This window comes from Taudactylus pleione, unplaced genomic scaffold (assembly GCF_031769625.1).
Source record: "Taudactylus pleione unplaced genomic scaffold, aTauple2 ptg000202l, whole genome shotgun sequence".
Classification (NCBI taxonomy): domain Eukaryota; kingdom Metazoa; phylum Chordata; class Amphibia; order Anura; family Myobatrachidae; genus Taudactylus; species Taudactylus pleione.
Genome location: NW_028284604.1, coordinates 6124234 through 6412591, shown reverse-complemented (window position 1 = coordinate 6412591; position 288358 = coordinate 6124234). Strand labels below are relative to the sequence as shown.

The window sequence follows — 288358 nt, the reverse complement described above, 5'->3', positions numbered from 1 at the left end:
CCCTGCAGCTGTGTGACCGTTCTCTTGCAACTGTGTGACAGTCCTGCAGCTGTGTGATAGTCCTCCATGGGCCGTGTGACAGTACTCCTGCTACTGAGTGACAGTCCTCTGCAGCTGTAGGACAGTCCTGCTGCAACTCTATGCCAGTAGTACTGCAACTGTGTTAGTCCTCCAGCTGTGTAACTGCACAGGTCACGAGGGTGACATCAGGGAGGGATTGCTGTAATTGGGTAAACTACTGCTATGGATGCATGTGATAATTATCTATTGGGTTTATGCAATCTGTGGTGTCCAGCTGTTGTGGAATTAAAAATCTCCACATGTCCTATGTTAATGTCATGCTGGTACTTGCAGTTTCATAATATCCATTGAGACACAAATTGTTTTCCTACTGTACTATACATATTGTAATAGGAATGTGTGAGCCAGTGTAAAGGGACCCACACACTAGACGATTTTAAGCATAATTTGCACGAAAACAATGCATGGGAACAATATATTGTTTAAAAACGTGCAAATCGTGCAGCTTCCAGGAACGATAACGATTTGATGCATGGTCCCATGGGTCGTTTGTCGTATCTTGTTGCCTACACACTGGACGACTCGCAAAAGATGCGATGTCGTCAACGATTTCCCTTGAACTCCCCGGGCTACTCACCGGCACTCCTGGACAGACGATATCTTGCTAAACTGTGCAATGTGACGAACGACCAATCGTCTGTCCTTAACGATTTCCAGTGCATCGTTAAGGACAAACGACCCATGGGACCATGCATCAAATCGTTATTGTTCCTGGAAGCTGCACGATTTGCACGTTTTTAAATGATGTGTCGTTCCCATGCATCGTTTTCATGCAAATTGAGCCTAAAATCATCTAGTGTGTGGGTCCCTTTACACTGGCTCACACATTCCTATCACAATATGTATAGTATAGTAGGAAGACAATTTGTGTCTCGATGGATATTATGAAACTGCAAGTACCAGCATGTAATTAACATAGGACATTTGGGGACTTTTAATTCCAGATTTTACCTGCTGTAGGTAAGATCTAAAGATACGACAAACGACTTGCGCTACCTCGCATAGGAACGCTATCCTTCCTGGAAACTGCACGATTTGCACATTTTTAAACAATGCATCATTCCAATGCATCATTTTCGTGCAAATCGTGCCTAAAATCGTCTGTCCAGTGTGTGGGCCCCTTTACCTACAGCAGGTAAGATCTGTCAATCTCCTTAACGATGCGCTGGAAATGGTTAAGGACGCACGATAGGTCGTTACTCAAATTGCACAGTTTAGCAAGATATCGTCTGTCCAGGAGTGCCGGTGAGTTGCCCAGGGAGTTCAAGGGAAATGGTTGACGACATTGCATCTTTTGCGAGTCATCCAGTGTGTGGACAGAGGCCCTAATTCAGAGCCGGACGCTCTGACAGAGCGCTCGCTCTGAATCAGGGCCGGTCTTTTTTCTTTTTAGAACGGCCTCCTGGCCGCACGCATAGCTGTGGGTGACCATCCACAGCTATAGCGAGCGTCCAGGAAGATGTCGCGATGGTCAAGACCATCGCGACCATCAGGCTTGCAACGAGACCCTTTGGCTCTAACAAAATCTCTCCCACTGACATCACGAGTGATGTCAGTGGGACCAGCCCCAAACGGAGGCGTTCACATGGGAACGCCTCCGTCTGGGCAGCCACTCCCCCTACCCGCCCACCAAAGGGGGCATGCGGTCACTCAACATCGACAACACGCCCCCTTTGGTACGAGACGCGGAGTGACGGATTGCCCGTCGCTATCCGGGTCTCGCGCATGCGCACTACGGAGCCAGCTCCGTCGTGCGCATGCGCTCTGGGCCACAATCGACCCGGTTGCGAGCGCTCAGCGCTTGCGACCAGGTCTGAATCAGGCCCAGAGAGTGCTGGAGAGGTAGCTGAGGCACCTACTCAAAATGAGTGTCCTTCAGGGGTATTCTAGTAATATATGAGCATCCTATATTCTTTTACATCATTGTGTTAGAATTTCTGGAGCACCCTCTTCACTCTCTCCATCCAACTATGTTTATAGTTAATACCTTTATTAAAAGAAAAATATTTCCTCTTTGTTTCATTAAAAATTGCTCCAATTGCAGCTTTGTGACATTGTCCCCCACAGTGCCCCTTCATGCCAGTGCCCCGTAGTCAGTAGTACTCCTAAATGCCAATGTCACCACAGTGCTCCTGGACTGCCTACTTCTCCGGGGAAGTGGGCAGATCCGGAAAGCTGGTCTACTTTCTCGGGCAGCCGAAGCAAGTCTTCTGGATTTTCCAGTACGGTCGTGCGGTCAGGGTAGGCAGGAGAGGCAGAACCTCCCCTGTCATACTCCCACTCCCTATCTTACTCCCTGTCATGCTCCAGAATTTTGATATATAAACTGTGTTTCTTCCCAGCCATTGACTTCACCACAAGTCACTGCTTTCCAGGATGGTAGGCAGGTATGCTCTGCTCTCAGGGCCTTTGCAAGGTTTCTGGGTGCCATAGGCAACATTTCACCCACTGCCCCTGCTCTTTCCAATTCATGATATGCCACACATTAGTGACCCCAATTTATAATATGCAACACAGCAGTGTCCCAAATTCATAATATACTGTATAGAAATGTCCCCACTATTATGCCACCCAGCAGATCCCAAAAAATCATACAGTGCCTCATGACACTGCCCCAACTCATAATATGCCACAAATCTGTGCCACAAATTCATTATATGCCACACAGCTGTATCCCCAATTCATAATTATGCTACACATCAATGCCTCCAATACGGATTGGGTATGGGATCCCGGCAGGGGGGATGCTGCTCGTCAGAATACCAACAGCGGCATCCCGACAGAATCCCAACTCCCTTCAGTAAGTAAGGTTATACTAACCCTTACCCCTAACCCTTCCTCCCCGGTGTCTAAACCTAACCTCCCCCTTAGTGCCTAACCCTATCCTCTTCCTCGCCGGTGCCTAACCCTAACCCTCCCTCCTTAGTGCCTAACCAGGGGCGGAACTAGCGGCGGTGCAGCCGGTGCCTTGCACCGGGGCCCGCTGTAGTGCAGGGGCCCATGGCTGCCTGCATTCGACAGCGCCGCTTACCGCCGACCTGGTCGCCATTAACAAAAATTGGAGCCGCAGCGGGCCCGCTTCGGCCACTCCGGCTCCGATATGACAGACACCCGCCGCAGCCCGGCCCCCTGTTAAGACACGGCACGCGTGACGTCACGTGTGCCGTGTCATAACAAGGGGCCGGGCTGCTGGAGAGGATCGAGAGGAGCCGCGGAATGAGAAGAGCAGAAGAGGCAGGAAATAAGGTAAGTAAGTTGCGGTAGTATGGGGGGGGAAGCACATGTTGGGGCTGGGGGGGGGAAGAGGCTGACACACACGCTGGGTTTAGGGGGGGATAGATGCTGACACACGCTGGGGCTGGGGGGGGGAGAGGCTGACACACCCTGGGGCTGGGGGGGAGGCTGACACACATGCTGGGGCTGGGGGGGGGAGAGGCTGACACACACTGGGGCTGGGGGGGGAGAGGCTGACACACACTGGGGCTGGGGGGGGGCTGACACATGCTGGGGCTGGGGCGGAGGCTGACACACTCGCTGGGGCTGGGGGGAGAATGAAGCTGACACTGGGGCTGGGGGGAGAATGAGGCTGACACGTGGGGATGGGACACACACTGGGGCTGGGGGGAGAAAGACTGGCACGCTGTGGCTGTGGGACACATGCTGGGGCTGGGGGGAGAATGAGGCTGACACGCTGGGGCTGGGACACACGCTGGGGCTGGGGGGGCGGAGGCTGACACACATGCTGGGGCTGGGGGGAGAATGAAGCTGACACTGGGGCTGGGGGGAGAATGAGGCTGACACGTGGGGATGGGACACACACTGGGGCTGGGGGGAGAATGAGACTGGCACGCTGTGGCTGTGGGACACATTCTGGGGCTGGGGGGAGAATGAGGCTGACACGCTGGGGCTGGGACACACGCTGGGGCTGGGGGGAGAATGAAGCTGACACTGGGGCTGGGGGAGAATGAGGCTGACACGTGGGGATGGGACACACACTGGGGCTGGGGGGAGAATGAGACTGGCATGCTGTGGCTGTGGGACACATGCTGGGGCTGGGGGGAGAACGAGGCTGACACACTGTGGCTGTGGGACAGACGCTGGGACTGGGGGGAGAATGAGGCTGACACACTGGGGGGGAGAGAGGCTGACACACTGGGGCTGGGGGGGAATGAGGCTGAGACGCTGGGGCTGGGGGGGAGAATGAGGCTGACACGCTGGGGCGGGAGAATGAGGCTGACCCTAGGGCTGGGGGGTGGGGAGAATGAGGCTGAGACACTGGGGCTGGGGGAGAGAATAAGGCTGACATGGTGGGGCTGGACAGACTGGATTTACTGACTGGCGGGGCAGTGAGGGGTGGTGAAAAAACAAGGCTGGGTAGCAGGACAGACACTGGATCTAAATACGGGGGGGAGTGGGGGGTGGTGAAAAAATGTTGGGGTGCGGGGTGCCAGGAATGGGCAGTGGGGGGGGCCCAAAGCATATTCTTGCACCTGGGCCCACCACCCTCTAGTTCCGCCACTGTGCCTAGCCCTAACCTCCCGTCTTAGTGCCTAACCTCCCCCTGCCCGGTGCCTAAGCCTAACCCTCCCCCAACTCCCGACACTTACCTTCAGGGTGCCAATGGTCGGGATTCTGGTGCCGGGATCCCGATGCTGTCGGGATTTCATCGCCGGTATTTCGACCATCGGCACCCCGCATGCCGGGGATGCAGACTACATCACCTCCAATACATATTATGCCACACATTTGTACCCTAATACATAATATGCCACACATGTGTGCTCCAATACAGAACATTCCACACATTTGTGCCCCAATAAATAATATGCCCCATATTTGTATGCCCAATACATAATATGCCACACATTTGTGCCCACAATACATATGCCACCCATTTGTATACCAAATGTATTGTATACCATATAACCATGAATTATGCCAATACATATGCCACACATGTGCCCCAAATTCTATATATGCCATACAGCTGTGTTCCTATCGATGTCCTCACGATACGATTTTATGGCCAATTTCCTCATGAACTTTCACGGGAGCTCCCTTGCCGTCGTGATCATGATTTGGAGTTAAAAATGTCCAATCTGACTAAAGATCTATCTTGCAGCCAATGCATTGTATCCCAGATTGGCTAATCTGCCCTACAGCATGGCAGATCAGAAGATGCGATGTACGACGAGTGGGGACGCGCATCGGCATCGTGCTCGTGAGTATAAACTCACGATTTGTACTTTTTTTACCCGATTCGTCGTTACGATTCGTCGAAATCGGCCAAATCGTGTAAAATGTCGCTATGTGTGTGGGTACCTTTACCCTGCATGCTAGCAGTCAATAAACCAATCCCCCCACACACCCTGTCTGCACTCATTAACCCCCCACCCCCCAAACATACACACTGACCCTCAGTGACAGACTGACAAACGGGCGAAAGAAGAGGATTGGTGGAGAGGGTAGGGCCACCTCCACTGCTGCTGACTCTACCGTACTAGCAAGTGAGAGTGCAGTGCCGGGGGCAGAGGAGTTCCTGCGCCAGCCTTGGTCATCAGTAGTCCTTGCCGGGACTGAAAGAGACATCCTTCATTTTGTTTTGTGGACTCAGCGGTGCCCTCCAGTGACTGGTCCCAGGGGCGTTGAGAGACGTGCCCGGCCCAGGGGAAGGGGGCGTGGCCTAATCGCTGGAGGCATGGGCATGCTCTCTTATGATAATTTTTTTTTTGCAGTGCCGTGCACTGGGGAGGGGGGGGTGCCCACAGGCATAGGAGACTGCTTGGGGGGGAGGGGGAGTCCATGAAAGATGACGTTTCGCCTCTTTCTAAGACCCAAAATTTGGCGGGAAAATCTGAATTTGCCGGGAAAATCTGAACCAATCCGAGCCTGCACATCTCTAAGCAGAATCCCCATGGCCCCCTCCTCTGTTCCCTTTAAACCTACTCCCTTGGAATACTCATTAGCACCAATGGTCTCAGGGGCGTATCTATAATGGGTGCAGGGTGTGCGGGGAACACGGGTCCCTGGGTCCAGGGTAGCCTCGCACCGCACATCCTGCACCCATAGAAGTACTTACCTCTCCGGAGTCCCACGTCGGAGCGGGGGTCCGGCGCTGTAAAACAACAGGAAAATGTTGTTTGCGCATGCGCAGTACAGGGAAAATGGCCCCCGCTGCCATTTTACCGGTGACGTGTGCATGCACTATAGACTCTGGGCACACTCTAGTGCCCAGAGTCTATAACTCCGGCGCTGGCCGCGCACAGCTCAGTGCGCTGCCGGCCGCCGGGCGGAGAGGAGGGGGCCCGTGTTGGAGACTGCACACGGGCCCCCTCCTCTCTAGAAACGCCCCTGATTGGTCTCCAGTATCACCTTTACATTGATGACACACAAACTTACCTATCCTCCCCTGATCTCTCTTACTCAGTACTCACTTGTGTCTCTTCCTCTCTTTACCATCTCATTCTGGATATTCCAGCACTTCTCAAATGAAACATGACCAAAACAGAAATTATAGTCTTCCCCGGTCCTTCTTTGTTTTGTTGATAATGTTTCCCTCTTTCACTTTTCCCATTTCCACCTCTGCAGTATCTGTAGGAAAATGTATAACGCCTGAAGCCATTCAAAATTCTTATTCATACATTCATCGTCTCCTGCCTCCACTACTGTAACATCCTACTCTGTGCCCCCCCCCTTCTGCAACCTTTTTCACTTGCTACTCTTCCCCCTCAGAATCCAGTTCAAATTCCTGACCCTCACATACAGTGCATAGAACTTAACTCTCCTACATCATCCAACCTCATTTTTGTCTATACTCCCTCGAGCACCCATTTTCTCTTCCACCAATTGCCTACTCTCCTCTTTCCATGGTTAACACCTCTCACGTCTGCCTCCAAGATTATCCTGCCCCCCTCCCCCTTTTGGAACTTACTCCCTCTCCAAGTCAGACTTTCTACCTTGTGTTATAGCACTTTCTCATCACAAAGCTCTTCACATGTAATTGTATTGTCCCTTTAATGTCTGATTCAGAGATATAAGGAAATCCGATGAATTTTTGTCAGTGCTTAACCACTTAACTGACACATTTTTTTTCCAAAAACCGCTCAGAAATTGTCGTTTTTTTTTTTTTTTTTTTTAAAGACTGGATTAGGTCAAGAACATCTGTTTAAAACTTATCCAACACGATTTTTAAAAATATATATATTTTTGAAACACTGTATACCACGTATACCATAAAATAGCAATTCTTATGGTATACTGTACTGATGGCCATTGACAGCTGTACCATCAATGGTCGATGGGTTCAACCATCAATAGAAACCATCGATTGTTAGAGACCACAGCCACCGATGTTTCATTAACATCGGTTAACAAACCATCAATGGTTGGTGGCCATTCCTAGTATACTGTATAGTATAGCATCCCTAAGTGTAGGCCCCGTTTCAAGTCTCGATCATACAGGACTGCCATAATTAAAATAAAATGACCTATAACATCAATGTTAAAAATAAATAAAGCCGTAATATTTGGGATGTGCCGTGAGGTCATGAAGTGACCTGGTGTCGTGATGTCACTGTGTCACTGTCAAATGACTACCAGCGTGGGAGTGGCTTTGCAGCCATTCTTTCACCAGCTACTTCTCTTCCACAGTGTCAAAGCCCCCTGCGGACACCACTGAACCCTACAATACACCTGCCGGACCCATTTGTAACCCGCCGCAGAAGCCACTGGACCCCTGCACCCTGCCATGGACACCGCTGAACACCCGCAATGCAAGCCGGACCCCTTGCGCACAACGCCAGACCACCAAACATACGCACCTTTATCAGAAATGTGTATATATGGCTGCAATCATCAATTAAGAAGGAAGTCCAGGAGGAAGGGCTGCAGGGTGAGAGATTCACTTTGGTCTGTATGGAGGGAAAAGCCTGATGGTTTCCGGAAGTTGGACAAATAAGGAATTATTGAGATTGTTCTTGCTGTTGAATAAGTGGTGAATTCCACTATATAAGGTACACCCCCATCTGCACAGAGGGTGATCACCTTTGGTGATGGTTACATCATTTACTATTATAATGCACTAGGAGGCGCCCTTTTCTCCACCTTTTGTTTTACAGAAATTGACGCTGCCTGGGCAGCAGTACATGGGAGTAGGAGCAGCCACCCTATACGTTTGGGGAGTGCGTCTTTTGATGAACTGATATTGAAATTGCCTTGGGATTTTATTGACTTTTTTAGGACACAGCGCCATGTACTACCTCTTTCTGAATATATATATATATATATATATATAAACAAGACAAGAAGCCGCTAATTGTGTAGTATGTAAGAAACAAACTAGTTTCAGAATAGATAATATCGAAGCGGGATGATTGGCTGAGACCAAATCTTGTAAATTAATATCTGGCGACGCCATTTTGTGTCGCCTCTAACGACGCCATTTTGCGTCCTCAGTACAATACCATTGTGTGTGATGCTATATTTGATTATTAGCGTCGTGCGTCTGTTTTGCTACCGCATAATGTTGAAAGTCCAATCAAAACCTATACGCACATTAGATAATACATATAAAACATACCAGGCGCACAGCGCATAGTTGCGCTGTACATCAAAGCAGATAAACACAAAACACAGACGCACAACGCATTCTAGCAAATTTACACAATATTCTCACACTCACACATGCAATCACTTATAAAAAGGTTACCAAGCATTAAGGTTAATATTAGAGGTTTTATTAGCAAATACTTATGTTGTGAAATGTAATGTATACGATATTTAAGGTACATAAGCTAGTAGACATGTCATGTTTGGTACCATTCTAAATCACAGTTTATTTGCAGATCTCTGGTTCTATCGTCAAGGAGATCGCATCATGCGTCTGCAAGTTATAAATTATAGGAAATTAGTGGTTAGAATGTATATCTGTATGTAGTATCTTTTGATTAGTTTAAACCAGTTCTTCGGCGGCAAAAACCACACAAAGCAACATCTGAGGAACTGGGACATACCCCTAGTGACGCCGTATGAACTGTCCTATGACCTGCCTTGTACCAGAATGTCCAGGAGCAAGACCCAGTGGAAACCTGTCAACTAGTTTCTTTGTTCTGTAAGGTATATAGCCTGGGTACTGGTTATAGTATACAGCCATTCTTCTTGGATGACCACAGGCTTCTGTATAGACGACTGTATACTGGGACCAGTGCGCACGCGTATGTATCGGCTTGTACCTTTGTATTTAATTGCTTTTTGCGCTAATTGTCTAGATTACAGCGCGTTATACATTTCATTGAATAATATAACTTTTTTTATTTTGGAACCACAATTGGATTGGAAAGCAATTATTTCTTATGCGACTTGTAGCGCTAAACTGCGACATTTGGGTATAAAGATTTAGGGGTATCAATAATAATATGCGTACATTTGATAAAAAATAACTACGCTTATCTCAATTCCATTCAATGGTGTATTGGATCAGGACACGGACTCCATAGGATTTCCAATTTCGGAATATAACCCAGCACCAAAACAAAAACAAAACCAAAAAAGACTCATAGGGTAGTATGTCACAACTTTATGAATAATAATAGGGATTAAAAACACGTACAAAACAGTCACTTGGCATAAAGCATATCAATCAAGGATAATTCACCCAAACCAGGGACCCGGAAAGTTCAAACTGAGTGGTACCAAATTCAGGGAACTTCCGACCGTAGTATTTCCTAAAGGGGTGTCTAGCAGTGATTGGGACAGGGGCGGAGTTGTAGCCAGAAGGAGGGGCTGGGGACAGGGCACTAGGTAACCGCCTGGCCAGGGGAGGAGAGAGTGGGGTGCTGTCGGCTGCGTGGGATGGGGACAGAGCAGTATCTGCCGCCGATGCTGCGGCTGCTGCTTCTGTAGCTCGGTCACGGGCAGCCATGCCGATGAAGGAAGAGGTAGGAGAGCCGCCGGCTCCCCGCAGACAGAGCAGCAGCTGCGGCTAACTTGCCGCCGCTGCTGCTTCTATAAATCACAGCCACGACGGAGGACAAGGGGGGTCGGGGTCCTTCCGGCCGCCCAGGCCAGGGACACAGCAGAGCAGCCACGCCGGGAGGAGGGTCACGCCGGCTGCCCGATTACTGCTGGCAACAGTGATCGGGACACACAGGAGGAGAATCCAAAGATATTCAGTGCCCCCAGTAGTGGTGCCCCTTATGCAGTGTCCCCAGGGGGCATTAATACAGTGGTGCCCCCTGTATTAATGCCCCCTGTAGAAGTAATGCCCCCTGTAGTAGTGCCCCCTGTAGTAGTGCCAATAGTAATGCCCCCAATAGTAATGCCCCCAAGTAAATGCCCCCAGTAGTTTTGCCCCAATAGTAATGCCCCTGAGTAAATGCCCCCAGTAGTAGTAGTAGTAGTAGTAGTAGTAGTAGTAGTCATGACGTCTCAGCCATAGTGCCCGTGGGGGGAGTCGGAAGCCGGAGTGCAAGAGTGAGCTCCAGCTGCTGCTGTGGGGAGGGAGCCATGCGACTGCTGGTAACAAAATCTCAGCGGGCACCCGCAAATGGAGCCGGGCTGAGGTGGGTCCAAGGAGGCGGAGCTGGTTCAGTCTCCAAATAGAAGTGACGGAACGCAGTTCCGCCCCGTTCCAGCCCACTTTAACCACTGGTTTGTGTACATCTCCTATGGTTTTTGATCTGCGCATGGGCAGGACTTGTGCTGCACATGTGCAAAGATTGTACTGCGAGATTGCTCGCAGTGTCCCCTAAGCCATAGCATGATTGACAAGATGTGGCCATTTGGGGAGGGACAAGGACTGTTTCCCAAAACTGAGGTGTGTCACCTACGTTTTGTTGGAGTACTATACGCCAGTGACTGCGTCTTCCCAGGGGTAAACACAGGAATGCTAGAGGGGGGGGGTTCCAAATGCTTGATTTTAAAGCAAGTGTGGCCAGTCCATGAAAATGGCATAATTAGCACTTAACCAGCTATACTATACGTCTTAAGTATAGTGTATGTGATAATTCTGACATATATAAAACCAGCGATCACAGTAACCCATAACATGCGTAAATAGGGCCATCCTGCCTGAGCTGAATGTTTTTATTTCAGATGTGGACTCCATTCCAGATCATCTGAGCAAGTTCGAGAGTCTGGGAAGCAGCAAAAGAACCTTGTACTACCTGGACATTCAGCAGGTAAAATAAGTATTGAACACATCAACATTTTTCTCAGTAAATATATTTGGAATGGGGCTATTGTAATGAAATTTTCACCAAATTGCAGCAACAACCCATGCAATCTACACAAGTTATGTGTTATAATGTGAAATTACACAGGGAAAAAGTATTGAACACGCTTCCTGAAATTTATTTAATACTTCGTACAAAAGACTTTGGGCCTGATTTAGAGCCGGACGCAATTAGCGCTCGCTCGTCCAGAAAATAGGGGTGGCTATTGAAATGAACCGTTCGCTCTTTGCGGTCTGTTCACGCCTCTAGGTCTGAGCGAGCGAACAAAACTTGCGGTCGTTTTTTGGAAAAATACGCCCCTTGGCCGCTCGCATCCTACGTCATGTCCGCTATTTATTAGATTAATCGAGTACATCGACCAGGGTATGAACTGCTCGCTATTCTTGGGGTTGGTTTTTGCTACCACAATCTTGCGAGCAGTTCTGGCTATAAAATAACCCAGTGACGTGGTCAATGACGCTGCTGTTTTAATTATGCACACCCATAAAACGCCCGTTTTGACCTTTAAGCACGCCTGCGTTCGGATCTCCACTCCCCGTTTTCAAGCACCTTCCCGTTACCACCCACATACGCCTCTTTCTGTCACTCAAATTTTCAGGCATTCGCTATTTTGCGAGCACATGAATTTCGACCGCACTGACTGGTTCGCGCATGCGTATAACGATCCGTACGCATGCGCAGTTGGGCAAACATCGCTCGGAGCGAACGAGCGGCCCTGAATCAGGCCCTTTGTTGGTAATGACAGCTTCAAGATGCCTCTTATATGGAGAAACTAGTTGCATGCATTGCTCAGGTGTGATTTTGTCCCATTCTTCCACACAAACAGTCTTCAAATCTTGGGCCTCTTCTAGGAACTCTAATCTTTAGTTCTTTCCATAGATTTTCTATTGGATTCAAGTCAGGTGATTGGCTGGGCCATTCTAGCAGCTTTATATGTACAGATTGGTCTCTTTATGCACTGGATAGTGTATTATTATACAATATTAATAATTGACCCTATAGATGGGTTATATCAGTGCACCCCTAACAGTGCATGTTTTTCTGATCTCCTAGTTGTGCACAAGTGTTTTCATTACTGGCTCACACATTTTAAAAGATCAACAGGTGGTGCTAATTATTCCTTTTGTGACACTGAGGGAATCTTAAAAACAGAAAACTTTATTATTATATGTTACTTCTATTGTGGTCATCATTGTGTGGGCTGGGGAGGGGGATTCCAGGCAACTGGAACCGCCCCCCCTTTGTTTGCCCATGATACCGACGCAGATTTACTGGCCTCGAATATGGAGATGGAACAGCCATTTTGTGTAGCTTTAAGATGGCCACACACTAGACCAACTTTCATCCAACCAGCCAACTAGTTGATTGGTTGGAATGAAAATCTGGTAAGGAATGGGAGTAAATGATGATCAGCAATTTGCTCCTAAATGCCAGAAAACAGATGAAAATGGTCGTTCAGACAAGTTTGTTAAATGTTTGATCTAAACAATTTGTTCAAACAACAGTTTTTGTCCATTTTCCGACGTTTGGGAGCAAATTGCTGATTGTCATTTGCTTTCATACCTTACCAGATTTTCATTCCAACCAATCAACTAGTTGGCTGCTTGGACAGATAATCTTTAGATGTGTGACCAGCTTTAGGTTTACTAACATGACCAATGCCGCGACCGATGGTTGCAATGGTGATCCGATGTTGTGTCTTCGGATGCAGCACACGAATCTGCATTGCCAGCAGTGGGCGTCTTTTGTCCTCAGATGCCTTCTGCGTCATTAGCATATTTTTGCATTGCTACTGCGTCCAAAGAAACCAGGTTTTGTTTATTAATATTTCACAACTCCTGCTCCTTCACTAAGACCCAAACTTTATAGTGCATTAAGAGCACTGCATGAAATGCTGGGTACAGGATAAACTGCTGTGGCTCAGCATTGGGGTGCTGAATGAGTGGCATACATTCTATGAGGGGCCTGTTTATCAATAATAGCATATTCAATGCGACCTGGGCGCGATATTAGCGTCCATGATCGCATTGCAGTATACCGTTATACCGCATGCATGTATTAGCACCCGCAGGGACAGGGGTTAGAAAAGGAGTCTGGTCTTGCGATGTGCGGGGAGTAAAGTGACTGCGACAGCGGTCTCTCGAAACCTGTGCCAGGACTCCTGTGCATGCGTCATTTACAGACCAGCAGCCATTGCTGGGAAGGTTCCTCTTGAACCCTCTCCAGATTAGTTTTGCGATATGGCTACAGCGGCAGAACAGCGTTAGCTTGCAGGGGCCAACTTGGTAAATCTGACAGCATCACATCCCCCATAGAAATCTATGGGGGTTGCAGCTACTGTTGGAAATGGTTCTGGGGGATACTTAATATTTGTGGCTACCAGGGGAGTATCTTGGGGTCCAAGCGCCCCTGGCAAACTAAGGGACTGGCGCCCCCCTCCAATGACTGCTTCTACTAAAATAAAACCCACACTGGTGGTAGTTTAATTTACACACGTGAAGAAGACAGTCCATATGGATCATGTCTTATTCTCAACACAGGGATAGCCACAACCATAGAGATCATAGCTAGTTCCCCCAAACTGAAGAAAATAAAAAAATGCATTAAACCTACACTGGGGGTAGTTCAATTTACATGCCTGTAGAAATAGGGAGACAATATATATATATATATATATATATATATATATTTTACTTTTTTTTCCGTTATAACACTTACTACATGAAAAGCACTGTTTATTAATTTCTATATGTCAACAACACAGGAAAAGAGGGCATCAATTACAAACAAGATGCATTGTGGGCAAGATAATTTGCATATATGCAAATTACCTTGCAAATAGAGCTTTGTGATTGATGTGGTGCTTGCACTCTTTTCCTGCACAGTTGACATATTGGAATTAGTGAGTGGTGATTGATGTGTGTTAGGTATTGTGGGGGAAGAGATATATTAGGAATAATAAAAAAAAAAAATTACTCTCCCTAATTTTAAATGTTTCTGATATAAAGGCACATATAAGAAGGCTAATACATACTCAGCCAATGGAGAACACTGGCAAGAGCAGAGGAGACAGAAGGAGACCAGGGATCTTTGCTGCAGCTGACTGCAGGACACTGCTAAGAGCAGAGAAGACAGGAGATCATGTGCTAGTGAAGTTGGGCTGAAACAGCGCCCCCTCTCGGCTGGTCCATCCAGGGCAATAGGAAGATACGCCCCTGGTGGCTATCCCCAAAATACTGTGTTTTTGGGGAATATGCAGCAAATAGTTAATGATAAATGGGCCCCTGCGTGATGTACACTTTAGAGATACTTTTGGAGTGCTCAATTAAATTAAATTATTGAAAAAAAAATATATCTCATACCTTAATAGGGTCACTTCTCTCATCTTACAGTTTGTGCTCCTGTAACTTGTATACATTTAACTATGTGTGAAAAACAAATCACTTACTGTGTTTTTCGATAGCAGAGAAGATATCTGGACATACAAATATGTTTATTCACATTCACATCAGGTACCAGTGAATGACACAATTCCACTGATATTCCATTTTTTCAAGGGCAGACTAAAAAAAGACAAGATATAACATACAAGACACGTTAGGAGCAATCTAACTTTTATTTTAATCAGTTTTACATTCTGTACTCCCTGGAGAAATTGGAATGGAAAATTATATTCCAACATGCAACTTCAACAGGCTACAAACTAGTCCAAGGACTGTACAATGTTACTAATATTACTTAAGGGCTTCAACTGTCAACTAACTTAAAAATCATTAGTGAGAACAGTATATTGTATTTGTATTTCAACAATATATGTCAAATCATCATTACTTCATACATTAAAGTAGTATTTTTATTTAAAGATATTTACAAAAGTTAACTCATTTTATTTCACATTCAGCAAGCGGTTATCAAAGGAACAATTTGTCTGATGCAATAAAACTTATCTTATGTCTTTGTTATGCTATTGATCCAATTTTCAAATAAAACTCTCAATGTTTTATAACCTAGCCCTAGTGAATGAAATAATGACATAGATTTAGCATAAGATACAGCTGCTTCGTTTGGCTGCAACTAAAACACATTTTACGCAAATTATTTACCAAAGCTCTTGAACATACTCATTGGTTATAGTGAACTTTTTACTTTGAAACTGTATTTTATATTACCACTGACTCTTTTTAAATCAACATTGTATATAACTTTTTTCCTGAGCTTTTCTCTGTCTCTTAGGTAAACTTATACAACTTTCCTACAGCTCTTTATATACAGTATATATGCCAGTCACAACACTGGCTGTCTATCATAACCACCTTAGACTTAAAAATCCTATCATCACAGGCCTCCGATGTGCCACTGGCAGTTTCTGGGAGCACCTTTTGAGACTAGTAATCGGCATCCCAATAGTCAGAATCGTGATGCGCACTATGCCGACAGCGGGATACTGACAGGTAAAAATGCAGACAACTTCAAACGGTAAGTATTAGGGTTAGGGTGAGGCTGTGGGAGGGGAGGGTTACAGTTAGGCTGCGGGAGGGTTAGGGTTAGTGTAAAGCTGTGGGAGGGGAGGGTTATGGTTAGGCTGCATGAGGGTTTGGGTCAGGTTGTCGAAGGGGAGGGTTTTGGCACCGAAGGGGAGGGATAGGGTGGCGAAATATAGGGTTAGGCTGCGGGGTGGTAAGGATGAGGCTGCAGGAGGGGTGGGTTAGCCTTGGAATACTTACCGAAAATCTCTGGCATTTTCACCATAAGGATTCTGACAGTCGGAATGCCATACCCAAACCTCTTTTGAGGTCTCCGGAAGCTGTACACGCTCTGACTGATTTCCTCTTCCTATACACGGCTTCCAATTCCCCTTCATATATTTACATTTTTTATTACTGGTGTTCCCTGAAGGCAGTCCTTTGTGCTACTACCATTCAGCAGGGGACTCACCTTAAAAAGAAGTACCTCCAGACTCAGAGGGACTTGGAATTAAAGCTCGCCTTTCTGGAGTCCCAAAACCAAAAATATCCTTCTAGGGCTCTAAAAAAAGGGAACTTACTGTTATCAGGACCCAGCTTCAGAAGCTGTTCTTGGCTTTAACTAAATATTATCATAAGAAAGTTTTAACCAGATGGTAACAAGGCGGGTAGACTGCTCGCTAGGAAGTCGAGAGGTCAGAACACAAAAGGTTTGAACCCCTCTGACATCGCTAATATTTTCGTTAAATCTTATGCTCAACTATATAGTTTAACCTCTGCTACCTCTACCCCTCAGCCCTTGATTGATAGCATAACCTCTTTTCTGTCAAAATCTCTTTTTGACAGCTCTTAATGCCCCATCGACTTTGAACGAAGTTAAATGTGCAATTTAACAACTTCCCAAAGGTAAATCCCCTTATGTTACCCCACAGATCCTTTAGAGGCACAAATAATTATTATTCCCAAACCTGGCAAGGACCCTTCTGATTGTAAGGGATGGGAACACACCTAGTACATATATCTGCAGATCGAGTGATCTGCAGATATATCTGTAGATGATGGTCGTTCATATACACTGAACGACCATCATCTTCCAGGCAGCCTCGGGTCCTGCCCCAAACCACTACCCGCGGCTGCCACTGCATGTGTACGTGCGGTTGGCTGATCGCCCGTACACACATGCTGATGGACAGATATATCTGCAGATATATTGGACATCGCCTGTGCAGCACAGCCGACACGCTATGTTGTGAACGACGTCGTTCACAGACATATCACTGGTACATGCTGGCCGACAGGCACCAGATATATTGGCCGATCAATTGATCAGCCAATATATCTGTCAGTGTGCACCCAGCTTAAGAACTATAGGCCTATAGTGCTTCTTAAATTTGTACATTAAGCTCCTTGCCAATTGTTCATCCCCTCTGCACCTGCTGCTTATTTATCCTGACCAGGTCGGATTTGTACTGGCCAGAAAATCCTTGGATAACACTTGCAGGATTTTTGATGTTATGTAATTGGTTACAGATTCCCAAAAGACTTTGTGTTACTTTCTTTAGATGCAGAGATAGCCTTTGATAGGCTACATTTGGGCTACATGCGTCAGGTTTGGCTTCCAGGGTCCATCCTTGATTCCATGTTAGATTTATATAGCAGTCCTTCCACTAGAGTTTTTAATAACGACTTTCTGTCCAGGCAATTTCCCACTACTAATGGTACTAGACAGGAGTGTCCTTTATCCCTCCTGATTTTTGTTCTTGCTATAAAGCTCCTTGAGCAAAATATTTTCTCTCAGTGTAATTCCCTTGTTTTGTAACACAGATTGGGGCTCACAAGGTATGTTTGTTTTGCAGGCAATGTGTCACAACTCTCGGATAAGTAGTGGATGCTGACCCATATTTCGGGATTGGTGAGACCTATTACTGAGGCCAACATGCTGATGGTATTCACCAGGAACCCCCGAAAGGAGATTTGGACTTAGCTGCATCCGACACACAGGTCGCGGTCCTTAGACTAGGTTCCCTAATACAGGAGCTGGTGTTCTCTGGACAAGAGTAGAGTACGATGAAGACCTACAGCAAAGTTGACAAGCCGAGTCAGAACCAAACGGACAAGACGGTACCAGGGAGCAAATGTATGCAGGTCACTGAGATTAGCCAAGGGTCAAACTGGAATACCTAGCACAGTACCAGGGAGCAGACAGAGTCAGGTCATGAACAAAGCCAAGGTCAGGAATGATCAGCAGTATCACAGGTATGAATGCTGGAGTAAGATTAGGAAGCCTATACTCTGGCACTGAATAGTGCTCAGAGCTGTCCTTATATGGGGAGGGACTTCAAATTAGGCACCAGTGTGATGTCACACTAGGTGCACCTGACCCTTTAAATTATATTCAGAGTGGCACCAGCTCCTCTATGGGAGCCACGCCTGCCCGATCACTAATACAACAGCCGCCGGGAACCTCCGTCCACCACTCACCGACCACAAGAAGATCACCACAGCGGACGCGTATGGACACGCCACAGCAACACAGCCCCCACAGGAAGCCAGCGCAGATGGACAAAGTAAGAGGCATTGGGGAACCAGCGTGCTGTGACATTACCCACCCCTCTAGGCGTGGGCACTGAACACTCCATAAATGGCTTGTTAGGAACCTTCTGATGGAACTCTTGGAGGTGTTGAGGTGCATGAATATCCGAAGTCTTGACCCAACAGAGCTCTTCTGGACCATAGCCCTTCCATTCTACTAGAAACTGCACTTTGCCACACGACACCCTGGAATCTAGGATCTGTTTTACCTCATATTCCTCCTGGTAGTCTACTGGAAAAGCCAAAGGAGAATTACCATGTGAAGAAAATCAATTGATAACCAGTGGTTTGAGAAGAGAAACATGAAATACATTAGGAATCCTGAGTTTGCCAGGAAGCTTCAACCAGTATGCCACTGGGTTAATCACTTGGAGGATCTGGAAGGGACCAATGAACATGGGAGCAAATTTAATGATGGGTACTTTCAGACGTAGATATTTGCTTGATAATCAGACTCTCTCACCAGGCCTCAACAAGAGAACCATCTTCCTCTTTTCTCTTTCTGTTCGGCAGAATATTTGTACCGTGGCAAAGCTTTATTCAGATTCCTTTTTACCTCATTCCAGATGTTGAGAAAGCGGTTCACAGTACTACGAACAGCTGGGAGTGATACTGATCGATACACTGACAATTCTGGCAAAACCGGGTACAAGCCTGAGTGACCTGATGTTTCACGGAACAAGTTATTGTGCGCGAATTTGGCCCATGGTAACAGAGAGACCCAATCATCTTGATTGGCGGAGACATAAATCCGAATAAACTTCTCCAGATCTTGGTTTCCTCGCTCTGTCTGGCCATTACTCTGGAGGTGGTTGGCTGAAGAGAAGTTTAGATTGATACCAAAGCATTTACATAACGCTCTCCAGAATCAAGAGGTAAACTGTACTCCTCGATCAGAGACAATGTCCTTGGGGAACCCATGCAACCTGAAGATCTCCCTTATGAATGCCTCTGCCAATTTTGTTGCCGACAGTAGACCTCTTAAGGGAATGAAGTGAGTGGTGATAACACAGAATTATGTGGATGTACATGTTCCTTCAGCAATTCACGAATATATGCATGCTTATGTATTTCATTTTCCTGCACTGCAATTTAGAGTATATAGAAATAATTGAGAATATATGAATTAGTTGTGTGAGTTGCAGAAGACCGCATTTGTTGAATGGCCTCAGGCCTAGAGAGGATAAGGCCTTCCCTTTCTCTCTAAAGTAAACAAGTGCGTGTCTGATGCAGCAGCTATCTTGTTTAATATTTTAGCTTAAGGTATGTTAAATGATGTATTAAAAAAGTATGTAGAGATTAGTGTTTTATGTCTTTGCAGGTGTGATTGACTGCAGAGATATGTATGGGTTGAATTGCTATATCCATTATTTTAGCAATAAGAATTATGGGTTTAAAATGTGTCAGTTTTAGTGTGTGCAGTATGGCAAACAGCAAGTCAGTTTTTATAAACAAAAAGAGTTAAATCAAGATAGCATTTGTCTGCAATTGTCAGAGGTGAAGGCTAGATGAGCAATTATGTTAGAATTCTACATGGGAACAGAAAGATAACACAGAATAGTGTCAATATTATGGTTAAGACACCCATAACCAATTAAGGCCTAGCACATACGAATATTAAACAAATGAATATTCCCCATTGGGTTAACTAGAGGTATAGCCCAAATGATAGTATAAAACTCAGAAGAGAGAGAGGGAGGGAGAGCAGTCAGAGAACAGAGGAGAGAGGGCACACAACAAAGGTCTGGGGGTGCCGGGTGCCGTTGCCGTACGTATGTAACTGGCTGGCTGGTATTCTGCACTGGGTGTCACAAATTTATTTTACAAGTATTCCCTACTGCTGCTGATATAACCTATGTTTTTGTTGTGAGTCTGCAATGGCAAAATACATGGATGATTAAGCTGTCTTTAAGTAAAAGCATTGTCATTTATTTTAGAATCTGTATTTGTTTTAATAATTTCATTTCTCTTTGTGACGGGTAAGGTTTATAAGTTATCTAGAACACATCGCGTTTTCAGCGGCCTTGGAAAATCTGTCCACCACCACCCAGATAGTAATGAACCCTTGACAAGGAGGTAGATCTGTCACAAAGGCCATGAAAATGTGGATCCAAGGATGATCAGGCAATGGTAGAGGAAGCAGAGGACTTGATGGATAGCGCTTATGTTGAGCACAAGTATGACAAGCTGCCATAAGGTCCTTAACATTCGGATGAACCATTGGCTACCAATAGTCCCCGAGGTTCAGTTCCAAGGTTATTTTAACACCTGCGTGACCACCGAATCGTGATGAATGTGCTCACTGCAGAATATTTGCATGAAGTTCGGGGCACTATAAACGGTTGATCTTGCTGGTTACTGCTGCAAAGCAAGCACAAATAAGAATGGATTTATCCTCCCACACTTCATCCTCTTCAGAGGAACTGAATGCCTGAGACAGAGCATTGGCTTTTATATTTTTAGCGCCCGGATGGTAGGTAATAACCAGGTTAAAATGATCAAAGAACAGTGACCATTTGGACCGGCTGTAGTTCAAGCAGTGAGCTGTTTTGAGATATGTAAGATTCTTGTGTTAGTGTAAACCGTCACCGGAAATGTTGACCCCCTCCAACAGATATCGCCACTTTTGTAAGCCCAGCTTGATGGCAACAGCTCCTTATCTCCAACATCACAGTTCTTCTCCGGGCCAGAAAACTTACGGGAAAAGAAGCCACATTTCCCATCCTCATCTTTCTTCAAAAGCCCCAACCCCAGTTGTGGAGGCATCCACCTCCAGGAAGAAAGGCCTATCACAGTCGGGCTGCCTTAGAATGGGTGCTGATATGAAACACTGCTTAAGATGGCCAAAAACTATTCCGCTTCAGGAGGCCACACCCTAGTATTTTTACCTTTCATAGCAAGCGCTGTAATAGGAGCTGTAATAGAAGAGTAGTTTCTGATGAACTGGCAGTAGAAATTGCAGAAACCCAGGAAGCGTTGTATCACCTTCAACCCGGTAGGTCGGGGCCAATTGACAATGGCTGTAAGTTTTGCGGGATCCATCTGGGTCATTTAGATTCTCTTATAAACCCACATTCCAAATTCTCCTTAATGTATTCAGCAACAGCCTGGGTCTTTGGAAGTGAGAGAGGGAAGACTCTTCCAAGGGGAGGCATTTTCTCAGGTAATAGATCTATTGTGCAGTCCCACTCCCGATGAGGAGGCAGAGTCTCAGTGGCTTTCCTGCTAAACACGTCCCTGAACAACTGGTATGGAGCAGGAAGAGGATCTTCTTGGGAGATGGTCGAACTTTGGATGATATGATGCGGTTGTCAAATTGTCAGCAAGCACCTCTGATGGCACTGAGATCCCCATGACAAAATTTGGGGTTCTTCCTAGCCTAACGTGGGAGCATGCCTGCGTAACCATGGAAGACCCAGAATGACTAGACTCTTGGCTGATGGAAGGATATAAAAGGAAATTAGTTCCCTGTAGAGAGTGCCAATCTGCATGGTAACTTCTGCAGTCCTAGAGCGGATGGTAGCCATTGGAAGTTTTTTCCCATCCACTCTGATGATACAGAATGGAGTATGAAGAGGCACACTAGTAAACTTTTTTAGCTGTGATGAAATTACCATTGGCACCCGTGTCTAAACCCCTTAAGGGGTTCAGCGGTTCCTTCTAGAATCACATTAATAGTGAACTGAGAAGAAGCATTCTCTTTTGGGGTGTGTGGGAATGCACCTAATCTGACCACCTCTCGATCAGTTAGGCCTTTTCATTTCCCGCACATTTAGAACAGCCTGGAGGTGACCTGATTCGCCATAGTATAGGCACAGCTTGTTTTTGCACCTCCTTTCCCTCTCTGTGGCAGGAGGACATGACTTCCCGACTTGCATGGGGTCTTGTGGAGATTCAACCGGAGCAGTGAAACGCAGGGCGAGTTTAAAGCTGAAGCGACGAGATTGTTCCCTCTCTCATGCTTTTTCTCTGTGGCAAAGGTCAACATCCAGAGATGTTGGAAATTCCCTGGATGCCAGTACATCCTTGATTTGCTCTGAAAGACCATGCAGAAATGCGGCAACCAAAGCCTAATTGTTCCACCGTAATTCTGAGGCAAGGGTTTGGAACTGCACAGAATATTGTCCTGCAGATTGGTTGCCTTGCTTCATTTGCAGAATTGCTGTCCCTGCGGAGGATACTCATCCAGGCTCAATGAATACCTTCTGGAAGGCTGCTAGGAAACTAGTGCTGTTGTTTACCAGAGGATCATTTCTTTCCCATAACGGAGAGGCCCATGCCAACGCCTGTCCGGACAACAGCGATATAACATAAATCACCTTCTTCCTCTCGGGAAGAAAAATTTGCTGCCTGAACCTCGAATTGAATGGAATATTGATTCAAGATTCCTCTACAGCCTTTGGGGTCTCCATCATACTTCGAGGGATTTGGAATCTGTAATGGTACAAAGACCCCTGCAGCTTGAGCGGCCACCACAGGCGATGGTGCTGGTTGTACAGGAGGTGGCACCAACTTGTTGCATCAGTGTTTGCAGGCATGCATAATCTTGTTTTGGTCTTGTTCTTGTTTCTCGACTCTGGTAAGGAGATTCTCTAGCGGATCTGGAGGTGAAAAATTGCCAGCGGCATCCATGTTGGGCCAGAGTATTCTGTCACAACTCTCAGATAAGTAATAGATGCTGACCCGTATTTTCGGATTGGCGAGACCTAGTGCTGAGGCATGGAGTCTAATGTGCCGGCGGTATTCACCAGGGACCTCTGCAAGGAGGTTTGGACTTATCTGCGTCCAACATGCAGATTGCGGCCCTCAGACTAGTTTTCCTAATAGAGGTGCTGATGTTCTCTGGACAAGAGTAGAGTACGATGAAGATGTACAGTATAGTCGACAAGCTGGGTCACAACCAAACAGATAAGATGGTACTAGGGAGCAGACGTTTGCAGGCCATGGAGGATAGCCAAGGGTCAAATTGGAATACCGAGCGCAGTACCAGAGAGCAGACGGAGTCAAGACATGAACAGAGCCAAGGTCAGGAACGAGCAGCAGTATTACAGATAAGAATGCTGGTGTAAGGTTAGGGAGCCTATACTGTGGCACTGAATAGTGCTCAGAGCTGTCCTTATATAGGGAGGGACTTCAAATTAAGAGCCAGTGTGATGTCACATTAGGGACACCTGGCCCTTTAAATTATATTCAGAGCTGCGCATGCTCCCCTATGGGAGGCGCGACTGCCCGCACACAGAACTACAGCAGCCGCCGGGACCTCCGTCCACCACCCGCTGGCCACAAGAAAATCACCGCGACGGGTGCTTATGGACCCGCCGCGGCATCACAACCCCCACAGGCCTGTAACTAGGGTGGTGTGACTGTGCCCTGGCACAGGGCACCGCAGGGCAGGGGGCGCTGTTTGGGCCTGTCAATTTTCCTGTCTATTATAATTTTCACTTGTAGTTTCCCTCTTCTTTTATCCCCAGCATCTCCTGACCTCCCCTATCTCTTCCCTGGCCCTTTCCCATGAGCACTATCTTAAAATGAAGGGGAAGCGCGACAATGCTCTCTCTGGCACAGGGCACCAAAAAATCGAGTTACGGCTCTGCCCACAGGGAGCCAGCACTGCCGGACCCGGTAAGAGGGATCCGGTGCGCGCTGTGACACAATGTTTTACTGAGCTTGCTACAGTACATCATTGCCATCTCTGCATGTAATTTTAGTCAAATTTAGTAAGGCCTCCATTTATAAGTTGAACACAATGAAATCTGAAGCCTTGCCAGTCAGTGTTCCTAAAATTTTGCTTCTCCACCTTAAGCAGCAATTTAGGTATGTTTAGAGAGATATCTCTTTTACTTACCGGGGTATACAAATCTCGGTCTTGATTAAAAAGGTATTTGAGGTTAATTTAGCCCCTATGTTTTTACTGGCTAAGCACTTTCATTATTAACTGAATAACTATGTGTTTCCTGGTTGGGTCGGGTAGCCACTTTTAAAATGATGCTACTTCAGAAGTTCCAGAACGACAGTGGAATCTAGATGGGATTTGGAAGTTGAACTGCCACTTGTTTGTGCCGCCCACTGCTGCTGCTTAGATTAGTCAACCAGCTAACGTGGTGCAAATTTTGAGCCTAAACCGGATGAAAACAATTTTGTGAGCTGTGAGATGGTCAAAATTGACTGGAAACGAGTGGAAATTAATGCTATTGAGGTTAATAATACTGTAGGAACAAAAACAAAAGCCCAAATTATGTGATTTTAGCAGTTTTTATAATTTTTTTAACCAAAACACGCAAGGGCGGTTTTGGCAAAACCAAATCCAGATCCAAAACACGAAGGAGATACAGATCCAAAACCAAAACACGGGGGTCGGCGCACATCTCTAGTTTTAATGCCATGTCAATGGCAACTCGCATTCTTCCCAGCTAATTTGATTCATCCCTTAGTATTAGGTGGAGTTCTTTTATTTTTTGGTTAAACAAAATAATACAAATAATAATAATAATAATAATACCTGTAATAATTATGTTTAAAAAAAAAAAAACCTGTTCCCAAAGTCTAATATTATGGACCCATCTAGGTTCTCCTAGAATTAGTGAGCCAGCGTTATCCATAAAAGTGTATTAGTCAATAAAAAAAATATCATAATTATATTAAGGGTATTTCAGACTACAGCTCTTTTGTGTGTGCATAATATTTCAGGGCAGTCATGGAAGGAAAGACATAACTCATCAATAACTGCCTTTGTATTTCTACCACCATACATAGAAGCTCATGCTCCAGACAGGGATTTGAAGAAAACAAAATATTTAAAAGGCAATATACAGGTAAGTGCAGTTATTTTATATTTTTTATGTACCTATTTGAAAACCCCCAAATGAAGACTTGACAAGGTGATGATTTGGCCAGTGTTAGATTTAATACTTCACACATTGGTCTAGTACACAGAAAGGAAGTAGCTGTACTGTGACCAGTTGTGTTCCCCAGGGTGTGTGATCTGTAGCGCTCAGGTCTGTTTCAAGATTTTAACACTGTGCAGCATCGTATAATCTCTACTGAATCACAGGTTGTTCTGCTACACATACTTATGGAGCCGTATCCAGATTGTGGCAGAAGTGCTTTCATTGTATTTGAGGAAAGATGTAAGTATCTTTACAGCATCTGATGCCTCACATGGGGCCTGAATCAGAGCCGCACGCAATGCCGATGTCAGGGCGGAGTTCTAGACTTTGGGACTCTCAGGGCGAAAGTTTCCTGTGGCGTCCTGAGCTCAGGGGATGCGGCCTGATTGGGATGTGTGGTCTCGGGCATAAAAAATAAAATAAAATACTAATCGTGTCCCCATGCGCTGCACTGGGGGGGGCGCCGTTTGCCTAATTCCTGCGGAGCGAAGACAGGTGGGTCCCTCCTCCTTGCTGCTGGTCTGAGTCCATCCTCTTCTCACCGCGGCAGCTCCCAGAATGCCATGCGCGACGTCGTCACACGGCGTGATGTCAACACGCTCGGCACCGGCAAAATGGGAGACTGGCGGGGAACAACAGCCACGCAGTTTGGTAATATGGCACCGCCGCAGTTTATAACTAGAATGGTGCTGGTGGGCAAGAGTGGACAGGTGCTGTCATATTAGATGGCACTGGTGGGGTAACTGCAGCCGTGACCTCAGGCCGAAGCACTCTGGGTATTAGCCCTGCTTGCTTGCCCCTAGAACAGACACTGGCAGATGTTCACGTAATTGCGCGATTGTGCATACGTGAATAATTATGAAATCTCTCAGGGCACATGCGTTACCCTGAGTGTATGCGCAAAGGTGCTGCTGTGATTGGGACAGACGGTATCAGAAGTGTGGTGATATGGGATGGACGGTCACTGGGAGGTGGCTAGTAGTATACACAAAAATGGTCCATTCAGTGGGTGTATTATGGGAGTGTTGCTGTGGATATGTCATTGTAAGTGATGTATCCACAGATACACAGCTGCAAACATAGGAGGCCATGTTTGGTAAGCACAGCAGATGGGATGATGCGATGACGACAAATTGGGCATATGCACTATACGAATACGATGTGTATGATATATTTTATCCGAACCACGTCAGAACAATATATTGTACAATATATCATTTAGTGTGTACCCAGATCAAGCCATACAGGTTCCTTTCCATGTACTGTACATTAGTATAAATTCAGCAAGGCATTCAAGGGGATAATTCAGTAGAAAGGCTCTACACTGCCACCTGCTGTACATAAAGTACCACACACCCAGAACCTAAGATTTTCAACCATTATATCAGAAAACACAAATGTACTACATTGTAGGGGTTTGTTAACTTTTTTCTGAGACAATTTAAGCAAAATTTTTCTTTAACACAGACAGCCAATTTAGAAGCATTACTGTCATTCGCAGTCACCATGTTATCGCACATATATAGCCCACCAATACCCGAAGATAAGCGGCAAAGTAGTGGAGGTGACAAAGGATTAGAAAAGCAGTTTGCTCTAACAGCTGGCGGTATACTGCCATTTATTTCTGATATCATTTTGCGAAGGTTAAGGCTCATTATTCATCACATTTCCAATTTCTGCACTTCGTTTTCTTACACTAGCAGTGGCGTTACCAGGGGTGTGTGTATGGGGCACCTTGCCCTGGGTCCACATCTCGCCGGACCATTCCCAGCGGCGGTTGATATTTGGCACTAGCTTCAGCTTGCAGCCCATCGACCATTTGAATTTGGTGCCGGCCACGAGCCAGGACCAGCAGCCAATAGAAAGCAGCCGCGGCTCCGCCCGCGACGTCTGATGCCACTGGGCAGAAAAGTCAGTTCGGCGGCAGGTGGTGGATGTAGACAATGCAGGAAGGGTTCCGGCGGCCCTGGACGAGGCCAGAAGACGCCGGGCTCAAGACATAAGAGCTCGGAGGCAGTGCTGCTGGCCAGGACTTTAATTCCTACCTAGACCACCAGGTTGTTGGGAACTAGGCCCGTGGGGTAATTAGGTGATTAGGAAGGGGGTGGCATTTATTCCATTGCCTGGGCACCAAACCCCCTAGTTACGCCACTGTCACTAGATTTATATATGTTTATTTTTATATATATATATATATATTTCCATCATGCACAAAACGCATATGACTAAAAATATAATTGTCATTGTATTCAGTAAAAATATATTTTGAAGGGCTTCTAACCCTTAATGTTTGTGTCCTACAGTTACTTGCCAAATCTTATATATAAAATTCATTGGTCTATTTGTTTGTCCGTTATGCATTTGCATATCCCTGCACCGATTGTGATGAAACCAATGCAAGGTGGTCCAGTTGGATCCTGACCCGGTTTTAGGGGTTATGGTCCCAGTCGGACCTCCTGTTGGTGTACGCTGGGCAGAACTTTGACCCAGGGAGCCTGTTCTGGGCCTTCCACTGTATGGATTTTCATGAAAACTTCACAGAGTGGTAACATTGGATCCCAGAAGACATACTATGGGGTGGAGGTCCCGGTCGGACCTCCCGTTGGTGTACACTGGCAGAACTTTGACCCGGGAAGCCTGTTCTGGGCCTTCCACTGGATGGATCTGGATGGAAACTTCATAGAGGGGTGGCAATTGGTCTGGATGCCTAACTTAAACTCTTGAAGATTAGGTTCTGGTCAAACCTCCTGTTGGTGTACGCTGGGGAGAACTTGGACCAGGGGAGTCTGTTCTGGGCCTTCCACTGGATGGATTTGGATGAATACTTTACAGAGGTGAAACCAACATGAGGTGGTCCAATTGGATCCTGGCCAGGTTTTAGGTTGAGTTAGGATCCCGGTAGGACCTCCCGTTGTTGTACGCTGGGCAGAAGCCTGTTCTGAGCCTTCCACTGGATGAATTTGGATGAAAAATTCACCGAGTGATAGCAATTGGTTTGGGATGCCTAACTTAATAACTTGAAGATTTAAACCCGGCCAACGCCTGGTACTTCAGCTAATAGAGATATAAAAGTCTGCATAAGATAACATCTAGTTGTGATATTGATATCAATGGGTTAATCTTTTTTGTAGTATTATCACTAAAATGTCAAAATCATCCTGTTCAGTTCACATATATAAATGTATAAATAAAACTGATCCATCAATCTATATGAAATACAAAGTCACATCAGGGAGTCAGTGTAATAAACATATATTCTGGCGATATCAGCAAATTGGCAGTAAGGTCCAAGCCAGTATTGATGATGATGTACTGTCATTTGTTATCCGTATTTGGCATAGTGCCCCACTTTAGGAGCCTTTGGATGGGAATCGGTGTGAAATACCGCCGGCCGCCTGGCTGACAAAAGCAGAGTTCCCGGCAGTGGAAGCCCGACAGCGCTGGAAATCCCGATCGTCGCTAAGGTAAGTATAAACTAACTTAACCCCCTAACCTTCCTTAGGGGTGCCTAACCCTAACCTCCCCCCCAAGTGCCTAACCCTAATCCCCCCTCTAAGTGCCTAACCCTAACCCCCCCCTTCCCCGCTGCCTAAACCTAAGTCCCCCCCCGGGGTTGGCTAACCCTAACCCTCCCACCCCCTAGCCTAACCCTAACCCTCCTGGGGGGGTGCCTAACCCTAAGTCCCCCCCGGGTGCCCTAAACCTAACCCTCCCCCTCGCGGCTGCCCGCTCGTGGTGCCCGGCGTCCCTTCGATCGGGATGACGGGTGCCTGTCTCCCGGCGTCGGGGAAATGACAGGCGTCTAAATAATAGACGCCCGGCATTTCACCCTCGCCTGGATATGACAGTCGGGAAGCCGGCTGTCGGTATTAAGGCAGCCGGTTTCCCGATTGTATACCTTTGGATGTGACCCTCAGGTGCATAAACATCTGTCAACTTAAAGCAAGATCAGTCCTAGGGACCAAATACCCTCCAGCTCACCAGATATGCCACATATCTCCTGGGGAAATGTCAGTAATAAAATGCATGTTATAGTCCTAATTGCCCATCTTGGTTTCAGAAGGGAGACATTAAAAACAGATGGATCTGCAATGAAGTTTTGTATGCTTCCAGATTTATCTCCCAGTTAATTTCATATTGGCCAATATGTTTATGCTTCAATTTAAATGATAGAGGATATTGTTGCATGTGGAAAGACACACTTTATTGCCCACTGAGTATACAAACAAATCCTATCTTCTCTGATCCACTAATTTTGTTTTGGTTAGTTACCACCACCTTTAGCTACATTTGCAGCATTTGTCACCATCCTTGGAGATCCTGCATATGCTTGGCTATAGAAGGAAACTCACAAAGTTAAAGTATAATAGGGATAGTCCTGTGTATTGCTATACCAGCTTGTCCCATGAGACTTCTGCCCATGCAGGTATTTGGAGCAAGTCATTCTGGACATCAGTGACAAATCACTGTAGAAACTGCTTGACAGGTTAGTGAGCCTTAATCTGTCTCTTTGACTGTGGGTGGTACTTAGATGACAAGTGGTACTTAGATGAGAAGTGGTACTTAGATGACAAGTGGTACTTAGATGAGAAGTGGAGTACAATTCCCAGCCTCTAGCAGAAAGTCCTCCAAAACTTAGTCATAGATTGGACTCCCTCAGTAAAGATGACTAGGGAATAATCTGAGGACTTCAAGTAATCAAGTAATGATAGCAGTTTTTGGAAGACCATGGCATAGCTTAAAAAAGAACAAGAGCAAGCAAAGGACACATTCATTTCACTTTCTATTAAGTTGCAGATGATTATCATTATCACAGGTGTCTGCAGTGCTTTGTATTACAAGCATAGACCAGTGGTGTAACTAGGGCAGGGGGCCACCGGGGCTCGTGACCTGGGCGCCATGGGATCGGCGGCACAGGGTGTGTGTGTGTGTGTGGCACCGCCAGCCATGGTACAGGCCTGCCTTAGTCACTCAGTGTAGTGCAGACCGCAGTGAGTGCGGTACGCACTACACAGTTACACAGACATCGCTGCCGGCGCTGCGGTGATGTGTGTTTCAGCAGCCAGTGAGAGTCAGACAGACTCTCATTGGCTGCTTCGCCCACTGCCAGAGCCAGGTTAGAGCTCACTCATGAGCTCCACCTTCCGGCTCCTCAAGTGGGCGATGGGAGAGACGTCATGACTTCTCTCCCATAGTACCAAGCGGGACCGAGCGGGAGGACGGATGAGTAGACAGCGGCGGGCGCGGCAGGAGTGGGGAATCAGATAAGTCAGTGAGTGTTTTGTGTGTGTATGTCATGTCTTTATCTGTTTTGCACTACTGGCCAAGGGCACTGAATAGGGAGGACCACTACAGGGGCACTGCATAGGGGGAATCACTACTGGGGGCACTGCATAGGGGGGATCACTACCTGGGGGCACTGCATAGGGGGATCACTACTGGGGGCACTGTATAAGGGGTACTACTTGGGTCCTGCATAAGGGGGATTACTACTGGAGGCACTGCATAATGGTGGCACTGCATAGGGGGGATCACTACTGGGGGCCTGCGTAAGGGGGACCACTACTGGGGGTACTGTATAAGGGGCACTACTAGGGGACTGCATAAAAGGGACCACTACTGGGGGCACTGCATTGGGGGATCACTACTGGGGGCCTGCATAAGGGGGACCACTACTGGGGGCCTGCATAAGAGGGACCACCACTGGGGACACTGCATGCTGGGGGTACTGTATAAGGGCCACTACTGGGGGCCTGCATAAGGGGGGCCACTACTGGAGGCACTGCATAGGGGGGACTATATAAGGGGCACTGCATAAGGAGGGCACAGTATAAGGGTGCACGACTGGAAGCACTGTATAAGGATGCACTACTGGGGACACTGTATAAAGAGCACTACTACATGGGGCACTGCTACTGGGGACATTGCATAAGGGGCACTACTACAGTGGGCATTGCAAGAGGGGCACTACTACTCTGGGCATGAAGGTGCATATGTAATGGAATGTTCCCATAGTGATGAGAAAGGGGTGTGTGTCATGTTGACACGCCCCATTTTTCACTGGCCACTCCCCTTGTGGCATGCCCATTTTTTCAATCGCGCACGCCTTTGGGGGGTGGGGTGGGGCTCCATATTCCATTTTGCCCTGGGCTCCAAATACCCCAGTTATGCCACTGGCATAGACATAGAGGAAATGAGATCTTGAGCAACCTGTGTAAGAGCTACTGTTTATATTTGAGATGTTTTCACCATTCATTTATGTTGGCTTAATTTGGAGACTCTTTCATAAAACAAAGCACTGTTTTAGTCAGTTGGGACATAGTAAAACAACCCAGTACGTAACCTTGTTACAGGAAGATGCAAGTCATAGAAAGAGAGTTTGAAAGACATATGATTTGTCACTATTAGTTCTCTGAGAGTTCCTGGCAAGTCATTTTAGATCAGAGTGAACCCCAATTATTGTTTTTCCTCACATTCCAGTTTCATGTATATGAAAAAGATGAGTAAATAGGTCATCATTAATTTCTTTAGGTCAGACAAGGCGTGTTTAGTTTATTTACAGGCTCATTTAGAGTAAACAATTTGCGTCAATAGCAACATGTGTATGACAGGTGCATTACAGAACAACTCTAGGTAAAGATCATGTTATGCATAATTATATTCACCTTTAGATACGGCAAACAAATGTGCCTTATTAAAATAATTACATATTTGCTATGTTTATATAACATATAGGAAGTTCTTGGCGCACACCTAACAAGAGGAAGGAGAAAAAGTGGATAGCAAAGCAATAGATCTCTAAGATTAACAACTATAACAATAACTATAAATGGGTATAGATGGGTAAAACAAAGGAATTTATTTGGGTTCTCAAAACAATTAGTGTCTAAAAACAGGATACAGTATCAGTATCGAGTATATTTGCTCCACAGTCAAATGAATTCCTGACAATGCCCCAGTTGTAGGAACCTTACACATTGAATTGCGGATACCTTGTACACTGGAGGTAAGTGCACAGGGAGCCAAAAGCAGCCGCTGTGCGTTCCAAGGTTGCGGCCCTGCCACCAGGACACACAGCAGCACTGGCCACGGAGGGCAGAGAACAACTGAGGACTCACATGAGATCAAACAATTCATTAACTCATTAACTGCAATTCACATTTCATAATTTATTTAATAAAATGTGATTGCCCTAAATATTACGTAGGTAGAACAACACGTCCTCTCGAGAGGAGATTTATTGAACATCACAGAAATATCATAAATCAACTTACTAACCACAGTGTACCTAAACTGTTTAAAGTTTGTCACCATGGTGGGGTGTTTACTATGTTCTCAGATATTGAGGGGTCTATTTACTAAGCAGTGTTAGGAGACAGAGTGAAAAGTGATAAGAAAGTGAAAAGGTGCCAGCCAATCAGCTCCCAACTGTCATTTTTCAAACACAGCCTGTGAGATGACAGTTGAGAGCTGATTGGCTGGCACCTTACCACTTTCTTATCACTTTTCACTCTATCTCCTAACACTGCTTAGTAAATAGACCACTTAGAGTTGGAAGTGGGTTGTGTCCCAGATTCCCTGCGTGCAAAATAACGGAGAGGAAAAATAAATAAGAGTGATCTGAACTTCCCTAGGACTAGTGGTGCACAGTGTGTAGCTGACTTTTGCTTGTGTCCAGGAGCTACGTTTAGGTATGATGGCTTTTTTACAGCAGTTCTCACTAAAACTAGATAACAGAGTAAATATATGGTATTTTATACCAATAGCAACCCTACCAGACAGAGAAAAGAATTTTCTGTCTCAAATGTCAAAGTAAGAAAATTACAACAAAATAACTCCCACATTCAATTGAACAAGTTGTGGTCAAAACCAGTCAGGATCCCTTTTTGGACAGCATAAACTGGATTCTTTTTATGAGGTACAAAGCACATTCCTGAATAAAGACTGTGGTTATCTACCCATCCATTTTATTTGAATGCTTTCACCATCCAGTTTATGGGCTTCAACAACTTTAGCAATTGTTCGGCAACTCTTGCATTGGAGCTTCCTGGTAATTACGTTGATCCTATATACAGCTAGATACAGTAAAAACAATAATGCTCACAGGCTTTCAAATCTGTGCTTTTACATATCAGGATATCATCTAGTCCTCACCAAGTCCAAAAATTGGATAAATATAATTTCACGTTATGACGCACAGAATATTTTACTTTATTTTTGCTTATTCATCAAAAAACAAAATCAATGTGAAGAAGACACGTGGATTAGTGTAAGTACACCCTTACTGCAGTGTATGGATCAGTTCTAGAAGAAAAAGAGTGACTAAGGAGGAAAAGGTTTTACTTTGAAAAAGTTGAATTGTATGAAACTCACTTATTCTGCGGCCCGAGGAAATCTGCATCTTTAGAGAGGATATGGCCTTTACAAATTATAATTAAATATACAGTCAGGTGCATAAATATTGGGACATTGAAGAATTTTCCTATTTTGGCCTCTATTCACCACCACAATGACTTTGAAATGAAACAAACAAGATGTGCTTTAATTGCAGACTTTCAGATTTAATTTGAGGGCAATTACATCCAAATCAGGTGAACGGTATAGGAATTACAACGGTTTCTATATGTGCCTCCCACTTTTTAAGTACGCATGTAGCCATACAGATAATAGTATTAGCATAAATTAGCATAAGGTAGTAAATCTGACTTCCGAAGCTGGAGCAGCAGGGGTGTACACTGGCCTTACTTAGAAATAGTTGCTTTAGTTATTGCTGCTGAAGGTGGATATATTCAGTGGCGTTACAAGGGGGGTGCGGGCCGCACCTGGATGTCACCCGCCGAGGGGTGACACCAAGGTGCAGACTCCCCCTCAGTGACAGGAGCCGGGTGCTGCACAGTAGTATTAAGTGCAGCACTCGGCTCCTGACACTGTGAGGGAGCCGATACTGCACACAGGGCAGTCTGTACGTCCTGCATCCCCCCGGGCCCCCCCAGTAAAAAGCACGGGAGTCTGGACTACGGGGTTCGGGCCACAAGGCCACGCCCCTTCTCACATGGCCACGCCCTGTTCACAAGGTCATGCCTCCTTTTGGCGTCACAAGGCTAGGCCACGAGCACAGCATCCCACCCCACACCAGGTGACACCACGGGGAGGGACACCACTGAACCATTGTGCTTGCATGCTTTTGCACACATGGCTTTTTCATGTTGTGTTATACTATTTGATTGCTTAAATAAGTGCTATTTTTCTAGAAAAATAGGTTCAGGAACACCCTGGAGGGGGGATGTAGGCGGAGTTTCAGCTGGGGTGGGGCATCAATTGCTGTGTGCATTTTTTTTTAAATGTCAATATTTGAGTTGTTAGGTTGGGTTTAATTTCTATAGATAAAGCATTATAACATCAATCTATTGTATAAAATATAAAACTATACAAATACAGAAATATAGGAAAGAAAACTACTGTACCTCACAGTAAACTCCACACCTCGACCGTATCTTCATAATCAAATACATTGATAAAGCCGGATTCACATAAAAATACATTGAAGAAGCCAGATCCACATAAGATACACTGGAAAAGCCAGATCCACAGAAGATACACTGAAAAAGCCAGATCCACAGAAGATACACTGAAAAAGCCAGATCCACAGAAGATACACTGAAAAAGCCAGATCCACAGAAGATACACTGAAAAAGCCAGATACAGGTAAGATACATTGGAAAAGCAAGATCCACATAAGATATACTGAAAAAAGCCAGATCCACATAAGATGTTTTGAAAAAGCCAGATCCACTTAAGATACATTGGAAAAGCCAGATCCATATAAGATACACTGAAAAAGCCAGTTCCACATAAACACATTGAAAAAGCTAGATTCAAATAATACACTTTCCAGATCCACATAAAATACATTGCCGCAGTGGGGGCCACAGAAGTCTGTGGCGTGGGAGGGGGCACAGACACCAATGGTGGTGGGGAATTCCATAGGGCATGGCAGGTGTAGGGGGAAAAGTATAACTTTTCCGAAAAGCCGACTCCGCAAAAATAGCAACTTTCCGGCAGTGATGCTTTAGGCAGTGAGACATGATGAATGTCTCCAAACAGTTTTTTAAACTCGCAGTGAGTTAAAACATAATTATCACAAGTGATAATTATGTAATGATGAAAAGATCCCATAGTGATATCCAAGTGTTCTGAATTTAGAATACTGCCAACATTGTAAATGTGTATTGTAATTGTTCAGAGAGGTTCTATAATAGGAGCACTAATTGTTGCTGGGGATAAATTAATGGTTCTCACTGCAAATTAGGTTCATAGGGCCTGATTCAGAGCCGCTCGTAAGCGGTCGCTCGTTCGCTCCGAGCGATGCTCGCACATCTGCGCATGTGTATGGGTCGTAATGCGCATGCGCCAACCAGTCATTGCGGTCTGTAATCGAGTGCTCGCAAAATAGCGAGTGCCTGCTAATTTTAGTGACAGGATGAGGCATTTGTGGGTGGTAACAGGGGAAGGTGCCTGAAAACGGGGAGTGGTGATCCGAACGCAGGCGTGCAAACGGACAAAACGGGCATTTTAAGGGTGTGCATAATTAACAAAGCAGCGTCATCGACCACGTCACTTGGTTGTTTCTTAGCCTGAACTGTTCGCATGATTGCGGTAGGAAAATCCTACCACAAGCACTGCGAGCAGTTCAGACGCCTTTCAGTGTACTCGATTAATCGAATAAATAGCGGAGATGATGTAGGATGCGAGCGGCCAGGGGGCATCTTTACAAAATAGCGAGCACATGTTTCGTCCGCTCGCTCAGACATAGAGGCGTCAACAGACCGCAAAGAGCAAGCGCTCAATTTAAATAGCCGGCCCCTTTTTCTGAACGAGCGAGCGCAAATAGCGTCCGGCTCTGTATCAGGCCCATAGTTCAGATAGAGGAAACCACAGAAATGTCCACAAAGTCTAAGCATCTGCACAGAGGACTTGGGCTCCGTGGTGCTGTCCAGAGAGGTCATTATATAAGTGTGCAGTCTATGGCACTTAGGGCCCCTTTTATTAATGAAGCATAATCCCTTTAGCGTTAACTAGAGGGGTTATGACTTCCTTTCTGGATTTAACAAACAGCGGTAATATAAGATTATTCCTGTCTGTCACAGCATTGTTCTCGTCATCTTTAGAGGAGTGAGTCCCTAGGCTATCTCGTCACTGAGGAAATTAGGCAGGATGGTCTAATGAAGTCCTATGCTTCACACGTTTTCGTGCCGATTGGCAGCTTCATCAGAAGCATGAATAGGACTGTTAAGCTGTGGTTGTTATATACGAGAGCAGTGTTGAATAATTGACTCATTAATTAAGCCACATCTGTGTGCCTGAGAGTTTTAATAAAATATATGGGGGTCTATTTACTAAGCAGTGTTAAGAGACAGAGTGAAAAGTGATGAGAAAGTGATAAGGTGCCAGCCAATCAGCTCCCAACTGCCATCTCACAGGCTGTGTTTGAAAAATGACAGTTGGGAGCTGATTGGCTGGCACCTTATCACAGACTTATCACTTTTCACTCTGTCTCCTAACACTGCTTAGTAAACAGACCCCATGGAGTATAACTAAATCTTCGAGCCTTGCTAATACAAATGCAATCATTTCAAAACATTAAAGCATACTTGCCTAAGAGTAGGCACTCCTCCCACATCCTGGTCACTTCCTAGAGAAGTGGGCAGATTGGGGAGAAACTTACCTGAAATTTGCGGATCCATGAGGTGCGAGGCCTAATTATGTGATTCAATGATAATCATGTCATTTGGCACCATCCCTATTTAAATATGCATGAATCAAGGCAATTTTGTGAGGGTCGGAGCCTAATTATGCAAATTGTCTGGCCCACCTCCATCACCTCCCACCTATGTCTCCTATCCGGGCTTCTCCTGGAGAGGAATATATCAAGGTAGGCAAGTATGGATTAAAGGCAATATACAACAATATAAATGAAACATGGGATCTGGCATGTACATCATGTAACACAAATAGACAGGGCCGTAACTAGGGGTGGGTGAGTAGTGCCACCGCACAGAGCGCAGGGCTTTGTGGGCGGCACCGTCGCTGCCCCACGATCCTGTTACAGCGCTGCTCATATGCAAATGCAATGCTTTTCTGTGGGTATGTGCAAAGAGGTGTAATACTGCACAGACCTGTTTGCTCCCCCTTTCTTATTGGAGAGTGCCGCTGCTTACTAGCTCTCCTCCCTGCCTCTAATCTAATAATGAGCTGTTCCTCCTTTAGTGGGCCGTACCATTGCTGTAGGGATGGCTCACAACCAGGGATCGCCTCTTCAACGAGACCCCTGGTATCACCTCTGATGATGGGCACTGGCAGTGCTGTTCTCTGGAGCATAGACCTCCCGCAGCCGCCTCAGCGCAGTGCGCTTTGTCAACCTCAGCTCCCAGCAGCAGAAGCTCTCTCCGGCTTGCAAGGTAAACGGTGCAGTCCCCCTCATTAGCGGTGGTCTCCTCTTATAGGGCCCTCCGTGAGCTGCTTCCTTCCCATCTTCAGCCCCAGTCACTCTTGGCCCCAGTATGCGATGATTCTAGTCTCACTGGTGTGTGGGGCTTGTGGAAAGTTCTGCCCTCAACTTAACTGCCACCAATGCATGTATAGCAGCCTCAGGGTTCCTGCACTGTCACTAATGATCAAATTTACTGTCATTACTCACAATGCCACCAAATACATATAATCCAGGCCACCATCCAATACATACAAATATAATTATACTTTCTAAACATACATCTCTATACTACACTTTCCTTATTCACACGCTTACCTATGATCATTATGATTAGGGGATACAGTGGCAAAACCAATCCAGTTGACTATCTCACCAGAGATGAACATGGGGGTGTGACATAAGGCCATGTCCCTTCCCCATAAATTCTATACTTAAAAAATAGGGGGAGGGGCACCAATGGTCTTTGTGGCACAGGGCGCCAAAATGTTTAGTAACGACCTTGAAACTAGATATAAATGTAAAAATTTTTATATAAGGATAAATAAAATAAAAATGATTTCCATAAATTCATATACCTTTTGGTGATTAAAGTTCATGTTCCCGCTGACATTTACTTAAGGTTAGAACGTAGTAGTGAATAATGGTGTAAGGTGCCTTAACATGTCCGTACTGTACTCGTGCTATGACAGCCTGCCACATCACTACCCCTCGCAGCCTCTCTAAACACAGATTGGCACAACGGGAAGATATGTCTCCTTCTGCATATAGACGTACTCAGTGGCGGAACTTGTGAGTGGTGGGCCCAGGTGCAAATTTGCTTTGGGCCCCCCTCCTCCACCATACTCCAAGTTCAAAGTGCAGCAGGTGACAGGGAGAGGTAGAGGGTGACAGGGAGAGGCAAGAGGTCGACAAAGAGAGGCAAGAAGGTGACAAGGAGAGGGTGACGGAGAAGCAGTGGGTGACAGGGAGAGATAACAGGCAGTGGGTGACAGGGAGATGGTGATAGGGAGAAGCAGTGGATGACAGGGAGAGGTGACAGGCAGTGGGTGATAGGGAGAGGTGACAGAGAGAAGCAGTGGGTGACAGGGAGAGATAACAGGCAGTGGGTGACAGGGGGAGGGTGATAGGGAGAGGTGACAGAGAGAAGCAGTGGGTGACAGGGAGAGGTGACAGGCAGTGGGTGATAGGGAGAGGTGACAGAGAGAAGCAGTGGGTGACAGGGAGAGGTTACAGGCAGTGGGTGACAGGGAGAGGGAAGAGACAGTGGGTGACAGGGAAGATGGTGAGAGGCGACAGGGAGAAGCAGTGGATGACAGAGAGGGTGACAGGGATAGTTGACAGGCAATGGGTGAAAGGGAGAGGGGATAGGCAGTGGGTGACAGGGAGAGAGTGATACAGAGACGTGACAGGCAGAGGCGTCACTAGTGTTGGTGTCACCCGGTGCTATAACTCATGGTGACACCCCCCCCACCAAAAAATAAATAAATAAATTGATGCGCAGCTCCGCAAACTCTCCCCAAATACCAGTCCAATAGACACATTTACACAATGCCCCCAGTAGTGGTGTCCCGTATGTAGTGCCCACAGTAGTGGTGCCCCTTATGCAGTGCCCCTATGCAATGTCCCCAGTGGTAATGCCCCCTAATAGTGCCCCCAGCGGTAGTGGTAATGCCCCTTATAGTAGTGCCCTCTATAGTATTAGTGCCCCCTATAGTAGTGACCCCAGTATTAATGCCCTTAGTAGAAATGCCCCTAGTAGTAATGCCCCCATTAGTAGTGCCCCTAGTAGTAATGACTTCAGTAGTAATGCCCCCTGTAGTAGTGCCATCAAAAGTAATGCTCCCTGTAGTAGTGCCCCCATTAGTAATGCCCCCTAATAGTGCCCACAATGGCAGTGGTAATGCCCCCTATAATATTACCCCCAGAAGTAATGACCCCTATTGTATTGCATAGAGTGTAACAGTGACTGCCAGATAATGCAGAGAGCGTCATGGTAACTGCCAGATAATGCAGAGAGCGTCATGGTAACCGCCAGATAATGCATAGAGCGTCATGGTAACCGCCGGATAATGCAGAGAGCATCGTAGTAACCGCCAAATAATACAGAGAGCATCGTAGTAACCGCCAGATAATACAGAGAGCATCGTAGTAACCGCCAGATAATACAGAGGGCATCGTAGTAACCGCCAGATAATGCAGAGAGCGTCATGGTAACCGCCAGATAATACAGAGAGCATTGTAGTAACCGCCAGATAATACAGAGAGCATTGTAGTAACCGCCAAATAATTCAGAGAGCATCGCAGTAACTGCCAGATAATACAGAGAGCATCGTAGTAACCGCCAGATAATACAGAGAGCATCGTAGTAACCGCCAGATAATGCAGAGAGCGTCATGGTAACTGCCAGATAATGCATAGAGCGTCATGGTAACCGCCAGATAATACAGAGAGCATCGCAGTAACCGCCAGATAATACAGAGAGCATCGCAGTAACCGCCAGATAATGCAGAGACCATCATTGACCCACATATAACCCATAACATGAATACACCCCTTATACACACAGAAACACAATGAGTATACCCACGCACATACATTAATACACCATCTCCAGCATAGACACTCTCTCCTCACTGAATTAGTTACTTCCCATTACACATACTGTATACATTAGACCATAGTCACTGTGCTGGCTGCTGCTGCTGCACTGCATGCTGTCTCCCTGCTCCTTCTCATCCTCTCTGACTGGGAGGTCAGAGGGTCACGCTGGGAAGAAGCAGGGACAGTGTACAAACTACTGGTCAGTATTCAAGTGTAATCAACAGTATTTGGAATACACTTGTAAACTGGCAAATGTTTTGTAGACTGTCCCTGCCTGCTCCCAGCATGACATCTGTAAGGCAGGGAGGGAGCTGATTCACTGAAGAGAGGAGCAGGAGCTCAGCTGCCATGATCCACCCAGGCGGCGGCTTCAGTCAGGCTGATCGTCTTACACTGACAGCAGGTAATCAGCCCCGTGCCTCTACCGCTCCTCCCCCCCCACATGTAGGGGACTGTATGAAGAGCACAGCCGCACTTGCCACTTACTGTATAGTAGGCTGCCGCTGGATGTCTCAGTGTGACAGGCGCAGCGGCAGCCGGCAGAATTAAAAGCTGTCTCAGCAGCTGCTGCAGGGAGAGCGCCTCTCCAGCCTGGCGTCTCCCTGCAGTGCAGGCTCTGCTGAGCGGGGGGCGGGGATGAGTCAGATTTTGGTGTCACCCCCTTGGAGGGTGACACTCGGTGCGGCCCGCACCCACCGCACCCCCCTTGTGACGCCACTGGTGACAGGCAGTAGTGACATGGAAAAGCAGTGGGTGAGCGGGAGATGTTGGCCATAGCAACCAATCAGATTCTAGCTATTATCTTCTAGAAGGTGCTAGTTAAATGTTAAGTAGAATCTGATTGGTTGCTATGGGCAACATCTCTACTTCTAAAAACTCTCACTTTAGTAAATATACCCCTAGTAATCTCCCTGATTGCATCTTACCCCCATTATGAAGCTGAAAACAAAACAGAAGAAAAACAGAGATATATACATTCAAATGGGATCATTAGTATCATATCCCTGCATTGATTATTATAAGGCACAGTGATCCCTATGGCTACATGCATTTTCTGAAAAGTATCAGTGTGTTTTTTATCAACACGTTGATCTTACTAACTGCTTTGGGGTTCATTTACATTTGAATGTAAATTAATTTCATGACACGCCTCTCAGATGTAGCAGTACATGCCCATAGTATGTCCCGTGAGCTATTTACCTGGCATTTTATTGAATCTTTCACGTTTGTGAAAGACTTCTCTGGGGGAAGCTGAAGATGGTGTAAACTGTAAACTTACAGGGACAAACTCAGAAAAGCTTTGCTTTTTGGAGTTTGGAACATAAGGCTGAGATCGTAGTCCCCATTGATAATAATAGGGACTGTGATCTGCAGCGTTAATTAGCACTCTGCCGGAGATTTCTGTGAAATGTCCTGCAATTGTACTATTAGTCATACTTGCCTACCATCCTGATTTGGCCGGGAGTCTCCCGAAAATCGTGTGCCGCTCTTGGCCCCCCAGAAAATCAGGCAAGCCTCCCGGCGGCCGTCGATCCCTCCGGACCCCCGCAGCAGGGGTGGCCGATGACGCAATTAGCGCTGAATTGCATCATCATGACCCACCCACAGCAATCATGTGACCACGCCCCTCGCTACACCCACAAATGCCGGGTAGTATGTCTGACCACACCCCCTATGTCGGCCACGCCCCCCTGCTATGCCCACCTGGCTGCTCCCTCTCAGAGGGGGCAGCCAGAACGTCGGCAAGTATGCAATTAGTACACTGCAACTGCATTTTCTACATCATTTTATGAAAACATATCTTGATAAATAGGTCCCTTAGCCTTCATATATATTATTTTCTCACCGTATTATATAATATCCAGTACACTTATCTCCAGGCCTGGCGACAGAAGGGGACAAAGGGGACAACTATACCGGGCCCCGAGGATCAGAAGGGCCCCAAGGATCAGGGACAGAAAAAAATGGGGCAGCAGCCGTCTTGCTGAAGCCCCGCCCACTGACACCTTCCCAAGTCAAACACCGGATCACACATGGGCTGGTGCTCCTCCTCCTGGGTCGCATCCCCCTGCACCCAGCTCTGGCAACTCACCTCACCTGCTTCCTTCCTGTTCCTCTCTTCTCCCATCGGCTTCCTTTAACTTCCCCCTCATTGCACCGCCACACCCTCCTCATGGCACCGCCGCCCCTCCCCCCCTTGCGACACACTCTGACACACACACTCTCTCTCTATCTCTCTCTCTGGGTCTGACTACTCCTCCTTAGTGGTCCAGCTGAAGAGTGCAGGGACAGAGCCAAGTGTCATGACTAGCCACTGACTCAGCATGAAGGTAAGTGACTACGTTATTGTCAGTTTTAACCTGTATGTGTGTGTATATGTGGGTGTGTGTATATGTATGTATGTATACATGCATGTGTGTGTGCACGCACATTTCTCTATCTGTAATAATTGTGTGTGCATGTGTGTCTAGACCCAGCATGTGTGTTTGGAGGAGGGGTCAAGCAGGGTGCACTGGGAGGGGGGAGGCTTAGGGGCGCTTAGTGTACCGGACCCTAACATTTCTGTTGCCGGCCCTGCTTCTCTCACTACTGGATGATTACTTGTCACAATCTATTTGTCTCCAGTACAGTTATTACATAGGTCTCCAGAAAAATGTCTGTCACTTTTAGTACGTTTAATTGTGAATAATAGCCACAGTTAAAGACAGTGGTTAATTCACTTGAGACTGATGTTCTGGGAAAAACTATATTTAGGAACTTCCCCATAACAGATGAATAAACCTAAACTTCTACTAAGATACCAAAGGTAGCAGGTACTTTACTGATAGAGGAAAGGGGGGCTTGGACTGCACACCCTAATTTTAAAAATAATAAGTGCTACCATGCAGGTGTACAATCCGAGCACTAAGAATACTGATACTGTAGTCAAAATAATTTGAATATATTCTACAATGAACATGGAGTATAAGTGAGGTTCTTAGTACAGGTTTGGACAAAATTGTTTGCCCATCCACCATATGAAAGTGAACCCCATCAGATGGGTCCCTAACATCCCCAATACTAACACATTATATTAATTAATCTAGGACTAACCCATACTTGCCTACTTCCACCTTTGTGATGTTCCACTAGGCTAGTTTATGACCTTGTTGACATTGAAAAAGGCTTTATCGTAGATCAAATCGCCATCTGGCTCAGTGGTCTAGTAGTACATACCTGAATAGGTATTGAGTGTGGAGACTAAATCCCAATGTAGGCTTCTACATAGCACCTTTTGATATTATTTGAAGCCTGAACTAAGAGCATCCTGAACTGAACAAAACATGGAGGAGGCATGGTCATGGCATTGGAGTGGTGGGCGTCGCTTTGCCTCCCCTTCACTCCCAGGTCCCTACAGAGACCCCTACCTTAACCCATTTCACCATCCCTGGTTATTGCTTGTTAAGTATGGGTCATACTTGCCTACTTCTGGGACCTCCTCTTTGGAATATCCCAGTGAAGATGTCCAAGTGGCAAGTGTTGGGAGCTGTCAAATGCATCATCATGGCCTTGACCCCACTGCAATATGCCACAAATCGCCCATTCACACTGTTGGAAAAAACCCACACCCACTCACTTCACTAGCGAAGTGATCAGTATCTGAGAAGGTATTCTGCTATGGGAGAACTCCCCGAATTCGGGAATGACCCAATAGTACCTTTTTACCCACATTACCTTTATAAATTGTGTGATAAAACCAGTGTTTACCTTTTACACTATGGTCTTTATCTATTTTATATCTTGCATGGCATGAGTGGCGTGTTATATTGTAAAGGAAAGAACGTCCAAACCATCAGCCAGTCTTACTTCAATTGAAGGGAAGTAAAAACATCTTTCCATATATTTGTGAACTTTATATTTACACTTTATTTGTATGGCACTAGTGTTATTGGGTTGTCACCAATTGATTATATACTTCTAACTTTTCACGGTGTTATAGGGTGACACCTAAGACCACCCGACTGCTGCTGTTATAGTGTCTTTGCGCCCAGGTGATGGCATAATACTTACCTTTTAACTCTCCCTCATTGTCAGGGAGACTCCCTGACATAGCAGCAATCTCCCTGTCTCCCTGAAGAATCTACCAATCTCCCTCATTTCACCTTACCCCCATTATGACACTGTTATATAAAAGAAAAAACAGAGATATATACATTCAAATGGGATCATTAGTATAATTTCCCTGCATTGGTTATATGGCACAATGATCCCTATGGATACGTGTATTTTCTGAGAAGTATCAGTATGTTTTTATCAACAAATAGATCTTACTAACTGCTTTGGGGCTAATTTACATGTGGATGTAAATCAATTTTATGACACACCTCTCAGATGTAGCAGTACATGCCCACTTTACCGCCGCGTTCATAGGTGCTGCTTTCACAATCTCCCTGAAATGCTTTTTCAAAAGTAGGCAAGTATGATTAACCCATGCATTAATATCTGTCCCCAGTACAAACCACTGTGTCACCCAATTATCTGACACAAGACCACTATGGATAGCAATATTGCGTATGCACGCAGTTCAACTGCGATAGCCACTCACTCCACTGTGATCACATTGAAAACTCAGCACTACATAAGGATACCCACTTTACCATACACCATACTTGCCGACATTCAGCTCCCTCCTTCCGGGAGGGAGCTGAATGCCTGCATTCTGTGGGGGGCGTGGCCGGACTGTGATGCCGTTTTGGGGGCGGTTCTGGGGGGCGTGACGGCCCGATCGCGTCATCGTGGCCCCGCCCCCTCTTCACAATGCCGGAAAAAAGGCATTGTAAAGCAGGGGGCGGAGCCTCGATGACGCGATTCAGCGCGAATCGCGTCATCGGGCCCCCCGGCAGCGGGGTTTTTTACTAGTAGTCTGGGGGGGTAGGAGGAAGCCGGGAGGCTTGCTTGCTTTTCTGGGGGGGCGGGAGCGGCACCCGATATTCGGGAGGCTCCCGACCAAATCGGGAAGGTAGGCAAGCCTGCCATACGCACATCCATAATACTTAGCAGAATAGAGAAACCATCGGTACAATCGAGAACCATCGGACCCATATGCACACTTGCACAAGCCCTGACCTTACTCAGAAATTGCTAACAGCCACGCACGCTATGAGACCTCACACTGTATGGCACACCTGCGTTTCCCCGACCACCTGCATTTCCTGTCAGTCACTCTGTGAGGGGTCTGCTTAGCCTCTGCGATCGCAGTCCCGAACGCAATGGCTAGTTTGCGCATGTGCACTGCGATTCATACGCATGCGCAGTACGCAACAATCAGCTGATTGTGTGCGTATTAGCAACTGCGTTCCTTGCTGAATCAGGCCTCCAGTTCTGGCACTCATGGCACACCGTGACCTGCAACCAGTCCTGGCTCCAGTGTCACACCATTATCTGTCCGCACTCCAGACCATTGTATTACCCCATTATTAGCTCCTTGTGTCACCCCATTAATAAATAATATTGTCCCTGCAAGCCTGCCCTGGCATGATGGCTCTTGTTGAATGAGGGAGTCTTTTATTAAATAAAAACACCCCACACCCCCCTCGTTCACCAATTTATTACTTACAATATGAAGGGGTCACTTGGCAAATCAAATAAGCTACTGCTCCTCATGAAGCCCCGTTGTGAATTAGAGGTGACTCGCGGACATAGATAACAGGAGTGGCGCTTGTCAGAACAGCAGCTGCTCAGAGGAGAGTGTTATGCGAGTACAGCACATTGGACAGTGTGTAACTGCTATGTCGCTGATGATGCACGCTCCCATGCATTGTCAGCAATATCGTCCATCGGACGTGCATGCAGGTCCGTCGGGTGATATCGCCAGCGGGAACCATGCTGCCTAATGCATCATGGCCGCCACTATTGCTCCTTCGCTCTCGGCATTGGCAAAGGTGTATGCACTTGCCGATGCCAGTACCCCCGCCTGGTCCCGCCGAATGGATACACATCGCTAAGTGTGTTACCCAGCTTTAGGGGTATATTTACAAAGGTTCGATTTTGATTGTAGTGTGATTTCACATTCGATTTTGCATTTGAAGATTTACTAAAGGCAAAATCGAATGTAAAATCGAACATACAATCGAATTTCACTTAAATCCCACTCAAAATCGAACATCGGAAAAACATTGGTACTTTTACATAGACCAACACACAAATCCCTTATTTATTATTATTATTCAATTTGAAATCGAGTACAGAATCAAACTTCAAATCCCCAAATGAATAGACCTGCTTCATGCTTTCGAATTTAGCATGAGCAGGTCGACACAGATACATGCATACATCAGTGATGTATGCATGTATCTGTGTGAAAACAAACTGCTCATGCTGAAAATGAAGCAGTTCTATTCATTTGGGGATTTGAAGTTCATTTTGAAGTGGGATTTGCTGTTCGATTGTACATGAACATGCAAAAACGAACAGCAAATCACTGTTCAAAATCAAATCAAAATCGATTTAGAAAAGGCTTCTAAAATAGAATTTTAGTAAATGTGGGATTTGAAGAGGGATTTGTACTTTCTTTTTGATTCGATTTGAGGTAAGCTAAATCGAACATCAAAATGAAAGTAAAAACGAACTTTGATAAATATACCCCTTAGCAGTGGCGGGCTGGGCCAGGGGGCAGGGTGCCATGTGCCCCCCGGGCCGCAGCGTCATGCGGGCCGTGGGCAGTCTGTGTCACTGTGACACAGACTGCACCGCGTGTATAGCGCAGACCGGACGGAGTTCGGTCAGCGCTACACGAGTGACAAACACACAGCCGCCGGCACCGGCAGCTGTGTGTTTGTTTTGATCAGCAGCCAATGAGAGTCTGATAGACTCTCATTAGCTGCTGCGCCTACTGCAGTAGCCGCTCCATCTTCCAGCTCCCGCAGTGGGCAATGGGAGAGGCGTCATGATGACATGACTGTCCTGCCTGTGTTTCCCGACCAGTTATGCAAGTACAGTTACCTGCCATCACCATCTGCTACCTCTAATTAGACCTATGCGAGGACGCCTTGCTATTTGAGATCTGCACAGATTTTCCCTGAACTATTGGGTAACACAGCTTTTCCTACTTACTGGATATTAAGCCGGAACTTAGAAGCGGAGATGTTGTCCATAGCAACCAAATTATTATTATTTTATTTATTACCAGTTATATAGCGCACACATATTCCGTAGCGCTTTACAGAGGATATTTGGACACTCACATCAGTCCCTGCCCCAGTGTAGCTTATAATCGATATTCCTTACCACATGTACACACACACACATACACACTAGAGTAAATTTTTGATGGGAGCCAATTAACCTACTAGTATATTTTTGGAGTGTGGGAGGAAACCAGAGTACCCGGAGGAAAGCCACGCAAGCACAGGGAGAATATACAAACTCTGCACAGTTAGGGCCGTGGTGGGAATCTAACCCACGACCTCAGGGCCTGATTCAGACCCGCTCGCGAGCGCTCGCAAGCGGGTCGATGTTGGCCAAGTGCACGAGGGAGCCGGCTCTGGCGTGCGCATGCGCGAGACCCGCATAGCGACGGGCAAGCCATCGCTATGGATTTCGCTACAAAGGGGGTGTGCTGTCGATGTTGAATGACAGAACGCCCCCTTTGGTGGGCGTGCCGGGGGCGTTGCTGCCCAGACGGTGTCAGTGGGAGTGCTTTTGGCTCTGATAGAGCTGAAAGCACTCCAGGGCTTGCGGCAGACGAGACCCTACCACAACAGTCTCGTCACAAGCCCGATGGTCGCGATGGTCTTGACCATCACGACCATCTTTTTGGCCGCTCGCTATAGCTGTGGGTGGTCACCCACAGCTATGAGAGCGGCCAGGAGGCCGCTCTAAAAAAAGGGAGGGAGGGCCCTGATTCAGAGCGAGCGCTCTGAAAGAGTGTCCAGCTCTGAATCAGGCCCTCAGTGTTGTTAAGCAGTAATGCTAACCATTACAACATCTATGCTGCCCATATATTTATATTTTAACACCTATTGGTGTAGGTGACTCAAACATGATTTTGGGACTATGAGACCTATTCATCTGATTAAAAACACCTCTGGATAGATGGGTGGGGTGATGGGCCAAAAAAAGGCAGTCATTTAAAACACATAGGGGTAAATTTCCTAAAGTGAGAGGTTTTAGAAGTGGAGATGTTGCCCATAGCAACCAGATTATTATTATTATTACCAGTTATTTATATAGCGCACACATATTCCGCAGCGCTTTACAGAGAATATTTGTCCATTCACATCTGTCCCTGTCCCAGTGGAGCCTACAATCTATATTCCCTATCACATCCACACACACATACACACTAGGGTTAATTTGTGTTGGGAGCCAATTCACCTACCAGTATATTTTTGGAGTGTGGGTGGAAACCGGAGTACCCGGAGGAAACCCACGCAAGCACAGGGACAATATACAAACTCCGCACAGGTAGGGCCGTGGTGGGAACTGAACCCATGACCTCAGTGCTGTGAGGCAGTAATGCTAACCATTCTAGCTATTTTCTTCTAGAAGGTGCTAGTTAAATGTTAAGTAGAATCTGATTGGTTGCTATTGGCAACATCACTTCTAAAAACTATCACTTTAGTAAATTTACACCATACACTGCTGTAATTGACAATACAATCCATGATCCAAGATGCAGGTACTCACTTTGATACTAATATTATAATATACTGTAAGTGGTCAATTCAATTAGGAGCGAGTCGGGATCTGCAAGTTATTTTTTCTGCACATTTGCATTGCAGATTTCATTTCCAATTCAACTGCAAACGTGCAATCTATTTTCCCAGCACATTCATGTTTTTTGGTGTGCACCTTCCTGAGCAGGTGAAAAGGTAGGGCAAATCTGTAGATTAAGTTAAAAATGCCGGGACACTGGGCCTGATTCAGAGCCGGACGCTATTTGCGAACAGTCGTTTAGAAAAAGGGGCCGGCTATTTAAATTGAGCGCTCGTTCTTTGCGGTCTGTTGATGCCTCTATGTCTGAGTGAGCGAGCGAAACATGCGCTCGCTATTTTGCAAAGACGCCCCCTGGCCGTTCGCATCCTACGTCATCTCCGCTATTTATTAGATGAATCGAGTACATCGAAAGGCGTCTGAACTGCTCGCAGTGCTTGTGGTAGGTTTTACTTCCCGCAATCACTGCGAGCAGTTCAGGCTAAAAGACAACTAAGTGACGTGGTCGATGACGCTGCTTTGTTAATTATGCACACCCATTAAACGCCCGTTTTGACCGTTTGGCACGCCTGCATTCGGATCTCCACTCCCCGTTTTCAAGCACCTTCCCCTGTTACCACCCACAAACGCCTCATTCTGTCACTCAAATTAGCAGGCCCTCGCTGTTTTGCGAGCGCACGATTTCTGACCGCAATGACTGGTTGGCGCATGCGCATTACGACCCATACGCATGCGCAGATGTGCGAACATCGCTTGGAGCGAACGAGCGGCCGCTTACGAGCGGCTCTGAATCAGGCCCTCTGTGTAGAACATCTGGTACATCCTTTCTTGAATGAATAATAATTTGGCCAATACAGACATGTCAGTTTTCAGATAAATTTCTCTAAAAGGCTCAAAAATTGGGTAAATAGTGTGGGACATATAAGTAAAGATGTTGTGTTGATGGATAAGTGCTTTTTGAACCTGCAAATGGGAGTTACAAGTATTTTTTTTCCCAAAGTTTCACAAATTTGTATGAAAACACTGAGTTTGATTCTGCAAATGTAAATGACCACTCTTTATGTATAGATAGATAGATGTAACATCCCAACTACCATTTGTGCTAACATCAGCAGTGAGGTAATTTGAAGGGAGGTTGCCACGGTAACCCAGGAAGAGGCCAGCGGAGTGGCAGTTGGTCTGAGTTAAATGCTGGAAGAGGAGAGATGAGGCTGATGGGACTGAGGTGTCCGGCTGGCCAGGAGGAAGTCCCCGTTATACAGCTATTGGGAAAAAGTGCAGTGAGGGGAGAAAGGAAGTAGAGATGAAATGGAGGTAGCTGGCGGCCATTACAGGGTCTTACTGCTCTTATGAACCAAAGGAGGATCCAGAAGGTGACTGAGAGAAACCTTTATCAGGAGGTCTGAGAAGGATTGGATCATCATATAGTGAGGTACTACAGGCACCCTGAGAGGAGAGGCAGAGTAAGGTCTGAAATGCTGCAGTCTGCGACCTATGTGAAGTACATGAAAAAGTGGGAAAATCATTTTGTACCCCTCAAAAAAGTACCTAATAAGATATTAAGGGGTAAATTTACTAAAGTGGGAGTTTTTAGAAGTGAGTTTTAAAAGTGATGTTGCCCATAGCAACCAATCAGATTCTACTTAACATTTGACTAGCACCTTCTGGAAGATAATAGCTAAAATCTGATTGGTTGCTATGGATAACATCACTTTTAAAAACTCTTACTTTAGTAAATTTACCCCTAAGTGTCTATACTGTATAAAAGTTTGTAAAAAGTTGGGAAAAAACATACGCACTTTTATCTGCAAGTTCAAAACCCTTTTCCCATCAATACAACACCCAACATACATGTCCCACATCATTTACACCAGGGGTGGCCAATTCAGTCCTCAAAGACCCCAAACAGTTCATGTTTTACAGACCACCTGTGGATCTGTAGAATATATCATTTAAGATATGTACACGCTATAAGATTATCTGTCCAATCTGGCTGTTTGGAACAAAAATCTGCTAATGTATAGCAAATGGGAGTTACAAGTGTTTTTTCCCCAACATTTCACAAACTTGAATGAAAACACAGAGGCCCTGATTCAGAGCCGGACGCTCTGACAGAGCGCTCGCTCTGAATCAGGGCCGGTCTTTTTTTTTCTTTAGAACTGCCTCCTGGCCGCTCGCATAGCTCTGGGTGGCCACCCACAGCTATAGCGAGCGGCCATGATGATGGTCGCGATGGTCAAGACCATCGGGCTTGTGACGAGACCCTTGTGGTAGGCTCTCGTTGCCGCAAGCCCCAGAGAGCTTTCGGATCAAACAGAGCCGACAGCTCTCCCACTGACATCACTTGTGATGTCAGTGGGGCCGCCCCCAGACGGTAGGCGTTCTCATGGGAACGCCTCCGTCTGGGCAGCCACCCCCCCAGCTCGCCCACCAAAGGGGGCATGTTGTCACTCAACATCGACAGCACGCCGCCTTTGGTACGAGCCGGCTCCGTCGTGCGCATGCGCTCTGGGCCACCATTGACCCGGTTGCGAGCGCTCAGCGCTTGCGACCGGGTCTGAATCAGGCCCAGAGTTTGATTTTGCAAATGTAAATGACCCCTAACAGTCAGTTTATAAAAATCTATATGTATTGGTAGATAGAATGTAAGCTCCAACTGTCATTTGTGCTAACATCAGCAGTGAGGTAATTTGAAGGGAGGTTGCCACGGCAACCCAGGAGGAGGCCAGCAGAGTTGCAGTTGGTCTGAGTTAACAGCTGGAAGAGGAGACAGTGAGGGGCTGAGGTGGCCGGCTGGCCAGGAGGAAGTCTCCGTTAGTACCCCCATACAGCTGTTGAGGGGAAGAGTGAGAATAAAAAGTGCAGTGAGGGGTGACTGGAAGTAAAGATGAAATGGAGGTAGCTGGCGGCCATTACAGGGTCTTATTGCTCTTATGAACCAAAAAGGGATCCAGAAGGTGACTGAGAGGAACATTTATCAGAAGGTCAGAGATGGATTGGACCATTATATAGTGAGGTACTACAGGCAGCTTAGGAGGAGAGGCATAGTAAGGTCTGAAGGCTAAGCGACCTATTCAGTAAAGGCGCATAACCACTACACGATTTGCTCCATGAGCTATACCGTGTAGTGTGCTCAATGTCATTAACGATATTGAGCACCCACACTGAACGATATCAATCACGATATCATTCAGTGACGTCACCCTCCCTCATCCCCATACTTGCAGAACCTGACAATATCGTCAGGTTGCCCTGCAAGTATGGGCCATGAGAGTCGTCGTCAGTAACCATCGCTGGTTGTTGATGGCATATCCACTGACCGATATAATGAACGATTGAACAATAATGATATCGTTATCGTTCATTTTATTGGCTAGTGGATACGCGGCTTTAGCCGCGCGTTCCATGCCTTGTGCTCGCAGGTTAACATTATGTGCATTTTGCTTGATTTCGTCAAGAGGAGCTCTCCTAATTCCCATGTCGAGGGTGCTGTGCATTGATTCTGCAGTCTTTAATCTGTGAAGATCATTAAAGAGTGGGAAAATCAATTCTGTACTCCCCAAAAATTGGCAAATAAGATATTAGAGCAGTGGGTACAGTATGTTCTTTATCTTAGATAGTGGGAAGAAACCTATGCAAACATGGGGAAAACATACAAATGCCACATAGATAGGGCCCAGGTTGGAACTGAACCCTAAACCTCAGTGCTATGAAGAAGTAATGCTAATAATCATTGCACCACTGTGCAGCCCCTATGCTAGATTATATTATATCAAAGGCGAAAATGACAAAATTCTAATTGTCGTCATATTGGCCCTGCCCCCCTACTAGGAACCTGTGATTCCCAGTATTATCTCCCCAGGAAATTGGCATGATGCAGTAGATCCACCCACTCTTCTGAGAGTCCAGAGGACACTCCGAAAAATCGGGAGTCTCCTTGACCTTCTGGAAGAGTAGGTAAGAGTAGGTAAGTACGAGGGTTGTCCAAAAAGTAATGCCTAAATGCTCATAACTCTGAAATAATATGCAATTTTTATTTGAACCTTTGTCAGTTTGTAGTTTAATATGTGTGCTAGCTATATATGTATTTTTGTTTAGGTACTCCAAGAAATACCATGGAATCCAAGATGAAACAAAGAGCCGTCATTGAATTTCTGGATAAAGAAGGCTGCAGTGCTACAGAAATCCACAGAAGACTGAAAAAAAAGTGTATGGTGAGCGTACAATTGACTATAGCAATGTCAGAAGGTGGATGAAGCGTTTTCAATCAGGAGAATCGTCTGTGTGCGACAAACCTTGTGGTGGCAGACCATCAACTGCAGTGACCGCAGAGAACCGACACAAAGTCGATGCCATGATTCAGAAAGACTGTCGAGTGACCATCAGAGATATCAGTGATGAACTTGAATGTAGCCATGGCACTATAATACACTAATCAATGATTTGGGATATCGTAAAGTGTGTGCTAAATGGGTTTAAAAGCAATTAACCAGGGATCATAAGGCCCAGAGGGTGGAAGTGTGCAATGACTTTTTGACCAACTTTTAAGCCAACCCTGAGACGTTTTTGGAAAATGTCATTACAGGAGATGAGACCTGGGTATTCCTTTATGACCCAGAAACAAAGGGCCAATCAAAGCAATGGAAACACCCAAGTTCACCTAGGCCAAAAAAGTTTAAATCACAGTGATCCGTAAACAAAGTCATGGCCACATTCTTCTGGGATTGCCGAGGTGTTATTCCCATCGATTACTTGGAACCAAACCAATCAATCAACCAACAGTGATCGATACATTATTACACTTAAGAAGCTGAAAGAAGCCATCTGCAAACAAATGTCATCTTACACCAGGACAATGCCAGACCTCACACTTCGATGGCAACATCTGCGGCCATTGCCAAAATGGGGTGGGCAATAATGCCACATCCACCATACAGTCCTGAATTGGCCCCTTCTGACTTTCATCTGTTTGGCTCTCTCAAATACTGTCACCGGGGTCAACATTTTGAAGACATAGAGGTTGATAAAAATGCCATACGTTCCTGGATCAAACACCAAACACTGGATTTTTCCAAAGTGGATTCACAGCTTGAGTTGAGAGGTGGAGAAGATGTTTGAGAGCAGATGGTGAATTTTTTTGAGTAGTCTCATTCTGTTACTTCAAAGTATGTTACTGCAAATTTTCAAATCTGTTTCTATAAAAAAATTAGAGTTGTGAGCATTTAGGCATTACTTTTTGAACAACCCTCATATAATGTACACTCCATATTATATCCTAGAATTCATATATATTATGAGCACTCCATATTATATCCACTTCTTCCCTTTTCTCACTTCTGGGTGATCAACTATAGTAATTGTATTTGTCTCCAACACAGAATCCATAATTGTTGTTATTTACATAGGTCTCAGTGCATTTTGGTCTCCATAAAAATGTCTGTCATGTTATGTTTGTAGAATTCATCTTAACTGGAACTGATTAGGCTAAGTAAGTTCTAAGATTTCTTTCGATCATGATAAGACTGAAAGACTATTTGCAAAATAACTGACCTGTCCCTCTTTTGACCATGGGGAAAACAAAGTGAAAACTGGTGAGACACACCTGCATGAAGGCCCACTGAGAGTCAAGCTAAGAATCAGGAAATAGCATTGCTGACCCCTGAGGGGAATGGCTGGAGCAGAGGGTACTCACCTGTGGCCGCCACGATTGGCCAGACAGGTAAGGCCTCAGTGGGACATCTGTCTCATTTTAACAATGTTTTATAATAATGTTTTATTGCAACAGATAACATTAGGTAATTATAACCTGTGATAATATTTTTCTGCACAGCATAACAATGCCTCACCGTCATATAGAATAATGCTTTTAGACAACATTTAACAATGTGTAACCATGACAAAACAATGTTTTACAGCACCACATAACAATATATAACTCTAAAATATAATAATTTTTACTGTGATGGCTAACAGTTAAACATAATAATTCATACTTACCGACATTCAAGTCCGTCCTTCCGGGAGGGAGCTGAACGTCTATTTCTAGGCTTCTACTGCAGTTGGGGGTGTGGCAGGAAGGGGTGTGGTGCAGCAATGATGTAGCATTGAGGACGGACTGCACGAAAGCGCATCACTGCCCCCCCCCCGTTGTGTAGAGAATAGGCATGTACGTAAAAAATATAACTGCGATGTATAAAAGTGGGTGAGGGCTGTGGGTGCTGGGACCTGCTCAGTGATGAAACAGAATGACAATGGCGTAACAGAGGAGGAGCTACCCCCAAAAATTGTACTTGATGGGTTCCCGCCACTGGAGAAGACAGATCAGGTGAGTACCACGGGTGTGTCTGTTAGGCTTTGGTGGGCTTAAATCTGCAGAGATTCAAGGCCAGCCAATTTTCCTGCGGCACCCTGCTATTTGCACTGCCCGAGAGTTAATCTTGGCTCCTTTGCGTGGGACAATTAGGACCCGCACATGGCATCATAGTTCTGTCCTCTCTAACTTTTATTAGGTGGTGCAAAAAGAAAATATGAAGTCCATTGGCAGAGACGGAGCCATCAAAAGCTGTTCAAGAGAAGTAGAAGCACCATTGGGTAGAAAAGACACAATTGCCAGTAGATGACCAGAAAACACTGTGACATTAGACCAAAGCCAGGCGAAGACACTGAAAGCCAAGACTGGTGAGAGACACCTGGAGGATAGCTCCCCGAGATGCAAGCTGAGGATTAGGGAGGAGCATCGCTGACCCCGTGGGGAAGGGCAGGTGCAAAGGGTTCTCCCCTGCGCCCAGCGAGTTTGGCCAGACAGGTAAGGCCTCAGTGGGGCACCTGTCTCATTAACCTAAGATTGTTTTAGGTGCAACAGTTTATTACTCTGTATTATAAAAATGTTTTATTAAAACACAAATCACTATGTGATTATAACATATATTATTATTCTGCAGCATAACAATACATTGCCATCAGAGAAAATACTTTTCTACAGCATATTTAGGAATGCGCAACTCTGATTTGAAACAATGATTTACAGCACTGCATTACAATATATAACTCTAATGTATAATCATTTGTAATGTGATGGCTAACCGTTAAACATAATAATTTACTACAGAACATAAAATATATAACTGCGGTGTATCAAAGTGGGCGTGGGCCGCGGGTGCCGGGACCTGCTCAGAGATAAAACAGTACGTCAATTAGGCAACAGAGGAGGAGCTACCACAAAGAATTGTACTGGCGGTTCTTGCCACTGGAGAAGACAGCTCAGGTGAGCACCGCGGGTATCTGTTAGACTTTGGTGGGCTTGAATCTGCAGAGATTCCAGCCCAGCCAGTTTTCTTGTGGCACGCTGGATTTCGCACCACCCAAGAGTCAATTTTGGCTCACTCTACGTGGGACAATTAGGACCTGCACGTTGTCTCATAGTACTATCCCCTCGCTCTGACTTCTATTATTCTATCATAGTACTGTCCCCTCGCTCTGACTTCTATTAGCCATTGCAACAGGGAATATGAAGTCCATCGACAGAGGGGAGCCATCAAGAGCTGTTAAAGAGAAGTAGAAGCACCATTGGGAAGAGAAATAGTTGTCAGAAGATGACCACAAAATGCTGTGAGAAGACCAAAGCCCTGGTGTAGCAAGAGACTCTACAAAATAATTGACCTTTTGTACTCTTCTTGCCAAGTGATGACACTGAGAGCCAAGACTGGTGAGAGACACCTGGATGATGGCTCTCAGAGAGTCATGCTGAGGATTAGGGAGTAGCATTTTTGACTCCTGAGGTGAAGGACCGATGCAGAGGGTACAGTACTAACCTGTGCCCTCTATGGTCAGCCAGATAGGTAAGGCCTCAGGGGGACACCTGTGCTATTAACCTAACATTGCTTTAGGCGCTACAGTTTATAACTGTTTTATAATGTTTATTGCAACACATAACATTTGGTCATTTTAACATACAAGAATACTTTTCTGCACCGCATTGCCGTCACATGTTTTTGTACAACATATAACAATGCATAACCATGACATATAACAATATTTTAGAGCACTGCATAACAAAATATAACTCTAACATATAATAATTTTTACTGTGACGGATAAACGTTAAACATAATTTACTGCAGAACATAACACAGACAACTGAGATGCATTGAAGCGGGCATGGGCTACGAGCGCCAGGATCTGCTCAGCGATTAAACAGAACATCAATGGTGCAGTAGAGGAGGAGCCGTCCCAAAGAATCGTACTTGACGGTAGGACCGTAACTAGGGTAGTGCGGCCGGTGTGACTGCACAGAGCGCAACAGCCCTGAGGATGGAACACCGGCGCCCACCTAAATCTCTCTCTCTGCCGGCACTGGGTGCTCGCTGTTTACAGTGCGATGCGTGGTGCCCAGCTCTGAATAGGACAGCAGCCACAGACTCCCCCTTCATGTGACTCCACCTCCCGAGACCTGGGCAAGTTGTCGACGGGACTGTGGGGCCGCCTTAGCGTATCACAGTGGTTCCCAAACTGTGCGCCGTGGCACCCTGGGGTGCCTCAGGACACTTACAGGGGTGCCTTAGGTTGGTGGTAAAGCACCAAATCAAATTTTGTGGTCAATGTAATGTAAATATGTGGACAAACAGAAGTGCAAACCTTTCCACCACCACATCACTGAAACTAGGGATGACAGGTCAACACAATTTACTACAATTTGTCAATAACAAACTTAAACTTGGGGGTGCCGTGAAAACAATGCCAATACTCTAGGGTGCTGTGGTTCAAAAAAGTTTGGGAACCACTGGCTTAGGTGAATTAAATGGGTGTCTGTTAAGCTTTGCTATGGTTGATTCTGCAGAGATTCAAGCCCAGTCAATTTTCTTGCCGCACCCTGCATTTTACACCGTCCAATGATCAATCTTGACTCGCTCTGCATGGGACAATTAGGACCTGCACACGACACCATAGTACTGTCCCCTCGCTCTGACTTCTATTAGTCAGTACAACAGGGAATATGAAGTCCATCGGCAGAGAGGGAGTCATCAAGAGTTGGTCAAAAGACAAGTAGAAGTGCCATTGGGAAGAAGAGACACAATTGCCAGATGATGACCAAGAAACGCTGGGACATTAGGCGAACACCAAAATCCTGGTGTAGTAAAGGACTCTACAAAATAATTTATAATTTATCATGCCAGGCACTGAGACCCACGACTGGTGAGAGATACCTGGAGGATAGCTCTCTGAGAGTCAAGCTGATGATTAGGGAGGAACATCGCTGACCCCTGTGGGGTAGGGCCTGTTCAGTGGGTTCTCCCGTTTGCTCACCGAGATCTACCAGACAGGTAAGGCCTCAGTGGGGCACCTGTCTCATTAACCTAAGATTTTTGTTATGTGCAACAGATCTTTACTCTGTATTATAATGTTTTATTGCAACACATTATTACATGCTTATAACATACTCAAATTTTTCTGTAGTATAACAATACATTGCCATATAATAATGTTTTTCTGCAGCATATAAGAATGTATAACTATGACATGTAAATGTATTACATCACTGCATAATGTAATATTTACTGTGACCGAAAAACGAGTAGTAACTTTAGTAGTCAATCCACCCAGAGTGATGCCCTCAAAAGATGGCAGAGATTGGAGAATACAGATAAGTGGGTTCAAAGCCAAACTGAAGAGTAAAAGGGGCAGCCTTGGTGTGTACCCCTAAACATGATGACATTTCCACCTAAGGAACAAAGTGTAAAACACCCCCAAAAAACAGAATAAGTCGTTAGAAACCAAACCGGACCCAAATGCTTGTCTGGTGAGGAAAGCATGAAGATTGGGCCAAAACACAATAAAAAGCTTTCAGAGTATAAATACTGAGAAGCATGGCTGAGGATGGGCCTGAAGGAAGGTGGAAGGCTGCTAAAATCGAGGCAAGGTGAATACCATTAACAGAATGTCTATGTGGGTGAAACCAAATTGGGTAGAAGGAAGACTAGACTGAAGTCTGTTAGGAAACCATGACAAAAATATTCGCTAAGGAGGTTAATGGGCTTATACGAAAAGACCAATTTCAGATTTGTATAGGATTTGGGAATGAGAATTGTGTTGGCATCATTAAAGGATTGGTGTGGCAGGCAGTTAGTGTGTAGTCTCTGATGAGAATTCAGGATGGGTGTGATATGAGGATTAAATATTTAAAAAATTCAGCATAAAGCCATCGGGGCCTAGGGCTTTATTATTAGGAAGAGAATAAATCACCTCTCGTACCTCAGCCTCCCAGATTCAGCATTCAGGAGCTCACGGTATGCCTCAGTCAGTAAACGTGAGCAGTGGGAAGGGAAGAATATAATTTTTTGTAAAACCAATAAATTGGCATGGCAATGTCATATGTACAGTAGTTGTCAATTTGTAGTGTATGGAGATTGTATAGCTAAAGATTAGAAAATAAGATAATGTAATCAAATATATTACAATTCCTGAGGCCCTAAAAGTCACAGACGAATGAGAGGCTGGATCGTAGAAGAATGGAGGGCTACAATAAGAAAGATGAGAACTGACACTATAGAGGAGTCCGTTAGGAAAAGGCTCTGGAGAAAGAGGAAACACAATGGGCTGACCACGGAGGTAGACAACAGAGTAAGACACTGGATTTTTGTCCTCAATCACTTCAATCAAGCCAAAGTTGAGTCCAATGTGCAGGTTTAAGAGGCAGCAAGACTTACACTAGAGGTTCTAACCAATTGCTGCCAGGGACTCATAAAGGGTAGGCAAAAGGTGGTGACCAGGTCAAAGACAGGTGAAGGATGGGAAACACAGTCAAAGGGATGTCACCCATCAAGGGAAGACACTCCGAGGTCCAGGCAAAGGGCAACACAAGCCAAGGGGTAGGCAACAGCCAGGCTCAGTGGGAGAGATGAATGTGCTCTACATCACAAATAATGACCAGAGTTGTGTCAAAGTGCAGTATTTGCAGGACAGCAGAGAAGACCAACAAAAGCAGGCATGGAACCTCATGCATACAGCAGGGTCCAGGAATGAGGGAATCTTTCACACGCAGTGCAGTAAATAGTTGTTACCTAGGGCCACCTTTGTGCCAGGAACCCTCACAGGCAGTAGGGAACACCTACTGACACATCAGACCTAATTCCACGGAGCAGCCACTACAAGAGGCTAGGAAGGAGGGATCCGTGACTATCCGGTGTAGCAGGCACAGCTCCCAGACAACCGCTCCGGCTGAAAAGTCAGGCAAACAGTCAATCCACAAGCAGAGGCATCCTGAAGCCCAGGATGCTGTGACAGGTAGGCACAGACAGGAGGCAGTAGGTACAGAGAGCTGGCTACAGCAGTCAGTGGGAGGGCCGAGCAGGCCTCTGACTGATGAGGGAACCCATAGGCAGCACCTCCACAATGATCCACAAATGATGAAGGGGAGATCCACCAATAGGAAGAGGGGAAAGCAGCGGTCCCATGGAGATTAGTGGAGTGGCGGTTGGTCGCACCAAATGTTCCCAATAGAGCTAAATTCTAGGGATTACATAGCAGTGGAGGCTGGTTGATGGAATTGACACTTGCCGACATCTAACTCCTAAGCCAGTGGTTCTCAAACTCAGTCTTTAGGACCCCACAGAGTTAGCAGGTGTACAGGTGTATTCATCGCTAGCTGACACATTTTAAAAGGGTGGAGCTAATTATTTAACTTGTGATTCTGTGAGGAGACATGGAAAACATGCACTGTTTGGGGTCCTGAGGACAGAGATTGAGAACCTGTGCCCTAAGCCTCCAAACTGCCAGGACCAGCAGAAAACAGTGTGGCAGCACGCCCATGTTACATGTATCCACCTAGGTGGTCAGCCCACCAGAAACCCCAGTCTAACATTGTTTTAGGAGCAACGGTCTATAACTCTTTTATAATATTTTATGGAAACACTAGATTAGGTAAATAGAAAAACATATTTTTCTGTACAGCATAAGAATACATTGCCGTGTTTGTTTTTCTTCGACAAATAACAATGTGTAATCATCAAATAAAACAATGTTTTACTGCACCACATAATCTAAAACAGAGTGGGCGAGGGCTGTGGGCTCTGGGACCTTCTCAGCAATTGAACAGAACATCACTGGGGCGACAGAGTAGGAGCTGCCCCGAAAGATTGTACTCTCAAGGTCCCCGGCATTGGAGAAGCACGCTCCAGTGAGTACGCCGGGTGTGTTAGGCTTTGGTGGACTTGAATCTGCAAAGCAGGGTTGCATGATTTAAATCGAATGATTTAAATCTAACGATTTAAATCAAATGATGTAGCTGTAGCCCTGGATCGTGCACAAAGACGCAACTGCTCAATCAGTGATGTCGTACAAGTGTGGAAGAAGCTGTTAGATGATCTTGAAGAGATTGGACACCACAGCAATGTAGTAAAGATAAAAGCAATAGCAAAAATTGCACTCGCAGATGCCCACTTGCTGGCTAATCTACTTGATCCTAGGTACAGGGGAAAAAAAGCTTAGTCTTGCTTAAATTGAGACTGCTATAGAGTTTGCTCATGCCATAATCGTCAAATTATGCCGGTCATCATCAACTTTCGTGTATCCATGAAACCATTTGCACTATACATGTTTGAAGTGGACACCAAGTATCTCCTCTAGCCAGCTCAACTTCAGTTAGTCACTTCTGTAGTAAATCTTCTGAAGCAAATGTTCACCGCAGTTTCATCAAGTGCAGGAATTTAAAGGATTTTTTTCAACGTACGGTTTTGTACAATAAAAAACACACAACAGATTGGGAAATGAAAAAGCAGCTAAGCTGGTTGCATTCTACAGAGCCTTTTCTGTTGAGGAAAAACGTGAGGACGTGGACAAAGACATGTACATGAGTGAAATTCAGAGCCTAATTGTACTTCTTGATGCAACTGTTTAGTGTTTATTTATTCTATTACGGTGTTAATTTTTTACTGTTCTCACTTCAAAAATTGTTAATTTATTACTAACAAGGTTTAAACATCTAAAATTAAAAACAGTTTACTTTTAAAAAAATTAATAAACAAATCCTATTTAAATCCAAAAAATCTGATTTAAATCAAATAAATCAGATTTTTTTGATTTTTATAAAAAAAAATCTGATTTTTATGCAACCCTGCTGCAAAGCTTAAAGCCCAATTTCCTTGCGGCACTCTGCATTTGGCACCACCCGAGAGTCTTGGCTGTGGGTGGGACTGTTAGGAACTGCACATTGCACCAAAGTTTTCCCCTCTTGCTCAGACTTGTAATAGCAGGTGTGAGCGGGGAAGATGTAGTCTATCAGCAGAGAGGCAGCCATCAAGAGTTCTTCAAGAGAAGTAGAAGTGGCATCAGTAAGAGACAACACAATTTTCAGATGATGACCAGAAAATTATGTGACAATAGGAAATTATGACGTCTCTCCCATAATGCAGAGCAGCCCAGCCCGGGAGGACGGACTGAGGAGCGGATGTCGGCGGCGGGAGCAGGAGACGGATAGGGGATTCAGGCAAGTGTTTTTTTTTATTACATGTGACTACTTGGGGGATACTACTACCAGGGACACTACAAGGTGCTGGCTACTACTGGGGGGCACTGCATAGGGGGGAGTACTGCTGGGGGCACTATATAAGGGGCTTACTACTGGGGGCACTGCATAGGGGGGGACCACTACTGGGGGCACTATATAAGGGACACTGCATGGGGGGGGGGGGAGGAGGAGTACTACTGGGGGCACTGCACAGAGGGGACCACTACTGGAGGCACTGCATAGGGGACTGCTAGAGGGCGTACAAGGGGCACTGCACAGGGGGGATTGCATAGGGGGGTGCCAAAAAATATACCCGCTTACAAAAAATTTGGGCTGGGGCCGGCCCTGATTACATATTAAAAGTCATCAAGAAAAAAGAATGGAGTTGTATCTGCACACTTCCAATAATATTATAGTTTATTCACATAGAGAACCCCAAATTCATAAAAATTAATTAAGTTATAGTTATGGGGGTGCTGCCCTATAACAACCAAATAGTACTAAGATATAAAGAGAGAGAGAGCCAGGGGTTGTATTATCATTTTACTTTTATTATCATTAACATAAAATGATCCCAATAATTGGGAGATGAACAGTGAAATATAGGGATGAAACGATAAAGAAATTGTACAAAAATGTGATTAGAAAAAACAAAAAAAAGTTTATTAAATGCAAGAAATGTAACCAAAGTTAAAAAACAAACTCCACTAATGAGTCTCTACTAATCTAAAAAACTGTCTATTAGTCAGAGACAAGATATATAAGATGTCTGAGAGATACTTTCTCCTATTATAATAAAGCCTGTTATTGGCTGAAATTAACAATTCATAACTTGTCATAGTATATGGAAATTCAGATATTGGCACAAATCATTTCTATTCCATAACTTAAAAAACCCTCCAATAAATGATTAGTGCCCGCACAGGCAACTATCAGATAGAAAGATATTAATAATCAATTAGATCAAATTATTGAGATGGTATATTCCAAATTCATACGAAAGTTTATAACACTTATAATTAACTATAGTATGTGTTCATTCAGTCATAGGTGCTGTTAAGTTTTTATTGTTTTTTTTAAAATTCCGTTGGACTATACAAAATCCACTGTAGTAATAGTTAATATGTTTGTAAGTTTTGTAGGGTACTTTCCCTTGCATTCAGTGATAATAGTGTGTTGATAATTATATATAATTCTTGATTCACGACAGGTATTTTCCTTGTAATGGTATGTAACTAGAAACAGTGTTTATGGGCTCTATTTACTACAATCCGCATTGGTAATGCAGATTGTACTGTGATATTATCGACTGAATTCAGGCAATATCACAGGGATTTACTACAAATCCCTTGCATGGACAGAGCTTGCGAGAAAGCTCTGTCCCTGTGAATCCCCTCCGCACACTAGTCACAGTATTTTTGGAAAAGTGCCCGCTCATGCGCCGACTGGCCACCGCTGCTACCCCCCCTTGCCTCCGTCATTAATCCCCGCCCCCCGCGATTGCAGACCCCCCCCTCTCTTAATAGCACTTACCTGCAGTCATCGGTGCTCTGGTGATGTCTTCCATGCCTCCGGTCAGCTGATATCCCATACTGCACTGGGACCCGATCACCTGATGACCGGGCCCCAGTGCACCATGGGAGATCAGCTGACCGAAGGGGGAGTCATCACCGGAGCCCCGATCACCGGTCCATGGAGTCAGGTAAGTACATTTTTTTTTTTTAGCAGAGATCAGCTTGCGGTCTGTTTAGACCATACAGCTGATCACTGGGACTGGCTCCGGGCTCTGCCCGTTACAGCAGAGTAGGAGCCCGGTAACCGGAGGAGACCCTGGATAACGCCACCTCCAGGTGGCGTTATTATCACAGGGCCTCCCTAGCTATTTTTTTCACTATTTATTTTTAGTAACTACCAGGCAGATCACATATCCCATTACAATTATGGGAAATGCGATCTGCTTACTAAAAATAAGTGATACTTAGGGTTTGGAGTATAATTTTACGAATTCTACTCCAATTGCCCTGTAATAACTATAGGTAATACTAAAATAACGTGAAAAGGGTGTGAAAACACCCTTTTTCACTTTATTTTAGTAAAAATAATGTTAATAAATAGAGCCGTATATCACAACACTGTAACATTCATTTAAGCAGTTAGATAATAACATAGCTGTTACATAATGTCAAGTTACACAAATCCTTGCCTGAGTAATTCCAACGATCTTAATAAAGTGGCAGGGTATTTAATATTATACACCTCTACTTTCACTTGTTAGGATCCCGATGTTATGTCATTGTTAATTAACACAGCCTCATATATTGATTTGAATGGCAAAAACACTGTTTATGTTATTTACTGTGGAAAAAACCCACTTCAAGCTATTTCAAGCACTAATCTATTATTCACATAGTAAAACTATCCACTGACAATTGATATTTTCATCTCCATTAAGAGCATTCATAGTAGGTGTACATACTTCAAACTATTCACTGTGAACACTGATAAACTATTCAGTGACAGTTAATATATACATCTCAATTGAGCACGTTCATGATAAACATATCGAGGCGCCAGTACTGATTGAGTATTCACACTTAAACTATTCATAGACAGTTTACATATTCTTTGTAATAAGGACATTATTAGTGGACATGCTGAACGCCGACATGCGCGTTTCACTGCATGACCAGCTTTTTCAAGGCTAAATAGGTTAAGTGTGAATACTCAATCAGTACTGGTGCCTCGATATGTTTATCATGAACGTGCTCAATTGAGATGTATATATTAACTGTCAGTGAATAGTTTATCAGTGTTCACAGTGAATAGTTTGAAGTATGTACACCTACTATGAATGCTCTTAACGGAGATGAAAATATCAATTGTCAGTGGATAGTTTTACTATGTGAATAATAGATTAGTGCTTGAAATAAATAGCTTGAAGTGGGTTTTTTCCACAGTAAATAACATACAGTGTTTTTGCCATTCAAATCAATATATGAGGCTGTGTTAATTAACAATGACATAACATCGGGATCCTAACAAGTGAAAGTGGAGGTGTATAATATTAAATACCCTGCCACTTTATTAAGATTGTTGGAATTACTCAGGCAAGGATCTGTGTAACTTGACATTATGTAACAGCTATGTTATTGTCTAACTGCTTAAATGAAAGTTACAGTGTTGTGATATAAACAGTTTTTCTAGTTTCATACCATTACAAGGAAAATACCTGTCGTGAATCAAGAATTATATATAATTATCAACACACTATTATCACTGAATGCAAGGGAAAGTACCCTACATAATTGACAAACATTAACTATTACTACAGTGGATTTTGTATAGTCCAACGGAATTTAAAAAAAAACAATAAAAACTTAACAGCACCTATGACTGAATGAACACATACTATATTTAATTATAAGTGTTATAAACTTTCGTATGAATTTGGAATATACCATCTCAATAATTTGGTCTAATTGATTATTAATATCTTTCTGTCTGATAGTTACCTGTGCAGTTACTAATCATTTATTGGAGGATTTTTTAAGTTATGGAATAGAGATGATTAGTGCCAATATCTGAATTTCCATATACTATGACAAGTTATGAATTGTTAATTTCAGCCAATTATAGGCTTTATTATAATAGGAGAAAGTATCTCAGACATCTTCTTATATATTTTGTCTCTGACTAAGACAGTTTTTTAGATTAGTAGAGACTCATTAGTGGACTTTGCTTTTTAACTTTATTTACATTTTTTGCATTTAATAAACTTTTTTGTTTTTTTCTAAACACATTTTTGTTTAATTTCTTTATCGTTTCATGCCTATATTTCACTGTTCATCTCCCTATTATTGGGATCATTTTATGTTAATGATTATAAAAGTTAAATTTTATTGTACTTTTGTGCGCCCATGATAATACAACCCCTGGCTCTCTCTCTCTTTATATCTACATATTAAAAGTGTCAGAGACTTGTAGGATCATCTATACTCCACAGTATCAGTGTCCCCAATAGAATGGAAGAGAAATATAATAAATGAAACCGGATTTGCTTAAAACATCCCAAAGTAAAGTTATCTGGCAGATATTTCTCATTTCCATCACTCAGAAAGGCAGCATTGTACCTACCTAAGCAAACTGATCATGTGTAAAAGCTGTAGATCAGGTTTGTAAAATATCTAAGTCAAACATTCAAAAGGGAACTTATTTTACTCACCATTTGGCTAACTGATGGTGGCATTAAAGTTGCATATAAGATATCTACATGGTTTTGAATGTATTACACAGACATTCTGTAGGTTACGTTGGTATTATAAATGTTTAATACAACTTGTAAGTTCTAAATGTAGAAAGATGGCAATACAGCATTTATAATCATTGTATAAATATAAAAAATACATTCTATAGCTAGAAGACTTCATATATAAGCTATTGGTTTTACAAACAATGGGGATACTGGTCTGGTGCAATAACTGTGCAGCTTAGAAAAGGGTCAATTGCAAATATACTTTTAACAAATTATCAGCTCTCATTCACCTCATAACAATAGATACTGGGCATATTAAAACCAATGCAATGATATATATATTTATATATATATATATATATATATATATATACACTGTTGTTTATACATTCAGGTCACAATATGCATTTAGCCATGTTTATGATTAGTCACAACATATTTGGGAAATTACCATTGGAACGCCAGCAAATAGTTGGTAACCAATCATTACAGTCTTTGCCTACAAATGACAGGAAATGTCCAAACTGCATGTAGATAAGATCGTGAAAGATAATGGTTTCAAAGTAAAGCACTTTTCATGTAGTTTAACACACACAAGCTCTGGTTAAACAGGGTCTGCATGTGCAGCCAGGTCTGCTCCAGAAGTGTTGATAACGTGGAAATCTCCTCTAGTAGCGATGCCTGTGATGAGATAAACCTCAGGTGGATCTGAAAATAATGCAGAGGATTTAACAAGCGTGAGATACTAATATAACACATCATCATTATACTTATGCTTGCTTAGATAACTTTCATTGGGCAATTAATGACCTAACTGATCTAAATTTTAGATGGACAAAAATAGAAATCTCAAATGCCGTTTCTTAAGCTGGGTACATACTAGACGATATGTCGTCCAATCCGGCGGATCGGACGACAAATGGTCCACATCGGCTAGTGTATACCAGCTATGTTACTGACTAGGATAGCGTCAGCGGGGGCTGTTGAATGCAGTATGGCCGTCGCTCCCGGCATCGGCAAGTGTGTATGCATGTGAAAGTAGCATGTTTATGTCCAAATGACGATTGGGAGGCATGTTATGTCAAGACACATCCAGTTCTGTCCCAAGCAGCATACTTACACCCAGGCAGCTCATAAGCACATGAAACGATCGTGTATGTAAAATCAATGAAGAAAACCATTCACTCCAGAGGTGAATCCTCCTTAAGCAAAATAAGAAGCAGCTAGTTAGTGCTGGTAACCGCCAACATCATAATGAACTCAAGCTCTCAGAAACCTGCATGTGATATGGCTACTGACAGGAATATGTATTACTCTGTATGGGTCTGCCTCAGTTCACACTTACCAAACACTGTTTACATATGAAAGCCCATCCCAGCGTAAGGATAGTACTAAGCTTGCATATGGCATGTAGATGTACACATCTGTTACAGGCATGCTCAGTACAAATTGTATATATTACACTAAGCAAATAGGAGTACGTCAACTCAGAAGGAGTCCATCAGCAAGAATAACAAGTCTCATTTTCTGTACTTGCGACCTTCTGTACAGAGGTGGCAAGTTAAGAGGCTTCAACAGCAATGGGAACATTGGAAATGAATTCCCAATCAGTATACTATGAAACATAAACAATGGACATTTCGCTAACACACAGCCAGCTGTACCTGCTCTGCACATTCCTTAATGTACAGGCCTGATAATGTGGGGTTCTGCAAACCTAAAAGACTGCCATGAAAAATCAGAAAAGCACTGTCTTAAGTGGATAAAAGCAAAAGGAGAACCTTAGTACATGTAGCTAGATGCTTCAGTTACCTTTGACTTATCCATTTGTATAAAAACCTAAAATATACTGAAACAAAAAGCACCTGACTATCACACATCTCCCCAAACCACACCAACATTGTTCTGGTACAATTTTACATTAAGATCTAAGGATGGTGAGAACAATGAAGAAAATATTAGATAAAAAATGCTCCTAAAACAGGGGTTCCCAACCAGGGTCCTCAAGGCACACTAACAGTCCAGGTTTTAATGCTAGCCATAGGTGACTTAATTAGTACCTCAGTTATTTTGATTTTACCATCTGTGCTTAAGCATGGATAGCACTAAAACCAGGACTGTTAGTGTGCCTTGAGGACCGTGGTTGGGAATCACTGTCCTAAAAAGCAATACCCTCCATTTATTGTGGCCAGTACACGTTTAGATCCACTTATTTACATCCTGCTTATTGAAACAGAGGTTGAACCCGCAACATTCCCTGCAAAAAGGTCCGAACAGACACCGCTGACAATATATCGAAAGAGGAGAAATCTGTACTTCAATGAGCTAAGCTACAAGCCAGCTTCCAGACCTTCCTGAAGGAAAACAAACTTCAGAAGGCAAAACCGTGATGTGTGAACTTCGCGCCGTTCACACCACAAGATGTAGATTTTTCAGACCCTGTTATAACGAAACCGGTTTCTGAGCCCGCAACATAGTTCAGACAACGGAAGGAAACCCCTTAGCCTTTAGGAGCTCAGTTTCAAAAGCCAGGCCCGTTAAAGCCAATCGAGGAAGTTCCTCATGCCAAAACGGACCCTGCAGGAGCAGATCTGGTCGTTGCAGAAGGCGACAACCTGGACCTACAGCCAGCTTGAGAACGACGGCTTACCATGACCATGCATGACCAGTTCGGAGCCACAAACCTGTTGCTCCTTGAATCACCAAAGCACCCGAGGTAACATGGGAATTGGAGGAACCTTGCAGTTGTGCCGTGATGCCATCAGGTCCACCTCTGGAAAACCCCACTTCCGTAACTACTGTTGGAAAACCTCTGGATGGAGAGACCACTCACCCAGCAGGAAGGTGGTCCTGCTGAGGAAGTCCGCCTCACAATTTTCTACTCCCAGAATGAACACCGCCGAAAGTGCCGGAACAAAGGCCTCCGCTCAAGCTAGAATGTGGGCTGCCTCTGCCACTGCTGCCGCGTCGACCATGGAGGTTACTCCCACTTGGTGACATGGTCTGGCAAGTGGGTAAAGGGACGCAAACTTGCGAGGACCAGATAACTGCTTGTCCGGGGCCTTCCACGTCTCTTCCACGAGATCTGAGAGATCCGTGTAAGCAGGGAAAGAAACAATCCTATTCCGTCTACACTTGAACGGTCCCCACCGCTTGTGCCTGGGTATCCAAGTCTAGGCAGTCCAGCGACTGCCACACCGCAGTAATGAGGTCTTTCACAACTTGGCCCAACGAGGGCTTTGGATCCTCCCCCTCAGGGAGAACCTCCTCTTCTGGTAGTTCAGCCTCCTTCTCCTCGGACTCCAAAACATCTAACGGCCCCCTGGAAGGAGGATGCTTATGCGCCTCGCGCAGCTTAGGATCCTCAAAGAAATGTTCCATGTAAGAGGAAACTTTCTCGAATTCCGCCGCAGTATGCTCCATGGTACAAAGCCAGGGTGGGTTGGGCCCTGGATGAGGTATCCACTGGCCGCCGCTGGCAACCCAGCCCTCTGTACGGCAGAAACAGGCGCAGAAGCCACGCAAGCCTGTTCCTCCCGCTGAAGCGCCGGCTCACCCAAGGTGCCTTACGAAGCCTGCACGCCACCAGCTGCCTAACAGTCTGCGCATAGTTCCTCGGAGTCCAACTGTCCCCATTGCAATTTCACGTGACACTGGGCACATGTAAAAAACAATGCCATAGTTGCGTTTTTGCCCTGAGGCCTTCAGTTTGTCCACCATCCCTGCCACCCGGTTCCGCTGATTACAGTACAAATAAACAGGTCACTATCAACTGCACTCCAAGGCTTAGACAAAAAAAGAAATAAAGAAATAAATAAAGAAAGAAAATACAGGTAACTTAGCCTTCCTGGAGGGGTCAGTAGTCGCAGAGGAGAGGAACAGAGGCCAAAAGACACTAATTAAAGCTATCTAGACCGCAGAGGCAGAAAACTTTGGCTGTATCTCCCTTGCAAGCTGCAGCATGCCTGTCTCAGCGTCCTACGCAGCAGATTAGGCAGAGCCAAGCAATCAGTTTGCAGAGAGGGGTGGGGGGAGGTGGGGGGAATCAACGCTGATAGGCTCTGTGCCCCACCCTCGTTCAGCACAGCCTCTCTACACTCTTCCAGCCTCCCGACTATCAGCGGCTGCCGGCAGCTATTGTAGAAAGTAGAGAAAAAAAGGCGTTGCTTTAACCCAGTGCTGATTGGCTGGAAGTTGCTACTCTGGAATCGACATGTTGGAGAAAGTAGGTGTTGTGCCGCCCGTGTGCCCTCCCTCATTATGTAATAGCTAAGTCACGCAGCCAATCATTTATTTTTTGTGCATGCGTGATAAATACCGGCTGATTCTGTATATAGCCCACAAATGCTGCCCAGTTTTATTTTTACAATGCAATTTATATTAAGTTTTGACACACCCCTATCAAATGTAAATCTCTGCACATTTTAAATCTGCACCCTTCCCTGCAGTGCAGCATGGTTTTACCAAGATGCAATGCAACTTGCTATTTTTTGCTTTGCTCCCAACTCAGTCTCTGGATGAGTAAAGACTTGCCACTACAGTGTGCCATACCGTGAACCGGGGCCACTACAGTGTGCCATAACGTGAACCGGGGCCACTACAGTGTGCCATAACGTGATCCGGGGCCACTACAGTGTGCCATAACGTGAACTGGGGCCACTACAGTGTGCCATAACGTGAACCGGGGCCACTACAGTGTGCCATAACGTGAACCGGGGCCACTACAGTGTGCCATAACATAAGCTGAAAGGGACACTTCTAGGTGTTTTTTTTAATGATAAAATCACTCTTTAAAAAACAACCACCTGATATTGTGCTTTTAAAATATTGTTCAGTGTGCCAAGAGTTAAAAAAAAGGTTACAATCTCTGATATACATCCACAAATTGCTAGAAAATTTAATAAAAAAGATTGCAGGGAGTGAAAAACACAAGAGTAGCATCTGTATTTGCAAAACAAAATGAATATGGACATTAATAAAATGCTTACCTTTAGGAATAAAGCAAGGTAAGCTTGGGCAAGCTCAAAATCCCGTTTCGTGTCCAACATTCTCCCAATCATTTTTAAGAAACTCTGCATCACTTCTACAGAACCACCCCCTTCTGGAGCCAGGTTCCGGATCTCTGTATCTACGCAGGATGGTCCCATCTCCTTTATTGTTTTTAGAGGAATATCATCTGCAAAACAGTGATGCACCTTCTTAGATCTTTACGCCATTCAATTTAGACTCCACTCCTGCTTCTGTATTAAATATTTCTTGTCAAAATACAGTTAGAAGATAGACATAAAAGTCCATTATTTTATTATGTGTATTTAATTTGGTGTTTTACGCACTTTTCAGTTCAATCCAATTATCCAACTCTATGCCCTCAGTATAAGTATAATTATTAGTACAGTAACGCTGATTGAACTTACAATTCTTATGAACAAGGGCTTCTTCCAGGAGGATACAAAAAGACGATTTCTGTTGAAGAACTCCAAGATTCACAATTTTAGACTATAAGAATAAAAAAATAAAAAGATAAATACACATCAATTCACTTCTATGTACACATTAAATAGTCTTTTTTTCACACCATTAAAAAACAAAACATTGTTTTCTATCTTAGGACACCTTTTCTGTATTGTATGTATAACGCTACAAAACATTATAATACCACAAACCCTCACGCAACTGCAGCCAAAAAAATAATTGCACAAAATCCTTCAGAAATATAAGATGTACGAGAATTCTATACCAGTATTAGCAATACAGTGTAATTACAGAATGATATACAGTTTAATTTAATATACTGGATTATTTTTTAATGACAAATCGATTAATCAGAGAAAGAAAGTGAATGACTTACTTGCGGTTGATCATCCTGTGTCGCCGAATTAAAACGTGGAACAAGTCCAGGCAGGGTCGGGATAAAAAAAGGAGCAGCCTTTGGTAGTTTTGGGGGGTCTTTAGGTTTGTTTCTTCGCTGAAAGTTATACAAGTAAATAATGTTACTACAGAATATATTCAGAGACAAAACCTTGTTTTTTTTATCATTTGAGCCCATTGTGTAATGTGCTGAATTCTGAATTTCACCTTTATTACAAAAATTTTTATATATCAGTATGCCCATGGTGAACATTTCGCCAATTTGAACCCAGAACATATATACGGAAAATGCTTCGCTAGATAATGGCTAGATAGGTGTTGTGCCACCCTCATTATGTAATAGCTATGTCAGGCAGGCAGCCAGCCAATCAGGAGCCGAACTGGGCAGAACGTAAAACAGTGTCCCGCACATGGCTAGGTCCATGTGAGAGCACAGACCACCAGCAGTGCGCTAGTACAGCAGCCGGTGGTGGTCACCCCTATCACACTTCTGTAATTTACTGCTGATTGAAATCCATCGCAAAAGAATCAATTAATACCTTAAGTAGTCTGAGTTATTCAAATAGCATTCTGGACAAAGGGACTAAGCAAAAAAAATGTATATAAATACAAAATTACACATACATATATATATATATATATACATAGAATATATATATATATATATATATACATATATATATATATATATATATACATAGAATATATATATATATATATATATATATATATATATATATATACATAGAATATATATATATATATATATATATATATATATACATAGAATATATATATATATATATATATATATATATATACATAGAATATATATATATATATATATATATACATAGAATATATATATATATATATATATATACATAGAATATATATATATATATATATATATATACATAGAATATATATATATATATATATACATACATAGAATATATATATATATATATATACATAGAATATATATATATATATATATATTTTATTATCAGTGTTCTTCCCAGAAAATGTTTCCAGGCGGGTGGCATTGAGATGTAGCCGGATGGGAGCCTTGATAATAGCAATAATGAAAGGTTTTAAACCCTGACCTTATAATGATTTATATTTGAAATAACATTTTATATATTAATTCTCGTTTTCTTATTAGAAGCCCAGTCGTCTGACTATGAAAAAGATGCAGTCTGTAGGATCTGGTTCTTTTTTTATACAGCTCCCAGATACTGTCCCCACTTGCAGGCTCCCAAAGTGCCGGGTGGTGCATCACAGAACCGGCACTCAGAAAACTGTCCCAGGTGCACATCCAAAATGGTGGCGATTAAAAATCAGTTTAACAGTTCACAAACTTATTTATCAAGAATATTCTCCCTGAGATTTTAGAACAAAAACTGTTTTGTTTATTTTCAAAGTTTGCATGTGGTGCATTTACTATGGTTGCATTTAAAACAACCTGTAGGTCTGGATGACCAGGGAAGTATACTGGTCGTCTTTTGTTCTATCGTATTCCTAAAGTGAAGGAATATTCTTGATAAATACGTTTGTGAACTGTGAAACTGATTTTGTCATATATGTGTTATCTTGTTCTTGTAAAACCCAATATGTAGGACGAACTACGCGTAAATTTAAACTGAGGTTTTTAGAACATCGACGGAATATTGTTAACCGTCTTACTAAAAATATTTTCGGGAAATATGCCTGGGACCCCCCTAAAGATGTCCAGACATGGGGGATCACTATGGGTACCCTCATTTTTGCCTGCTAAAGGAAGTCGGGGTTTGTAATAGCCACGCAAGGAGCAATTTTGCGGCTATGAAGATGATTATTTTTTTGGGGAAAATAACTATTCCTATCAAATTTAGGGTACATGAAAATGGGGCTTAAGCATTTTTTTAAGTCCCTAAAGTTATTTTGAAAAATCTGCAAAATTGCACCTGTCGCTTGTCCCCGCAATGAAGAAAACACCTGTCGCATACATGGGGACCCGACCTGAATTAATTTAGATAGTTTGGCACTTTGTTCCCCCCCCTTTTTTTACCCCCAAAATTAAACAATTTTTTTGGAGTGCCCCGATTATTTTTAAACTTTTTTTGACGCAGTTTACCTTTAGGGGACTGTCTTAAGGCTGCACAGGGGTTCCCGCAATGTTGTACCCCAAAACCGCAATTCTGCACTTTTTTCCGCCTATTACACTGCATTGACTTTCTGCCTAGGCGAAAAGTCTTCCAAAGTGAATACAGAGGAAACTCAAAACAGGCGAAAATGACGTCATCAGCGAAAAAGTATCGCGGAAACGGACTTTTCGCCTCAAGTTGAATAATGGCCTGTGTCTTATTGTATCAAAATGAATCATTGCTATAGATTTGTAACTCTCTTCATTATATATTGAGGTTATAATATAACCATATATATTTCTAATGCACCCTCTCTTGGTGATTCTATATAATAGGAACTGTTTATTAATGTAAAGATTCTCCTTTTTTCTTATCTACAAATATTGTTTCCATTCTTATAAATGTTTGCCAATAGTCTATTACAGTTAGTCAACACCCCACAACAGAAACGCGTTTTAGTATCTGATATCTTTATATATAGATTAGTGTAGTATTACTCTTCTAGATTAATAGTCATGTTAGACATATGATTTTGTCTTTATTATTATTTGTATTTAATTTTTATTGTATATTTATTTATTTATCACTATACCCAATCCACATTGCCATAGAAATGTATTGCTTTTACACTTATACGCATGTCATGTGTTAATTATGTGCAAGTGCGGTTTCTTCTATTAAGAAACCATTTCATTACCAGACTGAACTAAATTAGACTTAATTGAGTCAATTAAGGGAGTATATAAACCCTACATAGTATCATGGAGATTACTTACCTTCTGAGGAAACTGGGAACACTGTCAGCCCAGAGAAACGCGTCAAGGAGTCTATTGCTAAGACTTTTATGCCACAGACCACTTGCCCTCATCGCTTCTGTAATTGCAGTACGGAAGTAACTCTGCCGCTCATTCCATCGCGGCTATCATCAACCTCTTACAGCACCTCGGGTTCCCCACTGTTAGGGAGGACGCAGCTGCACACAGGGACACCATCAGCTGTGCATCAGACGGCAGTACCCATAGCCGCAAGTGACAATCACCGCGGCTCTTGATACACTGCGGAAGCCAGTCCGGCAAGCACATAACGCCGGGTCCTTGGTGGGAACGGATCCTGGTGCTCTAACAGCACTGAGCTACTTTGCCACTCATCACACTGCGGCCACCTTCTGCCTTTCACAGCACCGTGGTTTCTCCTTCAATTGGAGAGGACGCAGCCCCACACGGAGATCACACAAGCTGTGCACCTGATGGTAAATATCCACAGCCGCTACTTTTTTAGTGCAGCTCCCGTCACACAGTGGAAGTCAGCCCGGCAAGTGCACAACGCCAGGCAGGCACCCATCAGGAACGGCTCCTGGTGTTCCACAAAGTACTGGACTCTCTTCTATTATACAGTGATACACAGCTTACAGGTGAATTACCATCTCCCCACTGTGGGTACTATAGTAATTTTTATATATATATATATATATATATATATATATATATATATACATACACACACATATATATATCAGCAATACAGAGGATATATTGCCATTCAGAAGCGAATATTCTTGATAAGAGACTGATGAATGATCATATGCTAGAGACCAGATTTATGGTCTATTATTATCTATTGAATTGTTGTTCATGGTTTCATATCATTTATGTGGTCTGTGCTTTTATCTCCATCTGGTATATAACTTTTCTATTAAACTTTTTACTTTTAATTGTGTGGTCATCTGATTTAACAAGCGCTCCACTACCATTCTTTTGTCCTTATTGTTGAGCAGGAGCAGCACCTGCTGTGTGAGCTGCTCGTTACTTCAGTAATATTTCTCTGTCTTGTCAGCGCACCTTTTTATATTTATTGGGAGGAATAGTCTGTTGTATTCGTTTTGTTTGATATTTATATACACATTCATGCTCTCTCTCACTCTTAATTTCCAGCCTGCTCAGGGTGAGCTATAAAAACGTTCTACACATAGCCCCCAATGAGTTTTCTTTCAGCCGTTTCGGAGGCAGATACCCTTGTCCGAGGTATGTCACATCTGTTTATTACATGTACCCTGTCCCAGCGCACCACCGCACTGTTCTATTGTCTACACGTATGGTTGTCATGAGTCATTCATATCTGTTTATGTTGTCTAGTCTGCACTTGTGTTTAGCACTATTTTATTAGACATTGCCTGCCCAAGGACCGAATGCTGCCGTGCATCTGTGATCCTGAGAGCGTATTGAAGATTGTTTATATGTAGATCTTTGTTGCTATGGGCCCGGCCGACCGCCCTGAAGTCGTTGGTGGCCACGGCCGCGCGCAGGGACTCGCGGGTGTAAGCGCTGGAAGCGTGCAGGTGGTAGCACCTGCACTGGTGATGATGGTGGAGGGTATATAAAGTATGTTTTTTGACATTTTTGTTGTAAGTCTGATGACTGTTTGAACATTAAACCGAAACGTTGCTAAAGCCTTAGCTGTGCTGATTACTGTGTCTATATATAAGTCCTAGAGTGCCACCTACGTTCTGGGATCTCTATATCATTATTTTGGATGCGCACCTGGACCAGTCTTTTTTCTTCTAAGAGATTGTTTCCAATAAAATTATATTGTGACTTCACTATTTTCAAGATTTTGAAAATGGATTTGGGGTTCAATACAGAAATGGAGGTAAAAGCCAGCAGCATAGTGATTGCTGGCCAATATCAGTCAGTTCATTTACATCAGCATAGCTGGAAATAGACCACAGACCAAAACTGCTGCATGTGCGTTTCTTCAAAAGTACTGAATGATTTGAAAGTATAAACATTTCAGTCTTTAAAGTGACTGAAGAACACAGTACCTTAATGACATCAAGGTTCAAGAGATTCTTCCACCTTGACTCAGGTAAGAGCGATAATGTCACCAATTGTTCTTCCAGTTGGTCCGGTGACTCATATTCCATCATGTCATCACTGAAGTCTTCTCTTACTACTTCTTCTATATTGTCTATTCAGAGAAAAAATAGATAGGAACTTAAAAAATACACAGGGAACCAACCGCGTTTAGATAAGTTGTGGTATAACAGATCAACAGGAACAAGGTTAACAATAAATATGTTGACATCAAATGATTGACAGGTACAAGTTCAAATGGCAGACATTTTTTTTGTATTCTAACCCTTTCCCTAGTGCCTAACCCACCCACAAATGCCTAAACCTAACCGTAGCCTAACATTAGTGCCTAAACATCCCCTTCCAGCAACCTAACCCTCCCCCAAGTGCCTAACCCCAACCTTAAAAAATACAATGTGTCGGCCATCTGAACCTGTTGTACTGTTAACCTTTCATCCGTATACCATTTAGATACTTTTCAGCTGATTTTAAATGTTTTATGCTGGGCATACACGGCAAGATAAAATGTCTGTCAGACCGACAGACATTTTATCTGGCCGGCTGCCAGCCGCAGATATCAGCGGCATATACTGTGAGAGAAATCTCACAGTGTATAGCCCGACATCTGCGCTCCGCCCCCGGGGGAGGAGACATTTCCCTATTCCTTCCGTAGGAAGGAACACAGAAAATGTCTGTCTGTCGGCTGCGCTGGGCATACACTGCCCGATGCGGCCGACAGTTACCGGGTAAATATCGCATCAGACGGACATGCTGGACAGCATGCCCGACCGAGCAATATTTAACCCTCTGTCGCCCCCCCCACGCTACAATTATCGCGGCGATCCGCCGATATCGGGCGGATCGTCCCGATAATTGCAGCGTGTATGGCCAGCATAAGTAACTTGGTCACACAGATGTATTTGGAATTGCCCAATAGAACACAAGCCATTGCACTTACACAAGCATCTAATTTCTTTTCTGTGCATATATGAACCCCTGTGACCCTCAAACACACTAGAGATTACAAACTCGCATTCAGTACTGTTAAAACAGAAATAGGTGGTACAGACTATGGATAGCTGGTATGTGCACATTACACAAGAAATAGGTGGTACAGACTATGGATAGTTGGTATGTGCACATTACACAAGAAATAGGTGGTACAGACTATGGATAGTTGGTATGTGCACATTACACAAGAAATAGGTGGTACAGACTATGGATAGTTGGTATGTGCACATTACACAAGAAATAGGTGGTACAGACTATGGATAGTTGGTATGTGCACATTACACAAGAAATAGGTGGTACATACTATGAATTGTTTGTATGAGCACATTACACAAGAAATAGGTGGTACAGATTATGGATAGTTGGTATGAGCACATTACAGAAGAAATAGGTGGTACAGACTATGGATAGTTGGTATGTGCACATTACAGAGGAAAAGAGGATTTTTGGTCACTTACCGTTGAATCCTTTTCTCTTAAGCAGGCTGGGGGACACTGGACCATGGGATTGTGGATGGGGACCAAGGAGCTGGCACTTAAACTAAAAACTGTAATTTTAATATAAACTGGTCCCCATCCACAATCCCGTGGTCCAGTGTTGCCCAGCCTTGCTGCCAGTGATATAGGTGTGCACATTACAGAAGAAATAGGTGGTACAGACTATGGATAGTTGGTATGAGCACATTACAGAAGAAATAGGTGGTAAGTACTATGGATCGTTGGTATGAGCACATTACAGAAGAAATAGGTGGTACAGAGGGCCTAATTCAGACCCGCTCGCGAGCGCTGAGCGCTCGCGAGCGGGTCGATGGTGCCCTAATGCGCATGCTGTCGCTATGGGTCTCGCACCAAAGGGGGCATGCTGTTGATGGTGACTGACAGCACGCCCCCTTTGGTGGGTGTGCCGGGGGCGTTGCTGCCCAGACGGAGGCGTTCCCATGGGAACGCCTACCGTCTGGGTCCGGCCTCACTGATATCACTAGTGATGTCAGTGGGAGTGCTTTTGGCTCTGATAGAGCCAAAAGCACTCCTGGGCTTGCGGCAGCGAGACCCTACCGCAGGGTCTCGTCGCAAGCCCGTCGTCAAGACCATCGCGACCATCTTTTTGGCCGCTCGCTATAGCTGTGGGAGGCCGCTCCATTTTTCGGTAGGAGGGCCCTGATTCAGAGCGAGCGCTCTGGTCAAAGCGTTCGGCTCTGAATCAGGCCCAGAGTATGGATAGTTGGCATGAGCACATTACAGAAGAAATAGGACAGTGCGGAGACATGCACCTTTAAGGAGGCAAGGTGAAGACCTTGATCTAAAGCCTGCCTGTAGGAAAGCCAGAACCCTGGATATCCAAAATTCCTGGGGATCGTACCCTCTAGGGCAACCCTAGTCAAAGTAGGTATGCCTCACCCTTTGGAAAATCCTGGCAGAAGCGGGTTTCCGAGCTCCGAGCATGGTGTTCACCAGAGCTGGAGAAAACCCTTTGACCTTAGGAGGGATGTCTCAAGAGCCACGCCGTCAAAGACAGACGACCCAGATCCGGGTAAAGACAAGGACCCTGAGACAACAGGTCCGGATGTAGAGGCAACAGCAACGGAGTGTCTATGGAGAGACTCTGAGGATCTGAGTACCAGTGACGTCTGGGCCATGCTGGAGCCAACAGCAGAATCGTGCCGACTTCATGCTTGAACTTTTGAAGCACTCGAGGAAGAAGGGAGAACGGAGGAAACAGGTACACAAACGGGAAGGTCCACCAAACCGACAGAGCGTCTATCTGAAGAGCCTCTGCGTCTCCTGATCTGGATCCATACACTCTTAGCTTGCGGTTGTGTCGGGAGGCCATGAGGTCTATATCTGGAAGGCCCCACTTGTCCACCAGGAGTTGAAATACCTCCTGGTGAAGGGACCATTCCCCAGGATACACGTCTTGACGTCTGAGGAAGTCCGCTTCCCAGTTGAGTACTCCTGGAATGAACATTGCCGAGATGCCTGGGAGAATGCCTTCCGCCAAAGTCAGAATGCGGGACACCTCTACCAGTGCCGCCTGACTTCGAGTTCCTCCCTGGCGGATTATGTAAGCCACCCTGGTGGTGTAGTCTGACTGGGCTTACAAGGGTTTTCCGTGAAGAGCGAGTCTTGCTAGTTGAAGAGTCCTGAAAACTGCCCAACGTTCCAATAGATCGATTGGAAGAGCAGATTCTGCTGTCGCCCACCTTCCTTTAAGGAAGTGTGGACCTGCCACCCGGCCCCAACCTCGGAGATTGGCGTCCGTCTTCAAGAGGACCCAATCAGAGATCCAAAAGGGGGATCCCCTGTTGAGGTGGGACTTCTGCAACCACCACGCCAAAGACAGACCCAAGTCTGGAGAAAGCACCATCATCCGTGTCTTCATCTGATTGATCCTCTCCAGACGGACTGGGTTGCCCAATCTTTTGCAGAGGCCTGAAATTAAACTGGGCATACTCCACCATGTCGAACGTCGACACCATGGATCCCAGTAACCTCATTGCCAAGCGAATGGACTCTCGGCGATTGTGTAGGCAATAGCGTATCCTTGCCTGCAACAGAGAGATCTTTGCCTCTGTCAAAAAGATCCTCCGCTGTTGAATGCCCAACAGTGCACAGAGATGGAGCATCCTCTGAGGAGGACTACTTCCAGTTGATCAGCCATCTGTGAGTTTGCAACACAGATATCGTCAGTTGCAGATGGCAGTGAAGCACCTCTGGAGCCCCGGCCAACATTAGAAGGTCGTCCAGGCAGGGTAATAGGTGGACCCTGTGCATCCGCAAGCGGGTCGCAATAACTGCCATAACCTTGGTAAACACTCGCAGAGCTGTAGAGGGGCCAAATGGCAAGGCCTGAAACTGGACATGTCGACTGACCACTGCAAATCTGAGGAAACGCTGGTGAGCTGAAGCAAACGTGATATGTAGGAAGACATCCCGAATGTCCAAAGACACCAGAAAATCCCCAGGTTCCATATCCAATATAATGGATCGCAGGGTCTCCATCCTGAACCTAGGTACCCTCAGTTAGTAAGGGACTTGAGAGTAAGGATATAGGTCAATAAACTCCGTTCAGTATCTGAACAAGAAGGAGAATGGAGTAATAACCCGTTCCTCCCTGAGGGAACGGGACAGGTACCATGACGCCTGCTAGAAGCAAGCATTGTATTGCTGTCTGGTTTTGCAGGGCCTTGTCATAGTTTGACAGAGGGCTCTAGCCGAAACACTGACAGGGAGGCCCTCTGCGTAAGAAGAGTACGTCTCCTTGAGAGACCACTTCTCTTACCCAAGTGTCTGTGGTGGTCTGACACCAGCAGTGGGTGAACTGAAGAAGGCGGCCTCCCACCCTGGGATCCCCCAAGGGGAGGCCCGTCAGGCTGAGGACTTGTTCTCGCACATGTCAGTCGGAGTTCTTGTACTCCCGGCCCTTGTCATGGCAGTCTTTATAAGGACTGTGCCTAGGAAACGGCTGACCCGTAGGCTTACCTTGGGGCCGAAAGGACGAAGTCCAGGACCCAGAAGTTGTATATGCAGAAGGCAGACATGCATATTTAGCTGTTGCCAACAACCACAATCTTGACCCAGTCCAGACCAAACAAGATTTCACCAATATAAGGCAAAACCTCTATCCCTTCTTAGAGACCACGTCCGCTCCTCAAGAGAGCAGCCGTAGGGAACAGAGAACTGACACAGCAGCAGCCGAAATCCTAGAGTTAAGAGACAGTACAAAGCAGTCTCATTAATAATTGCAGCTGAATCACGGAGCATACCCACCAGAGAGACCTGATCTCTGGTAACATCTGAAAGAAGGACTCCACGAGGGAGTCTGCCCAGAACTCCAAAGCCTAGGTCAGGAGTTTGCCATGGCAAGCCTGGAGGCAGCCCCGGAAGAGAATACATCGACCTTAGTATCCGTAGTATCTTCTACGAAAGATATGGACGGAAAAGGTAAAGCAGCACTTTTTAAGCGCAGCACATGAAAATCCACATTTGAAGGCGATTCCCAGTTGGTACAATGTTCCTCACAACCAGGATAGGCATAAGTCAGGCATCCTCTAAACCCAAGGCAAAACGATAACTTAAACGTCATCTCCACCTCACATGGAGAGGACTTGAGTCAGAGACACCTAGAATCTCCCAGATGTTATGTCACCAGTTATGTAGACTGATATGACGGCATAAGCCCTAAGGCCGGTCCAAGGGGTTTATCCCCCGTATCCGAGCCCGGAGGACAGATCCTCCAGGGTGTGCCAGTAGAAGAGAGAGTATTTACCAATGGAGGAAGACCTGAGGGAACTTGCATGGGTGTAACATGTTGAGGCAGGCCCTGTGAGTGAAAAACCGACTGCTGTGGGAACCCCATAAGGGAAAACACAGATGGTACAGCCAAACGTCCTACCAGAAACCTCAAAGCCAGAGCAAAGGACGTCCAAGGAGGCCTCTGAGGTGACTAAGACAATAGAGGGTGTGATGAAAATAGTACCTCTTGTACCCTGTCTTCTCCACACCACACCCTGCAGCGAGACCGCAGGGCTGGAACAGAGTAGCATACACTATATATGACCAACCACACGTATGTGAGGTATAATACACACCCCGACACCACCGGTACTGACTGACATTACTAGACAGCAGGACTGGGGTGGAATCATGCACATCATCCTCACTTACAGCATAGCAATGAAGAAAGTAGCACCGTTTGTGACAAACCACTCCATAAGTATTTCATATACAAATGTGAGGTATAGTAGGCACCCTGACAACACTTGTTGTGAGGGCTACAGAAACACAGAGTATGACCGAAAGAAAAAATACAGACAGAGCTAGCATATTAAAGTCATATATAATGTAACAAACACATCTACATAATGGAACTATAATCAACTACACAGACACAGAGTCTGGTAGGACTAGTGCTTGAACACGCTGACCTTATCGATGAGGTGAGGTATGCAGGGGGAACCGGACCGCGTAGCCATCAAGGATACCAGTTTTTAGAAAATGTCCGCCAGCAATAACGAGGAGGCAGGTCCGGGGGAGGAATGCTGTCACAGCCCGCCAGACCGCTGTGAGACAGTGAAGGCGCTCTCCTGTGGCATGCTATTAACCCCCGGGACGTTGGAGCGTATTCTCACCACTGCAGCCCGCTGTCCCTGGTGGTCTAGTGGTGGCGCAGGATCAGTACCTGGCTCCACGTGCAGCCGTCCCCAGGGAGTCCCCTACCTGAGGACAATTAAGACTGTGAATCGGCGGGTCCCCACCGCGGGAACCTGCCACTTACCTGAACCCCCGTGAATCTGGCCACAGTCCAGAGATCCTCCAGGGTCTTGGTAGCTAAGGCCCTGGAGTCCCACCAGGATCCCCGGATCAGTAACAACGTCCAGGCCCGGCGGGGTGGAAGAGCAGTAGCACGGACGTCCTACAGGAGTCTGCAGCACTGAAAATCTTCACAGTGACCGACTCTGTGCCGGGCACCTATGAAACTGAAGGTGCCTTGGCTTGGGGGCGGGGTATAGGAGAGGGACCCCAGTGCATCCTCGGAGATGAAAATTAAAGCTAAGGTGCCCGATGACTACCGCCATCGCCTATACCCAAAGATATCCTGTGGATACCATATGGACCCTATAGTAGAAACACCATTTTTCTAACTTTTATTTAGCGTAGCATGATAGTATGAAGTATTGCTGTGTAACCCTACTCCTGTGTTGGCTGTAATTACCCTGTCCTTCTGTGTCTGTTTCTCTTTACATATAAAATACAATATTTGTAACTCTTCAATGACTGTGTATATATTTAACCCCTGTATAGTGTCACTTTGTGTGTATGGAACCATGAATAGTTTCAATGTGTGTATTTAATGAACCCCTATATAGATATGCCACACGAGCACCACAAGCAACAGCACCAAGCCACCTCCCACCCTGCGATCACTACCCGCAGCGGCACCATAAGTCTCCCCTGCTCGCACCCTCCCGAGCACCGGCATCCTGTACCCAACCCCATATAGTAAAACTGAACACATAGTTATTAATATACTATATCAGGCTAGTGACAAGATGATGTTCTATCTAGGATTTATGAATTAGCCTGATTTGTGCATGCTGACGTACATAGAGCACCAGTGATCAAGGGGTTTTTTCATGGGAGGGGCCATGACTGGAAGTGGGAAGAGTAATAAGTAGATAAGGGAGGAGTTAAGGTTAATTCTTAACCCGCCCCCCCAAAAGAAAAAACTAGCTCCGCCCCTGGGCAGCATTGCCCCCCATTAAGGTCCAGCCTTCCCTGCCTTGTGCGCCCCCCTCCCCCAGGTCCAGCCGTGCCTGTGCACCATCAAGCCCTGTGTGCCCCCACCTCCCTTGTCCAGCCTTCCCTGCGCTGTCACTCCTCCACCATGTCTATCCATTCCTATGCCCCCAATAGGTCTTTAGTTAAGCCATACCTACCCCATGCCCCCCCAGCTCCAGCCTTCTCAGCCCTGTGCCCACATGTTCAGCCCTCCATGACCTGTGCCCCCCCGTTAAGGTCCAGCCTTCTTTGCCCTGTGCCACCCCAGCATCATGTCTAGCCATCCCTGTGCCCCCAAAGAGATCCAGTCCGCTCTGTCCTGCACTACCCTTTAGTCTATTCCTCCCTGCCACGTGCCCCTCAGGTCCATCCCTCCCTGTGCTGCATCCCCCAGGTCCTGTCTTTGATGTCCTGAGACCCTTCAGTTACAGCCCTCTCTGCCCTCCCATATCCAGACATCACTGGTCTCAAAAACCACTTTTCCTCTTGCCATGCACCTCATCCTGCCACCTCATCTTCCACTTCTCCATCCCCTATCAGCCTCCTACTCTTCTGCTCAAGGCGATAGAGTCCTACTGGCCGACTATTAGAAACGAAGTGCAGAAACTTAGGCATGGCAGGTTAGCACAAACTTCTGAATTAAATATTTTTTTTTCCCCTCCAACGCTGCTATCGCTAGAAAAAACCCAGACGGCAGTCAAATTTGCCAGTTTTAGCGAGTGAAGGCTTCACTTGAATGTTTTTTTTTAATGTGTATCTGGCTTCTAATATGTATCTTATGTGGAGCCGACTATGTCAATGCTTTTGTTGTGGATCTGGCTATAAGATAGACAGAAAAATAGCAAGTTTGGTTATAGATATTGTATAGCAGCATATCCAAAAGAGGAAAACCAGCACACCATCGTTAAATGAAAAAGTAGTTTGTATTATGCATATTCAAATAACGGCTTCCAAAGCATGAAGTACCTTCAGTCATATATTAAAGTGCATTGGTGCATACAAATGATACATTACAGACTGCATAGGAACCAATGGAGCCATGGTGGAGAGCGCACTCGTGATTATGTGAAAAAATATGAGATATGGTAAGAACTTACCCTTGTTATCTCTATTTCTACGAAGTCCATAGGGTTCCACAGGATACCTTGGGGTATAGGTGTGACGTCAGTCGCAGGGCACCAAAGAGTTAAGCTTTCAGCCTCCCAGGATGCACTAGGTCCCCCTTCTATACCCCGCCCCCGGGCCAAGGCACCTCAGTTAGTTACCAAGCCATAGGCCGGAGGAGGAGAAGGAAGAGAGAGAACAAAGATCTGGACACATACAAGAATCACATTCTCACCAGAGGGAGACGGAAAACCGGTGACCAGAGCAAAGCCCATCTGCAGCACAGGTGCGACAGGGCGGGAGTCCTGTGGAACCCTATGGACTTCGTAGAAATAGAGATAACAAGGGTAAGTTCTTACCATATCTCATATTTTCTACTTCAGGGTCCATAGGGTATCCACAGGATACCTTGGGGATGTCCCAAAGCAGTATCCTTTAAGGGTGGGGACGCTCCTGTGCAGAAAGGAGAATCCGCCGCCCGAAGGAAGCATCCTGAGAGGCGAAGGTGTCAAACCTGTAATACCTCACGAAGGTATGGACAGAAGACCACGTAGCAGCCTTGCAGATCTGAACTGCCGAGGCACCACGTCGAGCTGCCCACGAAGGACCCACAGACCTAGTGGAATGAGCCTTCAGAGAAGGAGGGACTGGTAGGCCTTCATGAAGATAAGCTTCAGAAATAGCCATACGGATCCAGGCTGCCAAAGTTTGCTTTGAAGCAGGCCAACCCTTTTTACGGAAGCCATAGAGGACAAACAAAGCATCCGACTTCCTAAACGAAGAAGTGCGGTCAACATAAGTCCTTAAGGCCCGCACAACATCCAAAGAGGCCTCACCCACGGAAAGACCCGGTGAGTTAAAGGCCGGAACAACTATTTCCTCGTTAATATGAAACTGGGAAACAACTTTGGGAAGAAACTCGGGCCGAGTGCGGAGCACTGCCCTGTTCCCATAAAAAAAACAAGAAAGGGGGTCTACAAGAAAGAGCCCCTAACTCAGAAACACGTCTGGCCGAAGCAATGGCCAGAAGGAAAACAGTCTTAGCTGTTAGCCATTTAAGATCCACTGAGCCCAGTGGTTCAAACGGCGGTCCTTGGAGAGCCCTCAGGACCACAGCCAAATCCCAAGGCGCCACAGGTGGAACAAAGGGCGGCTGAATGCGGAGAACACCCTGCATAAAGGTGCGCACATCCGGGATTGTAGCAATCCTACGGTGAAACCAGACAGATAGGGCCGAAACCTGTACCTTCAAAGAAGCAAGGCGAAGCCCATGATCTAGTCCCGCTTGCAGGAAGGCGAGAATCCGAGACAGACGAAACTCCCTCGGTGCATAACCTCTCGGTCGACACCACTGGAAGAACGTATGCCACACGCGATGGTATATCCTCGCGGAAGACGGTTTCCGAGCTCGCAACATGGTACGCACCACAGAGCTGGAAAACCCCCGGGACCTCAGCATGGCCGTCTCAACAGCCACGCCGTCAAAGACAGCCGAGTCAGGTCCGGGTGAAGGCAAGGACCCTGAGACAGAAGGTCCGGTCGTAGCGGCAACCGCAGAGGAATGTCCACGGACAGACCCTGAAGGTCTGAGAACCAGTGCCGTCTGGGCCACGCGGGAGCTATCAACAGGAGCGTCCCTCCTTCCTGTTTGAATTTCCGGATTACCCGTGGAAGAAGGGAGACCGGAGGGAACAGGTATGCGAACCGGAACGTCCACCGGACGGACAGAGCATCCACCAGAGACGCCCCTTCGTCTCTTGTGCGAGACCCGTACACCGGCAACTTGTTGTTGTGCCGGGACGCCATGAGGTCGATTTCTGGAAGACCCCACCTGTCCACCAGTAGTTGAAAAACGTCCGGGTGCAGGGACCATTCCCCCGGATGAACGTCCTGGCGACTTAGAAAGTCCGCCTCCCAATTGAGCACTCCCGGGATGAAGACCGCTGATATGGCCGGAAGATTGCGCTCCGCCCAAACCAGGATCCGAGAGACCTCTACGAGAGCCGCCCGACTGCGAGTTCCTCCTTGCCTGTTTATGTAGGCCACGGTGGTAGCGTTGTCCGACTGGACCTGCACCGGGCGACCCTGGAGAAACCGCTGTGCCTGCTGGAGAGCATTGAAGACCGCACGGAGTTCCAAGATATTTATTGGAAGCTCCGCTTCTGTCGGCGTCCACCTGCCCTGGAACAAGTGTGGACCCGAAACTGCTCCCCAGCCCCGAAGACTGGCGTCCGTTGTCAACAGGACCCAATTTGGAACCCAGAACGGACGTCCCTTGTTGAGGTGGGTCGTCTGTAACCACCACGTAAGGGACAGGCGAACCTCCTGGGTGAGCACAATCGTCTGGGACTTCAGAGACTGAGTCAGCCCGTTCCACTTGGACAGGATCAGGTGCTGCAGAGGTCTGGAGTGAAACTGGGCGTATTCCACCATGTCGAACACCGACACCATGGAGCCCAGTAACCTCATCGCCGAGTGTAAGGACACCCGGCGGCTGTGCAGACAACTGCGCACCCTTGACTGTAAAGCAGAGATCTTGTCCTCCGTCACGAAGATCCTTTGCTGTCCCGAGTCCAATAAGGCTCCAAGATGCAGAATCCTCCGAGACGGGATTAGAGTGGACTTCTGCCAGTTGATTAGCCAGCCGTGCCGTTGCAGCAGTGCAATGGTCAGGTCCAAGTGGCGTAACAGGAGCTCTGGAGATCCTGCCACCAATAACAGGTCGTCCAAATACGGCAACATGCGGACTCCCTGCAGCCGCAGAGAAGCCGCCATGACCGCCATCACCTTGGTGAAAACACGTGGTGCTGTTGCCAGGCCAAAAGGTAACGCCCGAAACTGGAAGTGGTCGCTGCTGATTGCAAACCTGAGGAACTGTTGATGGCGCCAAAGAATAGGGACATGCAGGTAAGCGTCCTGTATGTCCAATGACACCAAGTAGTCCCCAGGTTCCAGCGCCAGAATGATGGACCGTAGGGTCTCCATCCGAAACTTCGGGACCCGCAAAGACTTGTTGAGTGCTTTGAGGTTGAGAATCGGACGATATGACCCATTGGGTTTCTGTACCAAAAATAGATTTGAATAGAAACCCTGGCCCCTCTGGGAGAATGGAACCGCCACTATAACTCCAGCCTGGAGCATAGTGTGCAATACCTTCCGCAGCTCCGTAGCCTTGTTCCGGTCTGATGGGAGACCCGTGGTGAAGAAGCGAGCCGGGGGTCTGTGCCGGAAGGAGAGGGCGTATCCGTGAGAAACCACCTCCAGAACCCAAGTGTCTGTCGTAGTGGTCGACCAACACTGGGCGAACTGTAGCAGGCGGCCTCCCACCCTGGGATCCCCCAAAGGGAGGCCCGGACCGTCAGGCCGCAGGCTTGTCATCTGGCTTGGGGGCCGGACGTCTGGTACTCCATGCCTGCTTCCGGGGCTTGACCGATTTCTTAGGGCCAGCCTGTCGAGGAAACGACTGTGGTTTGGGCCTGCCCTGGGCCCTAGATGACCGAAAGGACGATGGTCCCGAACCAGAAGGAGCAGCGGCCGACGGGAGACAGGCAGATTTGGCTGCCGCCAGCGTGGCCACAATCTTATCCAGATCCGGACCGAAGAGAACTTCTCCGGTAAACGGCAACGCTTCCAGACCTTTCTTGGAATCTGCGTCCGCCTTCCAGGATCGCAGCCACAAGGTGCGACGAGCAGCTACCGCTGCTGAAGAAATTCTAGACACCAGAGTACTAATGTCTAGAGCCGCCTCGTTGATGTAGGTGGCCGAATCACGGAGATTGCCAATCAACTCCGCCTGATCGGCCGGACAGTCGGATTCAAAAGAAGCCTCTAATGAATCCGCCCAGCGCTCCATCGCTCTGGCAACCCAGCAAATGGCCATAGCCGGCCGTGCTGCCCCCCCTGCAAGGGAATAAGCGGACTTCAGGCAGATTTCTACCTTGCGGTCCGTAGCATCCTTAAGGGAGGACATGGATGGCATCGGCAATGTGGCACTACGGACAAGACGGGTCACGTGAGAATCCACCTGTGGAGGGGATTCCCACTTCGCAAAATAATTATCCGCGAACGGATAAGCCACCGCCAGGCGTCTCTGCGGCTGGTATCTTTTGCCAGGTTGTTTCCACGCCTCCTCTAAATGGTCCACCAACTGACCCGAAAGAGGAAAGACTGTGGCATCGCCCTTCACATCTTTGAAAAAGGCATACTTAGATTTAGCCGCTGGGGGAACTTCGTCCTCAATCACCAAGGCTGTGCGGACCGCCCGAATAAGTCCAGGAATATATACTTTGGACTTAGCATCAGCGTCCTTAGTATGGAGAGGTTCCTGATCGTAAGGATCTAGAATCTCCCCATCATCAGACGTCCCTTCGTCATCCTCATAAGGAGCGGACAGAGACGCCACCGGCCTTTTATGAGACCGCATCACAGACTCCCCTTGCAACACATCCGACAAGTGCTGTACAGAACTCGTCAGGGAGTTAACCCACGCTGGCTCCTGAGAACCCGGGAGCGGGGAAATAGGGAGACTGTGGGGTACCACCAATTGTCGTGGGAACCCCTGCATGGGTGACGACACCACAGACTGCTGGGACAAACCCATCGGAGTAAACGCGGGCTGCGGAGCTAACTGGCCCACTAAAGCTGTTAACGCCTGAGCGAAACAAGCCCAGGGCGGCTCCTGTACCGGTGCTGTAACCGTAATAGGCCGCGCCATGGACAAACACTGCCGGCAAAGGCCCTCCGCGCTACCCTCCCCCTCCGCTAACGGTACTTTGCACGTGGTACACTGTAGCCGGAGGGGAAAATCACTTTCAGACATGATGGCACCACGTATGTGACCTCTCTCACCAATTAAGTATTAAATAGGCGAGAGACCACCCTGCAGCACCGCACCGCAAGGGCTTTAGCAGAAAGAACAGGGACAGTAATAAAGCTGACAGTTTAGATGAAGAAAAGATTACAGGCAGCAGCGCTAGCACAGTCACATACAATGCAGAAAAATAACAATTCCTGCACTAACAGCGCTGATCACTCAACTACACAGACACAGGGCCTGGTAGGACACAGCGCTGCATACACAGACCTGACCACAGCGGAGGAGAGGTATGCGGGGGGACCCAGACCACGATGCTTCCGTCCAGCGCTTCCAGCAGCGTTCACCATGCGTTCTGGAGAAGATGGCCGCCGAGGAGCAGAGAGGAGGCTGGCCTGGGGGAGGAGCGCTGCCACAGGACCAGTCGGCAGCATGCAGAGAGGGCTGTGTGCAGCGGGGGAGGCGCCGGCTGTGAGACAGGGAAGGCGCGCTCCCCTGGCATGCATTTAACCCCTGGGACGCCGCAGCGCTACCGCTCTGCTGCGGTCCGCTGTCCCAGGGGGTAGTGGAAGCGCAGGTTGGTCGCCTGGCTCCACGCTGCAGCCAGTCCCCAGGGAGCCCCCTGCCTGGGGACATAGGACCATGTGATCAGCGGGGACCCACCGCGGGACCCCGCTGCTTACCTCTGTCCCCCTTGAATCCGGCCATGGTCCGGAGCATCTGGGGTCACCGCTAGCTGTGACCCCAGACGCCCACCAGCATCCCCGGATCAGTACCGGCGTTCTGGTACCGGCGGGGTGTAGGGAAGACAGCATGGACGTCAGGACTGACTGTCCATGCTGTTCATCCAGTTGTGCAGCCACAGCTGCATGAAGAATAAGCTTCAGGGGCTCTTCTAGCCCCCACTCCAACAGGTGCACCCGACTCCGGCCGGGCACCAAACTAAACTGAGGTGCCTTGGCCCGGGGGCGGGGTATAGGAGGGGGACCTAGTGCATCCTGGGAGGCTGAAAGCTTAACTCTTTGGTGCCCTGCGACTGACGTCACACCTATACCCCAAGGTATCCTGTGGATACCCTATGGACCCTGAAGTAGAAAATAACAATTTTACTTATAACCTTTGCTCACGCACATCAAAGTTTAAAACATTAAACTCCACCATGGACTGTCCTCCGGATCCTGGTGTAATCGACAGGCCATGCTGCAGACAGCAATTCAGCGGACCACCACCGGCTCTGGGAATACCGGATGACGTCTCACACGTCAGTAAGCCATGCCCAACATGTTTCGTCACTTGATGACTTCATCAGGGGGTGTGGCTAACCTCAAAACTGTGAATCCTGATATACCCATCTCTTCCACATAATAATTGAAAGATTGGATAATTCCATTTCACATTAAAACATAGTAAATATATCTAAAATAATATATGCATCAATTTAAATTACTTCATATCCACAACAAATATAAAATCTATCAGAATAACACTTCATGTTTACCAAAATGTACAAGACAGCCATAAAAAATATCAGAAAGACACAAAATAGGCAATCAATTAGATGTTGTTACTCCTAGAAACAGCTCCCTAAGTAACATTATACAGCCTTATAACTGATCAACATATTCTTACAGCACACAAGATATCTAGAAGAGATACATAATCTATGTTCCCAAATAAAAATAAATAAAAAATATATTAAATCGTACGGAATTGAAGCAATTTCTATAAAACGAAAACATATTAGACAGAATTAAGAAGAACAAACCCAAACTATATAACATAATATTCATATTGAACGGATATCGCTGCAACATTGAAGATATGCATTCTTGCGGTGGTCAGCAGGCACTATAAGTATAGTGCAGAAGGGAAACTAATCCAACATCAACTGCGCTACATGGATACCAGCCTCGCAGCGCTAATCATGCAAAAAGGGTACAATGTCACAGCCTTCGTTTATTCCACTAGGTGCCAGGGTATTTAAAGTGTATATCCAGAAGGTTTCTCGCTTGGATAACTGTAACAGGATATCACCTTTCCCATCATCTAATTTCACCTGTTCTATAGCCTTAAACGTACATTCTTCTAATTTGGAGTTGCAACAGCTTTGAAAGTGTCGAGGGACACTATGATTAGACACTTTGTTTAAAATATTTCTGGTATGTTCCAGAATTGGTATTTTTAGCTGACGTTTTGTCTTACCGACATAACGTTTACCACATCCACATTCCAGCAGGTAGATGACGTGTGCTAGTACAACTCATTTTTCCTTTTATCTTCCAAGGTTTATCGTTCACGGAATTTGAAACTACTTTAATATCTTTATTGGCATATTTACAAATCTTACATCTGTTACAAGGAAAAAACCCTTCTGTTTTATTAAGCCAACATTCATCTTCAGGCATGACCAGATTGCTTGGAGATTGCCTATTTTTCAAACTATGTGCTTTTTTATACACCACCCGTGGTTTATTAGGGATTATGCCTTTTAGCAAAGGATGCAGACGTAAAACGTCCCAATGCTTATTCAAAATCCTCTCTATTTCTTTTGACCCAGTGTTGAAGGTGGTAACAAATGGAATAATATTTATCTATTTTACATGGTTATTATCCTTATTATTATATATTAGAAGTTCAGATCTCTCTCGACTAACTGCTTTACGTTTACACTCTGTGATAATATTTGCAGGATACATTTTGTCCCTAAATCTCTGTCCGTAGATTTCAGCTTGCTCATTACATTTCTCAGATTCAGAACAGTTACGGCGTAACCTCACAAACTGTGCGCAAGTAATGTTAGAAACCCACTTCTTATAATGACAGCTTTGAAGATGAACGTAACTATTACGATCTACTTCCTTGGTATAAGTGTAGGTATTTATTTTATCACCTGTAGTACAATAAGTACTATCCAGAGTTAGATCTAGAAACTCAATCTTATCCTTCTTAATGTTAGAAGTAAACCTCAGATTATAATTGTGTTCGAAATCAACATGAACTCATTTCATCCCACTCCCAAACAATGAGTATATCATCTATACATCTCCAAAATATTTTAATATGGCCCCCAAAGCGATTATTAGTTTCTATCACCTCCTTCTCCCATTTACCTAAATACAAATATGCCAAGCTGGGTGCGTAAGGGGACCCCATTGCAACTCCGCAATCCTGGTTATAAAACACATCTTGAAACTTAAAATAATTGTTGGTTAAAATAAATTGTATACATTCCAAAATAAAGCTCTTTTTCTCCTCACTGACCTCAAGATCATCATCCAGAAACATTTTCACCGCCTCTATACCACCATCATGTGGTATACTAATATACAACGCTTCGACATCTATTGTAACCCATTTATACTCAGACTGCCATATAAAATCTTTCAATTCGCATAGTATCTGTGTAGAGTCTTTTACATATGAGTTTAGACCTAATACATATTTTTTAATCTGGAGATCTACAAATTCAGACATTTTAGAGGAAGCAGAATTAATTCCTGATAAAAGACATAGCGCTCACAACAGGGTCGATGATAAGGCCCTGCACAAGCGCAGCGGCCGCACTGCGCGTGCGCAAGCCCCGGAGCGAGAGAGAAACTCTCTCGCTCCGGAGCTCACTACAAAAGGGCCGGCTGTCGATGTTGATCGACAGCTCGTCCCGTTCTGTAGGCGGGGCTTTCACAAACGGAGGCGTTCCTTACGGAACGCCTACCTTTTGTGGGCAGCCGCACTGACATCAGCAGTGATGTCAGTGGGGAGCTTCCTGCTCGATCAGAGCAGGAAGCTCCCTGGGACTTGCGGCTGCCGAGACCCAACCTTAGGGTCTCGTCGCAAGCCCCGATGGTCGCGATGGTCTTGACCATCAGCTTAGCTAGCGACCAGGAGGCCGCACTTAAAAATAGAAGCGGTCGCCCTCATTCATAACGAGCACTCGCTTCTTGCGAGCACCTCTGAATGAGGGCCATAATCCCTAATAAACAACGGATTCCTTGCTAAAAGGCATAATCCCTAATACACCACGGGTGGTGTATAAAAAAGCACAAAGTTTGAAAAATAGGCAAGCTCCAAGCAATCTGGTCATGCCTGAAGATGAATGTTGGCTTAATAAAACAGAAGGGTTTTTTCCCTGTAACAGATGTAAGATTTGTAAATATGCCAATAAAGATAATAAAGTAGTTTAAAATTCCGTGAACGATAAAACTTGGAAGATAAAAGGAAAAATGAGTTGTACTAGCACACGTCATCTACCTGCTGGAATGTGGATGTGGTAAACGTTATGTCGGTAAGACAAAACGTCAGCTAAAAATACGAATTCTGGAACATACCAGAAATATTTTAAACAAAGTGTCTAATCATAGTGTCCCTCGACACTTTCAAAGCTGTTGCAACTGCAAATTAGAAGAATGTACGTTTAAGGCTATAGAACAGGTGAAATTAGATGATGGGAAAGGTGATACCCTGTTACAGTTATCCAAGCGAGAAACCTTCTGGATAAACACTTTAAATACCCTGGCACCTAGTGGAATGAACGAAGGCTGTGACATTGTACCCTTTTTGCATGAATAGCGCTGCGAGGCTGGTATCTATGTAGCGCAGTTGATGTTGGATTAGTTTCCCTTCTGCATTATACTTATAGTGCCTGCTGACCACCGCGAGCATGCATATCTTTAATGTCGCAGCGATATCAGTTCATGAATCCATATGATTATTATGTTATATAGTTTGGGTTTGTTCCTCTTAATTCTGTCTAATATGTTGTATGTTTTCTTTTTATGGAAATCTGCTTCAATTCCATACGATATTATATATTTTTCATTTGGGAACATAGATTATGTATCTCTTCTAGATATCTTGTGTGTTGTAAGAATATGTTGATCAGTTATAAGGATGCATAATGTTACTTAGGGAGCGGTTTCTAGGAGTAACAGCACCTAATTGATTAATTGCCTATTTTGTGTATTTCTGATGTTTTTTATGGCTGTCTTGTACATTTTGGAAAACATGAAAGGTTAGTCTTATAGATTTTATATTTGTTATGACTATGATGTAATTTAAATTGATGCATATATATATTATTTGAGATATATTTACTATGTTTTAATATTGTGAAATGGAATTATCCAATCTTTCAATTATTATGTGGAGATGGGTATATAAGGATTCACAGTTTTGAGGTTAGCCGCACCCCCTGATGAAGTCATCAAGTGACGAAACATGCTGGGCATGGCTTACTGACGTGTGACGTCATCCGGTATTCCCAGAGCCGGCGGTGGTCCGCTGAATTGCTGTCTGCAGCGTGGCCTGTCGATTACACCAGGATCCGGAGGACCGTCCATAGTGGAGTTTAATGTTTTAAACTTTGATGTACGTGAGCAAATGTTATAAGTAAAATTGTTACCTCACCACACTGAGGTTGTGGGTTCGATTCCCACTACGGCTCTAGCTGTGTGAAATTTGTATATTCACCCCTGTGCTCCGGTTTCCTCCCACACTCCAAAAATATACTGTCAGGTTAACTGGGTCCCAGCAAAAGGGGGCATGTCTCAAACCATGTTTCAGTGGCCACACCCCTTCTCTTTTCACTAACAGGCAACCTGCCCCCTGCAACTCTAGAAAGTATTATATATACACAACGGGTTAAATAAGTATTCTCCGTAAATATATTTGTAATGGGGCTATACTGATGAAATTTTCACCAAAAGCCAGCAACACCCATGCAACCCACATATGCAAAGAAATCAAACCATAGATGTCCATAAATTAAGTTTTGTGTAATCATGTGAAATGGCACAGGGAAAAAGTATTGAACACGCTTACTGAAATATATTTATTACTTGGTACAGAAGCCTTTGTTGGTAACGACAGCTTCAAGATGTCTCCTGTATGGAGAAACTAGTTGCATGCATTGCTCAGGTGTGATTTCGGTCCATTCTTACACAGTCTTCAAATTTTGAACCGTCCGTGGGTCTCTTCTATGAACTCTGATCTTTAGTTCTTTCCATAGATTTTAAATTGGATTCAAGTCAGGTGATTGTCTGGGCCATTCTAGCAGCTTTATTTTCTTTTTCTGAAACCAATTGAGAGTGTCCTTGGGTGTGTGTTTGGGATCATTGTCTTGCTGAAATGTCCACCCTAGTTTCATCTTCAGCATCCTGGTAAATGGCAGCAGATTTTTATCAAGAATGCCTCGGTACATTTTTCCATTCATCCTTCCTTCAACAATATGAAGTATACCAGTACCATATGCTGAAAAACAGCCTCACACCATGATGTTCCCACCTCCAAACTTCACTGTTGGTATGGTGTTTTTGGGGTGATGTACAGTGCCAATTCTCCTCCAAACATGGTATGTATTATGGCATCCAAACAGTTCAATTTTGGTCTCATCTGACCAGACTATATTCTCCCAGTATTTCACAAGCTTGTCCAAATATTGTGCAGCAAACTTTAAACGAGCTTCAAAAAACAAGAGATATGGTAAGAACTTACCTTTGTTATCTCTGTTTCTACGAAGTCCATAGGGTCCACAGGGTTGACCTTGGGGTATAGCTGGATCTGGATCCATGGGCACCACGCAGTTAAAGCTTTAGCTGCTCCCAGGATGCACTTGGGTCCGTCCTCCTCTATACCCCGCCCCCGGCCACAGCACCTCAGTTGGTAAGCAGCCAAGGCCGGAGGAGGAGACTAAACAGAGAGAAGGAAGACTGGAACACACAAGAAACCATACTCACAGAAATGGGAGACGGAAAACCGGTGACCAGCCACACAGCCCATTTGAAGCCAGGTGTGTCAGGGCGGGCGCCCTGTGGACCCTATGGACTTCGTAGAAACAGAGATAACAAAGGTAAGTTCTTACCATATCTCTTGTTTTCTACTTCAGGGTCCATAGGGGGTCCACAGGGTTGACCTTGGGGATGTCCCAAAGCAGTACAACTAAGGGCGGGGACGCTCCTGTGCTGAAAGGAGTACCCAGAGCCCAAAGGATGCATCCTGAGAGGCAAAGGTGTCAAACGCATAGAACCTCAAAAACGTTTGAATTGAAGACCAAGTGGCCGCCTTACACAGCTGAACAGCAGAAGCGCCACGTCTAGCAGCCCAAGAGAGACCCACAGAACGAGTGGAATGAGCCTTAACAGAGGCTGGCACAGGTAAGCCCTCCTGTGCATAAGCCTCACAAATAACGGAACGAAGCCAACGGGCTAACGTTTGTTTGTTGGCAGGCCAACCCCTCTTGTGAAAACCAAAGAGGATAAACAAGGAATCAGACTTCCTAACCGAAGCCGTCCGGTCTACATAAATTCTAAGCGCCCGGACCACATCTAAGGAAGTCTCACCAGCTGAAAGATCAGGGGACTGAAAAGCTGGCACAACAAGTTCCTGATTAATATGGAACTTCGAGACCACTTTGGGCAAAAACTCAGGACGAGTGCGGAGCACCGCTCTGTCCTGGTGAAAAATCAGGAAAGGAGGGCGACAGGAAAGCGCACCCAATTCAGACACCCTCCACGAAGCAATTGCCAGGAGAAAAACCGTCTTAAATGTCAGCCACTTGAGCTCCACCGACTCAAGAGGCTCAAACGGAGGACCCTGCAGGACCCGTAGCACCACCGCCAAGTCCCAAGGAGCCACAAAGGGAGGCTGGATCCTGAGAACACCTTGGAAAAAGGTGTGAACGTCTGGTAGTATTGCAATCCGTCGTTGAAACCACACGGACAAGGCGGACACATGAACCTTCAGAGATGCAAGGCGTAAGCCGAGATCCAATCCTGACTGAAGAAATTCCAAGATCCTAGAAACTCGGAACACCTGAGGATCATAATGTCTGGACTCACACCACTGAAAGTAAGTGTGCCACACTCTGTGATAAATCCGTGCTGAAGCAGGCTTGCGTGCCCTGAGCATGGTACCAATAACCGAACTGGAGAAGCCCCGAGACCTCAAGACTGCTGTCTCAAGAGCCACGCCGTCAAAGACAGCCGACCCAGATCCGGGTAAAGGCAGGGCCCCTGAGACAACAGGTCCCGACGCTGAGGAAGAAGGTACGGAGCGTCGATGGAGAGGCTCCTGAGATCGGAGTACCAAGGACGTCTGGGCCACGCCGGAGCTACCAGCACGAGCATGCCGCCGTCCTGCTTGAATTTCCGCAGAACCCGAGGAAGCAGGGATATCGGAGGAAACAGATACGCCAGGTGAAACGTCCATTTCACCGACAGCGCGTCCACCAGACTTGCACCTGCGTCTCTTGTCCTTGACCCGTAAACGGGCAACTTGTGATTGTGACGGGAGGCCATCAAGTCCAGCTCCAGCAGTCCCCACCTGTCCACGAGTAGCTGAAACACCTCTGGGTGAAGCGACCATTCCCCGGGATGCACGTCGTGACGGCTGAGGAAGTCCGCCTCCCAATTGAGGACTCCGGGGATGAAGACCGCCGAGATCGCTGGAATGTGACCCTCCGCCCAAGTCAGGATACGAGACACCTCCGACATCGCTGCCTGACTGCGAGTTCCGCCTTGGTGATTGATATACGCCACCGTGGTGGCGTTGTCGGACTGCACCTGTACCGCCCTTCCGTGAAGAGCGGGGCCGGACGACTGCAGGGCCCTGAATACTGCCCGCAGTTCCAGGATGTTGATGGGGAGAAGTGCTTCTTCCGCTGACCAACGACCCTGAAGCGACAAAGAGCCGGTCACTGCCCCCCAACCCCGGAGACTGGCATCCGTCGTGAGCAGGACCCAGTCCGGGATCCAAAATGGGCGCCCCTCGACCAGATGAGCTGTCTGAAGCCACCAAGCCAAAGATAGCCGAACGTCCGGAGACAACACCAGCACCTGAGAGCGGATCCGGTGAGGTAACCCGTTCCATTCCGATAGAATCAGCCCCTGCAGGGGCCGGGAATGGAACTGGGCAAATTCCACCATGTCGAATGTCGACACCATGGACCCCAGAACTCTCATAGCCGAATGGACCGACAGGCGGCAACGGCTCAGGCAACTGCGTATCCGCAGCTGTAGGGAGGCGACCTTCTCCGGAGTCAGGAAGATCCTTTGCTGACGCGAATCCAGCAGGGCTCCCAAATGAACCATCCGCTGTGATGGAATCAGGGAGGACTTTTTCCAATTTATCAACCACCCGTGTGCTTGCAGGCAAGCGATCGTCAGGTGGAGATGTTGAAGCAGTACCTCCGGGGAGCTCGCCAGCAACAGGAGGTCGTCCAGGTACGGCAGCAGCCGTACAGTCTGGTTCCGAAGATGTGCGGCCATGACCGCCATAATCTTCGTGAACACCCTCGGTGCCGTGGAGAGACCAAAGGGTAGCGCCCGGAACTGATAGTGGTGTTGAAGGATAGCGAACCTCAGATACCGCTGGTGTGAAGATGCTATCGGAACATGGAGGTAGGCGTCCTGGATGTCATGGGACACCATGTAATCCCCCGGTTCCATCGCCAGAATGATGGAACGTAACGTTTCCATCCTGAACTTGGGAACTCTGAGGAATTTGTTCAGAGACTTCAAGTTGAGGATAGGACGATGAGAACCATTGGGTTTCTGCACCAGAAACAGAGACGAATAATACCCCGTCCCTCGTTGTGATAGAGGAACGGGAACAATGACCCCTGCTTTCAGCAAGGACTCTATAGCCTCCTGAACCTGTAACGCCTTGGTCTTGTCCTGAGAAGGACTTGTGCAGAAAAACTGGTGGGGTGGTCTGTGCCGAAAAGACAGGGCGTACCCCTGGGAGACCACTTCTCGAACCCAGGCATCCGTGGTGGTATTGTGCCAGCACTGGGCAAATAGAAGAAGTCGGCCTCCCACTCTGAGGTCCCCCAGAGGGAGGCCCGTCCCATCAGGCCGCAGGTTTATCTTCCTGCTTGGAAGAAGGGCTCCGTGCACTCCAGGCTTGCTTCTTGGGCTTAGAGGCAGTCTTACTCGCAGATTGTCTCGGGAAGGACTGACCTTTCGCCTTCCCCTGAACCCGAAAGGAACGAAAAGCCGAACTCCGAACCTTAGCAGGCAGTGCCGCCGAAGGGAGGAAGGCTGACTTGGATTTAGCCAGGGTATCCACAATTTTGTCCAAGTCCGGACCAAATAGTAATTCCCCATTGAAAGGTAAGGCCTCCAGGCCCTTCTTTGAATCAGAGTCCGCTCTCCAGGACCGCAACCATAAGGATCGGCGGGCAGACACCGCTGCAGCCGATACCCGCGAGGTCAGCAGACTAGCATCTAAAGAAGCTTCTCCAATGTAAGAAGCAGCGTCCCTCATTTGTCCCAACAACGCCCGCTGGACATCCGGAGCGTCGTCCGGGAAGGTATCTTCCAATGCATTGGCCCACCCCTCAATGGCCTTGGCCACCCAGGAGATGGCCATGGACGGTCGGGCCACCGCCCCGGAGAGGGAGTAAATAGACTTTAAGCAAGTCTCAACTTTCCTGTCCGTGGGATCCTTCAACGAGGATATCGACGGTAATGGTAAGGTGGCGCCCCGAGTTAAACGGGTGACATGGGAATCCACCGCAGGTGGAGTTTCCCATTTTTTACAATGTGCCTCAGGGAAGGGGTAATTAGAAGCCAACCGCTTCTGAGGAAGGAATCTCTTACTGGGCGCCTGCCAAGCTACCGCCATATGATCCGTCAACTGATCCGACAGGGGAAACACCGCAGAAGCCACCTTAGTTTTTTTGAAACTAGGAAACTTCGACTTAGGAACCGGCGCCTCATCCTCTATAAGAAGAATAGCTCGCACCGCCTTAACTAGTGCTCGCACATTAATGGACGACTTGGTATCCATTTCCTGGACCGAGGCGTCCGAGTCAGTGTCATCAGGGACCTCCCCATCATCTGAGGAACCCTCTGAGTCCGATACCTGAGCAGCCCGTGTCATGAGTGGGCGTTTTGAAATCCTAGAAGGCATGTCAGTCTGCAACATTGACTGAAAAGCCGAGGAAGCGGCCGCCAAATTTTGCACGGAGTTGGAGAGCACATCCACCCAGGGTGGAGGAGTCACCATAGGGGCCTGAAAAGGTACCACAGGCTGCTGCGGCACAGGGGAAGCCTGCATATACATAGGCAACCCCGCATAGGGACCCACCGACTGAGACCCAGGAGGACTCCGCAATAACTGCGGGACACCCGGGGAATGGGGGATGGGCGGCTGGGACAACGACCTAGTAGGGAGAGCAGTCGGGACCGACAGACGGTCCGCAATAGACACCAGCACTTGAGAAAACATTGCCCACGGTGGTCCCTGCGCCAGAGAAGGTCTGGATGGGCCAGGAGCCACCTGGCATCGACTGCACAGGCCATCCTGTGACAAATCCTCCCTATCTACTCCTGCAGAACAGCGTCCGCAGGAGGCCAACACCGGAGCCACTGAGCGCTCAACCTCCTCGTCTGACATGACAGAATATATTATATATCTGGCACCAGGGTAGAAGTAAAACGCACTCACCGGTGTGCTGAACAACAGCCCACAATATGGCACTGAGTAGCACACAACTGTATGTGACGGACCTCACAAATACGTGATCTATATAAGTGAGGTCAGTAGAAACGCCCCTCCCCCACACACCTGTAGGGCTTGTAGGAGAAGTAAAGGGATAGGTATAAGCTGACAGTAAGTAGAAAATAAGCACAGACAGGCAGCACTAGCAAAAGTCACATACCATGCAGGAAGATATACTCACTGCACCTTTCCACTACAATCAACCTGCCCAGATTCAGTGTCTGGGAGGGCTATAGTGCTGTGTACGCTGTCCTTAATCAGGGGAGAGGTACACGGGGGGACCGGTCCGCGTGCTCCCTGAAGATCTGCGCTGCCACTGTGAGAAAATGGCCGCTGGAGACCTCAGAGGAGGAGTGGCCGAGTAGCTGCAGCTCAGCGACGCCAGACTCCGTGCTGAAAGGCGCGCTGAGCTGAGGGGAGGAGCCGCTGACAGGGAAGGCTTCCTCCCCTGGCTAGCATATTAACCCCAGGGCTTGCCGGCATCCCGCTTGCCATATATCCCTGGTGGTCTAGTGGTCCCACGGGTTATTCCTCCTCAGAGGGGGAGCCCGCCGCCACCGCTAGCGGCCCCCAGTCTGTCCCCTAGGACCGGGGGCAAAGGACTGCATGTGCAGTCCATAGGGTCCACAGGGTGACCTTGGGGTATAGCTGGATCCTGGATCCTCGGGCACCACGGAGTTAAAGCTTTCAGCTGCTCCCAGGATGCACTTGGGTCCAACCTCCACCTCCCCTATACCCCGCCCCCGAGCCACAGGCACCTCAGTTGGTAAGCAGCCCAGGCCGGAGGAGGAGACGAAACAGAGAGAAGGAAGACTGGAACACACAAGAACCATACTCACAGAAATGGGAGACGGAAAACCGGTGACCAGTCACAGAGCCCATATGAAGCCAGGTGCGTCAGGGCGGGTGCCCTGTGGACCCTATGGACTTCGTAGAAACAGAGATAACAAAGGTAAGTTCTTACCATATCTCTTGTTTTCTACTTCAGGGTCCATAGGGGTCCACAGGGTGACCTTGGGGATGTCCCAAAGCAGTCCAACTAAGGGCGGGGACGCTCCTGTGCTGATAGGAGAACCCGGCGCCCAAAGGATGCATCCTGAGAGGCAAAGGTGTCAAACGCATAGAACCTCAAAAAGGTCTGAATGGAAGACCAGGTGGCCGCCTTACAGAGCTGAACAGCAGAGGCGCCACGGCTAGCAGCCCAAGAAGGGCCCACAGACCGAGTGGAATGAGCCTTAACAGAGGCTGGAACAGGTAAACCCTCCTGCATATAAGCCTCAATAATAACAGAACGAAGCCAACGGGCTAGAGTCTGTTTGTTGGCAGGCCAACCCCTCTTGTGAAAACCAAAGAGGATAAACAAAGAATCCGACTTCCTCACAGAACTAGTCCGGTCCACATAAACCTGGAGTGCACGGACAACGTCTAAGGAAGCCTCCCCAGCCGAAAGATCAGGCGACTGAAAGGCTGGTACAACAATTTCCTGATTAATGTGGAACCTGGAAACCACCTTAGGCAGGAACTCAGGACGAGTGCGAAGCACCGCTCTGTCCTGATGAAAAATCAGAAAAGGGGGACGACAAGAAAGCGCCCCCAAATCTGAAACCCTCCTGGCAGAAGCAATTGCCAAGAGGAAAACAGTTTTAAAAGTTAGCCACTTGAGCTCCACTGACTCCAAGGGCTCAAAAGGCGGACCCTGTAAGGCCCGAAGAACCACCACCAAATCCCACGGGGCCACAGGTGGCACAAAGGGAGGCTGGATTCTCAAAACTCCCTGGAAAAAGGTGTGTACGTCCGGCATAGCAGCGATCCTGCGCTGGAACCACACCGACAGAGCAGACACGTGCACCTTCAGCGAAGAAAGACGTAATCCTAAATCCAAACCCGACTGAAGGAAAGCCAGAATACGCGAAATCCGGAACACCTGGGGATCATAGTTTCTGGCCTCGCACCACTGAAAGAAAGTGTGCCACACTCTGTGATAGATCCTCGCGGAAGCAGGCTTGCGCGCCCTCAGCATGGTGGTAATAACGGAGCTAGAAAAGCCCCGAGACCTCAGGACGGCTGTCTCAAGAGCCACGCCGTCAAAGATAGTCGACCCAGATCCGGGTGAAGACAGGGCCCCTGAGACAACAGGTCCCGCCGTTGAGGTAGGAGGTACGGAGCATCGATGGACAGGCTCCGCAGATCGGAGTACCACGGCCTTCTGGGCCACGCTGGGGCCACCAGGATCAGTGTTCCTCCGTCCAGTTTGAACTTGCGCAGGACCCGAGGCAGCAGAGATATCGAAGGGAATAAGTAAGCCAGTTGAAACAGCCATTTCACCGACAGCGCGTCTATCAGACTTGCGCCTGCGTCCCTTGTCCTTGACCCGTACACAGGCAGCTTGTGATTGTGACGGGACGCCATCAGGTCCAGCTCTGGCAGCCCCCACTTGTCCACGAGTAGTTGGAATACCTCTGGATGAAGCGACCATTCCCCGGGATGCAAGTCGTAACGGCTGAGGAAGTCTGCCTCCCAATTGAGGACTCCTGGGATGAAAACTGCCGAGAGAGCTGGAAGATAGCGCTCCGCCCAAGCCAGGACGCGGGACACTTCCGACATCGCAGCTCGACTGCGAGTCCCTCCCTGGTGATTGATGTACGCCACCGTGGTGGCGTTGTCTGACTGCACCTGAACGGCCCTTCCGTGAAGAGCGGTGCCGGACAACTGCAGGGCTCTGTATACTGCCCGCAGTTCTAGTATGTTGATGGGAAGAAGCGCTTCACTCCACCGACCAACGACCTTGAAGTGACAAGGAGCCTGTCACCGCCCCCCAACCCCGGAGACTGGCATCTGTCGTGAGCAGAACCCATTCCGGGATCCAAAAGGGGCGCCCCTCTAGGAGATGAGCCGTCTGCAGCCACCAGGCTAGGGACAGACGCACCTCCGAGGACAACACCAGCATCTGAGAGCGGATCCTGTGTGGCAATCCGTTCCACTCCGAAAGAATCAGCCCCTGCAGGGGCCTGGAATGGAACTGGGCAAACTCCACCATGTCGAATGCCGACACCATGGACCCCAAAACTCTCATCGCTGAGTGCATCGACACTCTGCCACTGTTCAGACAACTGTGAATCCACAGCTGTAAGGAGGAGACCTTCTCTGGAGTCAGAAAAATCCGTTGCTGACGAGAGTCCAGCAGGGCCCCCAAATGAACCATCCGCTGTGATGGGATGAGGGAGGACTTCTTCCAGTTGATCAACCAGCCGTGCGCCTGTAGACAAGCGACCGTCAGGTGGAGATGCTGGATCAGTACCTCCGGGGAGCTTGCCAGCAAGAGGAGGTCGTCTAGATACGGTAGCAACCGTACTCCCTGGCTCCGAAGATGAGCCGCCATGACCGCCATCACCTTGGTAAATACCCTTGGTGCCGTGGAGAGACCAAAGGGTAGAGCCCTGAATTGGTAGTGGTTGTGGAGAATAGCAAACCGCAGAAACCGTTGGTGCGATGTTGCTATAGGCACATGGAGGTAGGCGTCCTGGATATCCAGGGAGACCATATAGTCCCCTGGTTCCATCGCCAGAATGATGGAACGCAAAGTTTCCATCCTGAATTTGGGAACCCTGAGAAACCTGTTCAGGGACTTCAAATTGAGGATGGGGCGATGAGAGCCATTGGGTTTCTGCACCAGAAACAGCGTAGAGTAATACCCCATCCCACGTTGAGACTGTGGTACGGGTATAATGACCCCCGCCGTCAGCAAGGCCTCTATGGCTTCCTGAACCTGCAAGGCCTTGGTTTTGTCCTGAGAAGGACTTGTGCAAAAAAACTGGCCAGGCGGCCTGTGCCGAAAAGACAGGGCGTACCCCTGGGAGACCACTTCTCGCACCCAGGCATCCGTGGTGGTATTGTGCCAGCACTGGGCGAATTGAAGAAGTCGGCCTCCCACTCTGGGGTCCCCCAGAGGGAGGCCCGTCCCATCACGCAGAAGGCTTATCTTCTTGCTTGGAAGAAGGGCGCCTAGCACTCCAGGCTTGCTTCTTTGGCTTTGAGGCGGACTTGGGTGCGGACTGCCTCAGGAAGGCTGACTTGGATTTTGCCAGGGTATCTACTATTTTGCCCAGGTCCGGACCAAATAGTAATTCTCCATTAAAAGGTAAGGCCTCCAAGCCTTTCTTTGAATCCGCGTCTGCTCTCCAAGACCGCAACCACAAGGATCTACGAGCAGACACTGCTGCCGCCGAAACCCTAGAGGTCAACAGGCTAGCATCCAACGATGCTTCTCCAATGTAGGAGGCGGCATCTCTCATCTGTCCTAACAACGCCCTCTGGACGTCCGGAGCTTCATCCGTAAACGTGTCCTAGAAGGCGTTGGCCCACCCCTCAATGGCCTTGGCCACCCAGGAGATGGCCATGGACGGCCGGGCTACAGCCCCTGAGAGAGAATAAATAGACTTTAGACAAGTCTCCACCTTCCTGTCCGTAGGATCCTTCAGCGAGGATATAGACGGCAATGGCAAAGTAGCACTCCTGATGAGGCGTGTTACATGGGAATCGACTGCAGGCGGAGTTTCCCATTTCTTACAAAGCGCTTCCGGGAATGGATAATTGGACGCCAAGCGTTTCTGTGGCAGGAAACGCTTACTGGGTGTCTGCCAGGCCACCGCCATGTGATCAGTCAACTGATCAGACAAGGAGAACGCTGCAGAAGTAACCTTAGCTTTTTTAAAACTAGGATACCTCGACTTGGGAGCGGGTGCCTCATCCTCAATCAGAAGAATGGCCCGCACCGCCTTAACCAGAGCCCGCACATTGATGGAAGACTTAGTGTCTACCTCCTGGACTGAGGCATCTGAGGCTGAGTCATCCTGCACCTCACCATCATCCGAGGACCCCATAGAATCCGAAAGATGCGCAGCCTGCGTCATGACTGAGCGTTTAGACGCCCTGGAGGGCACGTCACTGCGCAACATCGACTGAAAAGCCGAAGATGCTGCCGCCAAATCTTGGACAGTGTGGGAAAGCGCATCCACCCAGGGTGGAGGAGCTGCCACAGGAGCCTGAAACGGCACCACAGCCTGCTGTGCCACAGGGGTGGACTGAATATACATTGGCAACCCCGCATAGGGACCAACAGGCTGAGACCCCGGGGGAGTCTGCAATAACTGTGGGACACCCGGGGAATGGGGGATGGCAGGCAGGGGCAACGCCCTAGTAGGGGCGGCAGTCGGGACAGACAGACGGTCCGCGATGGACACCAGCACCTGGGAAAACATCGCCCATGGTGGCTCCTGCAACATGGGAGGTTTAGACATACCAGGGATCGCCTGGCACCGTCCGCACAGGCCGTCCTGTGACAAATCCTCCCTATCCACTCCTGCAGAACAGCGCCTGCAGGAGAACAATACCGGAGCCCCGGAGTGCTCAATCTCCTCCTCAGACATGACTTAGGAAGAAAACGTGCGCCCTCACCAGTGTGCTGAACAACAGCCCACAATATGGTACTGTGTAGCACACAACTGTATGTGACGGACCTCACGAATACGTGATTTATATAGGCGAGGTCTGTAGAAACACCCTTCCCCCGCACACCTGTAGGGCTTGTAGGAGAAGGAAAGGGATAGGTATAGGCTGACTGTAAGTAGAAAAAAGACGCAGACAGGCAGCACTAGCAAAAGTCACATACCATGCAGGAAGATATACTCACTGCACCTTTCCACTACAATCAACCTCCCAGATTCAGTGTCTGGGAGGGCTATAGCGCTGTGTACACTGTCCTTGTCGGGGGAGAGGTACACAGGGGGAACGGTCCGCGTGCTCCCTGAAGATCTGCGCTGCCAGTAAGAAAATGGCCGCTGGAGACCTCAGAGGAGGAGTGGCCGAGTAGCTGCAGCTCAGCGACGCCAGACTACGAGCTGAAAGGCGCGCTGAGCTGAGGGGAGGAGCCGCTAGACAGGGAAGGCTTCCTCCCCTGGCTAGCATATTTAACCCCCGGGTTGCCGGCATCCCGCTTTCAGCATAATTTACCCTGGTGGTCTAGTGGTCTGGCGGGGATGCCTCCGCTGGAGGGGGGGGGCCGCCGCCACCGCTAGCGCCCCCGGTCTGGGACTGCATTTACAAGGAACCCGCGCACCGCCGCTAATCAGCGGTGCACGGCTTACCTTAATCTCCCCGGCGTCTTCCGGCAGCAGTCCCGGGGGAAGCCAGAGTCCGGCTAGTACAGACTCTGGCTTCCCCCGCCGCGATCCCCAGTTCAGTGCTGGCGTCGCGGCGCCAGCAGGGAGAAGGAGTCTGTACAGACAGCCCATCGCTGCCGCTCTGGAGAAAAAAAAAAAAAACTATAGTAAAAAAATTAAACTAAGTTAAAATAAAAAGCTTTAGGGGGCTGCTCCTGCAGCCCCCCCCCGCAGGGTGACCCGACTCCGGCCGGGCACCATCTTAAACTGAGGTGCCTGTGGCTCGGGGGCAAGGTATAGGGGAGGTTGGACCCAAGTGCATCCTGGGAGCAGCTGAAAGCTTTAACTCCGTGGTGCCCGAGGATCCAGGATCCAGCTATACCCCAAGGTCACCCTGTGGACCCCTATGGACCCTGAAGTAGAAATGCTTTTTCTTCAGCAACTGAATCTTGCGTGGTGAGTGTGCATACATGCCATGGCGGTTGAGTGCATTACTAATTATTTTCTTTGAAACAATTGTACCTGCTAATTTCAGGTCTTTCTGAAGGTCTCCACAAGTGGTCTTTGGCTCTTGGACAACTCTTCTGATAATTATTTTCACTCATCTGTCAGAAACCTTGCGAAGAGCACCTAGTTGTGGCTGGAATATGGTGAAATTATGTTCTTTCCACTTCTGGATTATGGCCCCAACAGTGCTCACTGGAACATTCAGAAGTTTAGACATCCTTCTGTAACCAATGCAATCAGCATGTTTTGCAACAATAAGGTTGCGAAGGTCTTGAGAGAGCTCTTTGCTTTTACCCATCTTGAGATGTTTCTTGTGACACCTTGGTAATGAGACACCTTTTTATAGGCCTTCAGTTGGGACTGAACCACCTTATATTAATTTGGACTGACAAGGGGCAGGATTGCTTTCTAATTACTGATAGATTTCAGCTGGTATCTTGGCTTCCCATGCCTTTTTGCACCTCCCTTTGTTCATGTGTTCAATACTTTTTCCCTGTCATTTCACATTATTACACATAACTTAATTTATGTATATCTATGGTTTGATTTCTTTCGATGTGTGGGCTGCATGGGCTGACATTTGGTGAACATTTCATTACACATAGCCTTATTACAAATATATTTACTGACAGAAATGTTGATGTGCTCAATATTTATTTTACCTGATATATATATATATATATATATATATATATATATATATATATATATATATATATATATATAAGGTTTGGAAAGGACATGCGCCTGATAGTGTAGTAATTTATAAAAAATTAGCACCTGCTCAAATATAAATGTGCGTACCAGAAAATAAAACTTTTTCGCTTATCTGTGGTTCTTTTACTGGGACTCCATGTGGTGAAATGGACCCGGAACTCCAAGGTGTCCAGAAACCTTAAAGTAGGATAGGCTCTAACAGAGCCAGAAAAAACACATACTGTATAGTGTAGTATTTTCTTTGAAAATAAATAGTATAATTAGTGTATAAACATGCATACCAGAACGATACCTGAATCACTGCATATAGTGCTATGTGTCTTGGTGACTCCTTCAACATCCCATAATGGCCCCAATGGTTCACATGTAGATAGAGTAGGTCAGCTTAAATCTTCTCTCTCTATTCGTCTGCAATAGCCCCAGTGAGAAGAACAAATAATATAAAAAAAAAACCATGGGGTAAACAGACTGCTCCAGGTGTTTAACTGGAGCAGTCTGTTTACTCCATAGGTTTTTTTTTTTATGTTATTTGTTTTTCTCACTGGGGCTATTGCAGACGAATAGAGAAAGAAGATTTAAGCTGACCTACTCTATCTACATGTGAACCATTGGGGCCATTATGGGATGTTGAAGGAGTCACCAAGACACATAGCACTATATGCAGTGATTCAGGTATCGTTCTGGTACGCATGTTTATACACTAAAACTGGGACCACTCATTACCTGATCTCTAGTTTCGTCTATGGAGGTAGACGCACATTACAGAGGAAATATGTGGTACAACCTATGGATAGTTGGTATGAGCACATTACAGAAGAAATAGGTGGTACAGACTATGGATAGTTGGTATGCTCATATACATGTTATTCTTACCTTCAATCTCTTCAGTTGCACCTGGAAGCATTACTACAGTGGGCTCATAATTTGATGGAAGTGGGCGTAAGGAAATCAGTGAAAATAGAGATTTATTTGACCTGTAGGCAATAAAAAAAATATATATATTTTAAAAGATATTAAAGAGTATTTCAACAAGCTTTATTACTTAATTTTGATTGATGTTTCCTGAGTGTAAATTGCCTCCATGTTTAGAAAGTAATGCTGCACACCATACTAAAAATAGAAAGTCGCCTGATGTGTTTTTTATTTCCCCGCACAATTTCATTATTTCAGATTTCAAACTAGATTAGATTACAATGTCACAAACATTGCAATATTACACATGTTTTACGAGCACTATAAAAAGCTAAATTATGGAGTCAGTTTGTAAAATCCAGGAACTTTTAAAACCTTAATGTTAGAGTTTATTCATACCTCAGGAGGAGAATGAAGGTCAAAATTTTATCATGGGTCATTTAAGTGGGTATTTATCAAAGCATGGAGAGCGACTAAGTGGAGAGAGATAAAGCACTAACCAATCAGCTCCTGTCATTTTTCAAACACAGCCTGTAAAATGGCAGGCAGAAGCTGACTGGCTAGTGCTTTATCTCTCTCCGTGCTTTAATAAATACCTAGCGTTCCCCCGCTAGGCTGTTTTAGCGGGGCGCAGTGCCCTGCCCTCCTTCTGGAGGGTAAAAAGCACCCTGCCCTCACAGCCTGCGGGTGCCGTCTTCACCCGCGGGTCGCAGTTTCCCGCGGGTGGAGAAATGTGCGGTGACCCGGTCACCGTCGGAGAATAGACGCCTATTCTCACTGTCTGCAGCGCTTGGGGGCTGCCCGGCGTGTCCGTAAGTGCCGGGCACTCCCCCAAGTACGACGGAAAGGGGACGCGCCTTATAGACACGCCCCCTTTTCACGGCCAGGCCCCTTTTTCAGGCGCGCGCGCACAACATTGCTCTCTCTAGCTCCGGCGCCCTGCCTGCCGCCGAAGCTAGAGTGAACACTAAATAGCCCCCTCCCTTAGAAGGCTATATCCACAAAAAATATATTTATTACAATTTCATCAACATCTAAAATAGCAGAACTGTGGGATTCCCATAAGTCGGCAGCGCTGTAGCTGTGTGAAGGGGAATATGAATACAAATTAATTTTTTAATGTTGTTTTTTTAAGGCAATGTTATTTCTTTGAGTAGAAAACGGTTTAAATGTTTATCTTTTCATCTAGAAAAGTAGCAAAAACTGGAAAAAATGCAGTTAATATTAATTCTACCTTTATACATACATTCTATGCAACCACACTGTGATTGCGGTTAGCGACAAAATATGTGGGTCCCAGGGACCCGCCACTTTAAAAAAATGGGGTCCTACCTGACCATTTCTGGGTCCCATCATAATTTATGCTTTAGAGCTACCCACATGCCCCCACACTTCCCCACGTACCCCTGGACTGCCCATCTGATACTCCCCAATAGCATCAGTTTTGTACAGAGATGTCAGACATCAGTACCCATTGACAATAGTGGAGACTGCAGTCTGCTGCGGTAGTTAGCCTTCTGCAGGAGATTACTGTGAAATCTTCTGCATTAGACTGTTCTTACATAGTAGCGACACATAAAATTATGCAGAAACTGTGAAAAACCACAAAACCAATGGTATACAATCAGGAATACCGACAGCCGGCTTCCTGACTGTCATATCCCGGCGAGGGTGAAATGCGATCGAAGGGATGCCGGGCGCCCGCGAGCGGACAGCCGCTGGGGGTGGCGAGGGTTAGGTTTAGGGCAACGGGGGGGACTTAGGGTTAGGCACCCCCCGAGAGGGTTAGGGTTAGGCTAGGGAGGGTTAGGGTTAGGCACCCCCCGGGGGACTTCGGCAGCGGGGAAGGGGGGTTAGGGTTAGGCACTTGGGGGGCGGAGGTTAGGGTTAGATACCCCTAAGGAGGGTTAGGGGGTTAGGTTAGTTTATACTTACCTTAGGGATGATCAGGATTTCCAGCGCTGTCGGGCCTCTGCTGCTGGGCTCTGCTGATCTGTCGGGCTGCTGTTGCCAGGAATCGAACTGCCGGCCATGCGGCAGCCGGGATTCCATACAGATTCCAAACCAATACATACATTTTAAAAATATAACAAAGATTTTCTACTCTTACCTTTGAACAAAAATGCTCAAAGAATACTCCGTTTCTAGCTGTGTACTGTTCTGTCTTTTTTATTGTGAGCTGGATGGGGCGGCTGCACTCATGCTGCAGGTCCTTATGGCTCCTCGTCTTCTTTATGTGTGGGAGGCGGAGTTGGGGACAGGAGTAGGAGGTGGGGTGCAGGGTACAGGAGGTGGGGTGCAGGGTACAGGAGTAGGAGGTAGGGTGCAGGGTACAGGAGGTGGGGTGCAGGGTACAGGAGTAGGAGGTAGGGTGCTGGGTACAGGAGGTAGGGTGCAGGGTACAGGAGTAGGCGGTAGGGTGCAGGGTACAGGAGGAGGTGGTAGGGTGCAGGGTACAGGAAGTCTCAGGGAGCGTTTATTGATACGAGACATCTCCTGCGGCATTATTGCATAGCGTGCAACTCTGAATCCTCTATGTCTGTTCTAGGCTATAATTTTACAGTCCATGAAGGTGGGACCCAGCATGTGCACTGCAGTTGCATTAATACAGCTGCTCCATGTCATCTATGGACTGGCCACACCATATCTGATGGCTGCCCATGTTGGTTCATCGGCATTATTTCACGATCCCCTACCACTGTATCTCCCCACTGGGCCCCAGTTCACCTCTGTCCGTGGTGTTGTTCTTTCACTTAAACTTACTCCCAAACTCCACACACATGCTGGCAACGGAATCAGTATCATTTACGGGTTGCCGCAGCCCGGCAGGGGTGAAAATCCTGATCGTGGAAAAGTATTCACTAACCGATTCTACCCCCTAACCCTCCCTTAGGGGTGCCTAACCCTAACCTCCTCCCAAGTGCCTAACCCTAATCCACCCTTCCCTGCAGCCTAAACCTAAGTCCTCCGGGGGGGTGCCTAACCCTAACCTCCCCCCGGGGGTGCCTAACCCTAACCCCCCCCTTTCCCCTAGCCTAACCCTAACCTCCCGGCGGGTGCCTAACCCTAAGTCCCCCCCGGGAGCCCCTAACCCTCCTCCACCCACAGCTGTCCGTGCCCGGCTTACCTTCGATTCATAAGCCGGGTGTTGGGCTCCCAGCGTAGGTCTAATGACAGGCATTGGGATTTTGACGCCTGTCATTAGACACTTGCCGGGATTAGACAGTCAGGAAGCCGGCGGTCGGGATTACATCCGTCGGCTTCCCGACTGCTTACCGCTGGCAACACCCCCTCACCTGGTGCACTTCAGGGAATGGCGACATGGCTTTGCACCTCTGGCTTGATGTGGAGATTTCAAGACACCACCAGCTAAGTCTATGCATCTGTAGTCTGTCATCGTGTTGTTCGTGCACACAGATTGCACTCGCTACTACAGCTAAGCACATGTGTATCTGGTTATCAAATAACTGGAGCTTCTCTTTGGAGGGGCAGCATGCTTTTAGATCTGTGACAAAATGCACAGATTTGTGGAGCAAGATGGCGGCACTTGTGGAGAACAAATTCACACCAGTTGCACCTAGTCTAGCAGAGCAAATATAACATTTCAATTTCTTTCGTGAGATTGCTGTAATACAACAGGGGAGGCAGGGTGCATGCAATGGTCACCTAGGGCTTTGCAGCAGCCCTGTGCTGGCAGAGGTTGGGTGTCATCTTATGCCTTTAGTAGGACATATTTTGTAGAAACATACAGTAGAAGATGGGAACAAAGTTTTTCTCAATCAGGACTCAGCCTGACTAAATACACTGTAAAGGTAATTACATGCTGCTGAGACCCATTCTGTCACTCTGCCTCTCCCCCACCCGCATGCATTTCCTTCAGACTCTGTCTGTATTAATAGCAACACCGAAGCTGCTGCACATTGTAACTAAATCCCCATTGCACCTCACCAGCTTCCCCCGCGCCATCACCAGCCCCCGCCAGCATGTTACCAGCTATCCATCAGCAGCCCACCACTGCGCGCTACCTGCTATCCATCACCAGCTCCCCGTGCAATACCCGCTATGCACTTACCTGTCCCAGCCACACGCACAGTAGTGTCTTCTTGCCTGGTCCGCTGCATCTTCTTTATGCCGGGTGCCGTCATCACTCCGAGGGCCGGGCCGCAGTCTACACACCAGTCCTCACTTTTGAGCTGCTGCTGGCTCCACCCTTTGTTATAGTTCTTCCTGCCGCTGGGCCAGGGGAGACATCAATCATCTCCCAAGGAGCCAGGGAATTGGCCGGCAGCGAAGCGCGTCCCCGGGGACCCTCCCACTTTGAAAAAGTGAGTCCCTGGTCCTCATATATGGGTAAAATATGCGCTATAGCGCGTATTTGCGATCACTGCACACAGATTTACTCCTAACGTTATTCTGTAACTTCTATGATTTAGATTAGAAGAATACCAAATGTGTTTATTTGATGGCATTTAGTGGGTTATTATTGGAATGCATAAAATATTTGTATGGGTGTTTCATTTTTTTTTATTCTATTCCAGGACACCGACAATTGACATACTATTTAATTTTAAAAAAAGAAAGGAAAAGAAAAAGTGAAAAGTTTAGCTGTAATTAACATAATTGTGCAGCATGATAACACTAGTTGTAATACACACACAGGAAGACTATTCCACAGTAGGTCAACTAGGTTTGTTCTCCTGTCCGTAATAGAATGCAGTGTGGGCAAATCTTAGTCAGGAACTGTTATAATTGGCTCACGGCTTTCTATCTAGAACCAAGAAGCTGTCACCACCAGCCCTGATTTAATGTGACATGCAGGTAGAAAACCAAATATCATACAAATGCACAGGAGATACAGATGTGTCCTCATATAGTTATCCTTTTGCACCATATGGCACATAGAATGTACTAGGCAGTTAGGATTAGTGTTTTGGCGGGGCTAAATCTGTGGCGCACTAAATAGGGCTATTTGAGCATAGGTGTATGTGGACACATCTGTAGCAGCTAAAACCGGGTGCATGTTGCTACAGCACAGAAGAACGTACCTAGATTACATTGGCGTGTGCACATTTGAGATCTGTAGCAATTACTTCGAAAGTTAAGGCAGGAAATCCTGAAACACTATATGCTCTGCCAATTTAACCCTTGGGGTGTGCCAGTTTGCACTGGTTTACATAATGGATGATTAATAATTTGAGTGTGTAAAAATAACATACCATAAGTAAATACCAAGGTCATCCACATGAGCGGTGGCCAGGAAATCTCCTGTAGGGGACATAGTGAGGCTCCTGACAGCAGAATCCAATAGAAAGCAGTCTATGAGGCTGGGGGAAACACAAAGAAAGCACATGGGGAAAGTCACATTGCTTCCTATCCTGTTCACATTGCTAAAAGCATATTCAGAAATCATCATCTACCTACTTTATATAAATAATTCTAAAAATAATTGTCTAATGAGATACCGTTTATTATTTAGAAAAATGAATAGGAGCTGTATAAAGTGCAGCCCTACGGCCCATTCATTAATCATAAATGTGTGTAATTGCTCCCCTAGTGTATATAACAAGAGATATGGTAAGAACTTACCTTTGTTATCTCTGTTTCTACGAAGTCCATAGGGTCCACAGGGTTGACCTTGGGGTATAGGTTGGGAACCAAATCCGGGCACCACGCAGTTAAAGCTTTTAGCTCCCAGGATGCACTTGGGTCCACTCTCCCTATAACCCCGCCCCCCAGCCAGAGGCACCTCAGATTGTAAGTAGCCAAAGGCCGGAGGAGGAGAGAAAAAGAGAGAGAAAACTGGAACACTCTAGAACCATACTCACAGAAAAGGAGACGGGAAGCCGGTGACCAGTAACACAGCCCATATGAAGCCAGGTGCGTCAGGGCGGGCGCCCTGTGGACCCTATGGACTTCGTAGAAACAGAGATAACAAAGGTAAGTTCTTACCATATCTCTTGTTTTCTACTTCAGGGTCCATAGGGGGTCCACAGGGTTGACCTTGGGGATGTCCCAAAGCAGTTCAACCAAGGGTGGGGACGCTCCTGTGCTGAGAGGAGAATCCGTCGCCAAAAAGGAAGCATCCTGAGAGGCAAAGGAAACCAATGCCTAGAACCTTAAAAAGGTATGGACAGAAGACCACGTGGACACCTAGTAAGGCAAAACAGCCGAGGCGCCACGACGAGCCGCCCACGAGGGTTACACGGCCCGAGAAAAAAACAAGCCTCAACGACAGAAATGCCCACCCATGGGTAGGCCCCTGAGGAAGACATACGAGGCCATCCAGTCAACATTTCATTATAGGCCGGCCATCGTTTCCTGTTAAAACCAGAAACCGCAGACCACCAATAAGGAGTCCGCTTACCATAAGGAACTTGAACGGATCACATAAAGCCAAAGAGGCCGGACCACAGTCCATGAGGCCACAACAGCCGAGAGGACTGGGAACTGAATGGCCATACCATAAGTTCCAGAATAATATGGAACCTAAAAACCACTTTAAGAAGAAACACAGGGCGAGAGCAACTCACACCCTGACATGATGCCCTCCAGAAGAGGGAGCCACATGAGAACGCTCCCCATTCAGACACTCTCCTGGTTGATTTAAACACCCTGAGAGAGAGAGAGAGAGAGAGCTTAAACAATAGACCATGTAATGGCTATCACAACCAGCGGTTCCATTGACTGTCCCCGGAGGGAACAAAGAACCACTACCAACTCCCCAGGAGTCCCTAGGGAGGATAAGTGGAGACATAATCCAGAAAACACTCCAAAGGATGAACTGGATACCAGAGCGGAGCAATTCCATATCTTAACCATACCGACAGTGTAGAGATCCGCACTGTCAGGAAGGCCAGGCCAAGGGTGAAACCCAAGCCAGCTGGAAGGAATGCCAGAATATCTGGAAATCCTGGACACCGGAGGATCGTATCGACAGGTACGATACCATAAGAATTATGTATGCCACAGTCCGTGGCAGATCCCAGCAAAGTCTGGCCTATCTGCTCTAAACATCTCAATGAAGACAGAGCCAGGGAAGCCCGAGGACCACAGTAGGGGCGCAGTTAAAGACAAGCGATCCAGATCCAGGGAAAAACAAGGACCCTGAGACAACAGGTCCAGATAGTGAAGCAGTAGGAACGGAGCATCGAGGAGGAGACTCCGAAAATCTTAGTACCAGTGATGTCTGGGACGACCTGGAGCCCCCAGAAGGAAAGCCCCTCCGTCTCGAATTAAACTTCCGAAGACCTCGAGGAAGAAGGGAGACCGGAGGACACAGGTACACAAAGTGGAAGGACCACTTCACTGACAAGGAGTCACTGAAGGTAGCTTCAGTACTCCTAGAGCTGGACTGTAACACCGGTAATGTGTGATCGAGTCAGAAGGCCATGGGGATCAATCCCCTCAGGGAGGCCCCCTCTGCTCACCAGGAGTTGAAACCTCTCTTGGAGAAGAGACTAGTCCCCGGGATGCACGCCGTGACGGCTGAGGAAGCCCGCTTCCCAATGGAGAGCTCCGGGAATAAACACCGCAGAGTTGGCCAGGAGAAGACCCTTGGACTATGTCAGAATGGGTGACATTCCTAACATTGCCACCCAACTACCAGTGTTGCCTAGATGGAAGCCACTGTTGTGACACTGTCGGACTGAACCTATTCAGGTTAACCGTGACAAATGGGTTAGGCCAGAGTGAAAGTCCAAGACAGCTTAAAGTATCAACAAGTTAAGTGGCAGGGCAGAAGCGACAGACGTCCAACTGCCCCGAAATGAATGCGGACCAGACACTGTCTTTAGCAAAGAACACCCTGGACGAGATGGCCATAGCCACCCGGACAGAGACCAACTCGCCTCCGTAGAAAGTATCATCGTTCGAACAGTGATCCGATGGAAAAAACTCGATCCATCTGGAGGGGAGTCAATTATGGCAAGGCCTGGAATGGAACTGAGCACATTCCACCCTACCAAAAGGTAGACACTCTGGTAGACCGCGCATCACAAAGAGTAATGACATATGTCGACTGCGTAGATATCCGCACCCTCGAAGTTGAAGAGTGGAGATCTTGTCTTACGCCAGAAAAATTCTCAGATTCTGAGAATCCAGCAGTGCTCCCAGATGAAGAAAACCCTGTGAGGGATGCAGGGAGGACTTTTCTGTGACGAGAAGAAGCCCCGGTTATCCTGACCTGGCGGTAAAGTACCTTGGTGATCCTGCTAAAAGTAGGAGACCGTCCAGAGAAAGGAGCATTCGGATACACTGAACAGGTGAACTGTCAGAAAATCCATAAAGCTGGTAAACCCCGGTGGAGTTGAGGACAGCCCCAAAAGGCAGAGCCCGAAACTTACAAGTGTTGCTGTGGCACAGCAAACCTGAACCCATGCTGATGAGAGGGCTCTGTATGTACCCGTAGGTACGTATCCTGAATACTCGGATATACCATAAAATCCCCAGGTTCCAAACATCGGATGATGGAGCATGGACGATTCCACCTGAGTCAAGGCACCGTTGGAATCTGATTCAGGGATTTGAGACAGAGTATAGGCAAAGGAGGACCAGTCGGTCACCGCCCCAAAAAGAAAGTAGAACAACCAGTCCCTCACTGAGATAGTGAGGTTGGCCGAAATAGCTCTGCTTACCACAAAGACTGTATAGCTTTCTGGGATTGTAAGGCCCTGATCAGTTCTGAAGAAGGGCCCGTGTACCAATGCCTGTGAGGAGGCTGCATGAGCAATGAGAGGCCGTTGAGAATCAGTACCTCACTCTGGAAATTCCCCAGATGTAGACCTGTCCCGTCAGGCTGAGGGTATATCCTCAGGTGTAGAAACAGGGTCGTCCGGAAGTCCAGGACTGCTCGGTACTGGATATGGTGGCCCCCGTGGAGGCCGACAGCCTAGGAAAAAACAGGCCTTTAGGCTGACCCTGAGGACAAAAAGACTTAACAGAGTTAGTCCGAATGTAGTGGGAGTAGCTAAAGACGGTATCTCCCCATTAGTGATACTGCCAATGATGCAACGATCTTGTCAAGGTCAGGACCAAACAAGAACTTCCCCCTGGAAGGAGTGTGCACCTCTGCTTTCCCATAACGCAGCCATAGGGTACTGCGGCGGATACAGATGCCGCCGAAACCCTGAAAGTTAGAAGACCGGCATCCCATGAGGTAATCCCACATATGACCACTGCATATTTTGTGAGCGGCAAAAAGATATTTGAACCTCAGACGTGTTGGAGGGGAAAAACGTCACAAAAGCATCACCATGCGATGGCCATGGTAGGACGGGCAACAGGCCCTGAAAACGAGTACATTGATTTCAGGCAAAGTTACCACCTACGGATCCGTAAAATCCGTCCAGGCCGGGATGGGAGGCGTATTAATGCCTGTAACCCGATGATTAACATACAAATCCATCCCAAAAGGGGATTTCCATTACTTGTGAGGACCCTCAGGGAATGGGAAACAGGAGGCCTTTGTGACTCCTCGTATCTGGGGACAGCCAGACTCCCGCTATGAGATCCACCCGCTGGGCAGAAAACGGGAGATGTATGATACTGGTGCAGGATCGACATTCTCTATATCCAGAATGAGCCTGGCTACCAGCCCCAAAGCAGGGATAATAATACTTGAGATCGGCTCCCCCCCATGTGAGAGGGAAAGAGCCGAATATACCATCCAGTTCACGGCAGAGCCACTGGTCAGTAACCACAGGGCGTATATCACGCCAATTAGTATTTCGTATAAAACGACATCCACCAGGGTGGCCGTTGTGGTAATCCCTGCAAGGGGAATGACAGACCGATGTGGTATCGGAGGTAATTCATGTACTGTGAAAAACCCCGGCAGGGAGCGATAGTCTGTGACACAGGGGTAAATTGCAAGAAATTGCGAGATACCCCGAGTTCAAAAGGGCAGTATGGTGAAGTAACTCCAAGCGAGTGACGACAATGGGGCCCGCCCGGCGATCCTCAAAGGAGAGGATCCTGAGAAACAACGCCCTTTAAGGGGGTCGTGCAAGGGGCCCGGCACCAGATGGTGCCGCATACGTAAACCTTTCTGAGTTAAAATCCTCCGCACTAATTCCTGCAGGCTATGACTTGCAGGATAGCAATAATGGGTGCAGTATCGTGTGCAATCTCCTGGTCAGATATATCTGACTATCTTGACGGAAATATTAAGCAGCGCCATACCGGTCCTGACTGACGCTAAGATTAGCTGCAGGAACCCATTATCAGCGTACGCAACTCACAGTTCCATCTAAAATATGGCAACGTGCAGCACGCAACAGTATGTGACAAACCTCACAGATATTAACAAATATATATATGTGAGGTCTCAGAACCACCCCAGGTACACCTGTATTAGGGCAGATAAAGAAAAGGGATAGATATACACTGACAGGTGAGAGAAAAAGCAGACAGTCAGCACTAGCATAAGTCACATACAATGCAGAAAAATATATATACATACATAAGCATGACATATAATATACTGCACAATGTCGCTACATTCAACTGCCCAGATTCAGTGTCTGGGAAGGCTATAGCGCTGTGTACACTCACCCAAAATGGCCAGGTACGCAGGGGGACTGGGCTCACTGACATCCTAAGAGTTCTGCAGCACCACAGAGAGAAAATGGCCGCTGGAGACCTCAGAAGAAGCGTGGCCCGCGGAGGAAGCAGCTCAGCGACGCCAGACTGTAGTATTGAAAGGCGCGCTGAGCTGAGGGGAGGAGCCGCTAGACAGGGAAGGCTTCCTCCCCTGGCTAGCAATTAACCCCCCGGGATGCCGGCTCCCGCTGCCGCTATAATCCCTGGTGGGCTGTGGACACGCGGGGTATGCCTCCATGGAGGGGGAGCCCGCCGCCACCGCTAGCGCCTCCGGTCTGTCCCCAGAGACCGGAGGCATAAGGCTGCATTATTCACACGCGGGTCACCGCAAGCGGTGACCATGCGACTTACCTGTCCCCGTCGATCCGGCAGCAGCCCAGGGATTCCTCCAGAGCCCGGCTAGTACAGACTCTGGGGTCCCGCTGCGATCCCCAGATCTGTACTGGCGTCGCAGCGCCGGCGGGGTGTAGGAGCGGCAGCTCAGACGTCCATTGGACAGTCTGATGCTGCCGCTCTGAAGAGTAGTAAAAAAAAAATAATAAAATAAAACTCTTTTAAGCTTAGGGGCTGCTAAGCAGCCCCCCTGCAGTAACGGTGACCCGACTCCGGCCGGGCACCAACTTAAACTGAGGTGCCTCTGGCTGGGGGGCGGGGTTATAGGGAGAGTGGACCCAAGTGCATCCTGGGAGCTAAAAGCTTTAACTGCGTGGTGCCCGGATTTGGTTCCCAACCTATACCCCAAGGTCAACCCTGTGGACCCCCTATGGACCCTGAAGTAGAAATTAGATGTACACCCACATTTCACTATTGGAAACTTCCTCCTAAAAATGATTCTGCAGCTACCTCTGAAAGTTCAGATGGAAATGCACATGGCGGACATACTACAAATGTAGCTTCCATTTCCTGCTTAGAACCATACAACTTTTCCTTTCTTGTAAAATACTGTTGAACCTCAACCCATGACCTTCAGTCCGATGGCAACTCCCTAATCAGAGGACTTCCTCACGTTTCTCATACACAAAGGTATGTCTGTGTCAAATTTCACTAAATGACGTCACTTACTTTAATGGTGCATACACACGGTCAGATTTTTCTTCAGATCTGAAGGATAACGATTTAAAAAAATCGCTCAATTGTTCATATCTGAAGGAAAATCTGACATATCTGTCAGATCTGTCATATGAACGATTTGAACGATGCGCGTTCCCGATGGTCAGATAACGATATCTGACATCTGATGTGTTTGCAGTCAGACTTGGACGATTCCATTCATTTTAACGCAGTCAAAAATCGTTCAAATCGTTCATCTGACAAATCTGACAATGTGTATGCTCCATAAGAGTTTTAAGAAAAACTTTGGGGCCAATAGCATATGAAACACCCCATATTATGCGCACACATATGCACACCATATCTTTACTGGAACCACATTATACATTGCACCCCAGGAGGTCGTTCATCTCTCTACTTACATGAAATAGACTTCAGTATTTTTATTTCAATATATTACATTTTACTTTTAGGGGGGGAATTCAATTAGCCGTAATAAAACAAACTTTTTGTGCGTTAACTTATCAAACCTATCGAACGTTAATTTAACTTTTCGCCTATATGTACGCTCCCATTTTCCGGCACTCGCACGATAATTCTTGCAGGTTTTACACGCGATATGTATAGATGAAAATGCACCCCCAAAAAAGGCAAACTTATATAGGATAACAGTATAGAAGTCTATTAGTGGCCACAATAAAAGTATTTGGGGTTCTTTAAATTGTGTCAAATGGTTGTAATATGCATTTTTCTAAAACAGTGAAAAATTGATAGCAAGTGTTTCTGCAAAATAAATGTCCTACCCACCTGCAATCTTACAAATGCCTGTTTCATTCATACAGCACCCCCATATACCTGCCCCACATCAATTCACCCATTTTTCTCCACTTTGCACATTTTAATCCCAAACATGATGGAATTATTGGCCAAATTAAGCTAATGAAAAAATATTTTTGCCTAATTAGTCATTGAGGAGGGTGTCCCAGTGGTTCTGAACCAAGGAGCTCATTCAGACCCGCTCGCTAAGATGCATCCTCTCGCTGCTGCTGATGGTATGCAGTGTGTATGCATTGTGCACATGCGCATACCTTAGCGAAAGTTCACAATGTGTTCGCTCGCTGCATATAGACAGCCCAGCAGAGTGAGTGACAGGAGAAGCCCTTTGTAGGTGGTAACAGGGGCTGGCCATTAAAAATGGGGGAGTGGAGGTGCAAACACAGGCGTGCCTGAGCATCTCAATGGCGTTTTAGAGGTGTGCATAATTATATGACAGCATCATAGTACACGTCACCTGGCTGGTTTTTACACTGAAGTGCTCCCAGTGCTTGTGGCAGGGTATAGTCATCCTCAAGCGCTGCGATCACATCCAATGTTACCCGTTGCATACACTTCCTGGACATGACGTGCACAAGTGGGCGTCTTAAAACAGGTTGGTGGGTGTCTGCTAATGCATTGCTGTGCACTGCCTATGCAAATTGCATACACATCGTGCGAACGGCTGTGAATCAGGTCCCAAGTCCCTACATTATTACCTAGAAATAGGGATCTTCCCCAACTTTTCAACTGCTCAGGAGGTGGTGAAAAGAAATTTGCGTTAAACTCTATGAAGAATTATGGCGCATTAACCTGTCGGCTAATTGAATAGGGCAAAATTGTTTTCCACCCGCGAAAACGGGTTATCGCGGCTAACTGAATTTCCCCCCAGTTATTTATTTGTTATTTATATGACTTATTCCTCTGCTCAGCTACCTAGAACCAAAAGAAACCGTAAAACAAAAGTGTCAGCAAAATAATCAAGTATAAGAGCAAAACTCCACTGGTATGAAGCCAGACTGACCATTGCACGCATGGAAAATATTTGTAGCGCGAGGCCGCGTAGCCAGCGTACAGGCATTCCCTAAACACATTCGGGATAAGTTTAACCAGTTTTATACCCTAATCATTTTTGCAGAACCTGTGCTACTTTACAGCAGTCTTACCATCCAGATGGTAAATCCCATACTTTAACAGTACAATCCATAGATGCAGTCAACAGCCATCGCCCATCAGGGCTGTAAGTCTTTGAAAAAAGGGAAATATAAAATACAATTAGAACAGAAAAGGAAGGCAATCCAGGCAGCATTTTTTTTTTCTTTTACAGGGTTAAATCAGGATAATGGTCCCGATTCATTACGGATCGCTGTTGCGATAGCAGCTGCGTTTATGCACGCAGGTCGGCTGCAAAAATATGGTAATGACTGCAATCACAAAGCTATTATAGAGACACCCAAAGCCAGCATAGAGAAGCCCACTACCGCTTTTGCACAACCGAAAAACTTTGCAATCCTGCGTATACACCTGGAACATCAAGTAACATCGACCCCTCACGCACAATTACAACAGGTCTGACCTTACTCAGAAATTGCTAATCTCATCGCACGTAGTGAGCGCTCAAGCTGCGTATCCCGTCGCAATGGCTAATTTATGCATGTCCCTGTAACGGCGCTCTAACGGACTGCCACGCCTGCGTTTCGCTGACCATCCCCCTCATCAATACCCCCAAACGCTCACTTCCTGTCAATCACTCTGTGATGGGTCTGCGTGGTTTCACAGTGTGATCATAGTGGTGCCTTCGCGCATGCGCAGTACGCAACAATCGTCTGTCTATGTGTGTAATCGCAATAGCGAACCGTAATGAATCAAGCCCAATGTACGTAAATGTTCTCACCATGTCATTTATCTTTCCATTGTGCCCTGGGAACCGTCTCACAAGTTTCCGAGTTTCGATATCAAAAACATTAGTGCTGAAGTCATCCAGTGCTACTGCCAGCATACCACTGCCAATACACAAATTATTTATGACACATGGAATAAATGGTTCCAAGTTATATTAAATCTAACATGTTTAAACATAAGTGATGATTTGATTAAATATGTTCATACAGTATAAATACGGTTTGATAATTTATACTTGATTTCCTTTTGTGAATTAAAAAAAATACATGAATTCACTGCATTTGCATCATTGCTTACATGATGCCTTCCCACCCACACATTTGACTGAAAATAAATTGGTACATTGCTGTAAGGGGTAATTAACTTAACCTTTTATAAAGGCTATTAAAACGAATGGCATCCTGCTACCAAAATACTACTGCCCACAAACTTTCGCTAACCTACAACCTAATACCCATTTGTCACCACCTCGATAGTGCCCTACAGCCAATTCCTGTTTAGTTATAATTAGCCATAGATACATTTCAGACTACAATATAAAAAGAGTTAACATAGCTAATCCTGAAAAGACAATAAAGTACCTTTAGACTAAATACTACACAAATTTTAACTTTAATAGAAAGTGTATCAGGCTTATGCATTCAGGGGAAAAAAAAAAAAAAATTACCAATTATAGCTCTATTTTATTGTACAAACCCCAACCTCTGTCCTCAAGGTCCACTAACAGTTGTCCATGTTTTAAGGCTATCAATGCTTGAGCACAGGTGGTTAAATCAAGAGGTACTAATGAAGTCACCTGTTCTCAAGTATGGCTATCCTTAAAACCAGGACTCTTAGGGCCCCCATGCATCTGTGATGGATTGGGGCAATTTGGCGATGACTGTCCCAATAAATTGACAATGAATGTGGTTCCCCAATTGACAATTGCGATCAACAAGTGGCCACAATCGCCAAATAAAATTGTCCAACATGTTGGATTTTACAGATCAATTGGGGCTGTAGAATGCAAGTATATGGTAACGATCCGCCGACTGTTACTAGTAATATGATGAGTCTTTCAAGATTGGCAGATCTGTCGTACCTGAAAAAAATTCTGCAAATCACTGAAAAAGATATGTAATATATGGTGCAGATTGCTAGATTGTGAAATCTTTAAAATCAGGCAACAAATAGTCAAATCGTTCAATTGTGGTTTTCTGATTGCTGATTTATGGGGGCCTTTAGTCGCCTCGAGGATTGAGGTTGGAAACACTACTCCAAAGCTGGCCACACATCTAAAGATTATCTGTCCAACCAGCCAACTAGTTGATTGGTTAGAAAGAAAATCTGGTAAGGTACGAAAGCAAATGACAATCAGCAATTTGCTCCCAAACGCTGGAAAATGGACAAACACTGTTGTTTGAACAAATTGTTTAGATCAAACATTTAAACAAACTTGTCTGAACGTCCATTTTCATCTCTGTGTTCTGGCATTTAGGAGCAAACTGCTGATCAGTTACTCCCATATGTTACCAGATTTTCATTCCAACCAATCAACTAGTTGACTGGTTGGACAGATAATCTTTAGATGTGTGGCCAGTTTAAGGCCGGCTACACACTTGTACGACCGGCAACCGTGCCGATGTAAAGGGTTATTTCGGTTTGCCCCGCTGCAAAGGAGATTGCCGGTACATACTTAAATAATTTAATGAACGATGGAACGATTACTGTTCCGTCCTTCATTAATATTATACAGCCTCGCATTTGATATCGTGTGATTGGCCGTGCAGCACAGCTAATCACATGACATCACATGCGACTTGCGGAAGCGCACTGTCTGGCGTACACACTGCACAATACGCCCGAATTGTTGTTCTGATTTGCGCAATCGGGCAAGTGTGTACCCAAGGACTGTTCTGAGCACCATTTTGATCTATGCTATTAAGAATTCAGGCTGTTCTGGGTGGGAATGAGGTGGCTAACTGAAAAATCCATTGGGTCACAAAAATAATTTTTGACTTTTACCCTGTGTTTCTCTAAGCATCATATCAGGAACATTTTAAATCAGGGATGGGGAACCAGGCCCGGGAGCCGTATAAGGCCCCCGGAATCAATTGGTCTGGCTCTCTGAGCTTTTTTCTATTATCCTTATTTGTCACTGGCGATTGTGGCCCCGCCCCTGTGTGATATCACATGGAGGTGGCATGGCCTGCACCAGGCCGAGGGCAATTTTTATATATATATATATATATATTATATATATATATATATAAAAATTGCCCTCGGCAGAAAAAAGGCTCCCCACCCGTTTTAAAGCATAAGTACATGTGACTTGTACCAGAAATACATGTGACTTGTACCGGAAGTATTAGGACCGTCCCGGTGCTAATGCCATTAACCACCAGTTCCCCTAATACCCAGATATCTTCAAGGGGTTGTATAAGTGGGTCCCAATGCAAACAAAATCCAAGGATAGTCTCTGGCCCAGTCCAATAACACACACCCTGCTGCTGATGCATTTTGACCTTGGTGGGTATTTTCCAATGACAAGCAAGATCTTGTGAACAAGCCCTGAGCGAGCGAAACACGCATCTAGTGGCACGCGGTCTGCGCAAACGGGAATGCCACCATGGCACTCTAACTGGTTTTACAGGTATTTCCCCTATATAGGCACTCACCTGGTCCACAGGGCTTTCCCTGCAATGCATTAGTATCAGGGAGTCCTGTGGCTAACATCTCACAGACAGAAGAAGCGCTTCTCTTTTCTATTCTTCCCTGCCAATGCACCAGCTCTTATCCACTGTTCAATGTCAATGGCAAACAGTTGGAAAGTAGAAACCCTTGAGATCTAGGTATTGGATAATGTTTCTCTCAGTCTATTCCTCTTTATTACAATCTTTGTGAACAAATGGAAGGTTCATTAAGATGTACAAAAGAGATTGCACTTCGGCTGGCTGTTTGTAAGTTATGCTGATTACTGAATGCATCCTATGATTACAGTCATTGTGAACTAATTGAACACTATGACCCATTGAGATGTACAAAGAGGCTCATATTTTGGTTGTTGATATGTTGTGCTGATAATTGAATATACAATCAGTGGCAGACAGCAGTCATATTGTTACTTTAAATGTGATATGAATATTATACTGCAACCCCATTGCTGATCCTGCAGCCACATACCAGGAGATCAAATAAGAAAACCTACTAGCACCAATTCATACCACAGGATTTTGGACGACACTTTCGCTGTTCTTTTACCCAGTTCTATTGGGAAACATGATATTGGTCATCTGCATCTGTCTGATACCTGTTATATGCTGTAAAATTTATGCTCAGTTCATAAAATTACAGAAATGTATTAAGAATTTTCAGGAAAATTGTTCCATAGATGAAAATTATATTTGATTGCCTTTCAATACTTTCACCCCACTGCGGAATTTAGTTTTTATCAACAATTATTATTAAATGTTGCTACTAATTTAATATAAATTAATAAAAAAGTGGATTTAACAAATTAACTATACAATTGAGAGCACCTCCCAAAAACAGGATTTCTGTTCCAACCTATTAAATCCTTTTCTGTGTTTCCATCGAGGACACTGAAGACAACGGGATATAGCAGGTGCATAGAGAGTCTGGGCACTAAAAGGTTAAAAGATCTTTCTGCACAGGCTTCTCCCTGTCTATAACCCACCTCCTACCTCCTGACAGCCAGTTTGCACTGACAGCCGAGAGAACAGAGGAAGGAGAGGAGAAAAAGGAGGCAATCACAACCACAAACATACACAGGAAGGATGGTCAGAAAGCCTACATGCTCCAAGAAATAGCCGGGAGCACCAGGGAGGGCGTCCAAACGTCTGGAAGTCTGACATTTGCGGTGAGGCCGTTCCCAGGTTTCAAACAATAAATCTAGTTTCACAGAAGAGGGGAAAGTAATTAATACCTTTTTCCTGCACTTAAAAATGGATGACACCTGTTTGGTGACACCCTAGGATCCTTAATCTGAAGGACAGCTTTAACCTCCCTAATAAAAGCTTCCACATTAATAAGACTGTCAGAAACCTCTTCACCATTGAGGATTCTTCAAAATCAGATTCCTGCGGGCAGGCTTCCTCACCTACAGAGGAAATGTCAGGACCAGAAAGATAATCCTGCCCCTCTGGAACAGATAAATGGCACTTCTGAGTACATGCCGGATCTAACATCCGGTGTAAGGGGATGAAACCTGTACTGACCCTTGTATAAACTGGGATAAACTATACAACCAAGCAGGCTTCTCAGATGGTGTTTGGGCACTAGCGCTGGGAGAGGTTGCAGGAGCTTGTCTAGAGTTAATTGCTGAGAAAGCTCTTGCATAGCATTAGATAGGGCATTTGCCCAAGCTGGTTCAGATGGGGATGAACCAGGGGCACTATCTCCCTGTGGCTCTGCATATCATGCCTCACAGAGCCCATTGCGGTCAGCAGACCCACTTTAAAGCTGCTTTTGGCAGCGTTTGCATCTATGGCCAGAAGATTTATCAGCCTAGAGCTCCATTTAGAAGACATGGTGACACAAAATGTCTAAAAAAAAAAAAAAACACACTAAAATACAACCCACACAAATGTCTGTAATGGATGTCCCACAGAATCAGTGAGGAAGCCTGTCATTATAGTGTAACAGTACTGAGAAAGCAAACACACAGAAAATACACACAGGAGGCGGCTGTGAGGTATAGACAGGAGGATTTGCCCTTACCCCAAACCACTTAACTGCAGGAGTACGGATGCCTCTGGAGAAGATGGCAGCGCAGCATGGGGAAAGGTGGAGAGATGAGCTCTTTGGATGGCAGTCCAGGAGGGAAGCGCGCCAAGAGAAAGGGGGAGGAACAATGGGAAATTCTCCCTCCCCGGGGCTCACCTCCCAGGTGCCTAGTCATTGAATAAAGACGCCCTGTTTGGCCTGATAGGAGCGGTTAAGTTTAACCTTAACTGCTCTAAAAGAAAGTGTGCCGACTCTGGAGACATAAAAAAAAACTGTCAGGAGGCAGGGTAACGAGGGGGAGGAGCCTGTGCAGGAAGATCTTTTAACCTTTTAGTACCCAGACTTTCTCCGCACCTGCTATAACCCTTTGTCTCCAGTGCCCTCTATAGGAAGGCAGAGAAAAGGAGTTTCTTTCTTCTTTCTGCACCCTGCTTAAAACAACCTGTTTATTACTTGTTTTGACTCTGGAGAGCAACACCATCCTGGCTTTGTAGTAACTACAGTCCTGTATAAGATAACTCTTAAGCTGCATACACACACGACGATGTAGTAAATGAAAGATTTTAGTAAACGATTTTCGTTCATTTCTTCAAAGGAAAAATTAACGAAAATCGTTTACTAAAATAGTTCATTTACTTAATGTAATGAACGATTTTTTTGAACTACAAACAATTTTTGCATATTCTCTTACTGAAAATCGTTGAGTTGGTCAGTCTGACTGAACTACAAACGTGAAGAAGCATGAACGATAATCGTTCGTTTCAACTCAGAAAGTGAACGATTTTTTTCAACAATTGAACGATATCGTTATCGATAATTGTTCAAAAAATCGTTGTGTGTGTACGCACCGTTAATGTTGGTTTCAATAAGCTACAAAAACTATTTAATCGGGTGCAGAAAACCCCAAGCTCCTTTTCTACATTTGTCAACTCTGTAAGCATGACTGAAGCCTGAAGTAGTGTCTTGTTTAGATTACGGTTTGTGAGAAAATATCCTATTTTAATCCAATGATCAGCCTTCTCACAGCGATGTGATGGCAAATTAATCGATTTCCTCCCTCTTCTTTGCTGGCAGTCCTTATGTACTGCTATTGGGAGCTCACCTGGTTTGAAAATACAAACCAGGTGATTTCAAGTGAATCATTATTTTAAAGCACAAGGGGTTAAACAGTCCATTATTTGCACAGAAGGTGTGCATTGCCAAAACACACACAGTATAACATGCCTTACCTTTCCCTATGGAGCAAGATAGCAGATGGGGAAACATTAATGCTTGTAGTTTGAATTAACTCTTTTGACTTAAATTTCCAAAACTTGATCAATCGGTCGCTGCCAGCTGTGATGGTTATCTGGTTTAAACCATCAACGACTACTCCTCTGATAGAGCCATCATGGGCTAAAAACAACAGAAAAGAAATTGCACCTATTATATGAGGAACATTTTCGCATGTTTTTATAATCTCGAAACAGAACGTAGGGATGTGCACATTTATCTTATGAGCTGAGAGGGAGCACTGAAGAACTGTTTTGTTTTTTAAATCACAAATGTTACAGGTTTTTTTTAAACTCCAATTATGCTTTAAGACAGATTTTCATACTTGCCTTTATCTTTTCCATATTGACCTCTGTGCAATCCAGACTGCATGTTAAACACCTCCACATTGCCATTCGACAGGCCAATCAAAGCAAAATTGCCACAACTTGTAATTTCTACTGCCTGCCAAGTGAAACAAAAGATGACGTGTGAAAAGCATCACATTTGTTTGAGATGAGGGCAAAATGTAGAAAAAAAAAAACAACAACCTAGAGCTCTCACCAAAACATTTCACCCCAATTACCCTAACTTCAGAAACACAATAAAAAGAGCCTCTGCACCAGAATGATCCATAATCTATTCCACCAGAAAGCTCTGCGGCATTATACTCGTAGGTTGGCCAGTTTCATTGCATTACATGCTCATCAGCTTTGCAGGTCCTGAGATCAGAAGTCTAGTAAGTCTATGACAGGTAGGAGAACTACACCAGTAGAGGCCTTATCAACCAAATAATCTAGCTGGTACAACATGCATCGTGTACATCTGCCATAAGAACTGCTTTCTATCATTTAGTTAACCTAGCTACTATATGTATGTGGCAAAGACTGTGGACATCTTCTTGGATTTGCTATAAAAGCACGCTAAAGCATTATTATTTTCAAGTGCAAAATGGATCACGTACACCAGGGAAAACAGGGGTTAGGGAAATTTCTTTGTAAGCTATTAGATTGCCTTCTGAATCACGCTCCATCCTCAATAACTGGCATCTTTGCTAAAGCCACTATCATAAAGGGAGAGGAAAGACCAAAGTAGGAATACAGGAATGCATGCTATATTGTTTCTAATGTAGTATTACAGATCATGTTCTGATGTAGACGAGCCAAACTGCTGACCAACTATGAAGAGTACACTGGCATTAAGCAAAACCCCATACTCACTGTTGCATATATGTCATGTATTTTGTTTTGTTTGAAATCTAGAGGTCTTAGTTTGTGAGCTCCTATAGTAGATCTAACATAATTCCAGGTTGTACATGTTAACCAACGTTGGTGACATGCAATGATCCCATCCCAGTCGCTTTGCCGTGCTGCCTCTGAAATACAATATAGCAATTTGTTAATAGATCTTTCTACACAATACAGGAATGCAATTAATACACAATCTATTTTTAGGAGATATACAGGGATATTCAATATGGAGCGAAAAGTCAGTTTCTGCAATGTGTTCGCTCGGATGACGTCATTTTCGCCGGTTTTACTTTTACACCATATTCAATTTGGAGACTTTTTGCCGGTGTGAAAAGTATATTGCATTAGACCCTGCGAAAAAGTATCACCAAGGAATGGGTGGCGAAAAAAAGTGCAGAATTGGGGTTTTGGGGTGCAACATTTCGGGAACACCCGTGCAGCCTTCAAGCAGTCCCCCAAAGGTAATCTGCGTAAAAAAAAAAAAATTAAGGGCACCCCAAAAATTGACTTTGAAAAAGGGGGCAAAAAAAAAAAAAGTTGGGGTTCAAACTTAAAAAATAGAGAACTTTACTCTGGGGGGGTCCCCAAGTATGTCCCAAGTGGTTTTTTGATTGCAGGTGTTTGCGTCAGGTGGGTTTTTCACGATTTTTTTAAGTCACTTTAGCAACTTTAAAATATGCTGAACCCCATTTTCAAGTACCCCAAATTTGATGCCCATAGTTTTGCCCAAAACTATGCAACTTCTAAATGCTCTTCCGCATCACCTTATTCAAAGCCGCATTTATGCACCAGCCACGGCTATTAGAAACCCCGACTTCCTTCAGTAGTTAAAAATGGGGACACCCATAGTGATCCCCCATGTCTACACATCTTTAGGGGGGTCCCTAGAATATTTCCCGAAAATTCCCGTTTTTGTTGAACCTGTAAAAAAAATAGCAAAAATTTACAAAAAAAAAATGACATAAGGTCCCCCCCAAAAGCCAAACCAGCCCCAGGCTTGCCAGCCAGTGGTGGTTTCCAAAAATACGGGGAACAAAATGTGTAGGGTTCCAAATGACAGTCGATCATATGGTTTTAAATATTAAAAAAAAGGACAAAAAAAATTGTTCAAATTGGTTAAATTTTGTGTGTTTTAACCAATTTGTCTGAACAACCATTTTTGGCTATTTTCCAGTGTTTGTGAGCAAATGGTCGATTGTCATTTGCTCCCATACATTACCAGGTTTTCATTCCAACCAGCCAGATTGGACAGATATCTGACAGAAAATTGAATAGTGGATGCCCAGCTTTACTCTGGGGACATCCCAAAGCAGTCCTCATGGGAGGTATGGAGCTGTGGATGCTTGAAGCACTCTGCACTCAAAACCAGCCTCCTTAGACACAAAAGTGTGAAAACGGTAGATTTTTACAAAAATATGCACAGAAGTCCAAGTTACATAAGTCCAGATTCACCGGTGCACATTTTTCAGAACACACTATAGCATACAAAATATACAGATGTGTCCACATACATCTATCCTTCAAGCGCGGACAGAGACGCAGCGGCTGTGTGATCTGCGTCCATATCTTAAATCAGGCCCATAGCACACTAATGGGCTGCATACACATTAGTTTTGACTTTGCTATTTGGAATACTTCCCCCAAGTCTAATCTGGTGACTGGCAGTATGTTTGTTAGTAAGGTGGAACCTTAGTAGCAAAGTAATTGAAACTATATATGTATTTAAACAACTTAATTTTGTGGTCAATATTTACCATCAAAATCAACCACACAGGCATAGCAAAATGCTCATGCAAAGTCAGGACTATAGTGAAAATTGAAATAGGTCATGATACAAGAGTACATTCTAGTAGACAACTCCACACAACTTTAATAGTTAGAGAGCTTTCGGTGACCTGACAATGAAAGGTTTAGCAGATTACGTACCAGAGGCAAATGATACGACGGGAGGAAGTCTTAGGGACATGCAGCGGAGACCCACCTTCTTAGCTTTGGCTTTATCTATTGAACCTATTGAATACAAAAAGAAATATTGCAATTTTAAAAGTATCACTAACACACAATGCATATGCATCCTGTTTAATTAAGAAAATGTATTTACAATATCGTTCAACCACTAAAATATACATGTAATGTACAGTTCATATAGAAAGTATTTTATTGCTGTATTTCATAACTTGATCAAAGCTCATTTGTTGACTTACCATGACCGAGGCTTTTACTGTATCGGTCATGTACTGTGGAAAACGAATGCATGGTCCCATCTTGTCCTGCAGATTGCAAGGTAGAAAGACACACGTTAGGGTTATTGTGAAAGTAAAAATGTCTTATACTACACCAAGAAACTTGTAGCAACAAAGAAAAAGGAACATTGCTTAACCGGCACTGAGAATCTGCTGCCCATCCTGTCCATGATGTCGAATAAAAGTGGGAGGAGCACTGTGACCCAATCGAAATCTCAGCAAACGACCTTGACCTCCAGGGCCATCAAAGATCCATACCTGATTATAATGAGATAAAATTTATGATGAGATTTGTATTACATTTATACAAAAATGTGTTTACACTGATCTTCCTGGCATCTGGTACAACTAATAGTCTTTTACACAAAGAGAAGAGCCAGGAATTCTGGCTGTCATGCAACCTGTAAATTTTAGAACAAGTAACTCTGTAGGTAAAATGCAACACTAAAGGTGCGTACACACTGGGTGATGAAAGTGGACAACTGAACGATAACGATATCGTTATCGTTCAGTCGTCCACTTTATCGTCCATTTCTAACACCAAAACGATGAACGATAACGACGATGCACGTTCCCGCGTGTCGTTTGTCATTATCGTTCATCGGGTAAACATGCAGGCCAACCTAACGATACTGTCAGGTTGCTGCATGTTGGGGAATGAGGGAGAGAGCCCGGCGCTGAACGATATAGTTAATGATATCGTTCAGCGGGTGTGCTCAATGTCATGAACGACATGGAGCACACCCTGCCGGGGACACACTAGAAGATATCGCTCAGGGAGCATATCGTCTAGTGTGTACGCTCCTTAAGTGTAAAAAGAGATCTTAATTAAGTAGCTGAAACCTTTCAATTTAAAAAAAAAAAAAAAAAAAGAACCAACACCACATAGAGCTGCAAATATTTATTACCCGTATAGCATTATCTGCCCCATTGGTGATAAGAAGTGGTTCTCCATGTACAAATGTCAGCCCGGCAATAGCAGTGGAATGAGCCTCCCTCATCTGACTCATCAGTTTTTTTTCTTCCAGATCCCATAGTCCTATGTGACCGATGGGGCTTCCGGCAGCCATTATTGGATGTCCATCTAGAAAGCAGAAAAAAAAGTAAGAACAGGATTGATACAAGTAAACAGATTGAGCATAAAACAAATAGTTGAAACAAAACAAAAAGTCAAACATTTATTGTTTGTTACAGCTACTTCTACATTCACCTTTTTACACATCTGTACAAATTCCAGCAGCAAGTCATCTTCTGGCAGCTATAAATGTTTTTATGTATTAATATGGAAGGGTGCAACAAACCACTGCATGAGACTGCACTGATTAATTTGATATGCGTATATCTGTGTGTGTCTGAGTGTGTGTACAAAGCACAAGAGAACTGTGGGCGAATAAAAGCCACGGCCACGGCATCATAGCACTTCGTAAAAAGGTTCAGATTCAGGGCCTGATTTAGAGATGTACGTAAACACCATTGGATATGTACATATCCAATGGTGGGGCATCTGCGCATGTGCAGAAAGGGTCCTGCGATCATGGTCACAGTGCTCCCTGAGCAGTAACTTGATTGACAGGCTGCGGCACTTTGGGGATAAGGCGGAGCCAGGCTGCGTTCCTGGAAATGGGGGCGTGTCTCTCCTGTTTCCTGGGAGTGTCGAGGCCACGGTCTGCGTCGTAGGCCAGTCAGGCTGAGTAAGTTACGGCTTAGGCAGCCTGGCCAAAGCAGCAGCCATCGTGTCAGTCAATCGAGACAGAGATCCGAGGCAGCGTCGCACTTGGATCGCAGATGCATGTAGGTGGTTTCCTACAGACACGCCTGTTGCATTAGCTTTATTATACCTCTTTTCCACTGCAACAATAACCCAGGTTATTTCAGTCTACCCGGGTCACGGCTCAATAGAAAAGAGTCCCTTAAAAATAACCCAGGTGGAGTGACTCAGGAATCTGAAACTGGTCGTAACTAGGGTTGAACCCGGAAAGGACCTTGATAACAGTCCGGTGTAAACGGCATGACCATGTTCATGCCTCAAACCAGCGGATTGGCTGGCTTCAGTAGCTCTTGAAGATGACATAGTTTCCAAGAGTCCATTGTAATACCGGAAGACCCAGGTCCGGTGTGAATGGCTAGACCCTGGAAGTAACCCAGCTCCAACCCGTGCTCAGTGTCCCAAGTTGGCGCTGGGTTTTTGGTGGAAAAGGGGTATTAGTTGGACGGTATTGCACAGGCACCTACTTGTGGCTGTGCATAACTGTTTACATCTGAATCAGGCCCTCAGTCACACACATATGTACAAGTGTTGCATATTAAATTAACCAGTGCAGCCTCGTGAAGCCATTTGTCACATCCAATAGTGACCAAGATGCAGTTTCAGGCAAAAAAGAAAAAAAAAAAAAAAAGCTTGTTGCACAGGTCCTGGCACATCTATACATAAAAGATATACACCTGTATGTATATGTGTGTGTATATATATATATATATATATATATATATATATATATATATATATATATATATATATATATATACACACACACACATTTTTTTTATTTTTAAGCAGCACTTATACCCACCTACTGTATACAAAGAAAAAATGAGTTATGGTAAAACTTACCTTTGTTAATGCTCTTTCTTCAGAGTCCATAGGGTCCACAGGGAGACAATGGGTTGTAGGTGGGACCTTGGAGGACCGGACACCAGCAGCAAAGCTTTTCAATCCCAGGGTGCTCCGGTCCTTCCCCCTATACCCTGCTCACAGCCTGAGGGCAACTCAGTTTTGTTAACAAGCCCAAGGCAGGAGCAGGACTGGAGAGAAGGAAGATTGGTACACTGGAGAATCACACTCTCACACAGAGAAGGAAACAACTGACCAGGAGAAGAAACCCATAGAAGCCAGGAGCGTCAGGGCAGGTGTCCTATGGACTCTATGGACTTAGAAGAAAGTTAACAAAGGTAAGTTTTACCATAACTTTCCGTTTTTTCTTCAGGGTCCATAGGGCTCCACAGGGAGACAAAGGGGATGTCCCAAAGCAGTTGTACAAGGGCGGGACACCCGAAGGAAGCATCCCGAGATGCAAATATATCAAGGGCATAAAACCTAAGAAAGGTGTGGACAGACGACCAGGTGGCCACCCTGCATAGCTGTTCAGCTGAGGTGCCATGCCGGGCTGCCCACGAGAAACCCACAGAGCGAATAGAGTGAGCAGATGCTGAAGCTGGCCACAGGAAGGCCAGACTGCGTGTAGACCTGTGAGATAGTCATGCAAATCCATCTGGCCAGAGTGTTTGTTAGCTGGCCATCCCTTCTTGTGGAATTCATTTAGCACGAAGAGGGAGTCAGATTTCCTGATGGAAGTAGTACAGTCCACGTAGATCTTTAGAGCACGGACCACATCCAAAGAGACCTCACCTGCCGAGAGGTCTGGCGATTGAAAGGCCGGAACCACCATTTCCTCATTTAGGTGGAAACAAGAGACCACCTTGGGAAGGAAGCCCGGGCGTGTTCTAAGAACCGCCCTGTCCCGATATAAAATTAGAAAGGGGAAGCGACATTAAAGCGCTCTTAAATACGATACCCTACGGGTAGATGCGATAGCCAGAAGAAACAGTCTTCGCAGTGAGCCACTTGACATCCGCTGATTCCAGGGGTTCGAATGGAGGTTCCTGAAGTGTGTGAAGCACCACTGACAAATCCCATGGAGCCACAGACGGATATAGGGAGGTTGTATAAGTAGAACACCTTGCAGGAAGGTGTGAACATCCGGTAGAGGAGCAATTCTGCGCTGGAACCAGAAAGTACGCGTCTTGTCCTTCAGAGATGTTAGGCAGAGGCCTAGATCTAATCCAGCCTACAGAAAGGCAAGTATTCTAGAAACCTTAAAAACTTGAGGGTCAGTTTCTAGGAGCACACCAATGGAAATATGTATGCCATATTTGGTGATAAATTCTGGCTGAGGCCGATTTACATGCTCCGAGCATGGTCTGGACCACAGAGCTGGAAAATCCCTTAGCCGTTAGGAGGGTTGTCTCAAGAGCCAAACCGTTAAAGACAGACGAGCTAGATCTGGATGTAGACATGGACCTTGACACAACAGGTCTACCCGTAGAGGAAGTTAAAGAACGTCTATAGAGAGACTCTGTAGATCAGAGTACCAATGGCGCCTGGGCCAAGCCGAAGCGATCAACAGGACTGTGCCCCCTTCGTGCTTGAACATTCGAAGAATTCGAGGAAGCAGGGATAATAGGGGAAAGAGGTAGGCCAAATAGAAGGTCCATTTCACTGACAAGGCGTCCACGAAGGCTGCGTCAGGGTCCCTTGTCCTGGTTCCATGTAATAGAAGTTTGTTGTTGTGTCTTGAGGCCATGAGATCCACATCCGGCAGACCCAATTTGTCCACCAGGAGCTGAAAGACTTCTGGTTGTAGAAACCACTCTCTTCCATGCATTTCGTGATGGCTGAGGAAATCTGCTTCCAAATTGAGAACTCCCGGGATGAATACCGCGGAGATGGCTGGGAGATGGCGTTTAGTCCACGTGAGAATGTGGGACACTTCTGCCATTGCTGCCCGACTCAGAGTGCCTCCTTGGTGATTGAGGTAGGTCACTGCCGTGGCGTTGTCGGACTGTACTTGTACAGGCCTGCCCTGAAGAATATCCTGAGCCAGAGTGAGAGCTCTGTAGATGACTCAAAGTTGATTGGTAACTTTGCCTCGACTGGGGTCCAGCGGCCCTGGAAGGAGTGTTGGCCGGTCACTGCTCCACACTCTCTGAGGCTTGCGTCCGTGGTGAGGAGAGCCCAGTTCGGGATTCAAAAGGAGCGACCCTTGCCTAAATGGAATGTCTGTAGCCACCAGGCTAGGGACAGGCAAACCTCCGGGGGGGGGGGGAGGAAGACCCATCGTCTGGGATCGAAGTAGATGGGGTAGCCCATTCCACCTGGAGAGGCGACTGCAAAGCAGTTTGCACACTCGGTGTTGTATTAAGGAGATCTTGTCTGTTGTTAGAAAGATCATCTAAACCTGAGAGTCCAAGAGGGTTCCCTAAATGCACCATTCTTTGAGAAGGTGTCAGGAAAGACTTTTTCCAGTTGATCAGCCACCCGTGCGTTTGTAGGAAAGCAATTGTTACCTGCAGATGGCGGTGAAGAACCTCTGGGAGCTGGCCAACAGCAATGGGTCATCTAAGTACAAGAGTAGTCTGATCCCTTGATGAAGGGAGGCCGCCATCACTGCCATGATTTCGGTAAAGACCCGAGGGGCTGTTGAGAGGCCAAACGGTAGGGCCTGAAATTGGTAATGCTGCTGTAGGATAGCAAACCAGAGATATTGTTGATGAGAAGGCGCTATAGGTACATGTAGGTATGTATCCTGAATGTCCAGATAAACTATAAAATCCCCAGGCTCCATAACCAGGATAATAGAGCGGAGGATTCCCATACGAAACCTGGGCACCCTGATAAACTTGAGATTTGAGGTTGAGGATTGGCCAATGAGACCCGTTGGGCTTCTGAACCAGGAAAAGGGTGGAATAATAGCCCTTCCCTCATTGTGAGGAGGTGACCGGAATTATTACTGCTGAATTCAGTAAGGACTGAATGACTTTTTGGAGCAGCAGGGTCTTGCTTGGGTCCGATGGAGGCCCTGCGCAAAAGAACTGCTGTGGGGGGTTACCTTAGGAAAAATAGAGCATATCCATCGGAGACCACAGGCATCTGAGGTGGTCTGACGCCAAACCTGGACGAATTGAATAAGTCGGCTTCCCACATCAGCAGCCCCCAGGGAGAGGCCCGTCTAGTCAGGCTGTAGGCTTTTATTCAGACTTGGCAAGTGAACGTCTATTAGCCCAGGTTTGTTTGGCCCTAGACTTGGAGGCCTTGGCTGATGCCTGCTGTTGTGGAAAGGACTGACCCTTAGGGCGAAAAGGACCGAAAGGATGATGTGAGAGGTTTTGTATTATATTTATTGGGCTGGAAAGCCGTCTTGGAAGCTGCCAAAGTTGTCACAATTTTATCTATTTCTGAACCAAATAGGATATCTCCAGAATAAGGAAGAGACTCCAGAGCCCTTTTGAGCCTGAGTCTGCTTTCCAGGGACGGAGTCAAACAATATGCAGGCCACTACCGAAGTGGCAAATATCCTGGAGGCCAGGAGAGCCGTATCCATAGCTTCTCCTCCTAAGTAGTAGGTGCAATCCGTAGCCGGAAGAGGGTAAAAGGAATTTAAACGTTTTGGAATTTGAAACCTTTTACCTGGCATTCCATGCTTCACTCATGTGATCAGATTGCTGATCAGAGTGAGGAAACTCTGGTAAAACTACCTTTTGTCATTTAAAAAGTGGTTGTTTTTTTCTTAGGAGCGGGTTCTTCCTCTTCTGTTTGTAAAATAGATTTTACAGCTCTAACCAGAGCAGGTATATTTAATTTAGAGGGTGGCTCCTCGTCTCCTGAGACGGAGTCAGAGTGAGAGAGGTCTGCATCTTCTGACTCTCCAGATGACATATCAGAATCAGATAACTGGATGGACTGGGAAGATAACAGCACGTTTAGTAGGTAAAGGCTTTTCCTTTTGCAGCATTTGCTGACAAAGTGTAGCGTTATTAGCCAAAGTCTCTACTGAGGTAGACTGTAGTCTACCCATGGGGGGAGACAAAGGATTTGCAGGGAGTACCTGCTGTGGCCATCGCACAGGGGGGGCTACCACGGGAACTGCTAAGTGGTCTGCAATCTTTGTTATTACCTGAGAAAAGGCAGCCCAGGGTGGGTCCTGAGGAAGAGGCACCGGGGGTGAGGGGCCCGAGTCTGTGCAACAATTAATACAGAGTCCATCCTGAATGAGGTCCTCCGGGGCTAAGCCCGCTGAGCAGGACTTACAAGACACCAGAGTAGGAGCAGCAGCATCAGCCTGCTTGTTATGGTTTCCTCTGCCAGACATGGCCACAAATAATAAAATACACAGTATGATACAGTACAGTGAACACTCTGCAGTATGTGCACTATGGCACAGTGTAGTGTGCAACCGCACTATATAGTATATGACAGCCCTCACAAATATATATGGGAGATGTGAGGTACAATGAACTCCCTTATACCTTAGTATGTCAGGGCATCAGAATAAAGGGAAAGGTATAAGCTGACAGTACAGAAAGTAGAGATCAGCACTAGCACAAATCACATACAAACGCAGAGAAAAACGTTATATATCCGCAATTGACACTACAATCAACTACACAGACCGCAGTGGCTGTTAGGCTATAGCGCTGTATAACCTGCCCCTTGGGAGAGGTTACAGGGAGAGTGGACCCAAAGTTCCCGGAGACTTGTAAAGAAGAAAATGGCTGCCGCGCGGGGTGGAGGTGGAGGGGGGGGGGGTGGGGGTTGGGTGAGGGAGGAGCAGCTCAGGGAACGACTAGACCGCAGTGGAATGGCGCCCTGAGCTGGGGTAGGGCCTGCAGGGAGAGCGCCTTCTCCCCGTCACACTTTAACCACCGGGGCCCCTGGCCTGTCAATATGCCTCTGCGCCAGTATAAGAATGCCCTGGTGGTGTAGTGGAGTCGTGGGCGCACAAGTGTCCACATCAGCGCCTCTGGTCCGTCGCCCGAGACCGGAGCTAGACTGAGCAAGCGGGGGTCCGCATTACCTGTCCCCTGGATTACGGGCTGCAGTCCGGGGGTGCCTGAAGAGCCCCGCCGGGAGTACCTAGCCGGGGCTTGGTGTCACGGCGCCGCGGAGGGGTGATGGAGCAGCAGCGCAGACGTCCAAGGGACAGTCTTTTGCTGCTGCTCAGTGTAAAATAGTAGAAATAAAACTAAAATCATAAAAATAAGCTTGGGCTGCTTGTCCTGCCGAACACTAACGAAACTTAGTTGCCCTCTGCTCGCTGTGGGTGGGGTATAGGAGGAAGGACCAGAGCATCCTGGGATTGAAAAGCTTTGCTGTTGGTACCCGGTCCTCCAAGGTCCCACCTACACCCCATTGTCTCCCTGTGAAACCCTATGGACCCTGAAGAAGAAAAGGGATTTTCGTCCTTGTTAACAAACCCAAGGAGAGGGAGAAGGAAGACCGGCACATATACTTCAAGCACACAGTCAACTAGAGAGACGGAAAATGCCAGAAGAAAAACAAACATTGCCAGCCAGGGGTGTCAGGGAGAGTGCTCAGTGTCCCCCATGGGCTTCAGAGAAAAGGATTTAATAGGTAAGGATAAAATACCCTTTCCTCTTACAGCCACTGGGAACCATGGGACGTCTAAAAGCAGTTCAGCTTTCAGTTTTGTGGCTCCAACCTTATGGTACTCACTTCCCCGCACAGTTTGAGAAGCCTTCACTCTAGAAACCTTCAAAAATAGAGTCAAGACTTACCTCTTCATCCAAGCATTTCACTAATGTCCCTTGTTTAAGCTTATTTTGTACTGTAAATGTAAAGCACTTTGAGTCCTTAAGGAGAAAAGCGCTATATAAATAAAATTATTATTATTATTATCTAAGGGAGGGGACGGTCCAGTGCTGCGCTCAATACTCTACACCTGAACCCAGCATCCGAGACGAAGGTATCAAACCTAATGGATAGGTGCCTATCCATTAGGCGACCTGAAAGTCTGAACGTCTAGCATTCAGACTTTCAGGTCGCCGAGGTGCGGTGCCCGCACTGAACGTCATTCAGTGCAGGAGCCTGACCTCCTATCTCTGAACATGCTGAACCTGACGAGCATCGTCAGGTTGACGGGCATGTTCAGTAGATAGTCGTGGGTCGGCAAGGACCCAGCATGCACGCGCATTGCTGGTCCTTGCTGGCTATCCATTAGCAGACTTCGTGAACAATGTGACCAAAACCTCCTGGTTTTGATCGCATCGTTCAGAAAGTCTGCTAATGGATAGGCCCCTTAAGTCCATTTTATGGCCTGCCAGCCCCATTTGTTGTTGTAAAGAACAAATAGAGAATCAGATTTTTGCATATCCTGCGTCCTATTTCCATAAACATGGGAGGACCGAATCACATCCAGGGAGGCCAACGCTGGAGAAGTGTTAGGAAAAGAAAAAGGAGGGTACCACAATTTCCTGATTAATATGGAAACGGGACACGACTTTCAGAAGATAGCCAAGGTGTGTCCTGAGAACTGCCCTATCTCGGTGTAAGATAAGGAAGGGAGATCGATGAGACAATGCATTCAAATCAGAGGACTTGCAGCACTGAAGCAATGGCAAGTAAGAAGATAGTTTTCAGGGTAAGCAAATAGAGGTCCGCCATATCCAAAGGCTCAAAGGGGAGAAGTCTTAAGGGCCGTCAACACCAAAGTCAAACCCCACGGGGCCACCAGAGGAACGAATGGTGCTTGAAGGTGAAGCACATCTTGTAGAAAGACTGAACATGCATTAAAGAGGCAATTTTCTTTTTAAAGAGAACAGAGAGTGCGGAGACCTGAACCTTAAGGGAAGAAAGTCAAAGCCCCAAATCTAAGCCCGCCTGCAAAAAGGACAGGATCCTAAGACAAATGGAAAACCAGAGGGTTAATACAGCGAAACGGACACTGAGAAGGTTGGCATGCCCGGCTTGACGTGGCTAATCTGGAGCGACAAGAATTGCCATGCCACCCTCCAACTTCAGTTTGCTGTGAACCTACGGGATCAAAAGAGATCATAGGAAAGACAGAGGAACAGTTTATGCATCTACCAGAAAAGCTCCCGGATCCCTGGTACAGGAGCAGTACAGAGGAAGTTTGTTGTTGTGACAAGAGGCCATCATGTCGATATCCGGACAGCCCCCAGCGATTCACCATCATCTTGAACACTTCTGGGTGAAAAGACCATTCGTCTGAGTGCACGTCCTGGTGGCTTAGGAAGTCCACTTCTCAACTGTGATGTGAACTGCCGAAAGAGCTGGAAAAAAACCGCTGGGCCCAATAAAGATTGCTGCTCCCCTGCCTCATGTCCCCTTTGCTGCGGGTTCCGCCTTGATATTTTATATATCTGACAGTCATTGCAATGTCGGACTATACCTTGACAGGTTTGTGCTGGAGAAAGAACATAGCCTGACACTGGGCTTTGTAAACTGCCTGAAGCTCCAAGATTCTTATCAGAAGTAAAGCTTCCTAAATCGACCCTGAAAGGTGTGGTAGCATGTTACTGGTCCCCTCCTCCAAGACATGCATTGGTGGCAAGCAGGACCCAGTCCTGGTTCCAGAAGTTACGACCCTTGTCCAAGATGGAGAGATAGAGCCACCACACGAAGGAGTGGTATAGCTCCCAAGACAAGATAATCTGGTGTGACAGAAGATGAAGATGGGAGTGGGTCCATCGCAAGAGAAGCTCCAACTACAGATGCTTGGAGTGAAATTGAGCGTATTCCACCATGTCGAAGGTGGATACCAACATGCCCTAGATCCGCATGCAGGAGTGAATGGACACCCTGCGATGACGAAGTAAAGTCTGAATCTTGTCCTGTAATGCTATAGAACAGTAAGGTATGTGCACGCTAGTGACATGTACAGCTGCTCAATCAAATAGAGAACCTAAGTAGAAATGAGTGCTACAAAATTAGTTTTGTTAAGTTACATCTGTGGCAAAATTGATTAATTAAGTAGTAATGTTTATCAACTCTTGAGATACATAGTGAGAGCCTGGTCCATCAGGTAATGTCTAATAAGCTACAGTGGATATAGAGGAGTCTGGGTAGATAGGCAAAGTTCTTTCCCTTAATGTCCCTACCTTGTTCCTGGATAGCAGCGGCCGATATTGATGATGTCACTCCAATTTCACTTAATTGTTCAATTACTCAGCCAATTGGCTGGAGCACCATTATCATACGCATCGAGTTTAATCACTCGTTGATAAATAGGTCCCTTAGTCTTTGCTTGTGCTTTAAATGGTCCTGAAAAGGACCGCAATTTTATAGGCCGAGATGTGAAAAGAACTAAACTTAGTTTAAATGTAGTATACTAAAGGGTGAAGCTTTGACAAGGATCACGAAAGTCATTGACACCTATATAACAATGCAATTTAGGAGTAAATGACAATGTAGGCAGGTGTATTCTCTTACTGTTTGGAATGGGTACATCTGGAGCAGTGACTTACAGGACAGAAATCAGTATACAATAGCTTCCTAAACTACTGTGGTTTCAGAAATCACTGCAGAACAGAAATCTCTGCAGATCAACATTGGAGACTACGGCATATGAAAATGTGCTTGGAGGAAATTAGTAACTGTCAGTTCAGGTAGTGTGACAAGTTGATCCTCCAACCCACTGCTCTTCCATTGGAGCTCTGCCTGCCCCCCCACTAGTACATATCAGCCTGTGACTTCAAATCACTTGCTTAATGGTGCATACACACAGATTTTTCCTTCAGATATGAACGATAACGATTTAAAAATCGTTCAGTCGTTCATATCTGAAGGAAAATCGTTCATATCTGACATGCCTGAACGATGGACGATCAACGATGCGCGTTCCCGTTTGTCAGATAACGATATCTGACATCTGATGGGTTTGCAGTCAGACTTGGACGATTCCATTCATTTTAATGTAGTCAAAAATCGTTCAATCGTTCAAATCGTTCAAAACTTTGGTAAAATCGTTCAAATCGTTTAATCGTTCATCTGTCAAATCTGACAAGTCTGACAAATCTGACCGTGTGTATGCTCCATAAGACGAACTTGCTTAAACTGCAATTACAAATCAGAGAATCCACGGCCTACTTGGTGGGCACCATGAAGACCTCCATGCCTTGATGAACTTCAAACAAAGCCAAAACCCTAATCCTGCTCAAACTACAAAGGACAAACAGACAGACAGACAGACACACACACACACACACACACACACTTTCTCGCTTATTATATAGATATATTCTCTTAGAGTCTCATTTCCCATCGGAAAGCTATATGGAAGTCATGTAACCTCAAAAACAAATCCCCTTTTTCTTCGTAACCTCAAGAACACTCTCATACTGAATAGCCAATTTAACTTTAAAAAAAAAAAAAAAAAAAATTAGCCCCTAATTACCCTCAGAACGGTCTTTTTGGATTAATGGTCATTTTTACCATTATTTTTTTTTAATTGATGCACATTTTTAAATTCTTTAGAATTTCATCCTAAACTTTACACTCATAATGGCCTTTTTAGCTCAATGGTAATTTTTACCTTTATTTTATATATTTGTTTTAATTCATGCACGTGCATGTTACATCACATAACATAGGTTGTAGATATACCATAACGCAAGTAGCGAGATGTGCTCCAAAACTATAATTAGTGACCGAATCCCCTATTACTTATGAATGTTTGTAATAGATCATAAGGTAGAAAGTATCCAGACTCACCTGTGCGGAAGGATATTGCAGTGATAGGGCCCCAGTCTTGTTGAAATGTCATTAGTGTTTCATCAAATTTAATGTTATGTATAACAATTTTGCCACAAGTCAACCCAACCGCCACAACATCCACTGCTGGTGCCTGAAATCACAGGAAAACAGAATCTCAGCTACAGATGTGTCCTAACACATCTTTGCTACAGCCGTACTAAAAAGTTCCTCTCAACGCTTCAAGTCCCATGAGAATCTGCTAGCGCCGGGCAACTTTGTTTTTAGCGCCGGGCAACTTTGTTTTGCAGAAAATGCACCTAAGTCGCAACGTGATGCGACTAGGATACACCAGGACACTCTGCTGATTAATTTGATATGTGACGCTTGTATATCTGTGTGCGATTGAGTATCTGAGTGTGTATATGAAACGCTACAAAGCAGCGCCTGCAGCTTTTTTCATTCCAAGTTCTGTTGTGGTTCATATACAGACTCAGTCTCCCACAGATGTAGAAGTGTCACATCAAATTAATCAGCAGAGTCTGCTGGTGCATCCTAGTTGCATCGATTTCTGATTCAGATATATTTTTGTCAAAAAAATAAAGCGCCCGACGCTAGCAGAGTAGTACGGCACTTGCCGGCTCACTCACGCCAGGCATGTTGCACTGAGTGGCATCATGAGGCTAGATGTATAAGAACATATCTGTGCTTTTATTACAGCACTAGATCATTTTGTTCATTTACATTTACATTAGTAAAAAGTGAAACATGAAAATTAACAAGTCTGCACAAGGTCAGAGGTATAACCTAATTACTATGTGTGAGCTCATGTTTCAGATCAGCTAGAGCCTGGGGTAGCCTGTAATACTGCTTCAAAAATAACCACGACAAATTCATCATCACTGTAAACACTTGCTGATGTAACGCACAATGACAGGGCTGCCATTGCATAATAAAAAAGTGTGACCTGCATTCCACCGAAGAACCTCCACTGAAAGGTCAATTAGTAACTTCCGTACATTATAAATGGAGTGAGTCATTCTTTCATTACCTTTGCTTGAATGAAAGTGAGAAATAGGCTGTATGCCCCAGTATTCATTACAGAGTAGACAAGAGGGGGTGGATTATCTCATGAATATGACAGCATTCAAAGACCAAATTATGTATACTACTACGTTCAAATATTCATTTGTAGAGATAACAAATGTGTACTTTAACCAATTTAGATCTACTTTAAGGGGCCATAATAAAGCATGTGCGCTTCTATTTCATTCCCCATAGCAAGATACATTATTTTTATACACAAGTCACAAAGATAAATGTTAGATGAACTATGCAAAGAGTAAAGTATTCTATATACCTGCTGAAGGACAGTCACACCCGATTCCCATCCAGAGAATGTAAATAAAAGATTGCTAAAAATTAAAAATAAAACATCTGTTAAAAAAATAAACTTACAAGTTATTTTAAACAATAACATTAACCAGTCTCACTGCTGCAAACCACATTTGGAAACAGATCATATTTACAGGGCTAAAAATGATTTGTGAGTCCACAAGGTGCAATTAATTTAATAATCAAATACAAAAACTGTGCTCTCACAAAAAGAATAAAATAGTGTAATCTACCACTGCAAAGCTAAGCACAATATTCAGGTATTACTAATAAATATACAGGTATTTGGTTTCCCTAATGAGTCTTCCATTGCTAATTATGAATATCACTTTGCATCCACTATGCAGCCTTGTCTGAACCGCGATGCGAGACAAGTTTAACACATGCCTGGCACAATTACCCAAACCCAATTACTGTGCACATCTCCCAGCAATGCTTTGCTTACTTGGATTTGACATTCCACAACTGAAGAGTCCCTTGCTGGCTTCCCAAGAGAATTTTATTCAGGTAGGTGCTTGGATGCATTAATGCAGAGATGGCAAAATTTGTTTTGTCAAAGGTCAACTGCAAATATTCCTCTGTGGTGGAGAGAGAGAGGGGGGTCTCAATATATTACTTTTTTAATCTAACATCAGAAGACTGAAAATTAATTGATTACAATTCTTAATGAAGTGATCTTAAACTCAAAGGTGTCCCTGGACTGATCTGCACACCTAGGGGTATATTTACAAAAAGTGAGAGTTTTTAGAAGTGGAGTTGTTGCCCATAGCAACCAATCAGATTCTACTTAACATCTATCTAGCACCTTCTAGAAGATAATAGCTAGACTCTGGTTGCTATTGGCAACATCTCCACTTCTAAACACTCTCACTTTAGTAAATTTACCCCTTACTCTACAAACATTGCAGGAGAAATGACGTACATAAGTATTCACAGCCTTTGCCATGATGCATCCTCAGGTGCATCCTGTTTCCACTGATCATCCTTGAGATGTTCCTACAGCTTAATTGGAGTCCATCTGTGGTAAATTCCGTTGATTGGATATGATTTTGAAAGGCATACATACACCTGTCTATATAAGGTCCCTTGACAGTGCATGTCAGAGCACAAACCAAGCATGAAGTCCAAGGAATTGTCTGTAGACCTCCGAGACAGGATTGTCTCGAGGCACAAATCTGGGGAAGGGTACAGAATAATATCTGCTGATTTGAAGGTCCCACTAAGCGATCGGGGGAGAAGGGCCCTAGTCAGGGAGGTGACCAAGAACCTGATGGTCACTCTGTCAGAGCTACAGCATTCCTCTGTGGAGAGAGGAGAACCTTCCAGAAGGACAACAATCTCAAAATGCACCTGAATGACTCTCAGACCATGAGAAACAAAATTCTCTAGTCTGATGAGACAAAGATTGAACTCTTTGGCATGAATGATAGCATTATGTTTGAAGGAAACCAGGCACCGCTCATCACCAGGCCAATACCATCCCTACAGTGAAGTTTGCTGGTGGCAGCATCATGCTGTGGGGATGTTTTTCAGTGGTAGGAACTGGGAGACTAGTCAGGATAGAGGGAAAGATGAATGCAGCAATGTACAGAGATATCCTGGATGAAAACCTGCTCCAGAGCGATCTTGACCTCAGACTGGGGCGATGGTTCATCTTTCAGCAGGACAATGACCCTAAGCACACAGCCAAGATATCAAAGGAGTGGCTTCAGGACAACTCTGTGAATGTCCTTGAGGGGCCTAGCCAGAGCCCAGACTTGAATCCAATGGAACATCACTGGAGAGATCTGAAAATGGCTGTGCACCGACGCTTCCCATCCAACCTGACGGAGCTTGAGAGGTGCTTCAAAGAGAAGTGGGCAAAACTGCCCAAAGATAGGTGTGCCAAGCTTGTGGCATCATAGTCAAAAAGATTTGAGTCTGTAATTGCTGCCAAAGGTGCATCAACAAAGTATCGAGCAAAGTCTGTGAATACTTATGTACATGTGTTTTCTTAGTTTTTTTTAATCAAATTTGCAAACATCTCAAAAAAACTTTTTATACGTTGTCATTATGGGGTATTGTGTGTAGAATTTTGAGGACAAAAATTAATTTATTCCATTTTGGAATAAGGCTGTAATATAACAAGATGTGGAAAAAGTGAAACGCCGTGAATACTTTCCGGATGCACTGTAAATAATCTCTACTGGAGTCCATAATAAGGACAAGCAACATGTGGATACATTTTGTTTAAACAAGGAGCTACAAATTGCTACATATGCTACTAATGCTGGCCATACACGCTGCAATTATCGGGACGATCCGCCCGATATCGGCAGATCGCCGCGATAATTGTAGCGTGGGGGGGGCGACCGAGGGTTAAATATTGCTCGGTCGGGCATGCTGGATTGTCCAGCATGCCCGTCCGATGCGATATTTACCCGGTAACTGTCGGCCGCATCGGGCAGTGTATGCCCAGCGCGGCCGACAGACAGACATTTCCTGTGTTCCTTCGGAACAGGGAAATGTCTCCTCCCCCGGGGGCGGAGCGCAGATGTCGGGCTATACACTGGGAGATTTCTCTCACAGTGTATGCCGCGGACATCTGCGGCTGGCAGCCGGCCAGATAAAATGTCTGTCGGTCTGACAGACATTTTATCTTGCCGTGTATGCCCAGCACAAGTAACTAATATTATTTGAATACCAGCCTGTTATAGTCAATGTGCAGTTCATATCCACAGAAGCAACCAATGGAGCTAATATCTTACTGACAAGTGTAGATAGATATTCCTCCTATCAATAGAAAGTCTGAGACATGTGGATTTGTTATGTATTTGTATAAAAGGGAACATTGTAGAGTATATGTGATATATAAAGTGAACATTTTTACCAGAAACTCAAAAGAGAAAAGCAGACTTGCACAGGATTTAAACAGGAATAAAACAGAAGGCGAAAACGCAATCTAAAATCACTACTATGAAACGAACAGCAATTCAAATATGCCTTTCGCCCTCAAACAAATTAATCTGTTTATTTAAACGCATGTGTAGGAGATGCTGTTCAGTGAAGCAGACATAACTCATTCCCTGGAACAAAACAGGCTGGATACCTTTAAAACATATCTGCACCACATGGGTCTGCTAATGTTAGCTTAGTGTCGGGGAGCCATATGCAGAATGTAAATGTGCTGAAATAACATTTTGCATCAGTAAAAAGCCATTTGACAACTGCTGTCAAGTGTGTTTCTTTGTAAGGATAATCTTACAAAGTGGTGTTAGTAGTGGGATCCTTCTGCTAGCCACGATTCTCATGGCAGAGACCAGACACTGTCTTGTTGGGTTGGTGAGTGAGGTCAACTGGCCTAAAAAAAATAATTTTTTTGCACATGTGGGAAAGTTGTGCTGGGTGCAAATGTAAAAAGTGTGATTATTTCCAAACAAAATAAGCAGATTCTAAGATTTGTTGCAGCAGAAAAAAATGTATTTATCTGGCTGAAAATCACCACATGTGTTTCTCTGTGTTTTTACATGGTCTTGTTAAGTCTGGGTGTGGTAACAAATATCTAAGCACAGGCTGCTAAGGAAAGGTTCATCAGTGTTAGACTGTACAAACCCAATGGAAGAGACAGTGCTTTGATTATCCTGGTTGTTATAGTGCCACATGAAGAAATGTATTAAAAACACAATGTGGTACAAGTAAACCAGGGATATTTGTTCCTGTGTGTATGGGGAAATATGGCCCATACAACAGAGAAGTTTGTCAGGCCGATATCCAGAAAAGAATCAGCACAAGATGTGGGCACAGAGCGAAGGCTGACCCCAGAGGGGTGCTTTAAGTGTGGCGAACCGGGTCATTTTCAGAGGAATTGTCCAAATCGTCAGGAAGCAATGGATTATTCAGTAGGGCAACGGGGCCCCACATTGCCTGTCTGTGAGACCATGTCCTAATCCCTGGATAGCCCACTGCTGCTCCGCATGCCAATCCTGATAGAGCAACAGGCAGTGTTGGCTTTGATGGATTCAAGCAGTGAAGTCACTCTGGTTCCAGAAGGACTGATGGACAGGCTGCTGCCAGTAAAGGTCCTCTGTGTCCACAGGGCCACTGAGGAATATGAATGTGTCTGTCTTAACGTGACCGTGAGGGGACAAATGGTGCAAGTGATAGTGGCAATAGCACCAAGGTTGCCATATTCCCTTATTCTGGGGCAAGACTTTCTCCTGTCCCAGATTATACACGACGGTATCGGTCCGGACATGTCAGCAACTGGATTACCGGACGGACGTCTGACCAGACATGATCCTGTTGCTCACATTCTGGAACTGGAGGGAGAAATCAGAAAGCAGCAAGATCTGCTTTGGCTACAATCAGACCAGTATCGCCAGGAGGCCTGCTTGGAAAAGGATGGGAGGAAGCAGAATCCTGGCCAGCTGGTGGAGAATACTGGTCTCCTGTGTCCAGGACTGTAAAACTCCAAAGGGAAAATTTATTAAAGTGAGAGTTTTTAGAAGTGTTTTAGAAGAGATGTTGCCCATAGCAACCAATCAGATTCACTTGACATTTAACTAGCATAGCTAGAATCTGAGGGTTGCTATGGGCAACATCTCTTCTAAAACTCACTTCTAAAAACTCTCACTTTAGTAAATTTACCCCCAAGACTCTACTAGAGACCAATTAAATGATTGTGCATTGGTGAATGCCTATAAAAATATTGTGGAAATGAATGGAGTGTGGAAGGATGAGGGACTGGCTGAAAGAGAGCCATACTTTGAAATAGAAGGGGACCTGCTACGTAGGGTAGCATTGGTTCCAGCGAAACTAGTCAAATAAGCTCTCTGTGCATGTTCCTTTGATATTGGCAGCGGCCCATGTACACCCCCCAAGAGGGGTCTTTTTGGAGGAGAAATCTCTCAATTGGCTACTCCAGAGGGTTTACTGGCCAGGCATCCGCATTGCGGTTAGGATACTGTCAAGCTTTCACAGTGTGCCAACAGACCGTACCCTAGACCTAATTATAGTTCCCCGGGTACCCCTTCCTTAAGCCCCAGAATTCAAAAGTAAAGTAACACTTAAAAGGGGCTCAGGGGCAGCAAAAGAGGGGTTCTGATGCTCAAGCCTCCATACGCTCCTATAATCCAGGTGACAAGGGGTTTGACCAAGTGCCCACCCAAAAGGGCAAATGGTGTGCACACGCACCAGGCTCTTGTAAAGTGATAGTGTTCTGTAGGCCCTTCTGTCCTCGGCCCCCACCTCAACGGATTACAGAAGGAGGTAAAAATCAAAACAGGGGCTCCTCAAAATAATGTCGATGCCCGTTCATGCTAGTTTGCGCTGCGTAGGGCAGCTGAGTCGCCAAAGTTGGCGAAGCGAAATGAGGGGGAGTTGGGAAAAGGAAAATCCTTTTCAGTTAAAGGGTCCTCTTCACCAAGCATGGCGAAGCTCAGGGGAAGGGTATGTGGCAAAGAGGGTTTGCCAAGTTCTGCTATAAAGAACATGATTAATTCCCTAGAACAAAGAAACTAGATACCTTTAAAACACAGCTGCACCACATGGGTCTGATTGGTGTGTGGGAAGCATAAAAGGTTGTGGGATTCAAGGGAGAGGGGCTCCCGATGCTGAACTAGTCGGCCAGGTGATAGTGAGCAGCTAATGTTAGCTTAGCGTCAGGGAGCCATTTGCGGGATGCAAGTGTGCGGATATAACATTTAGCATCAGTAAAAGCCATCTGAAAAGGACAACTGCTGTCAAGTGAGATTCTTTGTAAGGAGAATCTCACTCACGTGTGTGCATGTATGAGTTAAACTGGGGGAAAGCAGTAGAATAGCAGTCAACCTGAGATTGCTACTACTGTAAAACTAGTTTGGAGATACTATGATTTGGCCTCTTTCCAAATCAAACACCTGCTTAATCCATGTCCTGGACACTACTTACTGGGCACCCTGCTTGAAAATTGCAAGGAGATAACACTTGCTTGATAAACCTCTGAGTGTTTTCAGTATTACCCCTACCGCTCCTGCTCTCCACCCTGGACACTCTCCCCAGCTGGACCTCGGTGTACTGGCCGTTAATATCTGTCCGTATACCTTAACCCTTAACACTAATACCCCTAAACCCTCACCCTTAAACCTAATACCCAAACCCTCACAATGAATCCTACTATTGTAACACCCTAACCCTTACCCCTTAACCCAAACCCTTATATTCTAACATTAATACCCTAACCAAACCCCTAATCCAACTATACCCCTAACCCTAATTACAGCACCCTTAAAGGGCAGACTAGATGGGCCAAATGGTTCTCATCTACCGTCAAATTCTATGTTTCTACGTAACAATTTTAAGTGCTTTTTTCCAATAGGACAAGATCTAAACTACTTTTAGCACTTTATAGTACAAGAAAAAGAAAGTCTGATAAAGAAATCTGGTATCCCACTAATTACTTCACATAGGCCGCATATCTCAGTAAACAGTTTTAATCTTACCTTCTGATTGGACATCCCAAACAATGACAATATTATTGGTATCCACAGATATTACGTGATCCCCAAATGGCAGCACCAGATGAATTTCAGCCTCATGACCTCTGTATGTCTGAACTACCTGAAAAAGCACAGAAAGAAAGTACATGAGCAAACATACTCTGCTTAATCTCTCTCCATTTACACTGAAAACTTATGTATAAACAGACCAAGCTAATAGCCCTATCAGTACAATACAATAGTAGAGAAAACTGTAGTACATTTTTTTTAATCTACTTCAGTAACACCACCCCTTCACCCCAGGATATGTAAGCACTGTAAAGTTGGGTCTGGAAGACAGGCGAGGGTGTGTATTCAGAAGCAGTAAAGAGTACAGGGAGCAGGAAAAAGCATCTTTCACTGAGCTCATTCACACATCCATCTGCTGCTCCATAGTCCCATCAAGTCTGGATGAAGGTTTTACCTCTAAAATCGTATCCATTTTCATAGGTCTGCCCTTACTCTGTTTTGATGGGAATTTTAGTTAAATTTTTTAACTCTTCCCAAACACATTTTACAAGTTTTGTTTTTGTTAATATAGTGATATAGATAGCTTTTGCAATTGTTCCCTCTTCCCTTGCGGTATATGACAAAGGACATAAAGGACCCAGTGCTACAGTACTTAAAGGGGAGAATTCAATTGTTTTTTCGCGTCTGCAGCTCCCGTTTAAAGTGACAGATGATAGTCAATAGTTGGTGCCGCTAGATGTGAGTGCCGCGGGCGCCCTTTATTTCTGCTCATTCTCTTCTGAGGTGGCGAGCAGAAATCTGTACAAAGTCGAACATTTGGGCAGCGCGTCCAGTAATTTGCATGTGTTTATCTGCTTTGCACACTGCAATAATGGAAGCCCGCAACACTCTTGCCCAGAAGCACCAAAAACTGAATATCACCCGTCACTTTAAAGGAGAACTGTGGGTGCGAAAAAACACTTGTACTCACCCTAAGAATTAAATTAAGAAATGGGGTGTAGGCACGATGCTCATTTTATAAAAGTAATTTTTAAATGTTTTAAGATGAATAAAAATGTATTTATAAAACAGATTTAAAAATTTGCCCTAATGAGCCTGAAGTCCACATACAAAATGAGCAGCCAGGAGGAAGCAGCCATGGTCACTAGCAAACATGTGGTACAGCTGCTATACAGTACACACCACCCACAAGTAAGAGATTTCAGGTGCCAGGAAAGGAGCTTTGTGATCGCAATAATTACTCTCCTACAACTGGGGGAACGTAATGGTCGAGTGAGTGATCAGTAACAGCAGGTTACAGACAGTAAACACAACACAAATGTGTAAACCCCGTCCACAGCCAGGGTAGAAGATTAAGCCCATCCTGACAACAGCTTTTTATTTTAAATTCATTGACTCAAAAGAAGCACAAAAATCATGAAAAACACATATACTCTGCTACTAAAATACATTCATAGAAATTTATTTTGAAATCTATTATTAAAGTTTTTCTTAGTGTAGTTTTAACCAACTATGGGTGGAATTCAATTTTATTTGCAGGGATGTAGCTCTTGGGATAAGTGCCCGGAGCTATTTAATTGACTACATCACACCCGTCACTTAAGCCAGAAGATGCATCTTCTTAATGTCCGGGGCTTAGCCGCAGTAAACTGCTTCTCCTGGTGCGATGCAGTTACTGCAAGCAGTAACACTGCAACAAGTCCCAAGGCAATAGTTCACGTGGATTTCTGCTCACACCTCAGGTGCGTTACTGTGTGGGCAATTGAATGGCTCTGGGCACTTAACCTGGGAGCTACATCGCCGCGAAGAGCATTGAATTCCCCCTATTTAAGATCTTTGGGATTTAGAGGAGCACAAATATATTTTATCTTTTTTTTTATTTAAGTATTGGAGACTTTACAGAATTAAGAGATACTTAATTGTCCATTGTTTCTATTACTAGTAATTTCAATGGAAACACTATCCATGTAATGACTGAATAGATCTAATAGTAAAACATTGCACGTAGAAGCTACCATGCAATGTTACCTGAAGAAAACTCCATGGGACTGTGACAACACAGCGTTCAGTTTTGATGACTGTTCCCATACATCAGGGTGCCAGCAGTCAAGAGATTGGGGGGGAGGGGTTTCAACAATGGAACATGCTAATAAAAATCATATAATGAGATTTATAAATATCACCCTTTGCTATGGTTCCGGCAAAAGTGACATTGGAAAGTGGCGCACACATTAATTTTTCATCCAAAGTATTCTGAGGGAATAAAACTTTGCTTTGACATTACACTAAGTGCAGAACGCTGCTCCCATGCTTGAAGGAAACACATCAGCTACAAATCCCTATATAGTAGTTTGTAAGCTTGAAAGCAGAGCTCTCTTACCTCTTTGTCTGTTATTACCCAGTCTTATCTTATTAATGTTTTGTTCCCAGTTGTAAAGTGCAAAAGAATTTGCTGACGCAATACAAACTAATGTTAATAAATAAACTGGACAAACCTCTTTATTTCTTGCAAATGCTTTAAGGAGATTTCCATGAGCTGCAAACACCAGCATTCGGTCCGCAGCAAGACAATTAATACTTTCTGGAAGAGCATTGCCTGATGATAGCAAATAAATTATGTTAATGTCATAAAAGTTACATATAGGGAAAGTAAATAATAGTGTTCCGGCTAGCCTGTTTTAGTGGGGGTGCAGTACCCTGCCCGATTTTAAAAGAGCAGAATAGTTTTTGCGGCGCCTGCTAAAACAGCCTTTCAGACACGCGGGCTGCAGTGTCCCGCTGGTCCCATGGGTGACAGATGACCGCCGGGTAACTAGACACCGATACACATATGCACGGCATCTATTCACAGAGAGTGGAGAGGTTGGTGAAGCCCAGCACCAAACCCCCCCCACAAGGTGACAAATTGGAGGCGTGTTCAAGGTCACGCCCCTACCGGTCACACCCCCTTTTCAGGAGCGGGAACACTAAACAAGAGCATATAACCATGAAAGCACTATCTGTATTTCCATTTGTATTTGTGTAATGCAACGAACACAGCAAGAATGAAAAAAATTTATTCTTAATCTCCTTTGACACCACAAGGGTTCCACAGCCACTAACAAAGTACATAAACAAAAAGCAGAACAAAAAGTGACTTACAGATAATGCAGGACAAGGATATGGTTTATAAACATTGCTGCATCAGAACACTCAAATAAGCAGCAGGGTGGAAGAAATCAAGAGATAGTTGCCATTGTAGGGAGTAAGGAGTTGATGATTGTATAAGTAAGGGAAGGAAGAGCATATGGGAGAAGAGGGACCTGTGCATTAGAGCTTACATTCTAAAAGGGGAGGGGGGAAGACAGATGCGGTAGACAGTGAGAATGGAGCAGTGGGTTATGAGAGCAGGATGACTTTAGTGGATAAGTGGCTCTTGAGAGCCCAGTTGAAGTTTAGTAGAGAGGTGGAGTGTCTGGTAGGGAGATGGAGAGCGTTCCAGGGTTAGGGAGCAGCATGGGCAAAATCTTGTAGGCGGAAGTGGGAGGAAGTAATCAGTTTGGAAAAGAAACTGCAATCATTTGTGGAGAGAAGAGGGGGGGCAGGTGTGTGAAGGGAGATAAGGTCAGATATGTAAATAGGAGAGGAAGGATGAGGGCTTTTGTAAGTGAGTGTTAGAAACTTGAATTGGGTTCTGAAGGGGAGCCAGTCTAGGGCATTCAGGAGTGGTGAGGCAGATGTAGAAAGTTTGGAGAGGAAGATGAGCCAGGCAGCAGCAATGAGGACAGATTGAAGTGGAGAGAGGAGGTTGTCAGGGAAGCCAGATAGAAGATGGTTACAGTAGTCCAATCTGAAGATGACCAGTGAGTAGATGAGGGTCTTCGTAGCATTCAGGGTGAGAAAATGTCTGATCCTGTAAATATTTTTGAAATGGAAATGGCAGGACTGCGAGAGGTACTGATGGTGTGGTTTGAAGGTGAGGGAGGAGCCAAAGATAACTCCAAGACAGCACACTTGGTGGCTAGAGTAGATAGTTGTGATGTCAATAGATAATGAAGTTTAGAGGAGTGAGATTATGTGGGAAGGTGAGAAGATGATCAGCTCAGTCTTAAACCGCATATCCACTACACGATATTGCTCCATGGGCGAGATCGTGTAGTGTCCCCGGCAGAGGTGTGCTCAATGTCCTTAACAACATTGAGTGCACACACTGAACGATATTCACGATATCATTCAGTGCAGGCATCCTCCCTCATCCCCGAACCTGCACAACCAGATGAGATTGTCAGGTTGGACAGCAGGCTCAGGCAATGAGCGACGTAGTCAACGACTAGCGGGAGCGCGCATCACTGGTTGTTGACGGCATATCCACTGGCTGATATAATGAACGATTATACCGGCCAGTGGATATGCCGATACAGACGCCAGGTGAAGCCCTTCAGATTCTTCATTATATCGGCTAGTGGACACGCGGCTTTAAAAATGTTAAGTTTAATAAAGTACTGGGGGCATCCACGAAGAGACACAGTTGGAGATTTTACCTAGTTTCCATAACATTGTTTGTAAGTCTGCCTGCAGAGCTTACCATTTAGTACAGTTCAATTGTCTTATTTGCCAAGAACCACTGGATGCCATCCCAAAGCTCATCTGTCAATGTAGCTGAGGTTTGTATTTTCTCACAATATAATCGTTCAGAGGCATAGCCTGATGGCAATGTATGTGCTGGGTGTATTATCACCCAGCACATACCAGGTGTGATAGGGTTTAAAATATTTCAGGGAGCAGAGAAAGCGGTACTTGACACAATGCCTGGAGTTTGCTGATAACAATGGGATTACAATGGGATATCATAAAACTATGCCTAGAACAGTATACAGGTCTCTCTAGTAAGGACAATTAAACAAGTTACTTTCTAGAGGTTAGAGTGCCTTTATTATGGCATTGGGGCTTTCACACAAACATATAATTTCCCACACGTTCCACTCTAACAGATTCCCCATAAAATGCACATTGGGTGGCAGATTTAATTGCACACAAGCTGCAGCCTGCCATTTATGGTAGGCCGATTCTGCTCGCACCGCCATAGACTTAGCCAGTGAGAACAAATGCACTTGCTCCTAATAATTGCATTTGCACCTAAATGAAGGATTTCACTTATGCCTGAAAAACATTTCAATGAAGAAATTGCAATTAATAATTCCAGATCTGTTTGAATAGAATTATCTGTATAGGCTCATCTCACTTTCTATGAACAAAGCATCCAAATGTATAATACGTCCATGCGAAAAAATAATTCAGGAAAGAAAACTAGGACATTTATAGTTGCATGCAAGAGGCACTCCTTGCCATTTCTCTGTGCAAAGACTTTAACACAACTTCTGCAGAGTACAAAGTGCAAATACATTTTGTTAAACTTCAATAACGTATGCAGAAATATATTAAAATATATTAGGTTTCATCTTATTTTACCTTGCAAAGAGTGTTAACATCTTAACAGCGATTCATTGAAACATGCAATTTTACCAGGACTGCCCAAATGTATACATAAAACTGTACCCAAAATTTGATTAGTAAGTGGAAAATGAAGCATTTGGACATCTGATTTTAGTAGTGCAGAAAATTATGAGAAACTATACTTACTGACAGCTACTTGACCAAGCTTGTTCACCTTAAAAATGCAGTAAAAAACAAAAAGTTACTCTTACTCAAAACATTTTGCAGTTGCAAACACAATTAATCAAGCCTTCAACAGAAAAACCTTTACACACAATATATTGGCCAATCGATCGTATAGGGTGTTCCCCCAATTCAGCCTTTGCGTGGTTGCATCTTCCAATCTGATGTTCTGCACGTCAGATGGGAAAATGTGATGTACGATGCAGTACGTTAACATTAATCCTGTAATGATATATTGTGTAGTGTGTACACAGGCACGCTATATTGTTATATCGTATCGGACCTGCTCAAGATCACTGGGTCATTCAAGTGTGCACCCAGCTTAAGATCATACCACAACCACCATATAGGTGCATACTCAATTAACTATGTAGGCAGCGTTCTAACTGATAATTATTACCACAACTGGTAATTATACCAGATACACCCACATCTAAAAGGTTGCAAGCAGAAATAAGTGTAGAAACCCTAATTTGAAGTGTGACAATTCTCACTGACTTGCCTTCGGTACTATAAAACCTTGTGACTAATTGAATCAGCTGCTGAGTCAAATCAAATGAAAAAAAAAAAAAATAAATTAAAAAAAATAAAAAAAAAAAATCACAAAAGTATAGAAAATCCCCCAAAAAGTGGAATTTCGTCTGGGATGTAGTCTGCATCGTTGCGACCGGGATGTCGGCTCTAGAATCCCAAACACTGATAGCTTTCCCGCGCCCTGACACGTTTCAAAAGGGCAAAATGCACCCTGTCCTTATCGCGGAGCTCTGTCGGTGCCCCCACTAAAACAACCTGGCGGGTGATGACCCCACCCGTAGGCAGCAGTGCCCCCGTGCCGGACCTGGAAAGAACACTATGCTAACAACCCGACAGTAAGTATTAGGGCTAGGGGGAGGGTTAGGTTCAGGGGTTAGGCACTGGGGGAGGGAGGGTTAAGTTACTTACCTAATCCTGTCAGGATGCCAGTCGGTATTCTGACCGCTGGGATACGGTACCCAACACTTGTCTTAATTGTAAATTCCTTTTTGTCCGAGTCCATGGGAGGCACTGGAGCCATTGGCATAGAGTGGAGCTCAGGAGCCGGCACCAAAGAGTTAACGTTTTTTGGATGCAGCACAGGCTCCTCCTTCCCTATACCCCGCCCCCAGCCCAAAGAAGCCAGTTTATAACAAGCCCAGGCACCAGAGGAGAGAAGACGCACACACACAGAACCAGACACACATATCGACGGAAGAACCCCTAAGCCAGACAGGGGCGTTAGGGTGGGCGTCCAGTGTCCCCCATGGATTCAGAAAAAAGGAATTTACAGGTAAGACAAAATAATTTTTTCTTTCGTCCAAAGGGGGGACAATGGAAATAATGGGACATCCTAAAGCTGAAATCATGGGAACGCTCCTGTGCAGCACTGAGGACCCTACGCCCAAAGGCACCATAGGCAGAAGCAGAAGTGTCAAAACTGACAAATTTAATGAGTGTGGGGGCAGTGGACCACGTGGCCGCTCTACAAAGCTGTTCAGCAGAGGCACATCGGCGATCCACCTATGAAGCTCCCACAGACCGCGTGGAGTGGGCCTTGGCCGACACAGGAACTGCCTGCTTAGCCAAAAGGTAAGTGTGACAAATAGTAAGACGCAACCAGCGGGTCAAGGTTTGTTTTAAAGACTGCCAGCCACGCTTATGGAAGCCATAAAGTACAAACCAAGAGTCTAATTTCCGAATGTCTTTAGTGCGATCCACGTAAATACGGAGAGCCCTGACCACATCAAGAATAAGAAAGGAAGAAACTAAGTCCACAGGATTGGAGGATGAAAAAGAAGGTACCACGATTTCCTGTTTGATGTGGAAATGGGAGACCACCTCTGGAAGATAATCCAGGCGGGTACACAAACAGCACGGTCAGGATGAAAAATTAGGAAAGGTGCGCAGTGTGACAAAACACCAAAGTCCGAGACCCTGCGGGCTGACGAGATGGCTAATACAAAAGCAGTTTTCCATGTTAGCCAAAGGAGATCAACAGAATCTAAGTGTTCGAAAGGAGAGTCCTATAAAGCCCACTAAAGAACCCACAGGGATACCGGGGGAACAAAGCAGGGCTGAACGTGCAAAACCCCTGAAGGAACATCTGAATAGCAGGTAGACGGGCCACCTTACTCTGGAACAAGACAGCGAGCCGACACTGGCACCTTCAAAGAGGTGAGGAGCAGACCTAGATCTAAGCCCACCTGTAAAAAAGACAGAACCTTCGATAGACTAAACAGCAGAGGATCCCAACCTCAGGCAGAATACCAGTCAAATACACACGCCAAACCAGATAATTGTTTAGAAAAGGGTTTCTAGTGCAGACCATAGTTTTGATAATCTGTGATAAGAAACCTCTGGCCATTAAGATTAATGCTTCAATAGCCACCCCGGTAAAGCTAGACAAGCTAGGTCGGGGTGGTAGAAAGGGCTCTGTGAGAGTAGTTCCTTCCTGAGAGATAATCAACACTGGGGGGGGTGATGGATAGGCTATGAATGTCTACGTATCGGGCCCTCCGAGGTCAGTCTGGTGTGACCAAAATGGCAGTGACCCCCTACAAGTTTAGTTTGCAAAGAACCCGTGGTAGAAAAGGAAGTGGGGGAAATTAGTACAGCAGGTGAAAGATCCACAAAACCGCAAGGGTGTGCACCAAGAAATCTCCCAGATCCCTGGTGCAATAACCATAGCTGTGAAGCATGTGGTTGTGCCTGGAGGCCATTAAGTCGACGTCCGGGTGACCCAAGCGGCGAACAAGCATCTGAATAGCTCTGGATGAAGGGACCTTACTGAAGGATTCGGCTGACCTCCCGCATTGCTCTCCAGCTTTTGGTACCTCCTTGGGGATTGATGTAAGTGACTGTGAACACGTTGTCCGACTGTACCTTTACTGGTTTGTGTATAAGGAGGGACTGAGCCTGCCGAAGCGCGCAGCAGACCGCCCAAAATTCCAGGATGTTGATGGGCAGGCATGCTTCCAGATATGACCACCAACTTCGGAAAGTGTGACTCCCGGTTACTGGTCGCCAGACCCGGAGACTGGTGTCAATTGTGAGAATGCAATCGAGGATCAGGAAGGGATGACCCCCTGATGAGGTGAGAGGACTGGAGTCATCATAGAGAAACACGTGCATCCCGTGAAAGGACAATAGTCTGAGATTTGAAACAAAGAAGAGAATGGTTCCACCAATCCAAAAGATCTAGCTGCAGGGTTTAGGAATGGAACGGAGCATATTCCACCATGTCAAAAAGTAGAACTTTCCCAGAACATAACGAAGTGGATCGAGACTCTTAATTGGTGGAGAAACTATCCGATTAGAGACTGAAAATAATCCTGCTTGTCTGTGGGGAGAAAGACCCTCTGAGACTTGGAGTCCAAAAGAGCCCCAGGTGGAGCATTTACTGAGACGGAGTAAGGCTGGACTTGTGACAATTGATTATCCAACTGTGAGTCTGCAGTAAGTCCATGTTACCGAAGTGTTTCCAGAAACTGAGCCAGTAGAAAGTGGTTGTCTGAGTAGGGTAGATGAAGGTCGGCAGCCATCATGGACATGACCTTTGTGAACACACGGGATACCGTAGAAAGCCCAAAAGGGCAAAGCTGGAAACTGGAAGTGCTCCCTCTGTACCGCAATCCAAAAGGTTGATGATCCTCTCAAACTGATATCTAACTAGGTATCCTGGAGGTCCAAGGAGGCCATAAAATCGCTATTTTCCATGGTTTGTATGAGCATACATAACCATCCTAAATCTAGGAACCCTGAGGTACAGGTTGAGAGTCTTCAGACTGAGGATGAGATGTAAGGAACCGTTCAGGCTTCTGGAAAAGAAAGAGGTTGGAATAGAACCCTGTTCCCTTCTGAGGGTCGGGGAACTGGGACTATAACATTGGACGACAGAAGATTCAAGATGAATGTCTTGTCTTGAGGGTGACTGCATTGTCAACGTTGACTGGAGAACAGGTGGTAAAGTTTTGAGCCGGGTGTTTTCTAAAGGTTAGATACCCCTGGGACACAACACCTCATACCCAAGCGTCTGAAGTTGTTCCCAGCCAAACGTCAATGAAAAGCTAGAGACAGCCATCCACCCCAGATGTTTCGGTTGGTTTGGGAGCCTGGGGATGACCCGACCAGGCCTGATGTCCTTGGGACTTTGGGGTCTTTGACGATGAGCCCAGAGATCTTGAGGAAAGCAGACTCCTCGTCCTTCCTTGTAGATGAAAGGAGCCAAAGGAGAATCGCCCAAGTAAGCACCAGCATCCTGAATATGGCTGACTATGGAAAGGAGGTCAGACTTGCAAGTTCCTGAGCAAAGCCCAACGTCCAAGGAGTCAGCCCATCGCCTCAGAAGTGGGCAAAGCCTCTGAATCCTTGATGTGTAAAGTTGAGTGGACTGCTTTGATAATCTGGGCTAAGCGATCTTTTGAGCTGAAGGGGAGCACTCCTCCAAAACCTGCGACATCTAATCCTCTAGGTCCGAGGAGTGAGAATTGTAGCCCGAAAGGGGAGAACTATCCCTCCTGCAGGGCCTACAACTGTAGGAAGGCTCTAGTATGCTCTGCAGAGAGGTAGATACTTGAACCAGACCCTGGACGGATTGATGTAAACTGTGAATCCAGACTGGTTCAGAGAGAGGAGGCTGTGGGTCCACTACAGTGAGCAGAGTCTCGTTGGGTTGGAGTGGGATAGGTTGCCAACTGAAATACCGGCTCCTGTATGGTCAATGACAGGGAGGTCGCTCACACGAAACCTGCGAGGGAATCTCCCCAGAGCAGGACTCGCTACACACCTCTCCAGAGCAGCGGTCACACAGGGTAAATTTGGTATTGCACTTGTCCCCGCTTATCCCCGTATTCAATTAGAAATCGGCGAAAAGAGGACCCGGCCAATCCGTACCTAGCGACTTTACAGAAGTAGTGAAGAATAGCATTTAGCAGTTTTTTTGATGAAAATAAGTAGACCCAGCAAATTTGGGGTACATGAAAATGGGTGCTAGCATATTTTGAAGTTGCTAAAGTGAAGTTTTAGAAAAAAACTTTAAAAATCCACCTGCTGCAAACACCTGCAATCTTAAGAACACCTGGGGCATACTTGGGGACCCCCCTGAAATCTATTTTGCTAGTTTTGAAATTTGTCCCCCAACTTTGTTTTTTTCACCCCCAAAATGAAAGTACTTTTTTGGGGTGCTCTTAAGTTTTTTTTACAGTTTACCTTTGGGGGGGGGCTGTCCCAAAGGTGCAGGGTGGTTTCCGCAAGTTTGCACCCCAAAACCCCAATTCTGCACTTTTTTCCAGCTAGTTTCATAGGCAAATCTTTTTTGACTATTCCAATGCATTGACTTTCCGCACCAGCGAAAAAGTCTTTGGAATTGAATATGGGGACAAGTTTTCACCTGGCGAAATGACATCACCTGCGAAAACTTTTCGCCAAAAACAGCTTATCCCGGCTAATTGAATATGCCCCATAGACAGAATGCTGAACAGTGGAAGTAACTCATTGATGTGATGCTCCTGTCAAACAAATCTGCAAAAACAGTGATATGAAAAACATACCTCTGCATGAAATGACTTCTGTGCTACATCCAACTTTTATGTATTTGTGTAGGGGTATGCAACATGCGTTCTTCCAGCTACTGTGGCAGTACACACCCCTGCATGCCCTGCCACAGTAATAGCAAACACTAATAGCTAAACTGGCACTGAACAGTTGCAGTCTCACATTGCTGATGGAGGCCAAGATGTCTGTATGTGCAATGAAGTTCCTGATTCTCAAAACCAGAGATGTACTGCATAGATATTCCCAGCCTCTCCCCCACTGACTATATCACACTGCACATCACCATCAGCTGGTTTGCTTATTTTTTAATAATATATACTTATATAAGAAATTACTTGTTAGGATAAAGTGTCTGGGCAGGATTTGCACTGGTCCTTTTTTTTTTTTTTTTTAATTGAAGTGTCTTAGTTTCCTGTGCAATATGATCACAAGGTAATTCAGTCTGAACATGCGGGGTAGGGACAGGCCATATATCTATTTTAGTATAGGCCTGTAGTAAGTACCGTTAGTGTATATGTAATACTGCGGTGCACAGGCTGTTGTACTCACATTGTACGTGAGGAAACTCTTCCCAACGGCGGTGACCAAGTAAAATTCCTTGTGCTTCTTATGATACCGCACTATGTGGGGTATGTGGTTACTGTACAGGCCCAAGGACCGGTACCCTGTGAATAGAACGCTCCCCCGGCTTCTCTGCTCCACTGCCATGCCTCGGCTTTGAGGCTGCCCGGCAGCACCGTGATAACACGTGGGTGCAGCAGGCTAGAGACTTCAAAATACAGCTTCCAATCGGAGCTTCCGGGTGAGCGTGCAGCACTGATACCCTTCCCCCTCAGACACATACTCACACACTCTGGCCCGGGCACTATTGTTCCGTAGCTTATTATTGCGGCCGAACTTATGTGAGCTCAGGCAGTGTGTTCCAAAATGTAGTTTTATGATTTATTTAATACTTGAGCTCAGATATTTATTATGTGATTCAAATGTTTATTATTTACCAATGACCATAGCCTTCTTTATTAGCCATCATTACCTTCCTGTCCTGATAGCAACGTTGACTGGCCAATTCTCTAATGCTGTGCACACACTAGACAACATGGCGTCCGATCTGACTGATATATTGGGCACATCGTCTAGTGTGTACCTGCTATGTCGCTGATGATGTGCCCCAGCACATAGTCAGCGACTCCTCCGGCGGCTGTACGTGCAGGGCCGACGGGGACTGTAATTAGCGAGGGCTATGCTGCCAACTGCCGTGTGGTCCCAGCCGTCGCTCTGTCGCTGCCTGCATAGGCAAGTGTGTATGCACTTGCCGATGCCAGATCTCATTGCCATCGATATTGCGCTGGGTACACTAATGTGTACCTTACTTGCCGACATTCACATTTTCCTCTACGGGAGTGGTCCAGAAGGGGAGACCCTGGTAATTGGGGGTGGCATACCTCCCAACTGTCCTGCATTCAGCGGGAAAGTCCCGTTTTTCTGGGACTGTCCCACCCGCGGGCCGCAGTGTCCCGCAGTGGGGGGGGAAGTTGGGGAGAGCACATACCCATACCTCCCAACTGTCCCGCATCCAGCAGGACAGTCCTATTTTTCTGGGACTGTCCCACCCGCGGGCCGCAGTGTCCCACAGTGTGGGGGAAGTTGGGGAGAGCACATACCGCTGCTCTGCGGGTGTGCAGGAGTAGAACAGATGCCGTGCGCATACGTACGGCATCTATTCTCATGTGTATGGGGCTGAGCTGGGCACGCCCCCAAAGTGATGAAAATAGGAGAAGCAGCTAGACTCCGCCCCATTTTATAGGCTCCACCCCTTTCCAGTAAGCCACACCTCCTTTCCGGAAGCACGCACCTTTGGCGCGCGACCAGTCCCTTCTTGAGGTGATGAAATGTTGGGAGGTATGCATGCAGAAGGTGAACAGATGCCGTGCGCATGCGCACAGCATCTGTTCACCTGTGTAGGGAGAGCTTGGGGGCTGCCCAACATCTAGGAGAGTGCTGGGCACGCCCCCTATAATGACACAAACAGGTTGCCGCGAGGCTCCGCTCCATTTCCAAGAACCCACGCCCCTTCTAACAAAGCCCCACCCCCTTCACTAGGAAGTGGGTAGAATATGGGAGATGTGCCTATTTTCCCTGGTGGTGCGGGAGGTAAGTAATCCCACAGTGCCAACATACACTTTCATTTATTTTTATTAAGATTTGTTTCTTACATTCATAGTTTATAAACAAATTGATTATATTTGAGAAAGGTGACAGTGGTTAATTTGTCCATGTTGAACAACCAGCAATTACATTTAATTTTCTATTATGCACTTGATAAATGTTAACTAGGAGCTGATTGACATTGACATATTCTCCACTGGCTCACTTCTCCACTCTTTGCCTTTTCCTTTCCTTAACACTTAATGAAGGGTAAACGATTTTTGTAACGTAAATTTATACTACGAATTAAACTTCTTTTCCTTCCCAGTTGGTCACTGATCCTGACCATCCGACCAGCGACCCCACAGAAGTGCTGTGTCAGGTTGCGGCCTAGGATCGGCCGTTACTCACCTCAGCATCGGCTTCCCCTGATCTCTAGAGCGGTCAGACGCCAGGTGCGGCGGCGAGTGATTTGCTGAGGATTATACCTGGGGTCTGCTAGGACATCCATGTACTCGCTCTGTGATGTGGTTTCTGCGGTTACCGTCATGGATGCAGCCATGACAGTCTGTTTTCACCTGACTAAACCTTTACCCAATGGTAGCATTGGTTGCTGTCAGCTGACAGTGTCCTCCAATGGACTGCTACCTTAGGGTATATAACCTGGTTCTGGACAACAGGAAGTTGCCTGTACAATGTTGTTACTTCCAGTGTAAACTTGCTGTTGCAGCGTTCCAGGTTCCAAGCTCCCTTCATTCTAGTGCCTTGTTCCTAGTGTATTCCATGGTGTGTGTACTCAGAACATCTTCCGAGTACAATCTGTTAGAGTCATCCTCTGTGTCAGTACTGCGCCTGAAGCCATAGCGTGTGTACTTAGTACATCATTTAAGTACCATCTCATGATACCATTTTCCTGCGTCAGTACTGCATCTGAAGCCATAGCGTGTGTACATAGTACATCATTCAAGTACCATCTCGTGATACCATTCTCCTGTGTCAATGCTTCATCTGAAGTCACAGTGTGCATACTTTGTACATCATCCAAGTACCATCTCCTAAATCATTCTCCAGTGACAGCTCTACATGTGAATGCTCTGCATCTCAATACACCACTACAGAACAAACCTCCAATGTCTTTCTCCTGTGTTGTCCCTGTGATAGTGTTCTTCCATTTTTTCCCAATGGTGCCGGATACCTGACCAAAGGTCTGCGACCTGCTTAATAGGTGCAGCATAAACCCAAATGCTGCTTGGAGTGGTCACTAGTGAACACCTCCCAGTAAGTTAGACTTTGCGCCTTTGGTCAGGTCTCGCCAACATCCGGTACTGTTGGATGAGGAAGTCACTTATCCAGACCCCTCGCCTTATGTTCCCTGCTCGACCTGGGTCCACGTCTTCTAATCTCATGGCAGAGAATCACCTTAGCCAGAACGTGACATGCTGGAGACTCCAATCGAGATGCCGTCTTCCCAGACTCTCGCCAAGAAGCGGAGGGCGTCCTGCAAGACTCCCACTTCTGGATCGTTTAGGAGTGACCTTTTTTTGAAACATGCGGAGGAGGTTTCAAAGTCCCCTGGATGCAAACAAACTTTTTGGTATGAACATCGCCAATGAAATGAAGGCCATGCTGCCAAACCAGTTCATTAATTTCAAGCGAATAGTATATGATACTATGGTACAAGTGAAGGATAACCACTGTAATGTAGGATCATAAACTAGGCCTCAGCCCACCCCATCGTCCTCGGGCAATTTCCCTGTCCCACATTACCGACTGGTGTATCCCCCAATTCCTCCTCCATCACATCCCCATGCGTCGCATAGCCCCACGCCACCATCTCACTTTCTCGGCTCCTCCACGAGTGCTGTGCTAGCTGAGTGCACAGATCATTCTATATGGCGATGACGAGTTTTTAAATTTGTGATTTTTTTAAACACTTTTTTTTAGTGTTTTAAAATTTGGTCACTCCTTCATCTTTGTTTTTTTTCTCCAGGATGACCATGAGTTTGGTCAAACTGCCATGACAATGGCTAATGGAATTCATTTACTCCTATTTGCTGAACGTTGTGACATATTTATATTTCTTGTGCTCTTGTCATGAATAAAGTTTGCAAATTCTGGATATTTGCCTTTACCTTGGTTATGTTGGCATCACTGTTTAGATCTGTACTGTACATGACCAATTGTTTAAGTGCCTGATTCTTTGATTTTGTTCAAGTAGTCCTTCAGTGGCCTGGTATGATTCGATGAATGCTGTTCAGAAAAGTTTGTTTAATAATTTTTCAAACATTTAAAAGTTTTCTAGAAACGAAACCTGTGTTGCGTCATTATTTGCATCATAGTCAACAATTTGGTATGGTACATTGAATGGTGAGATACTGTAGTGGGGAGTGGTTAGGGGTGTTAGATATAGACGGTTTGTAAATGTAATATCATCGTCCACATATAAAGTCAATGGGTTCAGGCTGATTAGCGGCCGAATTAAATATTTACGCCAGAAGCCCAAACAGTGAGTTTACCCACAAGAAAAGGTAAGTACCCTGATCCTAACCCTCTTTACCCCTTTACCCAAACCCTATCGGTGTCAAACCCTCACCCTTACTTGCGGTTGGCAAACCTTAATCTCCCCCAGGGGGCATCTAAAGCTAACCCTCCATCCCTAGGGAAGGTAACATTTTTGCTGTTGGACTAACGTTCTGTATTCCGGGGTTTAGGATGCTGGTATCCTGATCTCGTTTGGAATATCTGAATCAGCATTTTGCTGAACTGCGGAATTCAAATATGAGTATATTGACATTCAGAAACATTAAACTTTATTGACAATATATAGGTTTTTAATAATCATTTTTTATTATATTTTTATTAATTTAAAACTTGGTACACAAAATAATTTTTGAAAGCAAATTTGATTTTATTCAGGTTACAAGGAGCAGATTTACCAAAACACATTAGGTAATGCAGTCTTCCTGCCAAGACACTGCCCCCTCTGCATTGAAATAGGCCAGGTACTCCTCCCTGACCCGTTTCGCTCATACAGAGGCCGCCTCGGGAAACCGTGTTCTAGACACAGACGTCCACATATCACTGTCTATGTAGGATCTGGCAGTGATGTAGGTAGTGGCCTTTTTTGAGTGGGTTTACACTTAAGCAAATTATGTAGGGCAGAAGCAGGCCAATACCACCCACTCGATTTTATCCACCCATAAATTAATTGATGTATTGAAAATACGGTACCTACTGCTCAAGATGCCAAAGGCGTTCTCCACAGTACGCCTTGCCCTTGAAAGTCGATAATTGTAAATCCTCCTTTCATTGGTCAATCCCCTTTGAGCAAAGGGCTTCATTACATGTTCATGCAATGCAAATGCCTCATCTGCTACAACACAAAATTGAATTGGTTTTTTCATTGGGAGGCAGGTGGTAAATTTAGGCTTTTGGACATCATCCTTTGAATGAAATACAGTGTCCTTGAAACTAGGATTTTTGTCACCCGGGGTAAAACAGTTATTTGGCGCCCCCTTGTAATTCCCCCATAGCAATGCCCCCTGCAGCAGTGTCCCTATAGTAATGCCCCCTTCAGCAGTGCACCTATAGTAATGCCTCCTGAGGTAATGCCCCTGTAGTAGTGCTCATATGGTAATGCCCCAGTAGTAGTGCCCATATAGTAATGCCCCTGTAGTAGTGCCCTTATGGTAATGCCCCTGTAGTAGTGCCCATATAATAATTCCCCCATAGTAATGCCCCTGTAGTAGTGCCCATATGGTAATGCCCCTGTAGTAGTGCCCATATAATAATTCCCTCATAGTAATGCCCATATAGTAATGCCCCTGTAGTAGTACCCATATAATAATGTCCCTGTAGTAGTGCCCATATGGTAATGCCTTTGTAGTAGTGCCTATATAGTAATGCCCCCATAGTAATGCCCCTGTAGTAGTGCCCATACGGTAATGCCCCTGTATAGTGCCGCTTACTTAAAAAACAAAACAATACTTACTTTAAACCCCGCTCCTACGTCCGCCGCCTTCCGGTCCGCCCAGCTGCTCCTCGGAACTATGGGAAAGATGTCATGACGTCTCTCCCATAGTGCCCGTGGGGAGAGCCGGAAGCTGGAGTTCAGGAGAGAATCCCAGCCTCTAGCTACCGCAGTGCTGCAGGGAAGGAGCCGGACACACGCTGGTAATAAAATCTCAGCGGGCGTCCGGCTTGGAGCCCCCCTGCGGCGCCGGGCTGGAGGACACTGGCAGCGGGTGCAGGGGCGCACCCAGTGCATGTGCACCTCCAGCCCCCCCCCCCTAGTTGTGGCCCTGTCCTCGAAGGACCCACTATCTGATGCACGCCCATTTTTCCCCTCATCCACATATAAATATTAATTGTTTGCATAACAATGGCCATCAATACTATACAAATAAAACCTTTATAATTAAAATACGTAGAACCAGTGTGGCCAGGTGGTGTTATCTGGACATGTTTCCCATCTATTGCCAAATTTGGGAAGTACCACCTTGATGCGAAGTCCTGTGCATTTAATTTTCAATTCTCATTTGTAGAAGGAAACTAGAATTAAAAAAAAAAAAAATTATAAAGGTTTGAATACATATATGTCCAACAGCATATACTATATGGGCAGCAGCAACTAACATTTGGGGAGCATCATACTTGCCGACTATCTGGCTGCTCCTTCCGGGAGGGAGCAGCCAGATCGGCAGAACAGGGGGCGTGGCCGGCAAAAGGGGGCATGGCCGAGCAGGCTGAAGGCAGTTTGCGGGTGTGACAGGGGGCGGGGCCATGCGATCGCGTAATTTTGGCCCGCCCCCGCTACACAATGCCAAAAAACAGGCATTGTGAAGCAGGGGGCGGGGCCAAAATGATGCGAATTGCATCAGCGCCCCCCCCGCTGCAGGGGGTTTAACAGGTACTGGCCGGGGGGGATTTGGGGGATCGGCGACAGGCGGGAGGCTTGCCTGCCTTTCCGGGTGGGCGGGAGCTGCACCCGTTTATCGGGAGGCTCCCACCGAAATCGGGAGGGTAGGCAACCCTGGGGAGCATAGAGAGGTTGGCAGCAGCATATAGCATAAGGGCAACACTTGGGGGGCATACAGTGGGGTCCAGCAGCATATAGATAAGAGCAGCAAGCGAAAAACACTTGGGGGGCATACAGTGGGGTCCAGCAGCATATAACAATGAGAGACATTAAAAAATGTTCATACCTTGAAGTACTGTTGCTTGAGGACAGTGAATATCGGTCTCTGGTATGATGAGGCCCAAAGCCTGTGGTGATATCACGGTGCCAAACTTGAGGTGAGCCAGGGATCTGCCAGTCGCCAGGAACTGCAGGGTAGCGATCAGCTTCTCCTCAGCTGGTATGGCCGTCCGCAGCTTGGTATCCTGCCTCTGGATGTAAGGCGTCACCAGGCCAAACAATTCCTGTAAGGTATAGTCATCTATCCGCAGGAAGTTCTGGTAGTCTTCCGGATTATTCTCACGAATTTATGTGAGAGAGAGAATCCCTCTGCAGCAGCCACTCCTTCGTCCAACATGAGCAAACCCTTCTCCGCTTCTCAGACCTCTCCCTATATGTTAACAGCACATCTCCAGCATATGCGACCGTCACTTGATAGCGATAATTATCCATCATGAGAGATAGTAGACACTGGGCCTGATTCAGAGCCGGACGCTCTGACCAGAGCGCTCGCTCTGAATCAGGGCCCTCCTACCTAAAATTGGAGCGGCCTCCTGGACACTCGCATAGCTGTGGGTGACCACCCACAGCTTATGCGAGCGGCCAAAAAGATGGTCGCGATGGTCAAGACCATCGGGTTTGCGACGAGACCCTGTGGTACGGTCTCGCTGCCGCAAGCCCAGGAGTGCTTTTGGATCTATCAGAGCCAAAAGCACTCCCACTGACATCACTAGGGATGTCAGTGGGGCCGGCCCCAGACGGTAGGCGTTCCCATGGGAACGCCTCCGTCTGGGCAGCAACGCTCCCGGCATGCCCACCAAAGGGGACGTGCTGTCACTCACCATCGACAGCACGCCCCCTTTGGTGCGAGACCCATAGCGATGGCTTGGCCGTCGCTATGCGGGTCTCGCGCATGCGCACGGCGGAGCTCCCCCGTCGTGCGCATGCACACTAGGGCACCATCGACCCGCTTGCGAGCGCTCAGCGCTCACGAGCGGGTCTGAATCAGGCCCACAGTTTGTTTAAAGGCAAGCAAAAAACAAACCAGAGCAAATTAGCAATGCAATAGCGTTCAGCAGGTATAAACCAAACCAAACTAGCCACAGAGCATAAATGCAAAGACTTAAAATGGCCGCCACCTATTTATCCCCTCATGAACCCCTGCCCATCCCTCTGGAAACATCAGCCCAGTACACAACCCTTCAGAAACACCAACCCAGTGTGTGAATTCACCGCCTATTTGAAAATCGTTGATGATAAATGATATTTCGTTCATCGCTTGTGAAATCGTTCAGTGTGTATGCCCAATATCGTTCATCTGGGACAACGGGAAGTTCAAGGGAAATCGTTCAGTGATATCGCTCTTGGAGCATATCATTAAGTGTGTATGAGCCTTAAATCAAACTGATGTTCCCAATTTCAATAATTTTTTTACTTGTTTATTGTAAGGCAGGCGAATACAATAAGTACTGATGAAAAGGAAAACTCATAAAGTTTCTTTCAGATAAATTACAAATGGTCAATGTGGGCTCGGAGCCTGATTCAGGTTGGTTCGCAAGGCTGCGTTCGCAGTAAGCACGCAGTCCCATTACACAGTGATTGACAGGAAGTGCACACAGGCGTGCCTGTGCATTTGAACAACGTTACAGGGGCGTGCATAATTAAGCCCCTGCGATTGTATATGTAGCCAGAGATCTAATTGGCGACAGTAAGTTTAGCAGTTTGTGCGGCAAGTCATGGTCAACCACAACTGTGTGACTGGTTCTGATGTTACTCGATGTTACCAATGTTTTTGCTGACTTGCGGATGTATGTCATGGGAAGTAGGTGGCTTTATACAGTGGTGGGCGTCTTGGTATGGTACTGCGGTTGCCATGCGATTGCATTCATTAGCATATTGTCACAGCGAGCAGGTAGGTACGAATGCAGCCTTGCGAACCAACCTGAATCAGGCCCTCTATAGATGCACGGCACACATCAAGCTGGGAAGTTCCTCCCAAGCCCATTGTAGCATGTGGGGGTCAATTTCAGCGCTGGCTACTCTGATGTGCTCGCACAGTTCAACCAGTGTCACTGCAAGCGGTGGTACAAACACACAATCCTTGATGAAATCACACGGGATGATATCTAGGGAATATGGTGACTAAAGCAGCAGTTCTTGATCCACTGCAGCTGCATGGTCAACCCATCTTTGTAGCTCCTGTCACAGTGGCTTTGTCACACCTGGCAACTGGAAGTCCTCTGTACTAGGCTCAGTGGCTGGAGGGCTAGAGTGAGTAGGAGACTGGAATCGGGGTGGAAGAATATAGGACCTCCATATATGCCACTCTCAGGTGTTGGCGAGACCTAGCCTGAGGCGCGGAGTCTAGTCCACCTGATGGTCTTCACCAGTGACCCCTCCAAGTGGGATGTGGGTATTCACTGCAACAGATGAACAGGTCACTTCCCCCAGGTAGGTACCTGAGAGAAGCGAGGAAACTAAAGTCCCAATAACGAGTAGGAATACTGTATAGGTCACCAAGGGTTTGGTATTATTATTATTATTATTATTATTATTATTATCCTTTATTTATATGGCGCCACAAGTGTTCCGCAGCGCCTTACATAGTACATAGAACTAATAGGTGAACAAGAAACAAGTAACTTACAGTACATTACAGTGCAGGACAAGGACACAACTTATATACATTGCTGAAATAGTGATTAAAGCACTCACAATAAGCTGCCGGGAGTTGGCAGTCACGTGTTAGGTGCCCTATGGGGAGTAGAGAGTAGAAGAAAATGTAAAGAGAAGCACATGAGGGAAGAGGTCCCTGCTCATGAGAGCTTACATTCTAAGGGTAAAAGTGAACCAGAGAAAACTTGATCCTGAAGACACTGACTGTGTACTGGAACCACTATTTGTTGAAGTGGATGCTGATAAGTGATGGGGATAGCACTGTTGAATCAGATGCTGACTGTGTACTAGAACCACACTTCTGGTGATGCAGATGCTTGTTAGCGCTGGGAGACAGCTCCGATGGAACAGACCCTAAGATGAGTACTGAAATACTACTGTTGGGGATCCAGACGCTGATAAACAAATAGACAAGGAATGCACTCTGGAAATAGTAACGAGCCTGGGATGCAGCAATAGCTAGTAGTGACTAGTGAAGCGAAGTTGTACAGGCAATTCCCTGTTCCCTGAGACTTCCTGAAATACCCTAAGGTAGTTGGTCATAGGCCAAGGATCTCAGCTGACCGAGCCCTGGACACACATAAGAGGAAACTGAACAGGTGATATCAACCAACATGGCGGCGCCCATGCCCGCATCGCGGAAAATAGGACGCGCTCATGGAGGCCTAGCAGTCCCCGAGAGAATATCCAAACCACTACTAGAATTGCGTCTAGCATCTGGATGCCTTGGAGCCTGAAGACGCCGGCAGAGGTAAGCAGCGTACGATACCTGGCCACATCCTGACAGGCTTCATCGAAAAAAACGGACCCACAAATCTTTTGTTTAGAAATGGCACAGAAGACTTTGACTTTGGTGGAATCACATTAGTTGTGCAAGAATGTGTGGGGATTTTCAGTACCCTAAATTCTCACATTATGGGCCGTAATCAATTAGTGTCGCATCCGCAATAAAGTTTTACCTGCCCGACTTTCCGCCTACATCGTGTGTTTTGGACGTGGAAAGCTATAGTGCGCGCCCCCGCTATTTGCCGTATTCAATTCCAATCCACGCGAAAACGGCAAGCCGCGAAGTTGGAACAGACGGAAAGTGCTGTCAGAAATGGGGAAATCAGCCTGAACCCCTCAAAAAGATGCACTAACATTGGGGATCAATGTAGATGTGCCCGAATAGCCCTAATAAAGCTATTTGGGTACTTAAGTTGTTTCAATAGCTTCTTATTAGCGTCTTTGTACAATATTTTTTTGTGAAAATAAGTAGTCCTGTCAAATTTGGGGTACCAGAAAATGGGTGCTAGCATATTTTAATGTCTCTAAAGTGAAGTTTTAATAAAAGTGAAATTCCTCCGTCATACAAGCACCTGCAATCCCAAAAACACTTGACCCCTTCTTAGGGCACCCCCAGAACCTTATTTAGCTAGTTTTTGAAGTTGTCCCCCCAATTTGTGCTTTTTCGCCCCAAAAATGAAAGCACTTTTTTTGGGGTGTTCTTAAGTTTTTTCCTGGAATTTTTTTTACACAGTTGTCTTTTGGGGGGTTGTCCAAAGGGTTCTGAGAAGTTTTCCCACTTTTGCACCCCAAAATAAAAATTTTGCACTTCTTTTCTCCTGCTATTCAGAGGCGAATCTTTTTTGCCTATTACATTGGCTGGAGTTGAATATGGAGATAAGCCCAGATCTGCGATATTTTTCCGCGTTCCTTGGCTTTTCGCTTCTAACTGATTACAGTCCTTTGTTTGTTCACCTTCCCTGAAATGAGGAAGGTGAACAAACGTCGTCACTAAAAAACAACTTTACAGGGAAACCGCCTCTTCCTTTAGCCCGAGCAGATTGATGCTTGCAGGTCTAAGTCACTGTTCTTCAGAGCTTACAGTATCTGCAGACGGTAGGGTCTGAATTGCATATGTTTCCTTAGAACCCGACGTACAGTTCTCTGCGTGATATGAAGTTCTTGGCCTGCCCGGAAGGTGGATTTCTGAGGGTTCCTTGTGAAACTTTTTTGGACACATTCCACTGATTTTTCTCCTATTGAAGAATGCCCAGTCAATTTTCGCTTGCAAATGCAGGCATGTCTTAAAAATTGTGAATCCGAATTAACTTACCACCGTTGAAAGCTCACAACAGGCTTGTTTTTATGAAAATCAAGAACACAGAATGCCTTTTGCTCTCCGCTAGTTGCCATTTTCCTCAGATGGCTCCTGATGGATGCTAGCAGAATTAATGCAAAACTGGCATTGGGGAATTTGAACTTTAAGAGATTGCCTTTCAAAGCACACATCTCGTAACAAGAAACATTACATTTTGCATAGCAAGTCATAGAAATCGGGATTATCATTTTGACTTACCCTGTACTGTAAAATGGTCACTGTGATAGTGTATATATTGTATTGTGGTTACTGGATATTGTGGTGTTTGGAGGGCGGAGCAGGGGCATGCCTGGTCAACGTTCCCGGAAAAGGAGTCATCTCTCTCCGTTTTCTGAGAGAGACGAGGCCAGGGTCTGGTCGGCTGATGCTGATCCCTGGCCTCTTGCATGAACAGACACCGGTCAGGCTGCGAGTAGCTTCAGCTCCTGCAGCCTGATTGAAGCAGCAACCATCGGACGCGATGGTGATCCCAGCCTACGACGCTGGTCGCAATGCTGTGATCGCAAATGCAGCAAGCAGGTGTCTGACACCTCTTTCTGTATTTGCATCTAAGATGGATGGATTTGCACAGCCGCTTGTGTGTGGATCTGCAAATCTGTCCATCTCTGAATCAGGCCCTCCGTTTTACAGCAGAGAACAGTAGAGTTAATCCAACTGAGAGTATGAGTAGAGTAGGAAGCAGAATTGGGATCCTCAGGCAGTGGTCAGTCCAGACAGCAAAATCTGAGTAAATAGGCAGTTTCTCGCACCAGGTGGCACAAAGATATTACAGCACAATAGCATACAAGTAGGATAACTTACGTCATAGGCAAACGCAGGTGGGGTTTCCATCTGCCTGGAAACCCCCCTCCTCAGCACATACCATGACCACAGTAGAAATAGTAATATAATAGAATTTTACTAGTGCTACATGTTCTTCTCAGTATCACAAATGAAATAATTAGCACCACCTGTGGATCTTTTAACATGTATCAGCCAGTAATAAATAACCTGTGCACCAACTAAGAGATCTGGAAAACATGCACTGTTAGGGATGCACTGCTTCTATAGATATATGTACATATATGTCTATGGAAGTGCTAGGTTCTTCTGCTACTCCTCCAGGCTCCCGGACTTGTTCCAATGCTCTGCAATGGTGCCCACATATGAAAAAAAAAAATTCTGCTCAGACAGGATGGACCTACTGCCGCATCTAATGGCATACTGTGATCGCTGGTCCTGTATATGCTGGAATTATGCAACACAATATACTTTGTATGTAACATATTAAAGCTGGATAAGTGCTAATTATGCCCTCTTCATGGACCGGCCACACTCACTCTAAAATCACGCATTTGGAAACCCCCCTCTAGAAATCCTGCATTTGCCACTGGGATCTGTACACGGAGAATAATCAGGAACTAGCAGTAGTAATACTGGAGCACAGGAAAGTGAGCTTGGCACTCTGGCACAGATGTAGTGCCACAGTGGGATCTATATAAGAGAAAGGGTTTGCATTTGGTGTCAAGCGCAGCCTTACTGGTCACATTACCAAATTAACTTAATGGGGAAACGAGCCACATGCCTGCTCCTCTGCAGGGGTGTAGCGTGTAGCCATGACACCCGGAGCATGTGTGTGCTACCGCACCCCCACCCCACAAGTGTGCCAGGTAGGGGGTGTGTCAAGCATGTAGGGGTAAATTAAAGGGAAATAAAAATAAACATTAGGGGCAGTATCAAACTGGGTCATGGAGGGCTAGATATATTCCAGCCCACTAAAGTAATTCCACCAATTAAAAATAAGCCACACAGTAGTGCCCACAATTCATGTTATGCCACACAGTAGTGCCCCTTATTCACATTATGCCACACAGTAGTGTCTTTAATTTATATTACGCCACAGTAGTGTCCCTTATTCACATTATGTTACACAATAATGGCCACAATGCACGTTATGCCACACATTAGTGTCCATTAAGTTGTGTTATGCCACAGTTTTTGCTATTTTTTCACATTATGCTACACAGTATTCCCCACAGTTCATATTATGCCACAGTAAGGTTCATATTTCACATTATTCCACAGTAGTGCCTATTATTCACATTATGCCCAACAATAGTGCCCCTTATTTACGTTATGCCACAGTAGTGCCCCTTATTCATATTATACATAATAATAGTGCCCCTTATTTATGTTATGCCACAGTAGTGTTCATTTTACACATGAATGCCACAGTAGTGCCCATTATACACATGCCAGATTAGTGCTTCTTATTGGCATCAGAGCAGTCAGACTTTACCTCACCAGACTCATCTCTCAGGCTTCTCCCAGTCATTGGTTCCACAACCCAGGCTCTCAGCATCAGCACCCAGCTCAAGCCTCCCCTCAGCAGCTGACACATCTGTCATGTTCTCTCCTCCGTGCAAACCGAGCCGGCTGACATCGGGGCCAGGGAGGTAGGTGGGTCAGAGGGAGAAGCTGGGGTGATGATGGGAGGGGACCGGCTCCTCCTCCCTCTTTGCTATTGCCCGTGGCACCACCTTTCTGTTCAGTCCTAGAGTCGGATTAAGATCCCTCAGGGTCCTACGCAAAATACTGCCTCAGGGCTCCATGTTAATGTATATATATCACTCAGATCTTCCCCATTCTCACATCTCTTCTCCCCTCAAACACACACAATGATCCCCCCTCATTCAGACCCCACCACTGCTCTCCCCCTTACACAACTCCCCTCCCCTTACCCAGCTCTCCTCCCTCACGCTGCCTCCCCTGTCTCCCCTAACACACACAGCGCTCCACCCTCACAGATACTGCAGTCATGTCTGAATCTATATGCTATTGCCACGCCTGATTTTTAAACAACTGAGATGCCCACTTGCAGCGTCTTAAGCCAATTATTTTCCATCACCGTGTGTATATAGGTACACCATTGAAACTTGTACCAGCCCTATAGTAGGTTCAATTTCTCCATCTGAGTATGACCTCCTGTTTGAGCGACTGTGTGTCTTTTTGCGCAGTGGATGTCAGTCACACGCCCATGTCGACTTCGCCACCCCCTGTTACCTCCCAGGATTACCCACTAAAATTATCAGACTGTGCGTCCGAGTCTGTGCTGTATCACTGTGTGCAGACAATCAGGATTCATGTACTGTGTGATGCGGACGCACGCGCAGACTTAAACATCAGCCACTTACATGCACCATGCACACTCTGTCCACCTCTGAATCAGCCCCATAGACTCATATTTGTGGAGCCCATCATTATTCCATAATAAATAGAGAAGATATATTTAGGCACTGTGATTTAGGGAAATGTTTTGTTGTGCAGGATTTTTATACATGCAATTTGGCAATTATTGTTTATACATGTGGCATACTTGCAGACTTTTGAAATTCGGAGAGGAGACATAGCAGGCCACTTCGGTGTGCTGGACAGGACCTCTATGTCATTAGGTCCACATCACAGCATTGCCACAAATCACAGGACTGCAAGGAGGGGACGAGGCTAAATGACATGTTTTTGCATCATTTAGCCCTTCAATACGAAACCGCAATTATCGGCAGTTATCTCCCAATCCTGCCCATTTCACTAGGAAGTGGGTGAGATGCAGGAAATCCGGGGGTTGCGGGGGGCTACCTGAAAATTAGTGATGTGCACCGGACCATTTTTGCTGGATTTGGTTTTGGTTCTAATTCATCGGCAGTTTGGTTTTGGTTTTGCCAAACCGGTGTGACTGGTTTTGGATTGGCAAAAAAGCTAAAGTCACATGATTTTAGCATTTTTTTTGGTTCATAGAGTATTATTAACCTCAACAACATCAATTTCCACATATTTCCAGTAAATTTTGAACAACTCACAGCTCACAATATTGTTTTCAATATTCACATTTTGCTACTGAGTGGCATCCTCAATTTCATTGTCATCAAACATATTTGTTCTGCTCATCCCCACGTTTGCAGAGGGCACAGGAATGGTGGATTGTGGCTTCTCTGCGAGTACGACAGTAGCAGAAAGGTTAGGCTCACACATCGCACTCGTGGACACACTTAGACTCTCCACAGGGATTTCTGTCATTTCTGTTTCTGAATGCACAGTTTGTTCTACTGCCTTAGTGGTTTTAATTTTTTTACACCTCTTCTACACTCTGAATGATAGGGTCTTGATTCAGCATGAGAGGCAGAAGAAGATGCCTCAATGACACTTGCAGACCACCACTCATAAATGAAGGCCAAGGCCTCAGTCTTTCCTTGCCACAGCGTGTGGTGAATGACACCATACTCTCCCTTTATTAGATGTGTTTTTTACATTAGCACTGTATATTTTATTGTATTTTAGATGCCCTGACTTAGACGCTCTATGCCCTTGAGCATCGGTTTTAGTAGATGACGTTGAAGGACTAACATCATCAACATGACTGGTGGCAGCAGCTGCAGTGACAGTATTTGGTTGCTCTTCTCTAAATTGGATATTATCCATTTTTCAATTCGCAGATCCGTGCGTGGATTATATATGCACGTGAATAAAATGCACCAAACAGTACAAACAATACAATTATTTAATTAATTTTTTTAATGGCGCAGCTCTATTCCTGCCTGGACTGGAGCCACAGGGCTTGTCTTATGTATGCACATGAATAAAGCGCACCAAACAGTACAAACAATATTATTTAATTAAATTTTTTGATGTCACAGCTCTATTCCTGTGTGGACTGGAGCCATAGGGCTTATATATGTACGTGAACAAAGAGCACCAAACAGTACAAACAATACAATTATTTAATTAATTTTTTGATGGCGCAGTTCTATTCCTGTATGGACTGGAGCCACAGGACCTGCCTTATATATGCACGTGAACAAAACACATCAAACAGTACAAACAATACAATTTATTTTTTTGATGGTGCAGCTCTATTCCTGCATGGACTGGAGCCACAATTATGAACGTGAACAAAGTGCACCAAATAGTACAAACAATACAATTATGTAATTTTTTTGTTTTTTGATGTTGCAGGTGCAGCTCTATTCAAACTACGTGGAGTGGAGTCATAGGGCTTATATATGCATGTGAATGTCTTACTGATGGACTCAGCACAGCCAATACAGCAGAGTACAGAACAGCATACAGCAGTGTGCACCTCCTATACATATTGACTAAGCACCATAGCCACTTGTGACTTGTGTCTTGGCACAGCCTATACAGCAGAGTACAGAACAGCATACAGCAGCTTGCACCCCCTATACACATTGACTAAGCAGCACAGCCACTTGTGACTTGTGAATCTGGACACAGCCTATTCAGCAGAGTACAGCATAGTATAGAGCAGCATGCACCTCCTGAACACATTTGCTAAGCAGCACAGCCACATGTGACTTGTGAGTCTTGGCACTGCCTACACAGCAGAGTACAACACAGCATACAGCATCGTGCCCCCCCTACACACATTGACTAAGCAGCACAGCCACTTGTGACTTGTGAGTCTGGACACAGCCTATACAGCAGAGTGCAGCACAGCATACAGAAGTGTGCTTCACTAAGCAGCACATCCATTTGAGAGTCTGGACACAGCACAGCCTATATAGCACATTTAAACACAGCATACATCACTGTGCCTGACAAGGAAATGTTGCTGAGTCCCGTTCGCGGCACCTTATATAGAATCCAAAACCAACGAGAATCCAATGCCACGAGGATGATGTTTTACCTTGAAGTGGAATCCGAGTCAGATGGGAAGACCTGAGCTGCCGCTCAGATTGACTCGGATTCCTGATGTTCAGGTGGGTTTCGGATTCCAAGGAATCCCTACCGCTCATCTCTACCGAAAATTTGGAAGCTTCCTGCAACTTGTGGAAGAGTAGGTAAGTATGCCATGTAGTGAGATTTATGTGGGCAAGACTATTGAATCAATTTTCCAATGGTCAAACAGCACATAAAAATGACATGTTTAAACTGCAGGGCTTGAACGCCAATATTTTAAAAAAGGCAAATATATAAACCATGTGATTTATGAATGTACATCGAGAGACCATGCCTGATTGGTTGTCTGGATGTTAACTAGGCAGTCTTACAGTGTTTATCTCATTTGGGAGCTCTTCGTGGGTTTCTCAAATGATTATATTGGCTCAAGTAAAGAGGATTTCAACTCTTTTTTTTCCTTTTTAATTATGGGGGCAAATAAAATAAAATAAAATGATAGGCTTTAAGTAATTTATTATTACTAATATTTTATAGTTTATGAATTGTGTTGCTCCATCTGCCTATGATTACAGTTTTGTATGCTAATAGTGTACTGTTACTATATGTCATCTTTTTATCCGAGAGCATAAATTTCCATTGTGCTGTGTATGCAAACCATGTTTGGACTCCTGAACTACAGTAACACAAATATAGCAGTTATCCGGCAGTGAAAATGGAACACAGAAAACAATTCTATTATGTTTCCCTTTTGTGAGTCAATGGAAGCTGACCATAGCAATTTCTAAATGCTACAGAAATCAAATAAATATACTAGAGCTAGTTTATGTGGTTAGCACTTAAATATAAAAGGGAATCCCCATTTAGGTAGCTATCTGTATGGAATTGTCATGACTATGATTCAACAATTATTTGAATACACAACATACTACGTTTATAATAGTTCACTTAAGAATTCATACAGTAGAAGAAAATATTAATTATATATTTTTGTAAGAATTAATATATGCTAAATCATTTTAAGGTTTATTTTTTTGTTTTTACTATACCCAAGCTATAAGTGTCTACATATACCCAGTAAATTTAAAATTAAGATGTGTTCACATTTTTAATTTTGTAAACTTGCCTATGTGTATATCACTCCTTATTTACAGATGTTTCCAATACATCAGAATATTATTGTTTTGTGACCTTTATTTGTTACCACTTTTCTTTATCACCTATGACATAATATTTTGTATCTGGGATGCAGTCAAAATTTAGACAGTCAAATGGTTGACACCAAAATGTTGACTGCCAAAATATTGATATGTTCCAAATGTCGACATTGAAAAAAATAAATTTTGACTGTCAAAATGTTGACAGTCTAAATACAGTATGGAGCACAGGTTCTCAAACTTGGTCCTCAGGACCCCAAACAGTACTTGTTTTCCAGGTCTCCTCACAGAATCACAAATGAAATAATTAGCTGCGCCTGTGAATCTTTTAAAATGCTTCAGTGAATAATTTCTGCACCTGTGCACCTGCTGGGTGACCTGGAGAAAGTGAACTGTGTGGGGTCCCGAGGACCGTGTTTGAGAACCACTGGTATAAAGTGACCAGAGGTTCCCAAACGCGGCCTTCAAGGCTCCCCAACAGTTCAGGTTTTAGAGATATCCATGGTTGAACACAGGTGGTTAAATTAAAGAGACATGAGGTACTAATTGAGTCACCTGTGCTCAACCATGGATATCTCAAAAACCTGAACTCTTGGGGAGCCTTGAAGACCACGTTTGGAAACCTCTGGTATAGGCACAGTTAAAATATAGACAAATCATATGGTCGACACACAAAATGTACTGTAGACAGTTAAAATGGTGTGGATATATTTGGTTGATGAAGGATTGGAGCAGGGATAAATGCCCTTTTGAGTCTTTGAAAGGCCATGAAAGCCTCTTCAAACCACTTGGGAGGATTGACACCTTTTTCACAAGAGCAGTGAGAGGTGCAACGATAATAGAATAGTTTTGAATAATCATTGGCAAATCTAGGAACCATAGCACTGCTTGTAAAGTGGTTGGTTGAGGCCAGTCAATGATTGCTATCATGATCCATGCACAACCAGAAATGGTTGTGGCCTTGAAAGTACTCTTTTAAAATTTACAGAAGAGTTTATTTTTCCTCAGACATTGGATAACCTCCTTTACATGCAGGGGCATATCTATAATGGGTGCAGGGTGTGCGAGGCACACGGGCCCCTGGGTCCAGGGCAACCATATTATTTAAAACTCACCTGTTCGTGGTCCTGCGTTGGGTGTCAGTGCTGCACAGAACACTGGAAAATGGCCATCGTGGCCATTTTTCTGGCGTTCTGCGAATACCAGTAGACTCTGGGCACACTCTGGTGCCCAGAGTCTACTACTTCTGCGGTAGCCAACCAGATGCGTGAGTTGGCTGCTGGCCGCCGGGGAGAGAGGAAGGGGCCATGCACGGGGAATGCACACAGGCCACTCCTCTCTTAAGATGCCCCTGTTTACATGCCTACCATGGGAAGACAGGTCAGCTGAGAAAATAAGGATATCATCCAGGTATACCACCATTGAATAGTACAAAAGGTTCTGAAATATTTCATTTACAAAGTTCTGCAAAACTACTGGAGCATTACTGAGACCTAAGGGCATCACAAAATACTCATAATGCCCATCTCGGGTGTCAAAGGCAGTTTTCCATTTATTGCCTTGTTTTAATGCGGATTTAGTTTATAGCCTCTCAAAGGTAAAGTTTAGAAAAGGTGGCTTTACTCGATTGAACAACTTAGTAATCAGAGGGGAGAGGATAACGATTTTTGATGATAACATTGTTCAGCCTGCGGTAATCATTGTAAGGGCACAAGCCTCAATCTTTCTTCTTAATGAAGAACAACCCAACTCCAGCTGGTGATGAAGAGGGATGACATTGCATGGATTTCAGGAACAGAGAATGGGTAGACTCTAATGCAAAGAGGACACTTGCCTGGGAGCAAGTATATGGTGAGGTGGTAATGTCTTAGCTGATTTTTTAGAGAAGACATCTTGAAATTGTCTGTAAGGCAATGGAAAAAGGGGACCGTAATGCAATGAGGTAACACAGGTTGTAAACAATGTTCAAAACACCGGGGACCCCAAGACAAAACTTTAGGTGAGGACCAGTCTATATGGAATTATGACATTGCAGCCATGGAAAACACAAAACAACAGGACTAGATGCTTCAGGAATTACATAAAAGTCTATTGACTCAGAGTTCAAAACTCCAACTTGAAGTGTCACTGGAACGGTTTGATGGGAAATGGTACCCCTAGGGATTCTGGTGCCATCCATTGTGGTCAGGAAGATAGCTGAAGACATCCTAATTAGTGGGATGACTAGCTGATTGACCATTTTTGCAGTGACAAAATAGCCAGCGGCCCTGGAGTCAATCAACGCAGAAGCATAAACTGAGTTCTGTTCAAATTTTAAAAACACTGGAAATACAGTATACAGTCTTTTTTTTGAGGAGAGCAAAGAGCCACTACTAATCCAATCTTTCCATTACTGGTTAGGAGACAGTGGTTCTTGGCTTGTGAGAAGCATTTATCATGTGCATAGGAGCTTTACAATATAAGCATAACTTCAAACTGATCCTGCAAACTCTTTCATTTGGGGAGAGAAGGGATCTACCCAATTGCACAGGTTCATCTGGAGGAGAGGATTTAGAATGAGAAGCAGGAAGATGACGATCTTTGGGATGTTTGGACTTTCCTTTTTCTAGGGCTCTTTCTATGTATCAAAGATCTACTCGGTTGCAGATAGAGATAAGGACATCTAACATTTCAGGATGCTCACAAGTGGCCAATTCATCCTTGATGTTATTGGAGAGACCTTGCTAGAAAACAGAAATAAGACCTTTTTCATTACAGGACCACTACAGTCCGGAAGTTAGTAACATATTGTCCCACATGCTGCAGTAGACATATAATGTGTGCAGCAGCAGAAGTAGACCTCCAGGTTTTTCCAAAAAAAATTTGAAGACAAAGAGCAACTCATTGATGTCGAATAATACAGCATCCGATTTCTCCCACAAAGGTGAAGCCCAGGCTAAAGCTTATCCTTTTATCATGGAAACAATATAGGCAATCTTTGTGCATGCAGGTGGAGTCTACAGATTACTTATTGTGTTACCTAGAAGTAATCTGTTTCCATATAATACCATACCATTCACTGAAAGAATGATTTGACTTTTAAATATTTATGATTTGATATTTTACTTGTGATGTTCCTTATGCATAGAAGCTTCCAGCTGGTTTATTGAATGCAAAAAAACAAAAACTTTTTTTGAGTATTGATAAGGAAGAAGGTATAGGATGGATCCATTGTTGCAGGAAACAAATTTTTGCTACATCTGCTTATATTTTGCTAGTTTTGCTTCAGTGATGATAATGTCTAGTATGGCCCATTCTGGTGATAATAATAGGAAGATGGCTGATTGTGATGTGGTCACTTTTAACCAGTACATTTTAATTGGCTATCAGTAGCAAAGACAGTGATATAGAGTCTATATAGGCGAGGGAGAAAGGTAATCTCTGTAAAGTATCCTTAATATTATTTCTCTGTATGTGGTAGCCGTCAAAATTTGTAAAAGGGCTTTCAGGTCAGAATAATAGAAGGGTGCAGTTGGAAAATTGTTGTTGCCATCATAAATGCATATTCTGTATAATGTTAATGTGTGTGTGTGTGTGGGGGGGGCTATATTTATAGGTGTTTCATCAAAGGAGTGTGCCCTCATTCAGTCTCGGTGCGAGTCTCCTAATTAGGGGTGAGCGGGTTCGGATTTCTGAAATCCGAACCCCCCCGAGCCTCCCCGATCCGAGGCAGATCCGAGTCAGGCTCGACTTTTCCCGCCTGACTCGGATCTGAAATCGAGGCAAAACGTCATCATCCCGCCTTCCGAGTCTCGCGGGTTTTGGAACCTATATAAGGTACCCGTGTCGGCGCCATTTTCTCACTCGGCTGTGGACAGTGAAGAGGGAGGGTGGGAGTTAGGGCTGGCTGGGCTGTGTAGTGTAGTGTAGTGTAGTGCAGAGTAGTGTTGTGCTGTGCTGTGCTGCTGTTGTCCACTACTTCAAAGTCCATAGGGGCTGGCTGTGTTGTGCTGTGCTGCTGTTGTTAATAGGGGCTGTGTCCACTACTTCAAAGTCCATAGGGGCTGGCTGGACTGTGTTGTGCAGTCAGTTCTCCATAGGGGCTGTGTCCACTCCAAAGTCCTGTGCAGTGTCCCAGTCCTAAAGGGGTGCTGTAGTGTTGTCCAGGGGGTGCTCTGTCCATAAGGGGTGCTCCCCCCAAGTGCTAAAAAAATAATATTTTTTGTGTGTTTGTGAATTGTGTGCGCAGTAGCCGCACGTGCATCAACAAAGTAGTGCCAAGCGTGCGCCTGTGTCATAAGTAAAGGGCCGGCTGGCTTGACCGTTAAAGGGTGCTGTAACCCCCAAAGTACACTCCAGTCCAAACCAAAAAAAAAATTATTTTCTGTGTTTGTGAATTGTGTGCGCAGTAGCCGCACGTGCATCAACAAAGTAGTGCCAAGCGTGCGCCTGTGTCATAAGTAAAGGGCCGGCTGGCTTGACCGTTACAGGGTGCTGTAACCCCCAAAGTACACTCCAGTCCAAACCAAAAAAAAAATTATTTTCTGTGTTTGTGAATTGTGTGCGCAGTAGCCACACGTGCATCAACAAAGTAGTGCCAAGCGTGCGCCTGTGTCATAAGTAAAGGGCCGGCTGGCTTGACCGTTAAAGGGTGCTGTAACCCCCAAAGTACACTCCAGTCCAAACCAAAAAAAAAAAATATTTTCTGTGTTTGTGAATTGTGTGCGCAGTAGCCGCACGTGCATCAACAAAGTAGTGCCAAGCGTGCGCCTGTGTCATAAGTAAAGGGCCGGCTGGCTTGACCGTTAAAGGGTGCTGTAACCCCCAAAGTACACTCCAGTCCAAACCAAAAAAAAAATTATTTTCTGTGTTTGTGAATTGTGTGCGCAGTAGCCGCACGTGCATCAACAAAGTAGTGCCAAGCGTGCGCCTGTGTCATAAGTAAAGGGTCGGCTGGCTTGACCGTTAAAGGGTGCTGTAACCCCCAAAATACACTCCAGTCCAAACCAAAAAAATATATATTTTCTGTGTTTGTGAATTGTGTGCGCAGTAGCCGCACGTGCATCAACAAAGGAGCAGCGCCAAGCGTGCGCCTGTGTCCCATAAGTAAAGAGCCGGCTGGCTCATTTCTTAAAGGCTGGTGTAACCCACAAAGTGCACTACTCTCCAGCAAAAATAAAAAAATATTTTCTGTGTTTAGCCGCACGTATATATCAAATCGATATAACATAAATGGAGGACCAAACTTTCTCCGATAAAAATAAAATAGAGAAAGATCAAGAACCACTTCCTCCTAGTGCTGAAGCTGCTGCCACTAGTCATGACATAGACGATAACATGCCATCAACGTCGTCTGCCAAGGCCGATGCCCAATGTCATAATAGAGGGCACATACAATCCCAAATGACAAAGTTCAGGAAAATGACCTTGAAAAAAACATTTAAATCAGCTGAAGAGAAACGTAAACTTGCCAATATGCCAATTGCGACACGGAGTGGCAAGGAATGGCTAAGGTCAATCCCTAGTATGTTCATGACTAGTGGTTCAGCTTCACATGACGATGGAAGCCCTCCTCCCACTAAAAAATCAAAAGAGTTAAGCTGGCAAAAGCACAGCAAAGAACTGTGCTTTCTAAGAAGATATCACAAATCCCCAAGGAGAGTCCAAGTGTGGTGGTGGTTGCGATGCCTGACCTTCCCAGCACTGGACGGGAAGAGGTGGCTCTTTCCACCATTTGCACACCCCCTGCAAGTGCTGAAAGGAGCACCCACAGTCCACTTGCTGATATGCAAATTGAAGATGTCACTGTTGAAGTACAACAGGATGAGGATACTGGTGTAACTGGCGCTGAGGAGGAAGTTGGCGAGGAGGATTCTGATGGTGATGTGGTTTGTTTAAATCAGGCTCCGGGGGAGACAGTTGTTGTCCGTGGGATGAAAAAGCCCATCACGGTCATGCCTGGGCAGAAGACCAAACATTCCACCTCTTTGGTCTGGCAATATTTCTATCCAAATCCGGACAACAACTGTCTTGCCATATGTACCTTATGTAAAGGTGGAATAAGTAGGGGTAGGGACGTTAACCACCTAGGAACATCCTCCCTTATACGGCACCTGCAGCGCGTTCATAATAAGTTACTGTCAAGTTCAGAAACTTTGGCTAAGACCGTAAGCAGTCCAGGGACACCTAAATCCCATTGTCCTGTTGTATCCAAGCGCCTGCAAACCACACCGTCAACTCCCTCCTCGTCAATTTCCTCCTTAGTCAGGATCGGAAGTAGTCCTGCAGGCCATGTCACTGGCATGACTGACTCTCCTATCCCGGATTCCTCCGGAGGATCCTGCATTGCTACGCCTCCTGCTGCCGCTGCTGCTGTTGCTGCTGCTGGGAGTCGTTCATCATCCCAGAGAGGAAGTAGGAACACCACTACTTTTACTAAACAATTGACCCTCCAACAGTCCTTAGCGAGGAGGATGAAGTACGACAGCAGTCATCCTGAAGCAAAATGTATAACTGAGGCCTTGACTGCTATGTTGGTGTTAGACGTGCGTCCGGTATCCGCCATTAGTGCAGTGGGATTTAGACAATTGATGGAGGTAGTGTGTCCCCGGTTCCAAATCCCGTCTAGATTCCACTTCACTAGGCAGGCGATACCGAGACTGTACAGAAACGTCAGAAAAAGTGTCCTCAGTGTCCTGAAAAATGCCGTTGTACCCAATGTCCACTTAACCACAGACATGTGGACAAGTGGAACAGGGCAGACTAAGGACTATATGACTGTGACAGCCCACTGGGTAGATGTATCACCTTACGCAGCAACAGCAGCAGCGTCACCAGTCGCAGCATCTCAGAAACGCCAGCTCGTTCCAAGGCAGGCTACGCTGTGTATCACCGGTTTCAGTAAGAGGCACACCGCCGACAACCTCTTAGAGAAACTGAGGGAAATCATCGCCCAGTGGCTTACCCCACTTAGACTCTCCTGGGGATTTGTGATATCTGACAACGCCACCAATATTGTGCGGGCATTACATCTGGGCAATTCCAGCACGTCCCATGTTTTGCTCACACAATAAACTTGGTGGTGCAGAATTTTCTGAAAAGCGACAGGGGCGTGCAGGAGATGCTTTGGGTGGCCCGAAAAATTTCTGCCCACTTTCGCCATTCAGCGACTGCGTGCCAAAGACTGGAGCGCCAGCAAACACTCTTGAACCTGCCCTGCCATCACCTGAAGCAAGAGGTTGTGACGCGGTGGAACTCAACCCTCTATATGCTTCAGAGGATGGAGGAGCAGCAAAAGGCCATTCAAGCCTATACATCCACCTATGACATAGGCAAAGGAGGGGGTATGCACCTGACTCAAGCGCAGTGGAGAATGATTTCCGTGTTGTGCAAGGTTCTCCAGCCCTTCGAACTTGCCACACGTGAAGTCAGTTCAGACACTGCCAGCTTGAGTCAGGTCATTCCCCTCATCAGGCTTTTGCAGAAGCAGCTGGAGAAAGTGAAGGAGGAGCTAAGACGGAGCGATTCCGCTCGGCATGTGGGACTTGTGGATGAAGCCCTTCATTCGCTTTGCCAGGATTCCAGGGTGGTCAATCTGTTGAAATCAGACCACTACATTTTGGCCACCGTGCTCGATCCTAGGTTTAAAGCCTATGTGGTGTCTCTCTTTCCGGCCGACACAAGCCTGCAGAAGTGCAAAGACCTGCTGGTGAACACACTGTCAGCTGAAGCGGAACGTGACACGTCAACAGCTCCTTCTTCATTTTCTCCCGCAACTGGGGCTGCCAGGAAAAAACTTAGGTATCCTAAGCAACCCGCTGGCGGTGATGCAGGGCAGGCAGGACCAAGTTTGGACATCTGGTCCGGACTGAAGGACCTGGCAACAATTTCTGACATGTCTACTGTCACTGCATATGATACTGTCACCATTGACAGAATGGTGGAGGATTACATCGGTGACAGCATCCAAGTAGGCATGTCAGACAGTCCATACCTGTACTTGCAGGAAAAAGAGGCAATTTGGAGGCCCCTGTACAAACTGGCTCTATTTTACCTGAGTTGCCCCCCCCCTCCCGTGTGTACTCTGAAAGAGTGTTTAGTGCAGCCGGGAACCTTGTCAGCGAAAGGCGTAGGAGGTTGCTTCCACAGAATGTGGAGAAGATGATGTTCATCAAAATGAATTATCAGCTCTTCCAGGGAGACCAGCCTCCAGAACGTACAGAGGGACCTGTGGTGGTGGATTCAAGTGGGGACGAGTTAATACTTTGTGAGGATGAGGATGTACACACTGAAGAGGGTGAGGAATCGGTGGATGAGGAGCATGAGGATGACATCTTGCCTCCGTTCAGCCAGTTTGTGCAGGGACAGATTAATTGCCAGCTTGTTTTGTGGGGGCCCAAACGAACCAATCATTTCAGCCACAGTTGTGTGGCAGACCCTGGCGCTGAAATGATTGGTTTGCTAAAGTGTGCATGTCCTGTTTATACAACATAAGGGTGGGTGGGAGGGCCCAAGGACAATTCTGCACCTCTTTTTTTTCTTTGCATTATGTACAGTTTGGGGCCTAGTTTTTCAAACTGCCATCCTGTCTGCCACTGCAGTATCACGCCTAGATGGGTCACGTGTTTGTGCCGCCCACTCGTGTCGCTTAGCATAGTCATCCAGCTACCTCGGTGCAACCTTTTGGACATAAAAACACTATTGTGAGGTGTGAGGTGTTCAGAATAGACTGGAAATGAGTGGAAATTAAGGTTATTGAGGTTAATAATAGCATAGGAGCAGAAAAACCTACAAATTCTGTGATTTTAGCTGTTTTTATGCTTTTTAAAAAAAAAATACAGATCCAAAACACAAAACCCACAACCCAAAACACGGAAGGGTGGTTTTGGCAAAACCAATCCAGATCCAAAACACGAAGAAAGATCCAGATCCAAAACCAAAACACAAAACACGAAAAGTGGCCGGTGCACACCCCTACTCCTAATGCACTATGCCATAGTCTACTGTACATGCACATATCTCTGGGAAAATGGAACTGGTGCCATTTTCCCAGGGATTTTGTCTACTAGGCATGGTAAGTTTAGGCACTATATGCAGGGTAAGCAATGTGACCCTTCTGTACTCAAGGATGAAAATTGATATTTATTTACATTGGCTGATCCCGATCACAGGATCAGGACAGCATCCATTCATGCCACGTGATTCAGCCATCTGTCCCTATGTTCCATGCCTTGGTCTCATATTGCAATGTCCTGTAGTCACCATACCCCATAAAATATAGAAGTTCAACCAGCATGTAAAACAGGCAAACGGCTCCCTGCTGGTTCGGACAGCTGAGTCACGTGACCGTTCAGTGGTCATAGTTGCTTAGTAGCATGTATACACGGAAGTACTCCTAAGGTCTAGCAATCTGATTACGCTAAGTTTATACCCATATTTGACAGCAGATTTAATCAAGTTTAATGTATTCTACACAAGATATAATATTTATCAACATTAATAACAATTATGCAATGTATGTATATAAACAAATGGAAGGGATATTGAACTCAAATGAGATAAAAATAAATAACCATTTGGTAATCATAGTTGCTTAGCAACCAGCAAACCCTGAAGAATTTAATGAGTCGGGCCATGTAATTATGTTGTGAAACTTAGCTTAAACCCATATTGGAAAGCAAATTTCATCATATTTCATTCATCTTATAGCAAATATATTGTATTGTACTGTCAACAAGAAATTGCAGTGTATAAAAAGCAACAGATGTAACGGAATAAGCTACATAAATAGTAAATACATCAGAATATTAATAAATATAAAAATTAAAACTACATAAGGGGGACTGGCAGAAAAGTGAGTCAGTATATTCAATACCATGGGTCTAGTGTGTAAAGCCAATAACAACATGGTTATTAGACAATCCAACATTCAAATGATATCCCCAGTTTTCTACAGCACTGAATTTAATTACAGTGCTTCATTTAGACCATATGGATAAAGCAAGTTCAGCTGAAAAATCTAAAATATCTCGTGTCTACATAGTTTGGCAAATCTATTGCTACAACGTTTCATTATAGGTATGTGTTCTAACCCTATTAGTCTCAGTGAGCTTGGATCCCCCTTGTGATAGTCATGGAAATATTAGGAACACTATGGGGTATATTTACTAAGGTGCGGGTTTTTAGAAGTGGTTTTGTTGCCCATAGCAACCAATCAGATTCTAATTAACATTTATCTAGCACCTTTTAGAAGGTAATAGCTAGAATCTGATTGGTTGCTATGGGCAACAAAACCACTTCTAAAAACCCGCACCTTAGTAAATATACCCCTATATTTCTGTACCTTATTTAGAATGTTTCTCTGGTGTTCCATAAACTGGAGTTTTATGGTTCTTGTGATTCTCCCCACATACCTCAGATTGCACCCACAAAGCAATAGATATATCACCTAGCCAGTAGTACAGTTAATAAAGCTTAGAATCTTGTATTCCTTATCTGAAGATGTTCCTGTGTTTCTGAGACTGTTTGTGGTCTATGTACTACATGCTGGCATGTGGTGCATTTGGTATTTCCGCATCTGTAGAATCCCATTTGTCTAGTGCACAGGTTCTTAAACTCTGTCCTCAGGACCCCAAACAGTGCATGTTTTCCATGTCTCCTCACAGAATCACAAGTGAAATAATTACCTCCACCTGTGGATCTTTTAAAGTGTGTCAGTAAGTAATGACTACACCTGTGCACCAGCTGGGTGGCCTGGAAAATGTGAACTGTGTGGGGTCCTGAGGACCGAGTTTGAGAACCACTGGTCTAGGTGGTAACCAGACTCTATTTTGGTGTTCTTATCATCCGCACTATTAATGGGTATCATAAAACTGGGTGCCAATAGGGTTTTCAATTATCAATTTTCTAAAATATAAAGTTAGGATCGAAGGGATGCAGTCTTTCAGAATGGAGTCACACAATATTGTAATTCTGTTTGATGATTTGTTTAATTTATACTGTATGGTTATTGAACATGGAGATGAATACTAAGTCTCTTGCATTTGAAGTGGTGTATGATTTGACTTTCTCTATTTGTTGATAGAACTTCATCCATTGAACTTTCCAGTATATATTTGGGATAATAACCCCTAGATTCAAATTAGACAGCCATATCTTTAGCTTGCTGCATAAAGATCTCTTTGGAAGAACAGCTTCTTCTTAGTTAGGTGCAACAATTGCCCCTTGGAATGTTGGTCTTTCAAGGAGCATAGTGTGTGCTTTTGAAGTGAAGGTAGCAGTTACTGCCTACCTCTTTCTCAAAATGTGATATTTGGATTTGGTTATCTACTATGTCAAGGGTCACATTCAGGGGGTTAACTCTGCTTTGGTCAAATGTGTGCGTGTGAAAGTTAAATTAAAGGTGTTAGTGTGGAGATAATAAACAAAAGTTAGAGCAGTGTCAAGATCCCCAGCTGCATGCAGTGCCAACGCTAATGTATAGGTAGCCATGCATTATAATTTTTATACATTAGCGATGCACCTAAAATGCATGTATTGTTAAAAAAGTCTGTGATGAGACTCATGGCGCAGCTTAGTTGCAAAGTCTATGGAGCGAGTGAGAAAAGAGGGAAAAAGGGATGGTATCTGGGAAGAGATTATGCACAAAATAAATATATGTATTCTATAAACCAGTTGTAGAAAATATATAGTTTTTGGAGAGTAATTCTCTCCTTCTGATTTTAATTGCTGGTGGTGCTCCCTGGAGTCAGAAAATAGTCTACCAGATGTCAAAAATCTTTTGCAGGCAAGACAAGAAGACTCCTTTCTGGGGCACTCTTTGTATCACTATATTGTGTGTAATTGTAAAATTTAAAATCACACATTTTATTTATTTACTCATAAATAGAATGCAATTTAGATTATGTATAAAAAATAATTACATAAAAATGTAACATCACTTCTGTTCAAAGAAAATGGATTTGATTCACTCCTCAAATAACAGAAAAGTATATAGAGTGAATATATTGAAAAAAATTATCCCTTTGGCTATATATTATTATACAGCATCTTTGGGGGAAATACACCAAAAATTTAATTAAAGGGTATACAGTATATACAGGGGAAAACCAGGGAACAGCATCTATATATATAAACAAAATGATTGTTCCTTTTGTAACAAGGATGAAAATAAGTTTGCACAATCAACCACACAGGTATACAGTACTGCCGTGGATTCCAAAAATAGGGGGCACACTGCACGCATAGTAGTCTGCTGATTAAAGTTGCTTTGTCCAGACTCACAAGTGGCTGTGTGTACAAGGCATGCTGATGTATGCTGCGCTGAACTCATGCCCATCTGTTCCAGTGTTAAAAAAAAGTTAAATAATATCTTTAAAAAAGTAAAAAAAATAAAAAAAAGTAAAAAAAACTTTCAAGAATATTAAAAGTTTAAAAAGTATTTAAAAAAATGTTTTTTTTTGGTGCTGTACCCAACTGTGTATAGAAGCACCGTGACTCCTTGGGCCGTGCCCACTGTGTATACAAGCACTGTGACTCTTTGGGCCGTAGCCCACTGTGTATACAATTACTGTGACTCTGTTGGCCATACCACACTGTGTATACAAGCACTGTGACTCCTTGGGCCATTCCCAACTTTGTATACAAGCACTGTGACTCCTTGGGTCATAGCCCACTGTGTATACAAGTACTGTGACTCTGCTGGCCGTACCCCACTGGGTAAATGACAATTCCATCTTGCACTACCTTTCATTTATGCCACAGCTGTGTGGTACTGTTTCATAGATGTGTGTCTGTGCCACTGCTCTGTTGCTTAGTAACCAGCCAGCTCATTGCAGCATTTGGCCAATAATGGTGAAAACTATTTTGTGAGCTGTCAGCTGGTCAAAATTTACTGTAAGTGACTGGAAATTAATGTTATTGAGGTTAATAATACTCTTGGAACAAAAAAAAGCCCAAATTATGTGATTTTTAGCTTTTTTGACAACTTTTGTAAAAAATCCAAATGCAAACCAGTCACGGCGGTTTGTCAAATCCAAATCCAAAGCGGGAAGATGAATCAGAGCCAAATCCAAATCCAGCAAAAATGGTCCGGCGCACATAATAATAATAATGTGTGACAGGCTTAGGGCATGTAATTTTTAATAGGGCTATGCAAGGACCAGTTTTTCAGCATTCACATGTTTTTATTTCCGAACAGATTTAAAGTTGCAAGACAGAAAAGAAAAAATCCCAATGTAATTAAGTGAGAATATAGTGGGTAAAATAAGATTTGAGCCTTCATAAAATACTTTGTCATGGTCTGTGTATGGTTATTTTATTACATGTATACTTCAAGTCACAGCAGGCCCAGGATGCCAGGGCATGTTGCCAGCATACCCAAGCAGTTTACAGTTGCACAAGCAAAAATATAATGAACATTTTATGACCCTGCACTCACCAAACTGGGAAATTAGTCCCATGCTGAACAGGCCAGGTACATTATGACAGTAGCACCACATGTTTCAGATTTTCCTGTTTTAGTGTTATCAGCCCGCCGTTGCCTAGTGCTGGAAGCTGCTTTTTTTTACTAGCCTAGACTACGAGAGCTAGAGCTGGCAGCACCTTTGGGAGGGGAACATTTTTAAAATAATAATAATAATAATAATAATAATAATAATTTATTTACTTAATAAAAAAAAAACACATTAACATTCAAATGATCATTGAGTTGATGGTGATTACTGGAGACTCCTTATGGAAAGAGAGGCTTTTAATGCTTACTCAGTTTAGGGATGTGAAATGCTTTACCTCGCTAAGACTCAGGATTGGTGGTTCAGAATTTCTTAAAAAAGGACAGGTCCATGCAGGAGATGCTGGTTGTAGCCCATAACCTTTCTATCCATTTCAGCATTCAGCAACCACATATAGTAGATTGCAGTGGCTGCAACAACAGTGTAACTTGCCATACCACCATCTGAAGCAAGAGGTAGTAACCAGGTGGATTTCCACCCTTTACATGCTTCAGTGAGTGGAGGAACAGCAACAAGCCATCCAAATGTACACATCAAGCCATGAGATAGGGGTGTGGGCATGTTACCTTAGTCCAGCATTCTGGAGTATACTCCAAGTTTAAGCAAGCTACTGAAACCATTTAAAATTGTAACCAATGAGATATGTTCACTCACTGTAAGCCTGAGTCAGGTCATGCCCTTAATTAAACTACTGGATAAAAAGCTAGAGAAGCTGAATGAGGAGATGAAACAAAGTTAGTCTGCTAAGTATTTTGGACTTGTAGATCAAGTTCTTTTTTGCTTCGTCAGGACCAAATGGTTTGCAACATCTTGAAATTGGATCAGCACATTTTTGCAACCATGCTTGATCCTAGGTTTAAGTTGTCAGCTCAATTGGCACTTGACATGATGTCTCCTGCTTCAGTTTCTGATGCAAGTGCTGCTGCCAGAAGAAAACTGATATTTTTCAAGAGACCCACTGGTAATGATGATTAGTCAACTCGGTGCATCAGAGTGAAACATTATGACATCTGGTCAGGCTTAAAAGAGCTGCTCCACATATATTGACACCTCTACCATGACTCATTCCGATACAGTAAGCATCAATAGAATGGTGGAGGATTATCTTAATGATAATATACAAATTAACATCTCACACAGTCCCTTTGAGTAATGGAGGATAAAAAGGCAATTTGGAGCCCCTTGTATAAACTAGCTATGGTGTACTTAAGCTGTCCACCCTCCAGTGTGTACCATGTGAATGATCGGCGTAGGAAGCTACTTCCAAGAAAATTTGGAAAAACTGATGTTCATCAAAATAAACTACCAATTCTATTGAAAGACATTTATAACATACAGAGCTTCTGTGATGGTGGATTCCGCTGGGGATGAGCTAATATTGTGTGATGATGATATTAACAAGAGTGATGAGGGTGATGATGAGGATGATGATGTCTAACAACTGTGAGGATGATTAACAACACTGTTAGCTGCTTTAAGCCCATTAGTAGCTTGGTTTAACCAAACCACCAACATGTTTACTTTTGTGGGGGCCCAAACAAACCAAGCATTTCAGCACAAAGGTGTCAGTCCCTGTCGCTGAAGTGCTTGGTTTGTAAAACTGTACATGTCCTTATTAATATACAACATATGAGTAAGTGGGTGGGCCCAAGGACAATTCCATAATGCACTACTTTTTATTATGATCTTTGCTAACCTTGCTGTATTGGTATACAGATTACTAGCAAGTTACTCCATCTACATTTACCTGTACTGGCATAAGGTCTGTGATTTGCTGTTTGGAGAAGTGTGTTGGTATTATATAATATTTTCTACTAGGCTTTTACTTTTAGGCTATTAGTTCTGTATTAATTAAACATTCTATAGGGTTGTATAGTTTATTAAACTGCCATCCTATTTGCCACTGCTGTACCACTATGTTTCTTAGATGTGCTATATTCTTTTAAACTGCTATGTGTTTCTGCCGCTGTTCTGTTGCTTGGTTTTGGCCAATATTGGTGAAAACAATATTGTGAGCTGTGAGGTGGTCAAAATTGACTGTAGATATCTAGAAATCAATGTTATTGATGTTAATAATACCATAGGTACAAAAACAGTCAAAATTACAAGATTTTAGCTGTATTTATCAATTATAAAGAAATCCAGATCAAAAACAAAAACACTTGAGGGTGGTTTTTGCCAAAATCAAAACCAAGTCAAGAAGATGCCAAAGCATCGGGTCTGCGCACATCTCTTATTATTTATATTATATTTATATATTTCAATTATATATCTCACATCTGTGTTTTGGACATAAATTGCTGGACTCGGGTGCCATTTTGTTTAATTTATTAACCCTGTGGTAGCATACATGGACCAAAGAGGATGTGCTCTACGCTAGGAATAGGTGAATATGGATTTTTTTTTTACAGGTGCCGTGGATTCTACTGAAGAAGGGGACATGACTGGCTTTAGGGATTGTAGGTGAGTATGCGTGAATGTGAGTGTGTATATGACTGTGCATATATGCTTTAATAAAATTTTACTGTCACGGTGTGTGTTTTGTGGTTATTTGAATATTTCTTTTGCAGGTGTCCTACAGGTACCAGCGGGCCCTTAATGCCCTGCATGCCGGTACTTGTGGTTCTCAAAGTACTAGAATGTGGGGGAGGCTTGCCGGGACCTGTAGTTCTCCAGCAAAAGACAATATTATTACATCTATTTTTTACATACACTTTAACACAATCAACCCGCACCCACCGGCCAGGGGTGCCAGAGATAGCCCCGGGCTATCAGCTCAGGTCTTGGTTGCCCTGGAAAGGGAGACACCATTATTGGGGGGGCCCTCACCTCCCCAGTATCCCTGGCCTGGGTTGGGTTGACTAGCGGTCAGGTGTAATGCTTTGGAAAGGGTACCCGGTGAAAGGGTTCCCCTGGCTGTGGCATTGCACTCCCGCTGGAAAGAGTCCGGTGCTGGTTATGGAAAATACAGGTGACCCCTTCTCATTTTGTCCCCTGTATTTTGACAACCAGAACCAGCGCCACAGAACCCAGTGCTGTTTTTTGAAATACAGAGGAACCCTACACATTTTTTCCCCTGTATTTTAAGAACCAGGACAGACTCTAGAGAGCCCGGAGCTGGTTATGCTTGTGGGGTGAGGGTGGGCATATGTCATTTTTTTTTAAATTAAACTGTTTAGTTTTTTTTAACACACAGAAACATGCATGGGTCTCATGGATATGTGCATGTTTCTCTATTATTCGCACCTGATCAGGCTAGACTCGCCTATCTGAACCTGGTCTATTGCTTTTGCGATTTTTGGTAAGGTCGCGGGTGCCCGTTTCAAACTCGCAACCCATTACATTGCCCGAGTTCTATCTCGTGAATGGGAAAACATCTGGATGCGAGATTGTTTTTCACGAGTTATAGTAAAGCTAGAAATATTCGGGTTTTTATATAGTCACACCCTATAACATTTGCGAATGTGTAAAAATTGCGAGTTTAGCGCTAAAAATGCATTTTTTACAAAATTGCAACCCATTACATTTGGCCCCATAATTACCTTTTTTTTTTTTTCAAAACAAATATTTCAACCTTTTTTATTACTAAATCGATACAAAATTTAGGTCCAATAGATTACATGATCCTTCTTATAGCTTGGGTGAAAAATTTAATTCCAAGAATTCCTCATTGATTTCATAAACTCAAACCACTTTCTGGAGAAAACTGCTTAATATCTGCAAAGAGTGATAGAAAATCAGCTTCTGTACTGTCAAAACCCTGATAAATGGGTAGACTGTGGGTGCCCAACATATACAGTATACAGTAGATATTAACGTTTAAGTCAATTAAATTATGTAGTTCCTGCAAAGATTGATGAGGGGATGCTGTCATTTGCCATAGAGAACCAATACTTATACTCTCTATTATTTTTTAAAACCTCAGTTATTCAAGAAACTTTGCTCTTCGTCATGAGAACTGCCTGTACAGACTTCACATATCTTGGATTACCACATATATAAATACAATTTAACTTAATTGATCTCAGCACCACTTAGAATTTCTGCCAAAACAAATTCCGCTCTGAATTTAGTTTAACTGATTGTTGACGCTTGATCAAGGTAGGTCTGACCTTTACTATACAATTACTGTAATTCCTGCTGGTAAATTATTAACTTTTACCTGAGCACTTCATGTGTAATTCCGCCAACTCCACATTACTTTGGGTATCTCCAAATGTACTATTTTGGCATACTTTTACAGGAATTGTTCCGTGTTTGTTCTTCTCTCATTCCCAGACTGTACATGACAGATTAGCTCACCAATTACAAATTTTCAGGCCATTACTTGACTGACTGGGGAAATTACTTACTAACAGGCATACATACACTCACAAAGCAACCAATCTACATAATTATGTTCATAGCGGATAGAGTAGGCAACTCTTTTAACCTGTTCCTGGAAATGCTTAATGGATGCTTAATGGATGACCTGATGCTGTGTCTTTCTTTCCTATTTGGAGAACCTACCTGATAGTAAATAGATTTTGGTGAACAGTTTCCAATGTATCATTTCATTGTCACAATTAGCATAAACAGTGGTGATGGCTCAGTGCATTTTTAAAGTCTGTGATTCTTATTCTCTTATTTTAGTAAGTTGGCCAATTAGTGCAGCTCCAAGCTTTTCATAGAAATTGCCAGCAGCATCCAAGTCCCAGCATTGTTGAAATTGAACTGCACATGTGTAACCCTGGTTAGGGTTACGGAGATAATTCATATATACAATTGAAACAGTTATATATTTTCATTCATCTATTTACAGCAAAATGCCATTTATGAGGTAAATGTTAAATATACTGTAGGGATAGATGTGGTGTGATGTAAATATAAGTAAATATGTGGAAATGTATGTACCCTGTGCATATTAGATATCTATGATGTCAGTGGACTTTGGTGCTTCATGCTGCAGATATACATTTCACAGACATTGGTGATAGTTGCAGAAGGGGGCGGAGTAATATAGATGGGAGTGAAATGGTTCCTGTCAGAAAAATAGGATCCGGTGAGGGGGAGGATATATAACAGCTGTTAGCAGCATCTGGGGGGCAGTCTCCTGATCCCTCCCTGCAGTGCCTGCCCTCCTGTGACCCGGGCAGCCAGCAGTGAGCAGCTATGAGCTGCCGGGCGCAGGGGGGCAGAGCCGGAGAGGGAGCCCAGCCGGAGCTGGGGAAGAAGGTGGGACATTGGCACCCACCCTGTCTTGCCGATGATGCCAGAGAGGTGGCGTCACGAGAGGTGGACCCGCACCGATCTGGGTGATCCCTGGTGAGAGGAGGCGGCTGGCTCAGACAGCAGGCCAATGTTCGCAGTGGGACTGCCGGTGTCATGGAGCAGGCACCGGCTACAGTTGGCCAGGAGGTGGCTGTCGGGAGTCCCCCTGTGATGGAGGTCTGAGAGGCGGGTCCTGGGTGGGCAAATCAGCCTGAATTCAGGCTGACTGCAGAGGCTGAAGCAAGCAGCAGCTCCCACTACAAAGGACAGCCCGGAGGCTGTATCTCTATACCGCAGGGGTGCGAGTACAAATACAAGCACCACACTCACAATAATCACCAGCTGCCCTTCATACATTACTCAAAGGCTTAATTTCTGCCTAATCATATAACCCACTTACTAGCAAGCTGAGGCAGCAAAGAGGAGGGACCAAAAGGGATAGATAACTCAATATCTATAGCAGACTGGGACTTAGGAAAAAAAGCTATTCCCTCAGGGAATACAGGAAGAATTTGCAGCCTGAGGCAGATATAAGTCAGGGGGAGTTGGTGTATGCATCTACTGTACTATCTAAAATAGTGCCAGTTACACTAATAATCCACAGCACACAGCACCAAACTCGGGTTTTTGCATTGGCAGGACTGCTGTATAAATATAATTATTTTGGAGTATGAATAGTTTTGTTCATTGTGACTGTGATGGAATAACCCCACAGGACTATATTTGTTGATATTGCAAGGCTTATATACTTACCAAGGTACCAGCATAAGCACATTATATGGACTTAGATATATTGTGGAGGGGAGTCCAGTTATACTAATCTATGGTATGACAAAGTCTATAATACGACCAAGGAAAAGTAAAGGCTTGCTAGAGGAAAAGCCCCATAAGGATAATTAACAAAGACAATATCTATACTTCAGAAACTGAACCGGGACTATAAACTCTGGATTGGAACTATTTATAAATATAGTCTCCTAACTAATGTTATAACATTGTTTAAGTTTAAGGGTTTTGTATATTAAGCAATGTATTGATGTAATACATGGAGTTGTGTTTATCCTCTGTATATTAACAGCAGTTTATATGCAAAGTACAAGTGAAGATCCTTTACTTATATTCCTTATAAAAGTAACTTTAATGTTTTTTTAACTACTGTGTGTTTACTTACCTGGAGTGATTACGGTGGGAGATCCATTACTGCGGAATCTGTGGAAGGAGAAGACATTGGTGGTAAATGTGAAGTGAAATGATACAGTATTGTATGTGATTACACATTATCTATACACCACACTATATATTCTATCACTGGGTTTTCCCAGGTGAGCCCTTTTGACATTCAAAATAATTAACCTGGGTGGAGGCACTGACAATGGGGACGTACACCACCAATAGAGGGTAAGGGTGGGTACATTAGGAGTAACAAAGGTGGTAGTAACCTGGTGACCCTTTAGTGGTAAGAAGGGGGGTTACACATGCATAGCTAGCCAACTTTTCTCTGCTTGGATCTCCACCCCTGGTGCTTTTTAATAGCATCTCACCTAGGAGTCAGTGCTAGGTGATTGCAATGTGTTTAAAGAATCTGTGCACAACCTGCAAACCTTGAATTCTGACTTCTAACTTGTAACCAACTACCCATTTTGCCTGGTCACCTGTTGACCTTTTTGGACACTGATCCCAGCTCTGTTTATTGGATTTTATCTGTGCCTCATCCTTGTCTTCCACTATCACTATTGCCTTGCGGTGCACTGGACCTCTGGACTTGTTACAGGCTATCCTTTGCTTTATACATGCCTGCCACTATATACAATATTACCTTTGACACTCAGATGTATGGCATCTGGATAAGTTCACAACCCATTCTTGTTTGGAGATTGAAATCAGAGCTATCATGTTTTGCCAAGCTTACAGACGAGACCACGTATATCCTCAAAGAGGGACATATCCTTTAGCAATTGAAAATAAAACCCTCTATCCCTGATGGTATGCAGTCAGGAAGCCGGCGGACGTAATCCTGACGGCCGGCTTCCCGACTGCTTTATCCTGGCGAGGGTTAAATGACAGGTATCTAAATCTAGACGCCTGCCAATTTATCGATGCCGGGAGACTGACGCCCGCCATCCCGATCGAAGTGATGCCGAGCATGGACAGCCATGGGGGAGGAGGGTTAGGTTTAGGGCTCCCGGGGGGATTTAGGGTTAGGCACTCCCCCGAGAGGTTAGGGTTAGGCTAGGGGGAGGGGGGGTTAGGGTTAGGTACCCCGAGGGGGACTTAGGGTTATGCACTCCCCCAGGGGACTTAGGTTTAGGCACTTAGAGGGGGAATTAGGGTTAGGCACCCCCCCGGGGGATTTAGGATTAGGCACTTAGAGGGGGGATTAGGGTTAGGCACTGGGGGGAAGGTTAGGGTTAAGCACCCCTAAGGAGGGTTAGGGTTAGGGGAGGGAATTAGGTTAGTGAATACTTACCTTAGGGACGATCAGGATTTTCACCCATGTCGGGCAGCCGCTGTCGGGATTCTAACCGCCGGACATATATCATACCGATTCCATCCCTGACATCCTAGATTTTATTTGCAGTGTGAATTAGACTAGAGCCATGCATCTACTATCATATCTGTGAGCAAGCATACAACTGTGAATTGGAGTAGCTACAGTACCTTGAACCAAGTTTGATTCCACAAACAAACTAATGGTATGACCCATGTGAGTGCCCCATTAATATCCGTCTTGTGAGGTTTCTGAGTTTGTTGTTTGAAGTGTATTCACTACAAGCCCCATAAATAATAACTGAAATATGGGCAGTTGGCTAGGCTCGGACTGGGCTTCCGGGGTCCCGGGTAATTCCCCAGTGGGCCCCATTGCTTTGAGGCCACACCCCTTTCTGTGAGGGGGTGGGGCTTAGCAGGCTGCAATCTGACACAGGAAAATCCAGTCCTTGAAGCATTTCACTTAATTACAGTAATCTCTAGCACACTCAACAATCCAGTTTGCACACATAAGCACATGAGTACAGTTAAACAATATGGAAATTAAAATCATGCTTGATGTAAATTTGTCAGGTAAATAAAAAATATTTGCATGTGCAGCCTTGGGCCCAGCGACTGACATTTCCTCTGTTCCTTCACAGGGGAGGACTGGGAAAATGTTTCCTCCCCAGGGGAGAAAAGCAGATAGTGTATGGCCATACACTATTATATATCTCACAGTGTATGGCCATAATATCTGATGGGTTACAGGGTGCCAGATAAAATGTTGCTTGGTCTGACAGCCATTTTATCTGACAATGTGCTAAGGGCCTGATTCAGACCCGCTCGCTAGGAAGCGTTCGCACGCAGACGGCCAATGATTGCATTGTGCGCATGCGTACGCATTGCAGTGCATGCGCAAACCAGTCTGAGCGATTGGGAAGCATTTGCTCGCTGCGCATAGACAGCCCGGCTGAATGAGTGACAGGACAAGCCATTTGTGGGTGGTAACGGGTTGATCGAAGAAAACGTGGGATTGGTGGTGCGAACGCAGGCTTGCCCGAGCATCTTAACACCGTTTCAGAGGTGTGCATAATTAAGAGGCAGCATCATAGCACACGTCACTTGGCTAATTTTTACATTGAAGTGCTTGCGGTAGGGGATGGTCAACCACAAGTGCTGCGTATGAATCTGATGGTACTCAATGTTATGATGGTTGCATACACTTCCTGTAGATGACATACGCAAGTGGGCATCTTAAGACAGGCTGGTGGGCATCTGCATACAAAGCATGATCACACGCCAAGACATAGTGGGCGTGCTAATGCCTTACTTTGCGATCGTGGGATTTTCATACTTTAGCTGCGTGCGAACGCATCTAGCGAGCGGGTCTGAATCGAGCCCTTAATGCCCAGCATTAGCTGTTCAAAAGATGTAGCTAGTATTGTTGGCTCCAAGTAGATCTCAGCATTGTACAAAAGTGCCCCCTTCTTCCACAAAATACAGCTTATTACAAATATATTAAGTTTGTTTTACAAATTGTTAGTTTGTAACTCTGCATTTCAATCCTTCAATCAAATACATTAAGTAATTGCATAATCTTTTTTTATTTTCTGAGAAACAATAAACTACTTATTGTTATTAATTTATGAAGAGCAGAAACTCGATCTTTGGGAGCGGTAAGAAACAGAATACTGACTATTCACTTTCACTGATACCACAGAGGAAATGATGTTGCTACATTGTCCTAACACCCACGTTCACTACATACCAGCTAAGGCTGGCATATGTGTTACTTTCTTTAGTCCAATAGCTGTGATCACAATCGGGAGTGTTTTATAGGATATGACATTTAGACCCGTATTCAATTAGAGGCGAAGAGTCGGAAGGGTTTCGCCTGTCCGACTTTCCGCCTTCTTCGCATGTGTTTCAGAGGCAAAAACTTTTCGTGCGTGTCCCCGCTTTTCGCCCTATTCAATTCCAAACCACGCAAAAACGGAAAGCGACGAATGCGGAACAGGCGGAAAGTACTGTCAGAAGTGGGGAAGTCAGTCTGTACCCCAAAAAAAGATGCACTGACATAGGGAATCAATGTACATGTGTACTAAGAGCCCTAATAAAAGTGTTTGGGGTACTTAGGTAGTTTAAGTAGCTTCTTATTAGCGCCTATGCAAAATTAGTGAAGAATGGCATAAAGCAGTATTTTTTTGTGAAAATAACTAGTCCAGTCAAATTTGGGGTACTTGAAAATGGGTGCATGTATATTTAAATGTTTCTAAAGTGAATTTTTAAAAAATTTCAAAAACGCACTTTCTACATGCACCTGCATCCCAAAAACAGCTGACCCATCCTTGCAGACCCTCCAGAAGTCTATTTCACTAGTTTTTATGCTTGTCCCCCCACTTTTTACTTTTTTGCCCCCAAAATTAAAGTACTTTTTTGGGGTGCTCTTAGGTTTTTTTTTTCAAAAATTGGCCTTTGGGGGACTGTGCCAAGGATTCTGGGTCGTTTCCCCACGTTTGCACCTCAAAATAAAGATTTTGCACTTCTTTTCACCTGCCATTCATAGGCAAATCTTTTTTGCCTATTACATTGCATTGAGTTTCCACGTAGGCAATTTACAGCTGCAATTGAATTTGGAGATAAATTCATACCAGGTGAAAAGCGGCAATAGGCAAAACTTCATCGCCGATTTTGGCTTTTTCGCCTCTAAATGAATACGACCCATAAAGAGTAGAAAAGTGGGTGGTAAGTGGACAAACTTATGTTAACTGGTAGCTATAGGATTGAGAATATTTCTGTATAGCCTTTATTCTTTTTGTTAGAGGGAATCTGTATTCCGCTGTAAGCAGGACCGGTACAAGGTTTCTGGATGCCCTAGGCAAAGATTGAACCTATCGCCCCCTGCTCACCCCAGCCCCAGCAAAGCCTTTTATCTACTGTACATAAAATCTCACTAACACGCTTTTAACCCAACTTTGGGAACAATATGTGTGTGTACACTCTGGACAGTAATATGCCAGATATCAGTGCCCCCAATATATAATGTGCCACATAGCTGTGCCCCCAATACATACTTATGCCAGACCAGTGCCACATATTTGTTATGAGCCGCAGCTGCTGCTCAACTCCGTCGTTGGTCCTGGCCGTTACCAGGTGACCAGGTTGCTGCGTCAATCTGGCCGCACTGCCCAATGGTCCTGATGGTTGCTAGGCAAGCCACCTGTTTATGCTGTATAGATTCATTGTATTGAAAGTGGCATTCCAGCCTGTATCATGTGATCACCTGTCCTTTGTATAAACCTCTACTACTCTGAGTTTAAGACCTGGCGTCATCTTAGTAACGGGAAGAGCATCTATCTCTAAGGGAATACCAGCGGTTGTTATAGGAGAAAGACCTCATAATATGGTTCTAGACGGCTTATGCAAAATCGGTAGGTGCATCATAACAGCCCAATACGTAATTATGCCATAATTATGTATTATGCCTCCAATACACACTTATGCCAGACATCAATGCCACAAATTCACATAATGCCAGGCATCAGTGTCCCAATACATAATCATGCCACACATAAGTGCCCAATATGTAATTCTGCCACACACAGTGCCACAATACATAATTATGCCACACATCAGTACCACAATACATAATATGCCACACATCTGTGTCTCCAATCCATGAATTATACCATAATACATGTAAATACTGTACATCTGTTTACCTGAGGCCTGTCAGGAACCTGGCCATGCTGCTCTGTCTTGGCAGGGGGTTCAGCCTGGGGGCATTTGGAGTGTGCTGTTGGCAAGTTCTCCATGTGGGGGTGGTCCCAGGGGCCCAGAGCTCCGGCGGCATTCCCTCCAGCTCCGGTCGCTGGCTGTGACCATGGTGGCTCCTGCTCAGCTAGATGCATTGCTTGCAGGTTGTTGGTGTGGTGGTGATCTCAGGGGGCTTGGGGCTTCAGCAGCATTCCCGCTGGCCCTGGACACTTGGTGCCACCATATTGGTTCTAGTCAGCTGGCCACTAGGTCTCCAATGCTAAGCCAGGCCGGTGTCCACCGGACCACATCAGCAAATCCCTGTGCATCATAGGGTATATAAGTCTTGGCCCTGACAGCATTCGGCAGCCTGAACTTTGCTTCTGATATTTCTCCTTGGCTCCAGCTCCCATGCTAGTTATCTTAGTCATTCTGATGAATCCTATTCTGGCTCTAGTCTATGTTTCAAGTTCAACTCCATTCCAGCGTTATTGTGAACTCTCAATCCGGTCCCACTTCGGCTCCAGTTTATGTTTCAAGTTCAGTTCCATTTCAGCTTCATTGTGAACCCTCAGTCCGGTTCCACTCCAGATCCAGTTTATGTTTCAAGTTCAATTCCATTTCAGCTACATCGTGAACCCTCAGTCTGGTTCCACTCCGGCTCCAGTTTATGCTTCAAGGGCAATTCCATTTTAGCTTCATCGTGAACGCTCAGTCCGGTTCTACTCTGGCTGAAGTTATTATTTCGAGTTCAATTCCATTTCTGCTTCATTGTGAACTCTCAGTCTGGTTCCACTCTGGCTCCAGTTTATTTTTCAAGTTCAATTCCATTTCAGCTTCATCATGAACTTCCTGTCAAGTTCCGTGGCCCCATTGCTACTCCAAGTCTGGTTCCATTCTGGCTCCATTGAAGTTGACTGCAGTATTAGTATTCTTATACTGTCCTGCTGGTAACCATATTATATTTTACATCTATGAGGAAGAGTTACATATGATTATCCTTACTCAAAACACCCCAAACCTCCCTCATGCTGGTATCCAGTTCTCCTCTGGGCAAACAAGAGTCCCCAGCCTTGACAGTAAGCTCAGACCTAATGAACTCAGAAGAGAACCTGGGTACCAATCCCCTTAAGACTTTAGCCTCTGCGGCTAGAGAGTCAGGAGTCGGCTCAGCAGCAATTCATGCATTATTTACAGGAACTGTCCTCCCGGTTGGATACCAGTCAGACCACTGTGGGAACAACAGCACCCAGATTAAATACTCCATCATTATTGCTAGCATCTACTGTACTCCTTCACCTTCTACTTATTCCAAGTCTTGTCTGCAGATTCCTACTCCCAACAGATTCAACAGAACCCCAAAAATGTGCAGAGGTTTTATTAACCAGTGTGAGATCCAGTTTGAGTTATTACCACAGAACTTTCCCCCCCAAAGATCTCGGATAGCTTACATTATTTCTATTTTCACTGGCTCAGCCCTGGAATGGGTGTATACATTATAGGAGTGTGCAGATCCTATTGTTTGCAATGACGCTGAATGTATTGCAAGTTTCAAAAGGATATTCAATGATCCAGGTCGTTCCCCTGTGGCCTCTTTGGGCATCTTGCGACTCCGTCAGGGTTCACGGCCAGTAGGTCAATATGTAATTCAGTTTCAAACCATCGCTGCAGAACTACAGTGGAATGACGAGGCCCTCAAAGCAGCCTTTTGGAATCGTCTTTACGAAAGACTTAAGGATGAATTGGCTGTTTGTGATACTCCTGGGTCCTTGCGAGAACTTGTCTCTCTCTGTATTAAAATTGATTTACATCTCCGAGATAGAGCTGCTTGCAGATTCAAAACGCAAAGATTAAAGTCTTGTGTATTTACTGTAGTACTTCCCAGTCTTTATCTCCCCTTGGGGATGATCTTATGCAAGTTATTCTCTCACGCCTCTCTCCCAAGGAATGTTTGAGATGTCAACTAGGAAATTTGTGTCTATAATATGCCAGTCCGAATCATCTCATTGGATCATGTCCTGTATGTCCGGGAAACTCCAGACCCTGACCTTTCTGGCCAAATCAGGTTGGGGGTTCCAGCAACAGCCTTCCCAAAGTCTGACTGCTTATTGAAAATGACCTTAACCACTACATAAGGTCCTAAATCATTGGATGTCTTGGTAGATTTTGGAGCTGCCGGGAGTTTTATTACATTATCTCTAGTTCAAGAAACCTCCATTCTGATCAAGGTCCTGTCTAAGCAAATCTACTTCACAGTGGTGGATGGAAGTCGCATTTTCAAGGAGGTCTTTATAGTCATTCTACTATTCCTTTGACTATGCAAGTTTGAGCACTGCATCATGAACAAATAGAGCTTTTAGTGATTCCTAAAGCCACTCATCAATTAGTCCTTGGCCTCCCATGGCTACAACTTCATAATACTCAATTTGATTGGCCTACATCACAGCTCAAGTCCTGGGGTGCCTCTTGTTTTCAGTCTTGTCTGTCTCATATGATTCCTGTACATCTAACCCAGTCTGGTGGGTCTGTAGTACTTCCTAAAGCTTATAAAGAATTCCTTGACATTTTTAGTGAACAAGCTGCTGATACTTTGCCACCTCAAAGAGAATGGGACTGCATCATTTAGTTGATTCCAGGAAAATCTCTACCTAGAGGTCGCACCTATCCATTATGTGTACCAGAGACTTCAGCCATGTCCGAGTATATTCAGGAGAATTTACAAAAAGGGTTTATCAGACCCTCCCCATCACCTGCTGGGGCCGGCTTTTTCTTTGTAAAAAAGAAGGACCATGGTTTACACCCCTGCACCAACTACCGGGCCTCAATTATATAACCATCAAAAATCGATATCCATTCTCTCTGATCACAGAACATTTTGACAGAGTGAAAGGAGCCACCATTTGTACCAAACTTGATTTAAGAGGGGCATAAAACCTGATCAGAATAATAGAAGGTGATGAGTAGAAGATTGCTTTTAATACCAGGGATGGTCACTACTAATATTTAGTTATGCCGTTTGGTCTTTGCAATGCTTCCGCTTTGTTCCAGCATTTTGTGAATTAAATTTTCCAAGACATCCTGTACCTCTGTGTGGTAGTTTATTTAGACAACATTCTCATATTATCTCGAGACCTGAAATCCCATAGTCAGCATGTGAAAGAGGTTTTGCAATGTCTACGCACCAATCATCTCTGTGGTAAACTTTCCAAGTGTATCTTCGAAGTACTTGAAGTTCCATTCCTCGGCTACATTATATCTGGAAATAATCTGCAGATGGATCCTGAAAAGTAAAGCACAATTCATAACTACCCACAACCATCCACCTTGAAAGCGGCCCAGCAATTTTTAAGATTCACAAATATTTTTTCTTCCATGGTAGCTTCAATAACAGCATTGATCAAGAAAGGAGCCAATCCCTCGCATTAGTCTTCTGAAGCCATGGCTGCCTTTCAGGCATTAAAACAAGCCTTCACTTCAGCACCAATTCTCCATCAACCTGATTTAGAGAGACCATTCTACTCTACTTGAAGTTGATGCCTCATCTGTGGGTGTAGAGGCTGTTTTATCCCAAAACTTGGAAGATGACAAGCTTCACCCTTGTGGATTTTTCTTTTGAATATTCTCCCCTGCAGAGAAAAATTATACGATTGGTGATTAAGAACTTTTAGCTATCAAATTAGCTTTAGATTAGTGGCGATATCTCTTAGAAGCAGTTAAACATCCAAAGACAATCTTTTCTGATCATAAAACTTTGTTGTATGTAAAATCCTCTCAATGCCTTAACCCTAGGTAATCTCGTTGGGCTTCATTTTTTTCAAGGTTCAATTACAAAATCACCTTCCGCCCCGTAGTTCAAAATTGGAAGGCAGATGCCCTATCCCATGCCTGGTCTACTGAAGAAGACACTACTCCTCAAGAATCTCATTCTATCCTCAATCCACTTTCTTTTGCTAACACCAAGTTCGCTCCTATACCAGCACCCTGTAAGATGTTTGTTCATCCAGAACTCCACCAAAAGCTATTAACCTGGGCTCACGCATCCTTATTTGCTGGGCATGCCGGTATCTGGAAGGCTCTCGAGTTCCTTTCTCATGCCTATTGGTCGCCTTCCATGAAATGTGATGTTCAAGATTTCAACGCTTCTTGCATTAAATGTACTCAGCATAAAAGTCCATGTCAAAAGTCATTTAGTCCTCTTCAGCTACTGCCAGTTCCAAAGCAACTTTGGACCTGTCAATGGACTTACTGCTTTACCTGTACGGTTTGGGTGGTGGAGGATCGTTTTTCAAAAATGGCTCATTTTATACCCCTGTCAGGTCTTCCCTCTGCACCTCCACTGGCACACATCTTCATAAGTGAGATTTTTTGCCTTCATAGTCTTTCTAAAGATATCGTCTCTGATAGAGGTGTACATTTTATAGATCAGTTCTGGAGAGCATTGTGTTCTGCAATTCAAATTCAATTAAAGTATTCTTCTTCAAACCATTCTCAAACCAATGGGCAAACTGAAAGGATAAACCAAGACTTAAAGACCTTCATCCATTTGTATATGATCTCTTCCCAGGATAATTGGGTGAATCTGCTGCCTTAGACAGAGTTTGCCCACATCTCCAGCTACCATACCACTATCAATTCTACTTTGTCTTCGGCTTCCACCCTTGTGTTCCAGAATTCCAGTCACTGCATTTTGTAGATGTTGCAGCTGCTGCTTAGTATTCTTCAATCCTTTTCAAAAATCTGGAACAATGTACATTCCTCTTTGAAGAAAGTATCTTCCAAATACAAGAAGTTTGCAGATCGGAAACGTTTAGCCGTGTTTGGCTATCAACCCAGAATATTCGACTCAGAGCTCCAAGCATGAAGTTCGCTCCTTGTTACATTGCACCTTTCCCGATTTCTCGTGTATTGAATCCTGTGGCTTACAAGTTGGAATTACCATCACATCTGCGGATTCCTAATGCCTTTCATATATCTCTTCCACGACCATTAATTCTAAATTGATTTTAATCTTCAGCTCCCAAGACTCCTAAAATCAAATCCCGCAGAGTAGTGGAGTTTGAGTTTAATCAAATCCTGGATTCCCGTCTCCACTTTGGTCATTTGCAATATCTCATCGACTGGAAGGGCTACAACCCAGAGAAAAGAACTTGGATTGATTCCACAGATGTTCATGCTCCACAGCTTGTAAAGCTTTTCCACAAGAAGAATCCATCTAAACCCAAAGGCTGTCTGGAGTCCACTCTTGGAGGAGGGGGTACAGGGTACTGTCAGGAACTGGGCTTACTCTCAGGGTCATGCTGCTCTTTCTTGGTGGGGAACCCAGCCTGGGGGTGCTCAGAGTGTGCTGTTGATGAGTTCTCCATGTGGTGGTGGTTCCAAGGGGCTCGGAGCACCAGCAGCATTCCCTCCAGGACTGGATGCTGGGCGCAACCATGCCGACTCCTGCTCAGCTAGGTTCTTGGTGTGATGGTGGTCTCAGGGAGCTCGGGGCTTTGGCAGCATTCCTGTTGGCCCCGGACACTGGGCGCCACCATATTGGTCTCATGCACTAAGCCAGGCCAGTGTCCACCTGACCACATCAGCCAATCCCTATGCATCACAGGGTATATAGGTCTTGGCCCTCATAGCAAAATAAGTGTAGGATCAGGTGTGCTCTGCCTATGTGTGTATGATGTGGTGTTTAGATATGTGTGTTGTGGTGAATGAAATAAGGACAGGGCACTGGGTATGGGGTGGCCAATCCTTTTATTGAGTAGTATTGAGTTGGCCCTCATAGCATTCGGCAGCCTGAGCTTTGTCGCTGATATTTCTCCTTTACTCCAGCTCCCATGCTAGTTATCTTAAGCTGGGTACACACTAGACGATATTTTGTCCGATCTGTCGGATCGGACAACATATTATCCACATCGGGCAGTGTGTACTCGCTATGTTGTTGATGAAATGCTCTTCAGCACGTTGTCTGCGATATCGCCCATTGGTCCTGCATGCATGAGCGAAAATGTGAGAGTTTAGAGTTTAGCTGAGTCCACCAAACAAACAAAGAAGGATGTCTCTGAAATGTACACACTTACACACTTGCCGATGCCCACACCCCGCTGGGACCCACCACACGAGACATCAGCTGGGTACACAATTGTGTACCCAACATAAGTCGTTCTGAAGAATCCTATTCCGGCTCCAGTTTATGTTTCAAGTTCAACTCCATTCCAGTATTATTTGTGATTTCTCATTCCGGTTCCACTCCGGCTTCAGTTTATGTCTCAGGTTCAATTCCATTTCAGCTTCATCGTGTACTCTCTGTCCAGCTCCACTACGGTTCCACTATATGTTTCAAGTCCGGTTCCATTTTGGCCCCACTGCATGTTCCAAGCTCAGTCCCAGGCTGGGTCCACTGATTAAATATTGCTGACTGTATTAGTATTCTTATACTGTCCTGCTGCCTACCATATTATATTTTACATCTATGAGGAAGAGTTACATAGAACCATCCTTACTCAAAACACCCCAAACCTCCCTTGATAAACAAGAAAAAATAGGTGCAATCCTCAATCAACTCCACCAGCAGGATCTGCTACCTGCTAAAGGGAATAATCTAGAAAATGTGGATGGAGCGCTTGAACTGATATCCTGCTCTCCTCTGGGCAAACCAGAGTCCCCAGCCTTGACAAGGCCAGGTTGACACAGAGGCTGACACCTCTGTGTCAACCTCTGGTGTCAACCTGTTGGTGTTTATTTGTGCTGGCTGTGGAACATAAATTCCAAAATGGCAATGGAGGCAGAAAACTGAGATCTCTCAGTACAGGAGGCGACGTGGCACAACCCTCCTTCAATACAAACTACTCTCTCCTAGAGTTTAGTAAGGTGCCAGGATACATTATTCCATCTGCAAAATGGGCAGGGAGCAACCCCCTACTAGACCAACCTGGCATGAACTTACACATCACACATCCTTTCTGTAAATCTTTTAAACACTGTTGTATACTCAGAGCATCCAATATGCCCATTCACCTCCACCCCCAATTATCTCCAGCAAGGTAGCAAATCATTCACCAATCCTATCAGCACCCATTACCTTCGCCCCGCCCATCACCCAATACCCACTGAGAATCCATTATTCTATTTCTCTCCATTTCATTATTTTACCCTCCCAGCATCCATAAACACTTTTATCCACTCTATCAGCTCCCATAAAGATCTTCCCACACAGCACTCATCAACCAATTTACCCACCCAGTACTGATTAACCAATTCATTAGTCACTTCACACACACTCCAGCACCCATTAACACATTCACTTACCCTGTCAGCATCATTACCCCACTCCCTAGGGGAATAAACAATATTATACACAGATAAAGTTAAAGCACTATGGGCCTGATTCAGACCCACTCGCGAGCGGCTGTCCACTCGCAAGTGGGTCGATGTTATGGACTGAGCATGCGCACGACGGAGGGAGCTCCGTCGTGCGCATGCGCCAGACGCGACGAGCGAAGGAAAGTCCTTCGCTCGTTGTGTCCGATCAAGGGGGGCGTGCTGTCAATGTTGATTGACAGCACGCCCCCTTTGGTGGGCGTGCCGGGGGCGTGCCTCCCTGACGGGGGCGTTCCCACGGGATCGCCTCCCGTCAAAAGCCGGCCCACTGACATCACTAGTGATGTCAGTGGGAGTGATTTTGGCTCTGATAGAGCCAAAATCACTCCGGAGCTTGCGGTTGAAAACCTCAACCGCAGGCTCCGGCTCGCAATTTCGATGGTCGCGATGGTCACGACCATCGCGGCCATCACAATGCACGCTCGTATAGCCTGTGGGTGGTGACCCACAGCTATACGAGCGTCCAGGAGGACGCTCCATTTTCATGGAGCCCGGCCCTCATTCAGAACGTGCGCTCTGCTCAGAGCGTACGGCTCTGAATGAGGGCCTATGTGGCCTATTTAGAGACATTTCAGAGACATCCTTTTTTGTTTGTTTGGTGGACTCAGCTAAACTCTAAATTATCACATTTTCTAAACTCTCACCCTATTACATTTGACCCATAATGTCTTCTTGGTACTTGCAGTTGAGACCTGGATGATTTTGAGGGGCCACTTTCTATATTATATGTTCTACCGGGATGTAGCATCTTGGTTTGATTTCCAGGCCTTGGAGTGTGCCGATCCTCCATAAGTGACTCTACTGTATTTGAGTTATCACTTTAATGCCTTTTATTTCATACTGTTTAGTTGATTTATTGATATTTTGTTATATGCATATGGCATATGTGTGTTATATTCTGTTAGTGCCTTATGGGTTGTTTTATTTGTTTTCTTATTATTCTGAATATGTTTTGCACTACTTGTGATGGTGTTATTACTGATATATCCTTTATGTAAAACCTACATACTGTTCTTCTGTAGTATCTTTCAGGGGATCAGCAGAGTTACAAAGGTCTTGTTGCTGCCTCACATTGGCGATGCCTCCACCCGAGTCGTTAATGCTTGTTTGATGACAGAGTTGACTCGGGAACCCCCTCCAATAGTGAATGGGTATGGAGAAAGGGCTACTACCTATTAAGGTCTCAAGCATTAAAAGAATATTTGTTTTATTCTGTTGGAAACACTACTGTTTGCTAGTCTTAAAAGGAAGGTTACTTATTGAATGTTGAATTTATTATGACAATATCACTTGCAATATTTATAACATTTTAGTACAATATGTATCAAGATAAAACAGGCACCTATACACCAAGATATTTAAGTTTCTAACTCCCCCACACTGAATACTTATTAATTTTAATAAGTCACTAGGACTACTAAATGACATTAGATTCTAAAGGGGCCTATCCATTAGCAGATAAATTTGAACGATGAACGATTAACGATTTATCGTTCAGTCGTTCAGTTTATCTGCTAATGGATAGGCTCTGAACGATAAAAATGCGCACTACTGCGGCAAACAAATTGGGTCTTTTTGTCTCTCCAACATGTTGGTCAATTATCGTTTATCGCTGACAGATATTAGAAATATCTGTCGCGGTAAACGACGAACGACAAACGATTTTTTTATGAAAATGAGTAGAAACATTAAAAAAATCCACTCCCAGAATGATGTCATGCAATATCGTTCGTTGTTCGTCGTTTGCAAAAATCTGTCATGTACATGACAGATATCTGTCACAGCAGCCCCAGGAATTTTCAAAAGATAAATCTTTTGTCTTTCAGAAAGATCTGCTAATGGATAGGCCCCTTAACACTTAAGCTGGGTACACACCTAAAAATTATCTCTCCAACCATCCAACTAGTTGATAGGTTGGAATGAAAATCTCGTAACATATACTCCACACAGAGATAATGTTGTTGAGGTCGACACCTGTTGAGCTTTAACTACTAATGTAATATATATGCATATATATTAACTGATTATTTATTTATTAATGGATGAAACGTTATCCTGCAAGTATTGAATGCACTTTAGACTCTCCTCCAATGCCTGGTACGTATTTTTAATTTGTTATAGAAATATAGGTGCAAAGGATACCACTGCTGAATCTCTATTGATGACTATGGATGGTATAAATATAGATATATTTATAATTCTGTAATGTTTGTATTATCTTATTCCTGAGGGGATAGTAGAATATATATATATATAATATGTATAACTCCTTTTAAAAACAGTAGGTGCTGACTATACAGTCCGGCCTAGGTAGTGCCTCTCCTGAGGTAACCTCAGTAGCTCACACAGCGTGGCTCCATATTTGCAAAAAGTTAGAATACTTGTGCAATATAGTATATATGTGTCATTGTAGTAGTCAACTTCTATTAGCTTCAGACAGCCACTGACTAATTATACATTTATATGGCAGTCACTATATATTTATCAGCTGTGAAGAGAACTGAGGAAATGTCTATTCTCTTGATTACTCTGCACTATTCAGCTGGTGTCAGAAGATGGTTACTTATGATGTAAGCTGGCTGCAGTAGGCTGTGCTATAGTGTGGGGAGCAGTGGCAGCTCCAGAGGTGGGGCTGAAGCACATTTCATAATTCAAATAGGGGAACCACACCAACTGCCTTTCCAAATATTGCTGGCTGGGACTCACTGGCAGTTGGGGTGGCTCACCTATTTGAATTATGAACTGTTCTGCAGCATCACCTCTGGAGCCGCCATGGCTAGGGAGTGATTATAGACCTCTCTGGACATCTTCTTGTTATCACCGTACTGTATGTAAGTGACAGCCCCAGTAGCTTCTCCTTCTCATAGGCCACAATCTCCAGCGCTCAGTCTGCCCCAAACTCCTTCTCCCCTCAGGTAAGCTCTCTCTCTCTCTCTGCTTAAAGGGGGCAGAAATCTTCTCCACTCCCTCTTCTCAATTTGTCTCTGCTCATCACTCCTCCTCATCCAGCCCCGGGCGTCTCCCGTGTAACAGCTCCCCGCTGTCAGCTGCTGGACTCCTCGCGCTAGACAGCACAACTCTATCTCTCTATAAGGTACCTGATTCCAAATCACTCTCTCCTCTGCCAGCCATTACCTCAGGGCCAAATCAGCTGTAACTGACCCCTCCCTCCAACTGTCACTCTCAGTCCCTGTGCACAGTCTGTAGAACTAGCCCTAACCAGTTTTAGGCAGCCAGAATGTTCTGGTACCTTCTGAGTTCATGTCACTGTAGTTCAGTACATGTCTAGGTACCAAGGCACCATTATATATTATACATAATATCATCCTGTATGTAAACAGCACTTCTACAATACACACACATTGAAATAACACAGTACCTTTATATTATACACATATGCTACTCTCCCTTTGACCTTACAACATAATCCCCATCTCAATACCCAATAGTAAATGGGGGTAACATATATATGCAATTATCATATTTTATTTCTATGCTGTTGTTTAGCTCCTGCTCCGATACTTTATTCTGCATGTCCTTTTATTTGTTTTTTGCTTGTTTAAGATTATGTAACCATCTAGATAGCTTTGTTTATTATTTCTGGACTACTTTAGAGGGTCATTTTTGGATCCCGGTCTGGTTGTTCCTTTGCCCTAGGATTTAGAGGTGTAGGTGTCCCCAATACTCATTGCCTTAGTTATCTATATTGTTTTTGCATATAGATAACTAAGGCAATGAGTATCATATATGGAAGAGGGGGGAAGAACTTTCTTAGGTAATTAGTATAGTTTTGGGGGAGGGCTGTTTTGGGAATTCAAGGGAGCCTGAGTTGGAGTTAGGTCATACAGGATGGGGGGTAATGGGGAGGTTTGTTTTGGGTGTATGGTTTTATTTTGATGGATGGGGTTTATCTTTTATTTCCTAGTATTTATATTGTTATATGTGCGATTATTTCTATTGCCCCCTTCCCTCTTTTTCTTTGGTACATGTTATGGGTATCCGAATGGCTTTGGGTGCTTGTATTATACTATTGTTTTCAGTTGGACTTTATATCTATTCTGTTTGCCTACTTATGTTCTTTATAATACTGTTATGTCATATGACATTGTCAATTCCACACATAGTTCTCCCTGTCCATCACATTTATTTTTTTCTATTATTGGTTTTTATGTTTGCTTTTTCTCTAAAACCAATAAAAATACTTAATGAAAAATAAATAAATAAATAAAGAAAGAACAAAGGGCATATTTATCAAAGTAATTTTCAGGGGATACCGGCAAAAAGAAGCATCCCCAAGATATATGAAGTGGTGATCACAGCACCCATAGGTTTCTATGGGCGGGACCACCAAGAGCTGAATGGGACCCGGATACCGGGGTGTGTGGCCAAAACCCCAAAAAAGAAATATACTATGCGCAGTGCCCCCAACCCCTGAAAAAGAGGAACATTTGTACCCCTCAGCAGCACTGAAAAGGGGGACCTTTATCATCCTCAGCAACTGTCCCGGGCCCCTGCTGGGATCCTCCAACAAGCCTTGGCCCAAATAATCAGTACCTCCCCTAAGTATATAAGGTGTCTCGAGTCTCTACAGGTTACCATTTACAATCCTGATTACATCAGCCACCGTAAGATGAGTGCATAAGTGTGTAGCAGAGTGCCAAAACAATGCTGTGTCTGATTATTAATTGCCCATAGCGGAAATAAGGAATATTCTCAAATGTCCAAAGTATTAGTAAATGCAGATCCAGCCAGGCTGCCACCTGAAGACTAAACTAACTTGTTCATTCCCTGTATTTGGCCACACTGATCTTCTGATGATTAGCAAACTACTGTGCAACTGCTCATATTTGTCGGTTGCTGGATTGGAGATTACTGATTCTTTGGATGTATGTTTCATTGAAAAATACTTTTTATTTCTGTTGTGGACAATAAATCATTTGACAGACATAGCATTGCTTTAGGCAGTTTGCAGCAAACTTATTCACTTTAAGTCGATTCATCAGCATTTTATTATACATTTATGTCGCTCAGAGCAGATTTATTTATTTTTATTGCAATATTCCAGCTCTTAAATATAAAGGATAGAGGACATAGGAAATACCTCTGCACTAGGTATAGGTTTGAAATAAATCTTATGTATAATTGCCCCAATTAGACGATTGTAATATTCAGTACATATTAATCTGTATGGGGGTGATGCCAAAGACAATAAATTGTCAATAATACACGAGAGAAGAGAAAAGGATTGTCTTTTTTTCTGGCGCACATGTAGCTATTGTAAAATATAACTTTTATTAAATTTAAATTAATTATATTTAAAATTCAAATCACCTCTGCAGTGAAATATTAAAAAGGAGATTTATACAGAATAGTATGTTCATAAATTATTTGCTTCCTTTTCCATTTTTTGTGTTGTGACTTTAATCAATGTTATGCTTTTAGTATCTTCTGGGATTTATCTTCCCTATTATTAGTGTGTGACCAGCATTGAATATCAGTGTTTATCAAATATTACTCCGTATAGTGTCAAAATATACAATCATTACTGACACATACTGTAAATCTGCAAATTGACACTCTCTCTGGGAAATTAGTCTTCCCCATATATTACTATCATGCATATTACACCATGATTCACCGGTCTTAGAGATATACCTATATCATTTGATTACTTTCTGGTTTATTTACAGTATACCACTAGCCCTATAACCTTTCTGCTGTCTGTGCCTAATATGGCTTATAGCTGTCATATTTAAAATGTCATACCCATACTGAGCATCCTTCCAAGGCTTATTACAATAGATTCTCCTGTGTGTTATCATACAACTGTTCTGGTTTGTTTATACCTTTTAGCCTTATCAGATATTGTAATTATATTTATGCAGCATCCAAAAATTATCATATACGTTTAGTAGGTATATACAATGTGATATCCCAAGGCTTTTATTGCAGTAAGTTCACCAGTGTGTAATTATAACACTATCCTGGTTTAATTATACCCTTAACCTCATCATATGCTGTTATTATATTAATGTAGTATCCATCATTTTCACAGTTATTTGAATAATCAATACTGTGATACTTTATTTTGTGAACAGTTAGGTATTCGAGTAGTATCTTAGGGCTAGTTATGGTAGTTTCACCAGTATCATCAGTCACATAGTATGTATTGAGTATAATGCGTTCAATCCCCCATATTTAGCAGCAATTGCTACAGATCAAGTAATACGGGAAATAGTTACGTGAGTCACAATTGTTCAGATCTTGTTTTTCAGGCCATGAAAAAGCTTTTTTCACAAAGTAAATCATAAGTCAGTGTGAGTGGTTTGTCTGCTACTGTTGTCCATGTTGTGGCTACATATATATTTCTGTGCACCATGTGGAATGATGTACAATGGGTTACTAGAAGTCTGAGAAGCTGTAGTAATGAATACAATGATTACAATGATACAAATCTTATGCATTTAAGAGGGATGTGTAGATAAGCCCTGATCCTAACAGGGTGTGTTGCTATAATAAACTTTGATACTAACAACGTGCTTTTAGAACTTGCAAGCACTTTATAATAATTACACATCCACATGCATGTGATACAAACCAAATGAACAAACATAGGGCCTGATTCAGAGCCGCTCGTAAGCGGCCGCTCGATCGCTCTGAGCGATGTTTGCCCAACTGCGCATGCGTACGGATCGTTATACGCATGCGCGAACCAGTCATTGCGGTCGAAATTCATGTGCTCGCAAAATAGCGAATGCCTGATAATATGAGTGACAGGAGTAGGCGTATGTGGGTGGTAACAGGGGAAGGTGCTTGAAAACGGGGAGTGGAGATCCGAACGCAGGCGTGCTTAAAGGTCAAAATGGGTGTGCATAATTAAAACAGCAGCGTCATTGACCACGTCACTGGGTTATTTTATAGCCAGAACTGCTCGCAAAATTGTGGTAGCAAAAACCAACCTCAAGAATAGCGAGCAGTTCATACCCTGGTCGATGTACTCGATTAATCTACTAAATAGCTGACATGACGTAGGATGCGAGCGGCCAGGGGGTGTATTTTTTACAAAAACGACCGCATGTTTGGTTCGCTCGTTCAGACCTAGAGGCGTGAACAAAGAGCGAACGGTTGATTTGAATAGCTACCCCTATTTTCGGGACGAGCGAGCGCTAATTGCGTCCGGCTCTGAATCAGGCCCATAGAGGATATCAAAAGGGTGATGCATTAAGCCCTGATTGATTCTAACAGTGTGTGTTGTAATAATAAGATTTTATATTTACAACGTGCTCTCAGAACTTGAAAGCACTGTATAGCGCAGTTACATAAGTATCTATTCTCTAACCACAGTAGAGACAACTGTAAATATTAAAGCATAAATGTTGATAAAAAAAACATAAATGCTTTAAATAAACCTTGAATATTCAATGCTGGTGCACACACTAATAATAGGAAGATAAATCCCAGAAGATACTAAAAGCATAACATTGATTAAACTTACAACACAAAAAAAAGAAAAGGAAGCAAATAATTTGTGAACATACTATTCAGTATTATTGTTTATAAGCCATATAAACCTCCTTTTTAATATTTTGCTGCAGAGCCAACTTGAATTTTAAATTTGTTTAATAAAAGTTATATTTTGCAATATCTACATGTGCGCCAGAAAAAAAGACAATCCTTTTCTCTTCTCTCGTGTATTACATTGTTACCAGGCATGCACGACAACGCCTTTGTTGCCACATTCCCTGAAATATTGATATGGCTACTTTTTGCTTGTACATTGCGCAGTATGTTTGTGCTAAATATAAATGTAAATAAATAAAATAATACTAAAAAAATTATATTACTCGTCATCTCTTTGTAGTATTTAACCATTGATCTGAGTAATTTATTAGTACTTAGGGCCTCATTCAGAAATGTACGCTATGCCAATATTTACAGAGTTGTGCGATTATCAGTAAACTGTGTATGTGTCTAAGTCACACTGCGCATGTTTCACGGGACATTACCGATATTCGTTCTCTGCAACTTGTACTTGCGGTGTGATTGACAGGCAGAGTTTGGGGAGAAAATGGGGAGTGGCAGCAAAGAACGCAGGTGTTTAGCGACCATTTTAGGGGCGTGTCTCATCCTGCGTCTGCTATTCAGTACACAAGAAAAATGGTTCTGGCATCTCAGTTCCCACAGCCATACTGAGGAGCCACAGGGTTACTTAGAACTGCAATAATTGAATGATCTGCGACTGATGCTGTGTCTTTGTACGCAGATGGTTGGTTTGGCAAAGCGGCAGGTGAGTGTCTCAGTACATTCCTTGGCATCTGTGACATTTGTATAGTATCACACATCAGCTACATACAGAATCCCAGCTGTGATGACATCAATGTACATCTCAGAATCAAGCCCTTAGTCCATACCGTAGATGAAAACCCAGTTATGGCTTTATGTCACGGTAAAGAACTGACCTCTGTTTAGCTGGCAGGCCGAACTCATAAGCAAGCGTGTAGTTTGTGGTGGTGACAGTTTGTGCTGGCAATAACTCCACAGTGAATATATAAGGCTCCATTTTACAAGCAAAAAAATGTGCGAGTCTCTAGTGTTCACTATAAAGGAAAAAAAACAACTTGAACCACATTTCGATAATATAAATATTTCACTAAGAATATATATATATATATATATATATATATATAAAATGCTGGAACAGGCGTCACTCGCGGCGTCTAAGATAATCAAACTTCACATACTCGTAATGTGTAAATCAACGTTTCAGGACTCTTTATTGGTCCCTTCGTCAGGATACAAAAAGAATAAATGACAATTTCTTACCTTAAATAGATGTATGCACCCAGTGAAAAAGCCCGCCGAATTTCGCTCAGACGCCGCTGATGTGACGTTACAAGTGGAGTGCTCCCCGTCACCATAGAAACAATGGAAGTCAATAAAGTGGGTGTGGTCACTTAAAAATGGGGCATGTCAACATGACACACCCCTTTATTTTCACGCTGAACATTAGTATCTATATGCATCTTAACCCCAGTAGTACCCCTTATACAGTACCCCCAGTATGCAGTTGTGGTCCCTCTTATGCAGGCCCATAGTAGTGCCCCTTATACAGTATCCCCAGTAGTGGTCCCCCTTATACAGCCCCCAATTAGTACCCCTTATACAGTATCCCCAGTAGTGGTCCCCCTTATACAGCCCCCAATTAGTTCCCCATACTCAGTGCACCCAGTAGTGGTCCCCCCAAATGCAGTGCCCTATGTAGTGTTCCCCCTTATGCAGTGCCCCCAGTAGCAGTCCCCACAATGCAGTGCACCCAGTAGTGGTATCCCCTTATGCAGTGTCCTTTATATAGTGCCCCCAGTAGTAGTCCCCCCCCTATGCAGTGCCCTTTATATAGTGCCCCCAGCAGTAGTCCCCCCCATGCAGTTTTCCCAGTAGTGGTCCCTCTTATGCAGGCACCCAGTAGTGATTCCCCCCCTATCTAATGCCCCCTGTAGTGGTCCCCGCAGTGCCCCTAGCAGTAAGCCCCTTATATAGTGCCCCCAGCAGTAGTCCCCCCCCCTCCCATGCAGTGCCCCCAGTAGTGGTCCCCCTGATGCAGGCCCCCAGTAGTGACCCCCCCTATCCAGTGGTCCTTGTAGTGGTCCTTCCTGTTATTGCCCCCAGTTGTGGTCCCCCCAGTGCAGTGCCCCTAGTAGTAGGCCCCTTTTATAATGCCCCCAGTAGTAGTCCCCCCCCCAAGTAGTGGTCCCCAGTTGAGGTTCCCCCTCCCAATTAAGTGCCCCCTGTAATAGCCCCCCCAGTAGAGGTCCTCCCAACAATGGTGCCCCCAGTAACAGCCCCCCCCAGTAGAGGTCCTCCCAATTAATGTGCCCCCAGTAGTAGCCACCCCCCCGTTGTGCCCCCACCCCAGTAGAGGTCCCCTCAGTAGTTGCCACCCCCCTCCCCCATTGTGCCCCCAGTAGTGCTGACAGGTTTTTTTTTTTTTAAAAAATATAAAAACATACTTACCTGAATCCACACTGCTGCTCCGGACCGCGACACTGCTCCCGCCACCGCCCGCCAGTCCTCCCGGGCTGGCGCGCTCAGCATGATGGGAGAGATGTCATGATGTCATGACGTCTGTCCCATTACCCACTGCAGGAGCCGGACCGAGCAGAAAGCTCCCTGGGGCTTGCGGCTGCTGAGACCCAACCTTAGGGTCTTGTCGCAAGCCCCGATGGTCGCTATGGTGATCACCATCGCGACCATCAACCTGGTCGATCGTTAAACTGTGGGTGGTAACCCCAGCTTAACTAACGACCAGGAGGCCGAACTTCAAAAATGAAGCAGCCGCCCTCATTCAGAACGAGTGCTCGCTTCTTGCGAGCGCCTCTGAATGAGGGCCTCTGACTGTTGGGATGCTGCTGTTGGTATTCTGAACGCTGGCATCATGACCGCCGGGATCCCATACCCAACCCCCCCAAAATTGGTGCCTTTTTCAATACACCCAGTGTCTCTGATTTCATTCATTTTAAACTTGTGGATAATTCCAAGCCCAGAAATGTCAATATTGTGCACAGTGCAGTATTATATCATGGAGGTATTACTGGAGTATATAGCTCTCACCCACGTTCCTCTGTCTTATCAGCAGGTGTTCCCAGACATTTTCCCCTAATGTTGTTTTACCTCTGAAGCATAAGTGTATGGGAAATGGTGCTGTCTCTCCATTGGCCAAAGCAGATTTGCTGCCTCCTCAAGTGTCCATGGATAGATGTATTATTATTATTACATTTTATTTATAGGGCGCCACAAGTGGTCCGCAGCGCCGTACATACGTCAACAGTAGGACAGTACAGGGTACACAAAACATTACAATACTGTGACCAAAACATAAACAGAGCACAAATAACAATTAACACCACAATTCTCAGTACGCCATACAGCTGGGAAGGTGAAGTGCTAGAGAAGAGGGCTGTGAGACAATAGGAAAGAGGACCTTGCTCCTAGGAGCTTACAATCTAGGGGAGTGGGGAGACAGACAGATGACATGAGGCATGAGTGTGTAGATGGGGACATGAGGGCAGGACGTAGGCAACAGAAGACAGCTCACTCATTAACTGTGCTTAGAAGAAGATTCCATTCAAATCCTATGATACTTTTCTTCCAGGGTTCCAGTTTAACCAGGACACCAGTCGTTTTAAACATAAAGTTTTCAAATGCTTTATTTAAACTTCTTGCTGGTTGGGTAAGGAAAAAGTAAATCTGTTCCAACTCCAGTAGTGTCTCCATTATACAGAATTTCAGGAATAAAGGTCTTTAGAAACTGTCACTATTCAGGAGTTTATCAACACTGTTTGCCAAAAGATGTCTTGTCTTTTCCTGACCAACTCAATCTTTATTGATTTTATGTTATACTGACAAATTACCAGCTTTTCCCGCCAACAGAATCCCAACACAGCTATTCTGTAATAAGTCATTGTTCTCTACAGTGGTTAATATTTTCTGCTATTCAGGTAGCAGGAAAATGTTAAAATTTTTTAAAGCCTTACCTTATATAACGCCATCTGAGAATGGCATTATATGAGGAAAATCTTTATTTTAGCCGAAAACTGCAGGGATAGATGGTTCTCAGATGACTCTCATTCAAACAGTCACTGCAGGCGGCTAAAGCTCCTTCCACTCTCCTCCCTTCATTTGGCAAATACAATGCCATTGTTCCCAGCAGTGTAATTACAAGGCTAAGGGGTCTATTTACTAGCAGTGTTAGGAGACAAAGTGAATGGAGATAAGGTACCAGCCAATCAGCTCCCATCTGTCATTTTTCAAGCACAGCCTGTGAGATGGCAGTTAGGAGTTGATTGGCTGGTACCTTATCACCTTTCACTTTGTCTCCTAACACTGCTTAAAAGTGATGTGTGTGTATATGTTTGTGTATACACTCAGGAGCCCCGATGGGACAGTTACTAATTACCCATGCTTGTTGGAGGGGCCCAGGTCGGACGCCACCTCCCCCTCCCTCTTATCTGTCAGTAGCTGCAGTGGGAGCAGGGAGACTGATCGCTGCCGCTGAGAAGCTGCAGTGTCCTCTACTCTGCCTGTGGGATGGAGTGATTACACTGATCACCCAGCGCCGGGCTAAGGGACTCACAGCGCCTGCCTCCCTGGCGCACAGCACTCCTGAAAATAATAAAAACATTTTTATTTTTTTCCTAAGGGGGCTAGGCCACACATCCTGCAATTAGGCCATGCCCCCAACAGTACCCTTAGGCCATTCCCCCATCAGTACCCTTAGGCCATGCCCCCATCAGTACCCTCAGGCCATGCCCCCATCAGTACCCTTAGGCCATGCCCCCATCAGTACCCTTAGGCCATGCCCCCATCAGAACTCTTAATTTATTCATACTCCCCCACAGGCTCTATATAGTGTTCATATAAATGTATACACTATATAGAGCATCATAACAATTTATAGAAAGGTCTGACCATTAACCAGTTAGATGTAGATGAAGATTTTTCAAATGATTAGCAGGTGTGTGTTTCAATTCCATAATGCATAGTATAGTAGCTTCTAAGATAGAGTCTATTTCTGTTAAATGAACATTTTGCTTTTGCCAAACGTTACAATTTAGACAAATGAGGCAGCACATCTGAAAGCATCATAAATGAAGCTACACAATTGTATGTTCTCATATATTTGCGTATCCTTCACCTGTGATGTCATTTCTTTCAGTGGCCTATTTCCAGTGCAGCAATGACACTCACCTAGGATTCTCTTAAAGACTGTTCAGCAAAGTCAACAGACAGCCACCTAGAGATAAATTTACTAAGATTCGTGTTTGGTCGAGTTTTGCCATTTTTAAACTCGATTTGACTTGATGAAACTCGAGTGAGATTAGGCTTCTGAAGCATTCAAATTTACCATGAAGTGTATTTTGCTGAGAGTGTGTTTTTCGATGGTGTATCTGATCGAGTGTTTCCCTCGAGTTGCAAGTTTAGTACGAGATTACTCACCCGAGTTTGCAGTGTCTTCTCTCTGCCAAACTCTACCGAACAAGCAGCCTGCACATACTGTATCAGTGAGATATGTGAAGGCTGCTTGTGTGTTATATCTTTAAATAAATAGTTTGATGTTTTAAAAAAAATTACGTAGGAGAAGTGGACCGATCATCGGGCAGCAGGTAAGTATGTGTGAGTGAGGTAGGTGTATGTAATAAAGTTGTACCTTCTATGGTGTGTGTGTTGTGGTTTTTTTAACTATTTTTTTTACAGTGGGGGAGGGGATTTACAGTGGGGGAGCTGGTTATGATTTTTGGTGGGGGGGGGGGGACACTACATCATTTTTGTTTTTAAATTAACACTTTAGAGAGGGTTTATATGCAGAAACATACACAAATCACACTGAACTGTGTATGTTTCTGGCAAACTCGCAGCCAATATTTAAAATTTCTAATTAGCTGCGAGTTTGCTACAATTACACCCGAGATTGTAATCTTGTTTCAGAGTAAATGCCCGAGTTGTATCTTTTTCATGAAAAGTACTTCCAAGTTTGACCGATGGTGAGTTTAATCGAGTTTGCAATCTCACCCGAGTTTTTCAGTGAAATAATGAGAAATCTCTTTCAAACTCACCCGAGTTTGTCTATAGTAAATTTGCAAGTTGAAAAACATGCCTAAACTCACCCGAGATTGCAATCTCGACCAAACTCGAATCTTAGTAAATTTACCCCCTAGTGTCACTAGCCATTTTAAGTTTAACCTGAAGTCTGTTCAAAAAAAATTTATTCCAGGTAAACCAGCCATTCTAATGCGGGAACTTTGAAAAAAGACGAACAGTTGTCTTAGGACATCATTAAATGTTACTAAGTAAGGGACCTCAGCAGCTGCTTGGGCACTAGCAAGAGCCAGGTGGTGGTTTATACAATGACAGTTGACCACGACTCTGCCAATATAATAATAATAATCTGCCGAATGCAAATGTTCAAATATTTCACCTCTTATTTTTGAAGCTGAATTGTCAAGCAGTTCTTGTATTATTCTTTCCGAAGTGTAATGTGGATTCTTTACAATATCAAGATGCTTTAAGAATGTACAACCCATAGCCTTGCAGTGCTCAAGCAAATTTTTGTACAATGTATGTGGTAGTTTATTTTTCCCAGCCAGTATTTACCTGATTTAGATGTGGACGCAATACTGAATTTATGCAGTTGAGCAATATTCGGCCAACTGAGCATGCCTCGTGGTCGGACTGCGCACTAGCCAAGATACCTTATCTGAGCTGCTCGCAATTAGGATTTCTTTGCAAAGTCATTGACATTCAGGGACCTTTTTGGCGGTTATGGTGAACGGAGGCAAAATCATAGGCACATTGTGGGCGTTTTTGGGGCGTGTCTCAGCATACCACTGCGATTCCATACACAGGAAACTTGGCGCCAGTGTCTCAGTTCACTGTGGCCATTCTGCGCTACCATAGGATTTCTCGGATGCTCGATTGTTGAAGGATCTGTGACCAACGCTGTGTGATTGTACACACTTGCTTGGAACTGCGAAGCCGCCGATGGCCATCTCAATTAGTTTCCAGGTGGCTGCTTGCATTAACATATTTTCGCACAGCAGCTGTGTATGGGATTGCATTAGCGTACATCTCTGACTCAGGCCCATGGTTCTTAAAGCTCCCAAAAACTCATCTCTCTGCACGTTGGTCAAAAATGATTCTCCAATTTTTACCAACCCAGTTTCTTCAAAAACACATTTTTATGAAGTATATTTGAACTGGAATCAGTGTGTTATTTACTTTTCTCATGGTTGAGTAAACTTTCTTTTCAAAGTCTTTAGCATGGAATAGTCACCCAAGTCACTTCCTTGTTTGTGGCCTGTCTCTACATATTTTATATAGGTGGAACACATCATTCCAATATCTTTTAACAATAGTGATAACATGTTTTACACCAGTCACTGTTTACTCCTGATATGCAATGTTTAGAGAAACAATTTGCATACGAAACAGACTGTGATTCATAACATCGACCAGCTTGGTCAGCAATGTCCTTTTTAGGAATTACTGGGTGTGACGTTTTCATACTTTCATTTTTCTTGAACAAACTTAAGATTGTTGTTTTCTGATTTAAATTCTTACTCATTATGGGTAACAGCTGACTGAATACAGATCTATATTTTTAACAGCAACCAGATATTGGGCAATTGATTTTTGGACACAAATTATTTTTTAAACAGTTCCCAGATACTGCACAATTGCTTTTTGGATACAAATAAGGTTTTGAACAGCACCCAGATGCTGCACAATTGCTTTTTTACACAAATATATATATATATATATTTTAACAGCAACTAGATACTGCCCCCACTTGTTAGCTGGACTTCTGACTACACAGAAGGCCCTGTCACAAGCAGCCACAATGCCAATGCTGTGAGGGGTGAACACCGGAAAAGCGTTCGCTGAAGTCTCCCCTTTCCTCCTGTTAGGATCTGTGGTAGCAGCATATTGTTTGCAGTTCCAGTCTTGATTGCTGCTGAGGCTCTGCACTAATTACTACCTGCTGTGTGCAGTATCAGGTGCACACATTGATTCTCTTGTCTGTGCAAAGCCCAGGTGCACAGTAATGTCGTCAAGGGAGACTTGCTGTGATTGGGCTCTGTCTCTGTTAAATTCCAGCCAGCCCTGCACTCCATGCCGGTGATAGAAGTTTTGAGTTTCCCGGTTTTGGCTGTGTCTCCTGTCCGTCAGTTGAGCTCCAGTGTTCCTGCCTCTCCTATTGTTCCAGTAGTGATATATTACCTGTGCCAATTTGTTCCATCCAGGTGGCACGATCTGCATTCCACCTGCTGTGTGCTGCTCAAGTCATCCAGGCAGCACGGCGTGCCAGAGCCGTAACTAGACTTTTTGGTGCCCTGTGCCAGAAAGAGCATTGGCGCTCCCCTCATTTTTCAAAGGGACATAATGCACCTGAAAAAGGGCCATGGCTTTATGGGGAAGGGCCAGGGAAGAGATAGGAGAGGCCAGGAGATGCTGGGGATGAAATAAGAGGAAGCTACAAGCAAGAATGATAATAAACAGAAATTTGACAGGCGCAAACAGTGCCCCCTGACCTGTGGTGCCCTGTGCGATGGCACCGGCCGCACTACCCTAGCTACGGCCCTGCAGTGTACACCTCTGCCCTCAGCCACATGTATCATCCCAGCGGTTCAGAGTGCACTCCCGGGCGCATGCTAGCGTCCGGTGGCTTGTGTCAACCCGGCGACATTAGCCGCACTTTAGCGTCCTCAAGTGCGCTACTCAGCATACCAACACCAGTGTCAACCCGGCTACATTGGCCGCACTTTAGCGTCCAAAGTGCACCAACTCAGCATACCAACGCCAGTGTCAACCCGGCGACATTGGCCACACTTTAGCACCCAAAGGGCGCCAATCCAGTATATCCACGCCAGTATCAAACCTGCAACATTGGCTGCAATTACCTCCGCCAGTGTCAACACGGCGACACTGGTCACACCTCCACATCTTTGTGCACATCCTGTCAGAGACTCAACAGCTCAAAGGAGGCACCTCAGCTTCGGCCTTTGGGCCGCAACTCGCCAAGGCCGACCAGCACTCAAGGCTTCTTCCACAGCCCAAAGGCTGCACCTCAGCTTCGGCCCTTGTTTTATTCTTTGTCTCCCTTATGTATGTTCTCTTTATCATTTTTGTCTTCCTACTGTGTATTTTAGTAACTTAGGATTTATGTATGAGGCCCAATCAGACACAAAATTTGCACTGTATATTGCAATCCAATTATATATAAATTATAAGGTTAGCTAGTGTTAAAGATTGATCCCCTTTATTCAGTGAGGTTGACAGATAAATAGTATTCTATTCATAAAATGTATATTTATTAGAAAACACATTTATTTGTTCCCTGCTTGAACAAGTATATTCAAATGTAGATAATACCTGCTACAATTACAGGTAATATTTAAGTTAGTGACCTGAATCTGCGCTGCCAATTTTATGAGTAGCAGCACACGCAGATTGACATGCAGCAACATTAATATGACTGTACACTGGAACTTTAAAGCATTAGCTTAGCACTCCTTGAAAAAATGTAAAATAGCAGTTGATAAATATGTAGTGTGCTCAGAAAAGAGTGTATTTATTTGGAAGCACATTAACCAGTTCTTTGCTTTCACAAGTGTGCTGAAGTACAGACTGAGGAGCTGATTCAGACCCGCTTGCTAGGAAGCGATCGCTCGTAGCTGGCTGATATTTGCAATCTGCGTATGCATCGCAATGCCCGTGTGCGAACCACTGCGAAAGATCGGAAAGCACTCGCTCGCCCAGCATAGACAGCCCAGTTGAACGAGTGACAGGAGAGGCCATTTGTGGGTGGTAACAGGGGCAGGCCACTAGAAACGGGGGAGTGTAGGTACGAACGCAAGCGTGCCTGAGTGTTTCAACGCCATTTCTGAGGCATGCATAATTAACAGGCAGTGTCATAGTACATGGTCACCTGGTTGTATTTCACACTGAAGTGCTCGCAGTGCTTGCGGCAGGGTATAGTCTACCTCAAGCGCTGTGAGCATATCCTATGGTGGGCGTGCTAATGCCTTGGCGTACGATCTCCTGACTTTCTGGGAGTACGCTGGATTTGCATACACTGGGAGCTAGCGAATGCATCTAGCGAGCGGGTCTGAATGAGCTCCTGAGTCCGCTGTTGGCTGCAGATACATATGATGTTCCTAAATAATATAAATAGGTTGTTATTATATAGTGGATTTCTTGATAAATAGACTTGTTTGAAGTTCTAGGTAAATCTGTAAGGGATAGTAAGAATAATAAGAATGGATTGCTGTATAGCAGGATATTAGAGACTGCATGTTCGTTCTCTAATAAATCAATTCAAGACATGGTTTCTAGAAAGGTCACATAACAAGGTCTTACTGAAATATAGAAATATATTGTAATGCAGTGGGGTTCCTAACTCATATATCCGTTATAATTTATAGGTAAATCTATAAGTAAAAATGAAGGTGGATTGCCTTACAGTGTGATATTCAAGACTACATTAATTAATTAGCTTGAAACACAGTTATTTAACAAATCACATAAAAACATAACATATGTACAGGAGACAATGGGCAGACAGCTAAAATGCCGACATGCGCTTCACTGTTTAGCTTTAGCAAGGCTAACCAGAGCTGGGGAGCTGGAAATCCTTTTGAATGATCTGGTGGCCAATTAGCATGTGCCACATCATGTGGGCAATATAGACAAGTAAATGTTTAGTCAGCATCGTCTGGCAGCCTTCTTCCTGAGAATAATTCAATCTGTAATCTACGCTAGTGTCATTAAAGAGAAAAATCAAATACCTCTGATTCTTAGATGTGGCTATTAAATATGATAAATTAGTATGTAAACTTGTACTAATTTAACTCTGAATACCAAGGAAATTAATGTATTTTTGTCAAAGTTTGTTTTACATCTATACCACTAAATATCATAACTTTCATCTCTTAGACTTGGATTATATGTTTTGTTCATGAATATTATTTAAATTCTTCACATAATAGTTAATATTAATTTATGTTTAATTATCAGTTGTGTATTATGATCATTAACACTTTATGGATTATTATCATGGTTTAATTCTGTAATTGTAAATATTAATTCATTAGAGTTATTTACTGTTAATTAGTAGTTATCAATTCTATGTTGTTGTGAAACTGTTTACAAATTATCCATAATAAATTTAATAATTTATTGGTGTTAATACTCTTGTTATTATGTAAATTGATTACTCCAAAATAAGTATTGGTAAAAATGTGTTAACATTATATTATCCGTATATTGCAGAATAAGTGATAATATTGTGAGATCGATGTGAGCAATAATGCTAACTGAGTGGGTGAAATAACCAGTGCTAATTAACTTAGGTAAATAAACCAGTGGTTTCAGCAATCTATTTGTTAGCATGGGTAAACTTAAAACATATGTATGAATTAATTATATTCAAAACTTAATTATCTAAACCAGATAAAGGGAACCAATAACACAAATGTAGGATTTCTAGACGGGGGTTTCCAAATGCTCGATTTTAAAGCAAATGTGGCCAGTTCATGAGGGTATAATTAGCACTAACCCAGCTTTAATATAAGTCATAGAAAGTATAGTGTATGTAATAATTCTGACAAATACACGACCACCGATCACAGTAAGCCATTATATGCGGAAGTAGGGCCATCCTGAGCTGAATGTTTTTATTTCAGATCTGGGCTCCATCCAGATCATTTGAGCAAATTCGGGAATCTTGGGGAGCATCAAAAGAATCTTGCACTGCCCTGGACATATATGTACAGATTGGTCTCCTTATGTACTGTATTTGACCCCATAGATGGTCTAAATCAGTGCCCCCTAACAGTGAATGTTTTCCAGATCTCCTAGTTGGTGCATAAGTGTTTTAATTACTGAGTCACACATTTTAAAAGATCAACAGGTGGTGCTATTTATTTCATTTGTGACACTGAAGGGATCTTAAAAACATGCAACTTTAGTATTATATGCTACTTCTATTGTGGTCACCATGGTGTGGGTTGGGGAAGTGGTTTCCAGGCAACCGAAAAACCCCCTATGTTTGCCTATGTATAATCCATTGTGTCAAACTAATGCATTAATCTAGAACTGGACAGTAGACAAGAAAAACTCAAAAACAGTATGGAAAATGTAAATGTAGAATATAATGAAACTCAGGATCCTAGTTCAAGGGATTGGTAGGAAGATCTATATTCTCTCAATATAGTTACTTTGGGTGTGATCAACTTAACGTGAAAAATGTATTTAAAAATGTGGTGGAGGTTAACGGGGTAGAGAAAACTGCTCGCCCAGTGAACAATGTACCCTTTTACATTATAAAAAAAAATTGATGTATATAGTGAGTAATGTGCAAAGTAAAACTGTTGAGCAATTGTTAGTCCCACAGGTTCATGTACCACTGGTCTTAAAGGTAGCACATATAAATCTTTGTGGGGCAACTTAAGGGAAAATAAGACTCAGGACAGGATAAACAAATAAGAGATGAAAAATACTTTTTTTTTTCTTAAATGAAAAAAATTACAAAAAAGGGTTTCTAAGAAAACTGTTTTCAGGTATTGTGGTAAAATTTCTTCCTAAAGGAAAAACAATATTAACAGCCAACAAGAGTAACTGTCAGCAATAAAAGTGTTATCTAATTATGTACAATATTATAGGAAACTTGTGTTTATCTTCCATCTTTGGGTTGAATTATGTGCCATTAAACACCTATGTGTCTCCATAATTACCTGCCATCACAGCTCGACAGCCTGTCTATACTACATGCTGAAGAGGAGAGTGAGCTGCCTTCTATTACTGGATAACTTTTAGACCAGATTAAATACACACATTAAAGATCTCATATACTTTGTATAATGTTTTTAAGCATTTTTTTGAAACACAATTTTATTAGGAAGAAAGGTGATACAAATTAAGAGTACTTACATACAGTATTATATAGGAAAGAAAGCGAAGGATAATTAAATAGAAAATCATTAACCAGTAAGAAACGATGCGGTGGAAAGCAAATACAAAACAGTATGATTAGAGAGATATGGTCATCAAGAGAAATATTTGAACACTGCAGATTTCAAATGATCACTGTCTCAATAAGTTCTTCCAAATTTTTATTGTATTAATATATAAAAAAGTAAAGAAGGAGAACTGAAAAACAAAATATAAACATAGTGGGGGAGGGGGAAGAAGAAGAAGAAGTTTACAATACTATTGTGGGTAACTGTAGAGAGTGTGTGTGTGTGAGCCCATACTGGGTATCACCAAAACCGTCAGTTTTGTTGAAACAAACACCGATAAAGACAGGTTACGCAACAGAGACCAAGTTGTGTTTTCAAATACCTTGATGATAAGTTCTGATTGGGACATAGGTAAATAAGTAAGATATGCACCTCATTAATCATGGTATCTAACAACTCCTTTCTCAATGTCCAGCAGCGCAGTGTGTCTATCAAAATACAGAATGGTGTGCAGATCTTGTCTGACCATCTTTAAGGAAATCCATTTCTGTAATATAGCTTTCCTAGCCACGGTAACTAGACTAGTAAGAAATGGGAGAGCAGTAGGAGGTTGAGGAGAAATAAACCAGGTAAAATCAGCTAAAGTAAACGCTTCCCAAGAGAAGGGGACTGACACACCCGTTATTTGTATGATAAAGAAATCTATTTTATACAAAAACCATCTAATCTTAATGCAGTGCTAGACATTGGGCCGGATGCAGCAACCTGAGAAATGCGGGTTTGACCGCATTTCTCATATGCACCAAGCCCCTGGATAGCAATGCACCCTGGGGTTTGGTTGCAGTGGGTATCACCATATTCCTGATGGCCTTACCCCGAAGCCTATGGGCTTCTATCGGGAGAGTGTTGAGAAAGGATCCCTCCCAACACCCCCCTCAGTGCTTGTGCCCTTCTGCGCATGTGCATGCACAGAAGGACGCCAGAGGGGCTTTCTGGGTCATGGACCCAGAAGTCCCTCCATCACAAAGGGCCGCTCTTACCGAAAGAGCAGTTCTTTGCATGCGAAGGGCATCATGCATCCCGCTCACTATTTGAAAAGGTCGCTGTAGGTGTCTTACATTTAGGACAAACCCCTATCACATGTTTCCTTTGAGCTTGGGAAAAATAGGCCCTATTTAAAAACTTTATATGGATTTCTTGCAGCTTTGCAGAACTTAGATACTTCATTACAGAATGTAGTAATGTCAAAAGGCGAACTGCAGACTTAAAATCAGGGAAGAACTTTGTCCAAGATGCCCATAATGTGGACCAAAAACAATCAACATTGCAGGGTAATAAATCAAAATAAAAAAAGCGTAATTTTAATTTAGTTAAACTAGACAGGGTAAAAAGGGAATGTAGAGGACACTGACTCATGGGTAAACTACATGGGTTAGGAGGCAGCTCGCTATATGTGTAATGCCTAGCTTGTTTACAACCCTAGTTTACATCCCATTTCTCTTATCTTCACAGGTGAAACCATCTTCACTTTATATATCTGATATTTTCATTTCACTCTGGCTCCAGTTTTCACACCTCCAAAAAAAGTTTACTTGCAACTGTGATCCTATATTCAATGCAACATACTCTCTGCTAGTTATGCTGCTGAACATTCTGATCAAACACACCCTCCCCCTGTAACAGCAGTACCGGGTTGGGTGTGGGATGCCAGTGCTTTGGATCCCGGCAGTGAAAATTCTGACGCTGGCATCCCTACTGTGTTATAATCCTGATGCCTACAGGTAAGCCCCTTACCCTAACCCTACCTCTAACCCTCCCTCCCCGCAGCCTAACCCTCCTCCTCCCCGCATCCTAATTCTAACCCTCCATCTAGTGCCTAACCATAACTCTTAACCCAATATTTACCATCGGGGTGCCAGCGGTCGGGATGCTGGCACTGTGATTCTGACTGGTGTCGGGATTGCGGGGCTGGCATCCTGAGCACCAGTATGTGGTACCAGTGTGTAGTATTTCAGCCTTACACATTCAAGACCTGCAAATAGGCTTTGGTCTGGCATTATGAAGGCTGCATTCTTAAGGTGAGTACACACATAACGATTTTTTGAACAATTTAACTATAACGACGTTGTTATTGTTAAATCGTTTTAAAAAATTGTTCATTGGGGCGTGGCTTGGACGCTGGGGAAGAAGGTGGCATGGCGATTGAGCTCCGTTTCAAACGGCTGTAATTTAGCACCTACCGCCACACTGCTCATCTCCCCGGACCTGTCTTACAGCCCATTATTCAGCGGAGCCCCCCGGGCAGATATTTAGACTGCCGGACGGATCCTGAGGCTATCAGATGCGGTGATCTGAGAGCCGCTAACCTGCTGCGGGGTTGAACACGCGGCAGTGAGCAGACGCTGCTGCCTCCACCACCGCCGGGCCTGACTCCTGACCTTCGCTGCCTTTCGGAACGCGCGGGGACGCCGCTGGTCGGGTTCTCGCTCCCGCTCTGCTGCCTAATGTGGGGGCTGAGTTCAGAGACAGAGGAGCCCCCCTGGAAGAGTTTCATGTGAGCTCCGGGCGCCATTTTAAGTTTATGCCCCACAAGCAATCACTATGTCCTATGAGTCCTGCTGCTCTTCTACGCTATTCCCTGGGGTGAAGTTGATTATAATTGCTATCTTTGCACCCTCTGGCTAAAATATATAATAGCCTTAGTGCTCCAAAGTTAATGGGTACGTAAGGTGCTCTCTATCATACCTGGCATTACACCTTATAAAGCCACGACAGTGGCACCTAAATACAGCAAGGTTCCCAGCATTAAGATCTATCTTTAACTCTAGATGGAGCGCTCTGGCTCATCCCAAAAGCAGCCTAAACAACAAAGAGCCCGCTCTGAGAAGAGGAAAACTGAAACCAACATGACTGCCATATCTGAGGCACAGAATTCCATTGTGGATGTATCTGCAGACTCTGTTAACTCTCAGCCTGCTTCTCCTGCTTCTGACCTACAGGATAGCCCTGTCACATATGGGGAAGTAGTTAAGGCGATTCAGGAGGCTATGGGCCCTATTATGGACACTCACTCAGCTAAATTAACACAAGCGGTCTCAGACATCAAATCACAGATTAAACAGATCTCGCAGAGAGTTTTGGCCAATGAAAATAGGCTGGGTGTCATGTTTCATGATGTTTGTAGAACTGAAAACTAAGGCCCTCATTCAAAGCCGCTCGTTAGCAGCAGTACGCTCGTAGAGTTCCGATGTTGTGCAACCACGCATGCGCCGGTGTTACACAGCGCATGTGCGTACGGCTGATTGCGATTTTTTTTAAGTCGTTCGTCGAAGTGACATGTCAAATGTGATTGACAGAACAGGCCGTTTTTGGGTGGTGATGGGGGTGGAGATGGGAAAACGCAGGCGTGTCGAGGCATTTTGTGGGCGTCCCTTAATTATCTCTTGCGAACGGCAAATGTGATCGGAACGAGTCATACGTTACTGTCTGATCCACTTTCCGCTCAAACTGCTTGCACAGCTTGTGGTCTGGTATACTCTATCACAATGTCGATGGTCTCGTCCCCCTCCCCGTGCCTCTTCGATGTTTCATCGATGTTTCAATTTTAGCCAGAAAAGCAATCAACTTTGATTACAAAACTTGCTTGTAATGTGTTTAGCAACTATTTTTTTTTTTGTAGCACAAAACTGTACGCAGGTGAAATACTCAGCTGCTAATTTTAGGATTAGACAATCTATTAGTGTACCTTTTTTTGGAAAATTTTATTTCAGATTTTTTAATTTGGTTTTCTGTTATTGCAACAATATTGTCATCATGTTTGTGTTTTTGCCCCATTTTTAATGTTCCCGGAAATTTCACATCCCTTTTTTTATGGAAAAGTGTTCCTTTAAACTCCGAAATGGTTTTTAACCCTTTAGAATCTGTTTTTTTTTTTTTGTTTTGTTTTTTTGGGGGCCGGGATTACCTAAAAAACATTTTTAGAATAATGTCACAATACAATGGAGAAGATTTAGAATTTTTTAATTTTTTTACACACATTTTTTGTTTTTCAAGGCCATTTGCCAGTTTGCAGGTCTGGATAACGTCACAAAAAATTACATAATGAAATAAAAAACAAGAGTGGCATTTGGCCAAAATAAAATAACACACATTAAAAACAATTCACAAGAAAGGAGAGGGAAGTTTTGGCCCTTAAGGAATATGGGGCAAGCACAGAAGGATTGTGGGAAAATTAGCCAGTGCTGTCATTGCTTTTTGCCCCGTTTGGCTGGGGTAAGGTGGGAGCCTGACCGGGTCCGGGATATCCTTTGGCTGGCCTGTCCAGAGGCAGATGTTGGGGCCTCTGGACTAGGCAGAGGGCTAGGCACATTTGGAGGGATGGCTGTTGTTGTGCCAGAGGTGGAGGATCCTGATGTTCCGGCAGGAAGGGAGGCCGGCTCCACCATGTGCTGGCGAACGAGCTGCTCCAGGGCATTTGCAATTCGGATGTTGGCCCTGGTCACGTTGGCCGCAGCATTTTGCTCCTTGGCCTCCTGGCGTCCATCCTCAGCAGAATCTCCGTGTGGTGATCCGATTTAAAATTGAGATCCGTGAGGAGGGCCACTGCCTGCGAGGGGGATTGCCCTGGACTGGCTTCTGCAGGGTCCCCAGCTGGATCTACTGCTTCCTCCCCTGCAGAGCCAGCAGAAATTCTGCGGCCAAGGCTCCCCTCTGGAGCAGACTCATCCGCCTGTGTCTCTGTGAGAAAAATGAGAAAAGAGGAACATTACAATCTACATATTGTCACAAACACATTTCTGAGTTGGTAACATAACAACATTTACCTGGGACAACATGAGGAGCCGCAAAGTCTGGCATGTCCGTATCCATGTTGGACACGCCAAACACCTCCTCATACTGCACACACCCCTGTGCCAGCTCTTCCAAGTCATTCAGCTCCAATGACACAGGGGTGGGACCCCCTACCTGTCCCCCTTGCATGCCTAGCCCTCTCTGCCAGTTTTTGTTTCAGCCGATATTTATAATCGGTCCATCTGTGGGTGATAAAAAATGCATTATTCCTGCAGTATTTGGGCCTGTAACCACTTATATAAAAAATTTAGTTTTTACGTACCGGCGTTTGACATCCCGGGCTAGACGTTCAAACTCACCCACCCTATTGACAGCACTGGCTATCTCCTCCCACATTTTCCACTTCTGGCTTGAACCCATATTCCGATCTGCCTGTGGCAGGGTGTCAACACACATTTGTACCAAAACCTCCATCTCCTTTCTTGTGAATTGTGGCTGCCTTTTTTTTTTGGTTTCTTTGGTTGGCCTATTCGGCCCAGCAGCCTCTTCCATGGCATCCTCCACACCTTTTTTAAAAAACATTTTTTTCATTTACATGTCCAACTGTCTCTAAATTCGAGTTCTAATTAATCCTTTAATCAGAAAGAGACAAGTACTTACCAGGCGCCTCTTGGCCATCGTTTTTCTGGTCTGTAGCCATTTTGATCCAAACAACTTGAACTACACCAGACCGTTTTGGATTTTCTGTGACGTATTTATACATGCGTCCTTATTTTTGGTACGCATCATTGATTGTGCGCTCCTATGATCCGTCCTTAATTTGAGTGGGAAAATAAAGACTATTTATGGCTATGGGCGACTCGAATCGAGGTGGCGGGTGTTGATTGTTGGAGGTATCATGTGTAGTAGTGGATTGTTGGCGGGATTAGTGGTTGTGAGGCGGTTTTTTGGAGGTGGAGTTGGTGATAGGTTTTTTATGGCTATTTTCCGTTCGTTTTTTTTTCTTGCGGATATTTTGTTTGTTGTTTTTTTTTGGAGTAAGTATTTTTTTCAAGTCCTTTTAAAAATAAGGGATCTATAAACCGAATTTCTTCATATTTATATTTAATTTTGTTTTTTTCAGTTATTTTGGCTTGGCCCCATAGAAGTTTTTGGACTGTGAGTTATTGTTTGACTTTTGGTAAGTTTGTATTTTTTCATTATTTGAAGAATTTGATGTGTTGGTCTTCGCATATATTTTGAACATTAATGTCTTATTTATATTTTTTGCTATCATGTATTAACACTAAATATAGCGTAAGTTATTGGCAAATATATTTCCTTGGTTTTTCAATGTCAAAATGCGAACTATTTAGCGCACTAATGTTTCCTTATTCTCCCTGTCAAAATGCGAACTATTTAGCGCACTAATGTTTCCTTATTCTCCATGGCAAAATGCAAACTATTTAGCGCACTAATGTTTTTTTATTCTCCATGGCAAAATGCGAACTATTTAGCGCACTAATGTTGGTTTGGGTATAAATTTGCCCATTCTTGTTTGTCCTCTCAATGTAGGGTTCATTTTCTAAATAATGTGTGCTCCCCCCTATCTTTTAATGCATTTTTGGATTTTGAAAAGAATCAAATCTGGCCCACAAAAAAATCTAACCTGAATTTCAATTTTGGAAATGTAGGTCAGTGCACTCATGACAATACCCCGGCATGTAAGCATCTTTGGATTTTTCACCTAAGATAAGTATATTTTTGGCTTTACATTTTCAAAAAACATTAACTACCTGGCTTCCCATTTCAGGTTGATGTTGGTCGTATTGTTTTGGCCATGCTCCCGGAACCCGACCAACCTCAATCTCGTCCCAGGCGTAGGCATCGTAGGCGTGCAAGGCCCAAGATATTTAGAACACGTGTCACCCTTTTTGGAATGCCCAATGATGAGGTTTTACGACGATACCGTCTTCATCCACAAATCATCATAGACACTCTCTCATTAATAGAGAGTGATCTTGAGCAGCAAATTGACAGTCCTACAGCAATACCACCACTTACACAATTAATGGCGGTGTTACATTTCTGTGCCTCAGGATCCTTTCAAACCACGGTGGGAATAGTGGCCAGAATCTCCCAATCCTCCTTTTCAAGGATCCTGAGGGCAGTGATGGAGGCCCTTTTCAAGCACCTCCATCATTTTATTAACATGCCATTGGATATGGGTTCCCTTAGTGTGGCGAAGGCCAATTTTTACCAAATAGCTGGCTTCCCACACATCATAGGGGTTGTGGATGGTACTCACATACCACTTCAGCCTCCAGCACGGCTGGAGGCCATTTTTAGGAACCGAAAGCACTATCACTCACTGAATGTAATGGTGGTATGTGATGCCTCCCTCCAGATGCTGTCCCTGAATGCAAAATTACCCGGGTGTGCACATGACTCATTCATTATTCGGCAATCAGGGATTTGGCATAAATTAAACAACCTACAAGCTGGTGATGCGTGGCTTCTGGGTAAGTGGAGACCTTTAGTTGTAACCAATGCAAAGCTTGATACACAGTGATCCTGATTGTTGGTTTTGTTTTTTCACAGGAGACAGTGGCTACCCTTGCACGCCCTGGCTGCTCACTCCTTATTTGGCTCCCACACCAGGGCCACAAAGTGAGTATAATTCCGCACTTACAGCCACCAGGCAGGTGGTGGAGCACTGTATCGGCCTTTTAAAAGGCCGATTCAGATGCCTCCACCGCTCTGGATGGCGAACTCATGTATTTGCCGGCTATGGTTTCGAAAATTGTGGTCCTGTGTGGGATATTTCACAACATCACCATAAGGAGTGGTGTCCCAATGCAGCCCGAGGATGCCTTGCCTGAGGATGGCCCCCCCGAGGTTGGTCGGAGGTCAGTATGTGGGGGGGCCATACGCGATGATGTGGTGGCCCGTTTTTTCAGGTAATTATTGACAAACATTAACTTAATTGACACAATATCGACATGTACCATTGTAATGTTCCTTTTTGAAATTAAATTTATCATTTTAACTTTTCTTGTCTTCCTTTACACACCTCGACAAAACGATGCCTACTACCTGCTCCACTAAATTGTGTACATGTGGCCACATTGGATCTTACTTTGGAAACAATTATTTCATTGCCTCATTTGTGGCTTTATGTTGTCCTGCTACTTATTTCATCAGTTCTTGATTTTTGTTTTTTTGGGGGGATTTTGGTGTTGGGGTTTTGGGGGATTGTATTTTCACTGTGTGAATTGCTTGACACAATTCACTTTCTGTATGTGTTTGGTGTGTATTATTTGTTTGTTTGCCATTAAAAAGACTGTTTTTCACTAAATTCTAGTCACGTGTAACCTGGCACAAAAAAGGCCAACTTTCGTAATGCCTAATCCTGTAATGTCTGAAATGTTTCCGTGTTTGAACCTGTTTTTTGACTTATCTAAAACCTCAAAGGTATTATGTTGATTCAGTAGGTTTAAAAAACTAGGCCTAAGCTGTTTTTATGTTAAAAAAAACATTACCCACCCAAAGAAAAACAAGAAAAAGTTTGATTTGGTAATAACCTATTGGTATGTTGAGGTGTTTAATGTGGCAGCTTACATACTTCCTAGCGCTTTGTACAATCTAATTTACCTTACTTTAAAGAACATAATCAAATAGTGGACTTATGGAAGGCTAAACAATGTAATTGTTTCAGACAATGAATGAGACTCGTTAAAATACAACAAAATTTTATTATACAAACAATAATTTTGCCCCCCAAAAAATGGAAATAAAAAAATTAGTGACGAAGGGCCGCCGCCATGTGGTCAACGACCACTAACATGGCAATCATGTGGCCACGCAAGGCGGCCAATCCTTCCTGGATACAATGCATCCACCTCTGGTCCTCTGTTGGTAAAAACAAAGAGAAAAAAGCAAAAACCTTACATTAGAAGTGTAAAAAACCAATTCCGCCCAAATAAAAAGTGTAAACAAAGATCCAGTTGTGCTGAAAAAAACAAAGTAATGGAAAATGCAAAGATGGCAGAAATACTAAATTACAAATGAACACACAAAAAGGCAACCACAAACAATAAGAAGTAGCCTTGTTAGGGTAAACAATAACTACACAAGTATGAGTGTTTGGACATGTGTGATATGTATCATGGCTAAAAAAAAAAAAACATTGTCTAACAAAATAAAAAGGTCAACACGACAAATGGTTAAATTTAGAACAGGGAAACCTACCGGTCATCGGGATTTGGGGGTTTGTAGACCCAACATCCTTCTCTTCCTCGGAGGTGGAACAGTGATGTAGGCTCCATGGAGGGGAGATCTGTGAGCAGGTTGATGGCGATGAAAAGCGCCGGGGGGGGGAGGGGAGGGTGAAGAAAAGAGAAGGGGGGGGGAGTGGAGTCGGGAATTTGTGGGGGGCTCCAAATTCCAGAGGGAGGTGCCTCAAGAAGTGGCCGGTCAGGGGTGGAGGGGGAATTGGGAGCAAATTGCGGAGTGTCTGCTGTGCTGGGCGTTGGACTGAGGGCCCGAGCCCGGCGACTGTGCCTGCGGCGATGGCGGATTCTGCGTTCAGCCCCTAAATGAGTAGCGGAAAATGTTTGTAATTTATTTTGGGGTGGGGGGGTTGGGCCAAAAAATTAACAACTACACAAATGTTAGAACATTTTAAAAATTTAAAACATGCACATGCAGGCCTTTCAATAAAATTACAACAGGGCGAGAATGAAAACATGCACACGCAGGCCTTTCCAAAATATCACAACAGGGCGAGAATGAAAACATGCACACGCAGGCCTTTCCAGAAAATTACAACAGGGCGAGAATGAAAACATGCACACGCAGGCCTTTCCAAAATATCACAACAGGGCGAGAATTAAAACATGCACACGCAGGCCTTTCAAGAAAATTACAACAGGGTGAGAATGAAAACATGCACACGCAGGCCTTTCCAAAATATCACAACAGGGCGAGAATGAAAACATGCACACGCAGGCCTTTCAAGAAAATTACAACAGGGCGAGAAAGAAAACATGCACACGCAGATAGGGCCGCAAAAAATAAAGGAAAACAAACAAACAAATACTTACTTTCAGCTATCCGCTGTCTAAAACAGGCCAGCAAGCGTGGCGTGCGGCGGTGCAGATCCGACCACCTGCGCTCGAGCTGCCCGATCTGTCGGCGTGTGCCGAAGGAGCGCAGGCGGCGGCGAACCTCCGCATAGGCGGATCGCTTCTGGCGGTTGCTGATGGGGGAGGCTGGCTGGTGATCCGCCGGTCCATCACCTCCGTTAGTATCAAAAGCTCCCGCCTGGTAAACGCGGATGGCAATGGTTGGTTTTTTAAAAAACAGCTTTAATAAAAAAATTTGATTGGCTAATGTAGTTGGTAAATTAAAAGGAACCATTCTATTGGTTAGTGTATGAGTCATGTGTCCTCCAGGCTAAAAAATATAATGTGAGTTATGATAGGCTTGATGCTGTGACATTCGTAAGGTAATTTAAATAAAGAAATGTAAAAAGTAAAATCTGCCTAGCACAAACACAGGAAAACAAGAGGATCATTGGCTCAAACATGTATTTTTTAGAATGATACACATTGCTGAAACCGTACGTATTCTGCGGGAAAAATGACACACGGACAAGATTAAAGTTTATTGAAAATGAAAAAAAAAACGGATTGCAAACAGGTGAAGAACAATTAAGCTAATTAATATATTGATTGGCATGAAACGATTAAAGTAGGTATGCAGAGTGAACGAGCAGGTAATCGAAATCTGACAGGCCCACTTCCGGTTTGTACTTGTGCGAGCGTTCCCTGCAACCAAATTGGGAGATGGACGGTTGCAATTTTGCTCGCTCGTTAGCTAGAGGAGGGGTTGGAAAACTTTGGGGCGGAAGAATAGCTACGAGCGAACTTTCGAGCGAGCGCTGGAATTTACATTTTCTCGCTCGTTCGGTGAATGAGCGTATCAGGCCCTAATACCGCTTCTTTACAAAAATCACATTACCAAGTATTAAATAAATTGGACGATCTTGAAAATAGATCAAGCAGGAACAACCTTCGAAAAACTGGTTTACCCGAATCTCTTAAAGGCGCAGATTTGACCTGTTTTCTTAAGGTATCCTTACCTGAGCTACTGAATATAATAGAGATATGTTCTCATTGTGGTAGTGGAAAGAGCACATAGAATTGGGCCAGTGCATGACTCTCGGGACTCTAGGCCACTTGTTGTCATTCTTAGATGAGATATTTGAACTTTCTCCATAAAGATGCCATCTGGAGTGCTTCAAGGAGACAAGGTGATCTTCAATGGGGAAGTCATAATTTCCGCATATTCCAAGATTACTCTGCGGAGGTGACGCGAGCAAGGAAAGAGTTTTCCCCTATTTGTACCCGTTTATACAAAGCCCATCGGAAGTTTGCGCTGCTCTACCCAGCAAGACTGCGGTTGTTCAATGGGGACTCCTTCAAGGACTTCACTTCTGTGGCGGATGCTGATCTTTTCTTAACCGAGGAAATGGAGTCTTCTTCTTCACATGACCCGTGAATTTATTGGGACAGTCACGTGAGCAATAATCAATATATAGTCTAGTTCACCTTATGCCTCTACAGGTGCTTGTTGTTGAATTCAAACAATGTATAAAGCTATGTATGTATGAATTCTATTCTATACTGTTATGTTATCAGACACTTTTAAATCTGTTTACAAAATCTCTGCTATTGAATTCAGATTAAGTTTTCTTCTTTTTTGAAAAGTGAAATGGTAATGTTATGATACATTATGCTGTATAATATTGAATGTAATTGTTTTCATATGCCGGGGTGTGCTGAGCGCATACCTAAACCGCTTAAATAATTTCATCGCGTTCTGATTCGCTAAAGGTTCGTCTATGCTTAATATCTAGGATATTTTTATATCCTTATGGTTTCATTTTTGCTTTTTCCCCTTATTTTATTTTCTTTTTTCCCTCATGTGTCTTGTCTTGTCTGTCTTATGATCAATTTCTTATGGTATATTTGCTACGGGAAAATGTTAACATGGTCCAGTTGTTTTCATATATATTTTACAAATCGTAATGACTAGTCTTGTATATGGTACTTGGAATGTAGGCGGAATCAACTCCCCGATTAAGAGGAAAAAAATTCTCCTGTATTTAAAATTAGATGTTGTTTTCCTGCAGGAGACGCATCTGCTTCCTCCTGAGGTAATCAAATGAAATATGTTAGGCTGGTCGGTTTTGGCCTCTTCTACTTATACTTCTAAAGCTAGGGGAGTAGTCATATTAGTAAATAAAAATATAAATACAACTCTCCACTCGACCACTGTTGATCCACGTGGTAGATATGTTATGGTTGACATGTCAATTAATGCTTCTAGATTTGTGCTATGCAATATTTATGCCCCCAACACGCAGACTAACAAATTTTTTCTACATATCCTCTCCAAATTACATATGTATTCAGATGCGTCACTTATTTTTGGAGGAGACTTCAACTTAGTTGCCTCTAATATATTGGACAGAAATATTGAGTCTACACGCCCATTCCCTCCCAAGAATTGGTTTCCTCTATATATCCGATCAGCTGGGATTGGTTGATGTGTGGAGGGTGTGCCATCCTGTGGAGAAGGAATTTATATGTCTGTCCGCAGCCCATGGCACCCTTTCACGCATTGATTATTTATTGCTTTCTAACTTTCTGTTCTCCAGGGTGATAAACTCTAAAATAGAACCAATTCATATATCTGATCATGCTCTGTGTTGGGTGCAAATCTCAGTCACTACCGAAAGGGGCCCTATACGTCAGTGGCGCTTTCCATCCTACTTGTCTAGCTCTATAAAGTTCTGTAACATGCTGGAGACAGCGTGGAATGATTTTAAACTTAATAATCTAGACTGGGAACATACTGATCCACTACTATTCTGGCAGGCTTCTAAGCCTGTCATAAGAGGGGTTATTATGTCCTATTGTAAACATAGAGAAAAACAATTAGGATCGGATTACTTAGAATCCCAGGCGAAACTCACTTCCGCATATCAAGAATTCAAAAGTAACCCCAATCCGGCATCCAAACAATCTTATTATCATCAGAAAACCCTATTCGATAATGTCCTATCCTCAATGGAATCGAAATACACATTTAATAAGGAATCGAGATATTATAGTCATGGGAATAAATCCAGTAGATTACTGTCTAATTTGTTAAAAGGGCATCACCCTCTCACAGTTATTAAAGCTTTAAAAAGCAATAAACCTTCTATCGGATGAGGTGTTGTCATGTGTGCAAACCACTTATCATACTAACATAAAATAAAGACACTGAGACGTGGATTTGGCAGATAACTTGATGGCGATTTATTGGAGAAATTAATATTATTTATTAATTCTTAAATTAATTAAGGATGTATGGTGGCAAAGAAAGGACGGCCAGAAATCAGCCAGATCTGCTATGCCCACACACAAACAACAAAAGACATAGCAGGCGTAGATCGCCCAGAGTGCATACACATAACCATGTAAACCATGTCAAACACAAAAGGTAACGCTCACCCTCTAACTTGACTACCCACCCGTTTAGGTGATGATACTGCCCCCCGTTAGGTTGGTACAGCCAACTACCAGTCAACGAAGGGAACGCCCTTAACTCATAATTGCACCTGGACTGGTGAACTGCCGTTCTTTCCGCCACTACATAATTAACTACAACAACCTGCCAATAATTGCAAAGGGAAGGGAGGGTGGGCAATCTGGAACCAAGAGGCTTTGGCCCTCACTTCTAGCCCCTTATATAATGTCTCTATTGAAAACCCGCCCCTGCTAACGATAGGCTAACTCTAAACAGTAATTTGCATACATGCCGGCCCCCATCCTAGAGGTTTAACACACCTCTTTTCTTATGCAATCTTTCGGTTTCACTAAACCTTCTATCGGATGAGGTGTTGTCATGTGTGCAAACCACTTATCATACTAACATAAAATAAAGACACTGAGACGTGGATTTGGCAGATAACTTGATGGCGATTTATTGGAGAAATTAATATTATTTATTAATTCTTAAATTAATTAAGGATGTATGGTGGCAAAGAAAGGACGGCCAGAAATCAGCCAGATCTGCTATGCCCACACACAAACAACAAAAGACATAGCAGGCGTAGATCGCCCAGAGTGCATACACATAACCATGTAAACCATGTCAAACACAAAAGGTAACGCTCACCCTCTAACTTGACTACCCACCCGTTTAGGTGATGATACTGCCCCCCGTTAGGTTGGTACAGCCAACTACCAGTCAACGAAGGGAACGCCCTTAACTCATAATTGCACCTGGACTGGTGAACTGCCGTTCTTTCCCGCCACAGCAAGGTTCTGCTTAGAAGAACCGCCGCACCGCCACCATACCAAGGCCTACCCCAATAACGCCAACACCCTAAAAAGATCCACAAGAAATAATGACACCCCTTCTTCTGTCAAATGAACTCCATCAGCCCTATATAAATGACTAAAACGAAATTGAATGTCCTTATGGTAAATGACACGGCCATCATTGGCCATCACAAATTTGGCTACTGCAAAGTTAAGCTTCTTCCTAGCCTCATCTATAGCGGGAAAACTCCTAACCCCACGCCAGACCTGTCGAGGCACAATGCAAGACCAAAGTAATGTACACGAGGGCCAGGCCGATAGCACCCTCGCCAAATCGTTAATTATATCAAGTCGCAATGCTAAAGAGGACTTCTGTCCTAAGTCGTTGCTTCCTAAATGGGTCACCAAAATACGTGGCCTGCCAAAATTTTTTTGCGTACTCTAACAGTCTAGGACAAAAGGAATGCCATCTCATACCCCTGAAACCTATCCAACGGATCCTAGCAGAATGTTCACAAAGTGGAGCATGATCTGAACTCATAAAGCTAGCGGCCCAGAAAATATAAGAATGGCCTATAACCCAAATGTCCTTCGTGTCAAAGAGCAAACCTAAAAATGGAGAAAAGCAGTAAATACCAAATTAGTAGTTGTAATAAAACAATAAAATTTTATGGTGTATTAGTGGGATCTGAAAGAACAATAAGTGAGTATCTGCCAAAAGAAAAAGTTTCTATTGGTTGCCAGCTTTACTATTTAAAGTGGCTAGGACAAACAAAAAGACACAAAGGGGAAGAATGGGTGGGGGGAAATTGGGAAAAAACATGTGAACTCGGCAAGAGGTAAAATAAAAACCTGCTGAGGGATGGACTATGACCTAATTAAATGTTTTGAAATTAGCCGAATTGAATCCGTCAGATCAGGCAAAAATTGTAAAATCCCTCAAGACTCCCATTGCCAGCAATGGCGAGTAGCTAATCCCGAGTAGGGTAGACAGGGGTAACAGACGAGACAAGACGAGACGGAACTTGAGACAAAAACAAGAAAACCAGGCAAGCAATAAAACATAACATTGAAAATATTACATTGCCCTATGGTTCCAAACAATCTTAATGAGTAGGTCGGATGTAACTTTTATAACTATCCGATTTCCAACGTCCCAGTGACTTAATTTCCGACGGTGAGAAACCCGCAGCAGCTGCCGAAGTTGCGGCGCCGATCCTAAATGAGTGCGTACCAAAATCCTGAGGTGAGAGGCCTAAACCCGACACACACCGCTTCAGAAACCAACCAAACTGGTATTTGGTAAGCGGAGTCCTGTTCAAGTACATAAGCCATGAACCAGGTACATCCGGGCGTAACAATGCGTAATGCATCGCTAACGCCACAGGGCAGATCCGTTCGTCCTTAGACGGACTCAACGAGAACCACCTACCCCTACCAGTCTGGTCGGTCTTTGACCGCCGTATCCTACAAAGCAAAGCTCGATGAGTGACCGAGATATCCGAGCAGAGCATGGTGGCATCAACCCGTTTGGAAGATGCCACCAACTCCGATACGCGCAATGCGCCGTGAAAAGCCACCGAAAACGCCAGTTGGATCAGGATCGCCTCGTACTCGGTAAACGCCACTTCGGGGACTGCCCCCAGCACTGCCGGAAGCAAATGGGCGTCCACAGGTTTCCTACGGTCAGCAACTGGCCGAGAGACCCGCGCCCAACCCCTTAAAGCCTTCGCAATCAGAAAGCTTTTAGTAACGTCAGGTTGTCCCTTTAATTTAACATAAAATGCAATGCCTGCCAAGGAGCGCGCCACAGAAGCCCTGGATCTACCCCCCAAACGGAGACTCCAAATAAAAGAAAGCATCGCACGATGCTGACCCTTACCTGCCTGCCTGCTGCTACGGGAATAGTCTTCCCATTCATGCCAAGCCTGACGATAAGCCCGCAAAGTGGAGGGAGCTAGAGACTGCTCTGCTAAGCCCTCCATGCTGGCTCGATCACCTGCCAAACATAAGAGGGGCAAAGCACAGCATCAACGTCAGCACCAGGGGCCAAAGATCGGAATCTAGCCCACTGAAAACGTGATAACGCATCAGCTATCCCATTTTCTACCCCCGGCACGTGTCTTGCTTTAAACATGATGTTAAAACGCAAACATGTCAGCACCAGCTGCGCAAGCAAACGCAAAACCAGCAGGGAAGACGCGCGTTGACGATTAATCGCGTGCACCACGCCCAGGTTGTCACACCTGATCACGATGCTGCGATTGCGCAAGCGTTCACTCCAGATTTCTAAGGAAACCATTATGGGAAAGAGTTCGAGAAGGAGCAAGTCCCTGGTCAAACCCCTTCCTTCCCATTCCTCTGGCCAATGACCAACGCACCAGGAACCATCAAGGTAGCAACCAAATCCCGTGGCGCCTGCCACATCGGTGAACAGCTGCAGCTGCAAATTGTCCGCGGGTGGAGGCAACCACAGCCGGACACCATTAAAATCCTGCAGAAACGAGACCCAGACAGAGAGGTCCCGCTTAATCTCTGAGGACAAACGGAGTAAATGTCTCGGCTTAGTGACTCCAGCCGTGGCCCTTTCTAGCTTGCGCGAAAAAACTCTGCCCATAGGAATGACCCTACAGGCAAAGTTCAACAGGCCCAGGAGAGATTGCGCCTGCCGCAGGGTAATTTTATTGGAAGCCGTGCACTCCTCTATGGCATTACGCAATTTGTGAACCTTATCGAGGGGAAGGCGACAGGCGCCCGCCGAGGTATCGATCTCGATACCCAGGAATGACAAGCAAGAGGCAGGGCCCTCAGTTTTGTCCGCAGCAACTGGGACTCCAAAATGAAAAAACAGCGCTTGCAAAGAAAACAACAAATAACTACATCTATCTGAACCAGAAGGGCCGACACACAAGAAGTCATCGAGATAGTGGGCTATCCCATGACCTCCGCAAGAAAATTCCACGCACCAGTGCAAGAAGGTGCTAAATCGCTCAAAATATGCGCATGACACCGAACATCCCATAGGCAAGCACTTGTCTATGTAATATTCGCCGTCCAAGCGAAATCCCATAAACCGGAATGACTCTGGGTGTAAGGGAAGCAGACGAAAAGCCGATTCAACATCTATCTTAGCCATCAGCGCGCCTGGACCATAAAACCTAACTACGTTCAAAGCATCGTCAAACGACTGGTACACCACCGAAGAAACCTCAACTGGTATGGCATCATTTACTGATGAGCCTGGCGGATAAGACAGATGTTGAATAAGCCTGTACTTTCCTGGAATCCTCTTGGGGACCACTCCCACCGGGGAAATCACAAGATCCCTTATGGGAGGTTCTGCAAAAGGCCCTGCCATGCGTCCTAAGGTAACCTCGCTAGCCACTTTCTCCCTAAGAATGTGAGGCAACTCGAACGCAGATTTCAAATTCCTAGGCGAACCTGTGTCAACCTCTCTGCAAATAGGTAACTGGAAACCAAAGCTGAAACCTTTAAACAAAAATTCCGCGTCCCGGAGAACAGGGTACCAACGCAACCATTTTGCCATTGCGGCGACGCAGACGGGGGATGAAGCTTTACTTAGAACCAGCACCTTTTGGCGGCTGAGCAGGCTGTTGCTGAGCACCCGCCTTGAAGCACTTGGCAACTGGGTGGCTGCCACTACATCGCAAGCAGAGGTGACGAAAACGACATTTTCGACCCTGCGTACAAGTGGAATTATTAAAAGCGAAACATTTTCCACTGGTCGCCTGCTGCTGGCCCTGACGACCTGAACTAGCTGATTTATTCACATTGAACGCTTCAAACGCAGGACGCAAAGGCTGCGTGACCTCGAGCCAAACCTCTACATCCTTCCAGCCTAGATCCATCACCCGTCTGCCGTCCTGCTTGCGACGGAATTCTTCGTCGTACGCTCGCCAAGCCATGCCCCTGGAGGACAACTGCATGCTATGAACTAAATGGAGGTACCTAATGACGTTCAGGTGCTCCTCTGGGCGCGTCTCCAAATAACAAGCCGAAAAAATGCAAAAACCGGCCAACCAATTATTGTAAGATTTGAAAGCTTCCAAACCTATACCACCCTTTGCCCTAGCCGCCTTAAATGCCTTCTTAGCTTTATCCGTAAGTGCAAAAATATCCACATAGTCACCTTTGCGGATCTTACTGCGGCAAGTCGTTCTTAAACCTCGCAATACAGCGGTGTTGTCACAATGTACCCCTGCAGAACCTTCTAAACCCTTCTCTATTGGCTTGCGCTTATGGGTGCTATGCTTACGCCTTGAGCGACGCTTTGCCTCCAATTTTGCATATTTAGCTGCTCTCTTGCGCGCTCTGCCCGCGCTGTCCGCGTTAGATATAGAGGAAGCAAAAGAAGACGTCAAGGAACTAGAGTCTGAGAAAGACCCACCTGAACCCTCCGATGTCATGGTATCAGAGGAAAATCCAGACGGCCCCTCCCCGACATCCTCGTCAACCAGCTCTCCTTCTTCGACCACGTCATCTGAAAAAGAAGGAAAAACACCGGCCGCCACCTCTGCGGCAGGCAACCTAGCATCCATATTGCCACGCCTCGAGTCTTGAGTGAACGGAACTGAGGGCGCACTAGTGCCCACACTATGCTGGGCCAAGCTAGGGGCAATGGCTCTCAATGCTTGCGCCAGCTGCTCTACCTCTGACCCCCCCTGCGCCCCTACAGGATTGACGTTAGCAGGCGCGACGGTTTGAGTAGGCAACGAGCCTGCCGGCGGAGCTGCCAAAAATGGGGCAAGCACAGCCGCCAGGGTTGACAAAGCAGATGCGATGGCTGAGGGGTCTGGCTGCGCAGCAAAAGGGGGAGGGGTGGCAACACTCACAGATGCAGGGGATTGCACCCCATTACTGGTACTAGAATTCTGAGCCCCAGCCCTGGGAACATGAGCAGGGGACAGACTGGATGTGGAATGGCTGTAATGGCTAAGCCCCGCCCCCCGCTCACTAACATGGCGGGCGCCCCGCCGTGAGCGGGGAACGGGAAGGACCATGGGGACACTAGCATGGCCTTGGCTGCTCCTAGATGGGGCTCTATGGCCCCGCCGGGACCTCCGCCTTTTAGCGGAGGCTGTGACCTGGCCGCCGGATGGGAGAGCGCACCCGCGTGTAGGTGTCGCGGCGCGCTCCCGCCCGCTACCAGCCGCAGTGATCGCGGGAGCTCCGGCCGCGCCCGGAGTCAGCAGAGCCGAGCGCCGGCCTGAACCCCGCGCCTGCATAGCAGCGTCGCCGGAGGCACCACCCGCCACACACACGGCAGGGGCCACCCCGCGACGCCCAGCATGATTGGCGCCGGAGACAGGATCCGCCGCATCCGCGACGGAGGCTGCTCCTCCACGCCTGCGCAGGCCCCGCTCCGTAGCGGCGCCTGGAGAAGCACCCGCCGCGACCGCAGCAGGGGCCGCCCCACGCCGCTGGCGTGAGCCAGTATTCAGGTCAGTCTGGAGGAAGCGGGCAGGGGGGGGCGCAGAGCGGCGGGGACGGGGCATGGCCAATGACAAAAGCGAGGGTGGACAGGGCCAGGTAAAGAAACAATAATGTGCTGCAATTTATTTATCTAGAGCCAGGAAAGTGAGGGAAAGCAAAGTGTTAAATGTAGAAAATAGGGGCAGGGATAAGAAGGGAAGAGAATCTAGTGATGAAAATAAAAAAGAAAAGAATTAACAGACCAATGTAAGGTACAGACTATCACTGACCAACTCTGACACTGACCACAATCTGGAACAACAATCTGGAACCAAGAGGCTTTGGCCCTCACTTCTAGCCCCTTATATAATGTCTCTATTGAAAACCCGCCCCTGCTAACGATAGGCTAACTCTAAACAGTAATTTGCATACATGCCGGCCCCCATCCTAGAGGTTTAACACACCTCTTTTCTTATGCAATCTTTCGGTTTCACTGATGGAAATTTACTCAGGACTAATACAGATATCTCAGATATTCTTAAGTTATTTTATTCACAATTATACTCTAGCCCAGATGTGAATGAATAAAAAAAAAGGCTTTTTGGTCCAACATACAAGTGCCAATCATGTCCACAGCTCAAGCCTCCTCATTGATGAGGCCAGTGACATCGGACGAAGTTGTGGCTGTAATTTCTTCTTTAAAATGCAATAAAGCCCCAGGCCGACAGACTCTCCAATGATTTTTACAAAATTCTCTCCTCAAAAATCTCTGAGACTCTCACAGTGGTCTATAACGCTATTCTATCAGGTAATAGCCCTCCATGGTATTTTAACTCTGATACTATAAGAGGTTTACCTAAGCCGGGCCGGGATCCAGAACACCCTGGTTCGTACCATCCGATTTCATTGCTAAATACGGATTACAAAATTCTTAACATTTTAGCAAATAGACTTAAATTGATATTGCCATCTATTATCCATGCCGATCAAACTGGTTTCATTCAAGGTTGTCAGTCTGTTGCGAATATAAGGAAAGTTCTCTCGATTATGCAATGGGTGGAGGCTTCCGGGTGCAGAGATACCAAAGTAATTTTATCATTAGACACCAAAAAGGCATTTGACCTAATCACATGGGACCACTTGTTCGAGTCATTGCGGGGGTTTGGGGCACCAGCGGAGTTCACTAATTTAATAGCCAATCTATATTCTGACCCCATGACACAGGTAATGAGTAATGGATTTTTATCCTCCCCATTTTATATAGAGAGGGGTATTCGCCAGGGGTGCCCACTGTCACCTCTACTGTTCGCTCTGGCTTTGGAGCCTCTGGCGATTGTCCTTCGAGAATCCTTGTTTTCTGCTGGCATTGTAGTAGGTAAATTGGAGACCAAAATAGCACTGTTCGCAGACGACATGCTTTTATCCATATCTAGTCCCAACACTTCTATCCCGGCAATTATTGATTTAATTGATGATTTTGGTACCTTTGCTGGATATAAAGTAAACTATTCAAAGTCAGAAATATTGCCCTTATCAGGAGATGTTACAGGGTTTAATTCTCACCCTATATTATCCTTGTTCCCAGTGGTTAGAACAACCTTGACTTACTTAGGAATTCAGATCCCTCGAGTATTAACTGATTTATATACTGTAAATTTTAAACCAGTTTTGATGAATATCTCTAAAATACTATCCGGATGGATGAACTTACCCCTGTCTTTGTTAGGTAGAATCACAGTGATTAAAAGCATAGCATTTCCCAAACTGTCATATTTATTACAAATGCTCCCTCTGAGTCTTACAAAAAAAGATGCATCCCATGTAGACAAAATATTTTTAAAATTTTTGTGGAATGAGAAAAAACCGAGGATAGCCTACTCTAAACTACAACTACCGCGCTCTGAGGGAGGACTTGCAGGCATTTAGCAGGGCGACTCTATTTAGATATATATTGGATTGGTTTTGGGGCAGATCTATTTTTGTAAACTTTGATTTAGAAGTAGAATTATTTTCCCCATTTTCCCCCAGTGCATTGTTACACTCTCCCAAGAAAGACATCCCGGCTCAGATATTTACTAGTACTCTATTTTTCAATACTTATCAATCCTGGAGATATACTAATATTAAATTACAGAGGGACCCATGTTCTTCCAGATTTACGACGTTTTGGGGAAACTCAAACTTTCTCCCGGGTCTACAAAATGCTATATATAAGAGATGGAAAGAGGCTGGTATTTCATCAATCCGAGATGTTTTCGATCCGGGGGGGAGTCATGATGTCTTTTTCTGAACTAAAAAACAAATTTAAAATAGTAGATAGAAACTTTTTCATGTACTTACAGATTAGACATTTCATCAACACACTGCCCGAACCTATATCTGATGGAGAATCACCTGACCCTATGCAACCTATATTTTCTTTTTCTCGTACCAGTCTTTATAGACTTAAACATTATAATTTGTATCTCAAAACTTCGCGGTATAACAAATCGTGGGGTTCAACACTTGAAAGATGGTCAAGGGATATTGCAGATATCTCAAATTTAGATATTTTGTTGGATCATAACCTAATGGCATTTAAATATTTACACACTGCATCTTTGCAAGAAACACACTTTAAAACAATGCATAGAGCATTTATTTCACAGGCTCAAAGAGCACATATAGGGGGTCATTCAGACCCACTCGCGAGCGGCAGTACGCTCGCAAGTGGGTCGATGTTCCCCACTGCGCATGCGCACGACGGAGGGAGCTCCGTCGTGCGCATGCGCGAGACCCGGCGAGCGAAGGACTTTCCATCGCTCCGGGTCTCGCACCAAAGGGGGCGTGCTGTCAATGTTGATTGACAGCACGCCCCCTTTGGTGGGCATGCCGGGGGCATGCCTGCCAGACGGAGGCGTTCCCATGGGAACGCCTACCGTCTGAAGCCGGCCCCACTGACATCACTAGTGATGTCAGTGGGAGTGATTTTGGCTCTGATAGAGCCAAAATCACTCCAGGGCTTGTGGCTGGGAAACCCGACCGCAGGGTTTCCTTCGCAAGTCAGATGGTCGCGATGGTCAAGACCATCGCGACCATCTTGTTGGACGCTCGTATATGCTGTGGGTGGTGACCCACAGCTATACGAGCGTCCAGGAGGACGCTCCATTTTAATGGAGGAGGGCCCTGATTCAGAGCGAGCGCTCTGGTCAGAGCGTCCGGCTCTGAATCAGGGCCATAGTTCCAGATGAAACTGGTAGATGTCCAAAGTGCAAAATGCAGGCAGCTTCATTCATTCATAATTTCTGGGAATGTGGGAAGATAGCAATATTCTGGCATAAAATCGTAAATTACATTAACCGGATTTTCAATGTAAATCTTTCTAGAAATCCAATAGCTTGTCTACTGGTAAATTTGTCAGTATGGGACTTGGGTGTGTTGGGAAATGAGATTGTCCCTGTATTAACTGTCATTCTTACCATTGCGAAGAAAATGATCTTAAAGTTCTGGATTAAGAGATCTGCACCCTTTTTGGCTGAAGTGAAAAACACTATCCTTCGTATTATATATTATGAAAGTAGAGCTACTATCCCCGGCATAGAGAAGGGTATTATCAGGTTCCATAAAAAATGGAATCACTATATTGCAGCTTTGGATGTAACAGTCCAAACACATATATACTGTATAAATTGTTTGAATCCACCAAATGGTTCTTATATAGACAATTAGACACTCCTGTTGTCACGACCCTGTCTAGTTGTCACCTTTTTGCCTTGAGACTTACCCCTGTCAGCTTCCCCATGGATCTGTGTGTGTAATTTGCCTGGAGGATTTGCTCTGATTATTGCACCTGGTCTCTCCTCTGTCTGTGAGCACTGCTAGCCCTGATTGGAATCACAGGTGTGGTTCTCATTCTCAGAGCTGCAGAGATGAATACTCCCTCTGCATGTTGTGCCTTCCACCAGTCAGAATGCTACTGATAGCAGACCACCTGTCCGTATCCACCAATTGCTGCCAGACCCATGGTATATATATCCTCTCCTGATAGCATTCTGGGCCTGAACATCTCGTCTTCCCGTGGTGTATGGTTCATGCATTCTAGTCTGTCCCTGAATCCTGCTACAGCAATCCCTGGCACTATCCAGAAAACCTGTTTCAGCTGTACCTGGCAATCCAGTAAATCTGCTGGCAGCAACCCCCGGTGCTTCCAGAAAACCTGTTACAGCCAAACCTGGCAATCCAGTAAGCCTGCTGACAGCAACCTCTGGTGCATCCCGAAAACCTGCTACAGTAATACCTGGCATCCAGACGTCCTGTTACAGCATACCTGGCCTGTGCTCTGCTGTTAGTCCTACCCCTGGTTGGTCCCTGGCACTCTGTAAACCTGCATCGTGTTACCCTGCCTTGCTTCCTGCTGTGGATCAACTCCTGCCCCTGTTACCTACCTATTCCCTCCCTGAACCTAAAATTCCCAAACCTACCCATTCCTTCCTGAAACCTGTTATTTCCAATTATCCTGTCCAGCCTGCAAATTCCCAAACCTACCCAATCCTTCCTGTAACCTGTTATTTCCAATTATCCTGTCCAGCCTGCAAATTCCCAAACCTACCCAATCCTTCCTCAAACCTGTTATTTCCAATTATCCTGTCCAGCCTGCAAATTCCCAAACCTACCCAATCCTTCCTGAAACCTGTTATTTCCAATTATCCTGTCCAGCCTGCACCTGAGTTCTAGCCTTTGTCATAGTAATTCCAGATTACCCTGTTTAGCCCTCGTCTCAGCATTACCTGACTTCCCTTTAGCCATTGTCACATTCCAGTCCTGAGTCAAGTTCCAAGCTCATCAGTTCAGTCCACGTTGTTCCAGTCCAGAGTCAAGTTCCAAGCTCATCAGTTCAGTCCACGTTGTTCCAGTCCAGAGTCAAGTTCTTAGTTCATCAGTTCAATTCAACAAGTCTTCCTGCCGGTCCCAGTCCGGTCCCTCCAGTTCCTGTCATTTATCATCAAAGGCAGTTTTCACTGCTACCCAAGTCTTGTAAATAGAGCTATTTACATTATCTGTGATTCCAGTCATGCCGGCCTCCGTTGAAACCCGATCACCACCTGAGACAGGTAACTCGCAGACACCAATCATGACAGAATGTTCAGGCCCAACGATGGTGGCGGATCAAGCACCTATTAAGGGACTAGATGCTTTCCGTAACCTGGTCACCCGCTTGGATTCACAGGAGGCCGTACAGCATCAAGTGCTACAGCTTTTGAAAATCCTGAATAACCGGCTAGATGTTACCCAAACCTTACCTGAACCCCTAACTACCTTCCATCGACTGCTGGAACAGCTTCAGGCTCTACTCAGCAAAATTTTTCAGATCATTCCTGAATTTCTTAGAGCTGCCTCTGTCTCGACTAAAACCTCTGCCTTGGAATCCCTAAGAAACAAGGATTCTTCTGAACCAAGTAATGTCAGACATCGAAGTTACCCACGCCCCAAGCTCTCTGTGGCCGAACGCCATCGGCGCAAAGATTTACAGCTCTGCCTCTATTGTGGGAGTTCTGACCACTTCATTAAAGACTGTTTCCTTTGCAACTCCAACAGTGGTTCCAAGTGTCAACGTCTCAGTGCCCGTTCCGGCTCCAGCCCGGATTCTGCCCGTTCCGGTCCCAGCCCGGATTCTGCCCGTTCCGGTCCCAGCCCGGATTCTGCCCGTTCCGGTCCCAGCCCGGATTTTGCCCGTTCCGGTCCCAGCCCGGATTTTGCCCGTTCCGGTCCCAGCCCGGATTTTGCCCGTTCCGGTCCCAGCCCGGATTTTGCCCGTTCCGGTCCCAGCCCGGATTTTGCCCGATCCGGTCCCAGCCCGGATTTTGCCCGATCCGCTCCCAGCCCGGATTCTGTCCGTTCCGCTCCCAGCCCGGATTCTGCTTGTCCCTGTAGGGGACTCCAGTCAGCAGCCCCAGGAGGGGTCTCAAGTCTCGTACCCCAGGAGGGGGTTTCAAGTCTCGCACCCCAGGAGGGGGTCTCAATTCTCGCACCCCAGGAGGGGGTCTCAAGTCTCATGCCTCAGGAGGGGGTTTCAAGTTCCTATTATAAGGGAGAAGTGTCTTGTGCTACAAAATCTGATTATGGTTTCTGTTCACCGTCTCCTGCATATATTGTTCCAGAAGGTGACAATCTCTGTAGTCTGTTCTCAGCTTTGATTGTTGATGCTACTGTCTCTAGCTCCCCAGGACTCCTTCCAGTTCCATCAATTGGTCCGAATTCCGAACATCGGTCAGCTTCAGTTATTTCGACTCCTCTTCAATCGGAGCATCCTCAAATTTCCTCCTGCCAGGCACCTGAAAGTGCTCCACAATCCTTGAATATACAGGATTCGTCAGATACTTCACCATGCATTTATTTTGATGGGGACTTAACTCAATACTATGCTTTATTGAAACAATTCTTCGGTATGATGAATTCTTCTCTGCCATGTGGAGTCAAGTCTACTAATATTGTAGAGTTTGTTATCTCATCTTTTCAAGGTAAAGCTTGGGACTGGGTTGCCCCTATTTACAACTCCAAAGATCCAATGCTTCAAAATATAAAGACTTTCAGTGAAGCTGTTGTCAAAGAATTTGGTCCTTACCCTGTAAACCAAAATTCTAGCGAAGTTCTCAGTTCCAAAATATTGTCCAAGCACTCTGTTTGTGCTACCAAGAATTTGTCCTCCACTCCTCTGAAATCTGAACAAGGTCAAGTTTTCAAGGGCCAGCGTGCCGAATTCCAGGCATCCCAAGAGAGCAGTACTTTTGAATCTGTAACCCAGAACATGACTTGTGCACACACCTTCTTGTCCCCTTTCTGCTACTGTTCCTCCCAAAATTCTGATCCTGTCCTTCCCAGCCACATATTTCCACAGGAGTTACCAAAGATTCCTGGTTCGTTGGTTGGCACAAAACGTTCTCGCAGCAAGAAGAAGAATTGGCGAAGGTCTTGAACTATCTCCTTTGTAGACTTTCCACTCCAAGTATCCCAAGAAATTGAGAATTGGGAAGATGTCTGAAGAAAGTTTTTGTTTTGGTGTCCGGAGTCCACCCATAAAGAGGGGGATACTGTCACGACCCTGTCTAGTTGTCACCTTTTTGCCTTGAGACTTACCCCTGTCAGCTTCCCCATGGATCTGTGTGTGTAATTTGCCTGGAGGATTTGCTCTGATTATTGCACCTGGTCTCTCCTCTGTCTGTGAGCACTGCTAGCCCTGATTGGAATCACAGGTGTGGTTCTCATTCTCAGAGCTGCAGAGATGAATACTCCCTCTGCATGTTGTGCCTTACACCACTCAGAATGCTACTACCAGACCACCTGTCCGTATCCACCAATTGCTGCCAGACCCATGGTATATATATCCTCTCCTGATAGCATTCTGGGCCTGAACATCTCGTCTTCCCATGGTGTATGGTTCATGCATTCTAGTCTGTCCCTGAATCCTGCTACAGCAATCCCTGGCGCTATCCAGAAAACCTGTTTCAGCTGTACCTGGCAATCCAGTAAATCTGCTGGCAGCAACCCCCGGTGCTTCCAGAAAACCTGTTACAGCCAAACCTGGCAATCCAGTAAGCCTGCTGACAGCAACCTCTGGTGCATCCCGAAAACCTGCTATAGTAATACCTGGCATCCAGACGTCCTGTTACAGCATACCTGGCCTGTGCTCTGCTGTTAGTCCTACCCCTGGTTGGTCCCTGGCACTCTGTAAACCTGCATCGTGTTACCCTGCCTTGCTTCCTGCTGTGGATCAACTCCTGCCCCTGTTACCTACCTATTCCCTCCCTGAACCTAAAATTCCCAAACCTACCCATTCCTTCCTGAAACCTGTTATTTCCAATTATCCTGTCCAGCCTGCAAATTCCCAAACCTACCCAATCCTTCCTGTAACCTGTTATTTCCAATTATCCTGTCCAGCCTGCAAATTCCCAAACCTACCCAATCCTTCCTGAAACCTGTTATTTCCAATTATCCTGTCCAGCCTGCACCTGAGTTCTAGCCTTTGTCATAGTAATTCCAGATTACCCTGTTTAGCCCTCGTCTCAGCATTACCTGACTTCCCTTTAGCCATTGTCACATTCCAGTCCTGAGTCAAGTTCCAAGCTCATCAGTTCAGTCCACGTTGTTCCAGAGTCAAGTTCCAAGCTCTTCAGTTCAGTCCACGTTGTTCCAGTCCAGAGTCAAGTTCCAAGCTCATCAGTTCAGTCCACGTTGTTCCAGTCCAGAGTCAAGTTCTTAGTTCATCAGTTCAATTCAACAAGTCTTCCTGCCGGTCCCAGTCCGGTCCCTCCAGTTCCTGTCATTTATCATCAAAGGCAGTTTTCACTGCTACCCAAGTCTTGTAAATAGAGCTATTTACATTATCTGTGATTCCAGTCATGCCGGCCTCCGTTGAAACCCGATCACCACCTGAGACAGGTAACTCGCAGACACCAATCATGACACCTGTTTCTTAGTCAGATAGGGTAGGAAGATCTTATTATCAAAGTTTAAGAGTAATTAACTGGTATCGGTGGTACGATGTAGGAAGTATATCATATCATGTGCATATACATATAATTTGTTCCCCCCTTCCCTTATGTGTTTCCCTAAGTACTCCCCCTTTTTATGTTTGACACCATTATTATTATTATGGTTTATTAAATGTTTAAAAAGACTATCTGTTATGATGATCGCAACTCTATGTAATTGAATTACATTTAAAATGTATGTGAAATGCATTATTATATGTTTGTAAAAAAATTTCTATGAAACATTAATAAAATGTTTTTGAAAAAAAAAATAATCGTTCATTATTTTAGGGTGAATGATAATCGACCAAGCGCTCTCCCGTAGTTCATCGTCCATTCTGACTGTCCAACATAACGATTTTCATTCAGAAAATCGTTCATGTTGTACAGAATGAACGATGAACGATGTCCATTCACTGTATGCATGATTAAAAAATCGTTCATCATTCATGAAAAACGTTGACAAAATCGTTCATTAATTTAGTAACCAACGATTTTTGTAAACTATTTTCATTCACTTTTTCAAGGGAAAACCTGAACAAAAATTATTACCAGTGGCTGCTCTTACCTTGGCTGGCCGGGGTGTCTGAACTGGCAGAGAATTTCTCCCCTGGGACTGCCTGCCCAGCACACGATTAGCAAGGAACACTTTCAGTATCATCATCATCATCATCATCATCATTATTAATAAACTGTGAATTGTATGTTGATGTTGTGTGTACTAAGATAGTGTCAAATGAAAGATTTCTATACCACCTCCTGCAGAAAACACATGCTTTCCTAACATATCATTTATTTTATGCTCTGAGATACCCCATTTGTTTGCTCTCATTCCCTGTTACACTTCCCCCAAAAAAAGCTAAGCTGCAGGGATGGCTCTGCAGTAACGCTACTGGCTGCAGGATGCTACTCCAGATGGTAGATTTAGGGCTTAAATAGTGCAAAATGCTGATGACATGATGACTGTCGACATGCAAAATGTTGCCATAATTATCATGTCAACATTATGACCATGCCGACATAACGTTCATGGTGACATTCTGAATGTTGACATTCAGACCATATCGACATAACATAGCACACCCCTTTCTAACTTGTCTGAAGAATCAGTGACATCTAAGTTACATAATTGGTAGTGACTTCATATTGTTTTACAGGTTTAGCAAAATATTTTTTACACAATTCAGTCATCTATGGATCTCATTTATAAAGTGCTCTGCATAATACTGTGGCTATGCACTGTAAATGATTGGAGTCTGCCCTGGATGCACTTAGGTCCTTGCTGCTATTTATTAATTAGAAATGTTTATTTGTATGATAAATGATTGCAGTGGTCCTAATGATTGGGTCATATAATCTTATATAGGTAGTAGGGGTGTGCACCGGCCACTTTTCGTGTTTTGTGTTTTGGATCTGGATCTTTCTTCGTGTTTTGGATCTGGATTGGTTTTGCCAAAACCACCCTTCCGTGTTTTGGGTTCTGGGTTTTGTGTTTTGGATCTGTATTTTTTTTTTAAAAAGCATAAAAACAGCTAAAATCACAGAATTTGTTGGTTTCTCTGCTCCTATGCTATTATTAACCTCAATAACCTTACTTTCCACTCATTTCCAGTCTATTCTGAACACCTCACACCTCACAATAGTGTTTTCATGTCCAAAAGGTTGCACCGAGGTAGCTGGATGACTATGCTAAGCGACACGAGTGGGCGGCACAAACACGTGACCCATCTAGGAGTGACACTGCAGTGGCAGACAGGATGGCAGTTAGAAAAACTAGGCCCCAAACTGTACATAATGCAAAGAAAAAAAAGAAGTGCAAGATGGAATTGTCCTTGGGCCCTCCCACCCACCCTTATGTTGTATAAACAGGACATGCACACTTTAACAAATCAATCATTTCAGCGCCAGGGTCTGCCACACAACTGTGGCTGAAATGATTGGTTCGTTTGGGCCCCCACAAAACAAGCTGGCAATTAATGTGTCCCTGCACAAACTGTCTCTACGGAGGCAAGATGTCATCCTCATCCTCCTCATCCACCGATTCCTCACCCTCTTCAGTGTGTACATCCTCATCCTCACAAAGTATTAACTCGTCCCCACTTGAATCCACCACCACAGGTCCCTCTGTACCTTCTGGAGGCTGGTCTCCCTGGAAGAGCTGATAATTCATTTTGATGAACATCATCTTCTCCACATTCTGTGGAAGCAACCTCCTACGCCTTTCGCTGACAAGGTTCCCGGCTGCACTAAACACTCTTTCGGAGTACACACTGGAGGGGGGGCAACTCAGGTAAAATAGAGCCAGCTTGTACAGGGGCCTCCAAATTGCCTCTTTTTCCTGCCAGTACAGGTATGGACTGTCTGACATGCCTACTTGGATGCTGTCACCGATGTAATCCTCCACCATTCTGTCAATGGTGACAGTATCATATGCAGTGACAGTAGACATGTCAGAAATTGTTGCCAGGTCCTTCAGTCCGGACCAGATGTCCAAACTTGGTCCTGCCTGCCCTGCATCACCGCCAGCGGGTTGCTTAGGATACCTAAGTTTTTTCCTGGCAGCCCCAGTTGCGGGAGAAAATGAAGAAGGAGCCGTTGACGTGTCACGTTCCGCTTCAGCTGACAGTGTGTTCACCAGCAGGTCTTTGCACCTCTGCAGGCTTGTGTCGGCCGGAAAGAGAGACACCACATAGGCTTTAAACCTAGGATCAAGCACGGTGGCCAAAATGTAGTGGTCTGATTTCAACAGATTGACCACCCTGGAATCCTGGCAAAGCGAATGAAGGGCTTCATCCACAAGTCCCACATGCCGAGCGGAATCGCTCCGTCTTAGCTCCTCCTTCACTTTCTCCAGCTGTTTCTGCAAAAGCCTGATGAGGGGAATGACCTGACTCAAGCTGGCTGTGTCTGAACTGACTTCACGTGTGGCAAGTTCGAAGGGCTGGAGAACCTTGCACAACACGGAAATCATTCTCCACTGCGCTTGAGTCAGGTGCATACCCCCTCCTTTGCCTATGTCATAGGTGGATGTATAGGCTTGTATGGCCTTTTGCTGCTCCTCCATCCTCTGAAGCATATAGAGGGTTGAGTTCCACCGCGTCACAACCTCTTGCTTCAGGTGATGGCGGGGCAGGTTCAAGAGTGTTTGCTGGCGCTCCAGTCTTCGGCACGCAGTCGCTGAATGGCGAAAGTGGCCAGAAATTTTTCGGGCCACCCAAAGCGTCTCCTGCACGCCCCTGTCGCTTTTCAGAAAATTCTGCACCACCAAGTTTATTGTGTGAGCAAAACATGGGACGTGCTGGAATTTGCCCAGATGTAATGCCCGCACAATATTGGTGGCGTTGTCAGATATCACAAATCCCCAGGAGAGTCTAAGTGGGGTAAGCCACTGGGCGATGATTTCCCTCAGTTTCTCTAAGAGGTTGTCGGCGGTGTGCCTCTTACTGAAACCGGTGATACACAGCGTAGCCTGCCTTGTAACGAGCTGGCGTTTCTGAGATGCTGCTACTGGTGACGCTGCTGCTGTTGCTGCGTAAGGTGATACATCTACCCAGTGGGCTGTCACAGTCATATAGTCCTTAGTCTGCCCTGTTCCACTTGTCCACATGTCCGTGGTTAAGTGGACATTGTGTACAACGGCATTTTTCAGGACACTGAGGACACTTTTTCTGACGTTTCTGTACAGTCTCGGTATCGCCTGCCTAGTGAAGTGGAATCTAGACGGGATTTGGAACCGGGGACACACTACCTCCATCAATTGTCTAAATCCCACTGCACTAATGGCGGATACCGGACGCACGTCTAACACCAACATAGCAGTCAAGGCCTCAGTTATACGTTTTGCTTCAGGATGACTGCTGTCGTACTTCATCCTCCTCGCTAAGGACTGTTGGAGGGTCAATTGTTTAGTAAAAGTAGTGGTGTTCCTACTTCCTCTCTGGGATGATGAACGACTCCCAGCAGCAGCAACAGCAGCAGCGGCAGCAGTAGGCGTAGCAATGCAGGATCCTCCAGAGGAATCCCGGATAGGAGAGTCAGTCATGCCAGTGACATGGCCTGCAGGACTACTTCCGATCCTGACTAAGGAGGAAATTGACGAGGAGGGAGTTGACGGTGTGGTTTGCAGGCGCTTGGATACAACAGGACAACGGGATTTAGGTGTCCCTGGACTGCTTACGGTCTTAGCCAAAGTTTCTGAACTTGACAGTAACTTTTTATGAACGCGCTGCAGGTGCCGTATAAGGGAGGATGTTCCTAGGTGGTTGACGTCCCTACCCCTACTTATTTCACCTTTACATATGGTACATATGGCAAGACAGTTGTTGTCCGGATTTGGATAGAAATATTGCAAGACCAAAGAGGTGGAATGTTTGGTCTTCTGCCCAGGCATGACCGTGATGGGCTTTTTCATCCCACGGACAACAACTGTCTCCCCCGAAGCCTGATTTAAACAAACCACATCACCATCAGAATCCTCCTCGCCAACTTCCTCCTCAGCGCCAGCTACACCAGTATCCTCATCCTGTTGTACTTCAACAGTGACATCTTCAATTTGCATATCAGCAAGTGGACTGTGGGTGCTCCTTTCAGCACTTGCAGGGGGCGTGCAAATGGTGGAAAGAGCCACCTCTTCCCGTCCAGTGCTGGGAAGGTCAGGCATCGCAACCACCACCACACTTGGACTCTCCTTGGGGATTTGTGATATCTTCTTAGAAAGCACAGTTCTTCGCTGTGCTTTTGCCAGCTTAACTCTTTTGATTTTTTTAGTGGGAGGAGGGCTTCCATCGTCATGTGAAGCTGAACCACTAGTCATGAACATACTAGGGATCGACCTTAGCCGTTCCTTGCCACTCCGTGTCGTAAATGGCATATTGGCAAGTTTACGTTTCTCTTCAGCTGATTTAAATGTCTTTTTCAAGGTCATTTTCCTGAACTTTGCCATTTGGGATTGTATGTGCCCTCTACTATGACATTGGGCATCGGCCTTGGCAGACGACGTTGATGGCATGTTATCGTCTATGTCATGACTAGTGGCAGCAGCTTCAGCACTAGGAGGAATTGGTTCTTGATCTTTCTCTATTTTATTTTTATCGGAGAAAGTTTGGTCCTCCATTTATGTTATATCGATTTGATATATACGTGCGGCTAAACACAAAAAATAATTTTTTTTTTGGTTTGGACTGGAGTGTACTTTGGGGGTTACAGCACCCTTAACGGTCAAGCCAGCCGGCCCTTTACTTATGACACAGGCGCACGCTTGGCACTACTTTGTTGATGCACGTGCGGCTACTGCGCACACAATTCACAAACACAGAAAATAATTTTTTTTTTGGTTTGGACTGGAGTGTACTCTCGGGGGTTACAGCACCCTTAACGGTCAAGCCAGCCGGCCCTTTACTTATGACACAGGCGCACGCTTGGCACTACTTTGTTGATGCACGTGCGGCTACTGCGCACACAATTCACAAACACAGAAAATAATTTTTTTTTGGTTTGGACTGGAGTGTACTTTCGGGGGTTACAGCACCCTTTAACGGTCAAGCCAGCCGGCCCTTTACTTATGACACAGGCGCACGCTTGGCACTACTTTGTTGATGCACGTGCGGCTACTGCGCACACAATTCACAAACACAGAAAATTATTTTTTTTTTGGTTTGGACTGGAGTGTACTTTGGGGGTTACAGCACCCTTTAACGGTCAAGCCAGCCGGCCCTTTACTTATGACACAGGCGCACGCTTGGCACTACTTTGTTGATGCACGTGCGGCTACTGCGCACACAATTCACAAACACAGAAAATAATTTTTTTTTTGGTTTGGACTGGAGTGTACTTTCGGGGGTTACAGCACCCTTAACGGTCAAGCCAGCCGGCCCTTTACTTATGACACAGGTGCACGCTTGGCACTACTTTGTTGATGCACGTGCGGCTACTGCGCACACAATTCACAAACAGAAAATAATTTTTTTTTGGTTTGGACTGGAGTGTACTTTCGGGGGTTACAGCACCCTTAACGGTCAAGCCAGCCGGCCCTTTACTTATGACACACAATTCACAAACACAGAAAATATATTATTTTTTTAGCACTTGGGGGGAGCACCCCTGATGGACAGAGCACCCCCTGGACAACACTACAGCACCCCTTTAGGACTGGGACACTGCACAGGACTTTGGAGTGGACACAGCCCCTATGGAGAACTGACTGCACAACACAGTCCAGCCAGCCCCTATGGACTTTGAAGTAGTGGACACAGCCCCTATTAACAACAGCAGCACAGCACAACACAGCCAGCCCCTATGGACTTTGAAGTAGTGGACAACAGCAGCACTACACTACACTACACTACACTACACAGCCCTAACTCCCACCCTCCCTCTTCACTGTCCACAGCCGAGTGAGAAAATGGCGCCGACGCGGGTACCTTTATATAGGATCCAAAACCCGCGAGACTCGGAAGGCGGGATGATGACGTTTTGCCTCGATTTCAGATCCGAGTCAGGCGGGAAAAGTCTAGCCTGACTCGGATCGGACTCGGATCGGGGGGGCTCGGGGGGGTTCGGATTTCAGAAATCCGAACCCGCTCACCCCTAATAGGTAGCTGATTGATATAACAAATTGGTTTATTATTTCCAATGTGACTATATAACAGAGGTACATAGTAATTGAGAATACTTATGTGAATAAAATAAATCACAAAATCAGAAATTGCCATGGCAATAGAATGAGAAATGTTTATATTCTTTTCCAGAGTAATTGCTGAGATGTTTACTCTAGGCCTGATTTATAGATGGACACTTTTGCACAGCCTCTGGGGTTAATTTACTAAAGTGAGAGTTTTTAGAAGTGAGTTTTAGAAGAGATGTTGCCCATAGCAACCAATCAAATTCTACTTAACATTTAACTAGCACTAGTTATCTAGAAGATAATACCTAGAATCTGATTGGTTGTTATGGGCAACATCTCTTCTAAAATTCACTTCTAAAAACTCTCACTTTAGTAAATTTACCTCTCTGTGTCTTTGTACCTAGCGGCTGTGCTAAAATATGCAATAGCCGCAGGAGGTTTCTTGTGTAAAAAGACAGCCACTGGTGGCCTCTCTGATCCAATGCTACATCTGAAGATGCAACATCAGGACATTGGACGTCTGAGTAACAGACAGGTTACTCAAGATAGTCATGTATTTCACACTTCCAGAGCCAGCCACTAGCCTCGGCATGCCAAGAAAACAGGGCCGACACGCCCCTGTTTTCTGCAATGCTGGCCGCTGCACAGGGACATGCAGTCAAGGGAGGCATAATACTGGGATTTGATATAAAAATGATTAGAAACTTCTTTGTGTATTGTAATAATATTTATAGCTAACACTTACCAGCTGTGTGGAGCTCCCTGGGACTGCAGGGAAACTAGAGAGATGAGGCAGCAACAACTCAACCTCACTTCTGTATAGTTCGACACTGCTTGGAGAGCTGGGGGAGGGGCCACACCATGGGCAGTAAGCTAATAGAGCTATAGTGGCATGCCTCTGAGTGTCAGGGGTGCCTTGAGCACAGATGGACACCTTGGATGTGTCATGTGACCAGGAAGTGCACTGCGGTGTTTAGAGATCACAGCTGTCAGCAGCAGCAAGAGAAGATGCAGGAGAATCAATGGATACTAAAGCTTAGTGTAGGGAGGGGAGAGTTACAGTGAGTAGGGGGTTGTCAGGAACCAGGCTGTCAGGTCACAGCAGAGGGTCCGGATAGCAGCACTCCAGCTGACCAAGTCCTCGCTTACTGCTCTGCATGTCCACCCTTCCCGTAGTTGTAAGCGGCATCTGCCGCATGGAGCTTTCTAGCACTGATGGGAAGGTTATTGCTCAGCTCCATTGCTACCCACTGGCCACGCTCCATTCACCTGATGTTTCCTGCACGGCATGACACTGCTCCACTGTGTCCACGCTGGCTTCTCCGGACCATGGGCGCAGCCGTCTTGGCTTGGTCACCTGATTCTGCATCGGCCAATCCTGCTTTGCTCTCGGGTCAGCTGTGAGTAATTGTCCAACCAGCAACAGACACTGGGTATATAAACCCTTCCTGGACTCTCAGTCAGTGTCTGTGCAAAGTCTCCTATAGTTCCGTTTTTGGATCCTGTTGGATCTACGTTTGTTCCAGACCTGGAGAACTGTTGCTATCGAGTTACATGGAACTTAGCTCAGTACTCTCAAGCTAGCTCCTAAGCCATTATTTACTGAGTACAGCTCAGCACTCTACTCAAGAACTTTTATTACTTTTCACTGAGTCCTACTCAGTAGTTTGTTCTAAGGATTCTGACTATCAATGACCTGGGCTCAACCCAGTGTATCAACATGAAGTCTTCAGTCATTTCCAAGCCTCAAGAACTCCTTTTCTCATCCTTCCGGATACAGATCTTAGTTTTGCTCATGCTCCTCTGTATGAGGTTCAGACTTCCTATTACTTAAAGTGTTCTATCAACTTGTGATCAAATAAAATTCTGTGCGTTACTATAATCATAGTGTTCCTAGTCCCTGCTTCACTACAGTCTGCCTTTGTCTACTTACAGTATCCTGTTTTCCGATTACCTAAGCCTGGTGCCACTCTATGAGGAAGACATATCTTAGACCTCTTCAGTTCCTGCTGCCAGTATCCCAGCCAGCAGAGCCTGTTCCCTCACAGGAGGTCAATTTCCCTAGAGTCGTGACTGTTTGCACAGACCAGATTAATTCTGAAAAGGATCAGGTTTCTGGGGCTCAAGTCTTGCAAAACTTGGCAGCCAGGCTAGAGACACAGGAGAATACTCAGACTCAAGTGCTTCAATCTCTGCAGGATCTTTCTACTCGTCTGGATCATCTTCAAGTTGTTCCATTGCCAGCAACTATGTCTTCCACGGTCACTGTGGCAATCCCTATAAAGTCTTCTGAATCTCAATCATGTCTCCCGACTCCTAGTCGTTTTGACAGAGGACCCCAATGCGAGGTCCACTGTGAACTTCTCCCACAGAATTTCCCATCTCCCAGAGCTAAAGTGGCGTATATCATCTCTCTCTTGGCTGGTTCAGCATTGAACTCGGTGTCCCCACTGTGGAAGAGGAATGATGTGGTGGTTTCCAATTATCAAAAGTTTATCCGGTCTTTCAAGAGAATCTTTGATGAACTGGGCAGGTTGGTTGCAGTTTCTGTCAACATTCTATGGTTGAAACAAGGCTCTGGTCCATTAGGACAATATGTTGTCTAGTTCCATTGTGGCAGCCGAATTGCAGTGGAATAATGAAGCTTTGAAAGCCGCCTTTTGGAATAGCCTCTCGGATAAACTCAAAGATGACGTAGTCACACTGGATTTTCCAGAGAACCTGGATGATCTGATATCTCTTAGCATCAAGATTGATCTTTGGATGCGTGAACGGGGTATGGAGAAGAATTGCAGTAACTGTTATACTACTCATCTTCTACCACAGCCTCGCATCACCCTATCGTTAGGCAATGAACCTATGCAAATTAATCATTCCAAGTTGACGGAGGAGGAAAAGCAATGTAGAAGATGACAGAATTTATGTCATTATTGTGTGTCCTCGGAGCACTTCTTGAATAAATGTCTTTTGATACTGGGAAACGAACGAACCTAGTCTGCAAAGGGGAAGTCAGACTAGGGGTTCTTGCCACATCATCCCCAAATCAAGATTGTCTCAATTCTGTTCTTATAGAAGGTGTTGACTCACAGTACCGAGAGTACTCCGCTTTAATCAATCCTGGTGCAGCCTGTAATTTAATTTCCTCATCAATAGTGCAACAACTATCTGTTGCAATGTGCCTCTTGCCTCGTCCTGTTACCCTCACTACTGTAAATGGAACTCTAATAGAAAAAGGAACAGTTACTCATGTTACCAAAGTTCTCGAGGTAAAAATCTGAGTTTTACATGAAGAACAAGTAGAGTTTTTGGTGGTTCCAGCTATTACTCATGAAATTATCCTGGGATTCTCATTGCTACATCAAAATAATCCCCATATTGATTGGAGTACCTATTGTCAACAGCACTGCTTAGCTCAGGTGATTTGACTCGCTCAACCATATCAAGAATTTGCTGATGTTTTTTCTGAGCAGGCAGCTGACCATCTTCCACCATCTGGGCAGCACAGATGGTATAATGGTTAGCATTACTTCCTCACAGCACTGAGGTCATGGGTTCGATACCCACCATGGCCCTACCTGTGCAGAGTTTGTATATTCTCCCTGTGCTTGCGTGGGTTTCCTCCGGGTACTCCAGTTTCCTCCCACACTCCAAAAATATACTGGTAGGTTAATTGGCTCCCAACAGAAATTAACCCGAGTGTGTATGTATGTGTGCATGTGAAAGGGAATATAGAGTGTAAGCTCCACTGGGGCAGGGACTGATGTGAATGGTCAAATATTCTCTGTAAAGTGCTGCGGAATATGTGTGCGCTATATAAATAACTGGTAATAAATAAATAAAATAAATAAATCTTCCACTCCATCGTCCTTGGGACTGCCCGATTGATCTAATACCTAGAGAAGTCCATCCCAGAAGTCACATTTACCCCCTTTCTATTCCTGAAACTCAGTCCATGTCTGAATATATACAAGAAAATCTACAGAAAGGATTCATTCGACCATCTTCGTCCCCTGCCGGTGCGGGGGTTTTTTTGTAAAGAAGAAAGGCGGTGGACTCCGCCCTTGTATAGATTTTCGGGGCTTAAATGATATAACCATCAAGAACAAGTACCCGTTGCTTCTATTCACCGAGCTCTTTGATATGGTTAGAGGAGCAAACATCTTCACCAAATTAGATCTTAGAGGCGCTTATAATTTAATCAGAATCAGAGAAGGGGACAAGTTGAAAACCATGTTTAATATGCGTGACGGTGCATTATGAAAACCTTGTGATGCCCTTCAGCCTATGTAAGGTTCCGGCAGTTTTCCAGGAATTTGTGAATTAAATTTTCTGTGACATCCTGTATCGATACATCATCATTTACTTGGATGAGATTCTTATTTTTCCTCGTGATCTCAACAGTCATCGTCAACATGTAAAAGAAGTCCTGCTCCGTTTACGTGCTAATCAGCTTTATGGGAAAATATTAAAATGTGTCTTTGAAGGTCCTATTATATCTTTTCTTAGATATGTGATCTCTGGCCATGAATTACACATGGATCCTGAAAAACTCAAGGCCATTCAAAAGTGGGTTCTACCTACGTCTTTGAAAGCTATCCAAAGATTCTGGGCTTCGCAAATTATTACAGAAAATTCATCAAGTAATTTTCTACCATTGTGGCACCCATCACAGCTATGACCAGGAAAGGAGCCAAACCTGCTGATTGTTCTCCGAAAGCCCTCTCTGCCTTCCACACCCTTAAGCAAGCCTTCTCTTCTGCACCTATTCTATTGCAACCTGATCTAGAAAAAACATTTGTGGGAGTAGTCTTGTCGCAGACATCCTCCGATGGGAGACTCATGTCCTGCGGTTTTTATTCCCGTAGGTTTTCTCTGGCCAAGAAAAACTATTCCATCGGGGATAGGAACTATTAGCCATCAAACTGTCTCTAGAGCAAGACATCCAATAACCAATTATACTGATCTCAAAAATCTTTTGTATTTGACAGCCGCTCATTGCTTGAATCCTCGTCAGGCCTGCTGGGCACTCTTTTTTTTCTCGTTTCGATTTTGTTCTCAAGTATCAACCTGAATCTTTGAATTGTAAGGCTGATGCTCTTTCCAGATCAATGTCAGAATCCGATTCCGGTTAGACCATGGTCCCATCTTTCAATGGATTTTATTTCAGCCCTTCCTGAGTCCAAAGGTTTTACAGTTATTTGATTTGTAGTGGATCGTTTCACCAAAATGGCCCATTTTGTTCCATTATCACGACTACCTTCGGCTGTCAAAGTGGCACAGATTTTTATACAAGATATCTTTCACCTGCATGAGACACCTGCATCTTTCCTCAAGAGATAGTGGGTCTCATTCAGACCCGGTCGCAAGCGCTGAGCGCTCGCAACTGGGTCGATGTTAAGGCAGCTCGCCCTGTTTTGTAGGCGGGGTGGGGGGTGGCTACACAAATGGAGACGTTCCCAAACGAATGCCTGCCGTTTGTGGGCAGCCCCACTGACATCACCAGTGATGTCAGTGGGGAGCGCCCTGCTCGATCAGAGCCGGAAGCTCCCTGGGGCTTGCGGTTCCCGAGACCCAACCTTAGGGTCTCGTCGCAAGCCCCGATGGTCGCGATGGTAACCCACAGTTTAGCTAGTGACTTTAAAAATCAAGCGGCCGCCCTCATTCAGAGAGAGTGCTCGCTTCTTGTGAGCGTCCCTGGAATGAGGGCCAGTATCTGATTGGGGGGTTAAATTTGTAGGCACAGAAACAGACAAATCTCAGGTGCACCGCTCTAAATTACTGATTATATATAAATGCAATAAAATTTTGCAATCAGTAGAGGTTTTTAGCATAATCATGGCCAAGACTATGGGCCTACCCACCATATAGAGGTAACCTCTTTAGGGTAGGTCCCTAACATACTAGGGTTCAAATCCAGAGTGCAGGCCCCCCAAATCAGTGCAGCCTAGCCACCCCAGGGCATTGCAATAGTGATAAAAGTGAAGTAAAAAAAAGTCAGAGCAGCTATGGCTGCATAGAAAGATGAGAATACAAATATAATGAAACAAACAAAGTATTAAAATTTTGCAGAAAAGAAATAATGTGTTATAATGCGATGCCCTGGAGCAGACCAACCAAAGCAATCCAGGGGACCCACGCCCCAAAAATCAACCCAAAATTACACTACAGTATATAAACTGTAAATTTGTAGCCCGCTTTTGGAGAGCTTTGTGTTCAGCTATGCAGATAAATTTACATCTAATGGCCAAATGGAGAGAATCAATCAAGACTTAGAGACATTTCTCAGAATTTATTTGTCTTCAACCCAGGACAGCTGGGCAGACCTTTTGCCAAGGGCGGAATTCACTCACAACTTCCACTACCACTCAGCTACAGGAGAAAGTTCTTTCTTCGTCAACTACAGATTGCATTCATGCATTCGAGAATTTCAGTCTTCTCCAATGGTGTAGGTTCCTGCTGCAAATGCCGCTCTACAAAATTTCTCACAAATTTGGAAACAAGTTCATCAGTCTCTAAGAAAAGCTTCACATAATTATATATATAGTGTTCGCTGACAGGAAACGCTCTGCTGTGCCCAAGTTCTCTCCTGGAGACCGTGTCTGGTTATATACAAAGAATTTAAGACTCAAAGTGCCCACTATGAAATTTGCCCCTCGGTACATCGGACCCTTTCGAATCAAGCAGGTCATTAATCCTGTGGCTTGTAAATTGCATCTTCCTCCTTTCATGTCTCTTTGCTCAAGCCTTTGATACTCATTCGCTTCCTTGTCAAGTTACCCAAAACCCCACCAGTGCAGACTTCTCGTGGGGTTGAGTTTGAAGTTGAGAGGATAGTGGATTCTTGTTGTCATTAAAGGGCACCTGTAGTATATTATCGACTGGAGAGGGTACGGCCCAGAAGAAAGATCTTGGTCAAGGGCGTCGGATGTTCATGCTCCTAGATTGGTGCAAAACTTCCATTGAAATTTCCTCAGAAGCCCATTGGGTGTCCGGAGGCCACCCCAAAAAGTACTGTCAGGAACCAGGCTGTCAGGTCACAGCAGAGGGTCCGGATAGTAGCACTCCGGCTGACCAAGTCCTGGCTTACTGCTCTACGTGTCCGCCCTTCCCGCAGTTGTAAGCGTCATCTGCCGCATGGAGCTTTCTAGCACTGATGGGAAGGTTATTGCTCAGCTCCATTGCTACCCACTGGCAACGCTCCATTCACTTGATGTTGCCTGCATGGCATGACGCTGCTCCACTGTGTCCACGCTGGCTTCTCTGGACCATGGGTGTAGCCATCTTGGCTTGGTCACTTGATTCCATATCGGCAAATCCTGCTCTGCTCTTGGGTCAGCTGTGAGTAATTGTCCAACAAGCAACAGACACCGGGTATATAGGGCCTCATTCAGAGGCGGTCAGAGGATGCAAGTGGTCGCTCAGAAACTGCTAGGGTAGGGTCTCACTTGTCGTAAGCCCCAGAGAGCTTCTGGCTCTGTTAGAGCTGGAAGCTCTCCCCCAAACGGCGGGCGTTCCCATGGGAATGGCGGGCGTTCCCATGGGAATGGCGGGCGTTCCCATGGGAACGGCGGGCGTTCCCATGGGAACGCCTCCATTTGGGCTGCCACCCCCCCGGCCCGCCTTCCAAACGGGGTGAGCTGTCAATCAACATCGACAGCTCACCCCCTTTGGAAAGAGCCCCGCTACGACCAGCGCTGTCGGTCATAGCGGGTCTCACGCATGCGCACGTAGGAGCCGGCTTCCTCGTGCGCATGCACACTTAACAAACAGCCCATAAACCCTTCCTGGACTCTCAGTCAGTGTCTGTGCAACGTCTCCTATAGTTCTGTTTTTGGCTCCTGTTGGAACTACGTTTGTTCCAGACTTGGTGAACTATTGCTATCGTGTTACACGGAGCTCAGCTCAGTACTCTCAAGCTAGCTCCTAAGCCATTGTTTACTGAGCACAGCCAGGCCCGGTGACAGGGGGGGGTCCAGGGGTACAACTGTATTGGGCTCCGAGGTCCTGGGGGGCCCTGAAGTGTACCTACCACTGCCTGCACTGCTGCTGCAGTGATCAGCAGGGTGCAGGCATGTACAGGGCCCCTGCTGATCACTGCAGCAGCAAGTCCAGTGGCGGGGACGGGGATGGGGGGTCTGCTGTACTTGGGGGAGATAATGATCAATCTGAGGGGGGTCTGCTGTACTAGGATAATCTGTCTGGTGTGGGGTTATACTGTGCTAAGGGGAGATGATCTGTCTGAAGGGGGCTATTCCATGCTAGGGGGAGGTGATGATCTGTAATTGCGGATCTGCTGTACTAGGGGGAGATGATCTGTCTGTGGGAGGCATGCTATTCTGTGCTGATGGTTTTGCCCCACTGTCTGCCATTCTTCAATCTCCATACTCACTTGTTATAGAGAGAACTGTAGTTTGATCCCGATCACTTGCTCTTTCTTTTGCAGTCACTGTATTAGCAGAGCAGTAAGATATGAAAGTGATTGGTATCACACTGAACTCCCTCCTGAAATCAATAATTACAGTAAGACAGTGACTAGGGTGGAATGACAGTGATGACTTACATGCATTTTGAGGGCTTGTTGTATCTGAGCAACTCTGAAAACTTGTATGGGGCTGGAACTCCATAGAAAGTGAGCCATGTCTGTGAGACAAACGAATACCAAATATCAAAAGGATCCGATGGCGCTAATCAAAATTTGTACATTATAACGAATAATAAAAAAGTCCAATTCAAGACTGCAGCAATTATTAAAGGGGTATCTGTATCCCCCTCACTCCTGAGTTTCAGAAACAAAGCATAACAAACAGATAATCGTGCTAGTCTGTATAGAGGACTGTCAGGGTTCAGCCTAGGATCGGCCTCTCTCACCTCCTTGCCGGCTTCCCCTGACTTCCTTGCGGTCAGACGTCTGGTGCAGTGATGGATGTGGGGCTGAGTATTCTGCCTTAGGTGCTTTTTGCGAGCTTCCATGGTCGGCTGTGTGGGCGCCACCATGACAGTTCCTCCCATGTGACAGTACTCCTAACCTATGGTAGCATGATTTCAGTCAGCTGATGCTGTGCTCCAGTAATCTGCTACCCCTGGGTATAAATCCGCCTCCAGAACTCCAGGAAGTTGCTGTTCAACTTCTTCTCTGTTCCAGTGATACCAGCGTTGCTCTGTGCTAATCTTTCAGAGAGTTACTTCAGCCTGTTCACAGTTCTCCAGTTTCCAGTATTAGCTTCCAAGCTATTCATAGTCTGAGAGTAGTTCTCTCCCAGTATCCAGACTGTTTTGTTTTCTATGTCTGTGTGTCTTTGTATATGTGCTGCTAGTATTGCAGCTTCCTTGTGTCACTGAGGTGTCAGATTACCTGCTGGTATTAATTAGCTCACAGCTGGACCTCCCAGCACATGTCTGTGTCAATCTGCCCTGTGTCTTGTCAGTGCAAATCTGCACTTGCATTTAGCACTCTCCTAGTGTATGCCTGACTTCTCTTTGCATCTTGTCTGTGCAGCCAGCACCTACATTTATAGTACCCCAGTATATGTCTGTGTTCTTTGCTCAGTGTCTTGTCTCCGACAATCATTTCCAGCATTCCCATATATTCCCTGAGTCCACTCTGCTCTTGTCTGTGCAATCTCCAGTATATGTCTGTATTCTTTGCTCAGTGTCTTGTCTCTGGTAATCAGCTCCAATCATTTCCAGCATTCCCATATATTCCCTGAGTCCACTCTGCTCTTGTCTGTGCAATCTCCAGTATATGTCTGTGTTCTTTGCCCAGTGTCTTGTCTCTGGTAATCGGCTCCAATCGTTTCTAGCATTCCCATATATTCCCTGAGTCCACTCTGCTCTTGCCTTTGCAATCCCCAGTATATGTCTGTGTTTTTCTGCATATTTAACTGTTTCCAGTCCATGCCTGTGTTATAGCATTCAGTTCCATTTCCAGAGTTCATTCATTCCATTCACCTCCAGTGCTATTGCATTCATTATAGTTCCCGGTCTTCTGCCATTCCCGGGTACCTGTCCAGAGGGTCGCGACCTGCTCACTTGGTGCAGCTGAAAACCAAATCCCAATTGGAGGGGTCACTGGAGAAAACCACCAAGTGAGTTAGACTCCGCGCCTCTGGGCAGGTCTAGCCAAACCTGGGTTTGGCCGCAACTAGGAGACCTAGTCTAGTCACTCCCCTAGTCACCCGAACCCCTCGGCTCACCGTCCTCCACAGAGGAATTCTTGCACTGGATCGTGACAGTTTGAACAGCCCAATATGCAAGCCGCCGGGTTCCAGGGTGATGCAGGGTTTCAGGATTTACTCTTTCGTGTGACTGCACAGGAGACAGCTTTGCAATCCGTCAGACAGCAGCTGCAAGGACTCTCTAGTCAAATGATGGTTATTCATTCAGTTCTAGCTGCTTTGTCCCCAGACACACCACAAGTTCCGCCAGTGAATTCTCTACAGTTTTGTTCTGAAGTTTCCATTACACCTACAGATGAAAAATTTTCTGTGCAAGCTAGTGAACCTCTCAAGTGTCCTCTGGTTCCCCAATTTTCTGATATGCGTGACCCTGAACCTTTCAAGAGTTTCTACTAGCTTCTAGAACAACTACAAAATCTCCTTCCCAAAATTTTTCAAGTTATTCCCAAGCTTTCTAGTGCTACTCCTGACTTGACTAACAGCTTTTCCAAACAAACAACTAAAGTAAAGCATCAGTTTCCTTCGCCCTAAACTTACTGAGGTTGAACGTCAGCGACGCCGGGAACTGCATCTCTGTTTATATTGTGGTTATGACGATCACTTTCTTAACTATAATGAATGCAATAGCACTGGAGGTGAATGGAATGAATGAACTCTGGAAATGGAACTGAATGCTATAACACAGGCATGGACTGGAAACAGTTAAATATGCAGAAAAACACAGACATATACTGGGGATTGTAAAGGCAAGAGCAGAGTGGACTCAGGGAATATATGGGAATGCTAGAAATGATTGGAGCTGATTACCAGAGACAAGACACTGAGCAAAGAACACAGACATATACTGGAGATTGCACAGACAAGAGCAGAGTGGACTCAGGGAATATATGGAAATGCTGGAAATGATTGTCAGAGACAAGACACTGAGCAAAGAACACAGACATATACTGGGGTACTATAAATGTAGGTGCTGGCTGCACAGACAAGACACAAAGAGAAGTCAGGCATACACTAGGAGAGTGCTAAATGCAAGTGCAGATTTGCACTGACAAGACACAGGGCAGATTGACACAGACATGTGCTGGGAGGTCCAGCTGTGAGCTAATTAATACCAGCAGGTAATCTGACACCTCAGTGACACAAGGAAGCTGCAATACTAGCAGCACATATACAAAGATACACAGACATAGAAAACAAAACAGTCTGGATACTGGGAGAGAACTACTCTCAGACTATGAATAGCTTGGAAGCTAATACTGGAAACTGGAGAACTGTGAACAGGCTGAAGTAACTCTCTGAAAGATTAGCACAGAGCAACGCTGGTATCACTGGAACAGAGAAGAAGTTGAACAGCAACTTCCTGGAGTTCAGGAGGCGGATTTATACCCAGGGGTAGCAGATTACTGGAGCACAGCATCAGCTGACTGAAATCATCCTACCATAGGATAGGGGTACTGTCACATGAGAGGAACTGTCACGGCGGCACCCATGATGGGAACTCCGATCCCCAGCACACACAGCCGACCATGGAAGCTCGCAAACAGCACCTAAGGCAGAATACTCAGCCCCACATCCATCACTGCACCAGACGTCGGCCGCAAGGAAGTCAGGGGAAGCCGGCAAGGAGGTGAGAGAGGCCGATCCTAGGCTGAATCCTGACAGTACCCCCTCCTTTTAGGGTGGGCACCGAACACCCATAAAGGCTCAACTGGAACTCCTCAGAAAGACACAAAAAATATACTTGAAAAACACAGGAAACTCGAAAATCCGACTTGAAAACATCAACAACAAAAAAAAATCTTGCTTGTAGACACAATAAGAACTGGGTTCCAGCAGACTAGAAAAAATAACTTTTCAGATATCCTCCCAACTTTCGTATCCGTTTTTAGAGACTGGAAGTACTGGAATACTACATAAGGAGGCTTGTTCAAGAAGTAACTGTTTGCTGAAATAAATGTCCACCAATTCAAAAAATGTATCCTCATGAATGGTCACTGTATGTACAGCGTATGACCATGCACAGTATGTACAGAGTATGAACGTGCACTGTATGTACAGAGTATGACTGTGTACTGTATGTACAGAGTATGACCATGCACTGTATGTACAGGGGCCCTGATTCAGAGCCGGACGCTCTGACAGAGCGCTCGCTCTGAATTAGGGCCGGGCTATTTTTTTTTAGAACGGCCTCCTGGCGCTCGCATAGCTGTGGGTGACCACCCACAGCTATAGCGAGTGGCCAGGAAGATGGTCACAATGGTCAAGACCATCGCGACCATCGGGCTTGCGACGAGACCCTTGTGGTAGGGTCTCATTGCCACAAGCCCCAGAGAGATTTTGGCTCTAACAGAGCCGAAATCTCTCCCACTGACATCACTCGTGATGTCAGTGGGGCCGCCCCCAAAACGGAGGCGTTCACATGGGAACGCCTCCGTCTGGGCAGCCACTCCCCTGGCCCGCCCACCAAAGGGGGCGTGCTGTCACTCAACCCTTTGGTACGAGACCCGGAGTGACGGATTGCCCGTCGCTATCCGGGTCTCGCGCATGCGCACGATGGAGCTGGCTCCATCGTGCGCATGCGCTCTGGGCCACCATCGACCCGGTTGCGAGCGGTCAGCGCTTGCGACCGGGTCTGAATCAGGCCCAGAGTATGAACGTCCACTGTATGTACAGAGTATGAATGTGCACGGTATGTGCAGATTATGAACGTGCACTGTATGTGCAGAGTATGAACGTGCACTGTATGTGCAGAGGATGAACGTGTACTGTATGTGCAGAGTATGAATGTGCACCATACTTGCCAACTCTCCCTCATTGTCAGGGAGACTCCCTGAAATAGTAGCAATCTCCCTGTCTCCCTGAAGAGTCTAGCAATCTCCCTCATTTCATCCTTACCCCCATTATGAAGCTGTTTTATTAAAAAACAGAGATATATACATTCAAATGGGATCATTAGTGTCATTTCTTTGCATTAGTTATTATAAGGCACAATGATCCCTATGAATTTCTGCAAAGTATTAGTGTCTTTTCATCAACAAACCGATCTTACTAACTGCTTTTGGGCTGGTTTACATTTGGATGTAAGTCAGGTTTAGGACACGCCTCTCAGATTTATCAGTACACGCCCACTGTAATACGAGCTCATAGGTGCTGCTTTCACAATCTCCCTGAAATGCTTTTTTAAAAGTAGGCAAGTATGATGTGCACTGTATGTACAGCGTATGACCGTGCACTGTATGTACAGAGTATGAACGTGCACGGTATGTGCAGATTATGAACGTGCACTGTATGTGCAGAGTATGAACGTGCACTGTATGTGCAGAGTATGGACGTGTACTGTATGTGCAGAGGATGAACGTGTACTGTATGTGCAGAGTATGAATGTGCACTGTATGTGCAGAGTATGAACGTGCACTGTATGTGCAGAGTATGACTGTGTACTGTATGTACAGCGTATGACCGTGCACTGTATGTACAGAGTATGACCATGCATTGTATGTACAGAGTATGAACGTGCACTGTATGTACAGAGTATGACCGTGTACTCTATGTACAGCGTATGACCGTGCACTGTATGTACAGAGTATGAACGTGCACTGTATGTACAGAGTATGACTGTGTACTGTATGTACAGAGTATGACCGTGCACTGTATGTACAGGGGCCCTGATTCAGAGCCGGAAGCTCTGACAGACCGATCGCTCTGAATCAGGGCTGGGCTATTTTTTTTAGAACGGCCTCCTGGCCGCTCGCATAGCTGTGGGTGACCACCCACAGCTATAGCGAGCGGCCAGGAAGATGGTCACGATGGTCAAGACCATCGCGACCATCGGGCTTGCGACGAGACCCTTGTGGTATGAACGTGCACTGTATGTGCAGAGTATGAACGTGCACTGTATGTGCAGTGGATGAATGTGTACTGTATGTGCAGAGTATGAACGTGCACTGTTTGTACACAATATGACCGTGCATTGTATGTGCAGAGGATGAATGTGTACTGTATGTGCAGAGCATGAATGTATACTGTATGTGCAGAGTATGAACGTGCAATGTATGTGCAGAGTATGAACGTGCACTGTATGTGGAGAGGATGAACGTGCACTGTATGTGCAGAGTATGAACGTGCACTGTTTGTACACCATATGACCGTGCATTGTATGTGCAGAGGATGAATGTGTACTGTATGTGCAGAGCATGAATGTATACTGTATGTACAGCATATGAACGTGCACTGTATGTACAGAGTATGACCGTGCACTGTATGTACAGCGTATGACTGTGCACTGTATGGGCCTGATTCAGAGCCGCTCGTAAGCGGGCGCTTGTTCGTTCCGAGCGATGTTTGCCCAACTGCGCATGTGTATGGATCATAATACGCATGCGCGAACCAGTCAGTGTGGCCGAAAATCGTTTGTTCGCTAAATAGCGAATGCCTGCTAATATGAGTGACATGAGGAGGCGTATGTGGGTGGGAACAGGGGAAGGTGCTTGAAAACGGGGAGTGGAGATCCGAACGCTGGCGTGCTTAAAGGTCAAAAGGGGCGTTTTATGGGTGTGCATAATTAATACAGCAGCGTCATTGACCACGTCACTGGGTTATTTTATAGTCAGAACTGCTTGCAAGATTGTGTTAGGAAAAACCAACCACAAGAAGAGCGAGCAGTTCATACGCTGGTCGATGTACTCGATTAATCAAATAAATTGCGGACATGACGTAGGATGCGAGCGGCCAGGGGGCGTAGTTATCCAAAAAACGACCGCAAGTTTTGTTCGCTCGTTCAGACATAGAGGCGTGAACAGACCGCAAAGAGCGAACGGTTCATTTGAATAGCCACCCCCTTTTCCTGAACGACCGTCCGCAAATTGCGTCCGGCTCCGAATCAGGCCCTATGTACAGAGTATGAACGTGCACTGTATGTACAGAGTATGACTGTGTACTGTATGTACAGAGTTTGACCGTGCACTGTATGTACAGGGGCCCTGATTCAGAGCCGGACGCTCTGACAGACCGATCGCTCTGAATCAGGGCTGGGCTATTGTTTTTTTAGAACGGCCTCCTGGCCGCTCGCATAGCTGTGGGTGACCACCCACAGCTATAGCGAGCGGCCTGGAAGATGGTCACGATGGTCAAGACCATCGCGACCATCGGGCTTGCGACGAGACCCTTGTGGTATGAATGTGCACTGTATGTGCAGAGTATGAATGTGCACTGTATGTGCAGAGGATGAATGTGTACTGTATGTGCAGAGTATGAACGTGCACTGCATGTGCAGAGTATGAACGTGTACTGTATGTGCAGAGTATGAACGTGTACTGTATGTGCAGAGGATGAATGTGTACTGTATGTGCAGAGTATGAACGTGCACTGTATGTGCAGAGTATGAACGTGCACTGTATGTGCAGAGTATGAACGTGTACTGTATGTGCAGAGGATGAACGTGTACTGTATGTGCAGAGTATGAATGTGCACTGTATGTGCAGAGTATGAATGTGCACTGTATGTGCAGAGTATGAACGTGCACTGTATGTGCAGAGTATGACTGTGTACTGTATGTACAGCGTATGACCGTGCACTGTATGTACAGAGTATGACCATGCATTGTATGTACAGAGTATGAACGTGCACTGTATGTACAGAGTATGACCGTGTACTCTATGTACAGCGTATGACCGTGCACTGTATGTACAGAGTATGAACGTGCACTGTATGTACAGAGTATGACTGTGTACTGTATGTACAGAGTATGACCGTGCACTGTATGTACAGGGGCCCTGATTCAGAGCCGGACGCTCTGACAGACCGATCGCTCTGAATCAG

The 288358-nt window shown here is 45.1% G+C and overlaps 2 protein-coding genes across 3 annotated transcripts in view; both read right to left on the bottom strand.

Annotated features, from left to right (window-relative positions):
- Positions 1-37680, bottom strand: part of CAMK4 (calcium/calmodulin dependent protein kinase IV) — a 284083-nt gene extending 246403 nt beyond the window's left edge. The window contains exons 1-2 of the mRNA XM_088477684.1: positions 37532-37680; positions 14761-14875 (exon numbers count right to left, since the gene is read on the bottom strand). Of these exons, the coding sequence (XP_088333810.1) occupies positions 14761-14795 (35 nt within the window). The 5' untranslated portion in view covers positions 14796-14875; positions 37532-37680. The remainder of the gene's footprint in view (positions 1-14760; positions 14876-37531) is intronic.
- Positions 37681-66856: 29176 nt separating this feature from the next.
- On the bottom strand, positions 66857-166690 carry WDR36 (WD repeat domain 36). Of its 2 annotated transcripts, XR_015879216.1 has the most exons (24): positions 166388-166690; positions 160235-160262; positions 157111-157211; positions 154610-154727; positions 148597-148729; positions 148117-148171; positions 146778-146910; positions 135379-135554; positions 134608-134728; positions 134432-134497; positions 134154-134237; positions 132198-132352; positions 131328-131442; positions 130956-131121; positions 124994-125102; positions 124266-124345; positions 115854-115961; positions 110599-110699; positions 77608-77753; positions 72641-72757; positions 72207-72288; positions 71781-71968; positions 67913-67994; positions 67420-67500 (listed from the first exon to the last, which is right to left on the bottom strand). XR_015879216.1 is itself a non-coding variant. In XM_088477681.1 (23 exons), the coding sequence occupies exons 1-23, from the start codon at positions 166544-166546 to the stop codon at positions 67351-67353; spliced, it is 2691 nt and encodes an 896-aa protein (XP_088333807.1). In that variant the 5' UTR covers positions 166547-166690; the 3' UTR covers positions 66857-67350. The 2 variants fall into 2 exon arrangements, 1 of the variants encoding a protein (XP_088333807.1); XM_088477681.1 differs by lacking the exon at positions 67913-67994 and having other exon boundaries at positions 66857-67500.
- Between the last annotated feature and the right edge of the window lie 121668 nt (positions 166691-288358).

What these genes read in the sequence shown, in the direction of transcription:
- WDR36 (XM_088477681.1), bottom strand. Translation starts at nt 166,546, where the DNA reads ATGGCAGTGGAGCAGAGAAGCCGGGGGAGCGTTCTATTCACAGGGTAC. An exon ending in GTGTGACTGTCCTTCAGCAG is followed by an intron (nt 146,911 to 148,116) that starts GTATATAGAATA and finishes CTGTGATTTCAG; the next exon opens with GCACCAGCAGTGGATGTTGT. An exon ending in TGGGATTTACCATCTGGATG is followed by an intron (nt 115,962 to 124,265) that starts GTAAGACTGCTG and finishes TGTTTCCCCCAG; the next exon opens with CCTCATAGACTGCTTTCTAT.